Source organism: Panulirus ornatus, chromosome 47, assembly GCF_036320965.1.
Source record: "Panulirus ornatus isolate Po-2019 chromosome 47, ASM3632096v1, whole genome shotgun sequence".
Taxonomy (NCBI): domain Eukaryota; kingdom Metazoa; phylum Arthropoda; class Malacostraca; order Decapoda; family Palinuridae; genus Panulirus; species Panulirus ornatus.
Window position 1 is genome coordinate 9,170,363 of NC_092270.1, and position 243,793 is coordinate 9,414,155.

Below are 243,793 nucleotides of genomic sequence, written 5' to 3' on the forward strand. Positions count from 1 at the left end.
TCCCTGCACCTTGAATAGTCATGGTTCTATTACCACATTCATAGATTAGCCGCATTTACCTCGACCACAGTATTTGGTCTTGCAACTGGGACGCGTTCAGCATGCAGTAAATGTTAGTATCGTGGTTTGTTTACCATTATGCAACGTACTCCAGGCGTGTTAAATGGTCATCGAAGATTCCATTCATGTCCCCTCCTACCTTGCATGTCCTGCTTGTGGGATGAAGGGGTTGTCTCTCCTGCTTGTGGCATGAAGGGGTTTTTAAAGATGTCTCCTCCAGTTCCTGTTTTGTACGTCTCTGTATTGTGTGAAGAAATGTACCGGTATGTTTCAACATGGCGCTCTTTTGTATTTATAATCTCGATAATTGGACGAGGACTGTTTTATAGATAGCATCTGGCTGGGTTCATTGTGCGGGAATAGCTTGAAATAGGCACCTGTTAAAGAAAAAGGTATTTAATGTCAACGCATACACACATTATATATATATATATATATATATATATATATATATATATATATATATATATATATATATATATATATTTCCCTGGGGATAGGGGAAAAAGAATACTTCCCACGTATTTCCTGCGTGTCGTAGGCGACTAAAAGGGAAGGGAGCGGGGGGCTGGAAATCCTCCCCTTTTTTTTTTTTTAATTTTCCAAAAGAAGGAACAGAGAAGAGGGCCAGGTGAGGATATTCCCTCAAAGGCCCAGTCCTCTGTTCTTGACGCTACCTCGCTGTCGCGGGAAATGGCGAATAGTATGGAAAAAAAAATATGTATATATATATATATATATATATATATATATATATATATATATATATATATATATATATATTAGTTAAATGGTCAGGTAATTTAGTGGCATTTGTATTAAAGACACATAACAAGCTAATCAGGAACTTTTAAACGTGGATGAACTACACATAGTAACTTTAAAGTAAAATCTTGTCATGGCTGAAATAAGCAAACCTTAACAGGCCTTGGGAGCGAGTGCTGAGCAACCTTAATAGGTCTTGAGAGCGAATGGGTAAGCTTTAATAGGTCTTGGGAGCGAGTGGTGAACAAAACTTCAATAGATCTTGGGAGCGAGTTGAGTAAAACTTCAATAGGTCTTGGGAGCGAGTGGTGAGCAGAACTGAGGAGGACTTGGGAGCGAGTGGTGAACAAAACTTCAATAGGTCTTGGGAGCGAGTCGTAAGCAAAGCTTCAGTTGGTCTTGGGAGCGAGTCGTGAGGGAAGCTGATTTCTTGGGAGCGAATGGGGATTTAGTCATCTTAATATATCCCAGCCTCTTGTGATATTTCGTATTCATTTTCCTGGGGATAAATGTGACATCCCTCTTTCCACTTAATATTTGATTTTGTTGTCCTCTTGTTTGGCAACGTCAGGCTTGTCCATTGGTAGTTTCCGAGTGTCGTGAGGATCTGTTGTTTTTATATTAATCAAACGTTGCATAACGAATGTGTGCGTGCGCATGTGCAATAGGTTGTGTGTGTGTGTGTGTGTGGTTCGTGTGTGTGGTGTCGGGGGCAAGTGTCGGAAACTGTTCTCCCCCAAACCCCGTCGGGAGAGGAGGGTGGGTTTTAAAAACCGGATGTGGATGTACAAGGACACAGGGGCGTGATATCTACTTAGGCCTTGTTTGAAAAAAAAAAAAAAAAAAAAAAAAAAAAAAAAAAAAAAAAAAAAAAAAAAAAAAAAAAAAAAAAAAAAAAAAAAAAAAAAAAAAAAAAAAAAAAAAAAAAAAAAAAAAAAAAAAAAAAAAAAAAAAAAAAAAAAAAAAAAAAAAAAAAAAAAAAAAAAAAAAAAAAAAAAAAAAAAAAAAAAAAAAAAAAAAAAAAAAAAAAAAAAAAAAAAAAAAAAAAAAAAAAAAAAAAAAAAAAAAAAAAAAAAAAAAAAAAAAAAAAAAAAAAAAAAAAAAAAAAAAAAAAAAAAAAAAAAAAAAAAAAAAAAAAAAAAAAAAAAAAAAAAAAAAAAAAAAAAAAAAAAAAAAAAAAAAAAAAAAAAAAAAAAAAAAAAAAAAAAAAAAAAAAAAAAAAAAAAAAAAAAAAAAAAAAAAAAAAAAAAATGTTGTGTGTGTGTGTGTCGGGGGCAGTGTCGGCAAACTGTTCTTCCCCCACCCCCGTCGGCGGAAGAGGAGGGTGTGTAACACTCGGATGTGGATGTGACAAGGCATCCACAGGGGTCGCTGACCTTAATCTGATCTGGGTAGGCCTAATCGTTCGATACGCCATCATTGATCATTGAGCCTGTATTAACTTGACAGTGTGTGTGTGTGTGTGCAGGAGCCTAGCAATCCCTCTGTGATCTGGGCGAAGGCTGTAGATAAGGCGTGTTCCAGCTCAACCATGATGTCTGGTGGGCGAATGGGCGGCCGGCGGCGAGTGGGCGTGCACAAGGAGCCGCCCTCACCATCTGCCAATGGGGTTGCGGCCCCCAGACAGTATTCCCTCCACGACTTCGATATTGTTAAGACAATTGGTAAGTCCATATCTACCTCTGACTATTCTTTTTCTCTGACACTTGAAGGAAACTTATCTCTCGGGGAAGCGGTTAATAAAGCAATACAATATCATCATATGTACTAGATTATATATGTATTGATCAGATTTGGTTGGGTTTGTGTTTTACACTTAGTGGCTGATGTTTAATGTCGTTTCGTCCGATTTGATTGCGTCTGGTGGAGAAGTGGTTGACGACGCTCGATTTCTGTAGGAGTGGCGCCGATGTCAATCAAGTTTTGATAATTGCGCGTGTGGGGTTGGGTTTAGGATGATGTCCTTGCCGTACTTGCGTCTCTTTATATGGAGATATATCGACTTATCTGCAGTGCCATAACAGCTGGTGTGTTTGGTCGGTGCCACAAGTCCATGACGATGAGAGCCGCTAGCTAGCATCTTCATGCATATTAACGGGACCTAAAGGGTGTGAACCTGGGGATTTTTATGATATATATATATATATATATATATATATATATATATATGTGTGTGTGTGTGTGTGTGTGTGTGTGTTGTATTTGCTGTCTATGTATGTAATTATATGTATTGTACTGGTATGGATATTTTTTGTAACACTCGTTGAGCCCCATCTTTTGAACATTCTTTGCCATCGCCCACCCTTTCACACTTCTATGCTGGCCACATTTACCACAACCTCGTTTACACCTTATTCCATCACTCTTAGATGCTTCTGTATATATTTCTAAACAAGTTTGTTGTCTGATTCAATGGCAGTTCTGTCTCTACTTTTTTTTTTTTTTTGAAGAAGTGTTCACTCTACGACATAAATTTGGATTAAGAACCTAAAGCTACGTAGTGATCAGCCACCCGCTCACTTTTCTCTCTAACATGGTGGGCAGGTTTAAGACACCTAGCCTTTCCCTGTAGCTTAGTTCTCTTTAATATTCTGTGCTATCTTTGTTACACAATTCTTTGACCTCCTCTATAAGTTCTTTGTGCTTTAGGGGCAGGGACTAGACTTATGAAGTTTATTCTACGTTTGGTATTCTCTTAGAAACATGAACAACTTGCTAGTATTTCCGTATTCTGACACAAAAAAGCTGTTCTAATATTTTCCAGTAGACAGTTGGTTTCCCATACGAGTGGCAATGTGGGATTCTGGCGAAAGGTTAGGGACAAGGGTAGCTCAAGAGCCTATTTCACACTATGTCCCATCCTCATCACTATATTTACATATCGATGTGTGTGTGTGTGTGTGTGTGTGTGTGTGTGTGTGTAAGCGCAATAGCTGCATGATAACAGCTAGAAAGTTGAAACTTTTAGGTTTACTAAGGCGACCCCAAGGGTGTGCACCTGGGAATATATTTTTCGTAATATTTGGTGTGTGTGTGTGTGGGTGTCAGTGCCATAGGGATAAGGGGGAAGGGATAATGCAGAAGATTTATATGGAAAAAATAAATGATATCTGGTCGAGCAAAGCTAGTCATGAATATGAAAAAATTTAGCATTGAGTCGCGCAGGTATCTTTGATTATTCAAAAAAAAGTTTATAATTACCCGTATGGTTATATATTAGGTTATATATTAGTGCAGAGGTAACCAATTGAAGGTCTTAAGAATAATTACTGAACGAATTATGATATCAATGTTCACGGTGCCGATAAGCGCGTTGCTCGTTTTGAGTTAGTTTTGTACACCCGATTCGAGTCGACTTGCACCCGCTATCAATGGGCCGCTATGGGACTCGAACATTGATTAATATGAGAGGTAACGGGAAATACACTCTTCTTCACTCACCTCTAGCCTTGTATCCTTCACCCATGCTATCCGGTGAAAGGATTTGTTTGTGTACAATTGACAAGCTTGTGAAATTCTAATTGTGGGGACAGCGATGAAGTTAGATAGGGTTGGAAGTGATCTGGTGTGAGCTAGGAACTGAGGAGGTCGGTGTGGCCTTTTAAGATTTGGTTGGGACTTGTGGTTGGCAAGGGTATAGTTAGTGTGGACCTAGCCAAGCCAAACTATACCTAACCTTCGACATAAGTAACCAGGACTATAGAGTTGTATATATCCAAGTCATTATTTTATTCATTAACTTCATCACCTGACGTGTTATTCCACCGCTTGTGTCAAGCGAGAACAAAATTAGTTGCTGGTTATGAGTCTTGTTTCAGCGAGGCTCAGCTGCAAATTGCATTGCCGGCCGGCTGCAAGGGGCAGACCCGTCGAGTGGATTAGGGGGGTTGTTGTGGAGGCGGCGGCTTCCTGGGTGGAGGCCATGGATGACATGGGCTGGTATCCTGTCCCTTCTTGCGTCGCGCGGATTTCGCCCACGGGCGGAGGGAGGGAGTGAGGCAGTGGATGGCGTCAGGTGAATACGGTCGCAGGTTTTGACGGGGAGCTGCCGCGCATCCTAACTACCTCTCAGAGCGAATTCTCATGCCGAATCATGCCAGCAGCCTCGTAACTTAGATAGACTGTTAAAAGAGGAAGCGAATGTGTGGAAATTACCGTACGAGCTTGAGTGTGTGTGGAGGAATAAACTCGCGCTAGATTTCGATTGGGAAAGCATCGGTTAAGTATTGGACGAGACGCTCTCAACTACAACAAATATTAAAGCTGTTACACGAGGACAAATACCCTAAATATTATTAAGTATTCTGTTTAAACCTCATAAACCAGATGATGTCAAATATCATTACGTTCTGCTCTTTACTACCGTATATTTGCTGAAATCACTTGTCACAGTCATGTGTTATCCCTGCACTGTTATGTGCGTTAAAAGTAGGTGGACTCGTGTTTATGTTTAATTCTACTGGGTCTTTCTCAGTATTATCTTTATTGAATGATCTCATTGTTGTATCAGTTGTACATTAGCGTACTGCGCTACAATTGCTTCGTATCATTATTTGGTGTCTTTCTGTGTCGTGTGCTCCAGAGGTGAAGATGGAGGGGGTGAACCGTATTATGCCAGCTGTGGGCTCTGTCATCCGTCTCATATGTTTTCCTAACACGAAAGTTGTCTAGCGACGTCCCGCTAGATGTTTATACGTAAATCTCATAGCAGGAGTACGCTAAGACCTAGAAAACTACTATATATATATATATATATATATATATATATATATATATATATATATATATTATCGCTATTTCCGGCTTTGGCGAGGTAGCGTCAAGAACAGATAACTGAGCCTTAGAGGGAAAAATCCTCACCTGGCCCCCCTTTTCTGTTCTATCTTTTGGAAAAGTAAAAGAGAAGGGAAGGATTTCCAGCCCTCCGCTACCACCCCTTTTAATCGCCTTCTACGACGCGTAGGGAATACGTGGGAACCATTCTTTCTCCCCTGTCACCAGGGGGAATATATATATATATATATATATATTCGCTGAGACGATACGGGCAGCTGAATAGCCTAATCAAGGCCATCTCATTAACAATATCTATATACCTAGCTTAAGGTAGGTACCAACTTTATCGACTAACCCCTGGGAAAGAATGAGGAGCTGGATGTGGCAGCGAATGTAATGGAAAAGGGTTGAGTCACCGAGTAGGTGAGGGGGGGGGGGGAAGGTTCTGGAAGTGCTGAAGAATGTTTGGAAAGTGAGAGCATTACCTGGGAGGGTAAAAATGGGTATGTTGGAAGGTATATGTATGAGTCCCAACATTATCATACGGGCGCGAGGTAAGAGCTACAGTTAAGGACGTAAGGAGAAGGGTAGGTGTGTTGGAAATGAAATGTTTGAGGACAGTATGTGGTGTGAGGTGGTTTGAGCGAGTAAGTAATGGCAAAGTAAGAACTGAGAGAACTGAAGAGGTTTGCTGAGATATTTGGGCATAGGGAGAGAATGAGTGAGGAAAGATTGACCAAGAGGATATATATATATATATATATATATATATATATATATATATATATATATATATATATATATATATGTGTGTGTGTGTGTGTGTGTGTGTGTGTATGTATGTGTCTAAAATGGTGGGAACAAGCAGGATGGAAAGACCAAATTGGAGATGGATGGAATGGAAAAGATTTTGAGCGATCAGAGCCCAAACATGCTGGATGGTGAAAGGTGTGCACGGAATAGAGTGAATTGGAACAATGTGGTATGCAGGGGTCGACAGGCTGTCATTGAACTGAACCAGGGCATGTGGGGCGTCCGGGGTGAACCATGGAATAGTCTGTGGGAACCAGGTTATGGAGAGGGAGCTGTGGTTTCGGTGCATTCCACGTGACAGTTAGAGAATGGATGTAAGCGGATGCTTACTATATATATATATATATATATATATATATATATATATATATATATATATATATATATATATATAGCCCAGTTTACTGTAGCAGACTTTTATTATAAGCCTCATGACAGCAAGACTCGGGGCAGTGCCATGATGTTGGTGGCTGCCATACCATCACCATGGCACCATACCATCACCATGCCAGACTCCGGTATGTCGGTAGGGGTGCTAAGGTTAGCAGACAGCGCCGCACGGCCGTCACCGTTTCTGTCAGAATGGGCGTAAATCACACGTTTTAGAACCTATTGATAGACTTTCTACACATTAACGATACTTTCACTCCTGTCTACCAGTTGCCGGAGCCTCCCGCCAGGTGGTCGGCCCTACACACACACACACACACACACACACACACACGTGAGCACCCTTCCCCAGCCGTGCTGGCAGGGTGAGCGCCCTTCCTCAGCCCTACTGGTAGGGTGAGCGCCCTTCCCCAGCCCTACTGGTAGAGTGAGCGCCCTCCCCCAGCCCTACTGGTAGGGTGAGCGCCCTTACCCAGCCCTACTGGTAGGGTGAGCACCCTCCCCAGCCCTACTGGTAGGGTGAGCGCCCTTCCTCAGCCCTACTGGTAGGGTGAGCGCCCTTCCCCAGCCCTACTGGTAGAGTGAGCGCCCTCCCCCAGCCCTACTGGTAGGGTGAGCGCCCTTACCCAGCCCTACTGGTAGGGTGAGCGCCCTTCCCCAGCCCTACTGGTAGGGTGAGCGCCCTTCCCCAGCCCTACTGGTAGGGTGAGCGCCCTTCCCCAGCCCTACTGGTAGTGTGAGCGCCCTTCCCCAGCCCTACTGGTAGGGTGAGGAGCGCCCTTCCCCAGCCCTACTGGTAGGGTGATCACCCTTCTCAGCCCTATTGGTAGGGTGAGGAGCGCCCTTCCCCAGCCCTACTGGTAGGGTGATCACCCTTCTCAGCCCTATTGGTAGGGTGAGGAGCGCCCTTCCCCAGCCCTACTGGTAGGGTGAGGAGCGCCCTTCCCCAGCCCTACTGGTAGGGTGATCACCCTTCCCCAGCCCTACTGGTAGGGTGAGCGCCCTCCCCCAGCCCTACTGGTAGGGTGAACACCCTTCTCAGCCCTACTGGTAGTGTGAGCGTCCTCCTCAGCCCTACTGGAAGGGTGATCACCCTTCTCAGCCCTACTGGTAGGGTGAGCGCCCTCCCCCAGCCCTACTGGTAGGGTGAGCGCCTACAGAGTCACTGGGCCGTCTCAACCGTTCATTTGAGGTATCGTAGAAAGATTAGTGTGGACAGGTGTCTGGCGGCCCCACCTTGCCACTGACGTATATGCTGGTGGGTGTTACTGTACACACCAGGGATGGTGGTGGGTGTTACTGTACACACCAGGGATGGTGGTGGGTGTTACTGTACACACTGGTGTTGGGTGTTACTGTACACACCAGGGATGGTGGTTGGTGTTACTGTACGCTGTCGACTTTGGGGAGTGTGTGACGCGGGACGACACTGCCGACTGTGGGGGGTGAGAAGTATGTGTGACGCGGGACGACAGGTCACATGTACGATGGGGTGTGTAACGCAACCACAACCTCACCCAGGTGGGTGACGGGACCACAACCCACAACACCTCACCTCACCACAACAGCGTCACAACAGTGGGGAATGACGGCAAAAAATGAAGATAAATGATAAAAAAAAAATGAAATAAGCAGTGCTTGAGGGTTCACTCACCCATTCCCTCTCACCCATTCCCCCATTCACCCATTCCCCCATTCCCTTCCGCACAACACCCCTCCCTTCTCCTCCCGCACACACACCCCCCACTGAAGTCTGTATAATGCAGTGCAGACATGTGTGTGTGTGGGGCCGCCTGGACCTGGCGTGCTGTGGCCTTCCTTCTGACGCGGCGCTGGCCGAAGCCCTGGCCTTCCGAGGTCTGTCCTAGCCCTAGCCCTGGCCTCTTAGGTCTGTCCTAGCCCCTAGCCTCAGCCCTGGCCTCCTAGGTCTGACCCAGCCCCAGCCCTGGCCTCCTAGGTCTGACCCAGCCCTTAGCCTCAGCCCTGGCCTCCTAGGTCTGACCCAGCCCTAGCCTCAGCCCTGGCCTCCTAGGTGTGACCTAGCCCCTAGCCTCAGCCCTGGCCTCCTAGGTCTGACCCAGCCCTGGCCTCCTAGGTGTGACCTAGCCCCTAGCCCCAGTCCTGACCTCATAGGTCTGACCCAGCCCCTAGCCCAGCCCTGGCCCTGACCTCGTAGGTGTGACTCAACCCCTAGCCCCAGCCCTGGCCTCCTAGGTCTGACCCAGCCCTAGCCCTAGCCCTGGCCTCCTAAGTCTGTCCTAGCCCCAGGCTCCTCCTCCCAGGTCTGACTTAGCCCCAGCCCCGTCCTAGGCGTGACCCTGCCCCGTCCCTTCCCCGGTCTGGTCTGGGGTAACCCAAAATTGAGACGTCGAACTGCAACTCGGGGGACGAGGGATCTCTGGTGGAAGGAGTCGACGGTGGTGAGGTTGGTGCTGGTTACTTATTTCCGAATGGATAGATAAGCTCCACACATCGAAGTTCATAGACTGTGGTCTTACTTTGGTTGCTTCTGGTCGGTGGCCCGGATCTTGGAGGTTTCAATAGGTATTTTGGAGAAGTGTGTAATTTGGAGGATAATTGTCAAACCCTAACGGCAGTGGTGGAGTCATTAGCATAAACCCCAGTGGAGGAGTTGTGTCTAGTAACGGCTTCGTTACTGAGTGTGAGGAAGTAGAAGGGGCACCCCACCTCCGTGCCCCGTGCCCCGTGCACCGCCACAGGTGAGGGGAGTGGAAAGTGAGGATGGCCTCTCTGGTGTGTGTACAGCCATGGGATGAGACCTTCGCGCGACCTGATATTGATGGCATTGATGATTGATAGCGTTTACGGCCGTCTGGCTGGAAAGGTTCGGTGAGATCTATGAAGGCGAGAGCCACGGAGGTCTCCAAGTCTCTGTCTCTCTCTCTAGGCCGTGAGAGACAATGGTAGGAAGAAGCTGAGGCAGTAGGATCTTTGAAGAGGTCTTCGTCCAAATTGCCAAACAGTAAGGAGGCTGTGGCGTGTGCTGAGGGTTTGAAGTGGTGGGTGATTGAGGACAAATGTGTTCGGAACTCATTCCGAAAATTAGGGACTTATTGACCTCGGTGTTGAAGGGAGGGAGACTTTGAGAAGTCTTTTATGATTCGTTCATTTCGACAGGTGGAGGGAAGCATTGGTCATGGAGAGCGCTCCGTTAGATTAGGGGAGCGAACTTCTCCTTCAATGTCACAGGTTCGCCAGTGGGTGTATGGGTGTAGCAGAGCACCGTACACATAGGCTTCGCAGCTCTTTGATGGTGACTGCTGATTCTTGTATTGACCCTCGGGTTTTTTTTGTTCGCTGGGGCAGGGAGGCAACGCTGGGAATCAGAGGCCGGGTTGGTTGAGTGTGTGGCTGATAAGATGGCAATGCGAAGCGATCGTTCAACAGTCGACGCTCCTCCGGAGACGGAGATGGGCAACAGCACCAGAGAAAGGCGGGGCGCTGGTTATTGAGCCACCTCGTCTCTCAATTCCCTGTTAGTTCAGAGGATGAGATTATATTTCACGAATTACGTAATTGCTTTGGAGAGATTAGTGTTGGGGTAGAAGGCCCAGCGTAGGTTCGCTGAGCCTAAAGCGGGTTATAAACTTAGCGTACGTCTTCTGGGCGTGGTCTGAACAGATGTTTTAAGGGATACGTGATAAAGGACGCGTGTGAATGGCACAGATGTAATGATCGCATTTATTTTCAAGGTCATTCAGGCTTCGCAAAACCCTCCCCCTCCCCGAGTTCAGGGACGCTGAGGAAGTGTTTACAAGCCCAGAGAGAAAAACGTATTGCTGGCCGATTCAGTTACCTCAGGCGACTGTGTGTGTTTTGAAGCTCTGCTTCCCTCCCGTTAGAATTACTGTGTAGGGGGTGTGTGTCGCCCCCTTTGGCGGGGCCCGTACAGCCCAATAGGTGTGCACTACAGCCCATGGGGTTTGTGGAAAGGTGGTACACCACGTAGGGACGTGGGTGGGTGTGTACCAATCAGCTACCTAAGCCTAGGTGTTAACCTTGCCATCTTGCGACAGCTGAAGTTGGTCAGGTCACGGAGTGAGTGAGGTCCAGATTGGGGGAGGATGGAAGGCGGAGGGAGCGCCCTCCCCGCCCCCCAAAGGAAGGTGGTACCTTATATGTACCACCTTCCATATGGGACGACCCAGACAGGTGGTACTTCCACGCCACTCCCTTCCATAACCAGCTGGCTTCGGCCACCACCCTCTACTACTAGTCCGTCCATATTTGATGGTGACATTTCTATACCCTTCCCCAACACCCCCTTCCCGTGCACTTGCTTAAGACATTATTAGACACGTTTAGCGTGTGGTTCCGTCTGTAGATTGTCTTGTGGTCAACCCCTGCTATGGGTACGGTGTTTTCTCTCGAGCCATAACAACTCTGTATTTTCGTGGGTTACAGTGTGGTCTTGAGCTCCGTATGTACCCGGAGATCTGTATCGACTGTATGGCGAGATGGAGGTACTGTAACGAGCCTGTATGTTGTTACTGTAGGCCAGCCTGGGTCTGTATGGTGTTACTGTCAGTGAGTCGTGACGGTGTGTGGGTGTGAGTCGTGACGGTGTGTGGGTGTGAGCCGTGACGGTGTGGGTATGAGCCGTGACGGTGTGGGTATGAGCCATGACGGTGTGTGGGTATGAGCCGTGACGGTGTGTGGGTGTAAGCCGTGACGGTGTGAGTATGAGCCGTGACGGTGTGTGGGTGTGAGCCTTGACGGTGTGGGTGTGAGCCATGACGGTGTGTGGGTATGAGCCGTGACGGTGTGTGGGTGTAAGCCGTGACTCTGTGGGTGTGAGCCGTGACGGTGTGTGGGTGTGAGCCTTGACGGTGTGGGTGTGAGCCGTGACGATGTGGGTATGAGCCGTGACGGTGTGGGAGTGAGTCGTGACGGTGTGGGTATGAGCCGTGACGGTGTGGGTGTGAGTCGTGACGGTGTGGGTGTGAGCCGTGACGATGTGGGTATGAGCCGTAACCGTATAGGTATGAGTCGTGACGGTGTGGGTGTGAGCCGTGACGGTGTGGGTGTGAGTCGTGACGGTGTGGGTGTGAGCCGTGACGGTGTGGGTGTGAGCCGTGACGGTGTGGGTGTGAGCCGGGACGGTATGTATCGTGAGCCGTGACGGTGTGTGAGGGATGAGCCGTACACGTGGAAACAACCACCCCCACACTCCCTCCTTCCTTCCCTCCTTCATCATCAGGGTACACAACATAGCAGGACTATATATATATATATATATATATATATATATATATATATATATATATATATATATATATATATATATATTGGACAATCACATGTTTACCAAATGGCGTCCTAGCTTCTTCGTCTCTTCGATGTATATCAACTGTTATATTTCTCTCTTGTGTCTCCCCTGATGATGTGATTATTACACGAAAGTGCACTTGGGAACTTTTCGTGTTTCATTTTCCCCGTGGACTCATAGGAATATATATATATATATATATATATATATATATATATATATATATATATATATATATATATATATATATATATATATATATATATATATTTATATTTATATAAATATATATTAACAGTGGTAACACAGCACACCATATTGCATGAACACGGCACACAACACAGCCTGGCTGTAACACGTACATTGTGGTGGCGTTATTTACCACGTGACGCATCACATCTGCCCCGTGTCATCCCTGATGGCAATCTCGTGACACACAAGACGCGCGCGCGCATGCGTGTGTGTGTGTGTGTGTGTGTGTGTGTGTGTGTGGTTGGGGTTGTAACGAAATCACAACCTCTACGCCGTGGCCTGAGCGACACCCGATCTATTGTCATAACATGGCATGGTAGTGGTCCATCCTCTCTCTCTCTCTCTCTCTCTCTCTCTCTCTCTCTCTCTCTCTCTCTCTCTCTCTCTCTCTCTCTCTCTCTCTCTCTCTCAACGGGAGGTCGTACGCCTGTTGACTCTCCCTCCTCCACCTTCGTGGTATACCCAAGGTGCCATGTAGTCATTCACCTGAGCTGCCTCCGTCGTGCCGTTCGTGGTGGTGTTGCGTGCCCCCCTTGGCAATCAGGCCAGTAAATTAATCCCCCAGGTCTTTAACGACGCCGAGGCGTCACCCGTATCAGGAAGCGACCATCGTGGGACCCCTGTCTCGTCACTCTCCGGCAGAGGGAGGTGGGTGTGTATATGACGCCTCTTTTCCCACGGGCTCCTCCGGCAGGAGGGTCGTGGGACGTTGTCGCAGCCCGGCTCCTGCAGCAGTGTGAGCTATGGGACCTTCGGCCTCCCTAGCCTCTAGCAGCAGAGAGCCCAAGTATCCACACACTAACTGAGGACCTAGGGTTAGCAAGTCCCTTCTACAGAAGCTCCACGAGACCCGGCATTCGTGCAGATTTCCTAAGGAACGCCTGCCTCACCACACCTCCCGTCTACACTGGCACCGTACATCAGCTTCGTCCTTTTTTTTTTTCGTCTCCAGCACCTCGAGATACCAGCCTCACCTCCTGCACCGGGAGGAACCTTCCCACGTCATCTCGCCTTACTTCAGCACGCCTTAGCTTTCTTACCTAATCCTGCACCCCTTGCAGCAGCGCGCCCTGAATTACACCACACCTCTTCGGTACTTACCCAAGAAAGCACCGGGCTGTTGCAGCGAGTTTCCGGGCCGCCTCCCTCCCTCCCAACCCCCTAAGTCCGGTCACTATCAGCGACCAAAGGAAGCCTCAGGTTGTAGTTTACCCGCGAAATATTCACACAGTCGGACCCTTGCACATCTCTGAGTGCCCTGCCGCTACAGTAGCACCATATCAAGGCTGTAGCACGTCCCTGTGAGTCCTGCCGATACAGTAGCACCATATCAAGGCTGTAGCACGTCCCTGAGTGCCCTGCCGCTACAGTAGCACCATACCAAGGCTGTAGCACGTCCCTGAGTGCCCTGCCGCTACAGTAGCACGTCCCTGAGTGCCCTGCCTCTACAGTAGCCCCATATCAAGGCTGTAGCACGTCCCTGAGTGCCCTGCCGCTACAGTAGCACCATACCAAGGCTGTAGCACGTCCCTGAGTGCCCTGCCGCTACAGTAACACCATACCAAGGCTGTAACACGTCCCTGAGTGCCCTGCCGCTACAGTAGCACCATACCAAGGCTGTAGCAGGTCCCTGAGTGCCCTGCCGCTACAGTAGCACCATACCAAGGCTGTAGCACGTCCCTGAGTGCCCTGCCGCTACAGTAGCACCATACCAAGGCTGTAGCAGGTCCCTGAGTGCCCTGCCGCTACAGTAGCACCATACCGAAGCTGTAGCACGTCCCTGAGTGCCCTGCCGCTACAGTAGCACCATACCAAGGCTGTAGCACGTCTCTGAGTGCCCTGCCGCTACAGTAGCACCATACCAAGGCTGTAGCACGTCCCTGAGTGCCCTGCCGCTACAGTAGCACCATACTTGTTGGACCGTCTCTTATCAGACATAATGAAAATATTAATATGATTTAGAATCTTGGTTTATATCAGTTAGATAACATATGATAACTTCATTGATGACGAAAAAGAGTAGATATGTTGACCTGCTTTTGTAACATGGTAGAGGTGTGTGTGTGTGTGTGTGTGTGTGTGTGTGTGTGTGTGTGTGTGTGTGTACCTTCTCTGGCAGGCCCCCATCACCCCTGGGCGGTAATGCCAGGTCGACCCACCCACACACCCACGCACCGACACACACACACACACACACACACCCGCCCCACAACTCCCCTGCCACTTTTTTCCCATCTGTAGGGTCGAGTGTCGCTATATATAGGGTAGGGCGCCCGTTTTGGCAATACCACAGGGTATGGTGGCCTTGTTGGCAATAACGCTAGGGTATGATGTCCTTGTTGGCCCTTCATATGAAGAAAAACGTGATTATGGTGTTCTGTGGTTCTGTAACATAATGTACTGTGCTCATATCCCTTTCTTGTTTGGTAGTGTATGGTGTCGTGGTCATAATGTACGTGGTTGGTTACATCAACATGTGACCTTTGATGTTAGACAGTGGATGGTGTCTTGGCTGTCTTGATGTGTGGTGTTTTCGATGGTTTCGGTATAAGGTATGGTGTCCTGGTTGGCTGTGGTATAAGGTATGGTGTGCTGGTTGGCTGTAATATAAGGCATGGTGTCCTGGTTGGCTGTAATATAAGGCATGGCGTCCTGGTTGGCTGTAATATAAGGTATGGTGTCCTGGTTGGCTGTGATATAAGGCATGGTGTCCTGGTTGGCTGTAATATAAGGCATGGCGTCCTGGTTGGCTGTAATATAAGGTATGGTGTCCTGGTTGGCTGTAATATAAGGTATGGTGTCCTGGTTGGCTGTAATATAAGGCATGGTGTCCTGGTTGGCTGTGATATAAGGCATGGTGTCCTGGTTGGCTGTAATATAAGGCATGGTGTCCTGGTTGGCTGTAATATAAGGCATGATGTCTTAGGAGGTGAGTGTTGGCTGGTGGTCAGTGGATGGCGTGAAGAGACCTCCTCGCCATTAATGGATTTGAAGCTGTCAAGTGTTGTGTGGGATTCTCTTATCCCTGGTTGTGGTTATGAGTTTGGCTGATTGGTTAATTTGCAGTCGTTGGTCGGCTGGTTGGGTATTGGCTGCTGGCATGTTGGTTGGGTCGTGGCTCGTTGTTGGTTGGATGGTTATCGGCTGGTTGGTCGATTGGCTGGTTAGTTATTGGTCGTTAGCTGGTTGATCAGTGGCTGGTTGGTTATTGGTCGTTAGCTGGTTGGTTATTGGTCGTTAATTCGTGGGTTATGGGTCGTTACTTGGTTGATCAGTGGCTGGTTGGTTATTGATCGTTAGCTGCTTGATCAGTGGCTGGTTGTTGGCTAGTGAAGTCAACATATATTGTGTACGATAAGCCAATGTTTTTTTAAGCCTATGTTAAGCAAAGAGGTTGGAGAGGGGAGGCGATGGGTCGGGTTCGTGACCCCACTGCTCTGGCCCCATAGGGGTGGCTTGGCCGCTTCTACCGCAGTGTTGACCCTTTTAATGACCTGACCTGGTCAGAGATTCCTTGGGGGGGTCAGGTTGGACCACGCCTTTACCCGCAGCTCTCATTAGGGTTCGGAAACTACCCCACACAGTTGCTAAGGCGACAAGAAATGCGTGCTTGGGACGCGTTTTAAAAAAAAGAATAGTTTTGAGAAACGGACAGTTTCTGTATGACTCTGTTCAGAGTTTAATGTCTTGGGCTGAATATGAGATGGCTGTCTGAGGCTGGATGGCGATATATGGGTGGCAGTTGGGTAAGACGTGTGTGTGTGTGTGTGTGTGTGTGTGAGTGAACCACCAGGAGCTGCTGGTGACATACAGGTGGTGAGGAGGGCAAGCAAGCACAGGCTAAAACTGAATATAGGTTAGAGATCACACGACTCTGGGGTGGGGGTGTTGGTGGGTGAGAAATGGAACCATTGGTAAGGGCGTCCTCCCTCCCCCGTGTTCTTGGCGGGCGGGTATGCCAGACGCGCTGACTGATACCCGAAGGTAAACAGAAGAGGGATAAAGGATTTGAAATAGTAATAAAAAAAGGAAATGCGTGAAATATAGAACGTTGTATAGAGTATGGGAAGAAAATATATATATATATATATATATATATATATATATATATATATATATATATATATATATATATATATATATATATATTATCCCTGGGGATAGGGGAGAAAGAATACTTCCCACGTATTCCCTGCGTGTCGTAGAAGGCGACTTTAAAAGGGAAGGGAGCGGGGGGCTGGAAATCCTCCCCTCTCGTTTTTTTTTTTTTTTAATTTTCCAAAAGAAGGAACAGAGAAGGGGGCCAGGTGAGGATATTCCCTCAAAGGTCCAGTCCTCTGTTCTTAGCGCTACCTTGCTAATGCGGGAAATGGCGAATAGTACGAAAAAAAAGAAAGATATATATATATATGTATTATGAATCGCCTGCCGGAAGGCTTTTGACGTCAGAGGTAAACAAAGGTAGCGCGTAATGGATGACCTCCGTGTGTTGATCAGCGAAATAATTTGTCTTTTTTCTGCCTCCCAGGCGAGTTGAAGATCGTCTGGATGTCACCGCTCGTTGAGAGTATACCCAGTAGGTCCAAGGACTTGGTAATAATCAGACCATATCTTTATTATCGGAGGCTTTCAACCCCATCATGTTTGGTATCAATTTGCTGTTTTTATAGTAGTAGTAGTGGTAGTAGAAGTAGTTGTAGTAGTAGTAGTAGTCTGTCTACTGGACTTTGGTGACATGGTGTTGATATACCTGATGTGGTGAAGCTATACGAAATATCACGGTTGAGCTTAAATGTGTAATTTATAGATTATTTAATATAGAGTGAACGCGAGCCTAGTCGAATCCATTTACCAGGTAACGAGTGGACACAAAAAAAATTATACGCAGACCCTCAGCCGCGGATGAAGAAAGCTAAGGTCTCGTCATCATACAAGGAGGTCGCCCTTTACCTTGAGGTAGCCAGGCCAGTGGACGCGCGTGTGTGTGTGTGGGGGCGCGGGGGCCTTTGACGTGCAAGCGCGACCCGTCATGGCCGCCGACCAAGACGCTGACAGCAGTGTCACCTCTTATATACGTCTTCCGGCGAGTGCTGGCCCGCGTGCCAAGCTGTGCAGCTGTTCTGTGCTGCACTGGCCCCCGTCGTCTGCCAAGGTGTGTGCAGCTGTTCCCTTGCGGCTCCGAAGGGTGAGGGCTAGAAGGTGGCTCGTTAATTGAACGCTTGCGCCCAACCCGCCCTCCTTATTACCCACCTCTCGCAACTCTTTGACATCGGACGCCTTCTCGGAAAAACACGAATACATAATTCTCCATGAACCCAAAAGACGGTTAAGAAGAAGAAGAAGAAGAAGAAGAAGAAGAAGAAGAAAAGAGTAGGTAAGTGATAAATTTGCAGACTTGGGCACTGGGTTACATCTCTACGCGGAAGTCTCAGTAATAGTGGGAAAAGTCGGGGGATGTGTGCGGTCGTCGGTATATCATCGGCTGGCAGTTGGCGGCGCCACTTGTACCATTTCTTCACTGTACTGTAGACTTGTCACCATGAGCTGCCGTTCACATCACTATATATATATATGTCTGTGTAAGATGTAATACACGAGAGCGCTCGGGAATTTTCATTTGACTATGTGGTTATTAGCATATATATATATATATATATATATATATATATATATATATATATATATATATATATATATATATATATATATACCATGCTGAAGAAGGGGGTAGCGATGCTGTTTCTTGTGGGGCGGGGTAGCGCCAGGAAAGGATGAAGGCAAGCAAGTATATGTACATGTGTATATATGCATGTATGGGCGTTTATGTATATATGCAAGTGTGTGAGTGGATGGCCCATTCTTCGTCTGTTTCCTGGCGCTACCTCGCTGACGTGGGCAACCGATCAAGTCCCATAGATTTATTGATATATTTATATAATGTCCACGTTATCTGTTGTAGACTATGCACCACTGTACCCTGAGAATCGAACCCTGGACCATCCGTGTAGCAAGCAGCTAGCCAGGTAGCCCAGCGCCACCCTCCCCAGGTCACGACGGGCTTAAAACAGCTTCCCTTCCGTAACTCACCCGCTGATTCACGGACCTGGCTGATGCGTCAACGCGTCCTTTACCGAGTGTAAAATACTCTGCCGCTCACGATCGTTGGACAGGCAAGGCACGAAGGCTCTTCTTTTTTTTGAATAGACTCCCGAGGCACTACGGTTATGTGCGCATACCTCAACCATGTCATGTGCACATGATAGCTGATGTACTAGTGCACTATTTTTTGGCCATCTGCCTGACACGGGGTTGGTCCGGGTTCGATTCTCGGGGTATAATAGTCTATATATATATATATATATATATATATATATATATATATATATATATATATTTATTTATTTATGTTGCTTTGTCGCTGTCTCACGCGTTAGCGATTTAGCGTAAGGAAACAGGCGAAAGAATGGCCCACCCCACCCACATACACATGTATATACACACACGTCCTCACAGGCACATATATATACACATGTACATAATTTATACCACTGTTGCCTTTATTCATTCCCGTCGCCACCCCGCCACACATGAAATGACAACTCCCTCTCCCCCATGTATTTCACTATTCCTGCGGCACACTTGTGGGGCTGCGCTACAAAAAGTACTTCGAGACATCTTTTTTTTTTTTTCTAAAACGTTTCGCATCGTAAGCTCTCGTTGTTGGACCTCATTCTGTCGGAAGCACAGGGATATTATTTACATCGTCCGTTGTGATCTGTAACTTTAAAAGGTTGTGATCAAGTCATTCATAACTTTTTTATTTATTTATTTACAGTGATGGACAGATATATACATAGCCTTAGTCTTCCCTCTCTAATTCAGATATCATAACTTTGGCCTCAATCTTTTTGCTATTCGTTGGGCCTTTTTTTCTGTCAGACTCCTCACAGTGTGTCCTAACCCCTCACAGTGTGTCCTAACCTCTCATAGTGTGTCCTAACCTCTCATAGTGTGTCCTAACCTCTCACAGTGTGTCCTAACCTCTCATAGTGTGTCCTAACCTCTCATAGTGTGTCCTAACCTCTCATAGTGTGTCCTGACCCCCTCACAGTGTGTCCTAGCCCCTCACAGTGTGTCCTGACCCCTCACAGCGTGTACTGACCCTTCAAAGTATGTTAAGTCCCTTCACAATGTGTTCTAACCCCTCACACTGTGTCCTGACCCCTCACACTGTTCCTTGACCCCTCGCACTGTCCTGCACTTCACACTGTGTACTGACCCGTCACACTATGTGTTCTAACCTCTCACAATATATCCCAATCATTAGCAGTGTTTCCTAACCCCTCGTAGGATGCCCTGACCCCTCACAGTTCACACCCAGTTTCCTGACACCCCATAGTGTGTCCTGACCTCTCACACTTGTGTTCTGACCTCACACTCTGTCTTGATCCCTCACACTGTGTCCTGACCCACTCACAGCATGTTTTCACTCCTCACAAATTGCTTTGACCCCAAACACTGTGTGTTGTGACCCTTCGCAATATTTCCTGACACCTAACAGTGTGTTCTGAGCCCTCACAGTGTGTTCTGACTCATTATAGTGAGTCTTAAGCCTTCATAATGTGTCCTGAGCCCTCAGTATGTTTTGAGCCAGTATGTCATAACCCCTCATAGTGTGTTCTGAGCCCTCATAGTGTGTCCTGAGTCCTCATAGTGTGGTGTGAGTCCTCATAGTGTGTCCTGAGCCCTCATAGTGTGTTCTGAGTTCTCATAGTGTGTCTTGAGCCCTCATAGTGTGTTCTGAGTTTTCATAGTGTGTCTTGAGCCCTCATAGTGTGTTCTGAGTCCACATAGTATGTCCTGAGCCCTCACAGTGTGTCCCGAGCCTTCCATAGTATGTCGAGAGCCCTCACAGTGTGTCCTTACCCCTCATAGTGTGTCCTGACCCCTCATGGTGTGTCCTAACCTTTCATAGTGTGTCCTAAGCCCTCATAGTGTGTTCTGAGCCCTTACAGTGCGTTCTGAGCCCTCATAGTGTGTCCTGAGCCCTCATAGTATGTTCTAAGCCCTCACAGTATGTCCTGACCCCTCATAGTAGGTCCTAAGCCCTCATAGTGTTTCCTGGCCCATCGTAGTGTGTCCTGAGCCGTCATGGTGTGTCCTGAGCCCGTTTAGTGTGCTCGGATCCCTCACAGTGTGTCCTGAGCCCTCACAGTGTGTTCTGACCCTTTATAATATGTCCTAGCCCCTCATAGTGTGTCATGAGCCCCCACAGTGTTTTCTCACCCCTTATAGTGAGTCTTAAGCCTTCACAGTATGTTTTGAGCCCTTATTGTGTGTCCTGAGCCCTCACAGTGTGTTCTGACCCCTCATAGCGTGTCCTGAGCCCTCACAATGTGTTCTGATCCATCATAGTGTGTCCTGAGCCTTCACACAGTGTTCTGACCCCTTATAGTGTGTCCAGAGCCCTCATAGTGTGCACTGGGGTCTCACAGTGTGTTCCCATCTCTTGTAATGTGTCCTGAACACTCATAGTGTGTCCTGAGCAATCACAGTGTGTACTGAGCCCTTAGAGTGTGTCTTATGCCCTCATAGTGGGTCCTGAACCCTCACATTGTGTCCTGACCCCTCACAGTGTGTCCTGAGCCCTCATAGTGTGTCCTGAGCCCTCACAGTGTATACTGAGCCCTTACAGTGTGTCTTATGCCCTCATAGTGTGTCCTGAGCCCTCACAATGTGTTCTGACCCCTCATAGTGTGTCCTGAACCCTCACGGTGTGTCCTGACCCCTCACAGTGTGTCCTGAGCCCTCATTGTGTGTTCTGATCCCTTATAGTTTGTCCTAGACACTCATAGTGTGTCCTGAGCCCTCACAGTGTGTTCTGATCCCTCATAGTATGTCCTGAGCCCTCACAGTGTGTTCCGATCCCTCATAGTGTGTTCTGACCACTCATAGTGCTCTCTGACCTCTTATAGTATGTCTTGAGCACTCATAGTGTGTCCTGAGCCCTCACACGGTGTTCTAACCCCTTATAGTGTGTCCTGAGCACTCACAGTGAATACTGAGCCCTCATAGTGTGTTCTGACTCCTCATAGCGTGTTCTGAGCCCTCACAGTGTGTTCTGAACTCTTATTGTGTGCCCTGAGCGTCCACACTGTGTTTGACCCTTTGAAGTGCGTCTAGAGCCCTCATAGTGTGTCCTGAGCCCTCACAGTGTGTTCTTATCCCTCATAGTATGTCTTGAGCCCTTACAGTGTGTCATAGTGTGACCTGAGCCCTCACAGTTTGTTCTGACCACTCATAGCGTGTCCTGAGCCCTCACAGTGTGTTCCGATCCCTCATAGTGTGTCATGACCCCTCATAGTGCTCTCTGACCTCATATAGTATGTCTTGAGCACTCATAGTGTGTCCTGAGCCCTCACACAGTGTTCTAACCCCTTATAGTGTGTCCTGAGCACTCACAGTGAATACTGAGCCCTCATAGTGTGTTCTGACTCTTCATAGTAAGTTCTGAGCCCTCACAGTGTGTTCTGACCCCTTATACTGTGTCCTGTGCCCTTACAGTGTGTTCTGATCCCTCATAGTGTGTCTTGAACCCTTACAGTGTGTCATGACCCCTCTTAGTGTGTACTGAGCTCTCACATTGTGTTCTGTCCATATCATAGCGTGATACGAGCCCTCACAGTGTGTTTTAATCCTTCATATTGCGTCCTGAGCCCTCACAGTGCGTTCTGACCTCATAGTGTGTCCTGAACACTCACAGTAAGTACTTAGCCCTTATAGTGTGTCCTGAGCCCTCACAGTGTGTCCTAAGCCCTCATATTGTGTCCTGACCCCTCATGGTGTGTCCTGAGCTCCCATAGTGTGTCCTGACCCATCATAGTGTGCCCTTAGCCCGCATAGTGTGTTCTGAGCCCTCACAGTGTGTTCTGAGCCCTTACAGTGTGTCTTATGCCCTCATAGGGTGCCATGATCCGTCACAGTGTGTCCTGAACCCTCACAGTGTGTCTTGAACCCTAAAAGTGTGTTCGGACCCCTTATAGTGTGTCCTAAACCCTCATAGTGTGTTCTGACGCCTTATGATATGTCCTGACCCCTCATAATGTGTCCTGAGCCCTCACAGTGTGTTCTGACCCCTTACAGTGAGTCTAGAGCCCTCACAGTGTGTTCTGAACCCTCATAGTGTGTCCTGAGCCCTCACAGTGTGTCCTGAGCCCTCATAGTGTGTTCTGAACCCTCATAGTGTGTCCTGAGCCCTCACAGTGTGTTCTGACCCCTTACAGTGAGTCTAGAGCCCTCACAGTGTGTTCTGAACCCTCATAGTGTGTACTGAGCCCTCACAGTGTGTCCTGAGCCCTCACGGTATGTTCTGAACCCTCATAGTGTGTCCTGAGCCCTCACAGTGTGTCCTGAGCCCTCACAGTGTGTTCGGACCCCTCACAATGTGTCCTGAGCCCTCACAGTGTGTTCTGACCCCTTACAGTGAGTCTAGAGCCCTCACAGTGTGTTCTGAACCCTCATAGTGTGTACTGAGCCCTCACAGTGTGTCCTGAGCCCTCACGGTATGTTCTGAACCCTCATAGTGTGTCCTGAGCCCTCACAGTGTGTCCTGAGCCCTCACAGTGTGTTCTGAGCCCTCACAGTGTGTTCTGACCCCTTACAGTGAGTCTTGAGCCCTCACAGTATGTTCTGAACCCTCATAGTGTGTCCTGAGCCCTCATAGTGTGTCCTGACCCCTCATAGTGTGTCCTGAGCCCTCACAGTGTGTTCTGATCCCTTACAGTGAGTCTTGAGCCCTCACAGTATGTTCTGAACCCTCATAGTGTGTCCTGAGCCCTCATAATGTGTCCTGAGCCCTCACAGTGTGTTCTGACCCCTTACAGTGAGTCTTGAGCCCTCACAGTATGTTCTGAACCCTCATAGTGTGTCCTGAGCCCTCATAATGTGTCCTGAGCCCTCACAGTGTGTTCTGACCCCTTACAGTGAGTCTTGAGCCCTCACAGTATGTTCTGAACCCTCATAGTGTGTCCTGAGCCCTCATAATGTGTCCTGAGCCCTCACAGTGTGTTCTGACCCCTTACAGTGAGTCTTGAGCCCTCACAGTATGTTCTGAACCCTCATAGTGTGTCCTGAGCCCTCATAGTGTGTCCTGAGCCCTCACAGTGTGTTCTAACCTCTTATAGTGTGGCCTGAGCCTTCATAGTGTGTTCTGGGCCCTCACAGTGTGTTCTGACCTCTTATAGTATGTTCTGACCTCTTATTGTGTATCCTGAGCCCTCATAGTGTGTCCTGAACCCTCACAGAGTGTTCTGGGCCCTCATAGTGTGGCCTGAGCCCTCATAGTGTGTCCTGAACCCTCACAGAGTGTCCTGAGCCCTCATAGTGTGTCCTGAGCCCTCATAGTGTGTCCTGAGCCCTCACAGTGTGTTCTAAGCCTTCACATTGTGTTCTGACCTCCTATAGTGTGTTCTGACCTCTTATAGTGTATCCTGAGCCCTCATAATGTGTCCTGGACCCTCATAGAGTGTTCTGACCCCTTATAGTGTGTCCTGAGCACTTACAGTGAGTCCTGAGCCCTCACAGTGTGTTCTGACCCCTTATAGTGTGTCCTGAGCACTCACAGTGAGTACTGAGCCCTCACAGTGTGTTCTGACCCCTTATAGTGTTTCCTTGGCATTCACAGCGAGTTCTGACCCCTCACTGTGTGTCTTGACTCTCTACAGCATGACCCAACCCTTTACAGTGCGTCTTGACCCCTCACAGTGTGTCAAACTCTTCACAGCATAACCAGACTCCACACATTGTGTCCTGGCCCCCCTTACACTGTGTCCTGACTCTTCACAGTGTACCCTCATTATAGAAGTATTGTAAACCCAGGCCTGGCTTGTAAAGAGACTTCTCAGGCCTGGGAGTGACAGTGACCATCCCTTTATTTTTCACCCAGCATTAACCAGCCTCTCCTGTCCCCAGGTACGGGCACATTTGGCCGGGTTTGTCTGTGTCGGGACAAGGTGACGTCTCAGTATCTAGCCATGAAGATCCTTGCCATCAGCGATGTCATCAGGCTGAAGCAGGTCGACCACGTCAAGAATGAGAAGAATATCCTCCGCCTCGTCACTCACCCCTTCATCATACAGATGTAAGTGTTGTATGGTAGGTAACTCATCTCTGCATATTACAGAGGTAAGATCATGTGGTCATTTGTGCCTATATTGTAAATTTTTGAGTTTTTTTTTATGGAAACATTGTAGTATTTTGGTATCTTTATGGAAACACATCGTTGTATTGAATATTTTATTGAAACTTCTGCATTTTACAGATCGGGGTATTAAATGGAAACACTCCTGTATTATACAGGGAAATATAGTGTTTGGAGAGTAAATCTTTTAATATACAGATATGGAAATTGTGCTCATTTATCCCTTCTTTATAGAATGTGAAAATATTCTATAATCACCATCTTTCATTATGCAGATGTCAGCACAGGTTCTGTTTGCTCACACCCCCAACATTGTGGTTATAATTATTCCATGGTCTCGATACCAGTGGAAGTATGGATGGTTACTTCATCATACAAATACAGTTATTATAGCCACTCCCTCATTATTAATATTTGAAAGGCTAGTCATGATGGTGCAGTGCTAGCATTAAAGCCTTTAATATTCCCCTTCCTAGGATGCACTTTTTTTCTACTTTATCTGCTTATGGGTTACTGGAATTCAGTTTGCAAATTCATTCTTGCAATTGTATAAATAACGCTTGGCAATGCATAACTAATACAGTTCTTCCTCAGTTCCAAATTTTTCATTCATGTATACAATGGATAGATACATGATAATTTTGCTCTGGTGCAGTTAGAATTGTGCCACCATTTAAGGGTCTGAATGGTACCAAGGGCGCCCTCTTGACCACCAAGGGACTAGGACCCATCCCTTCTCATTGCTCCTAGCCCTGGCTCTTTTTTGTCTACTTTTTTAAGTATTCATGGCAGCCCCAGATCCAGAATACAGGGTGGCCCCAAAAATGTACTCACTTTTTGACACCTTATAACAGATTTTTTTTTTTTTTCAGATCCAATTGGATGAAAAAAAAAAATCAGTGTTATAGGGTGTCAACAAGCGAGTACATTTCTTGGGGACACCCTGTATCTTTATTTAATTTGATCTCTGAAACCAGACTACCCAAAGTTGCCTCTCCTCTTCTGTATCATATTTCTAACTGTATGCTCTACTATCCTTCCTGCTTCTTAGGTACTGTGGTGCCTTGTACATAAGTATCTAGTACGTTACTGACAACATCATAGATATGATCAAAATTGGATCATGCCACTTAGGTCTGGTCACTGCACCTTAAGAAGCACAAAGATATGATTGAGAGCATCCAGAGAAGAAAGGGCTGCTATGTTGGTACCTAAATTAAGAATGCTGAAGATGAGAGAAAAAGAGTTGGCTTGAACCATTTGGATGACAGTGAACAGTTGTTCATGAAATGTAGTACTAGAATAACCAGAATCCATGAGAAGAAGTAGGGCAAGAAGCTTGTTAGAAGGGATGTGAAGAAGTACTGTTTCAGTTTAAGGATAGTCAGTTGTCAGAAAAGGCTGAATGTGGAAACTTTGAATGCCAGTAGTTTACAAAAGTTTAAGAGGCTACTCGATGGCAAAGAAAGTTCAAGAGATGAAATCCTATGAGTATACAACTCTGAGTTTCAATTGTAATAGGATTATCAATGAAAAGCTGAGCAAGTCTTTATTTACAGATTTGCCTTCGTAAAGAAGTCTTCCTTAGGTCTGTCAGTATTCCAACCATGCTTGGATGGTAGATCTGGAAATACTGTATAAAGATACCACAGTGACTTCTGACAACTGGAGATCCCAAGCTGCACATAGCCACATACTCTTGGTTTAGAAAACATCATCTTTTTCAGGTGGCCTCCTGTACCTTCCAACATGATCTGTAACAGAACACAAGAAATTTATCATTCTTGACAGTCTTTTCAACTAAAAGTAGTGTTTCATCATATTTTACATATATAGCACCACTCACCAACATGAAAACCAGGTCCCACATCAGCCTCTTTGTACATAAATGTCTGGTAAGCTACTACCTGCATGGAACAGACCAAAACTGGATCATGCCACTTGGATCTGGTCACTGCACCTTAAGAAACACAAAGATACGATTGAGAGCATCCAGAGAAGAGCAGCGATGTTGGTACTTAAATTGAGGATGAGAGGCTGAGTGCTACAATATTGTCCTCCATGGAGAGAAAAGAAAGAGTTGGCTTGAATCATTTGGATGATATTGACAGTGAAAAGCTGTTCATGAGATGCAGTACCAGAATAACCAGGGGCCAAGAAGCTTGTTAGAAAGGATGTAAAAAAGTAATGATGTTTAAGGGTAGTCAGTTGCTGGAATAGGCTGAAAGAGTAAACTGAATGCCAATAGTTTACAAAAGTTTAAAAGGTTACTTGATGGCAAAGCAAGTTCAAGGGATGAAATCCTATGAGTATACATCTCTTCCTCTTTTACATAGAGCTGCCTTTTTAAAGAAGTTTTTCTTAGGTTTTTCAGTATTCCAACCATGCTTGGATGGTAAATCTGGAAATATAAAGATACCACAGTGACTTCTGACAACTGGAGATTCCAAGCTGCACGTAACCACATACTCCTATTTTAGAAAATTTCATCATCTTTTTCCAGCTGCCTCCTGTACCTTCCAACATGATCTGTAACAAAACACAAGAAATTTATTATTCTTGACAGTCTTTACAACTCCTGGAAGTAGTGTCTCATCATATTTTACATATATATCACCTCTCACCAACATGAAAAGCAGATCCCACATCAGCCTCCAAAGTCTACAGTGTTTCATCATATTTTACATATATATCACCACTCACCAACATGAAAAGCATATCCCACATCAGCCTCCAAAGTCTATAGTGTTTCATCATATTTTACGTACATAGCACCACTCGCCAACATGAAAACCAGGTCCCACATCAGCCTCCAAAGTCTATGGTCGAACAGTCAGTCTTGCCGATAGTGCAAATACATTACTCTGACTGATGATATCGTTCACTATGGTTTCGTGACTGATGTTTCTGACTTCATTAATTTCCCACTTTGGGCTGCAATGGCAAATTGGAAAGAAAGTGTTTGAAATGTCATGTACCACTAGTTGGAGAAAAATTACTTGCATAATTGTAAGATCCTAGTTTTTGTGGAATAAAAAAGATGCTTGTTTTCATGACTGATCTTACAGTGCAGTAAGCTCCCAACCCTCTTGGATTTTATTACAGTATTAGGAGAGACAGGAAAAAAAGTTTTATGTAATATATCTTCTACATTAGTCTGAACCACCCTCCAGAAAAAGATACCTGAGACTATTGGGTGATACAAATGAAATACATTACATAAAAGCAGGAAGTCAACTGAAGGCTGCTGTACTGTGTGAAATGCAATACTGGTAAAACCAGAAGGAAAGAAACTTGGAAATAACATTATTGCTACCCTTTAACACGTTAACTTCCATATTAGATAGTTTTGACTATCTAGAGAAAACGAATTTTTTTTTCTTGTGTCTTCAATTGCATAGAGTTGCCCAGGAGTATTTCAATTGCAGGAGAGAGACAATGATGATGGAAGAGAGGGGTCTGACTAGTTCAGGAGAGAACTACTCGAAGAGTTTCATAGATACATCAGTGGGTTTAGTGGTGTGCTTTACCATGAGGATGCGTAACCATGTAGTGAATGCATAGTCTTCTATCAGGTCTAGAATTTGAAGTGCTTTGAAACAGGCAAGGAGACAGGCAGGGTCAAGATGAAGGAGTTTTTTATGATCGATGATAGCATAGAAGATGTTGATAAACTGACTTGCTTCAAAATTGTGGAGCTGATTTAAGCAGGAAAAGGTGGAAGGCAACTCTCAAATCATATATGTTTGTATGTAGGTTTATATGTAGATATTGATGTTACCTGAATCCATCGACGTGTTACATTACAAGTGGAAAGTCACCTTTAGCCAGGTTGTCATGAATGAGAGCGAGTACAAACCATATGCAAGAACTTCTCACTCCGAAGGATTATTCTATTTTCTTGCTTTTGATGTTTAGTGCAGTTTTTGAAGCTTCAGTAACACCATGAAAGGGGATCTGGAGGTATATAGAATATTAATATTAATAAAATGCATGTGTTTATAGGTGTTAATGGACTCTCTACAAGTGGAAATACAATGAGTGAGAAGTCAAATTTGATAAGGCTGTATCATCAGTGGATAGAAAATAGTACTGCATTGCTGAAATCCTTATCCTGCTCCTGTGTTGAGAAAAGCCTAAAAAGAAAAAAAAAAAAAAACACGTAGGAGTCCCCTAAAAGGGGTTTCAGGTTGATGACAATGATGTGTATCTATACATACCCATGCTTTTACCATGATACCATTTATTAACCATCCCTTTAGGAAGAATGAATAATTTGGTTGATTGTAAAATAAATGCTTTTTCTGGGACTCAGAAAAAGGTCCATGTGATTCATAAGTTCTGACACTAACTGCTATAATAATGTTTTATGTTTTACAGGTACTGGCACTACCGGGATGACCGCTTCCTCTACATGCTATTCGAGTATGTCTGTGGAGGGGAACTCTTTGCATACCTTAGGAATGCTGGCAAGTTTCCCCTGTCATCAGGTTAGTTCCTGGCTTTTAAGTGATGTATGTTTCATCTTGTTAATAGTTAGATTCAACGATAAGTTATAATGTATTAAATGATTCTGCAGTCTTGGAGGTGAGTTAGGGTATGCTGGAGGCCAGGGAGATGAAGCTGGTTTTTGAGTCTGGGAGAATGGGTGAAAGCAGGAATTTGAGTCGTTTTTATGTATTTTTTCATACTTGTTCACTGTTTCCTGCAAGAGGGAGTGCCAGGAACAGACAAAAAATTGATCTCATCCATTCTCCAGCTGTCATCTGTAATGTACCAAAACCACTGTCACCTGTCCTCAGTCAGGCCCTATAACCCTTTTCATAATTTTCCCAAGCCCTTTCATATGCCATGGTTCAGTCCACCATGCACACCTTACATCCTCCTTGTTCAGGCCCTAAGCACTCAAAACCCTTCCCACTCCAGCCTTGTGTGTCCAATTTGGTCTCCCTTTTCTCCTTTTTCCCTCCCTCTACTTCCGACACATATATCTCTTTGTCAACCTCTCCTCACTTTCTCTATATGTACAAATCCTCTCAGCACAATATCTCTTTGTCAGCCTCTCCTCACTTGTTCTCTCATATGTCCACACCCTTTCAGTACACCCTCTTCAGCTCTTTCGGCCTTACTATTCTTATTACCATACCTCTCTCACACCTTGTCATTACTTAATCACTCAACCCTCCTCACACCACATAATGTCCTCACACATTTCATTTTCAACACTTTCGCCCTGTTTCATACGTTCTATAGAGCCCATGCCTCACATAAATACAGTGCCATACAGACTACTACTCTTTAAACATGTCCATCTTTGCCCTTCCATCATATAATGACCTCTCTTTCCACAGAATCTTTAATGCTACCATGACCTTTGCTCCCTCATCAACCCTATGAATTAATTCATCTCCCATGGTTCATTGCCATATCCACTCCTGGGGATCTAAAACATTACACTCTAAATAACCTGTCTTTCTTCATTCCTAAACCAAGTGATCTTGCTTTAATTCATATTTGCCCTTGTTTCACACTTCAGCAATCTCTACTCATAGATCTCCTAACCCCAGCAAATGTAACATTGACAAAACACATACAATCAGAAATGACCCAACAAATGCTAAATAAGCATCCTTCCATCTCAAGTCTAAAATACAACCCTATCAGATATACATCCATCTTACACTACACTCTCCAAGCAAATATGAGTCATACTCTCCCTTCTATGCTCTGGACATCACCCATCTCTACATTGCTACAAACACCAATTCAGAACACCCGAGGACTCTTCATGCCCAAAATTCAACTACCATAGTGAAGACATAAAGCACTGACTGCTCAGTTGCCCTTAATTTTCCCCCATATAGACATACACAACTGGCCATGCCCAGTGCACATGACCAGCTTCCGGAGCACAGCAAAAGTTTCATAAATACAGAAGGAACTCCTATGGCAGGAAGTAAGTTCAGATACATATACCTGAAATTACTTTTTCATATGTAATTCATCATTTTGTGCATATCACAGTGCTAGGAACAGATGAAGAATACAACATTCCAAACAGCAATAGCCCTCTGGTTTTTTCTGAGGCTGTTTGTTTTAAAGGAAGACCAGAAACCCACCGATTAGTTAGGTAAAAGTTAGAAGACATAAAGATAATTCAGAGAAAATAACCTGCCAATTGTCAGTGTCACTAAAGAGGCACAAATATAAGTTGTATAATCAAAACAAAATATTTATCATTAATTTTTAAATAACTATAGTACTGCTTATAACCACTCTAATTGGTAAATCATTCCATATGTTACAATCCTACTGGAGAAAATTTACCTTGTTTCATTTGAGATAAAACATTTGCTCAAGAGTTTGTATCCATTAGTATGAGTGAAATCAGACAAATCAAGTCTTTTAAGTTACTTCTCAGATTCAGATTAACAAAGGCTTTGATAATTTTGAATACCTTTATTTAATCCCCTCTTAACTTGTCACCCTATTGTCTAACACGTATACTGTCTTTCAAAATATTCACTTTATCTCTTTACCTCTTCCTTACCTGTCACCACTTCCCATCTGCTCCCCTTATGGAAGCCGTCACTGGTCCATGTCACCATTTCCTGCCACAGTCAGTTAGTGTCAGGAACTTGCATACATTAACAGTCTAGCTTTCATAAACAAGGTGCTGAAACCAGAGCCTCCATCAACAGCCAAGCCCCTCAGACCATTTAGTGGTTTCCACTTCATATGCCCTGGATCAGTTTATTGGTACGTTTCTTTTCCATTTCAATAATATTTCTGTAATTGAAAAAAAATGTTTTTAATAGGCAGTGAAGTGAAAAGGAATTCCTTTGGTAAACAAGTGTCAGATACTTAAGTTATATGTTATTTTACATTTTAAGAACTGGCTGTAGATACGTGATTCAACTCATGCAGGATGTTGCTTGTTCGTTTTACCAGCAGTTGTAGATATCACTATGATATCACTGTAGCTGATGATGGCTAAAGGAAGTATCAGCATACAAGATGCAGATTGATATGTTGAATTATTATTCATCCTTCATATCATTCTCTCTTCCTCAGCATCTTTCTATGCCTCAGAGATTGTAAGTGCTCTGGAGTACCTTCACTCTCTCTCTGTTGTGTATCGAGATCTCAAGCCAGAGAACCTGCTGCTGGATCGAGATGGACATCTTAAAATCACAGATTTTGGTTTTGCTAAGAAGCTCACTGACAGGTGCGTGATTCTGATGTTATGTGTGAATATTTTGATATCTTTACATATTTTTATAAGAAAACTGGCCAGGATATTGAATTACAGATGAATTTTTGAGTACTTACAAGGGGCATGTATTTGTGACTCGTACAACTATTAGTCTCATACCACGTTTTATCACCATGTGAGTCAGTGTGAGATGGGGTTGCATCCTTTCCCTGTCTGGATAGAGGAAGTTGTGAAAGTTTTGCACATCAGTAAGAGAAATAGCACAAACCAGTGAGCTAGACACTTTCCTTACAGTTTTTGATACTTGTTTATAAAAATCCTGTGTCCTTTCATCTCTTGTAATTTGGGTGTATCAGGCAATCCGAATGGAAATGCACATTTCGGTTATTACTTCAGGTGCATGTCTATGAAGAAAATTAATCTTACAGTATGGGACCTGCAGATATACATTTAGCTGCGGGAAAAAATTTTGTTACAAATTAATTAATTAACAAAAGTAATTAGATTTACCTTACAAAGTGAATGTCAGTGGATGGTTGATTCATTGTAAAATGAATTCAAGCAACTAGATTATTTTATAGAGTACAGGAAAAGTGTGTAAGTTATATTAACTGAGTTAACCTAAAGAATTATGAAAATGATTGCAAAAATTTCAGTGCCTCTGTAGATTTAAAGAAATTAAAAAAAATCAACACTAATTATTTTTATCTGTCTTCACCATTCATATGTTCTTTCCACTCCTTAAACAAAGCGACTTATGCAGCTTATCTACACACTAGGTATAAAAATTCTTAGCAGTTTGTGTATCGTCTGCATGTAGCTTTCCCATGTAAGGGAAGCACTGGATTTCTGCCTCTTGTCTTTGAATGATTAAGCTGTGAAGTTATTAAGAGACTGGGTGTTCCAAGCCTCTAAGATTTTTAGGCAGCAAATGGAACCATGGGAGCTGAAGTGAGCTGTATGTTGGATGAAAGGGTAAATGTCCTAGGAGCACTGAGAAATATGTGGAAAGAGGTCACTATCTAGGAGGGCTAAGATGGGTATGATTGATGGTATAGTGATCCCAGCAGTGTGGCATAGATGCAAGGCATGTGCTATAGATGAGAGAGTCCCGATTAGGGTTAAGTGTGTTGGAAATGAAATGTTTGTGGGCAGTATGAGGTGCAAGGAGGGTTCATTCAGTAAGAAATGTTAGGGTGAGAGAGGTGTTGTAATAAAGGTATGGATGATCAAGAGCTACCTGAAGAGGATGTGCTGAGATGGTTTAGACTTATGGAGAGATTGGGCATGGAGTGGTTAACAAAGAGGGTATATGTGTGAGAAGTGGAGGGGACAAGGAGAAGGGACTGACTGAAATAGAGATGGAAGGATGAAGTGAAAAACGTTTGAGTGCTTCGAGTCTGAACATGCAGGATGGCAGATACACTAAGTATGGAGAGATATGTTGGATTTTATATGAAGTTTACATTCTTTAGTGGGTCACAGAAGCAGGAGCATGGGCAGAGGCTTAATTTTCATTGACTTATAAACAGAAAAGAATTAATAGTTCATGGGCCAGAGTAAACTGGAGCACTGTGGTATACATGGGACAATGTACTGTCAGTGGACGCTCTGAATAAGGGCATATGAAATGGTTAGAGGAACAACGGAAAGGTCTGTGTGGCCTGGTTCTGGATAGGGGGTTTTGGTTGCATATGCATTACTGCTTAGAGAGTGGATTTGAGCAAATTAGGCAGTGTCTTCATTTGTTCCTGATGCTGCCTCACTGATGTGGGAGATGGCAGATGAGTATGAAAAAATAATTACATGCATGACAAAAGTAAGACTGATTTCCATTGTGGTTCTTAAAATTTAAACTTGAATGACATAACACAAAGTGCTAGTGGCTGATAATTTGACTGTGACAATGAAAACATTGACTAGAAAGAATGAGACATTGAGATCTTTGATTGACAAAAGCGTGACAGACAGAATGTGACAATGATTATTGACTAATAACATATAATATTTTGAGTAAAGAGAACTAGAATTGTACAGAAAAAATCTAATGTTGACAACACATGACTGATAAAAATGTGACTGAAGATAATGCAACAGGTAGTACAGAATACTTACCATTAAAACCTTCCTCTGGTTGGTTGATAAGTGGGTACCAACTATGGTTGGGTAAAGCACCACTGCTGTGATAAACTTAGCCATCCTACAGTTTGTACCGTGGCTTGAGTTTACCGAAGGTATCTCACCGACAGGCCAGTAAGCCTACCAGGGGTTGGTACTGATTAAAAAGCACTAGGAAGAATCAAGAGCTGCAAATTTTTTTTTAGAGAACTATACATAAATCATATGAAATTAGATAAGACTGAGTAAAAGTACCATGGAGAGCAGGAACTGGAAAAAAAATTAGAAAATTTAGATTTATGATTAGAACTGCATGAAATTAGATTGTATGGTAGAAAATTTGGATTTGCTAGTATAAAGTTATATGAAAATTGGTAATTGCTAAACAAAACAGGACTGACATTTGATTAAGAATACTACCAAGTAACAAATATACGAAGTTTAAAAGCACCAATGAGTTTGTCCAGGTTCCCCTGTAAGCTGAAACAATCATCATTATTCTTTATTGCTCTCGTGACTTTGTAAGAGTCCAGTGTATCAGACAAGTCATTTACATATACCATGAATGGCATTGGGCCTAAGACCGAGTCTTGGGACGCACCATTGGTGACCCCTGCCCATTTTGAGAATGCTCCTTTAACTTGCCTCGTTTGCTTCCTTCCCTGCTTGTAGATGTAGCTGTAGCTTCTCATTCAGCATTTGTTGTGGTATAGTTTCAAAAGCTTCATGGTCATCCAAGAAATATACAATCTACCCTTTCATCTGTTTGATTTAGGATGGAGCTCATTCCGTCAGAAGTCTAGGAGATTTGTAATGCATGACCTTTCCTTGGATCTGTATTCTCTAGGTAGGTAGGTTTTCCTTTTTAAGTAGTCATCCATTTGCTTTGTGATTATCTTTTCCATTGTTTCACAAAATGAACTTGTTGGGTAGACTGGTTTGAAGATCAGCTTGATTTTCTGATCACCTTTCTTAAATACTGGCATGACATTTGCCATCTTCCACACCTCTGGAACTATGCCTTCCTATATAGTCACCTGTTGAATAAATATTTTGAGTTGCCTGTTAAATTTCTCCACACTTTCCTTTAGCATTTGGAGGGACTTCATCAGGACCATGAGCCAAATATAGGTCAATTTTCTTTAAAGCCCTCAACCAATAAGTGTGTCACCAGCTGCAAGAAAAAGTTTATACTAATGTAAAGGCAGACAATGCAGGCAATGAACCAAGGATTGGTAATTAATATAATGAACATGGTGGCAGAAACATTATTGGGTGAAAAGAGCTAGGAATTTATTCTTTTTAACTAGTTTTGACAAAGACTTCTTCTGGAGAGTAATGATACATCATAACAGGTACACAAGCTTATATACAAAACTGGTGGATCAAGGAACTGGACACTGAGAAACATCACTTCCTGATTGGTCCGTTACTGGCATTCACCTGTCGTAAACTGGCCATTCACAGAGCGCCATTTCTCCTGCTGCTTTAGCCCAGGTGAAGTTGCCTGCTTTGGTGTTATTGTTTCTTTTAATGGCAATATGGGATGCTTACAGTGCTTACCTTGTCTTCTTGTCTACTACCTGGTGTAAAACCTTTGGATCCTTCTATCTTAGCAAGTGTCCCTCTGTGTCCACATAAACCACCTAAGTATTAGTGGTGTGATGATGTATGACATCAGCTTTTTGCTCATGTAGCCTTACCTGTAGGCCCTGCCAGTCTTGCTGTAATAATTCCTTTCATACTTGTTGCATGGGATCTCATATACTATACTGCTTTTGTTGTTCTGTGTCCCTTTCTTGGTCCTAATGATTGTCTCCTTACTTCACTCCTGATGTGGTCGCTAAGTCCACAGATGTTATTTGTAAAATTTTGTTGATGTATGTTGCTTGCAGTTGGTTGGGTATCACCAGATGTTTCTTTCTCCCATTGTTATTCCTATCATTGCTACATCTTCTGTCCAAAGTTCCAATTTGACCTTTCCTTTAACCCTTATGTAGCAGCCAACATCAGTTGTTCTGTTTGGCTCATCATAAGTCTCTGTATCCATATGCCTCATTAGATAAGTATATGGATAATACATCATTTAGATTTTTATAAAACATTGTACTGTACGTTTCTCATCATTTCATTCACATTATTGTGTGAAATTTAGGTAGTAAGTTGGGATTTCCAGGAATGTATCCCCAACATTTAAGTGGGACCAGAATATCCTTCAAATTTTGCTTTATATAACCCTTATCATGGCTTTGAAAAAAAGTGATCAGAAGCATAAGTAGGATTTCCTTAGAATGACAAAGAAAGTTGAAGTGTTGAAGAAACAAGGGAAGGGAATGTCAGGATGTGGTCTGTGTGAAGAGCATGATGTCCGAAACTATCATTTACCGCATTAAAAAGCAATTTAATGATATCTTCAAGCTTTATGCTGAATGTGATTAAGCAAAATCAGTGGTGTGTTGCACAAATACTTTAAGGCTTGCTGTTTCTGACCCAGTGCCTATTGCTAAGGCTATAGTGTACCAGGTAGCATTAAACTCGACTTAAACTGTTCATTCTCACTAGTTTGGTTTAAAAAATTTAAGATTAGTTATGGTATCTTTGTTCACAGATACTGGTTTAACACCTCAGTGAGAAACTTTCTCCTTTGTCCAGAATAGATCATCATTGCAGATGAGACTGGTGTGTATTGTGAGTGTTGGGAGATGTTCACCTTCTAAAACACTTCTTACAGTCTTTCCCTGTATAAACCAGAATTATTACAAGCAAAAATGCAAGTTGCTTGTGATGGGAAAAGTGCAAAATTTTACACTTGGGTTTAAGATTCTTATTCTGATTTACAAGGCAAAGAAATGAGCTTGGATTACTCATGATATAACTTTAGAATGTTTTAACCAACATTTTGTACCCTTAGCTCATATCCTTTGTCATAAGATCAGGCTGCCAGCTGATTGTAAATTTGCCCTCCTCGCAGATAACTGCTCACCAATTCTGCGAGTCCTAGTTGATCAGAATTTTAAAGGTCGGTCTGTGCTAACATTAGTAGTATAAACAAAGAAAGCATATTGATATTCAGTTGAATCAGGAACCAATTCATGGAGAAGGCAAACTTCACGTTCAGTGGCATAAACAGCTAAGAAAATATGGCAGGTTGACTTTATGGATTGGGCACAGTAGTATTGCTGAAGCAGGTGCTTTCAGCAGAATTTTTGAATAATTCTGTCCCACCACATTTCAGACACATTATAATTACTTGCGAGCAGTATGAATTACTAAGACATCTTTTTGTGTTTGCTTGTCTTGCCAACCTCAGCCATATGGCTTTGATGGCTTTATAAGAAAATTACATGGCTAAAGGGCATGCTGTGGGCTTAAAAAAAAGAAAAAAAAAGACTTTCGTAACATCAAATTGTAGATTAAACTTGGATATAAGCATCTGTGTTCCCATTTAAGGAGCTACTTTCTCACCATAAGAATAGGAACTACTACTAGCACTATTCCTTGAGGCAGCCAAAAACTTTAGATATTAACGACTGTATGCAAAATGCCACATATAAATTTTTAAGTTTTAAAATTTTCAGGACATGGACCCTTTGTGGTACACCGGAATACCTGGCACCAGAGATCATCCAGAGCAAAGGTCACAACAAAGCTGTGGATTGGTGGGCTTTGGGTTAGTAGCTACTACATCATTTGTAAATGATAGATGAGTGAGAAGAGTGATATCCTTACTGAATGATCATGCAGTTAACTGAATAAACTTTTATGATCTCAGTTTTACAGTGAAGTTTTGATAAACTTATTTGGGCAAGGCTTGGGTTAGATTATTGTATAATCAGAGTTAGGAGAGTGCCCTTGTCATGAGACCTTACCAATATTTGGATTGATAGATGTATGTTACTGTAGCATACTATTGATACGATTAATGTTGGCACGAGAAATTGAAGTCATGAGCATGCAAGTAATTTAAAGTTCCTTTTGAAACTGATATTCTTAATATGAATAAGAAAACTCCACATTGGAAAACACAGAATTATTTGATAAGAACTGTAGAATGTTGTGAGATTATATTAGGGTGAGGAAAGTGCTGTAAGCATTCATGTAATTATGTAAAGATGTCATGAACGCTTGTGAATGAAGGATTGGTGTGATATTGAAATTTGTGTAAGTAAAGGATGTGTTATGTTACCCCTGCTCTTCCCCTTTTATTAGATGGAATGAGGGAAGAATTAGTAGAAGAGAGGCTGGGAAAAATATCAGATAATGGTGATCAGATTACAGTACCAGAGATAGAGAAGGGATTTGATGTTGAATATGAAAGATAACAAAACTATGGTTGTTATGTTTGAGAGTATGTTGCCTGAATATGAAAATATATTAGAGAAAGGGTGACAGCATTTAAGAATTATGAAAATTTATTTACTTTATTAAGTAAACTGAAGTTAGTTTAACTTACCTGAATGTTGAAGGCCATTGGAATACTAGATGTTTGAAAATATTGTTGATGGCTGAAGGCTGCTGGAAGGCATGAAGAAGCCCATTCGAGCAGAAAAAAGGTGGAACATAGGTCTGTTAAAGAAAAAAGATGAATGTAAAATATAGGTTGAGGGTTCACTGTTTTCTCATTCATTACCTGCCACTGGATTTTAAATTGCCTTGAGAAATATATGTTTTAATGATATTAAGATGCATGTATTACATGTTTCTCTCTATGACAGGTATTCTCATATATGAAATGTTGGCGGGCTACCCACCATTTTTTGATGACAACCCTTTTGGTATCTATGAGAAAATCTTAGGCGGGCGTGTAGAGTGGCCTAGGCATTTGGATGCTACAGCAAAGGATCTTATCAAGAAACTCCTTACTCAGGATCGAACTAAACGTCTTGGGAACATGAAGGTAACATCTGCTTTTCTCTATTTTTGATTATTTCTATCATACCTAATTGCCTCTCCTTCCTTAGTGAAGTACTATCAGAAACAGAGTGATGTCATTGACACATCTGCTCATAAGCTTTTGTTTATAATGTAGCAAAACCAAAGCTCATCACCCAAAGCCAAGTCCAACAGACTACTTCATGTTTTACTTAAACTGCCTTATGTGCCTTGGTCCATTCCATTCATGGCTTGTTCCTCACCATCTACCACTTCCACCTAGTTTGTTTTATCCCATGCATGCCTGTCACCCTCCTGAATGTTCAGGCTCCAGTAGCCCAGAACATCTTTCATTCAGTACATTATTCCATCTCATTTGCTCTTTCCCTTTGCTCCCTCCACTTCTGATGCATTAATTCTCTTAGTTCATCTTCCTTCACTCATTCTCTCCATATGTCCAAACCATTTCAGCACACCCTGGTCAACCCCCTTCATTTAGACCACCAACAACCACACCTCTTTTTAACACCAACTTTCCGTATAGGAACAACCCACCTCACAGTGTTTATTTTCCTCATGTATTTCATTTCCATGTCCACCCATTACATTTATTTTGTATTATGGGCCCAAAACTAACATCCATACAACACTCAAGATACTGTACAGCCAAAGCTAACATCCATACAACACTCGAGATACTGTGCCTCCATACAGACCCATCTTTGCTCTGACAGACAGACCTGTCTTTCCACGTTACTACTTTATGCCCCTTCTTCTACCTTATGACTCAGGAAAGTGGTTGTGTGCCTAAGTTTCTGGTTTATATTCCTTACAGAATGGAGCTGATGATGTTAAAAGGCACCGATTCTTCAAAAATGTTGATTGGGAAGATGTGTACCAGAGGAAAATAAAGGTAGGTTGGGACTTAAAGGTACAAGAATTCAGATTAAAGAAAATTATAAAAGTCATTGCACAGGTGATGCCTGCAAAATGACAGTTCAGAGCGATGTTTCACAATAGTGACAAATTTGAAGATAATTCATATTTTATTTCTAATATTCTATCTACCTATATCACTGACACCTGTTCCAGTTGGAACTCCCTTAAGGCGGTGGCCATGGCAGTAGAGTCTCCATAACTAGAGAACTCCAATGCTGCTTCTTAGCCCTAAATGCCTCACCCTTAACAGGCCACTGGCAGAGGGCAACTCTAGTGCTGTGTTTGCAGAAGGTCCTACCTAATGTTCCTACTGACTACTTCTATCTAATGCTCCTACCCACTACTTGTGCCTAATATTTCTAACTCATGCTCCTGCCTAGATGTTCCTACCTGCTACTTAATCTTCTGCTCCTACCATTTTGCCAAAGTGCAGGGCTAGCCCATAGTGCTCACCGTAGAAAAATATACTTACAAAGAATGAGCTGTGCGAGTTAGTGTTGTCATGTATTTACATATAAAGAGAGCATGTATGCTTATTGACAGTATGTCAGCAGTCCACATATGAGTGAAGCAGAAGGAAAAGACAACTACCTGGATCAGAGGTGTGCAACGTGACAACCACTGAAGCGCTGGCTTACTAAGCAGCAGTCACTAACCCTCCCAATACTTCTAATGTTCTTTTCAACTAACTAAAATATGTATTTAAAGATATGGTAAGGTTTTTGAATTATAATGCCTTTTATAATATCAAAGCAAAATAAATTCATATCACTCTTTGTATATGTATATATTTCTTTTACAGCCTCCCATCATCCCAAAAGTAAGTTACGAAGGTGACACGCGGAACTTCGATGATTACCCAGAGAATAACTGGCGATCAGCACAAGGTGTATCTGACATTGAGCTTGCTATTTTTAGTGACTTCTGAATTGGTACATTACAATATTCAAGCCCTTGTACATACCAAGTTGTTAACCTGTAGTTAATATCACCAACAGATACGTCACAAGTTACTATTTGAATAATTTTCTCCTTATGGATAGAAGAAATGGGGAAATTACTGAATAACCAGATTGTAAACTTGTTCAATATGTAAAAAAGTTGTTGAATATATTGAGATACTTGTACAGGTTAATATATTTTTTATTGCTCTCACTTTATTCCTAACATTATATGAAGGCATTAATAACTGTCTTAATTTGTGAAATTCATGTATTTCTCTGTGGATATTATGCTGTTTGGTCTGTGCATTATACAGTGTATAATACACAGTCTCATATTTTTTTTATTATTCAGTAAGCTACAGTGTGGTCCATGTATTTTACAATTGGTAATCTACAGATTGGACTATATTTACACTGCATAATCTGGAGTCTGATCTCAGTATTTCACAGTGGTAATACACAGTTGTAATATATTTCAGAGTGGATCAGCTGCAGTCTAGTCTGTGATTTCTGAGTGGATAAGTTACAGTTTTATTAATGTATCATAGTGAGTAACATGCTGTTTGTTCCGCATATTTCACAGTGGATACTACAGTTTTATTCATGTATTTTACAGTGAATATTCTGCGGTCTGGCCCTTATTTCTCAATTGATAAGCTACAAATTTGTCAATGTAGTTTACATCAAATAATCTGCATTTATTTTATTTGATGTCAGAGGCTTCTGTTACCAACAGAAGGTCTTATTTAGGCCAGGTCTTAAGTGAAATATATAAAGGGCTTAAAAGACTGAGGAGTAAGAAGATACAAGTAAAAACAATAAGTTTTGGAGTAGTGGAAATCCTGTCTTTTAAAAAGGTGTATATCATGGCTGTTAGGAAATGTATCAAAAGTTAGTTTCAAAGCTTAGCAGTGTACAGAAAATACAGACACCACAGGAGCCCACCTTTGAGGTGCTATAAGCCACGAAGTAATTTTGAGATGTTATGGCTTAGTGAGCATTACATGGTCAGGTTAATTTTGGAAGAACAAAAGCATATAGTTCTGGGAGCAGAAACCAAATAAATATCTAAAAAAAATAGGGAAAGATAACCTACATAACAGAAAATGTTAAAATGTACTTTCAGAGAAAGACCAAAAGACTTTATCAGAGGAAGAAGAGAGGTTGTCACACTAAATCTAAATAAAAGAACACTTCACCTTTTAAATATCATATCTGCAACGATTTTAGGACATGATAGTCTTTCTATGTCTGCCCAAAAGGTCTTACAATGGGAATAGTTGAATCATGGAGTAGAGTAGTAGTTTCGGAGGAAGACTGCTATACATGTAGCAAAGATGAAAACAACACCTAAGCAGAGGTAGTAATCTTTCTTGGTACAGTTGAAAAATATTTTTTTGTAAGTTAGTTCAGTGCCAATATTGATGTTTCAAGGAAATGGTGTGGTTAGTCACGAGACATTTTCAAGTGTGGGGTCAGATGAACCTGTTAGGGATGTTGTCCAGCCACTGTATAAAGGATTGGATGTGAAAAACTTATCCATAGTGTTGGTAGAGTAGTCATAACTGTCAGGAATTTGGGTAAGGTGGTTGATAATTTGCTACACATCATGAAGACTTGGAAAACAATAAGAATGTGAGGACTTGAAAGTCCCTACCTCCCTCCTCAACCATCACCATCTATTAAGGAGGATTTCCGCCTTTTTCGGATGGTTTATATTGTAATCCCCATAGCAGATCCTAGCCGGAGGGTCAGAGGACTACATTTCATTAAGAAAGCAATGAATTTTGTAGAGTTACAAGAGCAGTAGGTGAAATGGGAAAACAGAAATAATTGGGAGATACAAAACTAAACAACATCAAAATCTGGAGCTTTACGGTCCATGTATTTCACTGTACATCAAGCTGCGGGTTTGTTCATGTATTTTACAGTGGATAATTTGTAGCGTAGTACATATATTTCACAGTGGAGAATTTGCAGTCTGGCTCATGTTTTACGTTGGATAAGCTACAGTTTTGTTCTTGCATTATACAGTGCAGAAGCTGCAGTCTGGTCCATGTTTCATGGAATATATTTCTTCTCTTGTAATCTGCAGTATCATTCATAATTTAATTCTTTTTTAATTTTCATCTAAAGAAGCTGTTTGTATATTTTCCTTTTATCTCATTTTTTTGTGATTTACTATAAACCTAGGACTTACATATTGTTTGTTTATCCTTGAAGCTTGCTGATTTTATTGACCTTATATAATAGTCAAAGCTGAACATCAAGCTTGGTAAGTTATGTCAAGTTATTTTACTGAAGTGGTAGTCTATATTCAGTAACAAATAAGTTTGTCTCTGGTAAGAATTACTAAATCTTTCTCATATTGAAGAATAATGCTTTTATGCTGAAAGTGTCATATGGTACTGCTATGGGACTCTCCCAGGCAACCCCATCTGGTTAGTCCTTGTCGTACTACAACTCTCGTTTGGTCCCTCCAAGCTACAGGCACATGATTTCTATCGCTCCTCGTCTTCAACACATCATCCATGCTTTCATCATGCATCTTTTCAATGATTAGCAAAGATGTGTTTATTTCCTGGATCTATATCAACATGAGACGAATCCTTTTACTTTTAAAAGGCTATAGTGGAATTTTTGCAATGGTTTGAATGCAAAAGCATTTCTGTGAAGCTTTCATACAGCTATTGTTGTGTTAATTTGCTTTCCTTCTTTTTACTCAGTGTCCTTCAAAGTGACCAACCACCAGTACATGAAATTCTTCTTAAAGTTTTGAAAATTCTTGCTAAAATAAGTAGTAAACCCAAATTATGGTTATGCTGTTTATGCCATGTCAATGCCTGCTTTCTGAAAAAGCAACTGGATCAACTAGTTCTGCTGTGCTTATTCCAGCAGCAATACACTTTTCCTCTGTTTTCCCAATTGTTCCCCTAAGGCTACAAATGTTTTCTCTCTTTGATTATCTAAAGTCCTGCCATGAGACTGTGGCACCCACTCATCCACATCACATGATTACCGTGCAGCCATTGGCAACTCAAGGGTGGGCTGGTTTGATAACCGTTTCTTTCCCTATATTTCGAAGCTTTGGAACTCTCAACATTCTCATGTCTTTCCAGTAACTATGACATAGCACATTTTGAAAGACAGGTTTTTCACTTCCTAAAAATTCATAAATACTGTCCCTTGTCTCTTCTTTTTCCCTTTCACAGTCCTTTCTACATTTCAATTAAGCCCTGGCCTTGATGTGGACTTTAGCCCATGACTGGAGCCTTGAAAAAAAAAAAAATGGAGGGCAGGAAAACTTACAAAGACTCACAAGTCACATGAGCTGCATTTCTACCTTTCATTCCCAATAACAGGGTTTAACCCTCACACAGTGGACAACATCAATGCCATTCACAAGGGTGGCAGTACTACACTATTCTTGGTTTCAAAAGAAGCTTTGACCCAGAAAAATACCAAGATCTGGAGGCTACATTAAGAAAGGAAATAAAACAATAAAAAAGGAAACTACACAGTCTTCTACCTAGACCAAGATGTGAGGCTTCCAGTGGTCACTTGACTTCTGATAAGTAAGTGGGCAGGTAAATAAAAGTAGCACTCAAGAATAGCTGCATAAACTGCCTGAAGGAGGTGCCAATAACAAAAATATGCTCGTAACAAGGAACAGCTTCTGCCCATGTACCTACAAGACAGCTGATAAATGATACAGAACCTGATCTTTGAAACAGTAAAAATGATTTCCTAGATAATAAATACCTTTAAATATCGTCCGTAGGTTAGTAAGTCCATGGTACTGGGGGAAGTTGGTTTATCGCCATACCCTATATAGATTTACTTCATTTATAATTACCCAGGACCCCATTTTAAAAATGGCCCTGTTATTACCCCAGGATCCTTTTTCCAGGCCTCCAGTTCCAAAGCAGCACTATACTTGGTAGCAGGGACAGGATGGACTTTTTTTTGAAGTGAAAAGTTCTTTGATGAGACTCTATCATCAACTGATGATACATCCTCATTAAAGGTGTCTTTATATTTGTAGTATAAGCCCAAGCAAGTAGAATCTTATAAACTCACTCTCCATCCCCCAAAATGACTCAAGGAAGCTGAGTGATCTTGTGATATGAACTTACTTGAAAGGGCATATGAGTGATCTTAACATGTGAACTCTGAAGACAAGATCCCATCAGTGCACCATAATATTGTGCTGATGGCTTAAAAAACACTGGCATTTTGATAATAAGATGAAAAAGGCATGTACCTGACGTGAGTGAAAGTTTAATAGCATATAATCAGTGTACCAGCCAAAGCAAGGGGATTTTTTTTTTACTTACATGTGAGGTTTATCTATATATTTTTTCCCCTATAATAGACCACCTTTTCCCACATTAGTGAGGTAGTGCCAGGAACAGACAAAGAAAGGCTGCATCCACTCACATCCATTCTCTGGATGTCATGGGTGATGCACTGTTACCACAGATACCTATCTTATGTAGAGCTATCATTTTTCTCGAATTCCCTAACAGTAACTCAGGATCAAGATATCTTGCTTCAGCAAGATGTTTGTGGTGCATAAGTTGCTCCAGGTACATGCACCAGGGCTACTTTACAAGGTCAAAGCTGAAGACAAGAGACAAACCTCACAAGGGACAAACAAACTCTTATGAGTGGGCTGGAATCAAAAGAGTTAACTTGTGTTCAACAGCTAGGGCTGGACTTCAACTACTTTTTGACTTGGTTCCTCCCTTGTGTTTTTGACAAGCCATAGAACAGAGAGAGAAAATCTTGATTTGTGCATTGAGAAACACCAGAATAGTACAAAAATCACAAGCAAATGTGCTCTTTAAAAAATTCTCTATAAATCCTGGCTCTAACCCTTAAACTGCAGCTAAAGAAAAACCTGGTACTGCTGTTTGTGCAAAAAACATGAAAAATCTTAAAACATACTATGTTCTTATAAAACTGAATATAAACATGCTGATGTATGAAAAACACAACAAAATAAATCCTTTTACCTACCTTTGTTTGTCCACTGAGGGGGGTTGAACTGAGCATCTAGGAGCTGCCAAGCCAAGAGCCTTGATGCATAGCAGGTGATGAGAGAGAGCTGAGCCATTTGTGACATTGGTGGAGTACTGACCATTAAAGGCTGATCTATTCACTTGTTTCTATTGTTTACACTATGCATTTCAGTTCTAATTCATTCTTCACAGCATCATTTCATTTGATGCTATCTTGCTATCTTATTTCCTATTGTCTGCCCAATCAACACAAAAATTACTTTCAGGAGCAAGAGTTCACTTACAGTAACTTGTTTCTAATATTTTCACCTCGTACAGATGACCCCCGACTTATGATTTTTCGACTTTACGATGGTGAGATATTCAACACTCATAAAATAGGCTTTGTGTTAGACGAGTATGTCCAACTGTAAAGCAACTTCAATGTTCTGAGAATGTTTAAGTTAGGCTAGGCTAAGCTATGACATGCAGTAGGTTAGATGTAAAGTATTATATGTATTTCTGACATGATATTTTCAACTTACAATGGGTTTCTCGGAACGTAACCCCATGTTAATTGAGGAGCATCTGTACATGTTTACATCAGTAGTTTATAATTTCAATAATCATTCACAAGTGCTTAATCCTTGAAAAGGCACTCACACCACATTCCTTGCACCAAGGACTGAATACTTTCCTGAATACTGATTGTTATCTTCCAAACATAGCACTACACCTGTTTCTTGTGTCTGATTTTTTGTTATGATAAACTCCAAAAAGTGCTGAATGACAAAGACTTTGCCTGAGAGTCTGTCAAGGTCATACCTTTGACAGAGTCCTAAGTTTGAGAAAGTGTGCCATAATTTTCAAGGATTTGGAACACAAAATATTTTCATTTTATCATGTCCATTCCTCTTCAAGTTTTTGATGTAGGTAATGAGGAAGGTCACATCGATTACATGCAGAAACAACTTGTTATACCATTCAACAGGTTTCAAACAATTTGCATGTCACCTCCTAAAGCACTCAACTGAACCAATTTGCACATCACTATCGTTTTAATAAGATGCTTGTTTTCTCAAGTCTATAACTGCATCTTTTGTTCTACAGTGCTCCTTATCACTGTCCTTTCTTTCACCTTGGTTAATGGGACTCAACATGACCACAGTCGAGTTTATCATGCCAAACGATAGCCAATATATTTTTTTTCTTCAATGACCACATTTGGAGTGCATTATTCATAAAATTTTGGCATGTTCCAGTGTTCTGTTCATACATGAACCAACACAATTTTGGACTTGTATTTCAATTGTCCATGTAAAGGATATGACCATTCCCATATACTTTGCCATTACTTCCTTTACTGCATCACCAGAAATTTCCAGGGAATCGCTTTTGGGAATATCTACATCACTGGCACTGTAAACAATCATATCCAACACTATTCCAGTCTCATAATCACATAGTACAGGGAAAATTATTCTGAACCTGTGGCTTTAGATGGTATGTATTGTTTAAAGACAAGTCTGTCCTTGAACAATACAATATTAAGGACTCATTAATAATCACTTTATGAAATGGGTAAAAAGGTTATAATGCCTCAAAGCGCTTATTTTCCACAGTATCAGCACCATAAGGCCAGTCATCAGTCACCAGGACAATATCTTCACTCAAAACCATGAAAGTCTGGCTGGAAATATTTCCCATCAATCCTAACAAACAGTGAGGCACCGTAAAGGAGGGAGCTCTACCGCTTCCTCTGTCTCTTCCACCATCAACTCACTATCTTCCACTACATCCTCACCATCACTTTCAGGGTCCCAATCCTTGCCTTCAGCATTTATTAATGATAAATCATCCTCATCACTTGCAAATATCACTCACAAAAATTAGGAAGGAGTCTTAAAATTTGCTATATTTAGCTTGCTTAGCTAGTGGTGGATAGGGGTGTGGGGTGGCAAGGCAGCTGCCATTGCCATGTGATGAACAAAGATTAGAATCATCTACATTTTCTTCCTCACTACAGCAAGTATAATTTTTTCAAGCTTACACTTCACTGACACATTCATTTACACAAGACTTTTTACACCACCTGTACCATGGGAGGTGCTTGGTAATGGATCACTAGATGACATGTGAGTCCTCCATGCCATGTTGACAGAAATGCAACTGAGTACAGGGTACAGGGAAATGTGACTTGGTTGATGAATGCTACATTTGGCACACAATTTAAAACAATGGCATGGAGTTTTTGTCTTATATGATGTATGATGCAGTTTACAGTACAATGACACCAAATGAAGTCACAGAATATTCAAACAATAAAAAGGGTAACCAACACTGAGCAAACATATTTAAAAAGCATTACAATAAAGCTTTCACTTAATGGTTTTCTTTGCTCTAGGCATCCCTTATGCATCACCCTTACCCAGGAAATACATGGTACAGTACTAAGTCAGAAATACAAGACCTCAATGTTGACAAATGCAATTGAGGACCTGAATGATGTATGGGTAGTATGACAAGGCCTACTGGGACATGTTGACATAGTTTAAGGATGTACAATGTAATACAGAGATGCACATATCTTGTGTTCACATGATGTTAGTTGCAGTTGACTGATAACATACAAATGAAGTATTTTTTTCAAGTTCTCATGAGATAGAATGGGCATTTGTGGCCTTAACTGAGGCCTCAGTCTCTAGTTTTCATGTGTAATGCACTGAAACCATAGCTCCCTATCCACATCCAGGCCCCAAAGACCTTTCCATGATTTATCCCAGATGTTTCCCATGCCCTGGTACAGTCCAGTGACAGCATGTCAACTCCATACCACATCATTCCAATTAATTCTATTCCATACACGCCTTTCACCTCCTGCATGTTCAGGCCCCGATCACTCAAAATCTTTTTCACTCCATCCTTCAACCTCTTTTTTTTTTCCACACATCTCTCTTACTCTTTCATTACTTACTTGATCAAACCACCTCACACCACACATTGTCCTCAAACATTTCATATCCAACCTCCTCTGTACAAAAAAAAGGAAAAGAGAAGGGGGCCAAGTGAGGATATTCCCTCTAGGTCTCAGTCCTCTGTTCTTAATGCCACCTAGCTAACACAGAAAATGGTGAATATGTATGAAGCAGGGGGTAACAATGCTACTTCCTGTAGGGTGGGGTAGCGACAGGAATGGATGAAGGCATATAGGTATATGTCTGTGTGTGTGTATGTATATGTTGATATGTATATGTATGTATATATGCGTGTATGGGCGTTTACGTATATATATGTGTATACGAGTGGATGGACCATTCTTCGTCTGTTTCTTGGCAGTACCTCACTGACAAGGGAAATGGTGATCAAGTAAAACAAATCAATAAAAATATAAATATAGTGAAGAAAGAATATTTTCCACGTATATATATGCTGATAACCATGAGGAAAATGAAACACAATAAGTTCCCAAGTGCACTTTCATGTAATGATCACATCATCAGGAGATACAAGAACGAGAGAGAAAACATAGAACAGTCAGTTGATATACAAGGAGGAGATGTAGCTAAGATACCATTGGTAAACAAGTGTTACCAGATGGTGGTGTTTGGGTTTGGAAACATGCCAGTCATAAAACTTTTCTTATATGGAGCCTATATGTGGATTAGAAGCTGTGGTTTCAGTGCATTGCACATGACAGCTAGAGATTGAGTGTGAATGAATGTAGCCTTTTTTGTCTGTTTTCCTGGGGCTACCTCAATGACTCAGAGGGTGGCAATGCTGTTTCCTGTGGGGCAGAGTGGCACTGGGAATGGATGAAGACAAGCAAGTATGAATATGTGCATGTGTATATATATATTTGTCTGTGAGGGTGAAAGGCGTTCAAGGAATAGAATGAATTGGAACGATGTGGTATAACGGAGTCGACGTGCTGTCAATGGATTGAACCAGGGCATGTGAAGCATCTAGGGTAAACCATGGAAAGTTTTGTGGGGCCTGGATGTGGATAGAGAGTTGTGGTTTCGGTGCATTATACATGACAGCTAGAGACTGACTGTGAACGAATGTGGCCTTTGTTGTCTTTTCCTTACACTACCTCACACGCATGTGAAGGGAGGGGGTTGTCATTTCATGTGTGGTGGGGTGGTGACGGGAATGAATAAAGGCAGCAATTATGAATTATATACATGTGTATATATGTATATGTCTGTGTATGTATATATATGCATACGTTGAAATGTTTTTTTATTTTTTTTTTCAAACTATTCGCCATTTACCGCATTAGCGAGGTAGCGTTAAGAACAGAGGACTGGGCCTTTGAGGGAATACCCTCACCTGGCCCAATTCTCTGTTCCTTCTTTTGGAAAATTAAAAAAAAAAAAAACGAGAGGGGAGGATTTCCAGCTCCCGCTCCCTCCCCTTTTAGTCGCCTTCTACGACACGCAGGGAATACGTGGGAAGTATTCTTTCTCCCCTATCCCCAGGGATAACGTTGAAATGTATAGGTATGTATATGTGCGTGTGTGGATGCGTATGTATATACATGTGTATGTGGGTGGGTTGGGCCATTCTTTCGTCTGTTTCCTTGCGCTACCTTGCTGATGCGGGAAACAGCAACAAAGTATAATAAATAAAAATAAATGTGTATGTATATGTTGACATGTAATGTATAAACATATATGTATATGACTGGATGGGTCTTTCTTTGTCTGTTTCCTGGCACAACCTTACTGACACGGGATACAGAAATCAAGTATAATAATGAAAAAATATATAAATATATACCCATTTTATCAACCAACTTCCACATATACCCTCTTAGTCAGCTTCTCCTCATTCATCCTCTCCATATCTCCAAACTATTTCAGCACACTCACTTAAACTCTCTCATACATACTCTTCTTACTATCACACCCCTCTCTTAGCCTGTCATTTCTTACACAATCAACCTCCTCATATTGCATATTGTCCTCAAACATTCCATCTCCATAAAATCCACCTACACTCTTACTTTTTTACTCTTGGGCCCATATCTAATGTGTATGCAACACTATCATGACTACTGTACAATCAAACATACCCAGCTTTGCCCTCAAAGAAAAAGACCTCTCTTTCCATATATTTCTTAACACACTCAGGACTTTAGCCCCCCAACTTACCCTATGGCTTACTTCAGTTCCCATAGTTCCATCCGCAGCCATATCTACTCCCAGGTATCTAAAACACTCCACTTCCTCTGGGTTCTTGCTATTCGATATCACACCCCAACCAACCTCTCTCTCTCTCTCTCTCTCTCCACCAATACACTTAATAAACTGACTTCTATTCACATTAACTCATACCTTCTCCTTTCACAGTTCACACTCTTCCAAACCCAAAATCCACCTGCAGTTTCTTACTCAAATATGCTACCACCATTGTGTCATCAGCAAACTATGCGTTTCCCCTCCCAAGCACCTGCAATCCCAATAAATTGCAAAGCTGCACTTCTCTATGACCCTTTCACTAACTTCCATCACCACCCCTTCCATAAACAGGTTATACATGTCTCCATTTAAAGCATATGCAGTTCCCTATTACCAATATCATGGTTAAATTAGTTTTCTTTTGTTCTCAATGGCCCACACAAAACAAGGTCATAACTGATTCTACATTCCCTAAATGAAATATTGATGACATGAAAGTCTGAAAAAATATTAAACTGTGAAGATTTGAAAAAACTTTAGACTGATCATGTTGTTGGTAAAGTATAAGTTTATCACATAAGCCTCCAAATTGAGAGAAGAGTAAAAGTCATTCTCAAAATAATACTCACTTGCTATTTTACATATCTACCACTGTAAAATTAAAAAACTGAAAATTTTAAATATGCAATAAGATAAATTCTACATATCTGGTAAATCAAAAACATCAGCTTTTTCAGAAAGTACAGTAATTTATATGAATAAACAGTTTACACTGAAAGATGTGTTAGCTATACTCTACAACTAAGACAATGTACAAGAGGCATTTTTCTCCATGAAATACAGAAGGAGTTGCAAAACATTTGGATTGGATTTTAGCTTTGAATAAGGCTGAACCTGTGGTCGGTGTGGCAGCTTAGTGAGCTGGTCCAGTAGCAAGTCTGGAGAGTATAACACTACATCTAAAGCAGCCATAACTTGTTCTTTCGAGAAGCCATGTTGCATCAGGTTTACAAGGTTCTTTCTTACACTTACAACTGTTGTTTGAGGCCCCCAACACTGTAAATGAAGTTTGTCTCTGATCACACTGGCCTTTACATTCAAGAATTTTGCCAAACAATTGATGACATCTCGCTTGTTCTGCCTAAGTTCACCTACAGATATATACTTATGAAATGCACTTCTGGTGCCTGACAGTGTGTTCAGACTTGGTATAGCATTGGTGTTCTTCACTTGCTGTAGGAAATCCAAACGTGATCTGACTGTATGATAGTAACATATCAGTCGCAACATGCGGGGATGTGAGTGAAGGGCCTTAAACTCTGGATCTTGCTGGAGATGAGTGATGCGTTCCTGGATTGTATCTGGATTTAGTGTACATATCCTAGGAACAGTTTTCAATGATCCCTGTAAAAGATTATTGTGAAAGCAATACATTCAAAAAAAGTAGGAGCTGTTCAACTTAGACAATAAATGTTCAACTAATCTATAATAATGACTTGAGTCTGAAAATAGCTTGTATGTGCACTGGACATAGTAAGATGTGGACTACCAACATATATCTTGGTGCCAAGTTTGTTTACAGTAAATTTTCATCATCATTACAACAAATTAGTTTTTAATTCTGTTATTAACAGTGATTATACCATCCAAATAACTTGAAAAGATACTTGTCAGACACTGTTCTGGAAAGAAGAGGAATATCAAAGACCTCTAATGCTGATCTATTTCAAGGAATGGTTCCTTATAAAGGCCAAAGTGAAGGCTATCTTCCCAAAAGCTAGGGATCTTCAACACATTGGCCAGATGAGGCCAGCCTATTGAGTTTCTAAGTCGGAAAAGAAAGGTTTACTGTTGAAAGAGATTTTCAGCTTTCTGGATACAAATAGACAGTAACTGTTACAGTCTCTGACAAGCTAAATCACTTCTTTCACAGATTTAAATGGACATAAGGAATGACATGCTCTTGCTGCTATTTTTCAAGAATAAATCAAAATAGTCAAAGACATGGTCAACCAATTTATGTCCCAGCCAAAAGCATCTTTGGTGAAAGAAATTAAGTGAGAAAAAAGAAAATTAATTGGCTCTGTAGACGGATATAGACCTGAGTCTCAAAGGTAGAAGTGTTACAGGTAGAGGGAAATACAAAAGGAGGTAGAGCATTCCAAGCTTAGTTATCTGACAGAAAGAGGAGGTATCATAAGGGTCAATCCTCCAGTTACTGGTCTACACACACAAACTGTGGGAAGCAGCAGCTAGACATGTGCCTTGAGTCCAAGCCCTGGGTTTAGGAACAATTACAGATAAGATGACAAATAAGGACATCAGTGAAGGGGGCAAAAGGAGAAGTGATGAATGTGAAAACAGTAGTGATGAAATGTGGAAAATATGAAGGGAGTACTTTGAAGGACTCTTCAATGCATTTGATGACAGGGTGGCAGATGTAGCATGTTTTGGTCAGCGTGGTATGTGAATTGGGAGAGTCATGGAGAGTGGTTTGGTGAAGGGAGAAGAGGTGGTGAAAGCCTTGCATAAGATGAAATGTGGCAAGGCAAAATGTGTTGAAATGGTTTGGACATATGGAGAGAATGAGTTAGAAAAGGTTGATGAAGAGGATATATGAGTCAGAAGTGGAAGGAACGAGGAGCACTGGGAGACCAAGTTGGAGATGGAAGGAGATGCAGGAGGGTGAAAGGCATGCACAGAATAGAATGAACTGGAACGATGTGGTATACTGGGATCAACATGCCCTCAATACACACAAGTATGAATATGTACATGTGTATATACATGTCTGTGTAAGTATTTGTGGATATGATGATATTTATATGTATTCCTATGAATCCACGGGGAAATGAAACATGATAATTTCCCAAGTGTACTTTCATGTAATAATCACATCATCAGGGGAGACACAAGAAAGAAATATGACAGTTGATATACAATGAAGAGACGTAGCTAGGATGCCATTTTGTAAACAAGTGACTATCCATATGTATATGTATGTATATATGCGTGTATGAAAGTTTATGTATATATATATATATGTGTATAAGAATGGATGGGCCATTCTTCGTCTGTTTCCTGGGGGCTACCTGGCTGACACGGGAAATGGCGATTAAGTATAATAAATAAAAAAACAATTTCTTTACAGATGTTACTTACAAAGGATATGTATTTATCATAGTGAATATAGTAGATTAGTAGGAAAAACAAATCATTCCATCAATATATATGACAGAAAAAAAATCACGATACAAAAGCCTGGTGGCAACACTGTTCTCTGTTACCTAAAATAATAATGGCACAATTACTTATATATGGACTTTACTTGACTAAATGTACTTCATATATTGAATATTTCTCATTCTGTGAGGATAAATATGCTTATATGTACCTTGAAAGAAAGGGTTCATAGTGCAATTGACAGAAAACTCTATCTTGAGGTTTAAAAAAGAAAAAATACAGATGGAAAGGTCTTACCGGTGTAACCCCAAGTTTCACGAGTATAGAGCTTAAGTACTGCAGCTGTTGGTATGGGATGGTGAGAATACGAGGAGTGAAGGTAACTAAAGACTTGGTATCTGTTCCTGCAATAAGCTTCACTTCTGTTTCAATAAAAGAAATGTTGACAGGGCTGCATGCGAGTAAGTAACCATTCTGTACCACCTGCCAACAAAAGGTCCTGCATCAGAAATACAGTGAGCTTTAATCCCATACATCAAATCCATTTGATTTTCTCTTAAAAATTCTGCATTGAATGTACACTGTAAAAAAAAAAGTACAGTTACAATCGTAATTGTAACCACACCAAATGAGCTAACTGGTCTCACCTTATCACAGCTAATATTCCAGTGATGATTAAGCTGATGCAAAACTTGATCCTGGAGTCTCATGCTCTTGGTAATACTGTAAATCCGACGTATTCTGTCAATGTCATTTTTGCTACAGTCTAGACGCCAAGACAAGTATACATTACTTAACTCCCTGTGCACCTGCAGGTAACAATACATTTTGTAGTACTAATCTGCATTTGTTTCAGTCTTTTGAAGTTCTCTATATATCTAATTTCATACATTAAAATGGTTTGTAAACCAATAATATTTGTCAGAGTGTAAACTTACCACCAGGATTTTTCTAAGTCCATACAGGGTAAAGATGAGGATGTGCTCCTTGTAAATAACCGAGAATTTTTGAGGTAAAATTGAACAGCAAATATAAAAAGAAGAGTATTTTGGTTCCAAACCAAGTAATGAATGAATACTAGTAATTTATACAATTAATTATCCACTTGCTCTGTTTCACCACTAGATTATAGCACCCCTAAAGTCAGTTTCCCATGACGAGCAAAATGTAGTTATCTCAAACATGCAGGCTAATACGGTAAGTAGTATAATAATGTACACACTCTGTTCCTTCCATTTTACATACACAAACCAGTTTCTCAGCCTAAAGATACAGTTCCCATCAGCTGGTCCATAATGAATCATATCAACTCCCCTAATACCTAGCATGAACTCACAATGGATTCATTTTCATGGCTGCATCTTTGGTGATAATCCTTTAACTACCTTTCACAAGATAACCCTTACAATCCATTAAAAAGTCTGCAAAACTTACAAATCCTAGTCAGCAACTGCAACTTAACTGAAAGGCTATGGGAACCACAGGGTAGCTATATAGATTTAAGAAAAGACTGTAGAAGAAACACAAGGTGGACAAGGATAGGGCATGATCTTACAACCTTCAGGGTCTGGTCCAGAAGATCCCTCCTACAAGGGTACTGAAGGTTTCTGTGTTTTATGCACAGATTCATCCTGAATGAAAAAACGGTCATTGTTCATACTTGAGATCATAAGATGCCATTCTCTTTTAAGCCACCTGAGAAGAAAATATATGCTTCGTAATGTGAAGATTTGAACAAAAGTTAGACAAGAAGGGGTCACATCACATTCCAGCTTGGCTCCCCATCTCATTTTGTCACAGGTGAACGATGCCCCTCCCCTTTCCTGTGTCTGTAATTGACGAACAAACCCTTACACTTGGATGACTCTGGGAGAGTGGCCTCCTAGAGAGAGGGATACTTTCAATTCAGGCACAAGGAAATAAAGTTGAATAAAGCATGCTGGTTCTCACCCCAAATTCTGACACAAAAAACAAAAACAAGGGATCACCCTGAGTTGACTATAAAAGATATTGCTGGCTAATGAAACTACTTATCCCTGGGGATAGGGAAGAAAGAATACTTCCCACATATTCCCACCATGTCATAGAAAGTGACTAAAAGGGGAGGAAGCCGAGGGCTGGAAATCCTCCCCTCCCGTTTTTTTTAATTTTCCAAAAGAAGGAACAGAGAAGGGGGCCAAGTGAGGATACTCCCTCCAAGGCTCAGTCCTCTGTTCTTAACACTACCTCACTAATGCAGGAAATGGCGAATAGGTATGGGAAAAATGAAACCATTATAAATGGTTTAAAAGAACTGATACAATCACAAAATGAATTGCATATTTTCTCTCCTACGGATGCATGGTCAAAAGATCACACATCTGGAGGATAAGAAATCATGTCTACACAAATCTGAGTAGTTTAAAATAGTTCCTGTTATTTTCTAACTTTAATAGACTGGAGGTTTCCATTTTGATTACAAAAAAAAAAAAAGTGGTGGTAAAGAATATTCTGAATCCTGGTATGCAAAATGACCTCACTGTAAGGTTTTACCATGTAGTGTTGGAATTCAGCAACAAAGTAAATCTTTATTGATCCAGTGTGTAAATGGCTAACTAATGGTGAACAATTCTTTCTATCACTGTAGTTTGGCATGCGTTACACTACTGGCTTTGTATAAACTATGGTACTAAATAATGGCTGAGCTAGAAAGTAAGGCCACTATCTATACGACATCTCTTGGGCTTAAAAGATTGATCTCTTATCCAAAAAGATACAACACACCTGAGCTAAAGTGAAATGGGTTATATCTGAGGGAAGTTCAGCAGTCATGACCTGATCTTCTGGGACACCTAGAGCAGCCAAAACCTGCTCATGAGGTTCATAGTTCTCAGGCAACAGTCCCCATCTCTTGATCACTGAAATACTGCTCTTGAATATTTTTTTGAATCTGTAAAAAATTTGGCAATCAGTTTTTAAAACATATCAAACTTTAACTTTTTTCAGAATATAACAATGTTCTGCCTTCTTATCAACAAGACTTAAAGTTGTTTCAATTTTTGTATTCTATTGATCTGAATAATAAAAGCAATTCATATATTTTTCATGTAAAGTATCTATCTTTAAAAACCTGGCACAAAAAGATAAGACAGCAATTCAAATCTGTGCTATGGTGAAAAATCCTGAGGTTACAAGTCAGAAGCACAAAACTGAAAGCTTTTATCATTATTATTTTGCTTTGTCGCTGTCTCCCGCGTTAGCGAGGTAGCGCAAGGAAACAGACGTAAGAATGGCCCAACCCACCCACATACACATGTATATACATACACGTCCACACACAGCACATATACATACCTATATATCTCAATGTATACATATATATATATATATCCCCCCTTCTCGTTTTTTTTTTTTTTTTTTTTTTTCCAAAGGAAGGAACAGAGAAGGGGGCCAGGTGGGGATATTCCCTCAAAGGCCCAGTCCTCTGTTCTTAACGCTACCTTGCTAACACGGGAAATGGCGAATAGTATAAAAAAAAAAAAATATATATATATACACACAGACATATACATATATACCCATGTACATAATTGATAGTCTGCCTTTATTCATTCCCATCGCCACCTCGCCACAAATGGAACAACAACATCCTCCCCCCTCATGTGTGCGAGGTAGCGCTAGGAAAAGACAACAAAGGCCACATTCGTTCACACTCAGTCTCTAGCTGTCACATAATAATGCACTAAAACCACAGCTCCCCTTCCACATCCAGGCCCCACACAACTTTCCATGGTTTACCCCAGACGCTTCACATGCCCTGGTTCAATCCAATGACAGCACGTTGACCCTGGTATACCACATCGTTCCAATTCACTCTATTCCTTGCACGCCTTTCATCCTCCTGCATGTTCAGGCCCCGATCACTCAATCTTTTTCACTCCATCTTTCCACCTCCAATTTGGTCTCCCACTTCTCGTTCCCTCCACCTCTGACACATATATTCTCTTGGTCAATCTTTCCTCACTCATTCTCTCCATGTGACCATCTATTTTTCTAAGTATTTCTCACACATTCTTCAAAGCAAACATATGATCCACACATCCTCTACCACTTCTGAAACCACACTGCTCCCCCACAATCTTATGCTCTGTACATGCCTTCACTCTCTCAACCAATATCCCCTCATACAATTTACTAGGTATACTCATCAAACTTATTCATCTGTAGTTTGAACACTTACTTTTATCTCCTTTGCCTTTGTGAAATGGCACTATACATGCATTCCGCCAATCCTCAGGCACTTCACCATGATCCATACCAACCAATCAATGATACATTCGCCCCATGTTTGGGGCTTAAGCATAAGATGATTTCTTTCTTTCTTTTAAACTATTCGCCATTTCCCGCGTTAGCGAGGTAGCGTTAAGAACAGAGGACTGGGCCTTTTTTGGAATATCCTCACCTGGCCCCCTCTGTTCCTTCTTTTGGAAAATTAGAAAAAAAAAAAAAAAAACGAGAGGGGAGGATTTCCAGCCCCCCGCTCCCTCCCCTTTTTGTCGCCTTCTACGACACGCAGGGAATACGTGGGAAGTATTCTTAATCCCCTATCCCCAGGGATTTCATAAGTTCAAATTCTACATGGAGTGTAACACACAGTGAAAACACCTGGCTTCTGCTCATACAAACTTTTTCTGTTATCATGAAGGCAGTACTTACTTCATTAAGTGTTCAGCAGTGACACTGCTGAAACCTAATTCTTTCAAGATAGCTGCATTATGTTCCATAGTTAAGGGGCAACGACATAACAGGGGTAAAAAATTTCTCACGTCATCTGGTTTTATTCCATATTCCTGAAACGTAAAGTAAAATTAGAAAATATAACTTAAATAATACTAAGTATCATAACTTCTATCCATTCATGTATAATTAAGGAAATTAGCATAGTTGTCCCCTTCAAAGGTAAGTGCATCTTCACACATCTGTGAGAGGGAAATCCAACAACAGCACAAGGAAACTGATTTTCTTAGTCAGTTAAACTATCATACAAGTGAAGCACTACTCTTAGTAATGCAAACAGTGAACTACTTACAAAATGTGAGAAAGAGAACACATAAAGTAAAAGACAAAGTCTATATAAAGGTGAAAGGAGTACATGAACATGAAAAGGCAATAATAGCAGTGTTTGTATGACTGTACTGGCAACAAACTAAAAGTGGGAATGTAGTCTAAAGTATAGATATGATGAAAGAATGTAATCATCAACATGAAAAAAGGCCAAGAAAAGGATTCCATTTTCATCCAGTTTACAAGTCTACAAAAATCATGATTAAATGGCAAAGAAAAAGCATCAGTAAAAACAAAAATTAGAAAAAAAAAAATCAGAGCACTGACCAAAAGTAAAATACTATGGTAAGTTGCAAAGTACATGATATGTAAGCTGATTGAAGAATACACATAAAATGAAAGAAAAAAGCTGACCACAGATCAATGCACGGTTAAAGACATTGTTACCGAGAACAGAAAAGCTCCCTGCAGGAATAGTGTGTTTATAGAGGATGATAAGGGATTCTTTGTCTTGTCTAAATCTAGTAACAGTTAGTGTCATGAGGGAATGTAATTTGTGTTGATTTTGTGGTGATGTTTTTGCTATGAGGAGTGAATGTCAAGTGTGCACTGCATATGATACCTAGAATGCTTGGTGTTTTGTTCAGCAGAAGTAACTGTCCATTCAAGGCTACTGGAAGGTGTAGGAGTGTGTCTGGGAGTAAAATTAAAGTCTTCTGTGGAGGTGCAGACATTCTGTTCTGAGAGAGCCGTGGTTCCAATTATGCAACATGGTGCTACTATGTGTCAAGGTGTTCTGATGTATGACAGTCTCATTATATAAGTGACGTTCTTCATACTGTGGTTTGCTGTTGGTACTGGGATTATATAACCCCAAGACCCCCTTTCTGGGGCTCATACAGCTTCAAGGCTGTGATAAAATCAGCAGCGTGAAAATGATGGGCTCCTTTGAAGCTGTGGTCCTGAATTCTCATTATCAATAGTTGGTCTATGCCATTCCAATGTCAGCTTCTTCTATCTCAATATCCACGATGGCATTCTCATTATAATGAATAAACAGTTCTTCATTAGTAGTTTTTCTTTTTTAGTTATGCTGAATACTGATGAAAGCATCATGCACATTTCCTTAAAGTCACTTTCATATTTCTTTCCCACTTTATATAGACCAATATTACAGGTTTCGCTCTCTCCTCTGCTCACACATGAGCATAATACTTTCGAATTCTCATTCATGCTATTCTGCCTTTTCTTCTAAGGGGCTTCATTATTTCCTTCTCAGTATCTCATATTTTTTTCATCAAGTTCTTTTCTCCTTTCTGTGAATAATGCTAATCTTTTAATTTTCATTCTCTTCTATTCATTTAATATTTTCTATGACAAGATGTTTGTCAAAAGGCCAGGGGTAATGTGTTCCACTCATTATAAATATTGCTGGATGAATATACAGGGATCAACAAGCCATCAAAGGACTAAACTAGGCCATATTAAACCATGGAAAGGTCTGTCAGGCCTGGATGTGGATAGGAAGCTGTGGTTTAGATACATTACACATGACAGGTACAGAATGGATGTGAGTGGATGTGGCCTTTCCTTGTATGTGTCCTGGCTTTACCTCCCTGTCGCAAGGGGTTGAGATGCTGTCTCCTGTGGGGCATGTATACAGGTAGGAAGAGAGGAGAGTGATTGGTTCCCAGTGAAGGTCAGTTTGTGGCAGGGATGTGTAATGTCCCCATGGTTGTTTAATTTGTTTATGGATGGGGAGGTTAGGGCAGTATATGCAAGAGTTTTGGAGAGAGGGACAAGTAAGCAGTCTCTTGGGAATGAGAGGGCTTGGGAAGTGACTCAGTTGTTATTCACTGATGATACAGCACTGGTGGCTGATTTGAATAAGAAACTGCAGAAGTGGGTGACTGAGTTTGAAAAAGTGTGTGAAAGGAGAAAGTTGAGAGTAAATATGAATAAAAGCAAGGTTGTTACGTTCAGCAGGGTAGAGGGACAAGTCACATGGAATGCGAGTTTGAATGGAGAAAAATGAAGTGTTTTAGATATCTGAGAATGGATTTAGCAGTGAATGGAACCATGGAAGTGGAAGTGAGTCATAGGGTGGGGGAGGGGGCAAAGGTTCTGGGAGTGATAAAAAATGTGTGGAAAGAGAAAACATTATCTTGGAGTGCAAAAATGGGTATGTTTGGAGGAATAGTAGTTCCAACAATATCACATGGTTGTGAGGCATGGGCTATAGATAAGGTTATACGGGAAAGGGTGAATGTGTTGGAAATGAAATGTTTGAGGACAATATGTGGTGTGAGGTGGTTTGATCGAGTAAGTAACGAAAGGGTAAGAGAGAAGCGTGGTAAAAAAAAAAAAGAGCGTGATTGAGAGAGCAAAAGAGTGTGTTGAAATGGTTCGGATATAAGGAGAGAATGAGTGTGGAAAGGTTGCCAAAGAGGATATATGTGTCAGAGATGCAGAGAACAAGGAGAAGCGGGAGACCAATTTGGAGGTGGAAGGATGAAGTGAAAAAGATTTTGAGCAATCAGAGCCTGAATATGCAGGAAGGTGAGAAGCAAGCAAGGAACAGAGTGGATTGCAATAATGTGGTATACCATGGTTGATGTGCTGTCAATGGACTGAATCAGGGCATCTGAAATGTGAGTTAATATGTATATATGTGTATGAGGGTAAATAAGTTTTTCTTCGTCTTTTTCCTGGTGCACCTCGCTAATGTGGGAAACAGTAATCATGCATGCTAATAAAAATTGAATAATACTGTTTCTCTGTTGCCATATTCACTCCATAACTATCAATCCTAGTAGTCAGTAGGTACATTAGGCAGGAGTCTCTGCAAACACTGCACTAGACTTGCCCTCTGCCAGTGGCCTGTAAAAGGGTGAAGCACTAAAGGGTAAGATGCACACTAGAGTTCACTAGGTGTGGAGACTCTATTGCCGTGGCTACATCCTTGAGGGAGTTCCAGATTGGAACAGGTGTCAGAGACATAGATAGATAGATAGATAGTTCATCTGGGACTGATGAACCATATATCAAGTCTTCTAAATGTTTCTGTAGATATTTCATGGATATTCTTGTTTTTCTTGCTATTTGTATTTGGGAAAGACATGGAGATTTTTTTTTACCAACCTGAAGGGTATTCATATTACGAGCCAAATTGTGAAGATCAATATTCTTAAGGCGTGGCTCACTGCCTGCAATTCTGCTGGCAGTTGTCTTTGATACATCTGAAAATGAGAAGGCAAGTCACTGAAAGAACAAAATGATTATACATTTACAGTCACCTCATTCTATTAGAATTGTAACTAGGAGTTATTTCAGCTAAGAATTCTAGTCTTTTCCCATAAACAGATTGAACCCATGAGGGAGCCCTTCTATATACTGTAGTTACTGCACATCCCTTGTCTCTACTCCATCTTGATTCACTTCTCATAAAAATGCTCCCTTCCCCAATTACTCTATCTTCTCTTAATCCCTTGTTACCCTGATATCCTGTTCCCACCGATCTTAATAATTTTCATTCTTTCAACCTACCTTTCCAACTTTCTGTATATTCATAATGCTTCAGCGCATCATCTGTTACTCAGATGACCACTCTTAACATGATATCGGTAGATCTACAGTAAATCCATAGCCCAAAAATTCAAAACTTGAGCAGGTGTGGTTTTAGGATTCCTGTCAAATAGCACAGGAGTTCCAGAAGGAAGCAACTATTTTCTGAGTTGTCACAAAATACACCACCAATTTGACATCATTCTCCCAATGTGAATTTGAGGTGGTACTGTACCAAGCTCCAGCAAGTGATACTACTGTTTAGGACATGAACGTACATAAACAAATCACTCTTTAATTCTAACTAGACTAATAAGTATCTAACAAATATGCAACTGCATCAATTCATTATGAGCCAAGGAAGATTCTGATTGGGAATCAAGAAAGGATATTCCTGGCTGATAATTAATATTTTCAAGAAGGTTCTGAGCTCTTAATTCTAGACTAGCACATATGTCAACTGATCTTAAGATGGCTGGAACTTAGGCCTCCACAGAAGATTGGTTTTGTGAGCAGAAAGGCTACGATTTGTAAAATACTTGTGAAGCTATGTACATCATATACAGTGATCCTATGTACATAATCATATACAGCATCACTGCAAAATTTGGTTTACTATCTCAAAGGGCAAAAATCTAGAAATTTTATTTCCCTTACTTCATATCATATGTCTTTAAAGAAAATAACCCAGAAATAATATTCTTTCCTCTATATTGGTGTGGGAGGATTGTGTGGATGCTGGAGGGCCTGGCTGATGGCATATATGCTCCTTATTTACGTAAGTATATGATGATTATGGGTTTTATCCAAGTGTGGTTTCATTCTACATACACCTAAACACACAACACACTAAGTTTTACCAAAGGATGATTTCACTCATCCTAAACATATCATGTAAAAATTTTTCATCTATCATTACTCACAATATATGAAACTGACTTGCCTGAAGGCATGCATGCCTACCTGAATACATTTGCAAGACATAAAAGTAATGAGGGAAATGCAAAAAGAGGGCTCCATCAACTTACAAGGGAACCAAACATGACTCCAAGCTTGTCTAATACATGGTTGAGAGAATTCAACTAAGCAAATATAAAGTAATGAGGACAGAGCAGAGTGAAAGATGGATTCAATACAATTATTATCTAAAAGGAAATAAGCTTCAGGATTCTGTATATGAAAAGGACTTGGGAGCTGACATTGCCCCTAACCTGTCACCAGAGCCCCATATCAGGAGAATAACTAAGGAGACAAAATTTTGGCAAATATCATAACAGCTTTCAAGTGTATGAATAAAAAACAATTTTGCCAAAACTAGAATATACTCCTCAAGTTTGGTCACCATACTTAGAGAAGCAGAGAAAGGTAATAGAAAAAGGTCAAGAGGAGGGCAGCAAAGATGATACCAGAATACAGAACACAGTTCTTTGAGTCATAAGAATAGAGTAAGCAAAGGACATAACACGAATTAAGCAAGAAACTCACTTGAATATTACTAAACAAGTTCTTTCAACAGTGTGAGTCATGAATGAAAGGAATAAAATCATTGAGAACATAGTTAATGCTGACAGCATACATATTTTTAAGAAACTGTATGATAGCAGAGAATGTTCAAGAGATGAGGCCCCATGAATGTAAAACTACCTCCCTGTAAAATTCAAATTAATTAAAAACATGATGGACTGAAACAGTGCCGTGCTGTCTTTTATCTTTACATGAGACACTTAATAAAATTTCTCACGTCTTGTAATAGATCCTATCAAACTTTAAATTGCCACTTAACAGATGATCACTTACTAAAGTAGTCTGAAATCATTTTTAATCTGGGTCCTGGCCCTATATAAGCGGGAGTTATCTCATGTTCAACTGATGATTCCCCAGCTACATTATACTCGGGAAGTGATGCACCAGACAAAATTCTTGATTTCTGCTTCAACCAACTTGTATCAAAAGGGACACAAATCTTAGGTACCTGCAAAAATTATAAGCATTCAGACATATTATTAAACCTTATAATATTTAGAGTTCAGTACTATGATAGTGTGATCACACAATGCACACAGCCCTGCTGTATGTGGAAAGAAGAAGGTATCATTTTGGTTAATCCCTGTGTTGTTGGTCTATACACAAAAGCTTAAGAAAGCAGCAGCCAGATGAGTGCCACCAGTCTAAGTCCTGGTGGTGGGATAGATCATGAGAGGAATGGCTGAAATCATACTGGAAGAACACAAATGGCAGCAACATCATGAAAGACAGAAAGGATGACCTGGACAGAATTAATGAGACCAATGGTGATTGATCCATGCTGGACAACAGACAGGTGGCAGATGAACCATTCCAGATATGCAAACAGTACTGGAGTGAAAAAAAGCCCCTGAAGATATGAAATGGCTGCTTGAAACAAATATTTTCACAATATCTATACAATAACCCAAATTTTGTAGGATACATTTTGTGATGTTGACTTCAAGATGTTTCTAGGTTAAAGGGGAGGATGTGGTAATGCCCAACACGTTTATGATATTACAGGGTATTGCCCAACATGCTCATGATACTACAGGGTATTGCCCAACATGTTTATGATATCACAAAGTTGACCTGAAATTGGGAAGAAGGAAATGAGTGACATTTAGATACATTTATAGATAAATATGGCATTTCAATATGAGTGAATTTAACCAAGTTACTGCTTACTCATTCCATGGAGCTGTGCAGGTGTAAATCAAGAAAGGAGATACTTTCAGTATGAGAAACAGAATAAGTATTACAGTGAGGATGGGAGGAATAATGAGTAAATAGAGTCCAAGTTAGAGAAAAATCATTATTTTTGGAGAGAAAAAAGAGAATAGGTGACAAAATGGAGCCTCAACAACACCAAAGTTGATGACTGCAATGGACTAATTAGATAGGGAGCTATGTATCAGAAGACCAAGAAAAGCAAAAAAGGCAAAAGGAAGAAGTTTACAAAGAAAACTTATGCTATAACCTGTCAAATGCTTTAGAAATGTCATAGGACTTAGCAAAAAGATTCACAAATTCCTCAAGTGGGATAAGCTGCACTAAGACATGCCTCTAAGAGGAATGAAGTTTGGGTTTTTAGACATAGGCAATAAAGGTAGGCAAGAACTGGACCTAGCTTAGAGGCAATTCACTACGGGCTCAAAAAGGTATGCCATTTTGGCCACATGCCTTGCCGACTAGAAGATGGGAAAGTATTCAAAATTCCTGAATGACGAAAATATGAGAGCACAGGTTAAGAAAAAGGAAAAGGACTCACTATGGTCAATCTTACATGAGCCTACATGAGAAAGACAGACAATAGGAGGCATGATTGGCCCATGACTAGGTTGTCGAGAGAGAGAGAGAGAGTGTGTGTATCAGGACTTCAGTGGAGGATTATCATATCACATAAAAAAGGCTACTGAGAGATGAAGTGTCCACAATATTGGGAAAAATCATTTCCCAATTGCTAAAAAAAATCAATATTCATCAAAACATAAATCATACACTAGAAAGTAACAAAGATATTATGAATAAATGCACTTTCAGGCATGTTACACAGATAGTGAAAAAATGCATATCTTTCATGAAATTTCAAACTAGAAGAATGTGCTGTCATGCTGATAATCCTAAAATGTTTCAAGTAACCGTAAAATACAGCTATTTCACTTTTATTCAGGAAGCTAGACGAACAGATGACTTACTACTTGTGGACTGGAAGCATGATTTGTGAGACAGTGGTTAGATGATGTCAAACTGCAGAATCTCCTACTGTTCAAGTTACACCACTCTACTACAGTAGCATTAGTGATGCTCATCCAGCTGTGAACCCAGCTGGATTTCACTGTCAACAGTATCTTTGCACGTCTCATCCTTTATTCTAAGTCAGAGAAGAAATATAATGTTAGGTAAGATTCTTAGACTGTAATTATGTTTCTGAGATGTATTACCTACTTTTACATTAATAAATCCCAAATCTTCCCTCATATACATAGCCCTTACTAGTTTATTCAACAGCATTTGACTGAAATAAAGCTAATACTCAAATTCATGCTCCTGTACTGATAATATACATTCCTAGGGATAGGGAAAAACGAATACTTCCCAAGTATTCCCTGTGTGTTGTAAAAGGCAACTAAAAGGGGAGGGAGTTGGGGGGCTGGAAATACTCCCTTTCAGGTTTTATTTCTCCAAAAGAAGGAACAAAGAAGAGGGGCCAAGTGAGGATTTTCTCTTTTAGGCTCAGTCATCTGTTCTTAATATCTTGCTTGTGCAGGAAATGGATGTGCTGGAAATGATATGTTTGAGGACAATATGTGGTGTGTGGTGGTTTGATCGGGTAAGTAATGAAAGGGTAAGAGAGATGTGTGGTAATAAAAAGAGTGTGGCTGAGAGAGCAGAAGAGGGTATTTTGAAATGGTTTGGTCACATGGAGAGAATGAGTGAGGAAAGATTGACAAAGAGGATATATGTGTCAGAGGTGGAGGGAACGAGGAGAAGTGGGAGACCAAATTGGAGGTGGAAAGATGGAGTGAAAAAGATTTTGAATGATCGGGGCCTAAACATGCAGGTGGGTGAAAGGCATGCAAGAAATAGAGTGAATTGGAACAATGTGGTATACCGGGGTCAACATGCTGTCAGTGGATTGAACCAGGGCATGTGAAGCGTCTGGGCTAAACCATGGAAAGTTTTGTGGGGCCTGGATGTGGAAAGGGAGCTGTGGTTTCGGTGTATTATACATGTCAACTTGAGACTGAGTGTGAACGAATGTGGCCTTTGTTGTCTTTTCCTAGCAATACCTCACGCACATGCGGGGGGAGAGGGTTGTTATTTCATGTGTGGCGGGGTGGCTACGGGAATGAATAAGGGCAGACAGTATGAATTATGTACATGTGTATATATGTATACGTCTGTGTGTGTATATATACGTATACGTTGAGATGTATAGGTATGTATATGTGCGTGTGTGGACGTGTATGTATATACATGAGTATGTGGGTGGGTTGGGCCATTCTTTCATCTGTTTCCTTGCACTACCTCGCTAACGCGGGACAAAGCGACAAAGTATAATAATAAAATCATATATATATATATATATATATATATATATATATATATATATATATATATATTATTTATTTTATTTTTATTATACTTTGTCGCTGTCTCCCGCGTTTGCGAGGTAGCGCAAGGAAACAGACGAAAGAAATGGCCCAACCCACCCCCCACATACACATGTATATACATACGTCCACACACGCAAATATACATACCTACACAGCTTTCCATGGTTTACCCCAGACGCTTCACATGCCTTGATTCAATCCACTGACAGCACGTCAACCCCGGTATACCACATCGCTCCAATTCACTCTATTCCTTGCCCTCCTTTCACCCTCCTGCATGTTCAGGCCCCGATCACACAAAATCTTTTTCACTCCATCTTTCCACCTCCAATTTGGTCTCCCTCTTCTCCTCGTTCCCTCCACCTCCGACACATATATCCTCTTGGTCAATCTTTCCTCACTCATTCTCTCCATGTGCCCAAACCACTTCAAAACACCCTCTTCTGCTCTCTCAACCATGCTCTTTTTATTTCCACACATCTCTCTTACCCTTACGTTACTAACTCGATCAAACCACCTCACACCACACATTGTCCTCAAACATCTCATTTCCAGCACATCCATCCTCCTGCGCACAACTCTATCCATAGCCCACGCCTTGCAACCATACAACATTGTTGGAACCACTATTCCTTCAAACATACCCATTTTTGCTTTCCGAGATAATGTTCTCGACTTCCACACATTCTTCAAGGCTCCCAGGATTTTCGCCCCCTCCCCCACCCTATGATCCACTTCCGCTTCCATGGTTCCGCTGCCAGATCCACTCCCAGATATCTAAAACACTTTACTTCCTCCAGTTTTTCTCCATTCAAACTTACCTCCCAATTGACTTGACCCTCAACCCTACTGTACCTGATAACCTTGCTCTTATTCACATTTACTCTTAACTTTCTTCTTTCACACACTTTACCAAACTCAGTCACCAGATTCTGCAGTTTCTCACATGAATCAGCCACCAGCGCTGTATCATCAGTGAACAACAACTGACTCACTTCCCAAGCTCTCTCATCCCCAACAGACTTCATACTTGCCCCTCTTTCCAAAAATCTTGCATTTACCTCCCTAACAACCCCATCCATAAACAAATTAAACAACCATGGAGACATCACACACCCCTGCCGCAAACCTACATTCACTGAGAACCAATCACTTTCCTCTCTTCCTACACGTACACATGCCATACATCCTTGATAAAAACTTTTCACTGCTTCTGACAACTTGCCTCCCACACCATATATTCTTAATACCTTCCACAGAGCATCTCTATCAACTCTATCATATGCCTTCTCCAGATCCATAAATGCTACATACAAATCCATTTGCTTTTCTAAGTATTTCTCACATACATTCTTCAAAGTAAACACCTGATCCACACACCATCTACCACTTCTGAAACCACACTGCTCTTCCCCAATCTGATGCTCTGTACATGCCTTTACCCTCTCAATCAATACCCTCCCATATAATTTACCAGCAATACTCAACAACGTTATACCTCTGTAATTTGAGCACTCACTCTTATCCCCTTTGCCTTTGTACAATGGCACTATGCATGCATTCCGCCAATCCTCAGGCACCTCACCATGAGTCATACATACATTAAATAACCTTACCAACCAGTCAATAATACAGTCACCCCCTTTTTTAATAAATTCCACCGCAATACCATCCAAACCTACTGCCTTGCCGGCTTTCATCTTCCGCAAAGCTTTTACTACCTCTTCTCTGTTTACCAAATCATTTTCCCTAACCCTCTCACTTTGCACACCACCTCGACCAAAACACCCTATATCTGCCACTCTATCATCACACACATTCAACAAACCTTCAAAATACTCACTCCATCTCCTTCTCACATCCCCACTACTTGTTATCACCTCCCCATTTGCGCCCTTCACTGAAGTTCCCATTTGCTCCCTTGTCTTACGCACTTTATTTACCTCCTTCCAGAACATCTTTTTATTCTCCCTAAAATTTAATGATACTCTCTCACCCCGACTCTCATTTGCCCTCTTTTTCACCTCTTGCACCTTTCTCTTGACCTCCTGTCCCTTTCTTTTATACATCTCCCACTCAATTGCATTTTTTCCCTGCAAAAATCGTCCAAATGCCTCTCTTTTCTCTTTCACTAATAATCTTACTTCTTCATCCCACCACTCACTACCCTTTCTAATCAACCCACCTCCCACTCTTCTCATGCCACAAGCATCTTTTGCGCAATCCATCACTGATTCCCTAAATACATCCCATTCCTCCCCCACTCCCCTTACTTCCATTGTTGTCACCTTTTTCCTATCTGTACTCAGTCTCTCCTGGTACTTCCTCACACAAGTCTCCTTCCCAAGCTCACTTACTCTCACCAGCCTCTTCACCCCAACATATATATATATATATATATATATATATATATATATATATATATATATATCTTTCTTTCTTTCATACTATTCGCCATTTCCCGCATTAGCGAGGTAGCGTTGAGAACAGAGGACTGGGCCCTTGAGGGAACATCCTCACCCGGGCCCCCTCTCCGTTCCCCCCTTTGGAAAATTAAAAAAAAAAAAAAAAAGTGAGAGGGGAGGATTTCCAGCCCCCCGCTCCCTCCCCTTTTAGTCGCCTTCTACGACACGCAGGGAATACGTGGGAAGTATTCTTTCTCCCCTATCCCCAGGGATATATATATATATATATATATATATATATATATATATATATATATATATATATATATATATTTCTTTTTTTTTTATACATATTCACCATTTCTCAAGTTAGCAAGGTAGAATTAAGAACAGAGGACTGAGCCTTAGAGAGAATATCCTCAATTGGCCCCCTTCTCAGTTCTTTCTTTTGGAAAATTAAAAAACAGGAGGGGAAGATTTCCAGCCCACTGCTCCCTCCCCTTTTAGTCGCCTTCTACAACACACAGGGAATATGTGGGAAGTATTCTTTCTCCCCTGTCCCCAGGGATATGGATATGTATATGTAAGTATACGGTGAAATGTATATATATGTATATCTGTGTGTGTGGGCATTCATGCATATACATGTGTGACGCAGGAGACCAGTTAAATATAATAAAAACTTATAAAAAAAATAATATACTAAGCATTATGGAACAAAATTTCAATATCAGAGTCCAATTATGATGCAAAACTAAACTAGATTTATCACTGAAATTCCATTTATCCTGCCCACATAGTAAAGTATCATAGCAAAACAAAGTTACAAGTATTCCAAAGCAAATTTCAGTGAGCCTCCACAAGTAACCAACTGAATTTTAATAAATGCCGGCGAACGAAGACATTCACACTCACATTTCCTAAAACAATTTTTCCATCCTGAAGTAACTGGCCATAATCATTTCTCTGGTGAGTAGGTCAGGCTGATTAGGGTAGAGTTGGTTACGTTGGGTTTGGATAGTGCCGTTCGATTGCTTCGCCGATAACTACCTAACCTTTACTCAGAAATCTTAACCAAAAGTTAAAACCCACACAATTTAATTCCAGCACAACTGTTAAGGCTAACTTTAGAAGTCCTTAAACGTCGTCGTATCACACGTTCAAATCTTTCGTTTCCTTATGCGGAATACAACTTTCTTTAATTTCACCATTCGCTGGCGTAATCTGCTTGAATGTCATTGTCTTCCAATCTCATGAAGGACTCATTTTTTCCGTTCTCCTATGGTGTCCACCACCAATTCAGGCAAGTAACAATGTCTAATTGGTCCACCGGTATGAGCTTTACGTCGCACTCGTACAATCGGCCATCTTGGGGCAACAACGGCCCAGTATCCCTTTACTTCCATTTCTCTGCTACGCAGTAGCATTAGCCCTATCATGACAAAATCTCCTCCCAGGTACCCATAACTAGGTAGGTAGACAGGAACTCATAACTAGATAGGTAGACAGGTACTCATAATTAAATAAGTAGACAGGTACTCATAACTAGAGGTAGACAGGTACTCGAAACTAAGTAGACAGGTACTCATAACTAGAGAGGTAGACAGGTACTCGAAAGTAGACAGGTACTCATAACTAGATAGGTAGACGCGTACTCATAAGTATACAGGTAGGTAGGCACTCATAACTAGATAGGTAAGTAGGTAGTCATAACTAGATAGGATGGCAGGCACTCGTATCTCAATAAATAAACAGGTACTAATTAACTGTAATGTCAGACAGATACTCATAACCTGATAGGTAGACAGCCACTTATAACTAGATAGGGAGGGAGAAACTCATAAATAGATAGATAGACAGGTACTCATAACTAGATAGGTAGGCAGGTACTCAAAACTAGATAGGTTGGTAAGTACTCAAAACTAGATAGGTGGACAGGTATTCATAACTAGATAGGTAGACAGGTACTCATAACTAGATAGGTCAGTAGGTACTCATAACGAGATATATAGACAGGTACTCATAATGAGATATGTAGACAGGTACTCATAACTATATAAATAGGCCGTTTTTTCTTTGCTATCTATTTACTTCTTTGTTTGCCTATGTGCTGATTTTTTTACTTTTTTTTAATTACCTCAGTCCTGGTTTAAATGGCTCGCGACCTATAGGAAAAGGTTACCAGGGTAGTGAGTGTATATCACCAGACAACTGGAAATAAACACAGTAAACTGAAATTTCTTTGAGATAGGTGAAGATAGGTCATGAAATAATAGACACAAAATGCTGTCCATACGACAAGATTACACAATACATAAAAATTCCTATTTTGTAACCAAAAAAATCATTACCAGGTCTTGCTTTGAGATTTGTTAAACATTCAGTCTGGATCATACAATAATATTTTGATTTCAAGTTTGTGGTGCTATTATAATGATGTGAGATTTTTAAGGTAATGTTTGTATTTAAACCACCTAAAGAGTACATGTTTTACTATAACTTATTTCATTAATATGAGGCTGAAGTAGGTGAAGTATATAATGTTAATTTGGAAATGTGTGAGCATTATTGACACAGTAGAGGTTGTTCATTCGTCTGTCTCTGGTTCAAAGGCAGACTTTGTTCTGCACGAATATGTGATATTACCACAAAGTTATGGAACCATAAGAAGTTGCTTTTGCCCACATCATCACAGAAGATGCGAGATTCCTTGGATATATCGTCAACTCTTTAAATGGCTTTATTTCCTACTCTCTCTCTGGCCTCCGCAAGGGACTGAAGAAGAAGCGCCGGTACCATTCTTAATCAGATATAGGCCGTAGATGACGTGCTCATCATCATTACGAAGAAAATGACAAAAAACTTACCTTCCTCTTCCCTTGCTGCTCCCACCAGTCAACTCTTATGGACACCTCTTGCTATACGGATGCTTTTCGTCAACCAGCTCATCAACAGGTTGAAAACCTGGTGTTCATAGAAGGGAACTACAGCACTTATGACAAGGGATTTCACGCTATATAGGCCACCGTTAAAATTTTTAGACATCTTGAAGGAGTTATGTTGTCACTATCCACAAGGAACTGTCACTCATCATGGCTGCTAAAGAAGGTTTTCGTTCCTCGTGCTTCGCTGGTTACCCAGCTTATACATCGCGGTTCACTAAGGACACCTGCCTTGTAAGGAAAATGATGGTCATTTACTGATATTATTTCTAACTAATGAGAGTAGTTTTCAACTACCTAGATCCTACTGACTTGCTCTTTGGGAGCAGGTGCTCAACAATGGAACCCTGACCTACTTTATGCAACGTCCAATACCATCATTAATCCACTACCTCCTTCCAACCTCAATATCTCATAAGAAACTTTAAATCCTGGGGCTCCTTATCCCAACATTCCAGAACGTACTTTAGGGATATTTTCAAAAGAATTCCATTCCCTAGTCGACCCTAGCGTTTGAGTGACGCACTGGCATTCTAAGATGAATGGAGGATGTACTGTCTCCAGTGCCATTTTAGTTTCTTCCTCCTTTCTTCAGGTTCAATTCGATGCCGTCAATGTCGTTGTGTCTCTTCCTCTCGGTACGTGGTGGCTCCAACCTCCTCCTGAGTGTTGATATCTCGAGATGAGTCGAATTTTTTTTTTATTTGATGGATGATTTTTGTATCCTCCTACCATGTCTTACTCTCCGGTTGGGCTCAATCTGCTATTTGTTACGGATCAAGGTCACCAATTTTAGTCATCCCTTTGGAAGGACCTCAAATAAGGGTCATTTCATTACCCGTCTTGGCACCACAGCCTAAGTGAAGTTTTATTGGTAAATCCAGACTCCACTCTTAACAAACTCCTCGGCGTTAATTTCATGATGGAGACCCGGGCCTCTTAACTACCCCGCATGTGTGTGTAGTATGGTTAGGTTCTAAGGTCTGTAGTGGGTGAGGTTGACATTGTAAGGTGGATGAGGTAGATGCTGTGGTGGGTGTGGTAGACACCATGTGGAGGATAATACGTCAGGTAAGGTTAAGATGAAAGGGACAGCGTTATATGTGGAGGAAGTGTGGAAGTTTCCCTAAATCGCAATTGATATGGTCGTTTTTAATTTTCGTTCCTAGTTAAGTACGTTTCTGTAGGCTGTAAACCAAAGCCTTTAGGTGTCTCCCTGACTTGAATACAAAACTTTAAGATCACACCAGTACATATTCAGGGCACTGGCCTAAGGCAATGGCCAGCTGTACTCGAGTTATCACCAATGCACCTAACTAACCATCAGAGGTTGATAGAGCCCTCTCCTCCTTCTTTCTGGGCGTCTGTTTCTGATGATCATTCTTAAATAAAATTGTAAATACTCTTCCCTAACAGTTATATCTTCGTCTGGCCATAGTGTCCTATGATAGGTAAGGGCGTCATTGCCCCTTACCCCTTGAAAAAAAAATATATATAGCTACAGTCCTAAGTCAGATAAGCAATCATCGACCCTCACCAAGTTGGGTTGTCTTGTGAATCGCCGTATGACTCGTAATATTTTCATAATTTTTCCAAATGACTTCGATCCATTAGTCACTAAACACGTGACAAACAATACTTTACACATTTATCATTGTGATTGGTTATATATTCTTCTTGGTATAACTTTGAGACTTTGACACAGGTAGAGCACATCATAACAGGTCTTGGGCGAGATCCAGTCTTTATTCTCTGCCTTGGCTTTCATTGCAAACTGGTCGGCCTGGCGGCGATAGGGTGTGGCAAATGGAATACCGACTTTCGAGCTTTGTTAAGAGAGAATGGGGTATTCATCATCATCAGCTTTTCGCCAGATGGTTTACCAGCTTAGACTCATGAATGGCTCCTTTCAAGCGTATTATATCATCTTGTAGGCCAAGGAAACTCAACTTGCGCTGACTTCATCCCGCTGAATGAATTACCGATGTATAACTATAATTAATAGCTTGTTACTCCCTCCCCCAGACGAAATAGACCACATTACTCACAGGTAAATAAATAACCACTGCTCCACCAGCTGGTGTTTACATTACAGTTCACAGACAAGTCTTAAGAATAACGTTATTGTCATCCTCAGGAATCCATTGTATACAGGAACACACATTATGCTAAAAAAAAAAAAAAAAAACTAAACTATAGCAATCATACATTTTCAAAAAAACATTCAAATAAATGAAATCTTGGTTGCTACGGGTATATGGGATAAGGTTTTCATAGGTTCTCTTCATTTCTAGAAGGATATGTCAGTTCTCCGTGAAAGCCCCACATTTTCCCTGGTCTTCGCCGACTTCCTCATTACCATCTTATGTTTTACCATAGAAAGACGATATACAAATCATACCCAGCTAGCTGTATCACATTCCCTACACTTATCATTGCGAAACAAATTCAAGGATATTCCATAGCTAGCTGCAACGTGCCCCTAAACTGGAATTTTCAGGAGCTTGCTCTGAGAGAGAGAGAGAGAGAGAGAGAGAGAGAGAGAGAGAGAGAGAGAGAGAGAGAGAGAGAGAGAGAGAGAGAGAGTGTGCTTTAAGCTGGGAGGAGCGCGCGCTGTTCTGGGAGAGAGCGAGCTGTGAGAGGAGAGAGAGAGAGAGGGAGAGGGAGGGAGGTGTGAGAGAGTAAGGTGGGTGGCGGGGGCGGGGCCTCTCAACTGAGGTAGTCGACACACACAGTCCCCACCACACCAGTCCTCGCTTCAGCCAGACTCATCTAGCGTTCCCAACCTCCTAAAATCATGCCCATGGTCGAGCCTTTACGCCCTTGAGATACCTTCATAAGCCCCCCTGCTTGTGTACCCCGCGCTGTGCCTTCGTGCTCACGTCACTGTTAACAGCTACATCAGTAGAGGTGTTTCTTGGGCAGATGCCTGCAATAAATAGATTTTGGAACAAAGGTGAAACAGATGGTGGCAGATTCCATCAGGGAGTGTAAAACATTAGGTTGAGAGAAGCGCTCAGCAGGTGGGGAACGAGGACCAACAAACAGCTGGTTCATCCCATTCGTATACACCAGCCCCTACCTCACCTCCTCTTAAAGCTGGTGACACACTCAACTCTCAGCCCAGCGGCCTCCCGCCCGCTCTCCTAGGTTTGGAATTATCCAGGTGTAGAGACCAGCAAACAACTGTACAGTGGTGGGAAAGACCCCAGAGGAATTGTTTCTCGGAATAGAGAGCCCCACAGAAAATTATAGTGTTGCTGAGGACTACTCAAGGCTTGTACAGTGCTTTAAAGGGCCCCACAGGACTTGTTTTGTGCTGCAAAGGCTACACAGGACTTACACAGTGTTATAGCGATCCCCTACAGTGGTGTACACGTCTTACAGGCCTTGTACGGTGGTACAAGGGGCCTTGCAGTATTTGTACAGTGGTGTAGAGGCCCTACAAGACTTGTACAGTGATGTAGAAGGCCCATACAATTTTTAGTGATATAAAGGGCCTCAGGGGACTTTTTCACTGGAACAGTGATGTAGAAGGCCTTATAGGACTTCTCTTGAAGGATGCATGGTTGAGTAGAAGGCCCTTCAGGACTTGTACCGTGATATAGAGACCTACGGACTTGTACGGTGGTGTAGATGTCCTAAGAGACTTGTGTAGTGGTGCAGAGGAACCCATGCGACTTGTACAATAATGTAGAGGCCCCAACAGGACTTGTACAATAGTGTATAGGCTCTGCAGGTCAGGCACAGTTGTGTAGAGACCCCACAAGACTTACACAGTGATTTAGAACCCCAGAGAGCTGTAACAGGTGTACAGGTTCAACAGGACTTTTACATTATCATCCAAGCCCTACATGACATAGTGGTACAGAAGAGCCCACAAGACTTTTACAGTGGCGTAGAGGCCGAGCAGGACTTTTACAGTGGTGTAGAGGTACCCCCATCCTAGTAACAAACTGATGTAGTGCCCCAACAGGACTTACAAGTTTATATAGGAACCACAGGACTTGTGGAGTGTTATAAAGATCCCCGAAATACTTGTTCATTGGTGTAGAAGGGCCCCACAGGAATTTTTTTCTTCTTTTTTTGTACAGAGGCCTTACGAGACGATTTCGTTGGCTTTAAAACCCCAAAAGGTTTAAAGGGGGCAAAAAACCCCCCTTTTTAAAAAAACCCCCGCCCCCCAAAAAAAAAGGGGAAAAATTTTGGGGGGGGAAAAAGGGGGGGGGGGGTTTGGGCCCCCCCTTGGGAAAAAAAAACAAAAAAAAAACCCAAAAAGGGGGGGGAAAAACCCCAAAACTTTTTTGGTTTTAAAACCCCCCCCTTTTTTTTTTTTTTTCCCCCAAAATTTTTTTTTTTTTTAAACCCAAACCCCCTTTTTACAAACCCCAAAAAAAAAACCCCCCCCCTTTTTTTTTGGGGGTCCCCTTTTTTAAAAAACCCCCCCCTTTTTTTTTGGGGCCCCCAAAACCCGTTAAAAGCCCCAAAAAACCTTTTAAAAGGGGGGGGGGTTTTTTTTCCCCCTTTTTTTAAAAAAAACCCCCCCCCCCCCCCCCCCAAAAAAAACAGGCCCCAAAAAAAAAAAATTTTTTTTGGGGGGGGGGGGGTTTTGGGGAGGGGCCCCAAAAAACCCCCCCCCCCAAAAAAAAAAAAAGGTTAAAAAAATTAAATTTCCCCTTTTTTTTTGCCCGCCCAAAAAAAAAAACCCCCGGGGGAAAAGTTTGGGGATTTTTTCCCTTTTTTGGGGGAAATTTTGGAAAAATTTTTTGGGGGGGTTTTTTTTGGGGCCCCCTTTTTTCCCGGGGGGGGGTTTTTTAAAACCCCCCCTTTTTCCCCCCCCTTTTTCCCCCCCTTTTTTTTTTTGGGGTTTTTTTCCCGCCCTTTAAAATTCACTTCCCATTTCCGGGCCATTTTTACTTTGCCAATTTTACTTTCCATCACCCTTCACTTTTTTACTGTCATTTCCTTTTTAGTCCCTTAATCACCAGGCAGGACCCCCGCAAATTTTTTCCCCCTATTTTACAAACCCTTTCATTTCCGTTTTCCGTGCCCCCTTTCCCCGTTGGTTTTTTTTAATGTCAGCCCCTTTCTTTCCCTTTTATTTCATTCCCATTTTAAACTTACTGTTCCCGTTTCCCTTTTATTTTTATTGTCATTTCACACTGGGCCCAATGTCACCTCATTTACTGTCACTTTCGGGGGCCACTTTGTATTTGCCCACCCCATAACCTCATTTACAGTCATTGTCAGCCTTTCTTTTAGTCACCCAACCTTTGTTACTTTCACTATTACTGTTACGTAACCTATCACTTATAGTCACTGCCTGCCTCATGATTAGTGTCAGCCTTACCATAACTCATCCTTAGTGATGTCACTGTCAACCTTAAATGTTACTTCTCGGCCTTACTGTTACTGTTGGCCTTACTGTTACTGTTGGCCTTACTGTTACTATAAGCCTCACTTACTATTAGCCTCATTTACTGTTGGTCAGCCTCTCTTGGTTACTGTCAGCCTCATTTACAGTAACTGTCTCCCTCTTTTACTCCTGGCCTCGCTATTACTGTCAGCTTCACTTACTGTTGGCCTCTTTTTTTAATGTCAGCCTCACTTACTGTTACCGTTAGCTTCACTTCCTGTTACTGTTAGCCTAACATACTGTTGCTATCAGCTTCACTTATTGTTACTGTCAGCTTCACTATCTATTACTGTTGGCTTCACATTTGATGTCAGCTTCACTTACTGTTAACCTCGCTGTGACCGTTAGCTTCTCTTACACTGTCAGCCTCCCGTATTGTTCCTGTCACTGCCAGCATCATCAGCTTTCATGTCACAGTCAGTTACAATTACTGTCACTGTTGGCCTCACTGTAACTCACAACCTCACTATTAGTCACTATCAGCCTCAGTGTTAAGTAACAGTCAGTCTCACTGTAATTATCACTCAACTTCACTGACAGTCACTGTCAGTCTTAACTACTTGTCACAACCTGACTAACCGTTACTGTCAGCTTCACTGTTACTGTCATCCTCGCTGTTGGTCACTATCACTGTTAATTTCATTACCGCACTCTGCTGCTGTCACTTTCATCCTCACTGTTACTGTCACTGTAATCACCAGTGCTAGTTGTTATCATCCTCACTGCTATTTTTAATTATTGTTCACCCTCACTGTTACTATTACTGTCAGTCTTAGTCACTCATATTACTCATCAAAGTCAGTGTGTATTATTGTAACTGTTACTGTCAGTGTCCGCTTTCACTGTTGTACCGCTATTATGACATGTCATGGTTGTACTAGTTTCTGTTAAAATTATTAGTCACTTTCACTGCAAATTTCAGTCAATCACTCACTTTTAGAATTACTGCCATCAACACTGTTACTGCTACTGTTATTGCCACGGTTGCAGTCAGTCACCCTCAGCATCAATGTCACTGCTAATGTTGTCACTGTTAGTTTTGATGATATTCTCACTTATTGTCATAGTATTACACCAGCCACTGTCACCACCACATGTCAAAATCATTGTAACTAGCTAATATGGCCACATGTTAAAGCCATTTACTAGCCACTGTCAATACAGTCATTAACCTGTTAGTAACCATTCTCACCACTTGTCAAGATAATTCTTATTAGCTACTGACAACACCATATCAAAACCACTATTACTAACCACTGTCACCACCACATATAAAAACCATTTACTAACTTCTGAAACACTTGTTCATATGTCTAGCAGCTGTGACACGTCACATACTTAAGCATCTGTAACAAAATTTGTTTTAACCGTCAAACACCCATAACATTGTCACTGGACTCCACCTGCCTGGGGTTACACTCCGGGTGAAAAGTCACCTTTGGTGAGGCCGTTTCACAATCATGTGATGAAACACAGTAAAATCTCCTTACAGAACTTCTGACTTTAAAGGACTCCATCCTAACCCTGCTACTGACTGTAGTGTGATCTTAGGCTGCAGTAGCCTATGAAAAACAGGTCCTGGTTAACACCAGGATCCTGGAGGTCCTGGAGAACTTATGAATAGATAAATAAATAAATGAATAACTAAACACTAGTAACAAACAAGTTACACACATCAGCACTTGACACACTCTTTCCATTGCTTTAGTAACTGTAATTCATCATAACACTGCCACATACATTTAGCACCTGCAGTGCACTTGCAACACACTTGCCACATTTGTTAAGCACCTATGACACCCTTGCCACATATGTTCAGCACCTGCAACACATTTGCCACATATGTTCAACACCTGTAACATACTTGCCACAAACATTCTGAACCTGTAACAAACTTGCTCATGTGTTCAGCACCTTCATCTCATACCACATATATTCAGCACCAGTGATACACTTGCCTCATATGTTCAGCACCTGTAACACATTTATCACATACAAATAGTAACTGTAACATAGTTGATACACATACACTTACAACATAATTATTGCCTACAGGTTTCTTCAGCATCAAGTTGCTGCGAACTTTCTGGCACCGTGAACGGCGGCGACACGAAAAGCGTAGACTGAAGTTGGAGAGGCACAAGAAGAAGTGAAGGAGACCCCATATGCTCCCTCTGTGGCTCTTTCTGCTCCCCCCCTTGTCACTGATATACAGAAGCTAGGGCCCCTGTCCTCTAATTTGTGGATGACATACAGAAGAGAGAGAGGGGGGCCTGTTCACTTCCTCTGTCTAACATACAGAAGTGAGGAGCCCTGCTTACTTCCCTGTGGCTGACTCACAGAAGTGAGGGATTCCACCTGAACCCCTTGTGGTTGACAAACTGAAATTGAGGTTGTCCATCCCCTCTCTTTGTGGCTAACATACAGAAGTAAGGGGCCCCTGACCTGCCTACCCTGTGTGTGACACGGGGATACTCATGATGATGCCTGTAAACTATGGCAGGTCAGTGGAGGAGTCACGGCTGTGGTCTGTTAGTATGGGTCCCAGGTGAAGACAGCAGCCTCTGTGGCTGATCACTGTAGGAGCTCAGGCCATGCTGTTGTTTGTCAGTATAGGCCCCTGATGATTTTGAAAGCCTTTGTGGATGGTCAGTGTGTCGAAGACTAAGGTGTGGTGTCAGCATGGGGTCCCTGGTAATGCTAGCAGTATCTGTAGTTGGAGTATGGGGGACCCTTGCTGACAAACCACAGCATGAATCATAATGCTGATAGCTTCTGTGAATGGTCAGTGTGGTGGCCCATGCTATTGTATGTTAGAATGGCCCCCTAGTGATGCTGGCAGTCTCTGTCGGTGATCATTGTTGGGATCCAATGCCATGGTTTGTCTACAAGGGACCCCAAGTATTGCAGGCAGCCCCTGTGGCGGTTAGTTTTGAGATGGCCCATGCTGCGGTCTGTCAACATGGTTCTCTGGTGATGCAGGCAGGCTTCATGGCTGGTAGGTGTCGGGGGGCCCATGCTAAGGTCAGTCAACACGAGCCCCTAGTGATGTTGGGAGTCTCTGAAGTACTGTTTGGGCCCTCATTATTTCCTCTAACAGTGTCATGAATTCAAATGGTTGCCTTCATGCATACATGATGTCAGTATTCTGAGTCAGACACTGTATTTTTCACTGCTAATCTTATTTCCTTTTTTTTTCAATAATCAGGAGATAACATGAAATACAAGCTATTTCTCCTCAGTGCATGTCATCTGTGTTATTCTATTATAATTATTACTATAATTATTATTATTATTTCATTATCATTATTACTACTACTATTATCATTATGGAGCAAGTATTAAGTAATGAGATGGTTTAAAGTTGTATTAGGGCTTCCCTAATGGCTGGCAGTTTTAGGGACTCTGTAATGGCTAGCAGTGTTAGAGCCTCTCTAATGGCTTGTAAAATCCGAGCCTCCCTAATGGCTGGTACTCTAGGCTTCCCTAACAGGTGTCAGTATTAGAATTCCCAAATGACAGGCAGTATTAGGGCTTCCTTAAAGATTGGTGGCATCTGGGCCTTTATAATGGCTGGCAGTATGGTAATCAAGAGGGCTTCCCTAAGTAACCAGGGGGTATACAGTTGCTCTAAGGCTTCTCTACAGGCAGTCAGTATTAGGGCTTCCCTAATGGCTGCTAGTATGGTAATCAGAGGATGTATAGTTGCTTTAGGGCTCTCCTAATGGCTAATAGTACACTTGCATACATGCTGTCCTAATAGCTAGCAGTATAAAGACTTCCCTGATGGCTTACAGTATTAGGGCTATCCTAATGGCTGGTAGTATCAGGGCTTTCCTTATAGGTAGTAGTATAAGGATTTTCCTTAAGGCCAGTAATATTAGGGCTTCCCTAACTGATGGTGGTATAAACTAGTCACCTGGCATGCTTGAATTACTGACCAGTATCAACACTACTAGGAAATTTAAGATAAATACTTGAAAATTTAGATGGCTTGCTATACTCTGACAAATTACTGTAAATGGTATCATTCTACCCATAAATTGATGGGAAACGTAAACAAAATGATAAGTACAGAATGGATCTGTTTGCTTGATATCATTTATTTGTATACTGACCCAAGCAATCTTAACTGTGTACCCTAAATACATACATTTTATCAAGAAGTTTATTCTTTCCAAACCAATCTGGGAAACTTCTCTAAACCAAATGGGTGCATCTTCTACCTGAGGAGTCTGTCCAGACAAGAGTTTTAGCTTGATCCTCTACCTGAACAGTCTGTAAGACAGGCAAAGAAGCTTGATCCTTTACCTAAAGTCAATTTAGAGAGGATAGTAGTTTAATCCTCAACCTGAACAGTTTATACCGAAGAGTGATATCTGATCCTCTACATGAATAGTCTGTCCAGATAAGTGCTGTAGCTTGATCCTGTACATAGACAGTCTGCAGAGATGAGTGTAGTAGTGTGATCCTCTACCTGGCTAGTCTGTAAAGATGAGTGTAAAAGTTTGATCCCCTACTTGAACAGTCTGTCCAAAGGAGTGTGGTAGTTTGACCCTCTACCTGAGCAATCTGTCCTCTATACATAGTGGTTTGATCCTCTACCTGAGCAGTCTGTAAGGATGAGTGTATTAGTCTGATCCTCTTCCTGATCAGCCAGTACAGATGAGTGTAGAAGCATGATCCTCTACCCTGAACCGTCTGACCAGATGAGTGTAGGCGTTAGACCCTCTACTTGAACAATAAGTTTTCTATATACAGTATACAATATATCATTATGTTACAAGGCTCTACCTGTAAGAGGTTACACCATGAATGAAAAGTTACCTTTGGCAAAACTTATCATTGGAAGTACAGTCTCACTGAAGAACTCATTCCAAAGGAATCAAAATTTCCCCAGCTACTGAAAGTAGCCTTGCCTTGGGCTGCAGGAGCCTTCAGAGAGTGGCCCTGGGTAACACCAACTCTTCCATAGAAACTGATCCTGGGGTAATCATAATAACTAAGTAAGTATACCATTAAAATTATTAGCATCATGAACGGTGATTATTTATTTGTGGTTATGCACCTGACCATGGGAAGGATGACAAGACAGGGCAAGGCCAATGTTTGAGGAGCAGCTGAGTAAATGTGTCATCAGTTTTGATGCAAGAGATCAGGTGTTGATGACGTGTAATATGAATGCAAAAGTGGGTAATATGTGGCAGTTGAGAGTATATCTAGGGGGCATGGGGAATTCATTGATGTGAATGGAAATGGTAAACAGCTTGGTGGAGCTTTATGATGAAAAAGGGCATTATTGTATTACATACCAATTCATGGGTATGCAAAAGAAAGAATGTAAGAAGTGAATATACTGATGGCCAGGTGGTGGAATGTCCGGAGGGTAATTTGCAGAGGCATTTGGAGAAGAGGAAATGATGTAGGAGAGAAGGGGGTGGTGAAAATAAATGTATATCTCACTCAGACCTGTTCCCTCCTGGGACTCCCCCAAGGGAGTGGCCACAGCAATAGTCTCCACAGATAGTCAAATCCATTATTGATTCTTAGCCTTTCATGCCTCAACCTTAACATGCCACTGGGAGGGGCAATTCTAGTGTAGTGTTTGCAAAGGCCCCTTCATAATATTCCTACTATGACACAATGCTCCATCCTACACTACTTCTACCTAATGCTCCTGCCCATATGTTCCTACTGCTTCTACCATTTTGCCAAAAGGCAGGGCTAATGAACAGTGTTCACTAAAGGAAATCTAGAGTTACAAAGAATGAACTGTGTGAACTAAGTTTTGTTAAGTGTTGTGTGTGACAAGGATAGGTTATATGTATGTGGACAGAATGTCAGAAGTAAAAATGTGTGAGCTTGGAAAAGAGGCTTGTGTGGTGCAATAACAAGAGAGATTTAGTGTAGAGTGACAAAAGGTGAGAGCAAATGAAGCGAGGTGAGTTGGCGAGGAATGAGAGGCATTTATGAAAGCAGTGCTGGCATGTGCGAGAGGATCGTGTCGTGAGCAGGGGGTTGGTGATTGGGTGTGTGAGAAAGGGTAGTAAGTGGTGGGATGATGACATTAAACTGCTAGTGACAGAGAATATAGACATGTATGGATGTTACTTACAGGAAGAAGGCATGCAAATGAGTGGAAGATGTACAAGAGAAAGCAGCAGAAGGTCAAATGAAATGTGCATCGGCTGAAAAAGTGGACTGATGAGTTAGGGTGAGTAATTATCAACAAACTTCAGGAAAAATAAGAAAATGTTTTAAAAGGAGGTTAGAACTGTGAGAAAGACAAGAGAACAAATGGGAACAGTGATAAAAGGGACAAATGGGGGTCGTAACAGGCAGAGATGTGGTGAAGGGTAGATGAAGAGAGAGAGGAATGCGTTTCATGATAAGCTGGCAGATGTAGGATGTTTGGGTTGGGGAGGTGTGTCAGGTGGTTTGGTGAGATAAAAGATGGTGAAAGCCTTGCATGCAATCAAATGTGGCAAAGCACTTACATGGATGGCATTGTATTTAAATTTCCTAAGAAAGGAGGTGGTTGTGTTGTTGATTGGTTATTAGGGATTTTCAGTGTGTATATAGATCATGGTGAGATGCCTCAGAATTGCTGGAATGTCTGTGTGATGCCATTGTATAATGGCAGGAGAGACAGGAGCGAGTATTCAAATTACAAAGGTACAAGTTGGGTGCACCTTGCGAGTTGTGTGGAGGAGTGGTGAAGGCATGCACAGAGTATCAGATCAGGTTAGAACAATGTGGTTTCAGGAGTGTAGAAGATAAGTGACTCAGGTGTTTGCTTTGAGTAGCAGTCAATGGGATAAAGATAGAAATATGTCTTTCATATATTTTACTATAATTTATGACAATGAAAAGAATAGATTCTGAGCTTTCTTTTGGTTAAAATTTCATTGAAACAGAGGAAAAATAAACACCCTGGAAAGTTTTTTAGATAAAAAAATTCCTATTTTCCTGGAAGTGGTATAATAGATGGGACCAAAATGTCAAAAAAGTATGGATGAATTTTTTATGATGGTACCACTATGCAAAATGCATGGCAAATGACAGGCTGGTCAAGATACAAGAGAGTACAGATGAAGGTACAAGGATAAAAGACAAACAACTGATATGAGAGAGACACAGAAGTGAGCTGATTAAGGCTACTGCATTTGCAGATAATGAAAGTGGAATGCTTTCTGAATGTGTGCAATGGTATCATCTTTGGAGTGCAATTGGAAAAATAAAGAGAAGCCTGTATTAATGTGGAAGCCCATGTTTCAATTCAGTACATGGAAAATAAGTTCTGGGTGTCTGAAGGTTTACTGAAAGGCTGCATGCATTCGATCCACCTTATGTAAAAGGATATATACATAATTGTTATTAACAGATATATTAAAAGAACTGAGGACTTCAGCTCATACCCCACTGGCTGGAAAACAGGACTCTGGCACATGGATACCCAACTCCTTGAAATGGATTTGCTACCCTGCTATTATGTATACAAATCAAAAATCATCAAGAACTAATTTTGACACATCTTTAGATATCTATAAAAAATTCCATGCAAAAATCTCCAGTCAACAAAATTCAAATATGATGTTGGTGCATTACAAGTATACATTTCATGCTCTCATGAAACGAAAATTCTTCCTAAAGCAATAACAAAAGTCATTCTGAGAACTTAAATACTAGAAAACATATATTGGTAATATACAATATGTACAACAATACATACAACGGCATTAAAAAACTAATTTGGAACAGTTCCATTAACCCATGCTGAGAAGAATGCCTCCTTCTCTTGAGATTTTTCATTTGTTATAAAGACTTGTGCCAAATTTTCATAATTGTAGGTTCGTTTGAGGAAGGTGTCAGTCAGACGTACTCCAGCGATGGTCTGAAAAAAAATCATCTATCAAAACTATCTAATTCTCTGATGCCTGTTCTAACTGGAACTACCTTTACTAATATGAATAAACAAAAGCTGAGCTGTACTGCAATTCAAATAGTGACCATAATTCCTATTTTTAACAGATATGAATTACGAAGAACTCCACTGTAACTACTATCCATGCACTAGCCTAAAACCCCACTAGGATTGAATCACTTTAATTGGCCCATCCTTCATAGAGTCAGTACACACTTTCACTTCTACAGCTAATCACCAACTCTTTACATACTTATCTATATCTCGGATGACCATTATCTTTGGAAAAAGAGTTTCCACTGAACCCTGTCCTTACATTCCACCCTTACAAATACCTACTCCCACATAAATGATGTTAAGAGATTATATCTGAATAACTGAATCTACAATCATAACAGGTCTTCACATAAGTGGGTTCATTAAAAAATAAACACAAACCTGTAACCCAGTCTGCAATGGTACTAAAGACAGAGAAAGGTTTGTAGACTGTCCAGGCTGAAGTGATGGAAGACTGTGACTGCTAACACCACTCCATTCTGTACCACCACCACCTTCCAGGAAATCAAGGTGTAGTTCTAAGGTACGTTCACTGTAGAGGAACAACATTTTATACTAAATCTTACAGGCAGGGCTGTTCTACCTCAAATTAACAAATGCAAGGCAGGCAATTATCTTAAAAACACAGTTAAAACAATATCCTGTATTCTAAGCCTATTGCCAACATACATTAGTATCCAATCTTATGATAAAGAACCATTCATATAACATGACTGCAAAAATTCATCCAAACTTCACAATTATTATAAATGCTACAACCCTCTGTCACATAATTGATCCTCGACTGTTTCCATTTCAAATACAGCATCGAGAAACCAATGCAAATGAATGATAAATGAATATACATAAACCCTTAGCAAAGGATGACAGTGTGGATGTTGACTGTGCATAGATTGTGACAATTACACAGCTTTTATTCCTGCATTATTTGGGATAGGACAATAAATATCAAAATACTATGTTGTATCACTTCCTGGAGTTCTATGGAATATTAGGCCCAATTTTCATTAAGCGAATATGGAATGAAAGGTATGCATGGCAATAATACAAAACATTTATTCTGTAAAACCTAAAGTCCTATATACTTCTGATGGGATTAAGTCAGAATAAGGATTAAAAAAAGGAATGCCTACTAAATTACCCTCTTAATCATCAACATGCCCAATATGCCTACAGCCACTTGGAGCAAAGAGCTTTTCATTTATTCTTATCCATATAGATTTTATCATCTACAACACAGGAAGTTCCTCTTTATGTCAGTGCTTCATTTATATTCTCAACCAACTTCATTTTTACACTGTCCAACCAGTCTTTTGCCAGGCTGCTAGTAGTACCATTTTGCATGGTATCTATTTTCTTCCATTACTCATACATGGTTAAATCATTTCAACTAATACTTTTGCCAAGCAACGATCTTATCTTTTCTTGGAACATACAGAACTTCCATGAAAGGGAATAAATGCTAATGTATCTTGGGTAGTTGTATTTTGTCATCTACAATAGCCTCCTTTACAGCCTCTTGCTCAAAACAAACTCCTAAATATGTGAAAGCCTACAAAAGCATGAGGGATTTTTCTTCTGCAACGATATCTGTTTTTCCTCCCTCATTTATACAACTACCACCTCCAACTTTCAGGCATTTAACTTGAGACCAAACTCTTAAAGAATGCTGACATTAAAATTGATAAAACAACAAAAGATGTCTGTATTTCTATAAACCAGTTTACCGAATTATCAATATGATCTACATCTCTAATAAATAACACATGAATAAAGAGTAAACAGCAAACAGAAAAACGTAAACGCTTGTTAGACACTTACATGCCATTCATATGATTATATACCTCTAATAATTATCTCCTTTGAACTAGACCCTTGACCATCAACTCCCATGCCTTCACCTTCATCACATTAAAAACTTTTTATGTACTATCTGAGGTGCAAGTCTGGCCAGTAACAATTCACCAAGTCTTTCATATTGTGGGCACAAGCAGTTAGCAGTGTAAAATTACATATGAACTCGATCTTCAAAAACAAATCAGGTGGAGGAATCTGCATATTGTATTTGTGGTATAAGTTTGGTCAATATCCATGACATACTGTGTGAAACAACATATAGTACCATGATAATTCAATGAACTTGCAAACTTGATCTTTGTCCCTAGCCATCCAAATATCATTTAAGTGAATGTAATTTTAAGTAACTGCACAGGTCTGGTCAATATCCACACACCAAGTCATCAGATATTGTATCCAAGGAGGGAACATGTCAAAGACAAGTGTTTTTCTCTAGAAGAGAGCATGAATTAACTGAAAGTTCTCCAAGACTGGATGGATGCAGTAGTCATTACAGCACATAGGAATGAATGGAAGGACTATATGTAGAAACTTCTATTTCTTATTCCCTAAATTTCCTTGTAAAGTGATTTAATGAAATAATCATTGTTACACCCAAGAGTGAAAACTGATTTTTTTCCCATAACTCCCTACTTTCTAAACTTTTTCAATAAATTTCATCAATCCCTTAATATATTTGTTTGTTTCTAGTAAATAAATTTTGGTTGAATATTTGCAACAACATACACTCAGAATAACTGCATGTCTTACCATATATTTGTGATAGATAAGCCAACTTCAAACTGCTCTTCCAAACGCACCACATTAGGGATTCTTTCAACTGTCACTCTTACATCTCCATATTGGGGTGCCTACAACATATAAAAATTCCTCATAACACATTATTCAATATGAAATTATGATTAGTGTTAAAAAAGAAAAAAGAATTCAAATTCATACCTTTTCATAAAACAATATCCTTTGACACCAAAACAAGCAAAAAACAACAGCCTAACCATTCTTTGTAACTGGCTGGTCTGAAGTCGACCACGATCACCCATGTTTGTTCGCCACACAATGTCAAGCTTTCCAATTGCTGTAGCCTGACGAAGAGCTGCTGGGTTACTTCGAGCTTCTGGTTTTGGTTTTAGGCAATACAGGTACTGTCTAGTGTCATGAGGGTTAACTACATTCATCCTTCCAAACACCAGTGTATTTGAATCCTGTGAAATCTTATTCATGGAGATAACTGAAACAAATAATAAAGTCTTAGTGCATCTGCATGTATGGAGAACCCTTCCGTATGTCCATATGCATGTGTGCTTGTCTATGTACATACTTATGTAAATGCATAGATGTAATTGTCATTGACTTCAGTGCCAGTGTAAAGGTGTTATGTAAAAAACAGTCTGGTCTATTGACACTAAAGTGATGGTATAAATAATAATTTTGAAATTATGCAGATTTGTACAGTATACTGGGTTTCCTCATACCAGAGGCTTGCAATAGGCTGGAACCCCCAGCATTCTTCATTTTTCATTTTCTACATTGAAGGCCCTACTCACAGAAAAAAGTCCACATAAAGGCTGGGCCTTCATTGAAATGTAGAGAATTATGAAGCGGGAAAAGAAAAGACAAAGGAAAGTATTTACATATTTTGGAGGAAGTGAAAGAACAGTCTTTTAAAATGTGCCAGGTCATAGTTATTGGAAAAACATGAAAAGGTCGAGAGTTCCAAAGCTTTGTAGGGAAAGAAGCAGGTGCCAAAACGGCCAACCCTTGAGTTGGTAATGGCCACACAATAATCATGTAATATAGCAGCTAATGGTCTAGCTAATGGTTTGGGCACACAAGCAGCCAGCTCTTGGAAGCAAAAACCAAAGTAAAAGGGCAAGAGGGTCAGGTTTGGAAGTTAGCCTGGTACACTTTATAAGTTGGATTGCTTTCAACTCAACTCTGTCAAGTAAGCATGCAGAGATAGAACCACCCCAAACCTGAGAGCAGCACTCCATACAAGAAAGAAGTTTCAACATCTAAACAGGACACCAGTTTCTTAGATGCAGACTTAGCTTCATATAAAGACTTCCAGCATTTCAGAGTTAAAGGTTACGGGGAATCAGTCCAAAAAATTTTTTTCATACTTGTTTGTCATTTCCTAAGTGAGGTAGTACCCAGAACAGATGAATAATGTCCTCGTTTGCTCACATCCTCTATATATGACAGAGAGAGAGAGTGGATGTGAGCAAATGAGGCCATTCTTCACCTGTTCCTAGTGCTACCTTGCTAATGTGATCGGGAGAACAAGTATGAAAAATAATAGGGATAACAAGAATGAAAAATAATGTCTAAATAAGGGACTGAATGCCTCTTAACTTTCAACTTTTACATGCAAGTGTCTTCATATAAAGATTCCCTAAGAAATGGAAGTCTTTAATTGAATGCTAGTTTTTGCAGGTTTATGTTGAAAAACCCATCAAAATACTGTCATGTGCATGGCTACTGTGTGTTTCTTGGTCACAACTGGTGCTTATTATATGAAAATATCATGCCCTGAAAGTAATTCTGAAATGCAAATATAATGCAATGTTCTGCACGTACCAATGCTATTTTTCATATCGTTCTCAGCATAAAACTTTAAACAGCAATGTATTCTGCCTCATGATATCATATATAATAATGTTATCAACACTGTAACACTCCCTCAGTTTATACAATGACTCACCCTTAACAAATTTTTGCATTCTGAACTTTCTGCATAATGGTAAGCATGACGCGTTTCCTCTATGTACCAATTCACATACAACAAAACTAGGCTGCTTCTTAAATGCCATTATTAAGGGAAGAACAACTGAAACAGCATGAATAAATGAGAAAAGGATGAGGCTCTACTACCTCAATTCACATTCAGAGAATGTTGATGGAGCATTAGCACAGACTATAGCACCATCATAACTGTACAGGCATTTGAATTTTGGATGTTTTTATAATAATATGGTGTAAAAAGGTCTTCTAATGTTCAATTAAGTTTTGTATTGAAACATTAGCAAGAAAACCTGTAGTAAAACTTTTAAGTAGTAAACCTAAGTCAACGTAACACAAACAAGGTCTTCATACTAATTTAATAACTTACCACTAATGCACACTTTAATTTCATATACCTCAATAAACTAAGAGTTATAATTAGGGAATTCTTGAGAACTTATGGAACTTAAAAATACCTGAAAAGTATGGTGAAGGTTCTAGTTCCACCTTCTCTAAACACAGTGGCCCTGATGTGATGTTCTGGACCCCTGCCTCCAGGTACACCTCGTCTGACTAGTGAAGAAAGTACACTGTATATAAAAAAAATGCACATGTAGCTCGTCTACATAATACTTGAAATGTAAGGAAACAAGTTCATCTTTTTGGTACTTCAAAATCACAGCAATATTTGATACAGTATTAGTCTACAATATTCATCAATTCATCTACCAGACATTTGACTACTTTTTTCACATCATGGTATAGGGAAATTTACTAGCCATCATATCTTTAAATATCTAAAATTACAATAGAAACTGTCTTGAACATTAAAATTCTTGTGAAAGTAAGATAGATCATACTCTCATTGCTCTGATACTGGCAGATTTCAAAGTGATAAATGTGGATTTTAAATCTGAGAAGAGTTGCAAGGCAAGAAGAATACACTATGAATGCACATGCTTCAAGGTCCTGTCCTTGTTTCTAAGGGTTAAATCAATTAGGATTAATATAAGATGAAAATTTCTTAACATATATATACAGGTACACCACCGACTTTTTGGCACTCTTGGTTCCAAAGCCTCGCCGGATTAATCATTTTGCTGTACCAACCGTGGTCACGTAATAATAATTCATCAACACACCTCCAACTCACTAATTATACTTCTCCTATGTGTCTGAAGTATACCATGGACAGCTAAAAATTCAAATCAAACAAATATCAAATGTAAATAAAAAAAATAAATGAAATACAGGTACTTGTACAATAGTACGTTAGTTTGAATCCTGTGGGGTTCTTCTTTGTCTTCTGTTTTTAGTGTATTTCCAGATGTGCATTGCTAAAATACTGCAGTTTCATCTGCATTATACACCTGCTCAGGACTGAGGTGCTTATCAGCTACGAGTTTCACAAATTCCTCCACATACTTGGCAGCTCCTTCATGGTTTCCAGACCGCTTTTCTCTGCACACTTTATTCATGGAAATGCCATGACGCTTCTTGAATCTTTGAAGCCATCCTTCACTACAGTCATGCTCATGCTATAATTTATGTTCTTTATGGAACAACTTAGCCTAGTCCATTATCATGCTATCTGACAAGTCCACTCCATCACTCAGACGCTGTTGAACCATTCCATCATCACTCGATCATACTCAGTACTCTTACCATCTTTCATAGTTTTTCTAATCATCATTTGCTTCTTGGAATTGCTGTCAGCATAGAACTTCAATATTTTCTTCCTTTGCTTCTTTATATCATAAAAAGCTGATGAACCAATACTGTAGATGTCACCAGCTTATGTACCAAAACACCATGGCCCATTTTTTTCAACAGTTCTACTTTATCTTTGATCGATATGGACTGGTGTTTACATTTGACACCACGACTGACACACTCATATGTCTTAGAAGCCATAGATAGGGTTAGATTTAAGCAAAATAAGCTAAAAATCTCACAGAATTGCAGTATCACCACCAACAAGTACAGTGTAAAGAATGTAAATAAGCACGCCCTACACACAATGCCATTTGCGACCGCCCAGTAAACTAGTCTGGTGGCTGCAGTAATTTCAAGTTCCCTCAAGTAATTTTGTACAGACTAAAGGAGGTGCCGAACAATTAGTTGCCTGAAATTCGGTGGTGTACCTTTATAAACATTACAGTGACCTCCACCACTATTAACATATACACAGTGGCAGTTAGTTATCATTACACAATGAAAAAGAAATTTGCCTAGCTGATGATGATTGCCTACAGATGATGCCTGATAACTTTTTTCCTCTAATACCCTAAGGCATTCACAAAGCATTTGTTCTGGTGAAAAAATGGAGAGGAAAGTTGGGATATACTGCATACCAACCACTTGGTTTGTTTAGATTCAGACAAGTCTCCCTGAATTTTCATCCTACTCCCTGAACCTGACAGTAAACCGCATACACATGTTCCCTTACCCTTTATCCTCATATGCAGTCCTGGATCTAAGGGACCCAAGCATGATCTTTTTATTTTTTGCTTTAATCATGCTACAAACGCATGAGCTGCTACGATCTCTCACCTGATCTTTTACAAATTTTATCAATATTTCTGTTCTGAATGATATATATTGATAAGTGGAATTATGAGATTTTGATTAGTACCCTTACTTTCCAGTGCCTTGTCCAAAAACATTCTCTTTACTTTCTTTCAAATGCAATGATCTTTTTCTGTAATTTCACAAAATTTTTCTGTAATGAAATATACCTATCATAAGGGAAGAGTATATATCTATCATATGTAAATCAGTGGCACTTTAAATTACACACCATCACAGCCAGTGCCCCCTCCAGATGGTTGTGGAGCCCTAGGAAATTCCTGTAACATATGTCTATTTTCTTTTCCAGTTCAGCGTTCTTGTTATCTTTTATAAAAGTCATTCTATGGTCTTACAAAAGATGAATGTAACCTTAATAAACATTAGCATCAATGATCCTGATCCTTTATTTTTCATTTCCTTCTCTGCCTATCTGCAGTGACAAACTTCATTTTCTTTTCACACTTTAATATCTCAAGTGTATGCAACTGGCAAATACTTTGATAATGTAAAGGCCAAACTAACAAATTTAAAGGGATGAATATGCAAATCCACAGTAATAGAAATCTTATTAATTTCAGCTGTACTAAATTTTCAGGATTTTACAGGAAGGGCTTATAAATTTCACTTATGCACATCAATGTATAGCCTTTTCAGTTAGATTTACTTTGTGTCTCCCATAATCTAAAATAACTACCACAGCTACAATGTTACTAGAATCACACTGGGAATACAACTGAATTATTCATGTATAGGTAAAACCAAGTCCAAATATCAGAATTTCAGATATCTGAGAAATCCAGAGTGTTTTTCATAGAAATTTATATTTCATGATCTACGTCCATTGTTCAGAAATCTATTTTTCATGATCTACTCTCACTGTTCCTATTCAGTTTAAAAAGAGTGTGACACTATAATCATATCTAGAACTAGAAAAACAGCAGAAAAGAGGTATAGTATTTTACTGGCATGATAGAATGATAAAAATTTTCATTTGCTTGTACAATGACATTTCATGCCACAACAGGTTTTATAGGAATGTAATCCCATCATTACATGAAAGATGGCTTTACTATATCACCAAGTCTGCTTTATAGCAATTAATTCTCTTTCAGGCTCAGTCGTCTGTTCCTGATGCCACCTTACTGAGGCAGAACATGACTAGCAAGTCAAAGAAAAAATTAGAGAGAGTCAGAATGCTGTTAGAATGTTTCTGTGCTACAAAAGAATATTGATATTAATCTTGACCCCAAGTTAAAAAATCACATTCCCACTCTTTAAATCTGTTTATTCCTACAAAGTTTCTTTTTCCATCTTCAATAAAATTTGCATCATAATTCTAATGAAACTATTACTGTTATTCTTAATGAAATACAGGAGCTATGTCTTAAGAAATCATATTATAGTATCTCAACAGTATTAATGGTTTCTACAAGAGAATTTAGAATATGAGCTGCTACTTTAATGCAACTAGACTCCTTTCTAAGTCTTTATAACAATTCTCGTGTGAAATCAAGGTCTTGCTCTCACAATAATTTCCATTCTGATATGTGTGCTACAATCTCATAATATTCTCAAATTGCTTTGATCTTTTCTTAAGTTCAATTTACATCAGACCTTTAACTCAAAATAAAACTGTAGCCTCAAATGAACATTTACTGAAGTACAAAAAGCTTGATAAACATTTTCACAAAGCTAAGACTTACGTGGCAATACCTCTCCCAGATACTCATGTCTTTAGAATTAACTCATTGGATGTATGTTTGCAAATACTGCCTTGTACAACTATGAGGAGTCTGGCTATTAATCATCAAAACTTTATTTGAATACATTATCAATAAATCAGTAACTAAGTCCTGAAAGTTCTGAAGTTCTGAAGTTCTAAGTTCTGAAAAAAAAAAAATGTGATGGAAAGTAGGTATGGGCTTTCCACAGACTAAACCTAAATTCTAAACTACCTTTTTACTGTGCATGCAGCATTTCATTACATTTTATTTCCATGCAAGAAATTAATCTACAATAGAGTTATGAAGATTCTGGTTTTTCTGAAAATTTTTCCATCAAAATCTTTAGTTAAATTACCTAAGACTATTAACTGAAATGAAAATATAAAAATGAAAGTGAAGAATTAGAATCTGTACTTACAATATAATCCTGCAAGCATGTTCAGGGCAGCAGGCAATCATGCAGAAGCAAGCAAAATGACCATGCAAAAACATGCTGGAGTTAGATATGCAGAAGAATAAAAAAAGCACACCTGTATCTTGTTGTGTGCCAACTTGAAAAGAAATCAGGTCATTCTTAGATCCAAAATTGGTTAGACTACTATTGCATGGTTAGTCTCAATATACACAATTAACTATCAGCTATACTACAGTCTAGTTCTGCTAGTGCAAAACTTACAATAATGCCATGAACTAGCTGGTGAAATTCATTACAAAAAGCATAAACAATTTACATTAACATAGATTTCAGTGATAAAATTGCTCTATCAACCATGGGAATTTTTCTCCTGGAATTAACATTAAGCATGACTGGTCTGGTAGCTCAATATAAAGTCATGGAATACAAAATACTCTTGAGAACAAGGGAGGTTTCTCCTGGAAGAAAAATCAAGCTAGACTGGTCTCTTTTCTGCAAGTTTGCCTAGGCCACAGACATACCACAGAAAATTTTTAAAATTTCCAATTAATTCATTCTCCCGTTAATATTTTCTCAAAAGGTAGAAATCAAAAGCCTGCTTAAATCCACTAATGATCTAGAGTCAGAAAAGGTTTGCACCAAGATTAAGTGGCTAATACATAAGTACTAGAGAGCTACAAACATCAAAATACCTGAACTAGCAAAGAGGTATGAATTAAAGACTAAAACAAATGATGTTTGAGAAAAATATTCCATTCTTCAGAGCAGACCCTCTTCTTCTTTTCAGATTCAAGCTTGCACAAGCTTCCCCATTTGGAAACAAAATTTAGAAAGTTGGGTAGTTCACTGCACTAAACAGACAAAAAGGAAAAAAATCATCTTATTATACGAAATCAATCATCTGAAGAAAAAAAATCAGGATTTGGATTCTCACTGGATAATTAAAAGTACAAAAATAATATGTAGGTAACCCAATGATTATGGTATCATCCCACAAAACATGTGTTATAAACATGTAAAAGTACATCTCAACATTGTTAATCTTGCATAATGTAATTACCACTCTGCTTCTGGTAGTGATTAGTTAAGATAATATGTAATAACACATCACAATGAAATCATTAATAATCAAACACATTATACATGAAAAGACCACTCTTGTACTAATACTTAGGAATGCAAAAGAAATTACTTAGTCTCACTTCTGCTGTTCCAACTGTCATGTAGATCTTCCTCAAGTCTGGCCAAGATGCCTCAAGGAGAAAAATAGGGCAAATCAGTCTAGATGATCATGATGTACCCAAGCATCCCAAATTCAACTTACGATTTATCAAAGGCTGGATTAAACTTCAAAGGAAGCACATTCTACAGACAGAGTAATCCAGAATAAACCTGGTTCGCTTTCCACACACATTGGTTAGGACAGGCATCAGAAATATATAAAGAGAGATAGATATATAGATATTTGTCCCTTCTTTTGGAAAAGTAAAAACTGGAGGGGAGGATTTCCAACCCTCCACTCCTACTTCCCTTATAGTTGCCTTCTAAGACACAAATAAGAAGTATCTTTTCTCCCCTATCTGTTCTTAATGCTACCTCGCTAATGCGGGAAATGGTGAATACGTATGGAAAAAAAAAGATATATAGATTGAATCATTCACTGTGGCTAAATTGTGTACTTCCCTTCATTATATTTATTCTTCACTGTGGCTGGGGAGTATATGACAAAAATCTTCAATGACCTGTCTCTGCCCTGAGGTGAAATATACAGCCATTAATGCTTGTAGTAGCATCCCATGCATTGTTACCTACTTTACAGCCTAAATCATTTTCCATAACCTGGTCAGTCTATGAAGGGAGGTCAAAAAGGCCTGTGCTAGGCCTCTACCATTGTGTTATGCAATATCTTGTGAAGCTTTGATGCTCTCACAGCATAACTGATAGTAGTAATGAAAATTTTTAGTAATGATATTAATTCATGAAAAGAAACACTTAAAAAAAATCTTATCACAAATACCTGATAGCACTCCTGGCTTTGTATATGTGTACAAGTTTCACCATGATGAGATGTATATCCTTTTATTTAGAAACCTATGTTCTAGTTGAGTGTTATAACAACCATTCTTTTTTTTTTTCTAAGCTGGAAGCTCCAGTCACAGACAAAATGCCACATCAAGGGTGGGCCTTAATCAAAGTATAAAGCTTAATGAAAGAGAGAAAAAAAGAGACAAGGAAAAGTATTTACTATGTTAGGTGGAAGTGGAAAAAACTGCCTTTTCAAAAATGTCAAGTAATAGTTATTAGAGTGTTCCATAGCTCTGCGGTGTAGGGAAAATTTTCAAATATAACCAAGAGTATCCTGCACATGAAGTGTACAGTAGATATCATGACTGCTCTCCTTAATCCTCAGCTAACACACTTGTAAAGCTGAGAGAGGATACCTGTGCAAGCTGTGCATGAATCTCAAGGCTCCCATAATGGTACATCCTTAAAATCAAACCCCCACTAAAATCCTATCAAGGTAACTCCTAAGAGCTATGTACTGAGAAACTGAGTCTGCTTCTTCAGACTTCTCACACTGAAAAAGCTTTCAAAGATGATGGTTGCTTAAAACAACGTTTAGACCAATCAAAGCTTAACATAAAGTATTTGTGAACAGGGCTTAAAATTGCATCATACTTTGATATCCTTACAGATACTGTAAAGATAAGTTTGGGGACAGGGATCCAGTGATTACTGAGATTCATCCACAGTTTAAGACAAAGCTGACCACAGACTCGATATCAAACTAATCACAACTAAATTCACCTGAACTAGACTTGGAAATCTTCATAGATCAGCCATCCATTCAAGGAATATCATACTTTTCATCAAATTATCCACTTCAGTCACATCTGTACTATCATTTCAAATTTCCTTTTTCACAATCTGCATGTATGACTTAAGGAGAAGGAAGGCTCAGAGAACTAGGAATAAGAAAAGAACTGGTGGTGCAGTCTTTCTACAACAATTGCAAGTTTAATAGCATCAGTAAATTAGCCATCTGGTTTTGGTGCACAGCCTTTTCTAGTTCTATATTGCACACTGGATTTAGGTGGGATTCTTAGGTGACCATGTTAAAAAAGGCAATTGGTTTTTGTTACTCAGGTCCTGAGAAGTTGCATATATCTTTCACTGAACATCCATGACATGGAAAACTGTTGTGAAGAGACACAGTCATGCTACCATGAATATAACAACAAGGAGAAAACATGAGGATAACAAAAGGCATTCTAATATCATTATTAAACAGTAATAAAGTTGGGCAAATACAAAGAGTGAAATATATTAGTAGCAAGTACAAAAGGATTTATGTTTCTGACATACATATCTATTAGGGAGAAAAATAAAATAAATTTTCCAAAGATGTGGAGTATGAGGAAAATCCATTCTTACTCCACTTCACCATCTTTGGAGATACCAGATATAAGAATGAGGTAAAGTATACAGAAAGGCATATGGTAGTTGCTCATGCCAAGAAAGAAGTGCTAAGGAAGTTTAGCCATATAGAGGAAAGCATTACTGACTACATTTGAGTACAGTGAATGGATAGAGAAAAAGGGATAAACCAAGAGTAAGGTGAAAGGAAACAGTATGGATATGTGGCTGAAAGGGCTATATATATAATGGAATTTCTGTCATTAGGAGGACAAAATAGATGGATCCTCAGTTTGTGCAATTCAGCTAGAGAGGGAAGGATGATGCACCAAAAATAGAGATGAGATCCAAGGGGTTAAACGAATGACTAAATCACACAGAAACATACAATTTTTTGCACTGGAGTTCACCAGTTCTAGAGACTCTCTTGCCATGGCCACCTTCTTGAGAGAGTTCCAGAAGGGAACAGGCATCAAATATAGATAGATATATAGATAGCGAGGGCATATTTATCATGGGAGATGATCTCAATGGAAGAATCACAAAGTATTAAAGTAAGATTCCAAACAAAAGGAGTGAGTTTCATACCTCAGCATTATAGAATTTAGTCTTCACATCCAGAGGCTTCATAACTTGGAACTTGAAAAATTTACGAAAGCTAAGACGATCTCCAGAAACTGACAAATAACTTACAGCACAGACCAAACTAAAAGAAAAGAAAATAATGTGATCATGATGAGAACAAGGAATTATGTTTCTACTGTGTATTTTTCCCACCCATTACAAATATATCTAATGTTACCAATACTATCTTACATGCACCATAACACTGTATATACCTATCCATTTTCTATATGGCATCCTAATCACACAAAGAAGGGATGCAAACCCTTCTCCTTAAAACTGGATCTTGGATATATGGTTAAGGTCAGTCTCTGATGAACCACAGATTAACAACAATGTAAGGTAGTAGAGAAATAATATTATCTATCAAAGTAGAGAGAAATAATATTATCTATCAAAGAAAATGTGGTTAGTGCTATCTGCTAGCCCTGCTATTCTGACAAAATCTCGTCACAGGTAGTTAGATACCTGCCTGGACAACCTACATGTTAAGATCTTTATAAATCCAATGTCTACCTCTAAATAAATTAAGTATAACCCTAATCATACTTGATAAACCAACTTTCATGGAATCAGGAATGAACTGTGGGGGAATGAACACGATCAAAATTATAATACTGCATCCATCTGTAGACATCTTATTGAAAAGAATTAATCTGATGACAGCCCTAAAAAATTACTTATGGTTTACACAGGAAACTGATATGTGGAAGTAGGTCTTTCAGAAAATTCCAGTGCTGAATTCCAGAAACAACAGAACAAGACAAATTTTTCTAATTAAGAAAATGTGACTTGCCAGCATATAAAGTTTATCAACTAGTTCTTACAATTATAAATCAAACTAACATGTGTGTGCCAATGTCTTTAACTTCATGTTGAATGACTTCATTGATGGTTCCGTTCCCTTCCAATTGGTGAAGCATCTCATTCTCTTCTTCACCTAGCAATGGCACTCGCTGGTTGCTCATCTGCAAAACAGCCTGTAAAGTAAATAAAACAAAATAATAAGCTTAAGAACTTCCTGGGTATGAGAGAGGCATGGCAATAAGAGGTGTGGTTGAGACAGCCAAAGAGGTTGTCATGAAATAGTATGAACATATGGAGAGAATGAGCGAGGAGAGGTTGACAGAGGGGGGTATATGCATCACAAGAAGAGGGAAAAAGGAGAAAGAGGAGACCATACTGGAGGTGGAGGGATGGAGAGATAGACATTTTCTGTGGTTGGGCCTGATCATGCAGGAGGGAGAAACATGGTCACTGGATTAAGTAAATTGGAATGATGGGGTATAATTGAGAGGAGAAATTGCTGTCCATGGAGTGAACCAGGGTATATGAAGTAGCTGAGGTAACCATGGAATGATCAGTGGGACCTGACTGTGGATATGGGGATGTGATTTTGATTTACTGCACATGACAACTATAGAATGGATGTCAGCAAATGCAGCCCTTTTTAATCTATTCCTATTGCTACCTGGCCAACACAGGAAATAGTGTTTGACCTTCTATAAAGGCAACTTTATCTACCTCATCATGTGCTCTTTCCAGATTCATAAATGCCACAAACAAATCCTTGTTTCACAAAGTTTTCTTAAAGAAGTGAGTTACTGTGATAATGACTGATTAATTAGGATTTTTAAAAGTTAGTATGGATCATAATGAGGTCTCCAAGGATTGACAGAGTGTATGTATAGAGCCACTGTATAAAGGCAAGGGGGGAAAAGGTAAGTGTTCAAACTACATAGGTACAAGTTTACTGAGTGTACCAGGTAACATGTATGGGAAAGTGGCATGTGATGCCAACATAGCTGTTTAATTAGTTTATGGATGAGGTGGTGAGGTAGGTAAAAGCAAGGGTCTTGATTTTCTATTCAGTATTTGATAGGGAGGGGAAAATCTTATATGTAATCCTGTTATTTTGCAAACACTCAAGATATCTCACCTTAATTGAAACTTCTCGGATAGTTTCATTCCCATCGTTATGAACGCAGAGGCAACATGAAAATGTCTCACCCAGATAAATATTTCTGAAAAGCAGTATATATGTCTTGTAGCTTTAATAGGTTAAATACAAATCACAATTGCTATACACTTCCCTCATTCATAATAAAACAATTTACAAAAAAATAAGAGCCAACATGGTTATGACACATCAATACAAGAATTTTCATTGTACAAGTCAGAGATAATCAACAAGCACCTTTCTTCTTTTAAATTAAAACAATCCACGAAAATAAATTTAAAACTAACATGGATAGAATGGTATATTACAGGTATATTCATAACACACAACATGCAACATTCCAATCATGCTATCTAGAGATGTATCAGATGTCTGAATTAAGAGATCCACAGATGTGGATGTGTATGCAGATATCATCCTTACATATTTTGTGGATATCAGTTTCTAAAAACAGCGGATGTGGATGTAAATGTCAGACTTTGACATCCATGTGCATGCAGATGTTTTCAGGATATTTTGTTAAATATTTCAACAGATTATGAATCATTTATTCATTATAGAACATCAATCAATTCCAAATGGCAGCTACTTTTGTTTCAAAGTACTCTGTGATTGTGGTTTCTTATTGTTATGACGAGTTTCAGCCACACAAGTCATGCATCCCAACCACTTTCCCCAACCTCCTTCCTTTTGAAAGTGGTTAACTTAACTCCTACTCTATTAACAGCTATTCTTTCATCACCTACTATAGATGCTGAATCACTCAATCTTTTTGTGATACCATCACAAGGTTCTACAGCTTCTGCACATTTGGACATTACTAATCATTCTATGAAGCTGGGTTGCTTTATTTTGGAGTTGGCAGCAACATACAAACATAGTGACTCCTTTATTTCAAGTGTTCTTTTCATCATGTGCAAGGTGCTGTTCCACCTTGTGGGTGTATCATGGACAACACACAACTAGGGTTCTTGCAGCCTGTCCTGCATCTTTTTTAGTTCAACTTGTGCCATCGTTGAGTGATGAAAAAAATGAGTAGCAAAGCTGCGACATTTCTGAATTATGTTGTCTATTTCATCCTGTGATGATATTCCAGTTTTAACAGCTTGTATTTCATGCACAGCACAGTCCAAATTATTTACACATGACAGGAAGAGAGCTCTTTTCATATTTGCTCCAGCATCACACAAAACACAGTGCACATTTATACTAGAAATGTCCCACTTCATCAAATCATCAAACTCTCTAGAAATATATTCTCTTGTGTGCTGTTCTTGTAGTGGTGCACATTTATACTAGAAATGTCCCACTTCATCAAATCATCAAACTCTAGAAATATACTCTCCTGTGTGCCGTTCTTGTAGTGGCTCAGCACCTGAAACAAAGTTCATTCTTTCAAAGTCCTTATTGATAGCATGTGCAGTTAGACTCAGCAATGAAACACCTGCTGAGGTATCTGACCACACATCAGTTGTGAAGGAAATCTCAATGTCCAGCTTCAATACATCAATCAATCCTTTTATTTCACTGAAAACACTCATGCATGTCACTGCATATCAATGAGGAATAAAAGTTTTGCTGCTTCAGCCCGTATTGTGGAGCAGCTTCAGCCATCAGTCTCATGTATTCTATGTCCTCAACACAAATGATTGATAAATTATCCATTACTAAAATTTCTGCTACACACTTCTCCAGTTTCATTGATTTAAAGTTAGAAACATCCCAAAGTTTTCCACCGAAAATATTCTTCAACATTGCTTTATGTCTGCTTTTCTTTTTCTGTCTTTAGTTTCTCCACTAACTTCTTTCTTTCTTCTGATTCTCACTCTTCAAACTGTTCTTTCTGCATTGATTTTATATGAATTTTCAAAGAAGCAGTTCCACTTCCCTTTTGTGAATAATCTGCGCTAAGTTATTTGGTTGTTCTACAGAGTACCTCCACACTTAACTGTTTCTTGATACCAATGTACATAAAAAAAAAGAGTCAAGGCTTGGTAAACTTGATCATTTCACTTTAAGTAATGCAATCGAGTGACACATTGCCTAACCCTGAAGCAAGCTCCTCTACACTGTAGCCAGTGCATGGTGACTTATATGACACACCAGCTCCCACGCAACATTATCACAGTGATAAGTACGTGCCAGTACTTGTTTTTCGGTCTTCTGTGTATCCACAACATCCTCTTTGTGTGTGGTAAGGAAACGAATGTTTATCAAATCACAAATGTGGATGTGGATATTTATCACAAAAGAGGGTGCAGATACAGATTTAAAAAATGATGCAAATTTTCTGCATATGCCGATAAGGATATCCGATATATCTCTAATGCTATCATATCTTGTGCAAAGGTTACTTACCCAAAACTCTGAGGTAAAAGGAGCATGTGTCCAACCCCAGTATTTGGAAGTCCCTGAGGAATGGCTATATCAGCACGAATATCAGCATTAAGGTGATCACCAGGCAAATCTCGAGCATCACAGCCTACAGCTAAGCCCGTGAATAATGAGGGCCGAGTCAGCCGCATAACTGTGGATACATTCAATTTGTAAACAATTAACCAAGTTATGGTGAAGATAACTAATAAGAAAATATGCAAACTTTAAGCTAAAACTATAAACTAATAGCATTTTTTGTACTTCCCTTCCATTTCAGTGTAGAAACACTGAACAAACTTAAAATATATTTGATGCAATACAATTCAAGATGCACATAGCTGTTGACATACAAACAATAGATACTGAAAATCAAGTGAATTATCTATACTACATTCCTAATTAAATGCAATGGACCAAAAAATGTATAGCCTCTGCATCATCACTCATACACATCCTCAACCTGAGTCCAGTGTTAAAATGAGGGCATGGATTTCCACACTTGTAAAAATTCCTCTTAGCCTTCACTTTATACATTAAGCTTATTTGTCAACTGAGACCAAACTCTCCAATCAATCCATTTTTTAATCTCAACATCTGAAACATCTCTTGCCTAAACCAATTTTCTAACTAGATCTTTCCATCTCTTCCATGGCCTATCTCTCTCCTACTGTACTTCACTACAGTATATCCTCTTGACCAGGTTCCTATTGTACTTCACGGCAGTTTATCCTCTTGACCCATTTAACATTCACCATAAAAGTGCTTTCAGCCTGTGTTGGATTAACTTATTAGAATAAGTAGCAAATACTATATGCCCACTTCTTTTGGGAGCTCCTCATGCATAAGGAAAATAATGAAAATATTTCAATGAGTTAAAAAATCACATGAAAAATTCAGAGTACATTAATAAAAAAATCTAAAAAAAATCTAATGATTCTCAATCAAGAAAAGGGACATAACCTGGCTAATCAATGTAAAAGTATGTAACACCCTTTTAGAAATCAAAAGAACCTATTTCAACCTCACCTCATTCAAAACCAGCAGCCATGATTTCTTTCTATTTTCGATGTAATAAATTAACTATATGATATACATCCATGCTTTCAGGGACATGCTGACCACCAAATAATGCAAACAGAAAACACAAGACACCTGGGAGCAATGCCATCCATCTTCCTGAGCAATGAGTCATTCCACTTGGTCCTGAACACCCCATGACATTAAATATGGTAAGTCTTTACAATGCATGTTTTGGCTGATAGGGCAGGTTAGATGTGGTTTCCATCAGTTTTGTTGATTAATATGTATACTTCACCTATTGCAAATAACTACATTCTACATTTTCCCTGGTATTCAGAGACCTTTCCACTACCACTTATTCATCATTGTAGAATACACAACAAATCTCCATATCATGCAGTGCTGGTCTAAATTAATTCTATTAAGTTATAGGAGTCCATACATTATTTCCATTGTACCCTTAACATAAAATTTTCCCAATACTTTAAACCTGTTTCTTTGTAAAACCACATACAGATAAAAAGTCAAAGTAAAAACCCAAAAGACCCTGTCTAACCGTTTTATAAAAATCACGGCATTTAGAATACAACACTACTTACTACTGTAAAACAAAGCCATTCATCAGTCATGTCCAAGTTCATATAAAAAATCTTCATGTCCTTAAAATAAAAAAAATTAATACTTCGTATGTTAAACATCTATCCATTATCACTCATCCACAAACGAATGGAATATAGAGGTTTGATTTCCTACGACAAGATTAAAACAAATTACATGACATTCATTCTAAATCTAAAATCAACACCTAGTCTCTCTAAAAAGCCAAAATGTAAATTAGAAATATACTAATATCAAACTGGACGGCTGAAGGCAACATGGGTGGAAGTGCTACAGCCGCCCACAGGATACTCGACTGAAGGGCACCACTTTGAACTGCAGCTCTGTCATCTGTTTGTTGATACTTCTTGGTAATTGGCGACATGCTCTATTACTGGCATATTTCGGCTACTGGAAATAGAAATCTTGACATCTATGGAGGGTGACTTGAGCTCTTAACAGTATCTACAAATACCTTCCAGGTACTTACCCTACCTCATAACCCTAAATTTCCCGATAAAGATCATCCTCAGCACCACAGCTTTAATCAAGCAAGTTATAATACAAAGCCCTAAATCACGCCCCCGGCACCTGTGTATTATCAATTAACCATTACAAGGCGAGGCAGAGACTAATTAATGAATCACTTGACAGATGAGCGTACCTAAGCTGACAATTTAGTTAAATCAGTTATATTACCAAGACCCGTAACCTACCTTTCAAACTCAGAATATGATCCTTGTCCTTGCTGTCCATCCTATCTATATTGTTGTCTCTCCTGATGTAAACATCACAAGTCAACACCAACTTGGCAAGGAAGATGTACTAAGAGAAGGGAAACTAAGAGTTAGGGAGCCATCTCGCGGCGCACGACCGAACCAATCTTCCATAGAAAATGGCATCCCTGTTGAGGGCTATCTATTCTAGTTTAAAAACGTGTAACTTGTAATGCTAAAGTAAAGGCCATGTATGTAGTGAGAACGTGTATAGTCTTATGATTATCTTGAATACCTAAAGCTGTTCATAATCTTCAAGTCTAAATAACAAACTACCCAGATGCCGATAGTAACACAATTGTTTTATTGATAATTTAACAGGGGGGAAAATGTTACAGCTTAGGGACAGGCTGCAGCTTCAAGTGCAGAACTTAGAAAAGCGATGCTGGTGGAGAGATGAGGCAGGTGTTTCATGGGAAGAGTGATTCGTTGCCCTGCACATCATTGTCAGAGATACTTTTAAACGTTGATGCAATAAATGCAATGGACGAAAGGCCTTTAAAATCATGGGGCCCCAACTATTGGTGAAAAATCTAGTGGCATATCTATAGATTTCTTCCCTTATATTTATAATGAACAATCATGCTTTTAGATGACCACAAATTTCAAAGATACGAGCACCCATCAACTCGCAAGCTTTGTAAAATATATATATATATATATATATATATATATATATATATATATATATATATATATATATATATAAAGTTTTTTTGGTATGTTGTTATAGATACTGAACAAATAAAAGCTGACAGTGTAATCATCCCATAACATCGGTCAAAATGGCCGCCGCTCGATAAGCAAAACAGAAGTGATACTGCACAGAATATCAAAAAATCTATTAACTTTACATATTCTACAAGGAGATTTCTATGAATAATGTCGGTGGGGTTTATATATATATATATATATATATATATATATATATATATATATATATATATATATTTTTTTTTTTTTTTGCTGCTGTCTCCCGCGTTTGCGAGGTAGCGCAAAAAAACAGACGAAAGAAATGGCCCAACCCATCCCCATACACATGTATATACATACGTCCACACACGCAAATATACATACCTACACAGCTTTCCATGGTTTACCCCAGACGCTTCACATGCCCTGATTCAATCCACTGACAGCACGTCAACCCCAGTATACCACATCGATCCAATTCACTCTATTCCTTGCCCGCCTTTCACCCTCCTGCATATTCAGGCCCCGATCACACAAAATCTTTTTCACTCCATCTTTCCACCTCCAATTTGGTCTCCCACTTCTCCTCGTTCCCTCCACCTCCGACACATATATCCTCTTGGTCAATCTTTCCTCACTCATTCTCTCCATGTGCCCAAACCATTTCAAAACACCCTCTTCTGCTCTCTCAACCACGCTCTTTTTATTTCCACACATCTCTCTTACCCTTACGTTACTTACTCGATCAAACCACCTCACACAACACATTGTCCTCAAACATCTCATTTCCAGCACATCCATCCTCCTGCGCACAACTCTATCCATAGCCCACGCCTCGAAACCATACAACATTGTTGGAACCACTATTCCTTCAAACATACCCATTTTTGCTTTCCGAGATAATGTTCTCGACTTCCACACATTCTTCAAGGCTCCCAGGATTTTCGCCCCCTCCCCCACGCTATGATTCACTTCCGCTTCCATGGTTCCATCCGCTGCCAGATATCTAAAACACTTTACTTCCTCCAGTTTTTCTCCATTCAAACTTACCTCCCAATTGACTTGATCCTCAACCCTACTGTACCTAATAACCTTGCTCTTATATATATATATATATATATATATATATATATATATATATATATATATATATATATATATATATATATATATATTTCATTATTTTTTTTTATTATACTTTGTCGCTGTCTCCCGCGTTTGCGAGGTAGCGCAAGGAAACAGACGAAAGAAGTGGCCCAACCCCCCCCCATACACATGTATATACATACGTCCACACACGCAAATATACATACCTACACAGCTTTCCATGGTTTACCCCAGACGCTTCACATGCCTTGATTCAATCCACTGACAGCACGTCAACCCCGGTATACCACATCGCTCCAATTCACTCTATTCCTTGCCCTCCTTTCACCCTCCTGCATGTTCAGGCCCCGATCACACAAAATCTTTTTCACTCCATCTTTCCACCTCCAATTTGGTCTCCCTCTTCTCCTCGTTCCCTCCACCTCCGACACATATATCCTCTTGGTCAATCTTTCCTCACTCATTCTCTCCATGTGCCCAAACCACTTCAAAACACCCTCTTCTGCTCTCTCAACCACGCTCTTTTTATTTCCACACATCTCTCTTACCCTTAAGTTACTCACTCGATCAAACCACCTCACACCACACATTGTCCTCAAACATCTCATTTCCAGCACATCCATCCTCCTGCGCACAACTCTATCCACAGCCCACGCCTCGCAACCATACAACATTGTTGGAACCACTATTCCTTCAAACATACCCATTTTTGCTTTCCGAGATAATGTTCTCGACTTCCACACATTCTTCAAGGCCCCCAGAATTTTCGCCCCCTCCCCCACCCTATGATCCACTTCCGCTTCCATGGTTCCATCCACTACCAGATCCACTCCCAGATATCTAAAACACTTCACTTCCTCCAGTTTTTCTCCATTCAAACTCACCTCCCAACTGACTTGACCCTCAACCCTACTGTACCTAATAACCTTGCTCTTATTCACATTTACACATGTACAAAGGCAAAGGGGATAAGAGTGAGTGCTCAAATTACAGAGGTATAAGTTTGTTGAGTATTCCTGGTAAATTATATAGGAGGGTATTGATTGAGAGGGTGAAGGCATGTACAGAGCATCAGATCGGGGAAGAGCAGTGTGGTTTCAGAAGTGGTAGAGGATGTGTGGATCAGGTGTTTGCTTTGAGGAATGTATGTGAGAAATACTTAGAAAAGCAAATGGATTTGTATGTAGCATTTATGGATCTGGAGAAGGCATATGATAGAGTTGATAGAGATGCTCTGTGGAAGGTATTAAGAATATATGGTGTGGGAGGAAAGTTGTCAGAAGCAGTGAAAAGTTTTTATCGAGGATGTAAGGCATGTGTACGTGTAGGAAGAGAGGAAAGTGATTGGTTCTCAGTGAATGTAGGTTTGCGGCAGGGGTGTGTGATGTCTCCATGGTTGTTTAATTTGTTTATGGATGGGGTTGTTAGGGAGGTAAATGCAAGAGTTTTGGAAAGAGGGGCAAGTATGAAGTCTGTTGGGGATGAGAGAGCTTGGGAAGTGAGTCAGTTGTTGTTCGCTGATGATACAGCGCTGGTGGCTGATTCATGTGAGAAACTGCAGAAGCTGGTGACTGAGTTTGGAAAAGTGTGTGGAAGAGGAAAGTTAAGAGTAAATGTGAATAAGAGCAAGGTTATTAGGTACAGTAGGGTTGAGGGTCAAGTCAATTGGGAGGTGAGTTTGAATGGAGAAAAACTGGAGGAAGTGAAGTGTTTTAGATATCTGGGAGTGGATCTGGCAGCGGATGGAACCATGGAAGCGGAAGTGGATCATAGGGTGGGGGAGGGGGCGAAAATCCTGGGGGCCTTGAAGAATGTGTGGAAGTTGAGAACATTATCTCGGAAAGCAAAAATGGGTATGTTTGAAGGAATAGTGGTTCCAACAATGTTGTATGGTTGCGAGGCGTGGGCTATGGATAGAGTTGTGCGCAGGAGGCTGGATGTGCAGGAAATGAGATGTTTGAGGACAATGTGTGGTGTGAGGTGGTTTGATCGAGTGAGTAACGTAAGGGTAAGAGAGATGTGTGGAAATAAAAAGAGCGTGGTTGAGAGAGCAGAAGAGGGTGTTTTGAAGTGGTTTGGGCACATGGAGAGGATGAGTGAGGAAAGATTGACCAAGAGGATATATGTGTCGGAGGTGGAGGGAACAAGGAGAAGAGGGAGACCAAATTGGAGGTGGAAAGATGGAGTGAAAAAGATTTTGTGTGATCGGGGCCTGAACATGCAGGAGGGTGAAAGGAGGGCAAGGAATAGAGTGAATTGGAGCGATGTGGTATACCGGGGTTGACGTGCTGTCAGTGGATTGAATCAGGGCATGTGAGGCGTCTGGGGTAAACCATGGAAAGCTGTGTAGGTATGTATATTTGCGTGTGTGGACGTATGTATATACATGTGTATGGGGGGGGGGTTGGGCCACTTCTTTCGTCTGTTTCCTTGCGCTACCTCGCAAACGCGGGAGACAGCGACAAAGTATAATAAAAAATAAAATAACATGTACACATTCATACTTGCTTGCTGTCATGTGTAATGCACCAAAACCACAGCTCCCCATCCACATCCAGGCCCCACAGACTTCCATGATTTACCCCAGACGCTTCACATACCCTGGTCCAGTCCATTGACAGCACGTCGCCCCTGGCATACCACATAATTCCAATTCACTCTATTCCTTGCATGCCTCTCACCCTCCTGTATGTTCAGGCCCTGATCGCTCAAAATCTTTTTCACTCCATCCTTCCACTTCCAATTTGGTCTCCCGCTTCTTCTTGTTCCCTTCACTTCTGACACATATATGCTCTTTGTTAATCTTTCCTCATTCATTCTCTCCATATGTTCAAATTTCAACACACCCTCTTCTGCTCTCTCAATCACTTTTTATTTCCATATATCTCTCTTACCCTTTCATTACTCATATATCATGTGTCCTTTTGTGTGGGGTGATGTCAGGAACAGATGATAGCCTTAAAAGGGAAAAATCCTCATTTGGCTCTTGACTCTTCTTTCTTTTTAAAAAGTAATACAGAAAGGAACAATATCCAGCCATCTGCTCCTGCCCCTTTTAGTCGCCTTCTATGATATGCAAGGAATATGTGGGCAGTATTCTTTCTATCTTATCCTACATAAATCACACTCCAGATGGTGTAAATGATGTAGGCATCTTGCAAAACCTCTAGGTCTGTACATAGCCCTAAAATATCAAATGCTACAGCAACACACTCCATGTCTTGCTGCTCTACTTACTCACCAGCAGTGGATGTCCAAGTTCCAACCACCTCAAAGGAAGGATACTCATTTACTATTTGTGAAAATTCAGTCACACAAAATTCCTCAATGGAAGAGGTCAAGATGAAAGGCTTCTCTGAATAACATAACAAGAAAAATCTTAAATTAAAACGAGAGATTACGTCATGAATTACTACCAATTACATATACTGTAAAAGAAGCTATTTTTTCTACTTGTGAGTTTCTGTACAGAGGAGGGAGAGCACTGGGTCTGCACAAAAGCTCACTACAGTTGGCAGACTGAATAGCCCTACCCTAAAGCATCTAATTTACCTAAACACATTGTTCGCTGCAAGGGAAGGGGAGTGTTGCAGCAATATACTGCAATGCACTGTTCTGTATGCTCTTGAAAGTGTGCTTAATCTTTTGAAATACAATGAATGATAGAGGGTTACAAAAACAGGTAACACAAGTGCTATAATAGTATGTTCCATGCAAAATAATATCACCACACTTGCCTTTTTATGTTCAGAAACACAAGAGGAAACATTCTGATTTATTCACCCAAGTTGTCACGTACTGGAGTGCCTGTTCTCATTCGCTGTCTACAGCACTGCACAAAACAGGAAAGTTATGTGTACGACTGCAAAAGTGAATGACTCCCCTTAATGGAAATATCAGATGCTTCTATACTCATATTGTCAGCACTTAGTTGTACCGAAAACTTTGTGTGCTCTAGTAAAATATACCTGAACATTAAGTATCAGTAAGGAACTAACAAGAAATATATCACAATGAAAGATATTCAGAAAATCTGGTAAGGTTCTAAACCTCATATTTCAGAACAAAAACATTTTGTTTATGCTTCACCGCATTTACTCACATTTCATATGGTGTTATCATTTCTGGGTTCTATTTTCTGTAACTACTATGGATGCAAAATACCTGCTCACAATGTCCAACACTCACTGAATCCAACTGAAGAAAAGCTTATAATTGCTGAACTAGCAACCTCACATATTCATCTTTAATATATATCCCCTCCCATTACAAAAGATGATGCTACATAAGCCACCACAAGGCCCTCACCTCACTGAAATCCCATCACCTCACTAACTGCCATCCATTATAATTGCATTGTAACAACTAGTGCTCACACAGTCAGATACATGAATATTCCTGCACCTACCGTTATGCATGATATAAACAGTTCATGAACAATTGCAGATATCTAAGCAGGATAATGACTTGGCTTTCTCTTAGATATATGTATGTCAACTCATATTAATGCAACTCATCCATAATCACCAATATATGTACATTTCATAAACCATAAAATTTGCTCTGTAAAAATACCTGTATATCTGCCACTTTGAATACATAGATGTACCTCATTCATGTGCTTATTGAAACCAAGTTTGCAGTCACACCTTAATCTTTAGCCCTAGAGATTATTCACTTGTGTATTTTCAGCCAAATGGCTGCCTAAATTCAATGAATTGTTCTTTATAAATTTATTTAATTTATAGCACATCCTTGAAAAAGAAAGTGATAAAAGAGATAATACTTTGAAATACCTCTATCCAGCAAAAACTCTATAGAACTGCTGGGTCTTTGAACTAAGAGATTAATAGTCATTAAGTAAAGGTGTTTTATAGAGGAAAACTGTCTCCAAACCATAAATATTAGTGATGTGTAATGACAAAAAGCAGGTTTAACATAAATCACAAACATAGAGGGAGCCAAAACTTATGACCACCCTCTCATTATCAGTGGGCTCAGAATATGACCTAAACATTTGGCAAAAAAAAGAAAAGTGAATGGAGTTTGTGATGGAATTTACAGTGACAAAGCTTTAGACAGAGATTAAGGGCTGTATCCAGTGCACAGAGCAAGCAGCTTAAGAGATGAATAATCTAATACAACTTTCCCGTATTCTTGTGAATCTGTAGCTGAATGAAGCTCAAAACAGGATAGTAGGACAAGATTATGGTATTCGGCCTCTAATTGCTCTCTATGTAGTACCTAAGGGTAGGACGATGTCCATGTAGATTTCTAAGCTTTGCAGTACCCCAATGGTAGGATGATTCCCATGTAGATTTCTACCACCATAGAAAAATGATATCCATGTACATAGATTTCTAGAGTAAAATTTCAAAATGTTGGTGTCAAAGGAAGCAATAGTAACCACTGATTTGTATTAGCTTATTTATTGAAATAAAACTTTCTGCTCTGGGACTAGCAGTATTTCAAAGTACAATATATACAAACTGTTATTGTGTGTGACCTTCATGAACATATCTTAAATCTCTATAGTTAATACAGTATTTAGAGTAGATTTACAATGTTAAAATTCATATTGCTTTACTTAACCCTAAAACACTTTATACATTGAAAATTATCACAAAATGAAACAAAATATATACAATATCCTTTGAATAATAAAAAAAATGAACCCTGTCACAATAGTAGCAATTATGACTGGCATCTATAGTTTCAGTAAGGTTTCTTTCCTATTGTACATACAAAAAGCAATCCTTAGTGACATACATTTTAAGGCTCATAACTGCTCACCACATAAGTTTTTATGGCATTTTAGGAACTTCACAACAGAGGATTCATACTTTCATGAGTAGCTTCACACCTTGAGACCTAAAAACCTTTACCACTCACAATTTTTCATTTCAGTGTAATGAGTTAATTTATTAGTTAGTTCTCCTCTGTGGTGCAAGAAAAACTTGTGAAAGGCTATAGTAAAAAGACCATTTACAGAGAACAGTGGAAAGAAAACTTTCCTGAGCGATATATCAACACTTAAAACTGCACAGATATTTCATTTTCAATTTATAAAATGAAATGATACACCAGTCTTCTTCCCACTGATATAATGACTAGGAGTGCAGTCTGGTCTTCTACATTATCATCCCTTTCAAAGTATTCTCTGCACTTCAAGCAAAAGACATATGCAAGCTTCACATTTTCATTAGTCAGTTTTGTAAACAATATTACAGTTTATATATGACACGCTGCACATTGAACATGCAACAACTCATTTTACATCAATTTCTATACCACATAAAGTAAATGAGCACGCATCTGCTAGCGATCTAGTACAGCCTGTTGTCAATAGCACTGTCTGAGCACATGACTTAAAAGAAAATCCTTGGTGTTACTTAGCAACATGACAGTTAATAAAACAAAGACAGCCAAACATGAGGAGGTAAAATCTTACTGTACAGTACTTACCGTTTTAACATATAATATAAAAATGCAGTAAAATATTCACAAAGAAGAATTCATGCCATATGTTACATTTAATTCACCATTTTAAAATATACAGACATGTTAATATCACAAAATGCAATAAATAATATACAAGGTTATTTGAGGACCTGGAATAATACGAATGAAAATAAATATCTGTTATAAGGCTATACATATAACAAGAAGAGTAAAGATTTCACAAGAATATAATACAGAAATTAAATAAAGTAGTTCAACAACAAAAATAACTCATTATGGGTTAACATCATCTCTGCTAAGTCAACTGCCCACCTGTATTTCCTCTTCCAATCTTAAATTCATCCATACATTTGTTTTTACCTTTGAACAAATATTGTTTCCTCTGAAAATTAACAATAACCTTCTTCAGACCATGTAATACAGGCCATTCAACTTAGGATAAGTTTCATCAACACATAAATCCCACACAAGAGAAACAGTAAAAATCCAAATGACTCAGCAGAGTAGTCCTCATTAAACCTATCACTTCATACAAACAAGACCATGCTTCGTTGAACAAATCTGAAGTACTAGCTCTCATAACTCTGAATCCATATCTAACCTCTTTTATAGCCCCCCTAAAGAAGAAGAAAAAAAAAAAGCAAAACCTCAGCATCTGTAATGATTAAATTCTTTGCCAATGTAAATGGACATGAAAAATTCAAGTATCCTTAACAACAAATAGTAAAGACAATAACTGGACAAATTTCATATCATCTTACGCAGATTATACATACCACCTTAGGTTAAAACCTTTAAGACCAATATTCTATATTTTGCCTCCGAGACTGAGGAGAATACTGCAATATTAAATAAATAAAATGCACTGAACTTAGTCCACACCACAAGGTCTACTACCTCCATCTTACACTATTGTATGCATCATACTCAAGGAAAGTAAATTTGCAAAAACACAAGGGTACCAAAACAGATTACAGCACTTTCTTTAGTCCATACATTGAAATCCCACAACAAATAATGCCAAAATAAAAGTAAGATATTTTGTAACAATGATACATGAAAACTGAACATTTACATAGATTCTACAGTAAATTCCATATGAATGAACTGATGTATTGATATCAGAGGCACAAAAAATGCAAATTCCATTACATTCTTCACTAACCAAAAAGTACAACCCAGCATAGGTTCTTTGACACCAATAGATCTGGAGTAAAACAGATGAAATTCATGACATTTCAAATATTACCGGAGCATGAATAAAAAAGAAGACAATACCTCAGTATAAAACCTTTAACATAATTTTTCTGTGTAATTCAACTACTGCATATGCAATTCCAAGAAGTATTCTTTTTCCTCAATTTTTCCCATTATAAAATGACACAGCACTCAGTACACGTATCTTCTGTGACATGAAAAAGCTCTAAATCTCCAGCCCTGAATAAAATAGCTATGGAGTACACCAGAACACACAAAGAAACTGCTTGAATGCTCTAAATACCATAAAATGTGTATCTACTTTCTGTCTGTAATCTACAAACTGGCCTTTCATGATGTAAATCTTTCATGAAATGTCTATACATGCTGCTAATCCTTATGGTCTGTCATCTCCACATCATAAGTCTTATGACAAACTAGAATCAAAACAATCAGAAAGAATGACTGTACCATTACTAAAGTCATATGCATTTACATAACAATTAGAAGAGAACTAGAAAGTATTTATCCTAGAAACATTTGAACTTTACATCTAACTTAAGAGACCACATGGCAAGCCAACTTTTAGCTTAAAAAACAACCATAGTCTCTTTGTACTTGGCAATGTTTTGTGACTGGATGCCAAACTACATCCACTTATGGTTGCTTTAAAGATGACACTGAAATAACTAGCATGTGCATGACCTAACAATATCAACTGAAACACTTACAACAAACTTTAATCTCATCCCTTAAATTCTGTAAACACATGATATTGCTCTATGACATAAAAAAGGAAAAGATTATAGATTCGTAATACAATGGTAAATGCAGTATCATAAAGTAATTATTTTAGATTTGTATATATGTGTGTGTGTGTGTGTGTGCGCGCATAATTACCTATCTGTACAATAAGGCGAGAGAATTTTACACTTGGAGTACTATCTCTTGAACTGTACCATTATTAATGTCTTTAAAACTTTATAAACTATCAGCAATCTTCATTTCATCACTCAGTTTTTTCCATTCACCCATTACTCTGACACTAAAAAAGTATTTCTCTATACAACTTCGAACAAGTTTCTTGCCATGGACTCTGAATGCTCTTTTGTATCTAATGAAGTGTTCATTGTTGACTACCAAAATGGTCTTAAAACTTAAAGATTATCAAGTCATCCCTGAAAGTAAATTTATGGCTTCAAGCTTTTCAACATGACTTAAGTCTTTTAATCTAGGCACCATCAATGTTACCTTCCTGTGGATCTTTTCGAGTAATTCTGTTCTTTAAGTGTAGTGACCAAACATGAGAGGTATATTCGATGTATGTATCAGACCTACTTAAGAGTTTATGTCTCAGCAAATTGCTGCAATCCTCAACATTCTATACTTTTCTCTTGGCTATGGCATCTATCCTGAGAACATATTTTCAAGTACGAACCTAGTCCTTCAGGCAAGTCATTTATAAAGAGCAAGAAAAGCAAAGATCCTAAGACAGAGTCCTGCAGCATGCCAGTGGTGACACAACCAACCTACTCAGAGGAGATCCCTCTAAGATGGCTTTTGTTCTCTTCCAGAGGTAATGTTATATCCATCATTAGACTCTCCCCATAAGCCTTCTTGAAGAACCAGCTTATCAACTAAATCCCCACAGTTAAATGTTTTCTGGTTGTCCTGAAACACACAATCCACACAATATCTTTTGTGCAAAATGGAACTCACTCTCTCATGTTTGTCAGATATGGTACACATAACCCCCTTGATGTCAATTAAAACTGATTTACAAACTTGAAAGCTATGACCATCTTACCTACTTCTCTTCTAACCTCCATGGTGGTCAAAATGGTCTCAAACCATTCGCTACAGTTCAGCATCTTTGATTCAAGAACAAGCTTTGTTGCTTTATAGAAGAACCTCTTGCTTAGACCTCTGTGCTTCTTAAAGTGCTGTGGTCAAACCTGAGAAGCATAATCTAGCTTTGGTCTGATGTATGCTGTGAATAGCTTGCCAAACATCTTATCCATGTACTTACATACTATTCTAATACTTGTCTGCAGACTGTCTGAGTCTCTCACAATTTTCGTGTGATGTGAAGCTCTGGTGACAGGTTTGGCACAATGTCAAATCCTGTTTCTGTAACGCAGCCTCCTGTAGCTCATGCCCTACTAGACAGAGTTCTATCATCGTTACATTACCTTGTATTTACCCAAGATAAATGTCATCAATCATTTATCAGACCAATTCTAAAGTCCAAGTCCCCTTGTTAGCTGACACAATCCTTGTCATTCTTCCATCTCTCAAAATCTTTGCAAATAAACTCCTTCAAGAATGAGTCCAGTCCTCCTGGGTAGGACATTTACATACAGCAAAAAGAGCAGTGGCACTTAGACTGCCCTGCAGCATTCCATTTGTGACTGAAACCCATTTTAAAAATGGTTGTCTGATATTTGTTCCTCTCCATTAAGATAATCTTCAATACTGAAAAGGGGAATTCAGCTTATTCATTTTTAAACATCCAGCTTCTTTACCAATCTCTTGTGATAAAACGTTACATGATTCCTGGCTCTACAGAAACACAATACTTAGCCATCCATATCTTTTCTTTAAATTGAAGCTCTGTCATAGAAGTCTAATCTCCTTTCCCTGAATCTGTTTTGCTTCTCACTTTGGTAGTTTCTCCTTCTACTTTGTCTTTTTCCTGTTTTACATATCACAATTGTTTGGGAAACTGGTTGGTATTTCAGTGCAAATCTCTTAAAGTTTCTTACAGACAAGAACAACTTTTGCAGTCTTTCACTACTTTGGCACTTTATCAACTTAGTTAATATCTCATGCTACCTGTCGAATCTATCTGTACATTCTTTCAGCACACGTATAGAGATTTTATTAGGGCCATGAGCCTCATTTTGTGTGGGTCAAAGCATTTTAGTAACCTGGTTATGCCTCTTCTGGCATTTCCAGTGCTTTCCAAAGCCTCTTCCTAATCCAAGCTCAATGGTGCAAGGGATAGTGTCTTCTCGTGTAAATACTCAAACTCATAATGTTCCTTGCAAATCTCTGCATCATCCTCATTCTTCCCTCTTAGTAAGCCTGATCAACAGATGAATTTTTGGGCTTTCTGCTACCTTGTCCACAACAATCTTCTAGAGATTTGTCTCTTCCTTCCTCCTTATCTTACAGTGTTCATTTCTTGCCCTCTTTTCATTCTAATGCTGGCTGGTTATTGTGACAACCACATCTCCTCTTTAATACTTCAGTATACCTATAGGTTCTTCCAATGACATCTTTTATTAAACAGTGTCTGTCATCAATTCTTCCTTATTAGCATCCAATGGTCTCTAAGCTCTGACCCTTTTCACATAATATTCTACAGCAGTTGTTGATAGTCTAAGTATGGAACTTCAGTCAAATTCTTGTCCTTAAAGTAATTACCGAACTATGCATGCTTACAGTGAATATATTTCCTCTTTGAATCAAGTTCCTTCTGTGATTGCCCTTTAGTGTCTAGTAACTTTATTTTCAAAATATAGTGCAATATGATCACTTTTAACAAATAGTTTATCATTTGATTTTTCCCTTCAATATTTTGTGAAGAAAAGGTCTAGTAGCAATGATATACTGGTCAGTTTGATTGTTGTATGCTTGGTAACACGCTGGGGCAAGAAATTCCCCATCATAAATTCCTAGAAATCGTGTCACCATGACTCCCTTTCTACACGTGCATCTGAATCATCTCAGTCTATTTCTCTAACGTGCATAATTACCTACTTGTGTTGTAGTGGGAGGAAGTTTAACACCCAAAGTGACCCATCTCTTGAAAATCCTCCTCTGTCACAGTGTTTTAAACTCCTGTATGCTGTCCACATTCTCTTTTAATCTATTCCATTCAACCACTCCCTCACCTTTTCTGACAAATATTTTCTTATGTGTTGTCCTATCCCTTAATTTTTCGATGAAATGTTTCCTGTCTACATCATTGATCTGGTAAATAACAAAGAAAAAATAAAAGTTGTAATCAGATCACTCCTCATTCTTTTCTCTTTCATGGTGGGTTAATCTATGGCTTCTTGCCTTTCCCTGTAACACAGCTACTTAATTCTGGTGCCACTCTGTGTATTCTTAGGTGTGGTGACCAAACTTTAGTGGAATATCCTACTTTTGGCCTTATATATGAACAGCTAGCTAAATATTTCCTAACCCATATACTTGATAGCTATTCTAATTTGCCAGCAGATAGTTTGTCTCCTTTACTTCTCTCCTAATTTGGGACTCTGGCAATACGTTAGGAACTATGTCAATTCCCAAGTCCCTCTAACACACATATTCCTGAAGCTTATTTCTGGCAAAATGATAAATCATATTAAGGCCTCCTTTCATTGTCTCTTCCTCATCACTTTACATTTGCTTGGCTGAATCTCATCAACCATGTATCAGATCAATTTTAGAGTACGTTAAGTCCCCTTGTAAATATATACAATCCTCTTTGTTTTTCACTTTCCTCAAGAAATACAAAAGACCTGAGAGCGAAAGACCAGTGGGTCCTAAATAGGCTATTTATAATTGTGGAAGATATCAGAAACTCAGATTATTGTAGTAAATATATAAAGAGATATTTCAGAAAGAAAAACTGTAAGCTTTTCATGTAACCGAGGAGGTGCAAATAATGTCAGTCATGGATTGGAAGTGAAGTATTTACCAAGTCTCTCCTCAAATGTATATACAAGTACTGCTTTCAGTCACTCTTAAAGCTCCTTTAGTTTTTAATATTTCTAATTAATCCATTCTTACCTCTTTCTTAATCTTTCCTGTATATTTAAGACAAGAGGGACATATATTCCTACTGCTTGTTTAGTGATGGATTTCATAAAGCCTTTCACCACAATGCCCTAGTTCCTGGCTACTAAACATCATTTCTCAATCCATGCTACAACAGAAAATGTTTTGTGTAGTTTCCACACCTATATCTCTTCTTCAATTGAGCCATCTCGTTTCTGCTCTTTAATCTTTCTCATTTACACACAATCAAACCGAAGCATTACATGATAATTTTTTCCAACTGGTGTATCATAAAATATATTTTCAATATCCATCTTAATATGTGTGAAGATAAAATCTAGTAATGACAGTATATCAGTCTCCTCATCCTAATCTGCTTGATGACCTGCTGCTATCAAAGATTTCCTATATACACTCAAGGAATTTGTCTCCATGATTTCCTGTTACCATATAAATCCAAATCCTGCTAGTCTACCTCTTTGTAATTGAAATCCCCCATTATCAGTGCTTTATCTTCTATGTAAAGTGTAGTTTTGCTGCTTCATGTACCAACTTAATTGTTCCATTGTTGCTGTCATTACATTTTTGTTCTGGATCATTAAAATTCCTAGGCAGATTGTATAGTACCAACACCACTATGCACTTCTTTCCTACAGTTATTCTTCCCATTATGCACTGCCTGAATGAGTGAGTGTGATCCCCCATGGAGAGGGTTTTACACTTGTGGAACCCCAACTTTTGAATATTCTTTATCATATGACTTCTCAAATTTCTGTCTGTTGTCTATACTAACGATGTTTTTAGTCACTTTATTTCATTCATCCATCACTCTTATGCAATAAAAGTACTCCCCTTTTTTTTTATTATGTTTCTTGCTAAATTTCATGTTATGTACTCTACATCTCTCAAAGAACTGTTCACTATCTACTTAATCAATCCATCTTATCTCCACACATATTTCCTCAAGAATTTTTCATCAAGAATTTGTTCCAAATAAACTTATATAAAAGTTTTGGATTCTCTTTTGCTTTCTCCAGAACACCTTTCTAAAATTTCTCTACTCCTCCTTACTTTCCATCGGTGTCTGTGTGTGATTACTATGTGTATATTACACACAGAGAGCTTTTCACTTGTTGCCCCATCTCTTAACTCTGTATATATATACCAAGTCTTTACTCCAATTTATGTATGCACAAATACACGCACGCACCCTAAACTATATTAGGTGTGTATGTGTAATTATTGTCCATACAGTACAGGGAAATAGTTCTACACCAGTGGGGCACCATCTTTTGAACTATCTTAACCACTAAGTAGCTTATTAAACATCTGTATACTGCCAACAATCACAATCTTATCACCTAAATCATTCCAACCTCCCATCAAACTTACACTAAAACAGTACAACCCTTCTGACATTCTTTTACCCAACTTCCTGTTACAACCTCTGATTATCATTACACCACACACAAAAGATGTTCACCACTGACAACATCTAACTTGACAGTTGTCATGAGGTCACCCCTAACTCTTCTCTCTTTCATGGTGGGCAAATCTGTAGCCATCAGTCTCAGAGCCAAGATCATCTCTCTTGATTCAAGCACCATCTTAGCTGATCTCTGGAGAGGCAGAATGAAATCTTTGTGCTCCTGTAACCCTTAAGCATCTAGAGTTGTATGCACAGCACTGATTTTCACAGGATTTTATGGTACTGTATACCAGTATCATGACATTGGAATGGCTGCATGTCGCCACTGTTTCTGCCATATGCAAGCAGTGTGCATGGTAAATGATGCCTCTAACTGTGATATACACCCTCCTCCATCATTTCTATATCATTCCTCTACGGGACCTACTCACTGTGTTTAGCGTTATACTACAGCCATATGAAATAAATTAGATCACTTTTTTGAACATATTTTTTAATTCTAAATGTACTCCTTATATTTTTTATAAGGAAATAAAATATTCTTAAAATTCTTCCTCCACAACTCCTTTGGCATCAACTTCAGCATTATACAAAAGCTACATAAAAGAAATTACTCTTCCATGCATTTCTTTCATCTTATAATGGTTAACAAAAAATGTGAATGATGCATGCCCTCCAAAACCCTCCTCCACCATATTTTCAGGACTCCACATGGGGATTTGTAAGTTAATTTCAGCAACATAAACTATCCACAAAAAATACCGCCATAATATATTTTCAAAGGAAATACAAGACTAAGGATTAATATGGTGAAATTGCCATAAATCTGGTTGCTGAGAACACTGTTGCTAATGGTGTGAACCCCAGCAACCTGCCTCAGTTACCTCAGGCTATCCTGAGGGAAGGATTTTCTTTACTTCTCCCTATTTTACTAATTTTGCTTCATGGTGCTGTATTTCTTCCACCTTTGCTTCAAAATGGCTGGCTCTTACTTTTCTAAGGGGGAGAAAGCCCAACTTCTTGCCTGGAAGCAAGAAAATGTGGGTACACAGGAGATTTTAAGCTCACTCGGCATTCACACACACGATCAGGCAGCTGCTTGATGCAACACCTCTCTGCTTCTTCTATTCAGGAGATCAAGACCCTCTGTGGATGCACAACATGAACTCAGAATACTTAAAGAACCTTGCTAACACCATGTCCAAATGTCTGCAACTGGTAATCAAGGTAAAAGATAGATGACAAAGTATTAGTGTAAGTGTGACATTGCCTTTGAAAATGTAAAGGAAAGAGGACAAAGTTTTTTGCGGACACTGTACTATGGCAATGTAAGGTAAGTTTGCTTGTTCTTTTCTTCACATATCATTTCCTTTTATTGGTATTTCTTTTATTCTATAAACAAAATTTGAGGACTCTTTTTTAAAATGAGTCCATATCTAAATTGACTTTTTCCAAGGCACCTACCATTGATGAGTTGTGTGGTGACCTAATGAGAATAGCATATTTCATCTCCAATTCATGCTGCGAGCAGTTTACCAAACATTTCTCTATCCATGTACTTATATACAATTCTAATATTTGCCAGCAAACAGTTTGCACCCTTGGCAGTTTCCCTGATACAGAACTGTGTTGGTAGGTTAGGCATAATGTTGCCTCTTTCATGTACATACATATTTATGCAGCTTATTTTTCACTAAATGAATATTACACTGACATCTCTCACCAAGTCCCATTCTCATTATCTAGAATTTACTTGAGCCAAATTTCATTAATCATTTATCAAACAAACTTTAGGGTTTGTCTTGGTACATTTGTGAACTTTCTTTACTTCCTTCATAACCTACCCATCTACAAACATGCTCAGATAAGTTCAGTTCAACATTCACATCATTTACATGTGCTACGAAAAGCAGAGTCATATGACTCCAATTAATTCCCAGAATGCTCCTTTAACCTATGTCTTTTCCTATCATAACTTACTCCTAAATTCTGCTTGGAGATCCAGCATCTTAAACAATCTCCAAAGTGGTACAGTACATTGTCAAATGCTTCCTAGCAGTCTAAGATCACAAAGCCTATCTAGAGTGATCTCCGTCACATTAGTCTAAAAGATTTACGATTCTTAACCTTTCCCTGAATATGTTACCTATCAGTTTCAGGGTTTCATCTTTGCAAGCAGCTATCCATATCCTTTCTGAATATCTTCTCTGGTGTTCTAAAGGCAACACTTTTTTGGGACTAGTAACAAAATTCAGTTCCCATCACATTCTTGAAGACAGGCATAACTCCCCCCCTCCCCAAAAATTTTTTGTGCATATGCAGACAAATGACCAGTTGTGCATGATTGTGCAGATGTAGGTGCATGAACATGGACATCAGCATGTGTATGTGCATGACCTGACAGTAATGTGCTCTCATGTGTTCTTTACATGGTTTACTTTTATACAGTAACAACTTGGTACACAACCAAAATACACTATGACCATATGAAGTAAATGTTCAGCTTCTTCAATTTCTCAAGAATGTGCTACTGCTACACATAAAATACAGTGCAGGGGGATGATAGTGTCTGTAAGTACTACTAACAATTGTGAAGGGGAATTATCATGATGTGAATTCACAAATGCTATAAACTACTGCCGTATCAAAACATCCAAATGACATTTACACAGACATCAGTACCTATCACTTCTATCAGTCATACTACTAAACTATGGCACATATCTATCACACACAATAAAAATCTTGTATAAATTCATATCTTTTATACACATTCATATAAACACTGTACATCACAACAAAACTATGCAGTACCAGTGGCTGACTATGAATATGGTAAAAGATGACATTAAATCCAAATCATTTAATATTTCAAAATATATGAAATGATGTTATTAATGATTACAATATTGAACTTCTAACATTTACTCATACTCACTCTGCTATATTCCACATCTCAGTGATCCTCTGATAAGAATAGCTTTATTTTTTGTGAAGAAAACCTGGGGAAATTTTGCTTTCCACTAAGGGATGAAGAGCTTTTCACCATATACTTCTTTTATCAAAATGTATTATACGATACTGTTACGAATCTGCTTTTCATGCTGTTAAACTAACAGTAAGATACAAATTTCAAATATATACTTGCACTTTCCTTTTAGTGTAAGACTTCTTTCTGTATTTGGACCAGTGAACCATAATGATCTGTGCCTTAAGACCTGCCCCATTTACAGCAGCATAAATCCCTAAAAATGAAAAGTCCAAATTACTTAATGCAGTGACTACTCACAACCCAACCTGAGCTCCGTAAGAACTCGCTAAGCATAAAGCTAGGCAGAATGACTATATCTCCCAATAAACCCTCCAATAAAACTCAAGAAGGTAATTCATTCAATTAACCAGCTGACTACTTGGACATATCTATTTAAGACCTAATATGGTATAGGAGGTAATAAGTTGGCAATGATGTTTTTTCCGCTGTTCAAAATTTGTCCAAACAGCAGACTATACTCTCCATAAAACTGAATTCCTGTGCTTGACAAGAAGACATGAAAACTTAAGCCTTACTTATTCATGTATGTTTCCATGAGAGGAAATATTCAGCTCCTCAAGAACTTACGCCCCTACTATCACAGAGACAGTAAATCTAATTTGAAACAAGTATTTGGACATCTGTCCAAACACCAATTTACTTACCAAGATAAAAAATATTTATATTAGGTACAAAAGAACCCCCTTGTAGTATACTAGTCACATTCATCTTTGACACAGAAACAAAATATTCTAATAAATTTACATTCCTGAAATAACATTTTGCAGTACTAGAGATACTGCTTGCACTGCATTTCCTGCAACTTATGAAACTTATAACTTATAAACTGGCATATCAACCATCTTCACTCATACAATGAAACTTACATACTATATCACTGGTGTTACCAGACTCCATCCACAAGATTACACCATGAATGAAAGGTCACCTCTAGCATGTCCGTACAACTGTCAGTGCACAGTAAGAAATACAGCCAAGTCAAGGTCATTGTTGCACCAAAAAAGTTCATCACTTCCCTCCTACATGGTGTTTAGCCTCAAAGATACAGGAACCCTATACATAGAATTCTGGGGTTGTAAAATAAATACTATACTGGTTGCATACTTCTTGTCTACAAACAACAAAGTAACTAGATTATACAGAAAAGAATCACAAAGCACAGACAGCAGAACTTATACATGTACTAATCTGAAGATAGGAATGCAATAACCTTACAATACATAACAATAATTCAAAATTATCTGTACTCAAAGGAAACAAAGTCGAATAAAACTGAAAAAACTTGCATCACCTTTCCTATATGAAGAAAGTGTCTGCTATGTACTTCTGCACCTTGAGAATCTAGGTCAGACTTTATACCATGTTTCTTGTGGATTTGCTGTCTTATCCTTACATCTTTTCAAGGAGGGATTCTGTGTTGTTTTAACTATTTCTGTTAGCTGCATTTAATATTGTAGCGCTGAACAATGCTATCAAAATGAGAAAAAAAGAAAGGAAAAAATACCCTTTCAGGTCAACTGGATTATGGGAACACAATGACTGCCCAAAGCTTAAGGAATGCAGTCAGTGGGCACGAAGGTTCAAAGGTCTAAAACCTACAGCTTAGGTCATATATGAAAACTTATTTTTAGTAAAATAAAATTCTTATTTTTTTCAGCATGCCAATAAGTCAGCATTGTTCTTTGTGTGCTGGTAAGTTTGGCACCCAGTTTTTCAATAATCATACTGTGCCTATAAATTGCAGGTAGTGCCTAAACAGACAGATCCCGAAAGATAGGCCGACTATACCTATGGATGAAATAAATGCTCCAACCCAGAGATGATGTCCTTTAGCTGAGCCAACATTACGACCAGCTTGCCAGATGCATAAGGCAATGAACTAGGATGTTAGGAAATAGCACCAACCTTTCTAAGTGATGCAGTGAGGTGCTAGGTCCCCAAGCTATATGCCTTTGTTGCCAACAATGACAATTTTTTTTCAAGATTTGGATGATGTCACAGGGCAATGAATATGACGTTAGGCTAGTTGGTGACTCTATCATCTAGAGTCTGCTGGATTTCTGTGCCAGGAACTGTTCTTGCTGTAAGCAATATTACTTTCCATGAGCCAGGTGGAGAGATAAGGCCAATACTGTTGAGGAGGTCTGTGATGGTACTGGTATAAAGATACTATATTTGTCATCTAAGTACCCACAATATACTCAAAGAAAGACCTGAGGAGCTTCTGAAGTAATATCAATAGCTTTTTTATCATAAAAATCAAAATGCCCACAAAAAGTCTGCAAAGAACACCAGACAAGCCAGATCATGAAGGGTGTGTAGGCCTGTGGTCCATGCCATGAGCCACCAGACTGATGAAAAGAGTAACAATACACAATACAAATTGGTTCCAAAAGGAGCTATGGAAGTAGCTGAGCCTCCAAAACAAGAATAAGCACATAAGAGATGACTAAAACCCTATTGAACTTCGTGTAACTTCAGACACTTGCAATGCCTTGGATACCTCTAAGACTTTGAACTCTCTATCAAACTTTGAACCATGGAAGCGGAAGTGAATCATAGGGTGGGGGCACGGGGCGAAAATTCTGGGAGCCTTGAAGAATGTGTGGAAGTCGAGAACATTATCTCCGAAAGCAAAAATGGCTATGTTTGAAGGAATAGTGGTTCCAACAATGTTGTATAGTTGCGAGGCGTGGGCTATGGATAGAGTTGTGCGCAGAAGGGTGGATGTGCTGGAAATGAGATGTTTGAGGACAATATGTGGTGTGAGGTGGTTTGATCGGGTAAGTAATAATAGGGTAAGAGAGATGTAAGGTAATAAAAAGAGTGTGGTTGAGAGAGCAGAAGAGGGTGTTTTGAAATGGTTTGGTCACATGGAGAGAATGAGTGAGGAAAGATTGACCAAGAGGATATATGTGGCAGAGGTGGAGGGAACGAGGAGAAGTGGGAGACCAAATTGGAGGTGGAAAGATGGAGTGAAAAAGATTTTGAGTGATCGGGGCCTGAAAATGCAGGAGGGTGAAAAGCGTGCAAGGAATAGAGTGAATTGGAGCGATGTGGTATACCGGGGTCGACGTGCTGTCAATGGATTGAACCAGGGCATGTGAAGCATCTGGGGTAAACCATGGAAAGTTCTGTGGGGCCGGGATGTGGAAAGGGAGCTGTGGTTTCGGTGCATTATTACATGACAGCTAGAGACTGAGTGTGAACAAATGTGGCCTTTGTTGTCTTTTCCTAGCGCTACCTCGCTCACATGGGGGGGGAGGGGGTTGTTATTCCATGTGTGGCGAGGTGGTGATGGGAATGAATAAAGGCAGAAAGTATGAATTATGTACATGTGTATATATGTATATGTCTGTGTGTCTATATATATGTATACATTGAGTTCTAAAGGTATGTATATTTGCGTGTGTGGACATGTATGTATATAAATGTGTATGTGGGTGGGTTGGGCCATTCTTTCGTCTGTTTCCTTGCGCTACCTCGATAATGCGGGAGACAGCGACAAAGCAAAATAAATAAAAAAATATATATATGCGTTGAGATGTAAAGGTATGTATACGTGCGTGTGTGGATACGTATGTATATACATGTGTATGTGGGTGGGTTGGGCCATTCTTTCGTTTGTTTCCTTGCGCTACCTCACTACCCCGGAAGATAGCGACAAAGTATAATAATAATAATAATAATAATATATTCCTCGCAACCATATAATACTGTTGGAACTACTATTCCTTCAAACATACTCATTTTTGCTCACTGAGATAATGTTCTCTCCTTCCACACATTCTTCATCATTCCCAGAACCTTTGCCCCCTCCCCCACCCTGTGACTCACTTCCACTTCTATGGTTCCACTCGCTACCAAGTCTACTCCCAGATATATTATATAATATCCTCCAGCAACCAGGATTTGAAACCAGGACCTTTTGAATGGTATTCGGAATACTAACCATGCAAAAGGTCCTGGGTTCAAATCCTGGCTGTTGGAGGCTATTACCAAATAATGCATTGTATCATTATTTGTCTGGTCCATTAAATCCAAAATCTGTTATATCAGAGTCCATTAAATCAGGGGTTTACTGTATATATATATATATATTTTTTTTTTTTCAAACTATTCGCCATTTCCCGCGTTAGCGAGGTAGCGTTAAGAACTGAGGACTGGGCCATTGAGGGAATATCCTCACCTGGCCCCCTTCTCTGTTCCTTCTTTTGGAAAATTAAAAAAAAATTGAGAGGGGAGGATTTCCAGCCCCCCGCTCCCTCCCCTTTTAGTCGCCTTCTACGACACGCAGGGAATACGTGGGAAGTATTCTTTCTCCCCTATCCCCAGGGATATATATATATATATATAACTAACCACCAACCACAAGCAGAATAGAAGTCTACCCATGCCTCGCACTCCAGAAACCTTTATTAACAGACCTCTCCACCCCCATCATAGACAATGAAATAACTCAATAAGCATGAAACAACCAGCCTTCCAACTCTAGTCAAGCTACAACCTATCAGAAACCAGATATATACATATTACACTCTCTTGCTTATGCTCTTGACATAACCTATCACTAAAACACTACAAATATCTCAATATATACCAGGACCCTTCAAGTCCATGAAGCAACTACAATAAAGACATAAAGACTTACTACTCAACTGCCCTCCACCCTGCACATAGACACACACACATCATAGCAATTTATGACCTGTGGTCTTGACTGGTGGATGTGGCCCGCTTTGCAAGTCCTGCAGAAGGATAGTAAGGACTCTTGGGGCAGGAAGAATGTAGCACAAAGCAAAAGACACTGTATGGGATTTGCTTGTAATGCCAGTGTGAGAGTGCTGTCTGCCAGAAGGTGGGTACTAATCCTATTGGTACACTAGGTGTCTATACTGGATAACTGATGTGTTTGGAATTTGGCACAAATAAGAGATAATACTGATGGTCAATGTGGGTGGGGTGAGGCACAAAGATGAGATGAAATTCCCATGAACAAAGGGCCCAATACCCTAGGCAGAAGGGAGACCACAGGGTATGCCCTTAGGGATATCTTTTGTCTTTGTCCTCTCTCATATTAAAATGAAAAAGCTTAAAATACATCAGCATGCCCCTCTTAATGTGCAGATTGGGCCACCCTGGATTATTGCCTGCCCTCCCTAGCAGCAAGGATTAGCTATGGATTCAAGGGATCCCCTAAAAGAGGTATGGATGAATGATTGACAGGAAAAAATAATCCATCATGATAGCTTTCAAAAGACATAAAAGTTTCACACAGACTTTCATAACCGTGTTCTCAAAAGCTGAATAATGCTGGGCAAAGAAAAAGGAAGTGCTTATTTATAAGAAAAAAGCTATTTGAATGCAAATGCTTTGAAAACAAAAGCCTTTTTGAAAGCAAATACTTCTAAATGAAATGCTTCTGCCTATTAACAAATATGTTAAATGGACTGAAAATGTATATATGAATATCTATTTGAAAGCAAATCATCTCTACATGAAATGAATAACTAATGCATTCTTTTTTACACTAAAAATAGGGAGGAGACTGTCATCACAGACCCTATATAAAATGAAGAGCCAGTATACGTTTTAATACAATTGGGGGGGGGGGAACATGATGATGATGACACTATCACCACAATCCTTTCATTTCCCCATCATTCCATTCAAATACTCACTTGGGGCAAAAGCATTTCCTTTTGGTGGGAATGTTTCTTTTAGCCCTCAATACCAAATTTAGCCATCTGTCATTTAAGGTATTAAAAATATCTTAAAATAGATGCTTTACAATATTTCAATATGAACGCCTGCCTTATTTACCAATGTGAAAAGGGATACACACAAAAATGTCTCCAGTAAAATCTCACCTCAAACAGAGTGGGAACAGCATCTTTGAGTTCTTTTTTTTTTTTAGGGACTCCTCTGCTGGGCACAGGAATTAAGATTGTTTGAAGGGATCCTCACAAAACAATGCAATCCTCACACAGGAAACTATTTGGGTTAAGATTATCGCTCCTGGTGCTGATGATCCATCATCTACATCTATAAATACAGGGGAACACACCCTAAGTAATCAATGCATAGTAGAAATGTATGCAAAATGCAAAAAGAAATTATATTTCTGCAAGAATCTGCTCAGCCAATGGAAAGCCACAACTGGTTTTCTCACAATCTGATTCAATTTTACAGATCCTGCAATCAAAATATCAAACCCATGGTAAGAATTCAAATTCACCTGTCTTCTTCCTTGATTAAGAATGAGACAAAAGACAATTCTGGATGTATTCCAGCTTTCAAGGGTCCAACATGCTTGCAAGTACCCACCTCAGCCAAAGTGCTGCACTGTGCAGGCGCATTACAGGAATCCATTTGGAAAAATGGATGTCATTTCTATTTTTTCTTTAAAGGTTATTCCTTGTGAAAGAGACAGATTCCTTATAAAAATTCAAAAAATCATCTAGATGCTTTTCTTGTAAAGTTCTCTAATCGAAGAGCTATCACCCAACACAGGCAGAGAAATAAGAGGCTTATGGCTAGAAATAAGGTAGGTTAGAAGCAGTGTGCCTCCATGGGATCTTCATGTCTTCATTAAAGGAGAGGTAATGAAAGTAATGTCAGTAATGCAGATGAGGTAAAGAACTGAAAATTGATTAGCAACAAAGCTGTGGATCTTATTCTACAAGAACTAAAGGAACAAAGTATTGAAACTGAAACTATTCTTTTCTGTACGGTAAATGAAACTGCAAGATATCACAATATCTAAATTAAGAAAATGTAGGAGAAAGATAATATCAACAAGGTGGTGTTATTTGTGAAACTCAAGTCTGACTGCTAAATGTAACTGGATGACGGAATTTGAAACATCGTAACTTCACACTATGGTTAGGTAGGTAATTATGAAATGTGGACTGAACCAAGGTTCAACCAACTTCAATGTATGAGACTGAAATTAGTGTATACAATAAAAGAATTACTAGTGCAATGCAACATGAGATATGATTCTTATCTAAGTCTGGATTACAAAGAGTGTTGAAATGCAGTGAAAAAATAAACAAAAAAAAAAAAAAACAGATTTCTTAGAGCTTCAAAACTGTATTACAATCAGTAGCAAAGAAGAGACAAGGTTACATTCCTTTTTATCCACTGATAATAAAACACTGTCAAAGGTGACTTTTCACTTGCAGCATAACATGACACAGGAAGAGTCTGGTGATGCTCATGAAGAGGAAAAACAAATAATTATGAGGGATGTATTCCAAGGTGTTAATGGATAGGGACAAGAATGACGTAAAATCAATCACTAAAAGATTGCACTGTGGCTTCACAGCACAGAAAAGCAAAATTGAGAAAGAAAGCTCTATAAAGAAAGAAGTCATGGTCCATAGATGATATCTAAGACATTCAAAATATGGAATGCTTTTAGGCATCCATGTTCTTATCAAAAAATTTAAAAAAATGAAAAAATGAGCTGGTTTGTACAACTGATATACTTTATGCAATCACTCCTACAGAAAGTGATAATGGTCTATGAAAAAAAAGACTTCAATATCTGTTTTCAAACAAGCTAAAGCATGCAACACCAAACTTTATATTCATCTGGCAATGTACATTTGCAGTGTCCTCTCCTATGGCACATCTTTATCCATATTTCACTCTTTCTATCCTGTTTCTAAACTGAAGAGCATTTTAGTCATCTGAAAAGTTACATATTAACTGCAATAAACAAATCAATTTCTTGTTGATACAAATAACATTATTTGTCTCTCAGTCTGCATACAAGAGTGGCTTATCTTGATACTTTGCTGTTTCTTGGGCGAGGAAACAACTCTGGTAAAACATTATGCAGTTCTGTAATTTTACCATTCTAGAGCATTTTCTGCCAGGTACTTTAGTTAATAACACCTTTGTTAAATTATTGTATAATCGAATAATACGTCTCACTATTTCTTGCTGTGAATCTCTTAAAACCTTGTGTGGATTCAACCCCTATTCTATAAGGATCTTAGCCTCAATCTCTTACTAATGCAGGTTGGGTTTTGTCAAGATTGGTGTCATTTATGTTAATAAGTCATTGTTCTGGCTATGATGATCTGAAGTTAGCATTCCCCTGAAGGTACCGTGATGAGACATTTGCACAAGATAAAGGGACATGTACAATCTTACATTAATCAGAGTAAATGTGTTGTGGAGTTACTCTATCAGACTATCCCTAAAAAGTATTTCAAAAAGCATTTATGCCATTTTCTACCAACAACAAATGTTCCTCAGTATTTCTTTCTAACACTATAAGGGACCTACATGTATGAACTAGTAGTCAAAGTGATACCTACTCAAGTTAAATTATTGCAGTCAATGATTCTATGGCTCAGAGAGAGAGAGAGAGAGAGAGAGAGAGAGAGAGAGAGAGAGAGAGAGAGAGAGAGAGAGAGAGAGAGAGAGAGAGAGAGAGAGAGAGAGAGAGAGAGAGAGACTCCATGTGGATTCTTGGGGTACTTTCATACTCAAAATGACCTCCACCTTAATTTGATAACTCCTGATAGTGAACCACTTTTGTCCATTACCTAATTTCAAGTAAAAATTTTTTTGGGGGGAGAGGGGGATAATAACCTGTTAATAACTCAATTTTTTCAAGAAATATTCTAACAATGACCAAAAAAAAAAACTGCATCTTTTCATAACTAATTAAGCTAACCTCTTAAAGAAACTGTCTGGATCTGGAAAACTTACTTGATAAAGCTCTTAGCCAAAGTTATTCACTCATTTTCTTAATCATTTTCCTGAAAGCATTATCTACACTTTTTTCATAACATATATGCAATATAGTACATTATCATTGTAAGTAACTATATTACCACAGATAACTAATGACAGATGTAACCTCATTTTTCTAATATAATAACACTGAATTTTTTTCTCCCTGAAATCGGCTCTACTCAGGTATTATTCACATTCAAATGTTAAACTTGGACTTCTATGTAGTTAATAACTAAAGTGAGCTTTGTCATCTAGGAGGTTTTAACTCTATGTGGAGTGGAAAACATCACAACAAATGTTATCAAATTTTCACTGAAAAACAAGAGACATTGATCAAGAAGTGGCAGTATAAAAAGGAGAGGCATACAGCTAGATATCTTTATAAGGAAATGATCCGAGTCAAGCAGGGATAAAAGTGAATGGAGTAAACAGTGCATGGGCCATCCTGTTGGACAGCTTGCAAGATAGAGGTATAAAGCAAGTACCATTATACAACATGTAAATGTATAATGTGAAAGTTTGAGTACATACCAGGCAATTTTGGTACCGACTTGGAAAGTACACAAGGTATCATATGACATAAAAAGGTGTTTATGAATTAAAATTCCAAGTCATTAAAACTTCAGCCTATTCTAGCAATTACAATCTTTATAAAGTATCGAATCTCAACATTAAGAAAATTCTCAGACTAGTGAAACATGGTGACAAATGTAAACACACATTTTTCTTATGAGTACCACCTGAATAACAAGAAGGCAGGTGAGCAAACCTCTCAACAAAAATTTCCTGTGTTTTGGCGTCTCCATCAGATATCTGATATCCTCCCCATATTCTCAATTAATCACTGTTCACATCACTTCTTGATAATTTCATCCATGTAAAACAATATACAATCACTATCATATATCTGCCTCAAAATCTTACCAATATTCTCCCTTCTGACTTTATATACTTTCATGAGAACCTATTCTGCAGGTGCACGTTTATGACCAACTCATCACACACAGACTTCCTCATTCCCGATTTAACCTTAACTAGTACAACTGACAGTTTCTGCAAACTTTTCTCTACTCACACAGTTTCTGCCAACTTTTTCCAACTCTTTGGCATAATTCCTTTTCACAAAATTACAATTTCAAGTTGAAACCAATGTACTACACAATTATCAAAATCCCTCACCCCAAGAATCTCATCTCTGTCATACAAACTAAATTAAGCATTAAAAGTTAAAACAATAATTCCTCTATCATCACAAGTAATCAGTGATACATGTAAGAATATCTTGAAAAATATAATCTTCATGAACGGTCAATACTGACATCAAAGAAGATTCACATTAATTAATGTAACTCTTGCCATCATATCCACTTTTCAACTTTTGCTGTTCAAAAATAAGTTAATAACATAAGAAAAAATTCTGCAGTCATTCAATTTATTTCCTATGAATGAAAGAAAAGATGTTACACTTATCACCTTTGCTAAATAAAGTATGTATGTGCCTAGGTTGCCTTCTACGACATAGAGGGAATATGTGGGAAGTATTCTGTATCCCATACCCTTAGGAATAATATAGAGGAATATGAATGATGTGGTATACCTGGATTGATGTGCTGTCAATGGACTGAACCAGGGTATGTGAAATGTCTGAGGTAAACCATAGAAAGGTTTGTGGGACCTGGATGTGTATAGGAAGCTGTGGTTTCTGTGCATTACACATGACAGCTACAGAGAGTGTGAATGAACATGCCCTTTTTGTCTATTTTCCTTGTACTACCTCACTGAGGGGGATAGTGATGCTGTTTCCTATGTGGCGGGGTAGGGAAAGGAATGGATGAAGGCAAGCAAGTATGAATATGTACATGTGTATATATGTATATGTCTGTGTATGTATATATGTATGTATGTATGATGTATGTATGTATGATGATACAGCGCTGGTGGCTGATTCATGTGAGAAACTGCAGAAGCTGGTGACTGAGTCTGGTAAAGTGTGTGAAAGAAGAAAGTTAAGAGTAAATGTGAATAAGAGCAAGGTTATTAGGTACAGTAGGGTTGAGGGTCAAGTCAATTGGGAGGTAAGTTTGAATGGAGAAAAACTGGAGAAAGTAAAGTGTTTTAGATATCTGGGAGTGGATCTGGCAGCGGATGGAACGATGAAAGCGGAAGTGAATCATAGGGTGGGGGAGGGGGCGAAAATCCTGGGAGCCTTGAAGAATGTGTGGAAGTCGAGGACATTATCTCGGAAAGCAAAAATGGATATGTTTGAAGGAATAGTTCCAACAATGTTGTATGGTTGCGAGGCGTGGGCTATGGATAGAGTTGTGCGCAGGAGGGTGGATGTGCTGGAAATGAGATGTTTGAGGACAATGTGTGGTGTGAGGTGGTTTGATCGAGTAAGTAATGTAAGGGTAAGAGAGATGTGTGGAAATAAAAAGAGCGTGGTTGAGAGAGCAGAAGAGGGTGTTTTGAAATGGTTTGGGCACATGGAGAGAATGAGTGAGGAAAGATTGACCAATTGACCAAGAGGATATATGTGTCGGAGGTGGAGGGAATGAGGAGAAGTGGGAGACCAAATTGGAGGTGGAAAGATGGAGTGAAAAAGATTTTGAGTGATCGGGGCCTGAACATGCAGGAGGGTGAAAGGCGTGCAAGGAATAGAGTGAATTGGATCGATGTGGTATACTGGGGTTGATGTGCTGTCAGTGGATTGAATCAGGGCATGTGAAGCGTCTGGGGTAAACCATGGAAAGTTGAGTGGGGCCTGGATGTGGAAAGGGAGCTGTGGTTTCGGGCATTATTGCAAGACAGCTAAAGACTGAGTGTGAAAGAATGGGGCCTTTGTTGTCTTCTCCTAGCGCTACCTCGCACACATGAGGGGGGAGGGGGATGGTATTCCATGTGTGGCGAGGTGGCGATGGGAATGAATAAAGGCAGACAGTGTGAATTGTGTGCATGGGTATACATGTATGTGTCTGTGTGTATATATATAAGTGTACATTGAGATGTATAGGTATGTATATTTGCGTGTGTGGACGTGTATGTATATACATGTGTATGGGGGTGGGTTGGGCGATTTCTTTCGTCTGTTTCCTTGCGCTACCTCGCAAACGCGGGAGAAAAATATATATATATATATATATATATATATATATATATATATATATATATATATATATATCTCCTGGTACTTCCTCACACAAGTCTCCTTCCCAAGCTCACTTACTCTCACCACCCTCTTCACCCCAACATTCACTCTTCTTTTCTGAAAACCCATACATATCTTCACCTTAGCCTCCACAAGATAATGATCAGACATCCCTCCAGTTGCACCTCTCAGCACATTAACATCCAAAAGTCTCTCTTTCGCGCGCCCGTCAATTAACACGTAATCCAATAACGCTATCTGGCCATCTCTCCTACTTACATAAGTATACGTAAGGGTAAGAGAGATGTGTGGAAATAAAAAGAGCGTGGTTGAGAAAGCAGAAGAGGGTGTTTTGAAATGGTTTGGGCACATGGAGAGAATGAGTGAGGAAAGATTGACCAAGAGGATATATGTGTCGGAAGTGGAGGGAACGAGGAGAAGTGGGAGACCAAATTGGAGGTGGAAAGATGGAGTGAAAAAATTTTGTGTGATCGGGGCCTGAACATGCAGGAGGGTGAAAGGAGGGCAAGGAATAGAGTGAATTGGATCGATGTGGTATACTGGGGTTGACGTGCTGTCAGTGGATTGAATCAGGGCATGTGAAGTGTCTGGGGTAAACCATGGAAAGCTGTGTAGGTATGTATATTTGCGTGTTGTGGACGTATGTATATACATGTGTATGGGGGGGGGGGTTGGGCCATTTCTTTCGTCTGTTTCCTTGCGCTACCTCGCAAACGCGGGAGACAGCGACAAAGTATAATAAAAAAATATATATATATATATATATATATATATATATATATATATATAAATGAGAGTTGGGGTGAGAGAGTATCATTAAATTTTAGGGAGAATAAAAAGATGTTCTGGAAGGAGGTAAATAAAGTGCGTAAGACAAGGGAGCAAATGGGAACTTCAGTGAAGGACGCAAATGGGGAGGTGATAACAAGTAGTGGCTCCCTCCACCTCCGACACATATATCCTCTTGGTCAATCTTTCCTCACTCATCCTCTCCATGTGCCCAAACCACTTCAAAACACCCTCTTCTGCTCTCTCAACCACGCTCTTTTTATTTCCACACATCTCTCTTACCCTTACGTTACTCACTCGATCAAACCACCTCACACCACACATTGTCCTCAAACATCTCATTTCCAGCACATCCATCCTCCTGCACACAACTCTATCCATAGCCCACGCCTCGCAACCATACAACATTGTTGGAACCACTATTCCTTCAAACATACCCATTTTTGCTTTCCGAGATAATGTTCTCGACTTCCACACATTCTTCAAGGCCCCCAGAATTTTCGCCCCCTCCCCCACCCTATGATCCACTTCCACTTCCATGGTTCCATCCGCTGCCAGATCCACTCCCAGATATCTAAAACACTTCACTTCCTCCAGTTTTTCTCCCGCGTTTGCGAGGTAGCGCAAGGAAACAGACGAAAGAAATGGCCCAACCCACCCCCATACACATGCCTTGATTCAATCCACTGACAGCACGTCAACCCCGGTATACCACATCGCTCCAATTCACTCTATTCTTTGCCCTCCTTTCACCCTCCTGCATGTTCAGGCCCCGATCACACAAAATCTTTTTCACTCCATCTTTCCACCTCAAATTTGGTCTCCCTCTTCTCCTCGTTCCCTCCACCTCCGACACATATATCCTCTTGGTCAATCTTTCCTCACTCATTCTCTCCATGTGCCCAAACCATTTCAAAACACCCTCTTCTGCTCTCTCAACCACGCTCTTTTTATTTCCACACATCTCTCTTACCCTTACGTTACTTACTCGATCAAACCACCTCACACCACACATTGTCCTCAAACATCTCATTTCCAGCACATCCATCCTCCTGCGCACAACTCTATCCATAGTCCACGCCTCGCAACCATACAACATTGTTGGAACCACTATTCCTTCAAACATACCCATTTTTGCTTTCCGAGATAATGTTCTCGACTTCCACACATTCTTCAAGGCTCCCAGAATTTTCGCCCCCTCCCCCACCCTATGATCCACTTCCGCTTCCATGGTTCCATCCGCTGCCAGATCCACTCCCAGATATCTAAAACACTTCACTTCCTCCAGTTTTTCTCCATTCAAACTCACCTCCCAATTGAATTGACCCTCAACCCTACTGTACCTAATAACCTTGCTCTTATTCACATTTACTCTTAACTTTCTTCTTTCACACACTTTACCAAACTCAGTCACCAGCTTCTGCAGGGGGGGCTGGAAATCCTCTCCTCTCGTTTTTTTTAATTTTCCAAAAGAAGGAACAGAGAAGGGGGCCAGGTGATGGTATTCCCTCAAAGGCCCAGTCCTCTGTTCTTAACGCTACCTCACTAATGTGGGAAATGGCGAATAGTTTGAAAGAAAGAAAAGATATATATATATATATAATATATACATATATACATATATATAATCCCTGGGGATAGGGGAGAGAGAATACTTCCCACATATTCTTACGTTATAAAAGTCAACTAATAGAGGAGGTAGTGGGGGCTGGAAATCCTCCCCACCTGATTTTCCTTTCCAAAAAGAAGGAACTGAGAAGGTGGCCAAGTGAGGGGTTTCCCTCTTAGGCTTAGTCCTTTATTCTTAACGCTAACTTGCTAACACAAGAAATGGTGACTATGTATGGAAATAAAAATATAATATATACACACAGGGTGCATTGGAGCTATGTGGTATATGGGAGGCAATGTGCAGTCAGTGGACTGAACAAGGGTATATGAAGCAGCCAGTGAAACCATGGAAAGGTCTGTAAGCCCTGGTTATGGATAGGGGGCTGTGGTTTCAGGGCATTACACATGACAGCTAGAAAATAGATGTAAGCAAATGCAACCTATCTTCATCTCTTCCAGGCAGTATCCTAATAATGCAGAAAATAGTGAACCTTTGGGGCCTATTTGTAGATACAGGGCTGTGGTTTTGGTGCATTGCATATGACTAAAACTAACCACTAACCATTAACACCAAGTAGAAATAGAAAGCTTAACTCTGCCTTACTCTTCAGTAACCACTACTCACAGATAACCCCCACCCCATCCAACAAATAGAACACTGAAAAACACATACACACTCAAATAACCCCCAAAAAACATTAAAAAAACCCATATGACAAACACCCATTTGAACTACACTCCACACAAGTCACACTCTCCTGCCTACACTCTGGACATTACACTAGTTAACAAAACTTTTCCTCTTTTTCTATCCCTTGAACTAAAATTGGCAGACCTAATAGTACTTCTTACACTGAATTTGAAAACATTTTTAGAATTTTTCTATCAGGCATGGTTTTTAAGTGACAGAGCAATTAAATCATACAATAAGTGTATACTACTCATTCATAAATATGGCTGGTATTGTACTCAAAAAACTTACCTCTAAAATGAAGAAGTGTACGATTTTTGACTATATTTGGCCTTAGGAACATCCAGCAGTAATTAGACAAAAAAGAGGGGCTCCAACATTTCTAGTCATGTTTCTGCAGGTCCCTGGTGACTCGTTTATTTAAGCTTCTGCTTTCAAAAAGAAGTCATAGCACTTCACAAACAAAAAAAAAAAAAAAACTGTTTGTTAAAACTTTAATTTCAAATGCTCTGTACAACAGTGGTACATGTTTATTGTGTGTAATGATATGCAAGTATGTTGGACCAAAAAAACTATAGGTAACAGAAAAATTCTGAAAACATTTGGATTCCGCATCCAAAGATACATGACAAATATTTTTCCATAGGACAAAATCTTTGTTGACCAGTGAATTATCACAACACTATAATCATTCGTTGACACACATACATCAAAACACTTTATGACATGTGGTCCTGACCTTCGGACTTGCCAGCTTCTGAAGTGCTGCTGGAGTCTCATAACGACAGAAGGGACTCCTGGAGCGGAAAGGTAAAGTAAGGTAAGGCATATCAAGGTGTTAATGGACTGCCTGCTTAGGGATACATCGTGGGTGAAGTCACCTTTGCTGAGGCTGTATCATCCCGATTCATCAGTTGATGAAAGAGAGCACAGTCTTATCAAAGAATGTTTTGCTTCGAGGAAGCCCATCCTGTTCGTACTACTGAATGTAGTGCAAACTTGGAGCTGCAAGTCAGAGGGCAAAAGGGTCATGGGTAAGACCAGGACTCCTTCAGAAAGAGGTCTTGCAATAATCATTAATAAATGAATATGTATATATATATATAAACAATGCATGAAAGAGCGTATGTGTGTAATTACACAATTATATTGTACAGGGAGGAAGTTCAACACTCTTGGGGCCTGTCTCTTGAAATTTCTCTACTACCTCACAACTTTTTAAACTTCTATGCTGTCTACATTCATAATTTTACGACCAACTCATTCATCCAAAACTTGTGCAATATAAAAGTACTTTACACTTTTTGTTAAAAAGTTTCTTGCCCACATACATGTTATGACTCTGGTTGTTTACCTTTGCATCTTTTGAGGAACTATTCACTGCTGAAATTAACAAGTTAATTTATAATCTTTATGGTTGTGTGCATGTATGATTACTGCTTATCAAGAGTAGACTTTTATTATCATGTTGCCCCATTTTTTAACCTTGTATGTATGGTATGTTTCATGTCTTCAGTCTTATGTTCACAGGCACACACACAAATCATACCGAAGCCAGTTACCCATTTATCAGCAAGCCTTGAGGGTAGAATGAAGTTTGGTTGGCTGTGGGCCAACTACCCAGCTCAAGATTTAATGATGGGCAGGCCTGTGCATGAATCATGATCACCAATATTACCCACTACACCACATTAGCCCATATGTGTATGCAAGTGCCTATTTGTACTGTATGGGGAAAGAATTTTACACTCATCAGACCCATTACTTAAGAATCCTATATCACAAAATCTTACCTTTCTGTATGCTGTCTACATTAACTATGTCATTTATCTTATTCCATTCATCCACAACCCTTACACTATAAAAGTACTTCCTCATATCTTTAAATACAAGTTTCTTGCTTAATTTCATGTTATATTCCCTGGTTGTTCTATCTATACATCTTTTGAAGAACTGTTCATTGTCTGTGTCAATTTTTTTTTTCTAAAAACTTAATGTGATAAGATCACCTCTCCATATTCACTCTTCAAAAAAGGACCAATATAAAGACTGGTCTTTTCCTGTAACTCAGCTCTCTTAATTCTGGTACCATCTTTGTTGCTCTCCTTTGGACCTTCTCTATTAGCTTTTTGTGCTTCTATAGATGCAGTAACCAAACCTAAAATGCAAATTCTAGTTTTGGCCTTCTATATCATGTGAACAGTTTGCTGAATATTTCCTTATCTATGTATGTATGTGTGTGTGTGTGTGTGTGTGTGTGTGTGTGTGTGTGTGTGTGTGTGTATAACTACCTATTTGTACTGTACTGGGAAAAAGTTTTACAGTCATGAGCCCCATCTCCTGAACATTCTCTATCATACTCTTCTTTCAACTTCTGTAAGCTGTCCACTTTCATAATTTCATTGTCAAGCAAATTCCATTTATCTGTGTGAGCATATGTGTGAGTAAAATGAGTGAGTTTTATGTGAATGAAAGTCAATACTTATGTCAAAGGTCTGCATTCTACCATCATTTAGGCACATTACAAGTTATCTAGCCATCAATAACAAAATTTTTCGTTATAAAAAAGCATATCTTACACATAATATTATATCCTGAGAACATAAAAATCTTTTGCCAAGTTTCCTCAAGACACGATAAATGTTAGTGAGCTTATGCATTGGGTACTTACATATAATCCTAATAATTCACGATGAACATATTCATACAGTAATAAACAAGCACCTTGAGACTTTTCTCACAGATATTAAATAATTCAATTATTTACTCCTTACATGTGTAAATAAGTCAAACAATAAATTAATGTATTCACTGTGGTTCATTATTTAGTATGACTGACTAGGCCTTACTGTGGTGACAGTAAATATTTTTTCAGTTGCACATTACTTAGCAGGATACACCCTCAACAATGTATACTTGTACTTCACAAAACACTTGCTCAAACTACAGGAGCCACTCAGATATCTATTTACACAAACTCAGATCTTTCCAATGATCTCAGGGCTTATGCATCTAAAATGTAAAACTCAAAAATAATAAAAAAAATTCTTTAGCATGTCTCAGCTAGGTGCCATGGAGTCAACTTCACGTGGATGAGCATCCTTTACCACCAACCACTGACACGAAGAGCAAAGCAGTGAAATAGTGGCTTTAATTATGTTAACTTGTACACTATCAGAGCTGTTATAATGCCGTGAGCAGCCAGGGCAGACCATTTTGTTTATGCGGCAATTCATAAATACATCATACAAAAGAACTGAGCACCGAGGTATATTATGCAAGGTCTTGTCTGATGTCACATTAACAGACACAAAGTTTTTACTTTTGCTGAATGCACCATTATACGGAACTTTGATTGTTTTGGGGTCATTTGTATCAAGTGATTTCAATGATTTGTGACACTTTTCACTCGCTTCAACAGCTGCCTTGCGTTTTGGTCTCTTTGGACGTGTATCCTGATCAATACTTAACACAGTTTTCTTATCACACAAGCTGCTACTATAGCAGCTATAGTTATCTGCTGTATAAATACGCTTTATGACAATACTGCACTTCTTCATCTCGGCAACAACTGGACGTTCATTACCTTCACTGATTACACCTGTCCCTGATGACAAAGAAGCATCACTACTCCGGCTGCACCTCCTACTGTTACACGATGCACGTGAGGCACTAGTTGAGCTGTTGGAACTTTCAACACTTGGAGCTGGGGATGGGGATTTCAAGTGTTTAACTCTTAACTTTCTACCTACACACAGATGAGTTTGGTTGTCCGATTCATTCTCTAACCTGCTACTCCTTCTGCATACACTGCTACCAGACACTGGCTGCACAATATCTTTTTTCTTTTCTTTATTTTTCTCAGACTCCAAAATCATGTTATCACACTTACTTTCCTTCACTTTTGCACCTACACAATCATCATCTGGGGACACCTTGTTTCGTAATGGATTGGCAATGGTAATTCTAAGTGTTTTCTTCATCAAATTTTTATTAGTATCCAAATTGGTATCCTTTGGCTCACTACACATCTCAGAGGTTCTTCGTTTACTTATTCTTTTTGGGCTTGTAGGTAACGATGTCTTACTGTCTTCCTTTATGCTTAGTTCTTCCTCTATTGGATTCTGTTCATCATCTCTGCACAATTTGTCAGATACCTCCTCACTACCTACTTCTTCTCTGCCATTTATTATACTATCTATTGTCCAGCGAGTGTATTTTGCCAAGGGATATTTAACAGAGTTCCTATTATCCAACCCCAACTCACTAATATCTGAACTTTCAACCCTACTGTGTCTGTCTTCTTCACTTCCTGAATCACTATGGAGAAGCTTCATTTTTATAACTATTCTCTCCTGAGAACTTGGAGAGGCTCCAGAATCAGGCTTTGTTGGAGAAACTACTGATGTAAACTTCTCAGGAGAACCTGCAGAACTGGAACAGCTAGGAGACCTGACAGGGCTAATATCTAATGGTGACTTAATGCACTTTGAATGTACTGGAGATTCACCCAAGTGGTGTGACAGAGTTGGGCTTGAATGAGGAGCAGTTCTACTTATCTCTGCAACTGTATCCTGTGGAAAAGACCCTACAACAGGCATTATTGTTTCCTCTAGGGAACTATGATTATCTAACAGATTACTGGACCTAGAATCTACAGGTAAATTCCTTGGGTGCTGAGATGAATCCCTTGAGCTAGAATGAGTAGACACATCCATACCTACAAGAACAGATGCCTCACTCACCTTTGAATCAACAGGAGAATTTTGAGGACTTGAATGAATAGGAAAATCTCTTACATCTGGATGAGCAAGAGACTCTATCGAATCAGGATGAAGTGCAGAATCCCTAACACTATGATGAGGTGAAGAATCTTTTACATCAAGATGATCTGAAGGAGAATCTCTTACACCCAGATACACCATGGAATCTTTTCCATGTACATTAGTAAAATCCCTTGTGCAGGGATAATTTGAAAATTCTCTTGCACCAAGAGGAAGAGGAGAAACACTAGCAATCTGAAGTGGAGAATTTTCAGGATGGAAACCATCATCACCAGAATGAAAGCCTGAATCTCTGATATTTTGATTAATGCCAGCATCTCCTTTATCAGGATGAACTGGAGAATATACAGCACTAGAAGGAACAGGAGACCTCCGTTTGCTTGGATAAGCAGCTAAATCTCTTATGTAAGTATCACTGGTTTCATTTATACATGAATAAATAGAGGGCTCTCTTGTATTTGTATACGTAGGTGAATCTGTGTGCTGATGAACATCAAAATTTCTTGGATTTACATATCCAGGAGATCTTGATGTTGGAGATAAAGGTTCCTTAAAACTGCCATATTCTGTTGCACTTCTTGGGGTGGAGTAGTGGGTTGAATCTCTATAACTTGGAAGTCCAATACTACTGTCCTTTTTCCTATGTAATTCACTGGGACTGTTGTGTTCAAAGGATTCTGTAAAACTAGGGAGCACTGTTGGTTCAGTGTAGCTGTTACCAAGGTCTGTTTCCTTGAATTTCAAATCCACTGGTGGTTCATTAAGTGCTATTTGCTGAGAATCAACTCTAAAGCTTGGTAATTCATGTGCCTCCCTGTAACTACTTTCAATTCCCAGTTCAGGAGTCTGGCCAGAATCAGATGATTCTCTACAATTTGCTGCATAATCTAGCGATTCTCTAACATTATGATTTACGGACTGTTCACAAGCATTATTATGATCTAAGGGTTCTCTAAAATTTGTATAATTCAATGATTCTCTAAAGTTTGGGAGAACTTGTTTGGGACTGGTATTACTCATAGTTTCCTGAAAACTGGGAAGAATTTGTTCTCTTGGGCTATGATGGCTAATGTTTTCTCTAATGGAAGGATGAACTTGCTCTCTTGGGCTGCTGTGGCTCACATTTTCTTGGAAACAAGGTAGAACTTGTTCTCTAGGACTGGTATGGCTTACGGATTCTCTAAAGCTTGGTAATACTTGCTCTCTTGGGCTGCTATTGTTTATAGTTTCCCTAAAGCTTGGGAGAATTTGTTCTCTAGGGCTGGTATGGCTTACAGGTTCTCTAAAACTTGGGAGGACGTGTTCTCTAGGGCTAGTGTGACTAACAGGTTCTCCAAAGGAAGGAAGAACCTGCTCTCTCGAGCTGGTATGACTTCCATTATCTCTAAAGCTTGGGAGAACTTGCTCTCTGGGGCTATTATGATTCACATTTTCTCTGAATGTTGGGAGAACTTGCTCTCTTGGACTTATATGATTTGTATTTTCTCTGAAGCCTGGATGAACTTGCTCTCTGGGGCTTGTATGATTCAAATTTTCTCTGAAGCTTGGAAGAGACTGTTCTCTACAGTTAACAAGATTCACAGTTTCTCTGAAACTAGAAAGGACTGATGATTCTAGATAATTGTCAAGAATATCTTGTTCTCTGTATCCAGTAGAAGACTGCTCTTTGAAACTGACTTGAAGGCTATGTTCCCTAGTGCTTCCATGAGCTTGGAGTTCTTCTATATTAGAATGCAATGGCATGTCTCTGTAACTATTGTGCGTCTGTAAAGTTCTTGAATCATCCTGTGTGACAGGATCCCTAAAATTATTGTAACTGGCAGGTATAGAGGAATCCCTATAATTATGTCGTACAGATGAATCTCTGAAATCAGGAAGCACTGGCACTTCCCCAGCACTAGTCCTCGAATGTAAAGGCGTCTCTCTATAACTGGGAAGAGCAAGAGATTCTCCATAATTAGACTGTGGGTACTGTTCTCCGAGAACAGAACTTATAGAAGGATTCCCAGTACTAGATGGTAAAGATAATCCCTGACTGCAGTTTTCCAATGACAGCTCCCTAGAGCTGTGATTCATTGACAGATCTCTGTGACTGGAGTGAATAGCTAACTCTTGAGAAAGAGAATGACTTGTCATATGATCATTATTACTATAACCAGGAAATTCTCTAGAGTCAGTATGCATTGTAAAGTCTCTTGAACCGGTATACATTAGCATTTCAGTAGTGTTTTCACGAAATTCACTAGAGTTGCCTGGAACATCATATGGTCCAGCACCTGAGTGCTGGGGATATCCACCAGAATTCAGTGTAGAGAAACCACTGCAACTAGAGTGTGCAGTGAATCCCTCTGAATTTGCTTGTCCTAAAACTCCTCCAGAATTATGTGAAGCGAATTCTCCAGCACTATTATGCTGAGGATATCCACAAGAGTTGGTTTGTGTTGGAAAACCAACAAGGCTTGTCTGAGTGGGAAACCCTCCTGAGGTGGAATGCATATTAAATCCTCCTGAACTCAGATGAGGAGGGAACCCATTATTACTAGAGTGTGGAGGAAACTCCCCTGGATTACTGTAAGGAGGGAATGCTTCAGAGTTGGAACGTCCTAAAAATCCGGTAGAAGTGGGAACAGCTGGGAATCCCCCAGGACTAGTACTTACAGCAAATCTATCAGAACTGACCATGTGTGGAAGTCCAGAGGACATTATTTGTGAAGGAAGTTCCATGGAATTGGCTTGAGACAAAAGTCCCCCTGAACTGCACTGTGAAGGTAGTCTGTCGGCACTTGACTGAGGAATGGGCCCTACTGTATTAGACTGTGGCGATGGCACCATCATATTCATCTGAGGATGATGTCCAACAGATGCAGAGTGCACAGGATGCCCTACTGAAACAGAATGTGGAGGAAGGCCAGAAGACCTTGACTGTGGAGACACCTCGGCAGAACTGGACTGAGGAATCATTCCCAGAGAATTGGACTGTGGAGAGAGTTCTGCCATCCGTGACTGGGGAGACATTCCTGTATACCTTGGCTGTGCATGGATTCCACTGGAAGCAGACTGTGGAGAAATTTCAGCAGACCGAGACTGTGGTGACACCTCTGCTGACCTGGACTGTGGAGATAAAACTATATCAACAGACCTTGACTGTGGAGACAAGACTACATCAGCAGATCTCGACTGTGGAGACAGGACTGCATCAACAGACCTTGACTGTGGAGATAAGACTACATCAGCAGATCTTGACTGTGGAGATAACACTACATCAGCAGACCCTGACTGTGTACACAAATCTGTTGATCTAGATGAAGACTGTTCTACTTTGGCATTCCTAGGATGTGATAATAATTCACTTGGTTTGGACTGTGGAGAGACTTCTGCAGACCTAGACTGTGGAGACATTTTCACAGAATGAGAGTGTGGAGATACCTGGGCAAGCCTTGAATGTGGTGAGACTTCCACTGGCCTAGATGATGGATATACTTCAGCAGACTTAGACTGAGAAGGAAGTCCTGTGGATCTACACTGTGGATGATTTACTGCTGTCCTTGAATGCTGAGTTGTAACTGGTACCATTTGTGGAGACAGAACACCTGACCTTGACTGAGTAGATACTCCAGTTATGGTAGATTTTGGAGCAGGCCCCCTTGGACCTCCATAACCCAATAGTCCTTTGGTGATCTGATGTCCAGGCACCCCTTTGAAATTAGTGTGTGCTGAAGGTCCTCTAATATTCGTTTGCACTGAAGCCCCTCTGGGAGTGTTCTGAGATGCAGAAGCTCTGGCATTTGCAAGAGAAGAAAACCCTTTGGTAATATGCATGCTCTGTCCTTTTATAGTATGATCCACCTTAATTCCACTATTTTTAGCAAGTGCCATTAACCCTCTTGCATTTGAGTGTACATTAGTTCCTTTCAGATTTAGATGTGGTGGAATAACTCTTGAATTTGATTGTGCTGAAACATTCCTTGGATTTAATGATATAGATCTTTTTAAATTGGCAAGTGTTTGAGGTGTTTTTGGGTTTGCCTCAACACGAGTTCCTCTTGAATTTATACATCTATACAAGTCTTTTGATACCGAGTGACTGAACTTTCTTTCTGAAGAGGGCTGGATTGTTAATTCATTTTGACTGCTGACAGATGCTAAACCTTTAAAACTAGTAAAGACTGATGATGCTCTGGAGAATGATTGTGTAGAAAACTTTCCACCCTGCTTGGTAATCTGCAAATTTGCTGTAATTACAGAGCCATTGTTAATAACGCCATCTTTTTTAGTAACCTGAGCTGTTTCATGCTTTTTCCTGCCACAAGTCTCTGCACTGTCAACCATCCTCCTTACAATAGTCACACCCCGACTGGCTAGAGTTGATTCGATCTCCATTGCTGAATTGTCTGTGCAATTCTTTATACCTTCAATGGATTTTCTGTTCAGTGCAGGTAATTTACATTTTTTAAAACACTGTCTTGTATCACTTTTCTTGTTATCCTTATCAAAGCTTCTCGTATTAAGTTCTGGTTGGTCTCTACTATGAGTACCTGAGAGGCTAACTGAGGCTTTTTTACTGCCATCATTTGGAACTGATACTTCCCCATTCAGATTAACGGCACTGGCACTCTGGCTCAAATTTTCACCATTAAAATCTCGGATTCCTACATTCTGCTTAGTTTCCTCCTTCACATTTTCTACCTCCTGTGCACTGTCAGTTTCTTTAAGCTCTGCACAAGGGATTTCTTGATTCTGGTTTATTTCTTCACTAATAGCATCCACCTCTGGTGTCTGGGAATTATTACTCTCTGATTTCTGGCTACTGCCAGAAGCATCAGTTTTCTGATTCTGATTCACTTCATTACTCACATTCACTTGTTCTGGCATTTGGTAATCATTACTTTCTGCTTTCTGGTTTTTAATATCATTCTCAGCTTCTTGATGTTTATCAGCTTCTTCACCACTCTCATTTACTTGTTCTGCTGTTTCACTTTCTTTACTTTCTGATCTCTGGCTTTTACCAACATTATCACAAATGTCTGACAAGTTAGGTAGTGGTGTGCTATTACTGGAGGCATAAGGTGGAGATGCCAAGGACGACCTCCTCCGTGCTACCAGCGACCGGAGTCCTGGCATAGCTTCAACAACTCAACTGTACCTAGAAAAGTTGAATAAATGTATAAAAATTGTCTTCACAATGTTCCAAATACAAAACACTGTTATCATGATACCTTCACTTTCTCTTCTTTTGAACAAAAGGAATTTCATAATCTTACAAGTATATCATCAGTCTCCTTTTTTCAAACAAAGGGGGTTTTATAATCTTGGAAATAAATAACTTTAATGCCAATGCCCTATTTCCCATTATCTATCAAAGCACCACATGTAGGATATTTTATGCACTCCCATTCCTATACAATTCTAAACGTTTTTAACCTGGTTACACTCCTCTTAATACTACATCCCCTCTCCCTATCCTTCCAGCTCATCCTCTTTCTCCCCATTCCTTTCATCTTACACACACACTCTTCTGATCAGTCTTCTAAAACTGCTAGTCTCTAAATATGAAAACAGATCAGTACTTCACTCTCCACATTCTCAACCAATCCATTCTCTATTACATCCTATCTTGACAGTCTCATTTCTCACTTAGTTTCAAGTAATCCACCTCTACAGCTTACATTCTCTGTTAACTATTTACAGTAAATCCATGTTTCACTCCTATACATCAATAAGTGAGTGAAGTTTCAATTTCCTTTACGCTTACTAACCCAGGACTTTACTTGCCATAACCTTACTAAGGATACCAGCATTTTGACAACCTTTCATTAGTCTCTCTCCCCGAATCCAATCCTCCATTTTCACTATGAATACTAACTATATACATTAAAAGCACGACCCTTTCCCAACTTCCTGCCATTAAATCACTTCTCACACTCATAAATCCTTTTCTCAAAACATCATCTTATATGGATAGCATTCATTTTCAGATGCCTCCACTTACAGTCTTCAAAATTTCCTTGGTATCCTGAGGTTCCTTTTCCACCTATCCCATCACCACATTACCATTCAAACAGAATGATATCCCCATCTTCCACTAATCTAATTTCTCTGGCTGTAATTTCTACTTATATTTTCCTACAGCTCAATCCACAATGCCGTTAACCAATAAATTAGGCTTAATATGTCACTGTAAGCTCCATCCCAAAACACCTGTTCATTCCTCTACTTACCATGACTCATGCCCTTATATATCTGCAAATTCTTCACCACTTTCAGCAGCTTCCCCAATAACTCAAGATCTTTTACAACCCACTTCTGAAGACAGTCAAGTGCTTTTTCCAGCATTTTCTCCAAAAATGATTTTCAAAAACTTAGATACACATAATACCCAACCATATATCAATCTTATTCATCATTCTACTTCTATCATCACTATCGTAATATTTTCCTTCTGTGCTTAATGAACCAATCTGCCTGTCATTCTCTGCCTTATCCTTAACACTTTTGCTTTAATGAATATGCAATGCAAATGCATAAATCTGCCCCTCTAGCTCCCTATCATCATTCCAAATCATCAAACATAAGCATGATTATACATTTGGACCACTTCTCAAGCTCCACTTACTCTCAGTAACTGTTCATACTCATCCTTCAATACCCTACACATATCCTTTGGTTTTCATAATCTTACATCCATGTCTCTTATCCTACTTTCCCTTCACTTCTTTTGCTGAGCTTTTAACACTATATTGCATATCCTTTTATATATTCAAATGTTTTTCTTTTATACTATTCGCCACTTCCCGCGTTAGCGAGGTAGCGTTAAAAACAGAGGCTGAGCCTTTGAGGGAATATCCTCATTTGGCCCCCTTCTCTGTTTGTATGTATGTGTGTTAATATTCTCCCTATAACCCTATCTTCATATAAAAAGCTTTTATCATATGTCTGCATTTTTCTTTGGTTTTATTTTTACCATTTCCATGATTTTCAAATTCACATTAATCCCTTCCTTTTGTAATAATACTAGCTAAACCACTTGTCCTCATTGATAGGCTTTTACATGACTACACTCTACAGTGCTGTCTCCCTTCATATCCTTTTTTTCCAAACACCTTGTCTGTTACATTCTGAATACAGTCCCCAAATTTTCTCAGTAACTTATTCACTCCAACAAATTCCACATCTACAGCTCTAATAAACCACTGCCCTTTATACCGTATGGCATGGTTTTCTCAGCTTCTAATAACCTAACCCCTTCTATTCATGCAATACCAAACCAGGCACCTATCAATTTACATGAGTTTCATTCTTCTAAGTGGTCATGTAAATCAAAATGTATAGTATAACAGAGATCATGGGGTTTCATTATCAAAAAGACAGTAATGAATATAATACCAGTAAAAAAACTATACACCATACATACCAGTAAATATAAGACACTATAATATACATACTGTACAATGAATGATATCAACAACAAAAAAGTAACAAAATCTGAATCCTGTTGCAGTGCTCTCTTCATGGGATATGCACATTCTCAAAAGTATTCCCTTCCAAAATAATCCAGTCTTGTCCACTTAAAAATCTGCTTAAGAGAACAAAAAACCTTCCTTGTTAATTGTTCTGTGGGTTCCTGAGAAGTTTTTGGCAGCAATATCAACAGAAGCAGCCTTACCAGTCATACTGATGAGTTAATTGCAGCATTTCCTAAAATTCTCAAACCAACCACAACTTGCTCTAAATGTCTTCACAGCTACTGCTTCTCCTGCCAAGTCATCATATATACTTACTCCAGGCCTTTGCTTGCATTGCAAGCATACTGATTGGAAAATCTGTATGACTTTAGTCTTCAATCCGCGTGCTCAACACATGTTCCATCATATCCATAATCAAACTTTGGGAATATGAGGTCTTAGATACACTTAATAGTGTTCCACTCTCGGCACTCTCCTTGATCTTCTCTACTGAATAGTGTTCCACTCTTGGTACTCTCCTTGATCCTCTCTGCACTATAATAAATAGTCCATAAAGCAGATTCACTAAGTCTAAGGGCAACCTTAACTTCAACCATTCATTCACTTTTCTCATAACATTTCAGTACATACATCCTAACCTCATGATTGCCTGACACTTTTAAGCACCACTAGTATCAAGAGAACTTAAAAGATGCTTTGATGACAAGGTGCAAAAGGCAGAATGTGCACAATATACAGCATACTGCAAAACAAGTACTGTAGCACTCCACGACTATACACTGTATCCACGCCAAGCATGAGATGAAGAAGCAGATGACTGTTTTTTGTGGTGTGTAGCACTTAGAGAGAGCTTCAAAATTGAAAAGAAAAAGCAGCAAGGAAGTGCATATAGGGACCTCATGATTTATGTGCATTTGATTTATATCATTTCAGAATAACACACATGGTCCATTTACATTTCTCTAATTCACATGGGATTAAGTTCAGAATAGTGATCATAAATGGGATAGTTATGCCATACCACATCAGAGCCCACCCAATTATGATTGTTATTCCAAACTTATGCCCAAACAAATAATAAAGAAAGCGTAAATGGATTGCGTGTTATTCTAAAAACAGCATATATCAAATATACATAAATCAAGAGGTCCCTATACTCATTTCCTTACTAACTTTATTCTTGCACCTCTGAAACACTCTCCAAGTGCTATAAACCACATAAACTATACACTACTAAAACTTCTTTTCAATCAAGACACCATCATCTGCTTCTTCAACCTAATTTCCATACAAAAATTCCTGTGCTATTGTCCCTAGATTCTGCATGTTCTGTTGGCTGGCAAAAGATGGCAAACTAAATAAAGGATAAGTCACTGGAGTTTTTGGTACCCCATAGCTAACCATGAATGATGGCTGTAAGTGTTTTTTAAGGACTCAAAGAGTCTGTGATGACTATACCACCCTTAGAACTGGCCATCTGGGATACAAAAATGTTTTACCTAAACTACAAATGCTTAACTGTTTATTCATACAACCATAAACATATGATCTTGATAGTTTTTCTGCACCTAATCAGAAGAATAAAAAAATCATAAAATGTAAATAAATGTAACCTGTGTACATAGGGGTGACTAATATTTTTCACAAACTTGGAACAATTAAATTTTGATTCTAGAGAAATATTTATTCTATATCTTATATAAAAATTTTCATATAAAAGATTGATTTTCCTACTTTCTGCACATTGGAGGCTGAAAAAAATCAGTGCACCGACAGTGAAGGAAAAAAATAATAAAAACAAAATTATCCATCATAAATGAAGAGAATATGTTCCTTAAAAGCCTACTGCATGAAATGCAATTTTCCAAACACTGAATACCCATCACATATGTGGGGAGACTTAAATTTCCTAGCACTAATTTTCCATAACCAACTCTCAAGTACTGAACATACATGCAACAATGAAGGTTTAAGAATTACTTACCACAAGGCTTATATTTATCAATCTAATCATCTAATGAAAACTTACCAAAAAATGTGGTGATCGGGGCTTGAAGTTGGTGGTGGAAAGGGATAGTATGGAGTGAATGTTACTGTGAGGGAGATGGAGAGGCATGATCTGATTCAGCAACTGTTATATATTGATTTGGCCTTCTGGATAACTGTAGTCGAAATCGGCACTTTCCTCTGATTCTGGTCTTCTACCCAGAAACTTCGCAGGTATTCCATTTTTTTCCATCGCATCACTCTACCTAAAAACTAACTTTGCAGTTAATGGAGTGCCACTCAAAGAACTAAATCTTACTCATCATTGCCTCCAGTGGCCAATGCTGAGTGAGCAAGACCTATAAACTTGGCTATAACCATGAGTTTCTCACCATCATCAAACTTCCTAAGCATCTCTAACTTCACATCTGAAGAGAGTCTTTCATCCTTTATTCTTAGCAGGAATTAGTCTCCACTTACTTTGCAGGTGAAAATATTAGGCAAAAGTGCAAACATGCAGTGGCAAGAGTAAGCAACGGCTGAAGCATGGATCTGTTTATAAAGTGACTGCCATTAGTCAAGATATGAATTACAAAGTATTTGAGAGCAAACTTTTGAATAAAGAATACTGCCATAAATTCATCATAAAATAAATGATGAAAACTCTTCCAATATTCTGACAAATTTCATCATAAAGCTTTAACTTCACAATTCACCAGGGATGACCATCCCTTGGAAAAGAGAGAGAGAGAGAGAGAGAGAGAGAGAGAGAGAGAGAGAGAGAGAGAGAGAGAGAGAGAGAGAGAGGAGAGAGAGAGAGAGAGAGAGAGAGAGAGAGAGAGAGAGAGAGAGAGAGAGAGAGAGAGAGAGAGAGAGAGAGAGAGAGAGAGAGAGAGAGAGAGAGAGAGAGACCCTGGGGATATATGTTATTTGTACATAATCTAATAATGCCCATTTACCATCTACCCTACTCATCCATGTATATCTATGCATGTCCTTTCTAAATGGGGTTGTATGATTCAATTATATATGTATCCTAAACACTGGCCAAAGCACACATACAGCATACCATTCTGTTACTACATTATCAAAAATGTGCGAAAAAGAAAGAAAAAGAATTCTAATCGAGATCATAGAATATACTGGTCTAGTACCAAACATCTTGTCAACACACAATCCCAGAATATTCTGAGATGGTGAGTAGTCAGGAGTGAGGGGGTTGACCAAGTCATCTGCAGCAGTCTGGAGTATATCCTCTACAAGAAAGACAGAGGGGTAGAAGGTCCTAGCCCTAGTTTTTCAACAGACTATTCCTGAGAATCGCCTCCTTGTGGGACAAACCAGAGTAAAGAAATTACATTTGATACCAGTGCCTAGTATACTTATTATCATCAGGTTAAATTTGCCTGATCAAAGTTCCCTTCTTATCAACTGTTGTGTGTGGTTATCATATAATGGGGTATATCCTCCACTGGGTTTGTATGGTTACATTTTTCTTTATATGACTTCCAACTATTTGGCAACCTTCCAATGAGAGTCCATATGCAGGATGCAGATATATAATTATCAATGACTTTCTCAAAATATTGTAAAGCATAAGTTTGTGCACAGAGCAAAGTACCCAAGGAAAACATATTCCTGATATTCTGATGTTTTCAACAGCAAACACAGACAAAGTAAGAAAATATCCAGTAAGCTTTGTCTACAAACCACTTGGGATAAAATAAGTGCCTAAAGATAAATCTTATATGACTAAGTTCGTCTACCAGGCCTATGGGATCACATATCCCAAGAAAACAGTGCTTGTAATGTTGCCTTCCAGTACAATAACACCGTCAGTAAGACCTTAGTAAAAAGTAGGCCAAATCATTTACCACTGTCAAGTGTAAGGCATGTAAAGATATATATTTAGGCCAGACTGGGAAAACTGTAACGGAGAGATGTTACTGGCACTGTCAAGCAGTACGTAAGGATGACCACAAAAATGCTATCCCTAAACACTGCCATGATAATGATCACCCAGTAGACCTTGAAAGTCCAGTTATTCTATACCCTTCTGCTAATTATGCCACCTGCAACATCATTGAATCACCTTGAAAGTCCAGTTATTCTATACCCTTCTGCAGATTATGCCACCTGCAACATCATTGAATCTGTCTTAATTGCTAGTACTAAGAACTTTCATTTACCCCAGGAAACTTTAAATCCCATCCTATCATCAACCAAATAATTATGAGAACTGAAAAAAATGGAAATATAAGTGGTCCCTGACACACCTAGCTATCCAGGTCAACCCCCGCCATGTAACCCCCTTTAACCATTCTCACTTCTACAATTACTCTCAGTCAGGCCACTGTGTTGTCTAGTTTGGTAGATGCCAGAGGATACTTCCATTGTTATGCTGAGACATAAGTAACTTTATCCAGGATTGCCATCTGATGAGGTGGATTGTCTCCATGAAACATATCATGCCACGTGTATGGAAAAATTATGCTAATTACAATTATATGAACTCCGACAAAAATTACATGAACTCCAACTGAAGTGCAATTTCAACTTCAAAACCTTCATCATGGACCAGTAAGTCACAGGGTGGGGGGAGGGGGTGAAGGTGCTGTCACGGACTGAACTAGGGTATGTGAAATGTCTGTGGCCTTTTTGTCTGTTTTCCTGGCACTACCTTGCTGAAGTAGGGCGTAGCAATGCAGTTTCCTGTGGGGCAGGGTGGCGCCAGGACTGGATGAAGGCAAGCAATTATGAATATGCACATATGTCTATATGTCTATGTATGTGTATATGTTGATATGTATATGTGCATGTATGGGCATTTATGTATATATAAATATCTTTTTCTTTCATACTATTCGCCATTTCCCGCATTAGCGAGGTAGCGTTAAGAACAGAGGACTGGGCCTTTTAGGGAATATCCTCACCAGGCCCCCTTCTCTGTTCCTTCTTTTGGAAAATAAAAAAGAAAAAAAAATTGAGAGGGGAGGATTTCCAGCCCCCCGCTCCCTTCCCTTTTAGTCGCCTTCTACGACACGCAGGGAATACGTGGGAAGTATTCTTTCTCCCCTATCCCCAGGGATAATATATATTTTTTTTTTTTTTTTTTTTTTTTTTTTTTTATACTTTGTCGCTGTCTCCCGCGTTTGCGAGGTAGCGCAAGGAAACAGACGAAAGAAATGGCCCAACCCCCCCCCCCATACACATGTACATACACACGTCCAGACACGCAAATATACATACCTACACAGCTTTCCATGGTTTACCCCAGACGCTTCACATGCCTTGCTTCAATCCACTGACAGCACGTCAACCCCTGTATACCACATGACTCCAATTCCCTCTATTTCTTGCCCTCCTTTCACCCTCCTGCATGTTCAGGCCCCGATCACACAAAATCTTTTTCACGCCATCTTTCCACCTCCAATTTGGTCTCCCACTTCTCCTCGTTCCCTCCACCTCAGACACATATATCCTCTTGGTCAATCTCTCCTCACTCATTCTCTCCATGTGCCCAAACCATTTCAAAACACCCTCTTCTGCTCTCTCGACCACGCTCTTTTTATTTCCACACATCTCTCTTACCCTTACGTTACTTACTCGATCAAACCACCTCACACCACACATTGTCCTCAAACATCTCATTTCCAGCACATCCACCCTCCTGCGCACAACTCTATCCATAGCCCACACCTCGCAACCATACAACATTGTTGGAACCACTATTCCTTCAAACATACCCATTTTTGCTTTCCGAGATAATGTTCTCGGCTTCCACACATTCTTCAAGGCCCACAGAATTTTCGCCCCCTCCCCCACCCTATGATTCACTTCCGCTTCCATGGTTCCATCCGCTGCCAGATCCACTCCCAGATATCTAAAACACTTTACTTCCTCCAGTTTTTCTCCATTCAAACTCACCTCCCAATTGACTTGACCCTCAACCCTACTGTACCTAATAACCTTGCTCTTATTCACATTTACTCTTAACTTTCTTCTTTCACAGACTTTACCAAACTCAGTCACCAGCTTCTGCAGTTTCTCACATGAATCAGCCACCAGCGCTGTATCATCAGCGAACAACAACTGACTCACTTCTCAAGCTCTCTCATCCCCAACAGACTTCATACTTGCCCCTCTTTCCAAGACTCTTGCATTTACCTCCCTAACAACCCCATCCATAAACAAATTAAACAACCATGGAGACATCACACACCCCTGCCGCAAACCTACATTCACTGAGAACCAATCACTTTCCTCTCTTCCTACACGTACACATGCCTTACATCCTCGATAAAAACTTTTCACTACTTCTAACAACTTGCCTCCCACACCATATATTCTTAATACCTTCCACAGAGCATCTCTATCAACTCTATCATATGCCTTCTCCAGATCCATAAATGCTACATACAAATCCATTTGCTTTTCTAAGTATTTCTTACATACATTTTTCAAAGCAAACACCTAATCCACACATCCTCTACCACTTCTGAAACCACACTGCTCTTCCCCAATCTGATGCTCTGTACATGCCTTCACCCTCTCAATCAATACCCTCCCATATAATTTACCAGGAATACTCAACAAACTTATACCTTTGTAATTTCAGCACTCACTCTTATCCCCTTTGCCTTTGTACAATGGCACTATGCACGCATTCCGCCAATCCTCAGGCACCTCACCATGAGTCATACATACATTAAATAACCTTACCAACCAGTCAACAATACAGTCACCCCCTTTTTTAATAGATTCCACTGCAATACCATCCAAACCTGCTGCCTTGCCGGCTTTCATCTTCCGCAAAGCTTTTACTACCTCTTCTCTGTTTACCAAATCATTTTCCCTAACCCTCTCACTTTGCACACCACCTCGACCAAAACACCCTATATCTGCCACTCTATCATCAAACACATTCAACAAACCTTCAAAATACTCACTCCATCTCATTCTCACATCACCACTACTTGTTATCACCACCCCATTAGCGCCCTTCACTAAAGTTCCCATTCGCTCCCTTGCCTTAAGCACTTTATTTACCTCCTTCCAGAACATCTTTTTATTCTCCCTAAAATTTAATGATACCCTCTCACCCCAACTCTCATTTGCCCTCTTTTTCACCTCTTGCACCTTTCTCTTGACCTCCTGTCTCTTTCTTTTATACATCTCCCACTCAATTGCATTTTTTCCCTGCAAAAATCGTCCAAATGCCTCTCTCTTCTCTTTCACTAATAATCTTACTTCTTCATCCCACCACTCACTACCCTTTCTAATCAACCCACCTCCCACGCTTCTCATGCCACAAGCATCTTTTGCGCACTCCAACATTGATTCCCTAAATATATCCCATTCCTCCCCCACTCCCCTTACTTCCATTGTTCTCACCTTTTTCCATTCTGTACTCAGTCTCTCCTGGTACTTCCTCACACAAGTCTCCTTCCCAAGCTCACTTACTCTCACCACCCTCTTCACCCCAACATTCACTCTTCTTTTCTGAAAACCCATACAAATCTTCACCTTAGCCTCCACAAGATAATTATCAGACATCCCTCCAGTTGCACCTCTCAGTACATTAACATCCAAAAGTCTCTCTTTCGCGTGCCTATCAATTAACACGTAATCCAATAACGCTCTCTGGCCATCTCTCCTACTTACATATGTATACTTATGTATATCTCACTTTTTAAACCAGGTATTCCCAATCACCAGTCCTTTTTCAGCACATAAATCTACAAGCTCTTCACCATTTCCATTTACAACACTGAACACCCAATTATTCCCTCAACTGCCACATTACTCACCTTTGCATTCAAATCACCCATCACTATAACCCGGTCTCGTGCATCAATACCACTAACACACTCATTCAGCTGCTCCCAAAACACTTGCGTCTCATGATCTTTCTTCTCATGCCCAGGTGCATATGCACCAATAATCACCCATCTCTCTCAATCAACTTTCAGTTTTACCCATATTAATTGAGAATTTACTTTCTTAACATTCTATCACATACTCCCACAACTCCTGTTTCAGGAGTACTGCTACTCCTTCCCTTGCTCTTGTCCTCTCACTAATCCCTGACTTTACTCCCAAGACATTCCCAAACCACTCTTCCCCTTTACCTTTGAGCTTCGTTTCACTCAGAGCCAAAACATCCAGGTTCCTTTCCTCAAACATACTACCTATCTCTCCTTTTTTCACATCTTGGTTACATCCACACACATTTAGACACCCCAATCTGAGTCTATGAGGAGGATGAGCACTCCCCGCATGACTCCTTCTGTTTCCCATTTTTAGAAAGTTAAAATACAAGGAGGGGAGGATATATATATATATATATCTTTCTTTTCTTTTTTTTAATCTTTTCACCATTTCCCGCATCAGTGAGGTAGCGTTAAGAACAGAGGACTGGGCCATTGTGGAATATCCTCACCTGGCCCCCCTCTGTTCCTTCTTTTGGAAAATTGAAAAAAAAAAAAAAAAAAAAAAGAGTGGGGAGGATTTCCAGCCTCCCGCTCCCTCCCTTTTTAGTCGCCTTCTACGACATGCAGGGAATATGTGGGAAGTATTCTTAATCCCCTATACCCAGGGATAATATATATATATATATATATATATATATATATTTTTTTTTTGTTTTTTTTTGTTTTGTCGCTGTCTCCCGCGTTTGCGAGGTAGCGCAAGGAAACAGACGAAAGAAATGGCCCAACCCACCCCCATACACATGTATATACATACGTCCACACACGCAAATATACATACCTACACAGCTTTCCATGGTTTACCCCAGACGCTTCACATGCCCTGATTCAATCCACTGACAGCACTTCAACCCCGGTATACCACATCGCTCCAATTCACTCTATTCCTTGCCCTCCTTTCACCCTCCTGCATGTTCAGGCCCCGATCACACAAAATCTTTTTCACTCCATCTTTCCTCCTCCAATTTGGTCTCCCTCTTCTCCTCGTTTCCTCCACCTCCGACACATATATCCTCTTGGTCAATCTTTCCTCACTCATTCTCTCCATGTGCCCAAACCATTTCAAAACACCCCCTTCTGCTCTCTCAACCACGCTCTTTTTATTTCCACACATCTCTCTTACCCTTACGTTACTTACTCGATCAAACCACCTCACACCACACATTGTCCTCAGACATCTCATTTCCAGCACATCCATCCTCCTGCGCACAACTCTATCCATAGCCCACGCCTCGTAACCATACAACATTGTTGGAACCACTATTCCTTCAAACATCCCCATTTTTGCTTTCCGAGATAATGTTCTCGACTTCCACACATTCTTCAAGGCTCCCAGAATTTTCGCCCCCTCCCCCACCCTATGATCCACTTCCGCTTCCATGGTTCCATCTGCTGCCAGATCCACTCCCAGATATCTAAAACACTTCACTTCCTCCAGTTTTTCTCCATTCAAACTCACCTCCCAACTGACTTGACCCTCAACCCTACTGTACCTAATAACCTTGCTCTTATTCACATTTACTCTTAACTTTCTTCTTTCACAGACTTTACCAAACTCAGTCACCAGCTTCTGCAGTTTCTCACATGAATCAGCCACCAGCGCTGTATCATCAGCGAACAACAACTGACTCACTTCCCAAGCTCTCTCATCCCCAACAGACTTCATACTTGCCCCTCTTTCCAAAACTCTTGCATTCACCTCCCTAACAACCCCATCCATAAACAAGTTAAACAACCATGGAGACATCACACACCCCTGCCGCAAACCTACATTCACTGAGAACCAATCACTTTCCTCTCTTCCTACACGTACACATGCCTTACATCCTCGATAAAAACTTTTCACTGCTTCTAACAACTTGCCTCCCACACCATATATTCTTAATACCTTCCACAGAGCATCTCTATCAAATCTATCATATGCCTTCTCCAGATCCATAAATGCTACATACAAATCCATTTGCTTTTCTAAGTATTTCTCACATACATTCTTCAAAGCAAACACCTGATCCACACATCCTCTACCACTTCTGAAACCACACTGCTCTTCCCCAATCTGATGCTCTGTACATGCCTGTATATATATATATATATATATATATATATATATATATATATATATATATATATATATATATATATAAATATATATATATATAGGGGATAGGGGAGAAAGAATACTTCCCACGTATTCGCTGCGTGTCGTAGAAGGCGACTAAAAGGGAAGGGAGCAGGGGGCTGGAAATCCTCCCCTCTCGTTTTTTTTTTTAATTTTCCAAAAGAAGGAACAGAGAAGAGGGCCAGGTGAGGATATTCCCTCAAAGGCCCAGTCCTCTGTTCTTAACGCTACCTCGCTATCGCGGTAAATGGCGAATAGTTTGAAAAATATATATATATATATATATATATATATATATATATATATATATATATATATATATGTAGGTTTGCGGCAGGGGTGTGTGATGTCTCCATGGTTGTTTAATTTGTTTATGGATGGGGTTGTTAGGGAGGTAAATGCAAGAGTCCTGGAAAGAGGGGCAAGTATGAAGTCTGTTGGGGATGAGAGAGCTTGGGAAGTGAGTCAGTTGTTGTTCGCTGATGATACAGCGCTGGTGGCTGATTCATGTGAGAAACTGCAGAAGCTGGTGACTGAGTTTGGTAAAGTGTGTGGAAGAAGAAAGTTAAGAGTAAATGTGAATAAGAGCAAGGTTATTAGGTACAGTAGGGGTGAGGGTCAAGTCAATTGGGAGGTGAGTTTGAATGGAGAAAAACTGGAGGAAGTGAAGTGTTTTAGATATCTGGGAGTGGATCTGTCAGCGGATGGAACCATGGAAGCGGAAGTGGATCATAGGGTGGGGGAGGGGGCGAAAATTTTGGGAGCCTTGAAAAATGTGTGGAAGTCGAGAACATTATCTTGGAAAGCAAAAATGGGTATGTTTGAAGGAATAGTGGTTCCAACAATGTTGTATGGTTGCGAGGCGTGGGCTATGGATAGAGATGTGCGCAGGAGGATGGAAGTGCTGGAAATGAGATGTTTGAGGACAATGTGTGGTGTGAGGTGGTTTGATCGAGTAAGTAACGTATGGGTAAGAGAGATGTGTGGAAATAAAAAGAGCGTGGTTGAGAGAGCAGAAGAGGGTGTTTTGAAATGGTTTGGGCACATGGAGAGAATGAGTGAGGAAAGATTGACCAAGAGGATATATGTGTCGGAGGTGGAGGGAACGAGGAGAAGAGGGAGACCAAATTGGAGGTGGAAAGATGGAGTGAAAAAGATTTTGTGTGATCGGGGCCTGAACATGCAGGAGGGTGAAAGGAGGGCAAGGAATAGAGTGAATTGGAGCGATGTGGTATACAGGGGTTGACGTGCTGTCAGTGGATTGAATCAAGGCATGTGAAGCGTCTGGGGTAAACCATGGAAAGCTGTGTAGGTATGTATATTTGCGTGTGTGGACGTATGTACATGTGTATGGGGGGGAGGGGTGGGCCATTTCTTTCGTCTGTTTCCTTGCGCTACCTCGCAAACGCGGGAGACAGCGACAAAGTATAAAAAAAAAAAAAAAAAAATATATATATATATATATCGCTACCTCGCAAACGCGGGAGACAGCGACAAAGCACAAAAAATATATATATATATATATATATATATATATATATATATATATATATTTTTTTATACTTTGTCGCTGTCTCCCGCGTTTGCGAGGTAGCGCAAGGAAACAGACGAAAGAAATGGCCCAACGCACCCCCATACACATGTATATACATACGTCCACACTCGCAAATATACATACCTACACAGCTTTCCATGGTTTACCCCAGATGCTTCACATGCCTTGATTCAATCCACTGACAGCACGTCAACCCCGGTATACCACATCGCTCCAATTCACTCTATTCCTTGCCCTCCTTTCACCCTCCTGCATGTTCAGGCCCCGATCACACAAAATCTTTTTCACTCCATCTTTCCACCTCCAATTTGGTCTCCCTCTTCTCCTTGCTCCCTCCACCTCTGACACATATATCCTCTTGGTCAATCTTTCCTCACTCATCCTCTCCATGTGCCCAAACCACTTCAAAACACCTTCTTCTGCTCTCTCAACCACGCTCTTTTTATTTCCACACATCTCTCTTACCCTTACGTTACTCACTCGATCAAACCACCTCACACCACACATTGTCCTCAAACATCTCATTTCCAGCACATCCATCCTCCTGCGCACAACTCTATCCATAGCCCACGCCTCGCAACCATACAACATTGTTGGAACCACTATTCCTTCAAACATACCCATTTTTGCTTTCCGAGATAATGTTCTCGACTTCCACACATTCTTCAAGGCCCCCAGAATTTTCGCCCCCTCCCCCACCCTATGATCCACTTCCGCTTCCATGGTTCCATCCGCTGCCAGATCCACTCCCAGATACCTAAAACACTTCACTTCCTCCAGTTTTTCTCCATTCAAACTCACCTCCCAATTGACTTGACCCTCAACCCTACTGTACCTAATAACCTTGCTCTTATTCACATTTACTCTTAACTTTCTTCTTCCACACACTTTACCAAACTCAGTCACCAGCTTCTGCAGTTTCTCACATGAATCAGCCACCAGCGCTGTATCATCAGCGAACAACAACTGACTCACTTCCCAAGCTCTCTCATCCCCAACAGACTTCATACTTGCCCCTCTTTCCAAAACTCTTGCATTTACCTCCCTAACAACCCCATCCATAAACAAATTAAACAACCATGGAGACATCACACACCCCTGCCGCAAACCTACATTCACTGAGAACCAATCACTTTCCTCTCTTCCTACACGTACACATGCCTTACATCCTCGATAAAAACTTTTCACTGCTTCTAACAACTTTCCTCCCACACCATATATTCTTAATACCTTCCACAGAGCATCTCTATCAACTCTATCATATGCCTTCTCCAGATCCATAAATGCTACATACAAATCCACTTGCTTTTCTAAGTATTTCTCACATACATTCTTCAAAGCAAACACCTGATCCACACATCCTCTACCACTTCTGAAACCACACTGCTCTTCCCCAATCTGATGCTCTGTACATGCCTTCACCCTCTCAATCAATACCCTCCCATATAATTTACCAGGAATACTCAACAAACTTATACCTCTGTAATTTGAGCACTCACTCTTATCCCCTTTGCCTTTGTACAATGGCACTATGCACGCATTCCGCCAATCCTCAGGCACCCCACAATGAGTCATACATACATTAAATAACCTTACCAACCAGTCAACAATACAGTCACCCCCTTTTTTAATAAATTCCACTGCAATACCATCCAAACCTGCTGCCTTGCCGGCTTTCATCTTCCGCAAAGCTTTCACTACCTCTTCTCTGTTTACCAAATCATTTTCCCTAACCCTCTCACTTTGCACACCACCTCGACCAAAACACCCTATATCTGCCACTCTATCATCAAACACATTCAACAAACCTTCAAAATACTCACTCCATCTCCTTCTCACATCACCACTCACTATATATATATATATATATATATATATATATATGTGAGTGTGTATATGAGTGGAAGGGCCATTCTTCATGTATAAAGAATTACATGGCATACCTACTCAAACTTCATCTACATTGCTAATTAAAAAACTAATGTAGTGAGGCTGAGCACTTGTTGAATGCCATTACAAAGTCAGAAGATAGGCAAAGATCAAAATGATAATGGAAATAAAGAGAAAAGCAAAGAGCACTAACAACTGCAATCAAAACTTTGGCAACATGCAAAATTTTGTTGTGCAGGTTTTCAGATTTTGAATGATTTCATGCTATGGATGATCAGACTATAAATCTTCAATATGTATGTATGGCACATCAAAACTTACATTCATATCTGTGTTACTCATGTCTTGTGCAGTTTCCTTGAATCATTATTCCAAAAAGGTAATGAAAAAAATCATTTTCAATTTACTAAAACCATAATCTATAATTAACTTGTTAACAATTCAGACCTACACTAATTAGCATAAAAACACTCAGAAAATGTAAAAAAAAAAGTAAAAATCATCCATCCTTAAGAAAGGCTGAAAACATCAGCCCATTTAACCTAAAAGTCAGCTAACCAACCATAAGTGAATGACACACAGGAGCTCTCAAATGAGTAAATATTGTATATAAGTAAACATGAAAATTTACTAAAAAAATAAAATGAAAAAAAAAAAAAATCTAGTGCTTAAACTTTAGATTAGATCTTTTTATCTAAAGAGATTAGAATCGAAGATGGTTCAGGTATGATTCACTCAAAATTAGAAATATTGTGACTAACCAACAGCTTCTTTGCAGAGATGTTGAGGGGAGTATTCAGATTCTAGCAGGAGTGTATAAGAAACAGAGGATTTCAACGGATTTCAACGACTTTCTCCTATCTGTCTCCATATGTCTGTTAAGGCCTCCTGCCCAGTCCTCTTTCCAGGCACCTTTCAGCTAACTCCTAAGAGGTATAAGGAAATGTTATCAGAGCCATACACAATGAAATTATGCGAGGTATGGTTTTAATCAACTGCTGTCCACTCATTTTTGCGACAAGAGAAATGATGAAAAAACAACACGTCAACAAGAGCTCCAATTAAATTACTCTACAGCTTCTCTGCAGTAACTTGGCTAAGGAAATCAATAAATAAACATATGCTCATTTATCCTTAAATGAAACAAACCACTCACTAATCACTATATAATCATAAATAAAATCAGCTTCTCTCAGATTATGTACATGTAAGTAATCACAAAATATTCATACCTAGCACAATATAACATAGAGCAAAGGGTTAGCTGTAGCTATGAAACAGCGGGAACTGGCAGCAATCACCCAGCTACCCACCACAAACTATGTCCCCAGTCATTTAAGCAGTACTGCCTGGTATCATCTGGTGAGTAAACTGCACGTTAACATATTTTTACTATGGCAGTTATATATATCTTACACCATTTATACACAATGTTTTCAGTTCATCCCTTAAAACCATTATTACTTACAGTTTTAAAGACAGAAAGAGACAGTAACATTTTTAAAGTTAACAGGTAACAGAGGACATATTTACCTGTACCAAAGTTACCTGCAGTTTATCAACAGTCTTCTTGAATGGGCTGTGTTTAGGTATCTATGAAATTAAGAGCCAATCTTATTCCTGTATTAAATGAAACTATTCATGAAAGAATACAGCATTTCTCTATTTTGTTGTGAAAGCATTTTCCTATAATTTTTGGCCCAGAATTTTTGGCTACTGCATCTATGTCTTAACTGTCTATGTATTTCATATATATATATATATATATATATATATATATATATATATATATATATATATAGGCTGCCAATTTTTTTCAAGCATACTAAATTGTACATTTTGAGTTTTGAGCAAGTCAAAAGCATTTTGGGCTATAATCCTTGTTCGTCCTTCACCCATGTAGGTCTCCTTAATGCACACACAAAAACATATTCATTCATGATGGGCAAGGCAACAAAATCACTTCTGTAATCACCTGCTAAAAGCATATGCTAGTCCTCTAACCATGATGTCACAACATGTTTTGCACCACAGCCACCTAATCTGTCAATCTTGAATTCACATAAGTCATTATAAGGCAAACCCAGTTCTTGCAATAGACCGGGCACAATGAAAGTAAAACACAAGTGAGGATTCTAGCTCGAAAACAAGCTCAAATCTGATGTGTTGAGCGAATCCCTAACTTGTCCTTCAACCATGTAGACATACCACCATAAATAAAATGGAGAGTACCTACTTAACAAAAGAAAATCATATGGTACCCAGTTGTGCAACAAATATCTTCAGTTACTCATCTCGTAAAAAACAACATCCGGAAAACCTTTCTCTTTCCAAAGGTATTGGGGATATATCTTTCCCAGGGAAACACTTTACTATGTAAAGAGACGAAATGTCCAATGGTTTTGCCAGCATACTAGAAAAGAAATTTTACAATGACAGTGGAATTATTTTCCCAATTCAAGATTTTAAACATTCTCTGAACTTCCCAAAATCCTTTCTCTAAAGCTGCTTTATCCTATACAAGGCAGGTTAGTAGCAAATGCATACAACAGATTGGGGATTAACATCTAACAAATGGTATTATACATCTAACATGTAGAAACTGACTGAACATCCTATGTACGGACTCAACCTTACTCATGAGTGCTTAAAAACATTAAATTATGAAAAGATAGGTCAAGAGAACCTTCCTTGATGCTATTCAATAATTGCTCAGCCCCATAAACCAAATTCTGGAAGTTCTCATATATGTGGGTTAGCATATGCATGTCACGTATTTTTGAGGACCCTGTTCCTATCAAAAACTTATTACGTGCATGAAAAGTTTTTTCCTACATGGTCAGTGTGACTGAGATGTGCAGTAACCATCACTCAGCTGGTTTGTATGGTGCACCGAGTCATTTTTGCTTACCCAGGCAGGACCACACTTGCTACATGCACCTAGAAACATACTAATTATGCTTTAGTCTAATGTGTCTTACCTATCTGTGCAATGTATATCTATAAAAATTCAAGTTTTAGTGTCTACAGTGCAGTAATCAGTTGCAAAATTTAAGCCTGATCTAACACAATCATATGCAGTATTTTCCGTTGTTGTCATTCAGAACTGAGGCAACTAATTTTATATCTGGCATCAGTATTCAAGAATAATTAAGACCTAGACAGCCATATTTTTTCTACATTTTTCCATATTTCTAGGCAAGGAAATGTAGCGTATGTTAAATAATCTAATGTACTGTACATCAAATACATGTTCTAGGCTATCACACTAATACAATAGTATATAGGACTACTACCTAGTTATTTCTCTCATTCTCCTATTCACTTGTGAAGTGAATAGGAATATAAAAGTAATGCATAACATTAAAGACTTTCATCTTGATTTAAGTTTTTGGAACTCTGATGTCTGTATTTATGATGTTTCAATTACATAGATATGTATAATCAAACTCCATTCTCTCTTATTCTATATCAGTGACAGCGGCGACTGTGCATCTGATGTGTTGCTTTAAAGGGTCTTGTTAATAACCATGAACAAAAAAGTGACAAACTTGAATCTGAAGATTTCAATGATATTCAACATTAATACTGACACTAAATTAATACTCATCATATAATGTGAAACCAAAAGATTTTATAATCAAATATGAAATCAAATTTGTGAAAATATGCAATAAAATATGGAGATGTGAAACTTCCAAATACTAATGCTTGCTACTCAGCAACTATATCAAAAAACAAGTTATTTTTCAATAAAAAACCAGAAATACTGGTTTTATATGTTTCATTGCTAGTACAAGCAATCTCGTCTACAGCCACTGTAACTATGAATCATAATTAAAGTCTGACTTTTGTTTACAAAACATAAATCTAATTCAAAAACCCAAAAATAGTTTTGTCATTGTGGAACAGGACCAATACAGTATGTCTGGAAACAGTATTTGCTATCAAATCACTTAATTATAACTTGACTGAAAAATCTTTTACTGAATGCACTTCAACATGATCATGTGTCAAAAAATTCTTTAAGGCAAGAAACAATTCTACTGAATATACTTTTCTTTCAATTTTTACCTTACCTACCTTCATCATAAAATGCCTGTCTGTTCAATACATAACAATCTTCATAAAAATGAAATAAATCACAATAAGCAGAGAAAAAAAAAGGTTATTTTTTTTCCATTTCACTACAATCTGGCTCACTGCCAAGTTCTGAATGTAGACAATTCTCAAGTCATCACTTAGTAGAATCACTTCCTTCATAGAAAATCAAGTTACTGACCTCTGTTGTTTATTGCTTCCTGGGGGCTGTGACAACTATACATCACCTGAGAGTAAATTTTCCTACTGATGTCATTTGGGATCAGCCCTTCACTTAAGTACTGGAGTAACTCGAGATAACTTCACTCATTTACACTGACGGTGAGAAGCCACATTGGATAATAATTATGGTATGGTTGGTAATGGTAGTACCTGTATCATAACCGCTCACGCAACCAACCAATATAACCTTGGCATTCCAAAACTGGCCTCAAGCAAACTCCGTGTTGATTCGTGTGAACTGTGAACCAGCGCCACCTACAAATCTTTCTCCTGTTGGTCACAGTATGGCGGTACCATACAATATCAATAAGGTAATCAATATATCGGTTACGTCCTTACTTCAGTAATACATCCAGTTTCTCAACTGCAGTAATTAGGAAGTAGGTCACTTAGGAAAACGTAGACAATCCTTTCTGCGCGTTCACTCCGCGCGTCCCTGGCTTTTGTTATGGTAAGAGTTGGCGATTAATTACAAGGCAAATAATAGATCAAAATATCAGAATAACCTCTTGTGATATGGCATAAAAATCATGCTTATAAAAGGTGCATTGGACCATAGTTGGATCAATCGAAAATTCCCTCTGTTTGCCAGACAAGTTGCAAAGGCTTTCTTGAATCGCAAGATCACAGCGGGAACTATGGATGGCATGTCAGGAAATGGAATTAATTAATACGATTAATACAGACATACAGCAACAAAATCATTCTTACCTATGACAATAAGACTGCAGATATTCCGTTATATTCTCTGATATTATAATTTTTTGACTGTTCGTCCTACAAGTATATGGAGACAAGGAATACGGACAACTCAAGGAAAATATCAATCTACATACTACCACATCTTAAAACAGGCTAATCCTACAACAGCAAAGCTGATAACTAAACGTTGCTATCTTTCAACAGTCATCATTTTCCATGTGATTACACTGAAATTAAAATCCAACTGGCTTTCCCATAAGGAAATCTGCGGCCTTCAAAAAACAACCGCTGAAATATATTTCTATTTCATTTCACTAACCGTGCTGTCATGTTACATTAATACTCTCCTTATGGATATTGTGAAAGTAATGTTTCATTCCACACATTTTCATAAAGCACAATAACGTTTCATGATTTTTTTCCCCCTATTTAGGTGACATGGTAGGCCTTACCCAGCCGCAAAGCAGTGATGAGTTTGGGAATGAAGTTCCTCCCTGTGTTCATACATTAAGGTCACCAAAAAATTAGTTACTTCTGAAGGCAACCCTAAATATTCCTTAGCCACAGGGAGAAAATAAGGTTATTTAGGTAAAATAGAGCCCTGTCCACTCTTGGAAATCTGAGGGACGTGTTATATCTGCTTTAGGATGCAGCCTACAGTGTCAGTTCGTCATCCAAAGCAAATAAAAATGTCGTCTAGATAATAGTGATATTTACAGTGACTAGCATTTATACATCATCCAAAACTAGTGAAGATATAATGCATGCATTTATAGTAAAAAATAACTCTGTACTCTAGCCCAACAAAAACTGTCTTGGACAAGCTATAAATAGCCCGATATTTTGTGATTTCATAAAGGTCGTTCAATTCTATACACAGTTCGTGTTGAGTCAATGTGATAAAGTGGACATGCTGTATCTATTAGGGAGGGACTCGCCAATATGTCAAGACTTTTTACGATCTTCAGACCATATACGTTCGAAAGACAAAAGAGTATCAGTATAGGAAAAGATGAAAATTGACGCTTTCTAAAAAAAGAAAAAAATCAGAAAAATCTTCATCAATACCGAAATATATGTTCAAATTCTGATAACTTTTATGTACCGAAATACTTTAGTCTATTACAGATCTTGGACTGTTGATATTGCGTGTATGTCCAGCATATCAGTCAAACAAACATTCACGAAAAATTAAATATTTCAGGCAATACTTCCGTTGCTGTATTACAAATATTTCATAATCCCTAACTTATCTGGTATAATTTTAACTGTTAATGGCTAGTTGTGCACGGTCAACAAATGAATTGATGAATTATTGTTTGAATATAATCATGCTTGCCAGCGAAATCTATTACATCTCTTTATGTCCAATTATTTCCTTGTCATATATATATATATATTGTCGCTGTCTCCCGCGTTAGCAAGGTAACGCAAGGAAACAGACGAAAGAATGGCTCAACCCACCCACATACACATGTATATACATACACGTCCACACACGCACATATACATACCTATACATCTCAACGTATACATATATATACACAAACAGACATATACATATATACACATGTACATAATTCCTAGCCTGCCCTTATTCATTCCCGTTGCTACCCCGCCACACATGAAATAATCCCCTCCCCTGCATGTGCGCGAGGTCGCGCTAGGAAAGGACAACAAAGGCCCCATTCGTTCACACTCAGTCTCTAGCTGTCATGTATAATGCACCTAAACCACAGCTCCCTTTCCACATCCAGGCCCCACAAAACTTTCCATGGTTTACCCCAGAAGCTTCACATGCCCTGGTTCAATCAATTGACAGCACGTCGACCCTGGTATACCACATCGTTCCAATTCACTCTATTCCTTGCACGCCTTTCACCCTCCTGCATGTTAAGGCCCTGATCACAAAATCTTTTTCACTCCATCTTCCCCCTCCAATTTGGTCTCCCACTTCTCGTTCCCTCCACCTCTGACACATATATCCTTTTTGTCAATCATTCCTCACTCATCTCTCCATGTGACCATACCATTTCAAAACACCCTCTTCTGCTCTCTCAACCACACACTTTTTATTACCACGCATCTGTTACCCTTTCATTAGTTACTCGATCAAACCACCTCACACCACATATTGTCCTCATATTTCCAGCACATCCCTGGGGATAGGGGAGAAAGAATACTTCCCACGTATTCCCTGCGTGTCGTAGAAGGCGACTAAAAGGGGAGGGAGCGGGGGCTGGAAATTCTCCCCTCTCGTTTTTGTTTTTAATCTTCCAAAAGGAGCAGAGAAGGGGCCAGGTGAGGATATTCCCTCAAAGGCCCAGTCCTCTGTTCTTAACGTTACCACGCTAACGCAGGAAATGGCGAATAGTATGAAAATAATTATATATATATATATATATATATATATATATATATATATATATATATCGTTTAGAGCTGATATATATATATATATATATATATATCGTTTAGAGCTGATATATATATATATATATATATATATATATATATATATATATATATATATATATATATATATATATATATATATATCTTTTCTTTCGTACTATTCGCCATTTCCCGCAATAGCGAGGTAGTATTAAGAACAGAGGACTGGGCCTAAGAGGGAATATCCTCACCTGGCCCCCTTCTCTGCTCCTTCTTTTGGAAAATTGAAAAAAACGAGAGGGGAGGATTTCCAGCCACCCGCTCCCTCCCCTTTTAGTCGCCTTCTACGACACGCAGGGAATACGTGGGAAGTATTTTTTTTTTTTTCCAAAAAGAAGGAACAGAGAAGAGGGCCAGGTGAGGATATTCCCTCAAAGGCCCAGTCGGGGAAAATTGATATCGACACTTGCAATTGGAAATTAGGTTGGGTCGCAGCGAAATCTGTAGTTCCATTTTTCTTCCGTGGAGCAGTCTGATGCCCCTATACAGTGACGTTATCCTAGGCTTTATGCTTCTTAAATTGTTATGCAAATAGTTAGTTAGATTGTTCCTTATTATTTCATCACGCAGAATGACTGGTTATAAATTTCAACATCGTTTAGAGCTGATATATATATATATATTTTATAGTATTCGCTATTTCCCGCGATAGCGAGGTAGCGTTAAGAACAGAGCCAATTGCAGATGCGACCTTTAATTGCCAAAAAAATCAAGTCTGAAATTTGTCTTGAAAATCATTTTATGCACTCAATTATGAACACAATATTAATAGCAGCCATGGTAAAGATGCAGTTGTGTTGAGTGGACAAATAAGTATCTTCTATGAACGTACAGTAGCAATACAATGATACATTGTCTAGTATCTCACAACTAATGCGGTTGGCTGAAAATCCTCATGCTTAAATCATAGACACAATTGTCAGTGTATGACAGAGTCCATTTTACGCAAAGCGATTCGAACAATTAATATTATATGCATAAATCCCGATCTAATTACCCTGATATGGAGATTGTGAATGTAAAGGATCTGATACGATTTTGTTTCTAAAAAAAATAAAAGGAAACCTCACGTCATCGTTCATAAAATCTATTGTGATAATGGTAACATCTGACATAACGGTTCATTCGCCATTTCCGCAGTCGATTTCTCCTTTCCCTTTAAAACGTTGAGATAGGCTTCTCAGTCTTTCCGTCTAGCCTTATGACTGATTCACGTTTCTGTTCTCATGATGAAAGACTCATTCCTAACATAGCGTGAGACTTGTGTATCCCCATTCTTCCCTCATCACAAGTCCAACATCGCTCGGTCACCTTTTAGTCTCAAACTGGGTGACAAGATGTACGTGTAAGCTGGCTTGACGTTGAACATTTTGTCGCTGACCTTTCAACTTTTATTTGCTCATCTTTAATAAAAGTCGTTTGCTTCAGAACAGCGTGACTAGCTGCTAACACGTTTTGTTATTTGGTTTTAAGAACACTAAAGTTTCTTAGCTTCAGATGCTGGTCGTAATTTCAGGATTTCCCTTTTCCGCTCATTCTTTCCTCTCTCTTGTCATTTACGTCTCCTACGCCAATGGCAGTCTACAGACATATATTTCAGGAGAAAGTCCAGTAGCCCAGAGACTGAGTGGAAAGATCATAATTATTAATGGTTATATATACATATCGTTTTTGTACAGATATATCTGAGCGTGCACAGGTATATTAATCTATATTCAATATCTTTTAGCATTTTTGGTTCCTCGGTTACCATTAACAAGCCATGCAAGTAAATGCATGACAGTAGTTTGTTAATGCGTATCATTTAGGCCCACCGTTTGGTTACGACCACCAGCTCTCCAGCTGTACTGTCATTTCAGCCTTACACATCGTGCCACATCCACGATTTAACATTCCCATTTGGGTTACTCAGCTCTGCTTGCCCCCTGAATTTGTTAAAATTGGGCTACTTTTGAATCAAGACAGCAACGTCACACAAACAATCCTTCTTTAATCTATACAAATATATATGAATATAAGTACATACAACGGAAAAATATAACATAAAGCAGCTAGCATACGGCTCCATTTTTTTTCTCGTAGATGACTGGAATATGATTACAGAAAAATGTTGAAAATATTGATGATATATAAGTTGGTATTCTTGGCCGTGGCTGAAAACCATTGACTTACAAAATCTAGCGTCTTAATTTCTTCATGTGTGATTAGTGTTACATCCCACGTAATGTCTTAGCTACCAATTCAGATTATAATGAAACTAATGTTTCAGTGCAGTGCATCTTCCTGTATGTATTTCATTCCAAGTGCGTTGATTATATCAGAAGGAATATATTCTTTCCCTTAATGTAAAACAGGTAATTTTCTCAGTAAATAACGTCCCAGCTACAGTTGCTTTATCAAGGTTGCTCTTAATAAAGCCATCCATTGGTTATACATCTAAATGAGTGTTAACGCAGATACATTCCAATTTGTAATATTTTGGTTACCATTCCAACTCTGTCGAGCTGAGAAAGCTGTCCGGTTTAAAGTTTGAGATATCTTTTAAAGGAAACATCTAATTCTGTGTAACTACCTTGAAGTTTGGTGGGTATTTTTTCAAGCTAAAAAGTGCTTAATAACCATTCAATTCAAGCGCTTTACAGATTTTACACAATCTTGAGGCAACATTAATATTAATCAGCTGTTCCCGCGTTCCTTCAGAAGTGGAAAACGGTACAACACCGTCGTTTCCTTCTGACTCTTCTTGGTTGATCTCAAAAGTTAAGAGAGATAAAAAAAACCGTCCGTATATCAGTGATCTCTGCAAGCAGAGACCTTGTGAATCTAAAGACAAAGATAGCAATCTTGCAAGCCAGGACCAGGAGGTTTACGAAGCCCTTGATCTGCAGAGCCCACTACAGCCACTGATTTATCCTGATGGGAACAATGCAGGCTAAAGCCAAGGCCAAGAAGAGCATATAAACTACCTCCTAAAAGAACAGTGATTGTACATACCATCTTTTCGTGATCTCCAAGCCCAAAATTGTTTGTTGAGTGCATGACAACCAAGCCCAGGGAATGCTCACTTCGACTCCCGCGCAAATGTGTTAAAGGACCAACAGCCTGTGGTGAGAAAAACAAATTTATTGTATATTTATGGGCGATTGGGCCTGTATCTTACCAGTAATTATTATCAATTGATCTAGCTTTATCTATACATTATGTACACATTAACTAGGGAGTTTAATGTGTATGTTCACATGGACTCCCGCGCAAAGAGAACCGTCAGCCGAGGTCAGCAAGAGCAACATTATCGGATGTTCATGGGCCATTCAGTGTGCATCTAAAACAAGCCATTATAATCATATTCAGTTGGCTCTGTCGATTCATTTCGCATACATTTACCAAGGAGATTAAGGTGGGTGTGTCTTGTATGTAATATGAACCAAAGTTGAGGCTGTAATCGTGTGAATGTCTTGTCAAGCGGAGGAGAACGAATGGCGGTTCATGTCTGGTGTATGCTCTGCAAAACCGAAAGAATTTGCCAAGCAACATTGTTCACTACCTTTCTTTTTGGATGCTTTTAGTTGCTCAGTATTGAATTGTTTCCTGTATAGTGAATATTTATGGCAAATCTGAAACGGAGGTTAAGCTGAATAGCAGAGGCGCAATAATGATGCTCTAATGCCATAGTGTTCGCTGACATGGTAAAAAAGAAAAAAAATGTCAGGAAGATGAAGATTTTACATTGCTTGTATGCTTATGGAAGATAGGATGGGGTGCTTGTCAATGGTCTCATAATTCCTACTCGACCTGGCAATCTCGAGTTCATAGCTCGCATTGCTGTGAATGCCCAACCAGCAGGTCTGGATTAACCATAACGGTATTTAGGTTGTTAGGCTCCCACGTGATCCAGGGGTTCGAGTTGAGGTCCTATTTTTTTTTACCCCAATTTCATAATCCCAATTTGTCACAAGGTTGGTTTAGTGATATGTTTCATGCCACACGAAGGAAAGACGCCTTTCTTAGAATTGTAGGCTATTTGTTAATGTCCATATTTTTGCTGTTGTAAGTATGAGTAGAGAGATATTTGTGTGAAGACTTTACGGATTATGTACAATATATAGTACATATATAGGCCTTCCCCCCCTCCCCCTTTTTTTTCAGTCATAGGACCCTTCCCAGCCTAAATCCGGTGCACTTGTGGACATGAATAAGTCTTTATTTCTTATTCAGTTTATCAACAACTGCCATAAACTCCTGCGATGATGAAGAAAGACTGAAGTATCAAAGACATAACGTCTCCATAAGGAATTTATCGCATACGTGCCACAGCCATCATCGCAACACGGTGAACAGTGACATTTCAGGTAAAGCAAATGTTTTCTGTTTCGATAAAAGTATAATTCGTATTAAATGTCACAAGATTGTAAAGTGTATTTGATAATCGATAGATTATTCCTGTCTTACTCTTTGCTTAGAATCCATGTACGATGGCATGTGGGAATTTTTATACTAAAATTCCTCTGAATTTCTCCATCTATAGATACTAAGTAGTCATACCTATTGTATTGTATTCCTCTTTAAGTTGAAACTTAGGTTCCATCTTCACTGGCAAGTCTTCGAGTTCAGTAACCTTCATTGTTGTTTATTTGCAAACATTTGTTATGCATATGATAAATACTTTTATTCTTTTTAGCTGTGGATAATAGAGTTGACTCTTCTACTTTTCTTCAGTTGTAGATGACAGAGGTGTTTTTGTAGTTGAACTCCATGTTGTGGGTGTTTCAGCTCTTTGACCTTTCTCAAATTCGTCATGGTTTGGTTTCTCGCTCAAGTATAAGATGTCTTTGATGGTGAACTGTCCCATAGGGTTTCTCCACATGGTTCCTTCGACCCTGTCCTTCATAAATCGAACTGACCCTAGTGGGATTTCTCATTCGCATTCATTATCAACATTCCCCTTTTAACATCCTTGAATTCGCATTACGTGTCGACTTTTGTTTTGCCAGGTTCATGTACTCTAGATTTACCTCAGCGCACGTAAGATGTTCGCTCGTAAGTAAGTCCTTCGCGTAAGCTGTTCACTTAACCATTCACTTCAACAACTTTGACTATCAATCACTTCATTCACGACCCTCCGTATACTAGTCCACTTCATTCTTTTGCAGCTTTTCTTGTGACCTAAATGAATCTCCGTATGTGAATTACAGTCTTTATGGACTCTTCATCCCTTACTCGATGGAATGATTTATTTTTCCAGGATGTATGTTCTGAGTCTAGTGTTTTATGTAGAACCTCACACTTGTTCGAATAGTCAAAGTCGATATATATATATATATATATATATATATATATATATATATATATATATATATATATATATATTACATATATATATTATATATAATATATATATTATATATATAATATATATATTATATATATGTATATATATATATATATATATATATATATATATATATATATATATATATATATATATATAGAACGGTATCAGTATTTTCAAAGATGAGCCATGGATAGCTTGCCTAGATAAAGTGCGACTTCCCTCGAACATAATAGGCGAGCTCAGCGAGTTGTGATCCCTGAGCATGCTAACAGTTGATACAATTTCTCGGTAACGTATCCTCAGTCTTTGCTTTCGCTTTGTCGCCATTGAGCACTTGACGTAGCTTCATGATGGACGATGATCGATGTGAAGTGAGGCTCCTCTGGCCCACTTGTACACGAGGATTTCGAGAGAAGGTCTACACGGGCATGCAGCAGGCGATCCGACGCCGATCAACCCCCGCGCACTTTCACTCCCCCTTCGGCTCCTGCCAGCCAACCGGACACTCACCTCCCTTGCCAAGTGTCTGCCGGTACTTTCACCAGTAGACACCGCACTTACCGCTGCTCCCAGCTTCTCCCCCCCCACTCAAAGCTCAACGCTTGCAGTCTTTCTCGCGCTCCTTCATGATAGGATCAGCTTAACGCTCAATTTGAATCGGGTTGTCATTGCTCACACCTCAACCGTTCACACGACCAGGGAGAACAGAGCCACAAGTAGTTGGTGGGGTAAATGGCTTAGTTATTTTGCTCTTCCGTCCGACTCCACAGATTTCACGTAATAATAAAAGTAATAATGAAAGTCTGCTTTACGGTTCGGTAGATGTATTTTTCTTACACATCCTCAAGAAATGTAATGATGGTGAAACATTAAATGGCGTCATTCCGTGGTTTCTCCGTGATTGCTACAGATTTTAGTTTAATTTATTCCTGACTGCACCATGCAGCTCCAGGGGTTGTCTGCGTTAACCGCGACTCCACAAACAAACAAACAAAGCAGGACCGCTACTGCCTCAGTTCCCTCCAAGTTGTTATCCACCAAGCTTCCACACTGCCCCACCCCCCTGCTGTCTCAAGGCACCCCCAGTCCCCTCCAAGTTGTTCAGTCCACCAAACTTCCAACCCCCATCTCCCACCCTCGAGTGTCTATCTAAGCCTCAGTCCCCTTCTCTCACTAGGGCCTGACACCCTCCTGGTTTTTTCTTTCCACTATGCTTTCCAATGTCATTTTGGACGATAAAACTCAAGCTGGAACGAACACGTCAGCGCCATCGAAAAAAAAACAAAAAACCTCGAACATTCGTCGTCAAAACACTCGCTCGGACTCCACGCGTCCAAACTCGTAAACATCTATAGAACTTTCTCGCATAGAGGCGGTAACACACTGGTCCTCCTGACTCTCCTCCCCCCCAACCACTTTGAACAACATTGGACTGCCGGTCTTGAATTGTCTGATCCTCAGTTAAATCGCACCACTTTTATATTGTGTCTTATTTTTCTCTTATATTTTCAACCATTATAATCTATTTATATCAGTTAACCGTTAGGTCTTATTCTTCTTCATCTCTCATGAGTAACTTCACAAGCTTTTTTCTCGGGTGAAGCTACCTTCTCCCCCAACTTCACACTACTCCACATAACTCCTCAATCCCGGTTCACCTTGTGTGCCTCAGGATGGCCTGTCCACCAGCTACCCCGGTCGCCGGCCAAAGACCATTTGAAACATATTTGAACTTGGATTAGATTTAAGGACAGCCTTAAGACACTTCAGAACCTTCCTAATTAGGAAGACGGCGGCGATAAATTTGTTACTGAATTCTATTTTTGTATCTTTAAGACTGACTGTCCTTTGGGGGGGGGGGGTAACAACGCACCGTGCAAGACGCGAGTTCCATCGATGTATTTAACCATGTCGGTCACTTGACCAATCTCCTGGGAAGTATTTTCCTTCTTAAATTATTTACATTAGGCGTCTGTGAATGAATTATTATTATTATTATTATTATTATTATTATTATTATTATATGTATTATTATTATTATTATTGTATTATATTATTATTATTATTATTATTATTATTATATATTGTATTATTTTATTTTATTATCATTATTATTATTATTATTATTATATATTGTATTATTTTATTATTTTTATTATCATTATTATTATTATTATTATTATTATTATTATTATTATTATCATTATTATTATTATTATTATTTTAATTGGTATTAACTCAAAGGTGTCCGCCAACAGGGCCGGGATCCCGGTCCCGGAATGGATCCCGGCTCCTTTATCGGTTCCCAACCCCTTAGTCTGGTATCCGCCTCCCAACCCCAAGGCCGGATCACATAGCCCCTGCAGGCTGCCCATGACAGGGAAGGCACTGGGCATCAGAACACCCCGTCCCCCAGTACTGGCCGGCTGTACCTTGGGCCTCAGGCTTCCCCACCACTCAAGCCGGGTCTGCGGACCACGGCCCACCCCAGTTCTGGGTAAACCCCCCTACCCCCCCCTATCTGTGGTCGGTCTCCCTCCCTCCAAGACCAGTACCCTCCCGTCCTGGCCCGGGGTCCTCCCCTTCACGGAAAACGGTTTCCCTCCACGACTGACGGGGACACACACCCCTCCCCTTCCCCATTCCTTGACTGGGAACCCCATGTCTAAACCGGGTCCCCTCCTTCCTGACAGGGTTGGGTTTTCTCCTCCCCTTCCCGGGTCCCATTCCCCCACCCTGACTAGGTTCCCTCCCCCCACCAGGCCGGGTCTCTCCCCCCGCCACCACCGTCCGGGGCTCAGCCGTAGTAGGTATAAACAAACATACTCTCGTATAATGGCTGATCGATGATGCAAGCGACTCTGTTATATATCAATGACGTGCAGCGGTTGGCGGCTCCTTGGAGGTGTGCTGGTTGGAGGCTGGGCTCCCAGGCACGTCCCCCCTCCTCCTCCCCCTCGAGGTGGAGGTGTTTCTTCAGGTTAGAAGAAGCTTTGGCACCTGCTGCCTCCACCCATGAGGCACCTTTTTGGGGTTTTACCTCCTTCGAAGCCTCGTTACCTAGAGCATTAGGGCGCGGTATGTACCTACTGTCATGCTCGCCTGACAAGTAGTTGGGTGCACGTCATCGTACTTACCTTGACAATACCAGCTGACCCACCATCATACTCACCTGACAATACCAGCTGACCCACCATCATACTCACCTGACACTACCAGCTACCCACCATCATACTCACCTGACAATATCAGGTACCCACCATCATACTCACCTGACAATATCAGGTACCCACCATCATACTCGCCTGACAATACCAACTGACCCACCATCATACTCACCTGACAATACCAACTGACCCACCATCATACTCACTTGACAATATCAGGTACCCACCATCATACTCACCTGACAATACCAGCTAACCCACCATCATACTCACCTGACAATATCAGGTACCCACCATCATACTTACCTGACAATATCAGGTACCCACCATTATACTCACCTGACATAACCAGGTACCCACCATCATACTTACCTGACAATACCAGCTAACCCACCATCATACTCACCTGACAATATCAGGTACCCACCATCATACTCACGTGACAATATCAGGTACCCACCATTATAATCTCCTGACAATAACAGCCAACCCACCATCATACTTACCTGACAATACTAGGTACCCACCATCATACTCACCTGACAATACCAGCTAACCCACCATCATACTCACCTGACAATATCAGGTACCCACCATTATACTCTCCTGACAATAACAGCCAACCCACCATCATACTTACCTGACAATACCAGGTACCCACCATCATACTCACCTGACAATACCAGCTGACCCACCATCATACTCACCTGACAATACTAGGTACCCATCATCATACTCACCTGACAATACTAGGTACCCACCATCATACTCACCTAACAGTACCAGGTACACATCATCATACCTGACAATACCAGCTAACCCACCATCATACTCACCTGACAATACCAGGTACCCACCATCATACTCACCTGACAGTACCAGGTACCCACCATCATACTCACTTGACAATACTAGGTACCCCCCATCATACTCACCTGACAGTACCAGGTACCCACCATCATACTCATTTGACAATACTAGGTACCCATCATCATACTCACTTGACAATACCAATTACCCACCATCATACCCGACAATACCAAGTACCCACCATCATACTCACCTGACAGTACCAGGTACCCATCATCATACTCACCTGACAATACCAAGTACCCACCATCATACCTGACAGTACCAGGTACCCACCATCATACTCACCTGACAATACCAGGTACCCATCATCATACTCACCTAACAATACCAAGTACCCACCATCATACCTGACAGTACCAGGTACCCACCATCATACTCACCTGACAATACCAGGTACCCACCATCATACTCACCTGACAATACCAGCTAACCCACCATCATACTCACCTGACAATACCAGGTGCCCACCATCGTACTCACTTGACAATACTAGGTACCCACCATCATACTCACCCGACAGTACCAGGTACACATCATCATACTCACCTGACAATACCAGGTACCCACCATCATACTCACCTGACAATACCAGGTACCCACCATCATACTCACCTGACAATACCAGCTAACCCACCATCATACTCACCTGACAATACCAGGTACCCACCATCATACTCACCTGACAATACCAGCTAACCCACCATCATACTCACCTGACAATACCAGGTACCCACCATCATACTCACCTGACAATACCAAGTACCCACCATCATACTCACCTGACAGTACCAGGTACCCACCATCATACTCACCTGACAATACCAAGTACCCACCATCATACTCACCTGACAGTACCAGGTACCCACCATCATACTCACCTGAGGGGTAATCTCTAAATATTCGTCTACAAATACCATTTGCTACGTCATATTACGTCATCTCTTCCTTGTTTCTAAATTCCTCCTTCTTTTCCTCCAGTGGACCCCCCCATAGTATGGCCTTCGCGCTATGTGGATTCTAGTCTTTCTTCATCTTACAACTAAAAACATTCCACATCCTTTACACTTTCAACCATGACGCCTGCAACCACATGCACCGTCTTCAGAAGCTATGATGAATTTTGCCGTTTGGTCTAACATTAATTTAAGGCACCGCTAAACTACCTAATAACCCAACTAGCCTGTTAGTTCATCTGCTCGTTCACTTCTCGTCTGATATAGTCCGCTTTAGTCTGCTGTGCACAGTGTATTCATAGCCAGCATATAGAGAAAGCCCACGTTCTTTGGCAAGGACTTTTGACCCTCTCATAAGTACCATTCGCCTGTATCACTTGGTAAGGCAGACAGTGTCTTGCCTTTGCAAGGACGCGCCTTAGCATGTGTCTGGCTGATCAAGAGCCAGGTGGGGCCAGAGGCTCATGTCATGCGGAGTTGCAGGATGAGGGTGTACGCCCCTAGACCTGCCTACCAGTGATACAGAAACCTGGAAATTGTGTGTGTGTGTGTGTGTGTGTGTGTGTCGGGGGGGATGATGATATTACACACAATATATATGTATATATTTATATTATCATTTTTTATTATACTTTGTCGCTGTCTCTCGCGTTAGCGAGGTAGCGCAAGGAAACAGACGAAAAAATGTCCAAACCCACCCACATACACATGTATATACATACACGTCCACACACGCACATATACATACCTATACATTTCAACGTTTACATATATATACATACACAGACATATACATATATACACATGTACATAATTCATACTTGCTGCCTTTATTCATTCTTGTCGCCACCCCGCCACACATGAAATGACAACCCTCTCCCCCTACCATGCGCGCGAGGCAGCGCTAGGAAAAGACAACAAAGGCCACATTCGTTCACACTCAGTCTCTAGTTGTCATGTATAATGCACCGAAACCACAGCTCCCTGTTAATATCTAGGCCCCACAAAACTTTCCATGGTGTACCCCAGACGCTTCACATGCCCTGGTTCAATCCATTGACAGCACGTCGACCCCGGTCTAGCACATCGTTCCAGTTCACTCTTATTTCTTGCACGCCTTTCACCGTCCTGCATGTTCAGGCCCCGATCACTTAAAATCTTTTTCACTCCATCTTGCCACCTCCAATTTGGTCTCCCACTTTTCCTCGTGGGAGGGATATATATATATATATATATATATATATATATATATATATATATATATATATATATATATATATATATATATATATATATTACAGTAGTTACAAATCCACATAATCACCGCCAAAGTCTGGAACCTTCTCTACCACAGTCGTCAGCGTGAATACCACTTCTTCATGTAGCATGCATTTCACCACCACCATAACCACCGCTCCTGTTCTACCCCGGCGCCACCACCACAGTCACCGCTGCTGCACCCACCATTTATCACAGCCGCCACCATCACCATCGTCAAAGACGGCACTCGCACAACCGTCTTAACTGCATCCGCGCACACGTGTGTGTGTGTGTGTGTGTATTGTGTCCTCGTAAACACGCGGGTGCATAAAGAAACCAGTCCTGATATGGCGATAAGAGAGGAAATTCACTCGGACAGGTAAAGTCTGACCCACTGTGTCCGGGTGAGGTACCTGTGATAACGAGGAGGAGGAGGAGACTTTGTGCCCCTCTTGATAACGTGGAGGAGGAGGAGTATTTGTGCCCCTCTTGATAACGAGGAGGAGGAGGAGAACTTGTTGCCCCTCTTGATAACGAGGAGGAGGAGGAGAATTTGTGCCCTTCTTGATAACGAGGAGGAGGAGGAGAATTTTTGCCCCTCTTGATAACGAGGAGGAGGAGGAGGAGAATTTGTGCCCCACTTGATAACGAGGAGGAGGAGGAGAACTTGTGCCCCTCTTGATAACGAGGAGGAGGAGGAGAACTTGTGCCCCTCTTGATAACGAGGAGGAGGAGGAGAATTTGTGCCCCTCTTGATAACGAGGAGGAGGAGGAGACCTTGTGCCCCTCTTGATAACGAGGAGGAGGAGGAGTATTTGTGCCCCTCTTGATAACGAGGAGGAGGAGGAGAACTTGTTGCCCCTCTTGATAACGAGGAGGAGGAGGAGAACTTGTGCCCCTCTTGATAACGAGGAGGAGGAGGAGTATTTGTTGCCCCTCTTGATAACGAGGAGGAGGAGGAGACCTTGTGCCCCTCTTGATAACGAGGAGGAGGAGGAGTATTTGTTGCCCTTCTTGATAACGAGGAGGAGGAGGAGAACTTGTGCCCCTCTTGATAACGAGGAGGAGGAGGAGAACTTGTGCCGCTCTTGATAACGAGGAGGAGGAGGAGAACTTGTTGCCCCTCTAGATAGGCGGTAGGTAAACACACTGGTCCTCCTGACTCTCCTCCCCCCCAACCACTTTGAACAACATTGGACTGCTGGTCTTGAATTGTCTGATCCTCAGTTAAATCGCACCACTTTTATATTGTGTCTTATTTTTCTCTTATATTTTCAACCATTATAATCTATTTATATCAGTTAACCGTTAGGTCTTATTCTTCTTCATCTCTCATGAGTAACTTCACAAGCTTTTTTCTCGGGTGAAGCTACCTTCTCCCCCAACTTCACACTACTCCACATAACTCCTCAATCCCGATTCACCTTGTGTGCCTCAGGATGGCCTGTCCACCAGCTACCCCGGTCGCCGGCCAAAGACCATTTGAAACATATTTGAACTTGGATTAGATTTAAGGACAGCCTTAAGACACTTCAGAACCTTCCTAATTAGGAAGACGGCGGCGATAAATTTGTTACTGAATTCTATTTTTGTATCTTTAAGACTGACTGTACTTGGGGGGGGAGGGGGGGGTAACAACGCACCGTGCAAGACGCGAGTTCCATCGATGTATTTAACCATGTCGGTCACTTGACCAATCTCCTGGGAAGTATTTTCCTTCTTAAATTGTTTACACTAGGCGTCTGTGAATGAACTATTATTATTATTATTATTATTATTATTATTATCATTATTTATTGTATTATCATTATCTTATTATTATTATTATTATTATTATTATTACCATTATTTATTGTATTATCATTATCTTATTATTGTATTATTATTATTATTATTATTATTATTATTATTATTATTATTATTATTATTTTGATTGGTATTAACTCAAAGGTGTCCGCCGACAGGGCCGGGATCCCGGTCCCGGAATGGATCCCGGCTCCTTTATCGGTTCCCAACCCCTTAGTCTGGTATCCGCCTCCCAACCCCAAGGCCGGATCACATAGCCCCTGCAGGCTGCCCATGACAGGGAAGGCACTGGGCATCAGAACACCCCGTCCCCCAGTACTGGCCGGCTGTACCTTGGGCCTCAGGCTTCCCCACCACTCAAGCCGGGTCTGCGGACCACGGCCCACCCCAGTTCTGGGTAAACCCCCCTACCCCCCCTATCTGTGGTCGGTCTCCCTCCCTCCAAGACCAGTACCCTCCCGTCCTGGCCCGGGGTCCTCCCCTTCACGGAAAACGGTTTCCCTCCACGACTGACGGGGACACACACTCCCCTCCCCTTCCCCATTCCTTGACTGGGAACCTCATGTCTAAACCGGGTCCCCTCCTTCCTGACGGGGTTGGGTTTTCTCCTCCCCTTCCCGGGTCCCATTCCCCCACCCTGACTAGGTTCCCTCCCTCACCTGGCCGGGTCTCTCCCCCCGCCACCACCGTCCGGGGCTCAGCCGTAGTAGGTATAAACAAACATACTCTCGTATAATGGCTGATCGATGATGCAAGCGACTCTTGTTATATATCAATGACGTGCAGCGGTTGGCGGCTCCTTGGAGGTGTGCTGGTTGGAGGCTGGGCTCCCAGGCACGTCCCCCCTCCTCCTCCCCCTCGAGGTGGAGGTGTTTCTTCAGGTTAGAAGAAGCTTTGGCACCTGCCGCCTCCACCCATGAGGCACCTTTTTGGGGTTTTACCTCCTTCGAAGCCTCGTTACCTAGAGCATTAGGGCGCGGTAGGTACCTACTGTCATGCTCGCCTGACAAGTAGTTGGGTGCACGTCATCGTAATTACCTTGACAGTACCAGTTAACCCACCATCATACTCACCTGACAATACCAGGTACCCACCATCATACTCACCTGACAATATCAGGTACCCACCATCATACTCACCTGACAATATCAGGTACCCACCATCATACTCACCTGACAATACCAACTGACCCACCATCATACTCACCTGACAATACCAACTGACCCACCATCATACTCACTTGACAATATCAGGTACCCACCATCATACTCACCTGACAATACCAACTGACCCACCATCATACTCACTTGACAATATCAGGTACCCACCATCATACTCGCCTGACAATACCAGCTAACCCCACCATCTACTCCTGACATATCAGGTACCCACCATCATACTCCTGCCTGACCATACTCTTACTAGACTCACCGATTACTACCTGTAACATCATCTCCTTGACAATACTGGTACCCACCATCATACTCACCTGACAATACCAGCTGACCCACCATCATACTCGCCTGACATACAGTACCCACCATCATACTCACTGACAATCAGTACCACCATATACTCACTGACATACACTGACCCACCATCATACTCACCTGACAATACCAGCTGACCCACCATCATACTCACCTGACAATACCAGGTACCCACCATCATACTCACCTGACAATACAGGTACCCACCATCATACTCACCTGACAATACCAGGTACCCACCATCATACTCACTTAATACCAAGTACCCACCATCATACTCACCTGACAATACCAGGTACCCACCATCATACTCACCTGACAATATCAGGTACCCACCATCATACTCACCTGACAATATCAGGTACCCACCATCATACTCACCTGACAATACCAGGTACCCACCATCATACTCACTTGACAATAGCAGGTACCCACCATCATACTCACTGACAATATCAGGTACCCACCATCATACTCACCTGACAATACCAGTACCCACCATCATACTCACCTGACAATACCAGGTACCCACCATCATACTCACCTGACAATATCAGGTACCCACCATCATACTCACCTGACAATACCAGGTACCCACCATCATACTCACCTGACAATACCAGGTACCCACCATCATACTCACCTGACAATACCAGGTACCCACCATCATACTCACCTGACAATACCAGGTACCCACCATCATACTCACCTGACAATACCAGGTACCCACCATCATACTCACCTGACAGTACAGGTACCCACCATCATACTCACCTGACAAGTACCAGGTACCCACCATCATACTCACCTGACAGTACCAGGTACCCACCATCATACTCACCTGACAGTACCAGGTACCCACCATCATACTCACCTGACAATACCAAGTACCCACCATCATACCCGACAGTACCAGGTACCCACCATCATACTCACCTGACAATACCAAGTACCCACCATCATACTCACCTGACAGTACCAGGTACCCACCATCATACTCACCTGACAGTACCAGGTACCCACCATCATACTCATCTGAGGGGTAATCTCTAAATATTCGTTTACAAATACCATTTGCTACGTCATATTACGTCATCCCTTCCTTGTTTCTAAATTCCACCTTCTTTTCCTCCAGTGGAACCCCCCATATTATGGCCTTCGCGCTATGTGGATTCTAGTCTTTCTTCATCTTGCAACGAAAAACGTTCCACATCATTTACACTTTCAACCATGACGCCCGCAACCACATGCACCGTCTTCAGAAGCTATGATGAATTTTGCCGTTTGGTCTAACATTAATTTAAGGCACCGCTAAACTACCTAATACCCAACTAGCCTGTTAGTTCATCTGCTCGTTCACTTCTCGTCTGATATAGTCCGCTTTAGTCTGCTGTGCACAGTGCATTCATAGCCAGCATATAGAGAAAGCCCACATTCTTTGGCAAGGACTTTTGACCCTCTCATAAGTACCATTCGCCTGCATCACTTGGTAAGGCAGACAGTGTCTTGCCTTTGCAAGGACGCGCCTTAGCATGTGTCTGGCTGATCAAGAGCCAGGTGGGGCCAGAGGCTCATGTCATGCGAAGTTGCAGGATGAGGGTGTACGCCCCTAGACCTGCCTACCAGTGATACAGAAACCTGGAAATTGTGTGTGTGTGTGTGTGTGTGTGTGTGTGTCGGGGGGATGATGACATTACACACAATATATATATATATATATATATATATATATATATATATATATATATATATATATATATATACTATCATTTTTTATTATACTTTGTCGCTGTCTCCCGCGTTAGCGAGGTAGCGCAAGGAAACAGACGAAAAAATGTCCCAACCCACCCACATACACATGTATATACATACACGTCCACACACGCACATATACATACCTATACATTTCAACGTTTACATATATATACATACACAGACATATACATATATACACATGTACATAATTCATACTTGCTGCCTTTATTCATTCTTGTCGCCACCCCGCCACACATGAAATGACAACCCTCTCCCCCCAACATGCGCGCGAGGCAGCGCTAGGAAAAGACAACAAAGGCCACATTCGTTCACACTCAGTCTCTAGTTGTCATGTATAATGCACCGAAACCACAGCTCCCTGTTAATATCTAGGCCCCACAAAACTTTCCATGGTTTACCCCAGACGCTTTACATGCCCTGGTTCAATCCATTGACAGCACGTCGACCCCGGTCTAGCACATCGTTCCAGTTTACTCTTATTTCTTGCACGCCTTTCACCGTCCTGCATGTTCAGGCCCCGATCACTTAAAATCTTTTTCACTCCATCTTGCCACCTCCAATTTGGTCTCCCACTTTTCCTCGTGGGAGGGATATATATATATATATATATATATATATATATATATATATATATATATATATATATATATATATATATATATTACAGTAGTTACAAATCCACATAATCACCGCCAAAGTCTGGAACCTTCTCTACCACAGTCGTCAGCGTGAATACCACTTCTTCATGTAGCATGCATTTCACCACCACCATAACCACCGCTCCTGTTCTACCCCGGCGCCACCACCACAGTCACCGCTGCTGCACCCACCATTTATCACAGCCGCCACCATCACCATCGTCAAAGACGGCACTCGCACAACCGTCTTAACTGCATCCACGCACACGTGTGTGTGTGTGTGTGTGTGTGTATTGTGTCCTCGTAAACACGCGGGTGCATAAAGAAACCAGTCCTGATATGGCGATAAGAGAGGAAATTCACTCGACAGGTAAAGTCTGACCCACTGTGTCCGGGTGAGGTACCTGTGATAACGAGGAGGAGGAGGAGAATTTGTGCCCCTCTTGATAACGAGGAGGAGGAGGAGAATTTGTGCCCCTCTTGATAACGAGGAGGAGGAGGAGAATTTGTGCCCCTCTTGATAACGAGGAGGAGGAGGAGAACTTGTTGCCCCTCTTGATAACGAGGAGGAGGAGGAGGAGAATTTGTGCCTCTCTTGATAACGAGGAGGAGGAGGAGAACTTGTTGCCCCTCTTGATAACGAGGAGGAGGAGGAGAACTTGTGCCCCTATTGATAACGAGGAGGAGGAGGAGGAGAACTTGTGCCCCTCTTGATAACGAGGAGGAGGAGGAGAACTTGTTGCCCCTCTAGATAGGCGGTAGGTAAACACACTGGTCCTCCTGACTCTCCTCCCCCCCAACCACTTTGAACAACATTGGACTGCTGGTCTTGAATTGTCTGATCCTCAGTTAAATCGCACCACTTTTATATTGTGTCTTATTTTTCTCATATATTTTCAACCATTATAATCTATTTATATTAGTTAACCGTTAGGTCTTATTCTTCTTCATCTCTCATGAGTAACTTCACAAGCTTTTTTCTCGGGTGAAGCTACCTTCTCCCCCAACTTCACACTACTCCACATAACTCCTCAATCCCGGTTCACCTTGTGTGCCTCAGGATGGCCTGTCCACCAGCTACCCCGGTCGCCGGCCAAAGACCATTTGAAACATATTTGAACTTGGATTAGATTTAAGGACAGCCTTAAGACACTTCAGAACCTTCCTAATTAGGAAGACGGCGGCGATAAATTTGTTACTGAATTCTATTTTTGTATCTTTAAGACTGACTGTCCTTTGGGGGAGGGGGGGGGTAACAACGCACCGTGCAAGACGCGAGTTCCATCGATGTATTTAACCATGTCGGTCACTTGACCAATCTCCTGGGAAGTATTTTCCTTCTTAAATTATTTACACTAGGCGTCTGTGAATGAACTATTATTATTATTATCATTATTATTATTATTATTATTATTATTATTATTATTATTATTATTATATATATTATTATTATTATTATTATTATTATTATTATTATTATTATTATTATTATTATTATTATCATTATTTATTGTATTATCATTATCTTATTATTATTACTATTATTATTATTATTATTATTATTATTATTATTATTATTATTATGATTGGTATTAACTCAAAGGTGTCCGCCAACAGGGCCGGGATCCCGGTCCCGGAATGGATCCCGGCTCCTTTATCGGTTCCCAGCCCCTTAGTCTGGTATCCGCCTCCCAACCCCAAGGCCGGATCACATAGCCCCTGCAGGCTGCCCATGACAGGGAAGGCACTGGGCATCAGAACACCCCGTCCCCCAGTACTGGCCGGCTGTACCTTGGGCCTCAGGCTTCCCCACCACTCAAGCCGGGTCTGCGGACCACGGCCCACCCCAGTTCTGGGTAAACCCCCCTACCCCCCCCTATCTGTGGTCGGTCTCCCTCCCTCCAAGACCAGTACCCTCCCGTCCTGGCCCGGGGTCCTCCCCTTCACGGAAAACGGTTTCCCTCCACGACTGACGGGGACACACACTCCCCTCCCCTTCCCCATTCCTTGACTGGGAACCCCATGTCTAAACCGGGTCCCCTCCTTCCTGACAGGGTTGGGTTTTCTCCTCCCCTTCCCGGGTCCCATTCCCCCACCCTGACTAGGTTCCCTCCCCCCACCTGGCCGGGTCTCTCCCCCCGCCACCACCGTCCGGGGCTCAGCCGTAGTAGGTATAAACAAACATACTCTCGTATAATGGCTGATCGATGATGCAAGCGACTCTGTTATATATCAATGACGTGCAGCGGTTGGCGGCTCCTTGGAGGTGTGCTGGTTGGAGGCTGGGCTCCCAGGCACGTCCCCCCCTCCTCCTCCCCCTCGAGGTGGAGGTGTTTCTTCAGGTTAGAAGAAGCTTTGGCACCTGCTGCCTCCACCCATGAGGCACCTTTTTGGGGTTTTACCTCCTTCGAAGCCTCGTTACCTAGAGCATTAGGGCGCGGTAGGTACCTACTGTCATGCTCGCCTGATAAGTAGTTGGGTGCACGTCATCGTACTTACCTTGACAATACCAGGTACCCACCATCATACTCACCTGACAATACCAACTGACCCACCATCATACTCACCTGACAATACTAGGTACCCACCATCATACTCACCTGACAATACCAGGTACCCACCATCATACTCACCTGACAATATCAGGTACCCACCATCATACTCGCCTGACAATACCAGGTACCCACCATCATACTCACCTGACAATACCAACTGACCCACCATCATACTCACCTGACAATACCAACTGACCCACCATCATACTCACTTGACAATATCAGGTACCCACCATCATACTCACCTGACAATATCAGGTACCCACCATCATACTCACCTGACAATATCAGGTACCCACCATCATACTTACCTGACAATATCAGGTACCCACCATCATACTTACCTGACAATACCAGCTAACCCACCATCATACTCACCTGACAATATCAGGTACCCACCATCATACTCACCTGACAATACCAGCTAACCCACCATCATACTCACCTGACAATATCAGGTACCCACCATCATACTCACCTGACAATACCAGCTAACCCACCATCATACTCACCTGACAATATCAGGTACCCACCATCATACTTACCTGACAATACCAGCTAACCCACCATCATACTCACCTGACAATACCAGCTAACCCACCATCATACTCACCTGACAATACCAGCTAACCCACCATCATACTCACCTGACAATATCAGGTACCCACCATCATACTCGCCTGACAATACCAACTGATCCACCATCATACTCACCTGACAATACCAGCTGACCCACCATCATACTCACTTGACAATATCAGGTACCCACCATCATACTCACCTGACAATATCAGGTACCCACCATCATACTCACCTGACAATATCAGGTACCCACCATCATACTTACCTGACAATATCAGGTACCCACCATCATACTTACCTGACAATACTAGCTAACCCACCATCATACTCACCTGACAATATCAGGTACCCACCATTATACTCTCCTGACAATAACAGCCAACCCACCATCATACTTACCTGACAATACCAGGTACCCACCATCATACTCACCTGACAATACCAGCTGACCCACCATCATACTCACCTGACAATACTAGGTACCCACCATCATACTCACCTGACAATACTAGGTACCCACCATCATACTCACCTGACAATACCAGCTGACCCACCATCATACTCACCTGACAATACTAGGTACCCACCATCATACTCACCTGACAATACTAGGTACCCACCATCATACTCACCTGACAATACCAGCTGACCCACCATCATACTCACTTGACAATACCAAGTATCCACCATCATACCCGACAATACCAAGTACCCACCATCATACTCACCTGACAATATCAGCTAACCCACCATCATACTCACCTGACAGTACCAGGTACACATCATCATACTTACCTGACAATACCAGCTAACCCACCATCATACTCACCTGACATAACCAGGTACCCACCATCATACTCACCTGACAATACCAGGTACCCACCATCATACTCACTTGACAATACTAGGTACCCACCATCATACTCACCTGACAGTACCAGGTACCCACCATCATACTCACCTGACAATACTAGGTACCCACCATCATACTCACCTGACAATAACAAGTACCCACCATCATACTCACCTGACAGTACCAAGTACCCACCATCATACTCACCTGACAGTACCAGGTACCCACCATCATACTCACTTGACAATACTAGGTACCTACCATCATACTCACCCGACAGTACTAGGTACACATCATCATACTCACCATGACAATACCAAGTACCCACCATCATACTCACCTGACAGTATCAGGTACCCACCATCATACTCACCTGAGGGGTAATCTCTAAATATTCGTCTACAAATACCATTTGCTACGTCATATTACGTCATCCCTTCCTTGTTTCTAAATTCCTCCTTCTTTTCCTCCAGTGGACCCCCCCATAGTATGGCCTTCGCGCTATGTGGATTCTAGTCTTTCTTCATCTTGCAACTAAAAACGTTCCACATCCTTTACACTTTCAACCATGACGCCTGCAACCACATGCACCGTCTTAAGAAGCTATGATGAATTTTGCCGTTTGGTCTAACATTAATTTAAGGCACCGCTAAACTACCTAATACCCAACTAGCCTGTTAGTTCATCTGCTCGTTCACTTCTCGTCTGATATAGTCCGCTTTAGTCTGCTGTGCACAGTGCATTCATAGCCAGCATATAGAGAAAGCCCACGTTCTTTGGCAAGGACTTTTGACCCTCTCATAAGTACCATTCGCCTGCATCACTTGGTAAGGCAGACAGTGTCTTGCCTTTGCAAGGACGCGCCTTAGCATGTGTCTGGCTGATCAAGAGCCAGGTGGGGCCAGAGGCTCATGTCATGCGGAGTTGCAGGATGAGGGTGTACGCCCCTAGACCTGCCTACCAGTGATACAGAAACCTGGAAATTGTGTGTGTGTGTGTGTGTGTGTGTGTGTGTGTGTCGGGGGGATGATGACATTACACACAATATATATATATACATATATATATATATATATATATATATATATATATATATATACTATCATTTTTTATTATACTTTGTCGCTGTCTCCCGCGTTAGCGAGGTAGCGCAAGGAAACAGACGAAAAAATGTCCCAACCCACCCACATACACATGTATATACATACACGTCCACACACGCACATATACATACCTATACATTTCAACGTTTACATATATATACATACACAGACATATACATATATACACATGTACATAATTCATACTTGCTGCCTTTATTCATTCTTGTCGCCACCCCGCCACACATGAAATGACAACCCTCTCCCCCCAACATGCGCGCGAGGCAGCGCTAGGAAAAGACAACAAAGGCCACATTCGTTCACACTCAGTCTCTAGTTGTCATGTATAATGCACCGAAACCACAGCTCCCTGTTAATATCTAGGCCCCACAAAACTTTCCATGGTTTACCCCAGACGCTTCACATGCCCTGGTTCAATCCATTGACAGCACGTCGACCCCGGTCTAGCACATCGTTCCAGTTCACTCTTATTTCTTGCACGCCTTTCACCGTCCTGCATGTTCAGGCCCCGATCACTTAAAATCTTTTTCACTCCATCTTGCCACCTCCAATTTGGTCTCCCACCTTTCCTCGTGGGAGGGATATATATATATATATATATATATATATATATATATATATATATATATATATATATATATATATATATATATATTACAGTAGTTACAAATCCACATAATCACCGCCAAAGTCTGGAACCTTCTCTACCACAGTCGTCAGCGTGAATACCACTTCTTCATGTAGCATGCATTTCACCACCACCATAACCACCGCTCCTGTTCTACCCCGGCGCCACCACCACAGTCACCGCTGCTGCACCCACCATTTATCACAGCCGCCACCATCACCATCGTCAAAGACGGCACTCGCACAACCGTCTTAACTGCATCCACGCACACGTATGTGTGTGTGTGTGTGTATTGTGTCCTCGTAAACACGCGGGTGCATAAAGAAACCAGTCCTGATATGGCGATAAGAGAGGAAATTCACTCGACAGGTAAAGTCTGACCCACTGTGTCCGGGTGGTGTATCTGTGATAACGAGGAGGAGGAGGAGACTTTGTGCCCCTCTTGATAACGAGGAGGAGGAGGAGAACTTGTGCCCCTCTTGATAACGAGGAGGAGGAGGAGAACTTGTTGCCCCTCTTGATAACGAGGAGGAGGAGGAGAACTTGTTGCCCCTCTTGATAACGACGAGGAGGAGGAGAATTTGTGCCCCTCTTGATAACGAGGAGGAGGAGGAGACCTTGTGCCCCTCTTGATAACGAGGAGGAGGAGGAGTATTTGTGCCCCTCTTGATAACGAGGAGGAGGAGGAGAACTTGTTGCCCCTCTTGATAACGAGGAGGAGGAGGAGAACTTGTGCCCCTCTTGATAACGAGGAGGAGGAGGAGTATTTGTGCCCCTCTTGATAACGAGGAGGAGGAGGAGAACTTGTGCCCCTCTTGATAACGAGGAGGAGGAGGAGTATTTGTGCCCCTCTTGATAACGAGGAGGAGGAGGAGTATTTGTGCCCCTCTTGATAACGAGGAGGAGGAGGAGAACTTGTGCCCCTCTTGTTAACGAGGAGGAGGAGGAGAACTTGTGCCCCTCTCGATAACGAGGAGGAGGAGGAGAACTTGTGCCCCTCTTGATAACGAGGAGGAGGAGGAGTATTTGTGCCCCTCTTGATAACGAGGAGGAGGAGGAGTATTTGTGCCCCTCTTGATAACGAGGAGGAGGAGGAGAACTTGTGCCCCTCTTGATAACGAGGAGGAGGAGGAGAACTTGTGCCCCTCTTGATAACGAGGAGGAGGAGGAGAACTTGTGCCCCTCTTGATAACGAGGAGGAGGAGGAGGAGTATTTGTGCCCCTCTTGATAACGAGGAGGAGGAGGAGAACTTGTGCCCCCTCTTGATAAGAAGATAACTTTATATTCAGGTGATAGTGACGGATTGACGCAGTAGGGAGAATTGTTGCAGAAATCATCTGTAGTGATGCTAGTAGTCCACGATATTGCTGTAGCCCAGAACAACACCACGAAAAGAATGAAGGAACATCCAAATTGGTGAGAGAAGGTAGTCAAGAGATAGTCTTAAGTTTTGATGTTAGGGGAGATAGGCTGAGAAATTCTTAATTCGTATCACCACTTTACTTGGCGTACGAGAAACTTGAGAGGCCGATGCATTACTACGAGCAACCCATTATGTTCCCATGTGGCAGTGTTTCTTAAGCTATTGGACGCCGAATTGTTCGAATGGGTGCCGAGAGGCTGAGGCTTTCAAACGGGTAACTTGACCGTTCTCGTCGTTAAGGTTATAGGAATATGGACGCTAACATTCCTGCCGAAGATATGAAGAAATGATGTTTGGTTCGACACTATTTCGATGTTACTGTGGACGATATGATAGACGACAGCGCACCCAGACAGCAGCAGGAACAACGCGCTTTAGCGTAACATGGTGAGTTACTGTGCATCGCAATTCCAAGCAACAGTCTCTTAATACTTTCTGAGTCACTCAACCTGGGGAAAAAATAAGAAATTGCTGCCGAAGCTCGGAAAGAAGCCCTGGTATTTATGAACACGTATCTTTGCGGTAGGCAGGATTTGGTAAACATTATCGCTGCCGAGAAACGAAGCTTCCAGATAGACATGCCCTACAGTAAGCTTGTCTGTTACAGCACCTGGCTTTGAAGACCGGGTTAAAGCCAGCTGTACAGTCATCCCTCTACATTCATTTGAATTATTTACAATCTATGAAAGTGGGTTGTTATAAAAGTAATTTCTTTTGTTATATTGTATGATATTGATATCTCATGTTGCTTCATTACTTGCTTAAACTAAAAAAGTAAAAAAAAAAAATATTTCCGTAATTATCTTTTTATACTGTGGGTTGCAACGGAAATGTGGAAGAACCGCATGAACCACAAACAAGCAAATTGAAAATACCAGATACGAACGAGACAGCAAAGTGAAAAAAAAAAAAAGATTGAATCCGCGTGCTAAGAAATGGCAGGAAAGACGCAAGAGACGAATTAAGGGCGGTGTGGTGCGGCAGCTGAGCATAACGGTTGGCTCGAAAAGCAAAACGCGCGGCGAGGGCTACGCGGTATCCATGCTATCGTTGGTACTCATCGGTCAGTAGCTTCCCAAGCCACACATTCTTGGGATTACGCGCTGCTGCACAGTCCTGAGAAAATGGGTTCCATGCCACGGAGCTCCGCAATCCAGGGATGATTAGCTTCACACTTGCCCGAGCCCCGCAGACCTGGGATTGATGGGCTCCGCACGCCCTCGTCGAGCTCGGCAATCTAGGGATAATGTATTCCACACACACACACACACACACACACCCAAGCCACCGGCAGTCTTGGGATTAATGGCTCTATTCGTCTTCGAGCTTTGGGATGATGGGCACCACACGCCCCTCGAGACCCTGGGATGATAGGTTTCGCACGCCCCCAACCCTGGGGGTAATGGGTTTCATACGTCCCCGGGTCCGGCAGGTTTGTGTGAAAGGAGAAACAGAGGCAGTGTTGGCAGCCCTGCTGATCATGGTCAGGAAGGAGCGACAGTTTTTAAGACATTCGTCGCAGTTATCCAGCGACGTATTTTAAGAGGTGATAGTGGCCGAGGAGTCGGCTTTCCCTCGTACCCATTCCTACCCCCACGACTATTCAGATTCTGTTGGGGGGGAAGGAGGTAACAGGCACTCCGTTACTCCCGTTGTATCTTTAGCCAATTTCAAGGAAGGGTATATTATTATTATTATTATTATTATTATCATTATTATTACTATTATCATTGTTGTTGCTGTTATTATGTCCGTAGGTATGTATGTATGTGTGATAACCCCACCAGTGCATACCGGGAGAGTATTGTACTTGCCAGATCACATTTTCTCACTTTTCTTTACCATTATTCATCTTTTTATCATTTATTTTTTATCAGCACTCCGCATTCCTGGTTTTGCTCCACTAATAGACCACACCCTTTTATTGGTTCGTAGCATCTTTCACTTTTTTTTTTTTTTGCTTCCTCCAGTTGAAATGCCCCTGATTATTCCACAGAACTGCTCATTGTATATGACATGTCGATTCAGGAAACTTGAAATCTGCATCCGTGTTTATCCTCTAGGCATCCATCCTTAGTTGCTTGGCTTCATTACTTCCGGTTACGGATATTCCCTTGGCGTAGTTGCTATAAACGCCACTTATTATGTAACTTAATAATGTATATTGATTCAATCACAGTGGCCCAGTCCGTACTATTGTTGTATGCACTTCGTAACCTGTCCTACGACCGCCCGCAGGATGGGTCGAGGAGTATTATATATTCTCTTGACTTGCGGTGAAAGATAGAGAATAAATCTCCATCGATCTACCAGATGCGTAGGTTGCGTGGATTGCATGAACCCATCCAGAGACTGAAAACGTATGTAAGCTAGAGGGGAGGTGACAGGTGGCGCTGCCGCCCAGACTCTTAATGACTTATCTTTTTATTTAGGAACACCGCTGCCAGACGGCACGTGGAGACGCTGTTGCGTGACTGACTCGCGCGGGAGGAGCCACAACCCCCGGCTGCCAGGCCCCATTCCTTCCCCCTCCCTCCCACATTCCCCCCCATCACACACCCCCTCCTCCCCTCGGCCCCCCCAGCAGACCAAACAAGGCCCAACCCCAACCCCACCCCCACAGTTGCCCAGCTGAGAATGACAAGTTCTCCCACGCAGTACGATCACTACTGTTCATGGCCATGACGGACCCTGTGATTGCTTCATGCAACAAGCAGAGGCCCAAACATAGTCATTGTTTTTTCTCTCTCTCTCTCTCTCTCTCTCTCTCTCTCTCTCTCTCTCTCTCTCTCTTTAAAGAATTTGTGTAACCAGTAGGACTTCATGTAACATGCAAAAATGTTCTACAGTTTGTCTTTTTACGTATTGTACTTCTCGATTTAAAAACTAATTCTTATGGAGATCTCACATAATTGATGTGTGAGATATCGAATAGTATGTGAACTTGTGTGTCAGGAGGAAACGTATTTTCTACGCCATGAATATAATCGTGCTTCCGGATGGTTTCGTGCTGTAGATGTGTGTATGATCTTAACGAACAGTTAATTTGTTTAGAAGCATAGAATTATTGGAAGATACAGAGGGTAATCGCTTCGTTGATTGAAATATCCTTTGTGACGAGTGAATCCAAAGCGTGTGAATTTATATGGATTTTGGTAGATATTTTTAGGGCTGTTTTTATCATTGTGAAACGGGTAATTTTTTAAGGTTTTTGTTATCATTGCGAAACCTACGTAATTTTTCTAGGGTTTTTATCATTGTGAAACTTAGGTAATTTTGGGGGGGTTTCATCAAGGCGAAACTTAGGGAATTTTTTTAGGGCTTTTGTTATTGTGAACGCCTATAAAGACTACTGGTTACTGAGTCACACTGATTATTACGTGGGAAGGTCAGACTCAGACACTGTCCATCGCTCGCCCCTGGCCCCCTCGATTCCCTCAGAGCACGACTGTACGATCCTTGAGCACGTTGGTAGGATCCCTGAGCACAGTGATACGATCCTTGAGCACGACGTGACCATTGATTGAGCACATTGGTAGGATCCTTGAGCACGTAGGTAGGATCCCTGAGCACTGTGATACGATCCTTGAACACGACGTGACCATTGATTGAGCACATTGGTAGGATCCTTGGGCACGTTGGTAGGATCCTTGAGCACAGTGATACGATCCTTGAGCACGACGGGACCATTGATTGAGCACATCGGTAGGATCCTTGAGCATATTGGTAGGATCCCTGAGCACGTTGGTAGGATCCCTGAGCACGTTGGTAGGATCCTTGAGCACGTTGGTAGGATCCTTGAGCACAGTGATACGATCCTTGAGCACGACGTGACTATTAATTGAGCACATCGGTAGGATCCTTGAGCATATTGGTAGGATCCTTGAGCACGTTGGTAGGATCCCTGAGCACAGTGATACGATCCTTGAACACGACGAGACCATTGATTGAAAGATGAAAAAAAAAACGATTTTAGAAACACGATGATTAAACTGAAACTGAAACATAACGTTGCCGACACTCCGGCGTCCCTACGAAAATTCTTTTTATAAAAGTCATGCCTTTTACCCGAAGGTAAGACCTAGAGTTATGCAGTGTCTTCCTACTGACAAATCTAAGCTAAAGCATATTGAAATATTGTCGTCCCCGGAGTCGGGGGCTTATCGTAGTGTTTCTGAAATGAAATCGTGTTGCTGCGTGTCGGCAATACTTGCCTCTCTGTGGGAGTGTACAAGAGCGCTGTTTGCAATCACGGAAATCCAGGTTGTTTTAGGCAGTTTCCACCGTAAACGTCGTTTCGTAAACTTTCGTCACTCATCTTCGAGTCTTGTCTTTTCCCATCGTGTTTGCGGGTTGATGTGAACGATAGTCGTATTTGTAGGATGGTGTGAACGATACATATAGTGGCGGCAGTTGTGTTCATTCAAGCCCGGCCTGCGGCTCGCCTTAGGGGTGGATGTAGTTTGTGTGTGTCCCATGGCAACGATGACGCGAGCGTTCTATCCTCAGCTGATGTGTGTGGATGAGTTGTCAGTTATCCGGCCAAGAGCGAATCGTGTGTTTGTGTGTGTGTGTGTGTGTGTGTGTGTTGGGGGAGGAAGGAGGGCTTTTTTTTCTTTTATCTAAGAGTCCTGACGTCCTTTTGTAGGGGGAAAAAATAATGCTACTGGAACCTTCTCTTTCAATACACCTAATCCTCCTCCGCTTCCCTTATATTTGGTTTTTTGTTATTTATTGATTTGCGTAATGACTCGGTACAGTAAATCGACGTATTCTAATCCGTGGGTTATGGTTTATTTTTATATATGGACATCATTGCGACACCGGTAATTGTACCTAACACCCATACATACGTTGTGGCAATTCCAGGACCTGTTAATTCGTACAGTATGGAGAAAGATTGACCATGAGGATCTATGCATCAGAATTAGAGGGAGGAAAGGTACAGGGGAGACAGAAAATGAAAAGTTTTTATCGAGAATGTGAGGCATGTGTACGAGTAGGAAGAGAGGAAAATGATTGGCACTCAGTGAATGTCGGTTTGCGGCAGGGGTGCGTGATGTCTCCATGGTTGTTTTAAGTTGTTTATGTTGCGAGGAGTTGGGCTATAGATAGCGTAGTGCGGGGGGGGGGGGGGGTGGATGTGTTGGAAATGAGCTTACATTAGGTCGTGCATGCTGTCTTCAGCCGCAAAAAAAAAAAAAAGTACATGGGCTTTAGGCCCATTAACTGCCCCAGGGTCATTAAGGCCGTCAACGTAAGTTGCATCCTCCAACCGAAGTCTTTGAACACCTTCTTCAGGTGTTGAAGATAATTGTAAGACCACATACCCTCCGACTATGCACAATGTCACCCTTGGAAAATCCAAGACGGATAGAAGTTAACCCCTCCCGCACACCTTGCCTCCCTCCCTTCCACCCACTTCTGGAAATCCTGGATCCTCCTTCGCAGTGCACTTCTTGACGATGTGTCGACCTTCTTCTGCTGAGGATTTGGAAGACTCTGTGGCTGGATGGGGTGAGGTACAAACGCCACTGGATATGAGATAGAAGGTTACAGGAAAATTCCCAGCGTACCATTGCTGTGGTTGGACAAGGCGATACCGGCAGTCCGATATGGTGCCGTAGCTACTACGATACAGTCTAAGTACAGGCTACAGTTCTGGAATATTATGAGGGAAAGGGAGAAGAAATATTGGATTGCTTACTAGGGAAACACAGGAACTTAATGTTCACAAGGAAGACGGTAAACACCACGAAGGACCACGATAGTCATCACGGGCCATATAGGTAGGACGCACAACGGGGGAGCTAATTAACCACCATTTGCTTGGAGAAAATGCAATCAAAATTCACCCTCAGAAGCTTTTCCACTTCCTTCCCAGTCAAAACTGTTTGCAGGATAATGTTCCTGTCATCTGCCCGGGAGACAGGTAGCCCGAGGAAGAGGGGAAGAATCAAGACCCAGTTGCTATATAAACCCACGCGATCCTGTTTCCCTTGCACGGTGAGGAGAGAATTGCTTTCAGGAGACGTGCATTCTGTGAGTACTGGCGATATGCCCCATTTGCGACGACCGGGCTTGGTGCAAGTAAGAGATATACGCAAGGGACCGGGGATGGGCTCCTCCTAAGGGTCTTGATTGAGTAAGGAGGGTCTGAAAAAAAAAAAAAAGATGTTTGCTAGCGTGTTTCAAGAGTCTTCTAGGGTAGTCCGGGCTCGGAAACCGGGTCATCTTGGTCATGAAGTCAGTAAGTGACACAAGACTGCCCCCTCCCGTATTGTGGGGTAAGTACCTGTGGCCAAGAGATAACGGACTTATCTGTTGATAAAGTCATTAGTTATCAGTCCTCGGTACTGGCTGCAATTCTGCAACCCAGGATGAAATGCACAGGAGTCCAAGACACCCACATGTAATATTTTAAGGAAAACTTGTGACGGTCAGGCAACGGATGTAATATTAACATCCAGAATAAGAAGAGACAACAGGTTTGATTTTATGGTGGGTAGCACGGATTGACCAGTCCGGGGAAATGGATACAGGCAGTTGAATGATTAGATTGTTTCTCTTATAGTGATGGAAGCGTTCCAGATAATGATAGTGGAATAGAAATGTGGAATGTAGAGAAATGGTTTAGACAGAGTGATGACGTGAGGTAAACACGGAGAACTGATATGAGGTTCTAAAGAATGAGAGAATGAGGTTGAACTCTGAACGTATCTTGGTAATAAGTGACTCTTTGAGTGTGCTCCTGATAAACGAGAGAGGATATTATTGATGAAGATGTGTTTACTAAGGGAATTGGATGCCATGCGAGAGATTTAGGAAATGTTGGGTTGACATGTTTTCACGCCTTTGAGGTTCAGCACATTTTGGCCTCACTGGGATTAAATCGGCTGATAGAGGGGCAAAAGATGGACGTAATAGGAACGAGATAAATTCTCCCCGTGGCTAACTTGTTATGAGAATGTAAGAGCGGCGTCACCAGGAACTTTTTTGAGAGCGTTATCTGAAAGAGGTGTTCAGGAAAACGGGAATATAAAGTAATATGCTGAAATATATATAGAGAGAGGTGCAGGATACATACATATAAAGAATGAATGTAAGGTTGTTAATTGTTATTTTAGATTGTATACAGATATGGATGGGGTTATGGGATAAGTTGTTAAAACGATGATATGTGTTTTACGGAAGAAAGCTGTACACTTGAGCATTATATTCAAGACTGTAACATACTGTCTGCGTTCAGAATTAAAGATGATGTAAATCAGTAGAACTGTTAGACTGTTGTAACCCATTAATGAGGTTTTTAAGCTTCGGAAAGAATGTAAGCAGAATATTGTTGATTGCTGCCCATGAGTGCAGAGGTAGTTGAAACGATATATTCATTGATCAGAAACTGATTTACATTGGATAATAATGTTTATTGCGAGCGTTACAGTGGATAATAATGTTTATTGCGAGCGTTGCAGTGGATAATAATGTTTATTGCGAGCGTTACAGTGGATAATAATGTTTATTGCGAGCGTTGCAGTGGATAATAATGTTTATTGCGAGCGTTACAGTGGATAATAATGTTTATTGCGAGCGTTACAGTGGATAATAATGTTTATTGCGAGCGTTACAGTGGATAATAATGTTTATTGCGAGCGTTACAGTGGATAATAATGTTTATTGCGAGCGTTACAGTGGATAATAATGTTTATTGCGAGCGTTACAGTGGATAATAATGTTCATTGCGAGCGTTATCCACCTGCGTAGTTAGGCCGCGAGTGAAAAGTCACTTTCCAGGAAGTCTGTATAGGGATAATATTCAGTCGATTATTTCCATAGGAGTCCATTCTTTCCGTGCTCCTGATTGTAACGCAGCCTTGAATTCCGGGAGCCGTTAGAGAAAGGGGTTCTTGTAGTTATATAACAAGAAAATCATAACATACTGCGCATTGTAAATTAAAACGAAAATTCCGAATTTTCCATTCTTCATAGTACTGAACCCTTCTCTCGATTCTAAGAGGAAAGATTCAGTTGTAGGTATGTGGTTGGGTAACTTGGTTCTCTTCTTTTATCTCCTCAACACTACATTATACTTGAGATAAGATGATAAGATACGTATATCAATCGCTCAAGGTGAAAGTTCACATCATGGAGAGCAGATGTGCATCAAGTGCCACTCACTGTCATAGTATGAAAAATGCTGTAAAATTGCCTACAATAAATGCCGTGTATTTTACACAACAATCGGTCAAAAAGATGGGTCACCCTGTACTCCTAACTTGTATGTCTAGATTCATCGTCACAAAAACTCATAATTCCCTAGCATTAGGTTAATCTGCACTGTGTTTTTGAAACTGCAGTTTAATTCGTATTATGTTCAAAAGTAGAGAGGTTCATACTGATAATATTAACCAGTGTGGTATTGTTTTCATGTCTCGGCTACACCAAACGGTGTGAGTTGCTTATTACAAATCTAAAATTTAGACTTGAGGGCCACGTAGAACCATAGTGGCCATCAAAAGCAGTGAATCATGAAGTCATTACAATTGTAAGTCACACAGAAATGACGTACTCAATATCAGAGCTTTCGATATTATTAGGTGAATGAAAAATGTATCGGTAGTATTAATGAAAATTCTGTACTTTGGCAGGACACAGGTCGATGTTTGATGCTACAGGTATAACACATGGAATTTACGCTAGGTTCCATTACATTACATTTGGGCTGCTTCTGTTTTTTGGTATAAAAATAGTAGGTAGGCGTCAGTGAAGTGTGGCCTACTGCACGCAGAGGACGACTGGGGGGGAATTGCTGGTACCAGGAAAGGATTTTATTAGTGACAGAGGAGACCTTGAGTTGTAGAGATGGGATCAGTCAGAAGTGTGCTTACCGGACAGTATGTTATCAGTGTATATTAAGGTTAAAAAAAAAAAAAAAAGTAAGTCTTATTTGTTCGTTTTAGAGCAACGACTGAATAATGTTGATTCCAACAAGGTATCTCGTAATGGTTAGGTTAGGTTAAATCCAAGTCTCATGTATGCTCTTTAGGCGTAACATTAACTAGCAGTTATGACTAGGCGTAATATTAACTAGCAACTATGACTAGGCGTAACATTAACTAGCAGTTATGACTAGGCGTAATATTAACTAGCAACTATGACTAGGCGTAACATTAACTAGCAGTTATGACTAGGCGTAATATTAACTAGCAACTATGACTAGGCGTAACATTAACTAGCAATTGTGACTAGGCGTAATATTAACTAGCAATTATGACTAGGCGTAATATTAACTAGCAATTATGACTAGGCGTAATATTAACTAGCAATTATGACTAGGCGTAACATTAACTAGCAACTATGAGTAGGCGTAACATTAACTAGCAATTGTGACTAGGCGTAATATTAACTAGCAATTATGACTAGGCGTAATATTAACTAGCAATTATGACTAGGCGTAATATTAACTAGCTTATGACGGCGTAATATTAACTAGCAATTATGACTAGGCGTAATATTAACTAGCTTATGACGGCGTAATATTAACTAGCAATTATGACTAGGCGTAATATTAACTAGCAATTATGACTAGGCGTAATATTAACTAGCAACTATGACTAGGCGTAACATTAACTAGCAATTATGACTAGGCGTAATATTAACTAGCAATTATGACTAGGCGTAATATTTAACTAGCAATTATGACTAGGCGTAACATTAACTAGCAATTATGACTAGGCGTAATATTAACTAGCAATTACGACTAGGCGTAACGCGTTATCGGGCGACAGTAGCGCTTTAGAATGACTTATCAAAAAGTTTAGACATTCAGATTTTTCTACAGAAACATCCGCAGTTTCGAATTTTTTGGCGTGTAAACAAGATTACTTTTGATTGTAGGCGGACTTAACCATTGGAGTAATGTGAGATTTCCTTGATGAAATTAAACGCAAGAATATAAAACTTGAAAAAAGAAAAAACTTCCTGTATCAGCTGTGATTCAGTGTCATTTCGACTATTCTTATATAGTTAGTGGTCTTTGCAAGAAATTGAAGGGTAAAATGCGGGATATGCAAAAAATATCGTAAGAAGATGTATGCTCCAACTTTCCCTTCAGAACCCGTTATTTAACTTTGATCAATTGAGGATGGTTCGTGCTCCTCCTTGTAGAATGGATGGAATATTTGAAATATAGGCAAATGTATAGGAACATATAGGGTAGCACTCCAGGATATATGAGGTGTTAATGTTATAACTATATAAATCAGGACGTTTGGAAGGAGAGTTAATGACTTGTGTTGTCCTTTAAGGTTGAGGCTCGTGTATCCCGGTATAGTTTAAAGTAAAAATGATCTTCACCTATTAGTCAAGCAGTGCTAAACTAGATCACGTTTTTAAGAAGCGAATTAAATCGTTTCTATGGAGTAAATCAGGTGCTTATGATCGTAATGAGTTTGTAACATTTTTGATTCTATATAAATGCTAGTAACTGCGCTCATAGATTTAATATCTTCAATTGTGTGGTTTATGGGAAAATGCTTTTATCTAGGTCAATATATATCGTGTACTCTCACAGTCTTAATATTGTGCCATTGGTCATTTTGATTGTAGTATGAGGACCACATTGGAGGTAAGTATATTGTGTGTACTTCGTATATGTGATATCCTCGGTAAGTTAGGTAGATATCTTCACGGCCCATGTATTTTGCCAGAATACAGAACGAATGGGTTTTTAGAGATTACACTTATAATCCCACGTATTATACTTCCCACGTATTCCCTGCGTGTCGTAGAAGGCGACTAAAAGGGGAGGAAGCGGGTGGCTGGAAATCCTCCCCTCTCTTTTTTTTTTTTTTTTTTCCAAAAGAAGGAACAGAAGGGGGTCAGGTGAGGATATTCCCTCTAAGACTCAGTCCTCTGTTCTTAACGCAACCTCGCTAATGCGGGAAATGGCGAATAGTATGAAAGAAACTTATAATCTAGCCTTGTGTTCTAACACGCGGCGTAACCATATATTTTTTCATATTTGCTATTTCCTCCGTTAGCAAGGTAGCGTCAAGAACAGAGGATTGATCCTTATGGGTGGAATCGTCACTTGACCTCCTTCTCTGTTCCTTCTTTTGGAAAAGTAAAAACTTGAAGTGGAGGATTTCCAACCCCCCCCCCCCTTGCTCCCACCTCTTTTAGTCGCGTTCTACGACATGCAGGGAATACATAGGAAGTATTCGTTTTCCCGTCCTTACTGATATATATATATATATATATATATATATATATATATATATATATATATATATATATATATATATATATATATATATATATGTGTGTATATATATATTTTTTTTCATACGATTCGCCATTTCCCGCGTTTGCGAGGTAGCGCCAAGAACAGAGGACTGGGCCTTAGAGGGAAAATCCTCACGTATTCCCTGCGTGTCGTAGAAGGCGACTAAAAGGGGAGGGAGCAGAGGGCTGGAAATCCTCCCCTCTCGGTTTTTTTTTTTTTTTTCTAATTTTCCAAAAGAAGGAATAGAGAAGGGGTCCAGGTGAGGATATTCCACAAAGGCCCAGTCCTCTGTTCTTAACGCTACCTCGCTAACGCGGGAAATGACGAATAGTTTGAAAGAAAAGATATGTATATATATATATATATATATATATATATATATATATATATATATATATATATATAATATATATATATATATATATATATATATATATATATATATATATATAGAGAGAGAGAGAGAGAGAGAGAGAGAGAGAGAGAGAGAGAGAGAGGTCAGTGGTGCGCGTTGATCTACCGAGGGAAATGAAACTCTTTAAGTTCCCAAGTAATACTTTCGTGTGATGATTACAGCGTCAGGGGAGATACAAGAACGAGAGAGGATACGTAGAACGGTCAGTTGCTATACAAGGAACAGACGTAGCTAAGACGCCATTGGTAAACAAGCTAAGGTCTTTGGTTTCACCGGAGTACCACCGTCTCGCACCTAACCACTACACGCCAACCACTGGGTGGTATGTAGTGGTTGGTGCTAGAAGGCGTTATTCCGGTGCGGTGTGATGTTGGGATTTGAATAACTTTGTTAAATTCTGGCGCCTGATGAGGTGGATTGTCTCCACGAAACATGCCCTGCCACAAGTACAGACAAATGAACATGTTAAACAAAATTGTATGAACTACTGAAGTGCGATTTCACGTTCGTAAATTCCATCACGAACTAGTGTCATCTTATATACATGGGGATAGTGGGGAAAGAATACTTCCAACTTATTCCATGCGTGTCGTAGAAGGCGACTAAAACGGGAGGGAGCAGAGGGCTAGAAATCTACACCCCCCTCCCCCCCTTTTTTTTCAAGGAACAGAGAAGGGGGGCCTAAGTGAGAATATTCCTTCTAGGGCTAAGTCCTCTGTTCTTAAACCACCTCGCTAACGCGGGAAATAGCGAATATATATATATATATATATATATATATATATATATATATATATATATATATATATATATATATATATATATATATTTTTTTTTTTTTTTTTTTTTTTTTTTTTTTTCTTTTCTTTGTCGCTGTCTCCCGCGTTTGCGAGGTAGCGCAAGGAAACTGACGAAAGAAATGGCCCAACCCACCCCCATACACATGTATATACATACACGTCCACACACGCAAATATACATACCTACACAGCTTTCCATGGTTTACTCCAGACGCTTCACATGCCCTGATTCAATCCACTGACAGCACGTCAACCCCGGTATACCACATCGATCCAATTCACTCTATTCCTTGCCCTCCTTTCACCCTCCTGCATGTTCAGGCCCCGATCACACAAAATCTTTTTCACTCCATCTTTCCACCTCCAATTTGGTCTCTCACTTCTCGTTCCCTCCACCTCCGACACATATATCCTCTTGGACAATCTTTCCTCACTCATTCTCTCCATGTGCCCAAACCATTTCAAAACACCCTCTTCTGCTCTCTCAACCACGCTCTTTTTATTTCCACACATCTCTCTTACCCTTACGTTACTTACTCGATCAAACCACCTCACACCACACATTGTCCTCAAACATCTCATTTCCAGCACATCCACCCTCCTGCGCACAACGATATCCATAGCCCACGCCTCGCAACCATACAACATTGTTGGAACCACTATTCCTTCAAACATACCCATTTTTGCTTTCCGAGATAATGTTCTCGACTTCCACACATTCTTCAAGGCTGCCAGGATTTTCGCGCCCAGTCCTCTGTTCTTAACGCGGGAAATGGCGAATAGTTTAAAAGAAAGAAAAAGAATATATATATATATATATATATATATATATATATATATATATATATATGGGAAAAAAATATACATATTTTTTTTTTGCTTTGTCGCTGTCTCCCGCGTTTGCGAGGTAGCTACCTCGCATATATATATATATATATATATATATATATATATATATATATATATATATATATATATATATTTATTTTTATTTATTTATTATACTTTGTCGCTGTCTCCCGCGTTTGCGAGGTAGCGCAAGGAAACAGACGAAAGAAATGGCCCAACCCCCCCCACACACATGTATATACATACGTCCACACACGCAAATATACATACCTACACAGCTTTCCATGGTTTACCCCAGACGCTTCACATGCCCTGACTCAATCCACTGACAGCACGTCAACCCCGGTATACCACATCGCTCCAATTCACTCTATTCCTTGCCCTCCTTTCACCCTCCTGCATGTTCAGGCCCCGATCACACAAAATCTTTTTCACTCCATCTTTCCACCTCCAATTTGGTCTCCCTCTTCTCCTTGTTCCCTCCACCTCCGACACATATATCCTCTTGGTCAATCTTTCCTCACTCATTCTCTCCATGTGCCCAAACCACTTCAAAACACCCTCTTCTGCTCTCTCAACCACGCTCCTTTTATTTCCACACATCTCTCTTACCCTTACGTTACTCACTCGATCAAACCACCTCACACCACACATTGTCCTCAAACATCTCATTTCCAGCACATCCATCCTCCTGCGCACAACTCTATCCATAGCCCACGCCTCGCAACCATACAACATTGTTGGAACCACTATTCCTTCAAACATACCCATTTTTGCTTTCCGAGATAATGTTCTCGACTTCCACACATTCTTCAAGGCCCCCAGAATTTTCGCCCCCTCCCCCACCCTATGATCCACTTCCGCTTCCATGGTTCCATCCGCTGCCAGATCCACTCCCAGATATCTAAAACACTTCACTTCCTCCAGTTTTTCTCCATTCAAACTCACCTCCCAATTGACTTGACCCTCAACCCTACTGTACCTAATAACCTTGCTCGTATTCACATTTACTCTTAACTTTCTTCTTCCACACACTTTACCAAACTCATTCACCAGCTTCTGCAGTTTCTCACATGAATCAGCCACCAGCGCTGTATCATCAGCGAACAACAACTGACTCACTTCCCAAGCTCTCTCATCCCCAACAGACTTCATACTTGCCCCTCTTTCCAAAACTCTTGCATTTACCTCCCTAACAACCCCATCCATAAACAAATTAAACAACCATGGAGACATCACACACCCCTGCCGCAAACCTACATTCACTGAGAACCAATCACTTTCCTCTCTTCCTACACGTACACATGCCTTACATCCTCGATAAAAACTTTTCACTGCTTCTAACAACTTTCCTCCCACACCATATATTCATATAATCTTCCGCAGAGCATCTCTATCAACTCTATCATATGCCTTCTCCAGATCCATAAATGCTACATACAAATCCATTTGCTTTTCTAAGTATTTCTCACATACATTCTTCAAAGCAAACACCTGATCCACACATCCTCTACCACTTCTGAAACCACACTGCTCTCCCCCTCTTCGGGAAAAGGATTGGCTCTGAGGATTGAGCCAGTCGGGCCTGTGCAGGAAGCGGGCCTGGGTTCAGGCGCAGGACTGGACGAGGTGAAGGAGGTTGTGGTGGTGGTGTTGGACTTACTTTTGGTGTTGTTGATTTTGTGTCCAAGCCCTCTGCATCATCACAGCAAAGTTCTTCTTCCTCCTCACCCGCCACCCATTGTTGGCACATCTCCGTGTTGCCCCTGTACTGTGTTTCTGCTACTTCTTTTTCTGTGCTGCTGCTGATGCTGTCGTATGACATGCATACACGCGTGCAGGCAGGGCTGTAGTAGTCAAGTGGTGCAGGCAAGCAAGGCAGTAGTAATGTGTCTGCGTCTTTGGTGTGGTTGCCTAAGGTGAAGGAAGGAAGGGTGTGGAATTTTGTGATGCACGGCTTGTCACTGCTGATACCGATAGTAATAATAATAATAATAAATATATATATATATATATATATATATATATATATATATATATATATATATATATATATTTTTTTTTTCCAAAAAGAAGGAACAGAGAAGGGGGCCAGGTGAGGATATTCCCTCTAAGGCCCAGTCCTCTGTTCTTAACGCTACCTCGCTAACGTGGGAAATGGCGAATAGTATGAAATATATATATATATATATATATATATATATATATATATATATATATATATATATATATATATATATATATATATATATATAAATGATTTGGTAAACAGAGAAGAGGTAGTAAAAGCTTTGCGGAAGATGAAAGCCGGCAAGGCAGCAAGTTTGGATGGTATTGCAGTGGAATTTATTAAAAAAGGGGATGACTATATTGTTGACTGGTTGGTAAGGTTATTTAATGTATGTATGACTCATGGTGAGGTGCATGAGGATTGGCGGAATGCGTTCATAGTGCCATTGTACAAAGGCAAAGGGGATAAGAGTGAGTGCTCAAATTACAGAGGTATAAATTTGTTGAGTATTCCTGGTAAATTATATGGGAGGGTATTGATTGAGAGGGTGAAGGCATGTACAGAGCATCAGATTGCGGAAGAGCAGTGTGGTTTCAGAAGTGGTAGAGGTTGTGTGGATCAGGTGTTTGCTTTGAAGAATGTATGTGAGAAATACTTAGAAAAGCAAATGGATTTGTATGTAGTATTTATGGATCTGGAGAAGGCATATGATAGAGTTGATAGAGATGCTCTGTGGAAGGTATTAAGAATATATGGTGTGGGAGGCAAGTTGTTAGAAGCAGTGAAAAGTTATATATATATATATATATATATATATATATATATATATATATATATATATATATATATATATACATTATTATTATTATACTTTGTCGCTGTCTCCCACGTTAGCGGGGTAGCGCAAGGAAACAGACGAAAGAATGGCCCAACCCACCCACATACACATGTATATACACACACGTCCACACACGCACATATACATACCTATAAATCTCAACGTATATATATATATATATATATATATATATATATATATATATATATATATATATATATATATATACACACACACGGACATATACATATATACACATGTACACAATTCATACTGTCTGCCCTTATTCCCGTCGCCACCCCGCCACACATGAAATGACAATACCCTCCCCCGCACGTGCGCGAGGTAGCGCTAGGAAAAGACAACAAAGGCCACATTCGTTCACACTCAGTCTCTAGCTGTCACAGTAAAATGCACCAAAACCACAGCTCTCTTTCCACATCCAGGCCCCACAAAACTTTCCATGGTTTATCCCAGACGCTTCACACCCTGGTTCAATCCATTGATAGCACGTCGACACATGTATCCTCTTTGTCAATCTTTCCTCACTCATTCTCTCCATGTGACCAGACCATTTCAAAACACTCTTCTGCTCTCTCAACCACACTCTTTTTATTACCACACATCTCTTACCCTTTCATTACCTATTCGATCAAACCACCTCACACCACATATTGTCCTCAAACACTCATTTCCAGCACATCCACCCTCCTCCGCACAACTCTATAGCCCACACCTCGCAACAATATAACATTGTTTGAACCACTATTCCTTCAAACATACCCATTTTTGCTTTCCGAGGTAACAATCTCGACTTACACACATTTTTCAACGCTTCCAAAACTTTCGCCCCCTCCCCCACCCTATGATTCACTTCCGCTTCCATGGTTCCATCCGCTGCCAAATCCACTCCCAGATATCTAAAACACCTCACTTCCTCCAGATTTTCTCCATTCAAACTTACCTCCCAATTGACTTGTCCCTCAACCCTACTGTACCTAATAACCTTGCTCTTATTCACATTTACTCTCAGCTTTCTTCTTTCACACACTTTACCAAACTCAGTCACCAGCTTCTGCAGTTTCTCACCCGAATCACAGACTGCATAATTGCCCCTTTCCAAAACCCTTGCATTCACCTCCGTAACAACCCGATCCATAAACAAATTAAACAACCATATATATATATATATATATATATATATATATATATATATATATATATATATATATATGTGTGTGTGTGTGTGTGTGTAATCAACATATTTTTACCCGTGATATGGTGTTTATAGTTTATAATTTATCGTTTTTAATTTACTTAGTGAGAAATACTTAGAAAAGCAAATGGATTTGTATGTAGCATTTATGGATCTGGAGAAGGCATATGATAGAGTTGATAGAGATGCTCTGTGGAAGGTGTTAAGAATATATGGTGTGGGAGGAAAGTTGTTAGAAGCAGTGAAAAGTTTTTATCGAGGATGTAAGGCATGTGTACGTGTAGGAAGAGAGGAAAGTGATTGGTTCTCAGTGAATGTAGGTTTGCGGCAGGGGTGTGTGATGTCTCCATGGTTGTTTAATTTGTTTATGGATGGGGTTGTTAGGGAGGTAAATGCAAGAGTTTTGGAAAGAGGGGCAAGTATGAAGTCTGTTGGGGATGAGAGAGCTTGGGAAGTGAGTCAGTTGTTGTTCGCTGATGATACAGCGCTGGTGGCTGATTCATGTGAGAAACTGCAGAAGCTGGTGACTGAGTTTGGTAAAGTGTGTGGAAGAAGAAAGTTAAGAGTAAATGTGAATAAGAGCAAGGTTATTAGGTACAGTAGGGTTGAGGGTCAAGTCAATTGGGAGGTGAGTTTGAATGGAGAAAAACTGGAGGAAGTGAAGTGTTTTAGGTATCTGGGAGTGGATCTGGCAGCGGATGGAACCATGGAAGCGGAAGTGGATCATAGGGTGGGGGAGGGGGCGAAAATTCTGGGGGCCTTGAAGAATGTGTGGAAGTCGAGAACATTATCTCGGAAAGCAAAAATGGGTATGTTTGAAGGAATAGTGGTTCCAACAATGTTGTATGGTTGCGAGGCGTGGGCTATGGATAGAGTTGTGCGCAGGAGGATGGATGTGCTGGAAATGAGATGTTTGAGGACAATGTGTGGTGTGAGGTGGTTTGATCGAGTGAGTAACGTAAGGGTAAGAGAGATGTGTGGAAATAAAAAGCGTGGTTGAGAGAGCAGAAGAGGGTGTTTTGAAGTGGTTTGGGCACATGGAGAGGATGAGTGAGGAAAGATTGACCAAGAGGATATATGTGTCGGAGGTGGAGGGAACGAGGAGAAGAGGGAGACCAAATTGGAGGTGGAAAGATGGAGTGAAAAAGATTTTGTGTGATCGGGGCCTGAACATGCAGGAGGGTGAAAGGAGGGCAAGGAATAGAGTGAATTGGAGCGATGTGGTACACCGGGGTTGACGTGCTGTCAGTGGATTGAATCAAGGCATGTGAAGCGTCTGGGGTAAACCATGGAAAGCTGTGTAGGTATGTATATTTGCGTGTGTGGACGTATGTATATACATGTGTATGGGGGGGGGGGGGGTTGGGCCATTTCTATCGTCTGTTTCCTTGCGCTACCTCGCAAACGCGGGAGACAGCGACAAAGTATAATAAAAATAAATGATTTACTAACCTACAAAACCTACAAAAGAAACCAGAAATTAACGCTACATGGTCTATATAGGAAGATGTAAACCAGTTGAACTAGTGGAGAATATGTTATTTTGAATAACTATTTTTCAGCATGTTCCTTGAGATATCACAGACCGCCACTTTTCTTGGATGGCCAATAATTCGAACTCTACCGGGAAAATTCCTTCCCTAACAACATATATTTCGGCTCAAGGAATGGTCTTTGCTTTGGCGTCTGCTATATTTGCCTTGTATATAAGAGATACGTTTAAATTTCATTATAACATTGATGATTCTATTATTTGTACTTGTGAATTGATCATCACCGATCTTGGCACATGAGGGTTTGAACTTATGATGAAGTTTATTGGTACATACAGTTATTAATATATCGTTATCGATCTCTGCCCATGAGGATGTGAGCCTGTCCTTTTCATCAGCATAAGCATCGTTGAGTGATATTAGGAAAACCAACGTTACCTTTTAAATTATTTATTTAACTAGTATACCGTGATGTAATGAAAAATACCTAGATAAAGAATTATGATGGATAAACGTACTCTACAGAAAGGTACTTAAATAAAAGCGTTGGTTAAGATAAAAGCGTAGGTTAAGATATAAAAGAAAGAAACCTAGATAAAAACGATGGATGAAAAGAGTGTAATAAGGATAATAATATACCTAGATTAAAGCCTAGTAGGAACATTCATTCTGGTATTGGTTAAAGCTTCAGTCTCAAATATATATATATATATATATATATATATATATATATATATATATATATATATATATATATATATATTAGATAGGAACATAGGTTATACTTGAAAGCATGGATCAAACTAGACAAATCCAAATGTGTGAGTAACAGGGCCAGCGTGAGCAGCATCAGCTGTAGAGCAGAGCAGCAAAACAAGTAACATTTTTGTGCCAACAGGTAGATTTCCGTGGTAAGAAACTGTGTTAGCTGAAATTTAAGAAGCAAGAGTGAGAAAAGAAATAGCGCAAGAACTTGTACATTACGCAATAATAAACAGTAAATCATTTAATCAGATTGCACAACGAAAGGAAAGGAAGCCAGTAACAGAAGGTCCTTAGTAAACTGAAAACTTGATGTTAAAAGACTTCGTACACATGTAACACAAGGAAAGACCTGGACTGGTTTAGTCATATGTTGCTTCCTGAAGATTTTTTTCTTTTTATTGTGCGTCCAATGAGCCTACAGCTGAAGTCCACGCATTTCAGAAAACATCCTTGAAGCAAACCCACGTTTGTGCGTTTTCTTAGGTGACGCAAATGATTTAATATTGTTAAGTGCAGAAGTGGGAATTGTTCCACAAAAGCTCTCAACAGTAGTGGAGTACTCTTTTAAAGTACTAGCTTAGCATTTTCACGGTAGGGTATGCAGTATTATTACAGTTTCGGACATCAAACTGATTTTGTTAGGTTTCTTTTTAGTCTCGTTAGAAATGTTTTTCCGATGATTTTTGATTTATTATGAACGACCCTGACCTTCATTTCTATTGCAAATAAGTGGATGTCTGAAACTGTAAATTTTACTTAAAATGCTAGGTTGGATAGTGTCTATCACCTTAGTAATGGCGAAGTCAGATACAATTATTTATGGAGTGGTAAGATATGATGAGAAAAGATGACCAGGAAATATTCTTTGTATCATTATTTGTGAAAGTACAGGAAATATGGTTTGTATCAGTATTTGGGAAAGTTCAGGAAATATGGTTTGTATCATTATTTGGGAAAATTTAAGTTTATGGGCACCATATTTTTAACAAAGTATTTGAAAGAAATCCACATCATTTGAAGGTAGGGTGAATTCTCATGAGTTTCCAATTTAATGGAGGAAGTAATCCAATGCAAGTAACGGCTGTCTCTCAGCTCATAACTTTGGTAAAGATTTTTTTCTGTTCTTGGAGTTAAATTTTTCGTAAGATATAGCCTAACTATAAGAAAACCAGGTTGATGATTTAAGTTAATGTGAAGCATGAAATAAGATTTGGTTAGATTGATTTTGTGGAAAAATCTACACCAGTAATATAGTTTTTAGTTCGCATAAGTGCTATCTTTTGGCAAAAAATTTTAAAGTACATAGATTGCAGTTGAATAAGGTCTGATTATTTTTAAGTCTAAGGATTTTTTGGATATAGGGCTCATTCTGTTTAAACATGTAACTGAATATTAAACTTTTTCATTTTTCCAGATAACATTAACAGTCATGAGTCTCATGGCCAAAGGAGGTACTGAGGGGCCTGGCTTCATTGGAATCCGCTTTTGTCAAGAATGTAACAATATGTTGTATCCCAGAGAAGACAAGGTAACATGAATTAGCATGCAAAAAGTATTATGTATTTGCTTATCAACAAAATATGTGTAAACTGTATCTGTGCAGTAATTGAGGTGTTGAAAATGAATGTCAAAGTATTGAGTATAAGTGTTGTAAGTGTAAAGGATACTGTGTATGATACTGTGGTATTTAAAGCATTTAAGAAAAAAATGATGGTAAAGAGTAGGTATAGAGAAGGGATGGTTTTGTAATCTTATTTTATGATTGTTTTGGTAGGTAATCGTTGGTAGGTAGCCAACTACCAGGGAGGTATACAACCAGTACAGCCCACCTGAGTATTGGGAGGCTTTGTGACACTGTGTAGTGAGCCAGCACTTCAGTGGTCATCAGGTTGCTTTCTCTTGACCCAGGTAGCCGTCTTTTCTTTCTGCCAAACCTACACATGAATTGCTGGCATTCTGTCCACAAACTTACGATCTCTCCTTGTCGCACATAATGCTTGACTTACACAAACTCATTCTTCTCAACTCTCAATTTTTCTGTGGTGAGCTCTTTGCACTAACCCTGCCTTTGGTGAAATGGCAGGAGCAATAGATAGAAGCAGTAGGTAAGAACATTAGGTAGAAGTGGTAAGTATGAGCATTGGTTGGGAACATTAGATAAAAGTTTAGAACATCAGGTAGGAATATTAGATAAACACATAAATAGAAGTGGTGGGTAGGAACATTAGGTAGGAGTGTTTGAAAACACTGCACATAAGTCACCCCTTGCTAGTGGCCTGTTAAGGGTGAGGCACTAAAGGCTAAGAACTGGCACTGGAGTTCAGCAGTTATGGAAACTTTTGGTGTGGACACTCCATTGAGGAAGTTCTCAAAGGGAATGGGCATCAAAGATATGGATTGATATATAGTTTCATTCCCTTGGTATGGATTCTGGTTTGTTTTATCATTGAATCAAACAAAATGAAATATATGTACTGGACTGTTTTAATCCACATTTGAAAAACTGTATTATGTTGTGTGCATGTGCATAGTCAATTTTGAATTTGTTGGAGACTGGATCTGTGAGTGTAGGTCCTGAGGTGTGAAGCAGCAGGGGTAAGGCTTTTTCTGCTTGGGGGCTTTGGTTGGTTATGGAGTGGTTTGGCTGGGAGGGGTCCAGGGATGTTGCAAAAAATTGGTTGTCCAAGATTGACATTAGATTGCATTGGAAAAGTTTTTGTTTCAATGCACAGGTTTTAGATGTTAATGGTTACTATGGTCAGTTTTTTCTGGAGGGCCTTGTTTATGTGGTTTGCAGTTTTTGTTTGCATTTGCCAAGAATTAATGAATTGTTTGTGGAGGCCATTAAGGGATTCTTTTCCTTGTCACTAGTGTTTTCTGTATGTGAAGTTTGTATGTTCCCTGTGTGTTAATGTTTGTGGTGTGGGGAGTAAGTCTTATGTGTTAAATGTTATGGTTGGAGTTCTGTCAGATAGGTTATGGGAGGGGGCAGGTTGGATTCTTTTGTGTCTGGGGCTTAGGGAGTTAGATGAATTTTTCTGGGGTTGCATACATGTTTTGAGTGTTTTTATTCTGATGTAATGTTACGTTTTTGTTGTTACTTGAGTAGTGACAGGGTTTTGAGAGATCTTATGCACATAAGAGAACCTTTTTAGCATGTGGTCTGTGGGACTGCTGGGAGGTCATGTAAAAGAGGTTAAAAATGGTTAGCTAAAGGAATGCTCTTTTAGGGAACTCCATTCATCATTTGAAGGTTTTGGAAATGAGGCTTTTGTATTGCATAGAAAACTAAGTGTACTGAGGATTGTTCTACAATTATCTTTGTGTTGATTTATAGGTGTTGGGTATTTGAGTTTGTTTGGCAGCGAGTAATTGTTCCGAGTGCTCTGTTTTGTGTGGTTTTCAACTTTGTTGTAATTGTTTTTGACTGGGTTAATATCCAAGCAGATGGAGCATAGTTTAGGGGAGAGTTAATGAAGAGTTATATAAGATACTAGGGGATTCTTTTTGTGGTTAAAACCTGATATTAGGTAGTTTTTCTGAGATTATTTAGTTTTTTGCTTTTGTGCTCGTGTTTGTGATGCATGGAGTGAATGTCGTGTGTGTAACATGTGATGCCCAGTATAGTTGATGTTTTGTTGAGTGGGAGTGATTGGCCATACAAGAGGATGAGAGGGTGCAGGTTGGATTTATGTTCATCTGGGATGAAAAGGGTGACAGAAAATTTAAGTGAAGATGCAGACATTCTGTTGTGTGTGAGCCACCGTTCCAGTTGCTTAGTGTAATGTTACATTTGTGTAGTTGCTTCTTTGGTGTTGAGGTGCTGTGCTTTGATCATAAGGTCACCTGTATGAGATGACCTTACTGTGGTCTACAGGAAGTGATGAGGGCTTTTATAGGAAGAGGAACAGAAAAAAGCTTGTAGGCCAATCAGTTTTTGTCATTGTTGTGTATCTTTTTTGTGAGGATATGCTATGAGATTGTTAAATGCTTTGTTGATGTCTGTTGCCACCAGTGCCATGCAAGAAGGTTGTAGTTGGATGAAGTGATTTGATCTATGTTATGTGAAGTCAGTGTGAGTACATGGGAAGGACATATAACAGGAGGCCTTGTAGTCCATAATTAGCTTATCTGTAAGAATGAATATATCTGTATATAGTAAAAATGGGTTAGGGGAGAAAGAATTGGACCTCCTAATATTATAGAAGGTGACTAAATGAAGAGGAGATGGGAGGCTAGAAATCCTCTCCTTAAATTTCTATTTCTAAAAGATGGAACTGGAACCAAACAGAAAGTACTTATCCTTCTTGAAAGCTTTGGCTGCGATGTCTAAAAATGTGTGTGGATGTAAGCAGGATGAGAAGAGTGGAGAGTTAGGTAGTATGTTTGAGGAAAGAAACCTAGATGTTCTGTCTCTTGATTGAAATAAAGTTCAAATGTAAAGGGGGAGAATGTATTGGAAATGTTTTAGGAAAAAAGCCAGGGTTAGTGAGAGGACAACAGTTTAGGAAGGAGTAGCACTACTCCTGAAGCAGAAGTTGCTGGAGTGTGTGAAAGAAGTGAATTCAAGACTAATATAAGTTAGAATGAAAGTGGGTGGTGAGGGATGGGTGCGTGAGTTTTGGGAGCAGTTGAGTGAGCATGTTAGCAGGTTTGATACAAGGGACTGGGTATTAATGATGGGTGATTTGAATGTGAAGGTGAGTAATTTGGCAGTTAAGGGTATAAATGGGGTGGGGGCATGGGGTATTCAGTATTATGAATTGAAATGGTGAACAGCTTATTTGATTGTGTGCTGAAAAAGGACTGGTGATGAGGAATACCTGGCTTAAAAAGAGGACATACACAAGTAGTGTATATGAGTAGGAGAGGAGAGGTGGTCATTGGGCATTATTAGGTGACATTAATTAATTGGAGTGTGAAAGAGAGACTTTATGATGTAAGTGTGCTGTGGAGAAGAGAATGATGAGACAAGGGGGATAAAGATGAGTGTTCATGCTACAGAGGTATAAGTTTGTTGTGTGTACTTACTAAGTTTTATGGGAGGGTATTTATTGAGGGTCAGATTGGGGAGGAACAGTATGGTTCCAAAAGTGGTAGAGGATGTGTGTATCAGGTGTTTACTTCAAGATATGTGTGTGAAATATACTCAGAGAAACAAATGGATTTGCATGTGGCATTTATGGATCTGTAGAAAGTTTATGATGGGGTTGATAGAGATGCATTGTAGGTCAGAATATATGGTGTAGGAGAAAAGCTACTAGAAGCAGTGAGTTTTTATCAAGGGTTTAAGGCATGTGCTTGAATAGGAAGAGAGGAGAGTGAATTTTTTCAGGTGAAGGCTGGTCTGCGGCAGGGGTGTGTAATAGCACCATGGTTGTTTGATTTGTGTATGGATGGGGTGATAAGAGAGGTAAATTTGAAGTTTTGGAGAGAGGGGTGAGTATGCAGTCTGTAGGGGATGAGATGGACTATGATAGTGAGTTAGTTGTTTGCTCATGATACAGTGCTGGTGGCAGATTTGAGAGAGAAACTGCAGAAGTTGGTGATTGAGTTTGGAAGAATGTGTGAAACAAGGAGGTTGGGTGACTTAGTTTTGAAGAGTGTGTGAAATGAGGAAGTTGAGAGTATGTGTGAATAAAAGCAAGGTTATTAGGTTTAGTAGGGTTTAGAGACAGGTTAGATGGGTTGTGAGTTTGAATAGAGAAAAATTGGAGGAAGTGAAGTGTTCTAGGTATGCATGAGTGGAAATGGCAGTGAATGGAACCAAGGAAGTGGAAGCAAGTCATGGGGGGGTTCTCGGAACAATAAAAAATGTGTGGAAAGAGAGAGCATTATCTTGCAAGTGCAAAAATGGTTAAGTTTGAAAATATAGTTGCCCCAACAACATTTTATGGGTGCAAGGAGTTTGAGAGGATCCCCCCGACATGGGGGTGGCAATGCTGTTTCCTGTAGGGCGATGTGGTGCTGGGAATGGATGAGGGCGAGCAAGTATGAACATGTACATGTATATGTATGTGTGTGTATGAAGGTATGTATATATTGATATGTTTATATACATGTATGTCCATATATGTGTATATGAGTGGATGGGTCTTTCTTCGTCTTTTTCCTGGTGCTACCTCACTGATGTGGGTAATGTTGATCAAGTATGGTAAATAGATAAATAAAATAAGAATAGGGACAATGATAACTAATAATGATAGTAGTATTTATACATAAGATGGGCAGATCTAGTTGATCTGCAAATAGTTTGTTCTTTGCCATTTTGATGTTAATGCTTTCCAAACAATTTCAGGAGAACAAAATATTATTGTATGCATGCCGGAATTGTGATTACAAGATGCCCACTGAGAACAACTGCATTTATGTAAACAAACTCATGCATGAAATTGATGAACTACGCCATATAAACCCTGAAGTTATACAGGTGAGTTTTCTCATGTTTTGAAAATGAAATTGGACATGGGCACAGATCTTTTCTTTGTGGTTGTCCTGCAAAGTATGAGGTATATTCTTTGGAATATATGTGTCACAATCACTCAAACCCTCATATTTTGGTGCAGAAGCTTCTGTTTCACATGCCTTTTTTGAACAACTTTTTGGTCTTCAAAGCTGCTCACTCAGTGATCAGAAGGGCTGTCAGCCAGTCAGCAGCCACCATTGTACTAGTGCCACAGACCCACTGCTTCCAATTTCTCAGTTGTCAGCCGAGTATTATTGATTTTTTTTTTATTTAACTCTTGGGCGATGGTTGTATATTGTATATGAATATTTACCAGGCATGTGAAACATCTGGGATAAACCATGGAAAGATCTCTTGGGTCTGGTTTTGGATAGGAAGCCCAGCCTTACACTCTCATGTATACCAAAACTGTTGCCCACCTCTCCATCCACACTTAGACATGTATGTTTTACTCTATAAAAGGCTTTCACTTGATCTAACAGTTCATCCTAACCCCATATATCCTTAACACTTTTTATTAAGCATTCCACTTAACTCATATGCTTTTTCCAGATCTATAAAAGCTGAGTACGTCATACCTCTCACTAGATACTTTTCCATTGTCATTTTCACCACATTGTCATTTTTGCTGCTTCTAACAACTTGCCTCCCACACCATATATTCTTAATACCTTCCACAGAGCATCTTTATCAACTCTATCATATGCCTTCTCCAGATCCATAAATGCTTCATACAAATCCATTTGCTTTTCTAAGTATTTCTCAAGAATGTATGTGAGAAATACTTAGAAAAGCAAATAGATTTGTATGTAGCATTTATGGATCTGGAGAAGGCATATGATAGAGTTGATAGAGATGCTCTGTGGAAGGTATTAAGAATATATGGTGTGGGAGGCAAGTTGTTAGGAGCAGTGAAAAGTTTTTATCGAGGATGTAAGGCATATGTACGTGTAGGAAGAGAGGAAAGTGATTGGTTCTCGGTGAATGTAGGTTTGTGGCAGGGGTGTGTGATGTCTCCATGGTTGTTTAATTTGTTTATGGATGGGGTTGTTATGGAGGTGAATGCAAGAGTTTTGGAAGGAGGGGCAAGTATGCAGTCTGTTGTGGATGAGAGAGCTTGGGAAGTGAGTCAGTTGTTGTTCGCTGATGATACAGTGCTGGTGGCTGATTCATGTGAGAAACTGCAGAAGCTGGTGACTGAGTTTGGTAAAGTGTGTGAAAGAAGAAAGTTAAGAGTGAATGTGAATAAGAGCAAGGTTATTAGGTACAGTAGGGTTGAGGGTCAAGTCAATTGGGAGGTAAGTTTGAATGGAGAAAAAGTGGAGGAAGTAATGTGTTTTAGATATCTGGGAGTGGATCTGGCAGCGGATGGAACCATGAAAGCGGAAGTGAATCATAGGGTGGGGGAGGGGGCGAAAATTCTGGGAGCCTTGAAGAGTGTGTGGAAGTCGAGAACATTATCTCGGAAAGCAAAAATGGGTATGTTTGAAGGAATAGCAACAATGTTGTATGGTTGCGAGGCATGGGCTATGGATAGAGTTGTGCGCAGGAGGGTGGATGTGCTGGAAATGAGATGTTTGAGGACAACATGTGGTGTGAGGCAGTTTGATCGAGTAGGTGATGTGAGGGTGGGAGAGATGTGTGGAAATAAAAAGAGTGTGGTTGGGAGAGCAGAAGAGGGTGTTTTGAAATGGTTTGGTCACATGGAGAGAATGAGTGAGGAAAGATTGACCAAGAGGATATATGTGTCAGAGGTGGAGGGAACGAGGAGAAGTGGGAGACCAAATTGGTGGTGGAAAGATGGAGTGAAAAAGATTTTGAGTGTTCGGGGCCTGAACATGCAGGAGGGTGAAAGGTATGCAAGGAATAGAGTGAATTGGAATGATGTGGTATACCGGGGTTGACGTGCTGTCAATGGATTGAACCAGGGCATGTGAAGCGTTTGGGGTAAACTATGGAAAGTTATGTGGTGCCTGGATTTGGAAAGGGAGCTGTGGTTTCAGTGCATTATTATATGACAGCTAGAGACTGAGTGTGAACAAATGTGGCCTTTGTAGTCTTTTCCTAGCGCTACCTCGCACACATGAGGGGGGAGGGGGATGTTATTTCATGTGTGGCAAGGTGGCGATGGGAATAAAGAAAGGCTGACAGTATGAATTATGTACGTGTATATATGTATATTATCCCTGGGGATAGGGGAGAAAGAATACTTCCCACGTATTCGCTGCGTGTCGTAGAAGGCGACTAAAATGTGAGGGAGCGGGGGGCTGGAAATCCTCCCCTCTCATTATTTTTTTTTTTTTTTAATTTTCCAAAAGAAGGAATAGAGAAGGGGGCCAGGTGCGGATATTCCCTTAAAGGCCCAGTTCTCTGTTCTTAACGCTACCCCGCTAACGCGGGAAATGGCGAATAGTTTGAAAGAAAAGACAATATATGTATATGTCTGTGTGTGTATATATATGTGTACATTGAGATGTATAGGTATGTATATTTGTGTGTGTGGACATGTATGTATATACATATGTATGTGGGTGGGTGGGGCCATTCTTTCGTGTGTTTCCTTGCGCTACCTTGTTAACGCGGGAGACAGCGACAAAGCAAAGTAAATAAAAATAAAAATTTTCACCACAAAAATCAGATCCACACATCCTCTTCTTTTCAAGCCTTCAAGGAGGATGAGCACTCCCCACTTAGGTCCATCTTTCCATTATTCCGAAATTGAAATACAGTAAATGGAGGGTTTCCAGTCCCCACTCCCACCCCTTTTAGTGGCCTTCTGTAACATGCAAGGAATGCAAAGGTAGAATTCTTTCTGTCCAACTCCAGAGATATGTTCTTACTAAATGCAAAACTAATAGTTATGATTATCTACATAATCAGAAAAATACAGGAAGAACTTATTTGCACTTGGGAGTTTGATTGCTTGTTTCAGAACTTTCGTCTTTCACTTAGTGAGTGATATGGTAAATTGTATCTTTTGTGTTTTTATACACAATTCTCTTTAGTAGGTTTATGAATACTATTTTTTACATATTTTTATACACAGTTCTCTGGTATCTTTATAACTTATTTGTATACTAATGATTGATTACATAGAGTGTAACAGAAATATGGGTGATACAAATATGCCATTTAGGATGTTTCCAATTCAGGGAGGTAGATTTTCCTACACAGTTCTCTTTAATAAGATCATCGACTAATTCATGCATAAAGGGTTTATTAAGAAAGAGAATGGATATGCTGGTGGTACAGTAGAATGTTTGCAGTCTAGTTAGGTGAGGCAAGGTGAGTGATCATGTTTCAGTTAAAAATGCATCAGTTTTTTTGGTGAATGATATTGTAAATTATCCCTGGGGATAGGGGAGAAAGAATACTCCCCACGTATTCCCTGCGTGTCGTAGAAGGCGACTAAAAGGGGAGGGAGCGGGGGGCTGGAAATCCTCCCCTCTCGTTTTTTTTTTTTTTTTTTATTTTCCAAAAGAAGGAACAGAGAATTGGGCCAGGTGAGGGTATTCCCTCAAGGCCCAGTCCTCTGTTCTTAACGCTACCTCGCTAATGCGGGAAATGGCGAATAGTTTGAAAGAAAGAAAAGAAGATATTGTAAATTGTATTTTTTTATAACCAAGTGGTATTTTTTTCTTTATAGATCATTATGATTGGTTCTTACCTAATGCAGGAATTAATAATTATGTATCTACGTACTCACAATGAATATAAGATATAACCTGACCTACCCTATCTCAGGCTTCTTAAGAAGTGTAGATGTGACATATAGTCAGATTTTTCATTTTCTGTATGCATTTTGTTTTTTCCATTGCTTTGATAATGTGTGTTATTTGGATTTTTTTTCTATTATTTATGAACGTAATATTTTCTATTATTTACATAATGTTTTGAGTTCATTTCATTATTTTTTTTACTGTGGCCCCTAATCCCTTCTTTACATGAAAATGGATGTCACAGTAAGTAGATTAACTGGGAGGGAACAAAAAATGACAGTGTACCATACTCAAGCTGGGCAAAAGTAGCAAGTAGGGCTCCTCATGAGTTAGTGCTGGGGCAGCTACCACACCATCTACTTACATTATTTGGCAAATGAGGCAAATGTTTTCATGATGATGCCAAAAGAAGTGAAGTATTAAAAACTGGAAATTATTGGAGAGACTTCTACAAAGTGCAGCAGAAGTTGGAGTAATGGCTAATGAAATTCTTTGTCTTTTATTATTAAATCCATTCCTGTTTATATATTTTTGATCTTATGCATATAGAGGAGCACTTTTTGTGGGCTTTGATTTTACAGAACTGGGATCCTCAGCCCCAGTCCCTAACAAAACTTAATCTTGGAAAATATATGATTATGTGAATTTAGTGGTTTTATAGGAAAATGATGAGAAGGCTTATTGTCTCATAAGTAGTATTAAGAAAATGACTTAGCATATTGTCTCTTAAGTATTATTAAGAAAATAATCAGCATATTGTGTCATGATATAGACATAATATAGGTAAATGCATATTTATCCCTGGGGACGGGAGAAAGAATACTTCCCACATATTCTCTGCGTTTCATGATATGAGGGGGGGTGGGGCCTGGTAATCCTTCCCTCCAGTTTTTACTTTTCCAAAAGAAGGAACAAAGAAGGGGGCCAAGTGAGGATTTTCCCCTCTTATGCTCAGTCCTTTGTTGACACTACCTCACTAATGATAAAAATGGCAAATAAGTGTGAAAAAAAAATCTCTTACATGAGTTTAATACTAGAAAGTAAAACATGTACATGCAGCTGAAATATCTTTGGTAAGAATATTTTTAGTGTAACCTAAACTCCACAGAAAAGGAACCTTGTATCACTTTCCTCATGAGCTTTCATTAACCCAGGTGGCCTTGATCTCAGAAGATAATACATTTTTGATACAGAGGCATATACATATGTACGGTAGCAAATTCTCTTTTATACATATGTAGCTTTCACAGTACTAAATGTGCATCCCTCTTGTGCTTTAAGATAAGCATATTTGTCTGGACTCATGTACCCACCTACCCACTCCCTTGTCTGGTGTTGCTGTGTAATAGACTTCATTTGAGGGTTAGGAGTGTGGGGACAAATAAAGGACTGAACACATAACATGCTGTGATTGGCTTCCTCATAGAGGATAGTTATTAGGAGTGGCACATTCTGATTAGGATTTTGGGGCTCTCTGTGTTAAGTCTGTTAACTTTTTTGAAGAGGACTCCCTTGCAAGTATCCTCAAGTTTGTTCAGCAAGTGTACATAAAGGAGTATTTTCAAGCTAAACTAAATTTTTGTGTGCCTTTGCATGACAACTTCATAGCAGAGGTTATCTTGTTTGGGATGGAGGCCTTTGTCCCATCTTTTAGATCTTTTTCTCTTCGGTCATTGTTTGATTACATCTGTTCTGATGCCTGTAGTATCAAGGATAGTGTATACCGGGCCATGAAACTCTTCCCTTCCCTAGAAACCCGTTTTTGGTTTAATTTCTGTGTAGAATCATTGCAAAGCTGTTCTTCAAATAGCCAAGTGCACTTGAATTACTAAAAAGAAAGTGTGCTAACATTACCTCTTCTACTGATAAATCTTAATGGTCTTGACCAAAAGCATCTGTAATAACTTTTTGTAATTCATCTTTTCTTCTTCTTTTCTGACATGATCAATCTGTTGCTAACAAAAACTCAGATTTTCCCTTTGTGGAAGCACGTCTTGGTGCAGCCCATTCCTGAGAAAGAAGACTGCTGTAACCCTTGCAGCTATCACCATATTGATCTCCCTTCTGCTATATCCCAAGTCATTGAAATTCTCATAACTTCTCACACTCTCAGACACTAAGAGTCCCATTCCCCACTTTCTGATCATCAGAATGGATTTTGAAGTGCTAAGTTTACTTGTGATCTCTTCCATTTGCCTTACCTCTGGTCTTCTTCTCTCAGGGATTTTGGTGAAACTTTTGTGATAGCTCTCAACACAAACAAAGTATTTAACAGGGTGGGGCATAAGTTTTTGCTTTCTAGCTCCATTCCTTTGGTTTACTAATTCTCTTTGTTCTCTCATGCATAATTTCCTTTCAGGCCATTTCATCATTGTAGTTTTTGATTGAGCAACTTTTCCCTACTATCCTATCAAGAGTGATGTTCCTCAGGTTTCTTTCGTATCACCAACTGTCTTTCTAAATAAACAGTCTTCACTCTTTTGCTTCTAACCTTGTTCACTTTTACATTGATGATTCGACGTTACATCCTTTTACTCATTTTTCCTCCTCTCTTTAATTCAGTGTTTATTCTCTTTCTTATATTGATCACATTTCTTGTCTTAACTCTGATTTGTACAGCATTTCAGATTCGGTAGCAGTAACATTGTTGAATTTGATAACAATAAAGTGCAGTTTCTCCCATATCTCTTTATAAGAATCATTTGTTTCATTATGTTCAATTTCAAAACACCACAGTTCAACCTTGCAAAGATATAAACATGTTAGGCGTGCCTTTCTCTTCCTCTCTCTCTTGGAAACACCATATAGATATCATCACAAAGTCTGCATCATAAAAGCTGGAAACTTTGATTCATTTTCTTGTGAGCACCTATTTTAAATGTACAGGGGTTTATCCATCCAAGTAGGAAATACTGCTCACTCATCTTGGGGAGGTGGCCTCATGCTCCACGTCTCTGGTAGCCAGAGTGGAATCAAAAGCCTCCCATCCCATTAATTCTAGCATCACCTCTCATCAGCCTTACCTTTCCTTACACCACAGTGTTACCTCTCTCTCACTCCATTTTAGATATTATTTTGGTCATTGTTCTAATGAATGATTTGCATGTGTCCGCACCCCAAGGTTTGGACCAGTAGCATGTGTCTGGCTGATGCTTCTGACAGCTTTGTGTGGAAACCGGTCGCTTGAGGATTGGCTTTTATGATACCTCCTCCTTTCCTTAAACAGCTAAACCATGGTATTCTCTTCTGTCTCTCTCTCTCTCTCTCTTCATGTGATCTTTCTTCTTTTAGGCATCAGATCTGTGAATGTTTGCAGAACCCTGATTAACTTCTACTTCCTCCTCAGCGGCATTTTTCTTTCACCTGAGATGGCCTTGATTGGGGCATATTTGTCTGTGCTGTGTCAGTCACAAAAAAAAAGGAACCATATGTTGTTAAATGATAAAATTTTGATCTAAAGAAGATTTAATTAAGAAGCTAGTAAGTGGCTTAGACTTCTCAGATATTGCCAGCTCTGTGTTTGATATGCAATAATCTCTGGTGCTTGCTTTATATCAGGCAAAAAGCTTTAGTAAAAAAATATTATATGTGTGCCTTATTGTACTCCTTTCATGAAATTTTGCTTTGCTGAAGTTGTGTGTGATGATAATACTTCAAATTATATCATATATCCATAATATTGGTGTTACTTGGTACCACGTACAAGTGAAGTCACTTTTGGTGTGGCTGTATCATTGGGAGTACAACCTTATCAAAAAGCATCTTGCTCCAGAGGAGTCTGTGTTTTTCTGCTACTGAAACTAGTGCAACCTTGGGCTGTAGGAGATCATAAAAAGGACCTTTTCTTAGAAATTGGTCCTGGGTAATTATGAATTAAAGATTAAATATCCCAAACACTGAGCAGCATTTCTATTTGTCTGTGTATCTTTCTATCATCATTTATTCCATTTCCGGTATACATTGGGTGGATGAGGTACATAAAGCCTCTAAAGATTAATTCAAGCACATTTGCAACCTATGCCCACTATTCAAAGTGATGAAAATTAATTCAGGCACATTTGCAGCCTATGCCCAGTATTTTAAAATGAAATATAGACTTCCACACCTGTATAGTATAGGCATATTGTATTTCTTCACCTTGCACACTAAATTGATTCATCTGGTAAAACTTTCCCCATGCACACCACATCCATATACAGAGGACTTTTATTGCATATTCATTGTGTACCATTCAATTTTTCCTCAGACATCAATTGAAATATTCATAACCCAAATCAGTTCTTTTACTGTGGCTATCCATCTCTTCTGTCATCTGCCTCCTGTCCTGACACTATTGTATACTTGACCAACTTTTCATTTGCCCTATGTTCTGCATGATCATTATTTATGTATTTATATATTTTGCTTTGTCGCTGTCTCCCGCTTTTGCGAGGAAGTGCAAGGAAACAGACGAAAGAAATGGCACAACCCACCCCCATACACAATGTACACACACACACACCCGCACATGCAAATATACATACCTATACATCTCAGTGAACACATATATATACACACACAGACACACACATATATACCCATGCACACAATTCACACTGCCTGCCCCTATTCATTCCCATTGCCACCTCGCCACACATGGAATACCATCCCCCTCCCCCCTCATGTGTGTGAGGTAGCACTAGGAAAAGACAACAAAGGCCCCATTCGTTCACACTCAGTCTCCAGCTGTCACGCAATAATGCCCGAAACCACAGCTCCCTTTCCACATCCAGGCCCCACAGAACTTTCCATGGTTTACCCCAGACGCTTCACATGCCCTGATTCAATCCACTGACAGCACGTCAACCCCGGTATACCACATCGATCCAATTCACTCTATTCCTTGCCCGCCTTTCACCCTCCTGCATGTTCAGGCCCCGATCACTCAAAATCTTTTTCACTCCATCTTTCCACCTCCAATTTGGTCTCCCACTTCTCGTTCCCTCCACCTCTGACACATATATCCTCTTGGTCAATCTTTCCTCACTCATTCTCTCCATGTGCCCAAACCATTTCAAAACACCCTCTTCTGCTCTCTCAACCACGCTCTTTTTATTTCCACACATCTCTCTTACCCTTACATTACTTACTCGATCAAACCACCTCACACCACACATTGTCCTCAAACCCTGCATGGCACAAGGTAGCACTGGGAAAATACAATAAAGGCCACATTCGTTCACACTCAGTCTCTATCTGTCTTGTTTAATGCACCGAAACCACAGCTCCCTTTCCACATCCAGGCCCCACAAAACTTTCCATGGTTTACCCCAGACGCTTCACAAGCCCTGGTTCAATTCATTGACAGCACGTCAACCCTGGTATACCACGTCGTTCCAATGCACTCTATTCCTTGCACGCCTTTCACCCTCCTGCATGTTCAGGCCCCAATTGCTCAAAATCTTTTTCACTCCATCCTTCCACCTCCAATTTGGTCTCCCACTTCTCCTCGTTCCCTCCACCTGACACATATATCCTCTTTGTCAATCTTTCCTCACTCATTCTCTCCATGTGACCAAACCATTTCAAAACACCCTCTTCTGCTCTCTCAACCACACTTTATATTACCACACATCTCTCTTACCCTTTCATTACTTACTCGATCAAACCACCTCACACCACATATTGTCCTCAGACATCTCATTTCCAACACATCCCCCCTCCTGTGCACAACTCTATCTATAGCCCACGCCTTGCAACCATATAACATTGTTGGAACCCCTATTCCTTCAAACATACCCATTTTTGCTTTCCAAGATAATGTTCTCGCCTTCCACACATTTTTCAACGCTCCCAGAACATTCCCCCCCTCCCCATCCTGTGACTCGCTTCCGCTTTCATGGTTCCATCCACTGGCAAATCCACTCCCAGATATCTAAAACACTTCCTCCAGTTTTTCTCCATTCAAACTTACCTCCCAATTGACTTGTCCCTCAACCCTACTGTATCTAATCTTGCTCTTATTCACATGTACTCTTAGCTTTCTTCTTTCACACACTTTACCAAACTCAGTCACCAGCTTCTGCAGTTTCTCACCAGAATCAGCCACCAGCACTGTATCATCAGTGAACAACAACTGACTCACTTCCCAAGCCCTCTCATCCACAACAGACTGCATACTTGCCCCTTTCTCCAAAACTCTTGCATTCACCTCCCTAACAGCCCCATCCATAAATGAATTAAACAATCATGGAGACATCATGCACCCCTGCCGCAAACTGACTTTCACTGGGAACCAATCATTTTCCTCTCTTCCCACTCGTACACATGACTTACATCCTCGATAAAAACTCTTCACTGCTTCTAGGATCTTCCCTCTCACACCATATATTCTTAATACTTCCACAGAGCATCTCTATCAACTCTATCATATGCCTTCTCCAGATCCATAAATGTTCCATACGAATCCATTTGCTTTTCTAAGTATTTCTCACATACATTCTTCAAAGCAAGCACCTGATCGACACATCCTCTACCACTTCTGAAACCACACTGCTCTTCCCCAATCTGATGCTCTGTACAGGCCTTCATACTCTCAATCAATACCCTCCCATATAATTTCCCAGGAATACTCAAAAAATTTATGCCTCTGTAATTTGAGCACTCACCTTTATCCCCTTTGCCTTTGTACAATGGCACTATGCACGAATTCCGCCAATCCTCATGCACCTCACCATGAGTCATATTTATTATTTTATTTATTTTGCTTTGTCGCTGTCTCCCGCGTTTGCGAGGTAGCGCAAGGAAACAGACGAAAGAAATGGCACAACCCACCCCCATACACAATGTACACACACACACGCCCACACACGCAAATATACATACCTATACATCTCAATGTATACATATATATACACACACAGACACATACATATATACCCATGCACACAATTCACACTGCCTGCCCCTATTCATTCCCATCACCACCTCGCCACACATGGAATACCATCCCCCTCCCCCCTCATGTGTGCGAGGTAGCACTAGGAAAAGACAACAAAGGCCCAATTCGTTCACACTCAGTCTCCAGCTGTCACGCAATAATGCCCGAAACCACAGCTCCCTTTCCACATCCAGGCCCCACACATCTTTCCATGGTTTACCCCAGACGCTTCACATGCCCTGATTCAATCCACTGACAGCACGTCAACCCCGGTATACCACATCGATCCAATTCACTCTATTCCTTGACCGCCTTTCACCCTCCTGCATGTTCAGGCCCCGATCACTCAAAATCTTTTTCACTCCATCTTTCCACCTCCAATTTGGTCTCCCACTTCTCCTCGTTCCCTCCACCTCCGACACATATATCCTCTTGGTCAATCTTTCCTCACTCATTCTCTCCATGTGCCCGAACCATTTCAAAACACCCTCTTCTGCTCTCTCAACCACGCTCTTTTTATTTCCACACATCTCTCTTACCCTTACATTACTTACTCAATCAAACCACCTCACACCACACATTGTCCTCAAACATCTCATTTCCAGCACATCCACCCTCCTGGGCACAACTCTATCCATAGCCCACGCCTCGCAACCATACAACATTGTTGGAACCACTATTCCTTCAAACATACCCATTTTTGCTTTCCAAGATAATGTTCTCGACTTCCACACATTCTTCAAGGCTCCCAGGATTTTCGCCCCCTCCCCCACCCTATGATTCACTTCCGCTTCCATGGTTCCATCCGCTGCCAGATCCACTCCCAGATATCTAAAACACTTTACTTCCTCCAGTTTTTCTCCATTCAAACTTACCTCCCAATTGACTTGACCCTCAACCCTTCTGTACCTAATAACCTTGCTCTTATTCACATTTACTCTTAACTTTCTTCTTTCACGCACTTTACCAAACTCAGTCACCAGCTTCTGCAGTTTCTCACATGAATCAGCCACCAGCGCTGTATCATCAGCGAACAACAACTGACTCACTTCCCAAGCTCTCTCATCCACAACAGACTTCATTCTTGCCCCTCTTTCCAAAACTCTTGCATTCACCTCCCTAACAATCCCATCCATAAACAAATTAAACAACCATGGAGACATCACACACCCCTGCCGCAAACCTTCATTCACTGAGAACCAATCACTTTCCTCTCTTCCTACACGTACACATGCCTTACATCCTCGATAAAAACTTTTCACTGCTTCTAACAACTTGCCACCCACACCATATATTCTTAATACCTTCCACAGAGCATCTCTATCAACTCTATCATATGCCTTCTCCAGATCCATAAATGCTACATACGAATCCATTTGATTTTCTAAGTATATATATATATATATATATATATATATATATATTTTTTTTTTTTTATACTTTGTCGCTGTCTCCCGCGTTTGCGAGGTAGCGCAAGGAAACAGACGAAAGAAATGGCCCAACCCCCCCCATACACATGTATATACATACGTCCACACACGCAAATATACATACCTACACAGCATTCCATGGCTTACCCCAGACGCTTCACATGCCTTGATTCAATCCACTGACAGCACGTCAACCCCGGTATACCACATCGCTCCAATTCACTCTATTCCTTGCCCTCCTTTCACCCTCCTGCATGTTCAGGCCCCGATCACACAAAATCTTGTGTTTCCATGAGTCATACATACATTAAATAATCTTACCAACCAGTCAACAATACAGTCACCCCCTTTTTAATAAATTCCACTGCAATACCATCCAAACCTGCTGCCTTGCAGGCTTTCATCTTCTGCAAAGCTTTTACCACCTCTTCTCTGTTTACCAAATCATTCTCCCTAACCCTCTCACTTTGCACACCACCTCGGCCAAAACACCCTATATCTGCCACTCTATCATCAAACACATTCAACAAACCTTCAAAATACTCACTCCAACTCCTCGCATCACCACTACTTGTTATTACCTCTCCATTAGCCCCTTTCACTGATGTTCCCATTTGTTCTCTTGTCTTACGCTTTTTATTTACCTCCTTCCAAAACATCATTTTATTCTCCCTAAAATTTAATGACACTCTCTCACCCCAACTCTCATTTGCCCTCTTTTTCACCTCTTTTACCTTTCTCTTGACCTCCTGCCTCTTTTATACATCTCCCAGTCATTTGCATTATTGTGTGTGTTTGTGGTCTCAGAAGTGGTAGAGGATGTGTGGATCAGGTCTTTGTTTTTGAAGAATGTATTTAAGAAATACTTAGGAAAACAGATGGATTTGTATGTAGCCTTTTGGGTCTGGAGAACGCATATGATATTGGTCGATAGAAATGCTTTCTGGAAGGTTTTAAGAATATATGGTGTGGGAGGTAAGTTGTTAGAAGTTGTGAAAAGTTTTTACCAAAGATGTGTCGGAGGTGGAGGGAACGAGGAGAAGAGGGAGACCAAATTGGAGGTGGAAAGATGGAGTGAAAAAGATTTTGTGTGATCGGGGCCTGAACATGCAGGAGGGTGAAAGGAGGGCAAGGAATAGAGTGAATTGGAGCGATGTGGTATACAGGGGTTGACGTGCTGTCAGTGGATTGAATCAAGGCATGTGAAGCGTCCGGGGTAAACCATGGAAAGCTGTGTAGGTATGTATATTTGTGTGTGTGGACGTGTGTATGTACATGTGTATGGGGGGGGTTGGGCCATTTCTTTCGTCTGTTTCCTTGCGCTACCTCGCAATACGCGGGAGACAGCGACAAAGTATAAAAAAAAAAAAAAAAAAAAAAAAAATAAGGCATGTGTTTGAGTAGGAAGAGAGGAAAGTGGTTGGTTCCCTGTGAATGTTGATTTGTGGCAGGGGTGTGCAATGTCCCCATGATTGTTTAATGTATTTATGGATGGGATGTTTAGGGAGGTATGCATGAGTTTTGGAGAGAGGGGTGGGTATGCGTTCTGTTGTGGATGAGAGGGCCTGGAGAGTGTGTCAGTTGTTGTTCACCAATGATAACTGTAGTGGCTGATTCAGGTGAGAAACTGCAGAGATTGGTGACTAAGTTTGAAAAAGTGTGTGAGAGGAGAAAGTTGAGAGTAAATGGGTTCAGTAGGGTTGAGGGACAAATTAATTGGGATGTACGTTTGAATGGAGAAAAGTTGGAGGAAGTGAAGTGTTTTTAGATATCTGAGAGTGGACTTAGCAGTGGATGAAACCACGGAAGCAGAAGCTAGTCACAAGGTGGGGGAGGGGGCAAAGGCTCTGGGAGCGATGAATAATGTGTGGAAGTGGAGGACATAATCTCAGAGAGCAAAAATGGGTATGTTTGAAGGAATAGTAGTTCCAGCAATGTTATTTGGTTGCGAGGCATTGGCTATAGATAGGGTTGTACAGAGGAGGGTGGATGTGTTAGAGATGAAATGTTTGAGGATATTATGTGATGTGAGGTGGTTAGATCGAGGAAGTAATGAAAGGGTAGGAGAGATGCGTGGAAACAAAAAGAGAGTGATTGAGAGAGCAGAAGAGGATGCATTGAAATGCTTTGGACATACAGAGAGAATGAGTGAAGAAAGATTGACAAAGAGAATATATGCGTCAGAGGTGAACAGAACAAGAAGTGGAAGACCAAATTGGAGGTGGAAGGATGGAGTGAAAAAGATTTTGAGCTTCAGGGCCTGGACATACAGGAAGGTGAGAGGCGTGCAAGGAATAGTGTGAATTGGATCGATGTTGTATACCAGGGTCGACATCCTGTCAGTGGACTGAACCAGGGCATGTGAAGTGTCTGGGGTAAACTGTGGAAAGGCCTGGAAGTGGATAGGGGGCTATGGTTTCGGTGCATTACACATTACAGCTAGAGACTGAGTGTGAATGAATGTGGCCTTTTTTGTCTGCTTTCCTGGCTTTACCTTGCTGGAGCAGGGGGTAGTGATGCTGTATCCTGTGGGGCGGGATAGTGACAGGAATGGATGAAGGCAAGCAAGTATGAATATGTACATGTGTATGCATATATATGTTGATATGTATATGTAGTCATATGTGCATATGTGGGCATTTATGTATATATATGTGTATATGAGTGGATGGGCCATTCTTTGTCTGGTTCCTGGTGCTACGTTGTTGACTCAGGAAACATTGATAAAGTATAATTATTATTATTTATTACCCTTAATTGATAATGAAATGCTTATGTAATGTTTTTCAGTTATAAAACTTCTAAAATATCAAAGCAAATTAACATTTGGTAACCTGTTTCAGGCCATACATGAGAATTAGATAAGGGAAATTTTTGGCCTGGAACATAACTCTCTATAACATGGTTTTCAGTTACAAGGTATTCTACTATAATGACAGATTACTGTGAACATAACCTTGCTGTTCTTCAAGAAGCCCTTGTAAATACATTAATGGAGACCAGTAATCTCTCTTGACAAGTCATCATAGTATGCAAAAAGAAGCAGTTACATAAGCATACTGGATACTTTTATGATATAGAATTTGTGCACCCGGTCCAGAGAGTACAGTTGAGAACATTTAGTGGTAACAGATAGCTAAGTAGATAATCCATTCAAGAATATTCAGAGTGATCTTATCAAAACTTATTTTTTAAAATCTTTCTTCATCTTATTGATTGTCAACGATCATAGAGTTACACCTGCATTTAAGGTTTGAAAGTATGTTTGTAATAAATCCCCATCCTTTAATGTTTGTGGGAGCTAGCATCTCTTTTCACCTTGAAAAAAGTTTGGTTTTCGGTATGGCATGTCACATATAACGATAGCTTGAGCTTCCTTCCCATTCGCTGTCACCTTTGCATTTTTTCCCTTCGTCTTTATGTACTGTATCTCTTAATTAGAATTACAAAATTGACATCAATCTTTCCAAAGGATCCTACATTGCCTCGCACAGATGACCATCCCTGCCCCCGCTGCAATTCACGTGATGCTGTGTTCTTTCAAGCTCAGACAAGAAGAGCTGAAGATGAGATGAGACTGTATTATGTGTGCTGCAACACAGAATGTACGCACCGCTGGACTGAGTGAATTATATTAATTCAAGTAAATCTTGGTATATACAACTTAAATTTCATGTCAAAAATTTGTACATGATCTGTTACAAACAGTGACACTTTTTTTTTTTTATCTAGATAGGCATAAATACTTATTAAATTTGCTATTTTTGAATATTGTATTTTATTACCAACAACAATGAGTACTACTTTTATCACATCTGTACATGGGTACTATAAGTGATCTTCTGTATGCCTAATTTGTTGTTACACTAACAGTGGTTGAATCTGCTCTCTCTGCACCATAACCTATTCTGAAGTCAGATAATAAAATTGCAGCATCATCATTTAATAATTTTGTAGTATTTTTCTGCCTTCTAAACCTGAATATGGTGATGTTGGACTTTCCATAATCCAGACATCTTGAAGACCTGTCCGTATAAGAAAAATGATAGAGAAAAAAGGTATGCATACTTTTTATATATTTTGTTATATTGATGCAACTTTAGTAGGTATTAGTTGGTAGGCAGCCACAGACCAGGGAGGTAGGTTACCAGTACTACCCACCCTGAGAGGGTTAGTGATGGCTGTATAGTGATTTAGCACTTCAGTGGATGTCAATTTGCACTTTTCTGCCTCACCTACTTGTGGACTGGTGGCATTCTGTCCACAAACAAAATCTCTCCTTGTCTTGTCATATATAACACTTGACAACACTGAACTCACACATCTCGTTCATTGTTACTAAATTTTTCCTGTGGTAAGTGCTGTGCACTAGCCCTGCCTTTTGGCAAAATGGTAGGAACAATAGATAGGATAGTAGTTGAAAGGAGCATTAGGTAGAGGTAATTGGTTGGAGCATTAGGTAGAGGTAATTGGTTGGAGCATTAGTTAGAGGTAATTGGTTGGAGCATTAGCTAGAGGCAATAGGTTTGACCATCAGGTAGAAGTAGTCAGTAAGAAGATTAAGTAGGAGCCTTTGAAAACACTGTCAGTTGCCTGTTAAGGGTGAGGCACTAAAGGCTAAAAAGTAGCATTGGAGTTCACCAGTTTTGGAGACTCATTTTCTGTGGCCACCCATATAGGGAGTTCCTGTAGGGAACGGGTGTCATGAGACATAGAGCGATAGAATTTGAAGTATTAACATTTTTTGTTTCATGAGGTTTCTATGAATTCATTACATAATTTTTTTGATTTCTTTTGAAGTGTTAATTTAGCTTTTCTGTGTTTTAATGTACTGCAGGATTCCTGTTATGATGGCTTCAGTAGTGGTTGCAACAGATTGAAAAAAATCCATGTGCAAGTTATTCTTTTTCTAGAATGGCAAAATATTTCAGAAGACCTTAAGGTATTTTTTATTAGTGCATTTTATATCATGGCAAAATCCTTTTTAGTTTGTATCCCACGCTCTAGCAAAGTATGTTTCAGTTGATATCCCACTCACCTGTGTTTAGTTTGTAAACGAAAACATGTCATCGTGTGCTTGGTCTTGCCATGGTTTGTCAATGCTTTTACCAATTATATCCTTCCCTTATAGTAATTGTAGTCTACAGTGAATGTTAAAGGTAGTCAGGGAAACACAGAATCATATGCTAAATTTGGTAATTCATTTTTTTTTCATATACACTTTGTCGCTGTCTCCTGTGTTAGTGAGGTAGTGCAAGGAAACAGACGAAAGAATAGCCCAACCCACCCACATACACATGCATATACATACACATCCACACTCACACATATATATACCTATACATTTCAACGTATACATACGTATACGCAGGAGGGTGGATGTGCTGGAAATGAGATGTTTGAGGACAATGTGTGGTGTGAGGTGGTTTGATCGAGTAAGTAATGTAAGGGTAAGAGAGATGTGTGGAAATAAAAAGAGCGTGGTTGAGAGAGCAGAAGAGGGTGTTTTGAAATGGTTTGGGCACATGGAGAGAATGAGTGAGGAAAGATTGACCAAGAGGATATATGTGTCGGAGGTGGAGGGAACGAGAAGTGGGAGACCAAATTGGAGGTGGAAAGATGGAGTGAAAAAGATTTTGAGTGATCGGGGCCTGAACATGCAGGAGGGTGAAAGGCGGGCAAGGAATAGAGTGAATTGGATCGATGTGGTATACTGGGGTTGACGTGCTGTCAGTGGATTGAATCAGGGCATGTGAAGCGTCTGGGGTAAACCATGGAAAGTTGTGTGGGGCCTGGATGTGGAAAGGGAGCTGTGGTTTCGGGCATTATTGCATGACAGCTAGAGGCTGAGTGTGAACGAATGGGGCCTTTGTTGTCTTTTCCTAGCGCTACCTTGCACACATTAGGGGGGAGGGGGATGGTATTCCATGTGCGGCGAGGTGGCGATGGGAATGAATAAAGGCAGAGAGTGTGAATTGTGTGCATGGGTATATATGTATGTGTCTGTGTGTGTATATATATGTGTACATTGAGATGTATAGGTATGTATATTTGCGTGTGTGGACGTGTATGTATATACATGTGTATGGGGGTGGGTTGGGCCATTTCTTTCATCTGTTCCCTTGCGCTACCTCGCAAACACGGGAGACAGCGACAAAGCAAAATAAATATAAATAAATGTATATATATGGTTGGGCACATGGAGAGAATGAGTGAGGAAAGATTGACCAAGAGGATATATGTGTCGGAGGTGGAGGGAATGAGGAGAAGAGGGAGACCAAATTGGAGGTGGAAAGATGGAGTGAAGAAGATTTTGTGTGATCGGGGTGTGAACATGCAGGAGGGTGAAAGGAGGGCAAGGAATAGAGTGAATTGGAGCGATGTGGTATACCGGGGTTGACGTGCTGTCAGTGGATTGAATCAGGGCATGTGAAGCGTCTGGGGTAAACCATGGAAAGCTGTGTAGGTATGTATATTTGCGTGTGTGGACGTATGTATATACATGTGTATGGGGGTGGGTTGGGCCATTTCTTTCGTCTGTTTCCTTGCGCTACCTCGCAAACGCGGGAGACAGCGACAAAGCAAAAAAAAAATATATATATATATATATATATATATATATATATATATATATTTTTTTTTTTTTTTTCAAACTATTCGCCATTTCTCGCGTGAGCAAGGTAGCATTAAGAACAGAGGACTGGGCCTCTGAGGGAATATCCTCACCTGGCCCCCTTCTCTGTTCCTTCTTTTGGAAAATTAAAAAAAAAACGCGGGGAGGATTTCCAGCCCTCGCTCCCTTCCCTTTTAGTCATCTTCTACAACACGCAGGGAATACGTGGGAAGTATTCTTTCTCCCCTATCCCCAGGGATATATATATATATATATATATATATATATATATATATATATATATATATATATATATATATATATATATATATCCACGTATTCCCTGCGTGTCGTAGAAGGCGACTAAAAGGGAAGGGAGCGGGGGGCTGGAAATCCTCCCCTCTCATTTTTTTATTTTAATTTGGCATCCATATATGTAGTTAGTAGAACTCGTAGTGAAATTGATGTTTGTCTTGTTTTTTACATTGTTATCCCTGGGGATAGGGGAGAAAGAATACTTCCCACGTATTCCCTGCGTGTCGTAGAAGGCGACTAAAAGGGAAGGGAGCGGGGGGCTGGAAATCCTCCCCTCTCGTTTTTTTTTTTTAACTTTCCAAAAGAAGGAACAGAGAAGGGGGCCAGGTGAGGATATTCCCTCAAAGGCCCAGTCCTCTGTTCTTAACGCTACCTCGCTATCGCGGGAAATGGCGAATAGTATGAAAAAAAAAAAAAAAAAAAAAAAAATTTTATGTACTCCAGTACATTGCAGCTGAGGCCCTTGTATATGATTATGAATATGAAGAAACCTGTATTAAGTAATAGGAAGGTATGAACATTTATAAACCCTAGTATGTAATTTATTATCCCTGGGGATAGGGGATTAAGAATACTTCCCACGTATTCCCTGCGTGTCGTAGAAGGCGACTAAAAGGGGAGGGAGCGGGGGGCTGGAAATCCTCCCCTCTCGTTTTTTTTTTTAATTTTCC

At 40.3% G+C, this 243,793-nt stretch overlaps 5 protein-coding genes and 1 long non-coding RNA gene across 20 annotated transcripts; 2 read left to right on the forward strand and 4 right to left on the reverse strand.

Annotated features, from left to right (window-relative positions):
* The first annotated feature begins 2,079 nt into the window (after positions 1–2,079).
* Positions 2,080–42,833, forward strand: Pka-C3 (Protein kinase, cAMP-dependent, catalytic subunit 3). 2 transcript variants are annotated; one of them, XM_071689706.1, is made up of 8 exons: positions 2,080–2,489; positions 24,317–24,485; positions 28,926–29,035; positions 31,620–31,773; positions 37,458–37,549; positions 38,595–38,776; positions 39,587–39,664; positions 40,493–42,833. In XM_071689706.1, exons 1-8 carry the CDS (start codon positions 2,357–2,359, stop codon positions 40,616–40,618), a joined length of 1,044 nt encoding a protein of 347 aa, XP_071545807.1. In that variant the 5' UTR covers positions 2,080–2,356; the 3' UTR covers positions 40,619–42,833. The 2 variants fall into 2 exon arrangements, with proteins under 2 accessions (XP_071545807.1, XP_071545808.1); XM_071689707.1 differs by lacking the exon at positions 2,080–2,489 and adding an exon at positions 16,658–17,720.
* On the reverse strand, positions 24,627–46,860 carry LOC139763530 (uncharacterized). Of its 3 annotated transcripts, XR_011716178.1 has the most exons (6): positions 45,657–46,860; positions 38,333–38,445; positions 33,877–34,020; positions 31,096–31,334; positions 27,249–28,502; positions 24,627–27,074 (listed from the first exon to the last, which is right to left on the reverse strand). It is a non-coding gene; the product is annotated as an uncharacterized lncRNA (long non-coding RNA). The 3 variants fall into 3 exon arrangements; XR_011716176.1 differs by having other exon boundaries at positions 24,627–28,502; XR_011716177.1 differs by lacking the exon at positions 33,877–34,020 and having other exon boundaries at positions 24,627–28,502.
* A 4,689-nt stretch (positions 46,861–51,549) lies between these two features.
* On the reverse strand, positions 51,550–73,228 carry LOC139763528 (transcription termination factor 5, mitochondrial-like). Of its 2 annotated transcripts, none has more exons than XM_071689705.1 (9): positions 73,009–73,228; positions 66,315–66,490; positions 64,408–64,582; positions 62,188–62,285; positions 58,699–58,832; positions 56,767–56,932; positions 54,651–54,812; positions 54,301–54,486; positions 51,550–52,224 (listed from the first exon to the last, which is right to left on the reverse strand). In XM_071689705.1, exons 2-9 carry the CDS (start codon positions 66,480–66,482, stop codon positions 51,622–51,624), a joined length of 1,692 nt encoding a protein of 563 aa, XP_071545806.1. In that variant the 5' UTR covers positions 66,483–66,490; positions 73,009–73,228; the 3' UTR covers positions 51,550–51,621. The 2 variants fall into 2 exon arrangements, with proteins under 2 accessions (XP_071545806.1, XP_071545805.1); XM_071689704.1 differs by lacking the exon at positions 73,009–73,228 and adding an exon at positions 71,057–71,484.
* Positions 73,229–85,350: 12,122 nt separating this feature from the next.
* LOC139763531 (trafficking protein particle complex subunit 13) lies at positions 85,351–106,633 on the reverse strand. Of its 3 annotated transcripts, none has more exons than XM_071689710.1 (11): positions 106,479–106,625; positions 104,128–104,296; positions 101,749–101,833; positions 100,656–100,789; positions 99,774–99,891; positions 95,884–95,904; positions 91,535–91,631; positions 89,333–89,565; positions 89,088–89,188; positions 86,862–87,012; positions 85,351–86,393 (listed from the first exon to the last, which is right to left on the reverse strand). In XM_071689710.1, the coding sequence occupies exons 1-11, from the start codon at positions 106,516–106,518 to the stop codon at positions 86,247–86,249; spliced, it is 1,296 nt and encodes a 431-aa protein (XP_071545811.1). In that variant the 5' UTR covers positions 106,519–106,625; the 3' UTR covers positions 85,351–86,246. The 3 variants fall into 3 exon arrangements, with proteins under 3 accessions (XP_071545811.1, XP_071545810.1, XP_071545812.1); XM_071689709.1 differs by lacking the exon at positions 95,884–95,904 and adding an exon at positions 96,971–97,021; XM_071689711.1 differs by lacking the exon at positions 95,884–95,904 and having other exon boundaries at positions 106,479–106,633.
* Positions 106,634–140,897: 34,264 nt separating this feature from the next.
* Positions 140,898–170,825, reverse strand: LOC139763532 (uncharacterized). Of its 4 annotated transcripts, none has more exons than XM_071689713.1 (5): positions 170,715–170,825; positions 167,285–167,411; positions 166,814–166,978; positions 154,542–154,771; positions 140,898–150,192 (listed from the first exon to the last, which is right to left on the reverse strand). In XM_071689713.1, the coding sequence occupies exon 5, from the start codon at positions 150,168–150,170 to the stop codon at positions 143,325–143,327; it is 6,846 nt and encodes a 2,281-aa protein (XP_071545814.1). In that variant the 5' UTR covers positions 150,171–150,192; positions 154,542–154,771; positions 166,814–166,978; positions 167,285–167,411; positions 170,715–170,825; the 3' UTR covers positions 140,898–143,324. The 4 variants fall into 4 exon arrangements, with proteins under 4 accessions (XP_071545814.1, XP_071545817.1, XP_071545815.1 ...); XM_071689716.1 differs by having other exon boundaries at positions 154,542–154,764; positions 170,715–170,821; XM_071689714.1 differs by lacking the exon at positions 170,715–170,825 and adding an exon at positions 170,526–170,675.
* Positions 170,826–176,825: 6,000 nt separating this feature from the next.
* On the forward strand, positions 176,826–240,140 carry Polr2I (RNA polymerase II subunit RpII15). Of its 6 annotated transcripts, XM_071689723.1 has the most exons (5): positions 176,826–176,928; positions 177,747–177,880; positions 219,075–219,188; positions 223,959–224,090; positions 239,667–240,140. In XM_071689723.1, the coding sequence occupies exons 3-5, from the start codon at positions 219,090–219,092 to the stop codon at positions 239,820–239,822; spliced, it is 387 nt and encodes a 128-aa protein (XP_071545824.1). In that variant the 5' UTR covers positions 176,826–176,928; positions 177,747–177,880; positions 219,075–219,089; the 3' UTR covers positions 239,823–240,140. The 6 variants fall into 6 exon arrangements, with proteins under 6 accessions (XP_071545824.1, XP_071545821.1, XP_071545820.1 ...); XM_071689720.1 differs by lacking the exons at positions 176,826–176,928; positions 177,747–177,880 and adding an exon at positions 217,680–217,793; XM_071689719.1 differs by lacking the exons at positions 176,826–176,928; positions 177,747–177,880 and adding an exon at positions 217,682–217,806.
* The last annotated feature ends 3,653 nt before the right edge of the window (positions 240,141–243,793 follow it).

What these genes read in the sequence shown, in the direction of transcription:
- Pka-C3 (XM_071689706.1), top strand. Translation starts at nt 2,357, where the DNA reads ATGATGTCTGGTGGGCGAATGGGCGGCCGGCGGCGAGTGGGCGTGCAC. An exon ending in CACCCCTTCATCATACAGAT is followed by an intron (nt 24,486 to 28,925) that starts GTAAGTGTTGTA and finishes TATGTTTTACAG; the next exon opens with GTACTGGCACTACCGGGATG. An exon ending in TGTACCAGAGGAAAATAAAG is followed by an intron (nt 39,665 to 40,492) that starts GTAGGTTGGGAC and finishes TTTCTTTTACAG; the next exon opens with CCTCCCATCATCCCAAAAGT.
- LOC139763528 (XM_071689705.1), bottom strand. Translation starts at nt 66,482, where the DNA reads ATGAGACGTGCAAAGATACTGTTGACAGTGAAATCCAGCTGGGTTCAC. An exon ending in ATGCTTCCAGTCCACAAGTA is followed by an intron (nt 64,583 to 66,314) that starts GTAAGTCATCTG and finishes TAATTTTTGCAG; the next exon opens with GTACCTAAGATTTGTGTCCC. An exon ending in ACTGCTGAACACTTAATGAA is followed by an intron (nt 56,933 to 58,698) that starts GTAAGTACTGCC and finishes AATTTTTTACAG; the next exon opens with ATTCAAAAAAATATTCAAGA.
- LOC139763531 (XM_071689709.1), bottom strand. Translation starts at nt 106,518, where the DNA reads ATGGACAGCAAGGACAAGGATCATATTCTGAGTTTGAAAG. An exon ending in CCAGCCAGTTACAAAGAATG is followed by an intron (nt 89,189 to 89,332) that starts GTTAGGCTGTTG and finishes TATATGTTGTAG; the next exon opens with GCACCCCAATATGGAGATGT. An exon ending in TTATCTATCACAAATATATG is followed by an intron (nt 87,013 to 89,087) that starts GTAAGACATGCA and finishes GTTCCTCTACAG; the next exon opens with TGAACGTACCTTAGAACTAC.
- LOC139763532 (XM_071689713.1), bottom strand. Translation starts at nt 150,170, where the DNA reads ATGCCAGGACTCCGGTCGCTGGTAGCACGGAGGAGGTCGTCCTTGGCA.
- Polr2I (XM_071689718.1), top strand. Translation starts at nt 218,455, where the DNA reads ATGGCGAAGTCAGATACAATTATTTATGGAGTG. An exon ending in ATACAATTATTTATGGAGTG is followed by an intron (nt 218,488 to 219,074) that starts GTAAGATATGAT and finishes TCATTTTTCCAG; the next exon opens with ATAACATTAACAGTCATGAG. An exon ending in TGTATCCCAGAGAAGACAAG is followed by an intron (nt 219,189 to 223,958) that starts GTAACATGAATT and finishes AAACAATTTCAG; the next exon opens with GAGAACAAAATATTATTGTA.